At 38.7% G+C, this 288358-nt stretch overlaps 1 protein-coding gene and 1 long non-coding RNA gene across 14 annotated transcripts; one reads left to right on the top strand and one right to left on the bottom strand.

Moving 5' to 3' along the window:
* Positions 1-48022: 48022 nt before the first annotated feature.
* Positions 48023-75473, bottom strand: LOC148223427 (uncharacterized). Its single transcript, XR_015804339.1, has 3 exons — positions 75305-75473; positions 55055-55151; positions 48023-48064 (listed from the first exon to the last, which is right to left on the bottom strand). It is a non-coding gene; the product is annotated as an uncharacterized LOC148223427 (long non-coding RNA).
* A 41823-nt stretch (positions 75474-117296) lies between these two features.
* BEGAIN (brain enriched guanylate kinase associated) lies at positions 117297-274017 on the top strand. Of its 13 annotated transcripts, none has more exons than XM_014871961.2 (10): positions 117320-117660; positions 120708-120837; positions 162364-162392; positions 201936-202025; positions 214685-214846; positions 216446-216502; positions 221048-221114; positions 264934-265041; positions 268653-268736; positions 271907-274017. In XM_014871961.2, exons 2-10 carry the CDS (start codon positions 120787-120789, stop codon positions 273278-273280), a joined length of 2022 nt encoding a protein of 673 aa, XP_014727447.1. In that variant the 5' UTR covers positions 117320-117660; positions 120708-120786; the 3' UTR covers positions 273281-274017. The 13 variants fall into 13 exon arrangements, with proteins under 13 accessions (XP_088022384.1, XP_088022385.1, XP_014727447.1 ...); XM_014871960.2 differs by having other exon boundaries at positions 120630-120837; XM_014871959.2 differs by having other exon boundaries at positions 120598-120837.
* Positions 274018-288358: the final 14341 nt, after the last annotated feature.

The raw sequence follows: 288358 nt of genomic DNA, 5'->3' as shown, positions 1-288358 counted from the left end.
TGGTTCTGTCTTATAATAAATACACAATGCTACTGAGGATATTGGCTCTCTTTCCTGAGGAAATCCAGCATTCTCTCAACAATTCCTGTACTTTGCCAGGCAGACCTCAAAATTGCATGGCTAAAAATGTAATATCCTTCTTTCCATACATGCAGCTGGTACAAATAAGTAACCTTTTGAGATCAGATAATTTAAAGGTGGCTGGAATTTTCAAATTAATTATTTTAGGTGGAAAAGATGGGTTTCTACTAAGCAGAAATATCTTCTCTCAGAAATTTCTTTTATTTTCACTATAAATCTGAAAGGGAACCACAACTAGACAAAATTCTTGTCAAGTTTTGAAAATATTTTTTGCTTTCATGTTTGTAAATGTGTACAGAAGATCTAGATGGTCTGTAATAACTCTTCTAACTTTAGCTAACACTACAACAGATTTACTAAAGACTTTTTATAAAGTGGTAAGACAATTACAGTCATAAATTATTTTGATTCCATATTCCAACAAATAATTTGTGTCATCCAAGTATGAGAGGATATCATCATCTCACATCTGTAACAAATAACAGTTTAGGAGAGGAGAAAATGATAACCCCTTACCATAAATGGTCATTTTTCACCTTCTGACCATATGCACATGATCCATGTGGAATTCCTTGTTGTTTTAAAAGGCAACTTGCTTGGCCTACTGCTGGGATAACACCTTCAGTTACATTTCCTGTTATGGTTTATTCAAGGGTTTATTCAACCCTATTCCCTAGAACACTTATACAAGTAGTAGCTTCAAAAAGCCAAACCCTTAATATAATAAAAAGTAATATTATAGGTTTTCATCTCATCTCATTGAAAAGGGTGGACTGCTATTACAAGACCCTGAGCTACACTGAAAAACATATTCTGATCCTGCTACAAACAATGGTTTCTTCCACCACAAGTGTTTCTTCCACCCAAGCATTGGCATGTAGAGATGCACAGAGCCAAGTGTGACAAGCCAGCTACCCCAACAGGAAGAGCTGCTCCATGCCAGGCCACTGCAGCTCCAAAGCTGCTTGGGCTGCCATGGAAACTGCCAAGGATTTTTGCTGTCAGTTGGATGGAGGATTTCCACACAGCAGAGCAGCCAAGCCAGAGGGAAGGCTGCTTCAAGACCTACACTTTAGTCTAATCCATTCCTTTGAGATTGGCCAGGAGCAGGACATAAAAAATGTCAATGGCAGGCTTAATGCTGACTGAAAGAGGTGTCAAAAAGTTATTAAAGGCATATATTTCTCTTAGGTCCTCCTGGGTATAGAAACATCACTTTTCATATGCTTACTAAAGTAGCAGGCAGGCATCAAAGAAACAAATTACCATTCCTTTTCTAAAGTACATCCCTTAATTATTTCACTTTGAACTATCCAAATAGGAATAAAAATAAATATAAAATAACAATTATGAACAAGGCTTATTGTAGTTTTCATTATATAATTTAGCAGATTTTTTTTTCAGTACATATTAATTTGTCTTGTATAAGACTTTTGAACAGACAAATTGAATTAACTCTACATCAGGACACAGAAGTCATATAGCTTCATAGTATGTCTTTGTGATGGTCTTAAAATAGAAAGCTTTTTAAATACCTTTGATAATTAACAAATGAAATATTAATTGCACATATCCTCAGTGGGAGATACTGGGGATGGCGAAATTGAATTACTTTCTCATGCTTAACAATTTTTTTAGCTTTGCAGAAAACCAGATGTGTTGAAATTGGGTCCAGACAGAGTTGGCAGATTTTCTATTATGTCTGTCTGTATAAAGTTTTGTGTTTAATGCAGGCATAGGATTTTGCATGTATGCAACTTATTTCAGGATTTCCTGCTGCCCTCTCCTATGACCTGGAGCTACTTTGAGCTATACAAGGACTAAGGGAGGAAAAGAGTCCTAGTGGGGACAGCTAATGGCAGGAAGGGAGGGAATAGAAGAACCTGATGGACATATTTAATTCCTCCTTTAGCCTATGACCTAACATACAGTTAAGCATAGAAAGAACATCCGTAATTCTTCAGCTGGGTTATGAATTGAGAGAAATCTGTGCCATAGTTTATACAAGGCCTGGCTGACCTTGAACATTCACACAAAGATTCCCCAGAGTCAAATCCCACAACTTGGATAGATAAAGACCATCTGTAAGGCAGATGTGACAAAATAATATTTTAGCTGTAGTTCAGGATGCTTTTGCAGCTTCTATGGAAAACCATTGCTATGAGTATCTCCGTCCTTCTCTCTCCTGTTAACCTGTGTTGGAGACAGGATTTGAGAGTCCAGTGTGTCCTAGGAGTCACCAACCCTGGGCTGTGCTGGGCAAGAGGAGCAGTGGGAAGCAGTGCACAGGAATATAAGGGGAACACTGGGGGTTTACTGGGTTTGATGCTCACTTGCTAAACTGTATTTTTAGCAGCAGATTTCCGTTGTAGTAGAGATCAGTAACATACTTAGAGGAGACCTCATATTTTCATCACTTCAAATGTTTTGTTTGGTCTCAAATTCCTGACAAAATTCTTAAATCAGCAGCCACTGTCTTGGATGCCACTTATGGGCTAGATTTCTCAGTAGGTATATGAAGTTCTGGCAGATAGCACAGCCTGTCCTTCCTAGCAAATTCCTTCTCATTATTAGCTCTTGATCTGTATTACATGCTGGCAAATCATAATACTTGTCTGGTGTGCCACTACACTCTGTGCTACTGTGAACACTTTACACCAGTTCTGTTTCATGCCTTTGGACTGAATGGTAACTAGGTGGATTAAATCTTCTTTTCCATTTCCGTTACCTCTTCTCCATTACCAATCTCCTTTGCTTTCATATTCCCTCCTTTCCCAGCTCCTTTCATGTCTTCTTCTCAGGTCCTACAGCAGCTCCTCCATTTTTCAATTATCACCTGCACCAAAGGCCAGAAAGAAGCACATAAGTGTGCCTGAAACTATGTGCAGGAAACACGCTCCTTTTGAAATAAGGGGCACTCTGGAGGAGAATCGTACAGCTAATAAGAGTTTTGGTTTGGGTTTTTTGTTTGGTTTCTTTTGGTTTTTTAATTCATGTTTTATTCTAAGGATTTTTTTTATGTTTAGAGAAGAGTAAATTCATTTGCATGCTGGTGTAAGTGATAATAAATTAGCTGCCTAAATCCCCGGTTCCTATTCTACTGAGAACGTAAGAGACATATTCATTAACATTTTATGCAGCCCCTGGATAGAAACAATGTATCCAAGGTCAATGAACACCTCCTAGATTTCAATATTGAACTCTCTGGCTGCCTAAAAATAAGCCAGATTCCTCAAGGCTTGCTACAAAAAAAAAAAAAAGAAAAAAAATTGCCATGACAAGACATTCCCTTGGGTCAGATCACCATAATAGAGCCACTCGCATGACTGTAAGAAATTCCCCTTATTCCCTTGCAAATAGCCTGAATTGTGGCCATGATGGAGTAAAATGTGGCTGCTAATACGTTTAGGGTGCAAAAATCTACAGCCTGGATATTGACAAATCCTGGAGCTATTTAGGACTTTTTCACCTATTGTGTTTTTTGACTGTTTGGTTGTTTGTCTTTTTTTGTTTAAGTTTGGTTATTTTTAAAAATTTGGTTATATATTTTTAATAATTCATTATTATAAACAACATTCTATTTAATAATAGCAATTCCTAGCCCAGGCCTGATTATGACCTCATGAGTTACCAAGTGTCATGATTTTCCATTATTTCCTATGAAGAAGAGTTGCCAATGTTGCAACCACTCCTGATCACTACAGTCTCTTGATTCAACATTCCTCTGAGTTTTCACATTTATTGGTGAGACAAGGTTTCTAGGAACACTCTAAAAATATCCAGAAGGACCTGCATTCTCCAGCCCTGGCTATTGGAACCATTAAGCATTGTATTTTTGTAATTTTCAATCAAATTATTCTTACTTGATTATTTTTTTCTTGGCACAAAGTTTGAGCATCTGGTCTTCTTTTGAGAAGTTTCTTGAATTTGTATTTAACTTAGATTTCTACTTTCATGTCCATCTAGTCCATTTCCTTCTGCCAACCTCTTTGTCTTTGCTTTTCTTTAGATGTTTTACATATCCCTGAGGATTCTCTCTTGTGTTCCAGCTGGGATTTTCAACTTCACACAGATCTCTTGCTGAAACTTGGCTCCATATTTTCCTTTACACAATCTTTCTGCAAGTAAATTATTTAGACACATAAGCACACCTTGTAAAATAACTGCTGACTCCAAAAGTAGCTTTCACAAAACCATAGGGCCCTACTGGCAGAAAAAGTGTCCTCTGAAGTAACATTGTTATGTAGCAAATACATTTTTTTCCATGCAACATATTTTTTTCTGGGGAATGTGGGAAGTTTTATCTGTGAGTATGAGCAGGTGCAATAGTTTCTCTCCAAGAACTATAAACAGAAACAGAAAGAACTGTCTTTTCATCTATCCAAGAGCAAATATGATTTAGCCAATTCACAGAATAAAAAAGCAGCCAAAATAATCTGCTAAGCTAATGAGTTATCTGAGCATTTCTCGATGTAACTGATTAGACCACACTCAAAACTTTTGTCTGAACACTTGGACACATCTCTGCTATTTTTATTTTAGATTTTTTAGTGCAATGCCTCTAAAGAGTAAAAGTTCTGTCTGTGTGGAAGAACAGTATATACATTTGTTTGCTAGCAGTCTGCCCTAAGCAGTCCACAAAATTTCTTACAGCTTACAGAGAGAAAAAAAGTAACTCTGCAATTCACAGCAAAATACCTTACAATCTCATATCTAAATGTATATAAAACAAATTGTTTTCTAGGGAGAAAACAAAACAAGACAGCAGTTCTGATTCTAATATAGACTTCAGCATTGCAATATCTGCTTTCCCTGAACACTATTTTGTGAAAACATTTGCACTATGTAAATGCATCTAAATCACCAATTTTACATAGAATTGATTACAAAATCACAATGATCAATAAATCTATAGTCTCATTCTGACTCAGAAACTAATGCTGATAAAGTTACAGGCAGGATTGCAGGAGGGCATCTAGTCCATTACCCTGCAGCAAGGGAGAAACAGGGAAACCTAATCTGCTTCTCATAGATGGTTTTTCAATATTAAAAAGCTGTAACCGTGGGGAGCCCATGTTCTCTCAAGGTAAGCTATTTCGTGGTTAATTATCACCACCATTAGAGAATTTTCCCTAATGTCTAGCCCAAATCTCCTTTGATACAATTTAGCCTCATTACTACTTCTCCTGTTCATTGTAGATTCAAGCAAAAATTGATTCTCTTTCTCTTTGCACTGATGTATTCCATGTAAAAGTTTTTCCATTCTAAGGTCATATTTTCTAAGCCTTTCAATCTTTTTGTTACAGGCAGTGATTTGCCTGAACATTTATACACTAAAAACAAGTTTGGATAAGACCTTCTGCAAATTTGGAAACCAAGAGATAAAATCTTTCATGCGAGGTTTAATCCAAGTTGGCTGCATAGTAAATGTTAGAAGCAGATTGTGATTCTTCACATAAATCTTGCCCAGAACAGGAATAAAACCTTATAAATATCATGCTTGTATACAAATTTCTTCCTGGATGAACAGAAAGCAGATCCACAATTATAAAAAATAATACATCACAGGTAGTATGACTTCAGCCTGTGTCAGTCGCCTAGTCATTAAAATCGTAATAAGCTGATAATTAAAGCTTTACTAAAACAATTTACTGAACAATTAGTACTTGGGTGTGGCTGAAAGTGCTCATGAGGGAACACTGAGCTCTCCTCCAGACAAGAGAGGAGATGTAAGAGGCAGTGAGTGGCTGTAGCTGCAGATTTCACCCTTTGGCAGGAACCCAGGTCCAAACAGAAACTGAGCCTGCTGTGCTGCTGCTGTCACTGTTTGCCACTGCCCACCTCAGTCCCCGAGTCCCCGTTCCCTGGTGAATAGCTCTGGCAACAGAGAGGCTTGCCAAACCGCTGTGGAGCAAGATTCTCTTCTGCCAGACGGCAGCCAAAGAATTATAGTGTATTATTGTCATGGCAAGGCAGGGCCTTGCTGGAGACAGCTTCAGGCCACAGCATGAAGTGATGATATACATGGAAGCTCACAAATCCTAAATGGTGCAGCTCAGAGGATTGATTGCCTGGCAGAGAGAGCTGACAAAAGGAGCAGTGGCTGAGAATGAAGGCATTGCCATCTCAGCAGAACCTTTCCACAAAACCTTCTCACACAGATATTGTGACATTTTCCACGTGTCTTAAATAGAAAAGATAGGTCCCACTGTTTCTCTTGTTTTTAGATCATTCACACTACAAGTTTAATCACCTGAAAAGGATTAATCTCAGTTTCCCACAGTGCTCAGAAAAAACACATTTTTCCCCTCACAATTTGCCAATCAATAATGCTACAGAACATTCCAGAATTTGTGGGTAAGAGCTGTGGAACGACCAAAGAAATTCCAGTGGAATTTCCGAGCAGAGGTGCACTGAGAGCAAAACTTGTGACAATGCAAGGTGACCTTGCAGTATGGAAGATCAGATCTGTGCCCAAACTTTGCTCTAACCTTTAGACTGCACTTAGCAAGTGGAGCCATACCCCAACCTCAGCAGGCTAACAGCAGATGGAGAGAAATGCCAAAATGCTACCAGTTCAGGCTGAAAACTTGTGTGTGATTAAATAAAGGCTTAGCTGATGCTTGAGCCTGTTGTGGAGAGGATGCTTGACTTTCACACCAAGCAGAGGAGCAGGGGACTTCTCTGTGCCCAGCAGAAAAGGCAGAATGAAAGGCAAGGACAATGAGACAGGCACATGTGTCAGTAAGTGAATGCTCTTAAGGAAACTATTCTGCTCTGTAACACCACAATAATTACCAGGATGAAAAGGTGAGACAGTGTGCTGAGATACATCTATGAATGCTTTGTCTTTGAAAGAGGAGCTGTTTTGCATCCTCTGTTAATTCACAGACCACCCCAATGAATCCTTCCTCAGACTTGGGCTGCTGTCCCTAGAAGAGCACAAAGGGTTGGGAATTATGGTCACATGTAAACATCTCAGTTTGTTACAGTGACTAGTTTAAAATTTGCAATTAAACTAAAAATAGGAAGAATATTTGTAAATGCAGTATCCACCTGGTTAAGCTATTTTCAAAATCAGCCACTTAGACTGAGGTCAACTTTAACAATGTTCATGGGAATTTATAAGCAGATACAAAAATCAAACTGCCCCTTTTGGGCAAAACAGAACCCCTCATTGTTGTGGCAAGATAAGAATTTTCAGCATTTTCAAGACTAGAAAAATACCTTATAGATAGAGATCTTTATTTATGGAGTTTCTTTACTTCAACAGTGCTTTGGTTATGAATAGAAGAACCAAAATGATTCATGAACAGTTCTTGAAGGACCATATATAGCTTCAAACCCTGGCTGAGCATGGGCAGAGGTCCACTGTGCTTAAAATTCAGTTGTTCAGGATGCTTATAGATATGAGCTTTGAGCTGATGGATACTTTTTTTCATTCACCTCATCAAGATGCTTGATTGAGTCTTCAGTTAGAAGCCCTTCTGTAGTTCATTTATGAAATGTGAAGAAAGACTCAGAAAATGCTTTTGGTAATTAGAAACAGTTTGGCTTTCACAAATCAGATAGAGTGGGTTTTATAGCATATAAAAGGGTGTCCACTTGGAGTTTTCTGTCAGACAAGAACAATTTTTAAGCTTACATATTTAAGATATTATGTGAATATTATGCACAGTTAAACACCATTAATTTGACTTGTATCCTGGCACTAATATTTGGTTGAAGTAAACAATTCTGTAATGATACAGTGTTTATTGTATATTCTCTGAACAGCTATTTATATTCTTCACCACACTGTTCTAAAGCAACAGCCTGTATTAAAGTGCTCTGCCATCCATAAGGGACATAAATGAAATCAGCCTGACTCAAATGCCCAAATTAAAACAGTCTTAGGGGATTTCAGGAAATGGAAGCTGGATTGCCTGTTAGTACATAAGTGGCTCAGTGGAAGGAGGGAAGAAAAGAGTGAATCAAGCCAGAATAGGCTAAACACAACCTGAGGTTCTGCCACTTGGAAGGAGAAACACAACTCCTTTCTTGCATGCTTTGTCACAGAGATTGGTCAAGTAGACCACATATGAAAATAAAGACCTGAACATATCATGAAACTGGATCAGTTCTCAAAAGAGCAGTATAGTAAGCCTTCTTGCCCTGGCCAAATGTCTGGGTAATTAAATACTGAAAACCCTGTAATTTCAGTTGCATTTGAAGTACACGATGCTTTCAGGACACATCTTGTTGATTGGGAGTCACAGGTTTTAAAAAACTTTAACTTGTCTGTTAAGTCCCACCATCTAGGAATATCTGTCCTACTCAATGTTCTGGCTCTACTGGCATTAGCTTTCATCATCAAGGTTTGTTTATTATCTTAAAGAGATAAGAAATATCTTTATGAAGTTATTCTCCAGTTGGACTTGCATTCCTAAATCACTTAGACATCAGAAAAACTACTTTTCACCCATTTTAAAGCATAATTTAATTACTTAAATGAAAATGGAACAAAAAGTAGATTTCTCTGGGTATGGTATCTTAGAGAAATAGGAAATGGTAATTTTTACATCCATTTTTTTTTCCATTAGATTATCATCTCTCTGGGACAAAGCTCATCATCTTAACACCAGTACAATGGTGACCTGAAACCTGACTGAGCAGCTGAACCCTTTCAGACAAGGCTCTGGAGACACAGAAAATGTGGCCTGCAGCTAGAATCCATCATCATTCTGCAGAGGTGTTCAGAAGAAAAGCTCCACACCCAGTTCCCTAGTTGCAACTGAGCTTTTGTTATCGCCCTGACTGCATAATTTGGTAAAAGAATAGCATTTAAAAATGGATTCTCATATCTTAGGGTACAAATCGTTTTGCTCCTGAAGAAGGTCTATTTATGGGTCGTAAATTATTAGCTAGTACTTTTTCATAAGTTTGATACATTCGCTCACTTTATTCCAGCTACAGTTCATACCCTCAACATCTGAGTCCTCAAGGTGCCAATCTGAATCATCGTGTGCCTACCTGCCTGATTTGCATGTACAATCTGATAATTAACAGTGCTTTTGGCTTGTTGTCATGGTTGATTTCTGTGGTCTCCACTTGCAAAATACTCAGATAAACTCTGCAAGCGGAAATTATGTTTGCAATAGACAAACCTGCCTTTTGTGATGTATTGGTGTTTATACGTTTTGGAATTATTTTCATTTTCTATATGGGGAAAAAGAGCATAGAAACAACAATCATTTTGTCTCTCAAATGAATGGCAATGCAGGTGACCAACAATTTCTAAAGATAATAATTCTGTCACAGAACTCTTCCTGTGTACAGAAATATGAGGCATTCAAAGTTATGAACTTCCCTAAAGCAATAAATACTTCCCAAAGGGACCCTTATTACCAATGCTCCTCACAGATTTCTCTCAGTATATGCACTGTGCCTTCTGGATAGAGACTGCTTTTTAATTTTGAGGCCAGCTGTACCGTTACAATATACAGCAAAGGAGACAATTTTATATGCAAAAACAAGAAAAGAGATTGGTTTCATCTAAAAGAGAATAAAAATCTTTCTAAATTGTGCTATTTTTTCCATACAGAATACATATTTCTTTTTTTCCTGCCAGTAATAAATTGTTGACACTTACACCCGTCAAAGGAAGAACAGATAAAAATATAACATGTGCACAAGAAAAAAAGTCTTATTCCAAACGACATCCTGAAATAAATCTTCTCTTTGTGAGAGTGGGAAGCGAGAACTGAAATTAATAGATTTGCTTTTACAAAAATCTAGTAGCCAAAACCTCTAGGTATGGTTTCATCCCAGCTCACAGAGATGGATGGTATCTACTAGTTTATGACACCACATTTTTGTGGGTTTTGTGCCCAAAAGTATGGACATGTTTCCTCATAGATAAGCTATCATCAATCCCCAAGAGTTCAGCCAAGTCTTGATCATTATGTAGTCCTGCCACAGTTGTAATTAGCTCTCAAATGGAGACCACATAGTACAGAAAAAGGGAGTGTCTAATTGTCAACTACTCTGAAGGAGAAGCACACCTTCCACAATGACTCACCACCTACAAGTTGCATGGCCCAGAAAAAATTCCCTTTCCTACTCTGTTTAAGAAACTGACTTCCAGAAGAAGTTTAGCTCTCTTGGTATTTCTTCAGCTCCTTCTCTTTTTGTGGAACCCACAGTTGGAAACGAACTAGTCATGAAAGGCAAATGATGCTTACCTTAGGGGAGTCAGGCTGTTGAGATGCCACAAGACAGGAAACACGTTCCATTCACTGAGTTAACAAAGTTATTCTGAGAGCCTAGAGACTGATTTTTAATTTTGAGCTTAGTTGTACCATTATGAGATGCTAGCAGCAAAGGAAACAGGCCTTGAAATGTCTCAATAAATCAGCAGTTTGGGAGACAGGCATAAAACACAGCAAACCCTGAGGCACATACAGTAGACTCACATGTTCCTATATAGGAATTGATCTGTCAGATAATTAACTGTAGGACATTGATCAGTACCTACTTTCTCCACAGCAAGGCAAGGAAGAAGCAGTTAAAAGAACATACACGTTTTTAAAGAATTTGAAAGTCTAAGGGGGGGCCTTTATATAGGCCAATATTTACATTAAATGAAGACAGAGTTTACATATGTCCCAGCTTAAAGCTGTACAATGGAGGGTACAGTGTGAGAACTTGGCCCAAACCTGCCTCATTCTCCAAGTGCCCATTTTATTGCCTCAGCCAAAAAGACCCAAAACAGCACCACTGACCCTTTCTTGGAAAACTAGGAATATGATTTTTTTGTTTTAGGAAATCTTTTTTGTTCCAATAGTAAGAACCATCTGTCTCACAAAGATTGGTCTGGTTTCAGATGTACTAACAGTGAACATTGTTACAGAAAAGGACTATAAATTATATGCTGCTCTGGGAACTCTGGTGCTATAAATGGGTACAATTTCACCCCAATACCCTAGAAGAAAATCCAGCCTACTGTGTTTCTTATGCCATCAAATAAAAAGACAAGCCACTTAAAGAAAAATCAGAGTAGCTTTTAAGCCACTGCCTGTCTCACAGGCTGACACACTCCTGTAGGCATGGCAATTACCATAATTTGTTATTTTATTGTCCATATAGGACTAAACTATCCAGACAACACGGGAACAGGGGCAATTGACTTCAAGTTTAAATTGCAACAAGCAAAGAATTTGATTTTGTACTGAAGCTTTGGAGGGTTTATGAGGATATAATAGGAAAATTATGAGTAAGTGTAAGAAACACAGCAGGGAAGGTATTATGCTAAATTGCTTTTAATTTCGAGTCATGGACTAAGGTTCCAGAGCTATAGAAATCTGTTGGGGTCAATGGATCTCTATTCAGAAGAGTCTTCTAGAACTTTTACAGGTATACACCCATACTTACAACCCTCTGTTCTACAGAAAGGTTTAATGCAAACACAAACCTGGTGTGATCAGAATCAGCACAAAGAGGAAATTCCAATATGTTGATTATCTATCCTACTCATGATGCTATCAATTGTTGTTCAGAACGGGACCAATTATTATTGGATTTTGGTAACGTAAACTAAGAATTTAACATATTTCAGACATTGCAAGTTGCATCATTACTGCTCTCAAAAATGGCAGTGGTACCATTCTTCTCATCTAGTTGTATCTGCATTAATGGTAATCTGTGTACAGTTGGAAACATAATAACATTAGCATCATAAAGGAAAGAATAAACAGAAATAAAAAAAGGGATTTTTTTTTGCTCGGCTTTGGATGGATCTTCAGAATACAAAGCTCTAAAGAACACTACTTGACTAAACCGTATTAAAAGGACTCTATTAACTCTTCTCTTCCTCCCTTAGACTTTGTATTGGGTTTGTGTGGCCAGGTTTTGGTAGTGAGGGTGGCTATAGGGGTGGTTTCTGTGAGAATGTGCTGGAAGCTTCCCCTGAGTCCTATAGAGCCAATTCCAGCAGGCTCCAAGTTGGAGATGAACAGCTCTGCAGACACCAGGGGCAGTGGAGAAGGTGCCCAGCTGACATTCCCCTGCTTCAGCTGATATTCCCCTGCAGCCCATGGTGAGGAAGCTGTGTCCATGGAAGTCCACAGTGGAGCAGAGAGGCACCAGCAGCCCACGGAGGACCCTGTGCTGGAGCAGTTGGATGCCCAAAGGAGGCAGTGAACCCACGAGGAGAGGAGTCCACACTGGAGCAGGTTTGCTGGTAGTACTGGTGACCCCATGGGTGACCCATGCTGGAGCAGCCTGTTCCTGAAGGACTGCATCCCATGGAAGAGGGACTCACACTGGAGTAGCCTGTGAAGGATGGCAGGCCATTGGAAGGACTTGCTTGCATAAGTTCCTGGAGTTCCATGGTGTTCCATGGGAGGGACCCCATGTGGAGCAGGGGAAGAGTGTGAGGAGTCCTAATCCTCCCCATGAGGAGGAGAGGGGAGCAGAGACAATGTGATAAACTGACTGCAGCCCCCATTCCTGTCCCCCTGTGCCCCTGGGGTCAAGAAATTAGAGAACCAGGAGTGAAGTTAAACCTGGGAAGAAGGGAGTGATAGAGAGAAGGTGTCTTAGGATTTAGTTTTTATATCTTTGTATCTAATTCTGATTTGACTGATAATTTTTTTTCCCCAAAGTTGAGTCCATAACTGGTGAGTGATCGTTTCCTGTCATTACCTCAACTCACAAACTCTTCCTTATATTTTCTCTTTCCTATCCATCTCAGGAGTGATAGAGGGTCTTTGGTGGGTGTTTGGCACCTAGCCAGCATCAATTCATCACAGACCTCCATAAATACCAGTAGAGCAGCACACACAAATTCTTCTCCACAAGGATTGGCTGAAGAGAGCAGCAATTCAAGAAGCAACAGCTTAACTCCAGCCAGTCAGTAAATCTGGAAAGCTTCTGGGCACTAACACAAATGCCAGTTAGCAAAAAAAATTGGGGAAAGCGTCAGCATTTGGAAAAACAAAAGGACTTGGTACCTTGTCCTGAAAAGGGTCATTCATCTGTAGCAAACCACTGATATTCAGCTCTTTTGTTATGCCAGTTGGCTCTGGGCAGAACTTCCAAGCAGAAGCTGGCTTCCCCTCCAAGTCTCACGGAGCCTGCAGTCTGCTGTCCATCAGGGAAGGGAACAAAGCGTGGGCAGGACTGTGAGCCAGCCCTCGGCTGGTGGGCAGAGCTGGTGCAGCCAACCTGCCCTGCAGCAGCCCTGTGCTCACGTGTGGGTCCTGTGATCAGAGCACAGCCCTGTCACTCTGCATCAGCTCCTGCTTCATCAGCCACCTCCATCTCAGTGCCAGCCTGGCATCATCTCCCAGCCAGACATTGTGAAACTCATTCCCCCGCTCAGAAACAATTTAGCCCCATTGTGGAAGCGAATTAAGTTCTTGCCAGCTTCACCATAAATCCAGAGTTCTAAACTGAAGCTGTGCTCAGGAAATCGTGTCTATCTCTGTGTATTGAATCTTTTCTTTATGGAAGCAGAAGCAGAAGATAGGCAGGAATAGGAGTAAGAACAACAAAGTAGATTCAGCAACCTTTTCTCAGCAGTGATCCCACCCTATATCAGTTATATAACAATGGCTCAGTTTTGCTGTCAAAAACAATGTCAGTCTGTGAATAAAAGTCTGTAAAGCAAGACCATGGAAGATTAAAAAGTCTAGAATCAGAGGAATGATTTGGGTATTGTCAGTAACTCAAAGTCTTTAGAGATGAATGCTGACATGAAAAACCATAAGAACCTGAGGAGAGGAGGAAAAAAAAAAGACCAAAAAAAGTTGAGTAAAATAGCAGCTTGGCAAAAAAACCCCCCAAAACCAGCCTATTTTCAGCAACATAGTTCTTCCCCAATATTTCCTTAAAGTTTACCTGTCCATCTAAGACTTGTCTGTAATGCCTGTTGTGAAGAGGAAGGGGTACACCTGGATGTTGAACTGATGACTGATTATTCCCAGCATTCTACTATGACTGTCAAGAAATAAATATTTTTGTGCACTCAAAAATTGTGTAAAATCCTGCCTTGAAGGTGCACCAATAAAGTAGCTCAGAGAGCTGAGCATTACATTTCCTGTGATCTGAAACTGCTTTTAGGCCACCTCAAATCTAGAGTTATATCGGTTTCCTTTCTTGACAGTTTGCCCAAGGGAGCCAATTAAACTTTTGAGAATGAGAGCTAGGCTCAAATTCTGCCTTATGAATCATTTGCAGACTTGTTAGCCAAGCTGTAACTCCTGTATATTTGTAATTTTTTCCCAAGCTGATGCATTAGCTGGAAAAATCCACCTGGGTCTCTAATCCCAGGCTGAGTTCTCAAAATGAAAAGAAAAATTTTTTTGTTGTAAACTGTACAAATTTGGTTTGCAGTTGTCACATAACTGTGATCATGGAAATGTTTAAAAATTAGTTTTGCTTTCATTATTATCTAGCTGTAAGAATTGGTTCTGTCTCACTACATTTCTTTTCAAGCTGGATTTGTAGACATCAAAGCCCACAGCATTCCTTTCACCAGTGTTAGAAGCTGCTGCAGTGTGTCCCAAAACCAAGGAAGTCATTCTTGTGCTCAATCTGATATAGAGTGAGACCTGAGTAATATGTACTCTAAGAATTTCTTCAATGCTACATCTATCTTAACCTGATGCAAACTCTACATAAAAGGAATCCAACACTAATTATGTTAGCATAAATCAGATCTGGTAGAGTGCTTTTTAGTTTCATGTGGGAATTTAAAGGTTTTTCTTTAATTATTATGGTAATTTGCCAAAAAGGCTGTTTACTACAAGGTGGCCATTTGACAGATTGAGCTGAACAGTGCCAGAAAAAAACCCCAAACAAAAAACAAGACCCACAGAATGTTGGCACATTAATCTTCCTCTTCCTTTCCAGAAGTTTCCTTTTCAGGAGTTTTATTTCTCCATTCATAAATGTTTTTCTCTTGGCAATTTTATAGGAAATTTAATAAGACACCAGTTTCTCACAAAATGCTTCTACAAATTCAGGGAGGCTGAAATTCCTTCCCAAAGCATTTGAAATGGGAGAGAGCCCCAAGGCTACTCCAGCATTCATCAGGAGCACTATGGAGAGCTCCCTGTATGAAAACCTGCTCTCCCATGGAAGAGACTTGGCTGTCTCAGTGGAATGATGCTGACTCCAGCACCACAGAGGTCTAGAGTCTGATTCCCTTTTGAGAGGGAAAGAGAAGGTAAGAAAATGCAGTATTCATCCTGCTGGCCTGAAACATTTGTGGAATCCATCAGGAAGCTAATGCAGCATAAATATCATATGGTCAAGGCTCATCTATTGTTATCTTTTTTGAGGCAGATAGCAAAGCCAGCAGCATGGATTTACAGCAACATTCAGTTCAGATACAAATGCCACTTCCTAACATTTTTTTTGAGTGCTACAGATAAAGGAAATGGTTTACATTTCCCTCTGTCACACACAGGGCTCACTTGTCTTTAGTGAGGCTTAAACAGCACACAGTCTTCAGCACCAGTACAAAAATGGGTTTCACATTTCACTTTTGCAATAAAGAGTTTGAATTTCAATGGATTTATGCAGACAATAACATACAACAGGACTCAGATTACACTCCTTTTTCTGGTGGGCAAGCTTCCTGCACTGCAACTATAAACTATCAGAAAGTTTAAAGCCAACCTTCATCCTGTATATTAATGCACTCCAGGAAGCTCCTTTGAAGAGCTGGAGATGAATTTTGACTGGTATATTTACCATGAGGAGTGGGAACAGAGGAATTCCACTGGCTATTTGGCACGATTACTTATTTAGCTGCAGGATTTTGGTATTTCTGCCTATTTACTAAGTTAGAATCACATCATCTCACATTGCCTTATTCTGAGATTTTTCCTCATCCAGATCTGAAGTCCTACACAACTCCATAGAAGGAGAAAACTGAATAAGAAATTTATGTGATTAATAGGTAACTAAAGGCAGGAAATATAATTAATGTCAATCATTATGAATTCATAGCATCCAGGACCTGTCAAATCTGATACATTTTTGAGAGAACAAATATAGTTGGTGAATGCAATGGTGTCACTGTAACTAAGATTTCTGTACAGTTCATGGACAAGATAGCACACAGTACTCTGAATAAAAAGGAGAACAGAAACTGGAGAGCCTGTGAAATGGACTTCGAAGGGGCAAGACAGCTGGCATGGAAAATTAATTATGAAAGGGAACTCATCATCAGATCTCTGCTCCAAGAGGTCTCCTTTCCTCCCTTAATTAAATCATGGAAACTGAAGATATTCTGCATCAAATTTAAGTTATTTTAAGCTGTCCTGTCTTCCTGTAGTAGTACCATGTGTAGTACCGTGGATTAGACAGTCTGACACAAATTTTATACTCCTGAAACAACATCATAGGAAGTCAGAGGTTGGCAAATCAGAGATGGCACAGTGATGCTAGAGCAGTGAGCCCTGCCAGGCTGTGCTGTGACAGCACCCAGCAGTTTCTGTGGAGTCCTTGCTGCACTGGCACTTTTGAGCTCTGGACACAGCTCACAGCACTGATACAGCCCAGCTGGAGACCTCCAGATCCTGCTGCCCAAAATCTACTGCCACTTCTGGCTATTATTGACTCATCTTTCTCTCTGCCAGTATTCACTACCTGATCACAGGAACTGTAAATTATTTTTTTTTAGGAGAAATGTCAGTGTTCAATTTCTCTGTCAGTCACTATGGTGATTGTAAATTTCAAGCTCCTTGATTCCTTTTATACTGTTTCATTGTCCTGTCAACTTTCTTGTCCTGGTCTCTAATTTTTACACCCACCTCCAGTGAGTATTTTTCCAAAAGGAGTTTGCTGCTACTTTATGATTCTGAAAGGAAATTACATTTAGCAATAACATCTATTTAAAACTGAAAAGCAGCTGTTTGAAACTTCCATATCTGCTGCAGATGCAGGTTCTTTAAAGCAAGGAGTAGCTAGGGATCCTCTTGAGAATGAGATTTTTTTTCTTCATTGTGAAGACAGATTAGTCTTAAAACCCTCATATAAATAACTGAGTTCTGTGTTATTTCCTCACAGTCTTCCCAGAAACAAAAAAGATGACAGAATAATATATCCAGGCAGGTGTGAATTCTGCAAAAAGAGCATTTGTCTTGAAATAACTATATTGCCAAATCAGAAAAATAAAAACATAACAAAACAAAGTCTTTCATTCCACCAATTAAGATTTTTAGATGACAGAAGAAGAGGGATTTGAGTCAGCTACTTCAGAGCAGAATTCATTAACTTAAAAAAAAAGTATTAATTTTTTTTGCACCATAAATATTAACTTATAGCAGATTTGGGAAACAAAATCGACTAATTCCACAAAAAATGCCTTTGGTACAAAATTTTCAGATTAATTTTATTTGGAAATTGTGGCGGAAAAAAAAAATCAAGGAAACAAACTTGTGCTGAATATAAGGGCAAAAATTTCATATAATCTCATTTTCTTACTAAAATGAATCAAGTGATTCATTTGCCTTGGGAAACTGCAATTGAAAATACAAAAGCAGACATTCCTCTAAATCTTGAGAAGAACCTGTAAGAAGTGTAAAATCTACCAAAAGAGTTTCCAAGCAGTAAAATCCTGCAAATGCATTTGGCTCATTTATTTATAGCTTTTAGGGATCTGGAGGTGATGCATAATACTAGAATTTTATATCTTAAAAGGTCTAAAAGGGATCATTCTAACTCCACCAAATACAAATAAAATATTGCTGGTGTCTAATCCACACAGAGAAGCACGATGCCAAATCATTAGCATTTCATTTAGTGAAAGTAATGCCTAAATCTGCAGACCCTCTGGAGAAATCCATCTGTTCTCATTAATCAGGGCATCTGTTTTGGCAACTAGCTATTAACAAGAATTCTTCAGTCTGGATGGAAAATCCAAAAGCCATTTCTTTATGAATGTGATACGAGGTACCTTGTTTCATCTTTAGCAGATTTTTTTTTTAAATCCTCTCTCTTCTTTCTTGTCCCTCTGCCCTGTCAAACCCACACCTGCAAGTGCTTTACTGAATCGGTGCCTAATCTGTCTTCATCACAGTGAAAGCTCACAGATTCCATCTGGGTGATGAGAAGATGGATGTTTAAGCATCCTTCATCAGACACATCAGCCTTGAATAATTGATCTCTGCCTTCACCATGGGTGCACACACACACACTTGTGCTGCCATGGAGCTGAGCTGTAGTCTCTGAGCGAGTTTGTAACATTGCTAAAGCATTCCTTAAAGTCCAGGAACTATAATGACACAGAATATTATTTTATTTTGCATAAATACTAATAAATGTTAGAACTGAGTCTAACACACCAAGCAACAGCTGGAAACAAATAACCTTTTCTTTTGAAGGGCATGTTATTCAGAATGTCTTGATTTTGACTGGTTATAACTTTAAAGAATCAAGTAATTCATTGTGTGATCTTTCCATCGTGACGTATATGAACAAATTTCCACCCACTTGTCGTCAAGTTCTGTGAGAAGTAATGTTTTAGCTGGTGAGAAAAACTCCTAGATTAATTTTATTGAATTAAAAATGATCATTATCACAGGTGTGTGGAAACAAAAGCAATTACACCCTCTTTCCACAGCAATAAAACCAAGTGAAAAGAAAAAAATAAAGTCTGTGAAATCTAGTCTCTGTCTGCTTTCATATGAAATGTAAATTACTCATGGAGAAAAAAGAGCTGATGCATTTAATTGAAATATGAAACTGTTTCCCTCACCTCCAATTATTTTTGTTTGATTTGTTACCCCAGTGGAAATGGTAGGATTATTATTAGAATCAACTTCAATAAGAGGTAAAGCACAATTGTAGTGACCTGCATACATGCTGGGGAACGGGGAAGTTGAGTTCTAATTCTGGTGCTGAAACTAATAACTTTGGAGGCCCCCAGGCATTGTGTTCTGGCCTCGGATCAACACTCTATCCCTCTTCAGCAAAGCATTTAAGTACAAGTGTAACTACATAAAACGCCCTGGGATTTAAGCAACTGGTTAACTGCTTTGCTGCACTGCAAGGTATTTGTTGTTCGCTATTGAACCTTTGAGTAATAAATGAGACATAGAAAGAAACAGATCTTTAAGGTGCTGGCTGAAGCCTCTGTTAGTTTTTGTAATAGGTATAAGAGTATTTGACATTGCAAAAATAAGCATAGCACATTGGACACAGATATAGTCATTTAAATTAAAGAGAAAGAGATGATCCCTGAAGAGAGCTCTAAAATCTGTCATTTGCCTCTCCTTGGTGAGCCAGAGAAATTGTGATTATGATCCTCTAATGGCTGCTAAAGAATCTGCTTTATTGATGCTTGCCAGATATTAATGAAAGTGTTAAATTTATACCATGAAGTTTGTGATGCAGAGAAATACAGTATTTCCTGGAATAGTAACTTTCATGTAATTCTTTAGAAGGACAAAACTCATTAAAAAACAAGCGTATCACAAATACAACACAAATAGCTTGATCTTTAAAATTGATGAGCAGTAACAGCTCCTGAAACCAGTGGAAGCTGTCATTATTCTGCTCTGTGCCAATTCAGATCCTGTATTTGTCTTTGCTTCCCTATCTGAAGAGATGATAATACCTATTCACCTATCTGAGATGACTGACACCAAAATCAACTCTCTGAGACTGAAAGTAAGATTCCAGGGTCCATTAAAATCCTTCCAGTTCAGTATACTCCGAAATACATTAACTGTTTGCTTCTAAAAAATATATATATCTGATTATTAACACTCTACATTTTAATGGGAACCATAACTATAGGAACTGAAATAGCTTCTGAATATATTGGATTTGAAGCAAAAGAATCAAAGGGCCATAACTTTCCTTAACACAAGAGAATTCCATGAAAAATAATTTTGCCCAATAAGACATTACAGAATCCTAGTTGTGAAAATAAACAGGTGTTTAAGATACTATAAAAAGCGACTTAACATCTGGAGAACTCATACTCAATTTACAGGCTAAATATAATCTAGTCTCTCATTTTCCACATCTATCTGATTATGTTCACAATATCAGTGAGAAATTCAAAGTAAAGACTGAAGAATTAAGCATTCTTTGACTTTTTGACTAAGGAGAGTGGATGAGTGGCTCCCAGGACCAGATCTATTCCTTGCAAAATATGAAAGTCACAGACTAGCTGTGAAAATTCAATACTTTGACAAGCAAAGTTCCTCTTAAGGACTCTAACAGAAAAAAAGGTTAGAAACTGGAATGTACTAATATTGTTAATACTAATAGGATATTATAAGACATGAAAAATATCTTTTCCAGGTGATTCAATGAGACGAATTTGGAAATTAGGTGTGACTAAATAAAATAACAATATAAAATAATGATATAATTACAAAAATATGCAGATTTTTGAAGCAGAGATATCTTTCTGCCAAACATTTTCTTGAAGGTAACTTTAAGTGATGTCTAGTTTGAGTGCTAAAACCTAGAATGGAATTTGAAGGGAAAAGATTCACCAGAATTATACAATGTTCAAGTAGAAGAGGTAATAATTTCTCTTTGCTGAAGTTAGTGATAGAGCAATTAATTTCACTGGGATAACATTTAATTTAATGATGTTTTAGATCAGCTTTAACCCTTTACTGGGTGCATCTAATCTTTTATTCTCTCATGGTTTTAGTTAAGAAGTGGTGACAGTTCCTTCATGAAATGATTCCTTGACTAGGTCTTTCAAAAAATTTTCCCTAGCCTTCTTGAATTTTGTTTATAATACAAAGGCTATAAATCACTTTTATAGAAAATGTATTGTCTTGAAGTTCATAAAGCCAGACAGGAAAACATACAGTGTTTCCATTTGCAATATTTTGATGGTCATTCAACCTTCTCCAGCACATTACTCCCTTAAAGGAAAAGGGGGTTTTGTTGTTTTTTTTTCTCCTCTCCAAAACTTCATTGACCTATAACAGCATTGGTGCCTTTCTGAATGGCTCTCACAATTCCTGTAGCTGTATAGGCAGAGCCTCATGGTGCAGCCTCATTAAGAATTCCCTTACTGTTCTGGCTCACTCCTCTCTGAGCTCAAAGCTGTGTATGCAAACACAAACTTTTGCATAATGATCATTCATAAAAATACAATCCAGATATGATGATATGTAAGATAATTGATTTATTCATATTCAATAGAGACTAAAGCTTATAAATCAACTTTAACTTCATATAGAAGTGAATTGAATAAAAGTGACATACATTAATAATAAATTTTTGAATTATGCAGTTTGCCTAGTGAAATTTATTTTCTCTGGGCAGAAGACTTGTTAACATAACAAAAAAAATTGTTTTCAACCATGATTATATCAATAGAGTAATAAACTTCCAACATTCCGTATTTTTATGTCAGTCCATGCAGATCAGTTGCATACTGAGATCTGAAATGTTTGCTACATGGGAAGTTGTCATTTACTACAAGGTAAAAATGGAACTCAAGAGGTTTGACCTGCACATATTTTTTGTTAAAGGCATTTCTTCTCATAATACCCTATAAAATGCTAATTCTGTGATGTTCAGCAGCAGTCTTCTGAAGCCATGTGCATCCTCCTGAATTTTCATACTGCCATGCTCTAGGCATGTGTTAAGGTTCAAGCACAGAGTAGCCTGGTGTCAGTGTAGTTGCCCCACAAAAGATGGCAACTGAAAAGAAAAAGCCTAAAGAAGCAGAGAACACAACTGTTTGAGGAGATGGAGACATCAATAGAAGGAGTTTATCTAAAATTAGAGCCAGATGTCTCACTAAGCCCTAAATAACACTTTATTTTATGCAGCCTTTGTTTACCAGATTTCTTCTTTGCATGAATCATAAAAATGTACCTCTGGTTCAGAATAAATGGTACCCAAAGCTAGCAGAGCACACTCTTATTTTCTTTCTCAGTGTGAAATTAATCCCAGTATGTTAGAGAAGTGTATTAATTTAAATGAATGAATTTAGAAGCAGTATAACTCAGAGCACATTTTCTATTTCCTACCTGCCTATCTACCCTGTCTGCTCACCATCCTTAACAAGAGTCAGGCAAGTTTTAAAACTCTACAAAAATCCATCACAGTCTGATGACATCTGTTGTATTTCAGAATTAAAACTGTTTTATGAGCTCTCCAACACTGCATCTGAAATTATAACAAGAGCTTCACTTCCTCTTCTTTGTGTGGAAGCCAACCTTTGACACACATAGCTGGAAGGTAGATTTATACTGATAAAGAAAAATTATTCTGGTTAGGAATGTTTTGACTCAGATTCCCTGCCCTGCTCCTCCTTCCCACAGAAGCCAATACTATTGTTTTGAAACTGAAATCCTTAATGGGAAAGTGTTTGTTTCAGTGAAACTTCCAGGACAAAACTCAAACAGATCCTGAAATCCACACAGACCTGAAACTCTCATCTCCATAAACCCAGTTGCAACAGGATTGTATCTCAGAGCATATTAGAACGACTGATTTGTCCTCTAAGTTTCTTTAGGTGGAGCACCCATTATGCCTGGGAGACTGACACTGTAGTCTGATGACTCTTAACCAGAATCAATTATTTGCTAAATATGAGCCAGAGGAAATTCTGAACGTGGGCCATTCATGTCTTAGAAAGCCCTTTGGCCACCTCCAGTAAATTGGAAGATGCTGAGAGAGCCTCTCTTTTTCAGAAGTCAAAGGAAATGACAATATTAGAATTATCCGACTTTATATTTGGTCATAAAAATAAAAAGTAATTAAACAGAAATCTGAAGATGGAACTGGAATGAAAGGGAGAAAAAAATAGTAGAGTGCACAGTTCTGAACTAAAAAAAAAAAAAAAAGAGCTAATTACATAATAAGTGTAATGAGTTCCCAAAGTAGGCTTAGAGTGACTCTGGAGACAGTTGGTAGAATCTCTCTGGAAAATAAAAATTTAATAAATAAACAGAAATCTGAATAACTGGCAATTGCTCATAAATTGGTAAAAAGTGTTAACAGGATAAAATTAAAAAGAATGATAGTAATGGAACCGTGCCCTTGCAATAGCAAATATAAGCAGAATGTAACCTGGGCAGAGCAGTATAGGAGGGAGGATCTGGGATGGGAGAGCTCCATTTAAGAGACAAACACAGTTTAGTACTGGACCACAGGACTCCCCCACTGCAAAAGAGACAATGGAACCATTTCAGATGAGGAAAATTGCCTGAGGCAATGAAAATTGCTGTTGGGCAGCAGTGACCAGGGAGACTGAATCACACCCACTGATTTACTGAAAGAGGTGACAAACAGGAGAGAATCCAATGCAATGAAAAAATAGGGCTGAGGATTTCCTAAACCCTGGACTCATCGAGATGAGAATAAAAAGTGTTAAAAGGAAATGATACAGATTTAGGGTTTTTTTCACCACTTATTTTCAGGCAGTTCTGTATGATGAAGAATATAAGCAGTGCTAAGCACTGACGCAGCAGTAACGTCTCTGAAGGTTTAATGAACAGGTTAGATGAAAATAGCTAAAGATGCCTCAGATATATCTTGTCCCATCACTAAGCTGAGAGCAGAGGGAACAAGACCTGAAATTCTCCTCCCTCCAGCCTTACTTTTCCACATGTCTGTGCCCTCCTGCTCCTCTGGTTTGTCTGCTGAGGAGGTGGCAGTTTGATGGTAAGCAGAAGTGTTATGATAAAAAGGGCCAACAAAGAAGACAGAAGAAGAGGAAGGAAAAGCATCAAAGTCATTCCTCACAGTTCTGCTCATCACTTTTTCAAACAAGGATATGGTGCTATTTTTAGCAAAGTTCCTGGAAACACAACATGTTGAATATTCATTATCCACAGCAAATGATACAAGATGGTGAGCAACATTGTACAAATCTGTCTTTCATAAAGTGGATGAACCTCAAAACCACATATATCAAGTACTTGAATTTGCTTTGTGCAATATTTTGCATTAGAGGTGGCTAGACAACTTCCAGCAAATGATGTCTTCCTCTCAAAAAAAGAAAAAAGAAAAAAATAAAAGAATAAAGAAAAAAAATTGTTAATCATTCAAAATATGGTTTTGTTCGAGATCTAAAGACCAACAGGTCCAAGACTTGCTGTTTTCCTGATGACTTGTCTGCTACCTCAGCTGCCAAACTAGGAAGACCTGGTCAAGGACTCCTCAAGGGCATCCAAGTTTCTTGTGTTTCACAATGCAGGTGGCCCAAACTGGAGGGCAATCAGGCACTGCACTTCCCTGTGAAATGGAGTTAATTTCCCTTGCACTGCTGGACAATTTAGTCAAGATTCTTCATCAACTTTCCATTGCTTTCAAGGGAAATAAAAATTTCATGACAAGTCACTAGAAACATACATTTCCATATGGAAAACAATCTCTCTATAAATGGGCTTGAGCTACAGATACTACAAAGCAGGGACACAAAGGAAGAATAAAGTAGTTGCTTAAGGGATCAGCACTCGTACTATGTAAAGCATGAGAAAGTAGTTCTGTGAGGGGGAAGAAAAAATTTGTGAGCACACAATTAAATAACTTTGTATGTGTATAGGGACTAATCTGACTTTCTGAGGCCATCTAGCATCTGTTAGGAAGACAAGTTTCCAAGCGCTCTCTTAGTTGATGATAACTTAAAATAGATTTTGTGCACATAAGAGTGAATCTGAGCTCACAGCAGCACATCTCATGACTCAGTGTGGCAAATAGCCAGATGAAGATCACAGCCCCACTGACAAGTCTCATTCTTCTCAGTCCTATTTCAGAGCTCACAGCTACCTGAAATAGATTGCTTTGCATTCAAAATAGCCTGCTGTATAGCACTGCATACCTTGGAAAACCTGCATAGTTTGTAGAATCACAACTAAAAGGCAGAATAGACTATCAGCTCATCTTTCTTTGTAGTCATGCCATGATGGTGACATTTCACATTAGTGACATCTGCCAAATGGCTTTGGATATTTTATCTTTCCTAAAAGGTCTTGCTGCCATATTGTGCATAAAATCTCACCAGTGAATATTTTAAGTTTAATGGGAATTCATTAGAAGCAAGAGTCATCATTGCATTCTTAGGGAAACCCAATCTGTGAAGACCAACATGCTGTGAATGTTCAATGCTGCACATGTGCTTCTCATGCTCCATGCATGTTTTCCCCTCAGATCTACCAAAGCTGCATCACAGTGCTTTGCTTGCTTCTTGCTGATTCATTAAAAAACAAACAATGAGGTGCATTTTAAGGAAAACTGAACTATCCTTCAGGATGCCCAGTTTGCATTTCACCTCACTCCTCAATGGGTTAAGTCTACACCAGGAAATTCAAGCATTTCTAGGAACACCTAAAACATTTGTTAAACTGCTAGAGCAGTCCCAGACACTCTTTGGCACATTTTATGTCTCCAAAGCTGCTCCTGGAAATGGCTGAGAAGGTCACATATGCCACAGACCCTTCCAATAGGCAGTCAGCACACTGCTGCTCCTTTTTGGAGGGATAATTTTGGGGGGTTAGTTTACTAACCCAGATGTGAGGCCTTCCATGGCAGCTGGCTTAAGTACTTCAGAATGCTCATAACACACCTAATGGATCTACAGACACATCCATAATGAACAAAGTTAAATAAACAATCAAAGTGTCAAAATATTCACCAGGCACCAAGAAGGTGGAATGAACAGAACTAGACCAGAGCATGAAGGAAGGCATTATTCAGTCAGATTTTGTCCCACACACATATGCATGTATCACACAAAGCCTTGCTCAAATGAAGTATCTCCACTCTTCTTAAAGCAGTCCTTAATCTGTTTTGCTGTTAAAAATGAAAAGTTATACAACCTATTACCATGACAGAAAGTATTTATCTCTCAATTTTGCCAAGGACTTTTTTTACTATTTGTTTAGGTCTTGTTTTCTCCTAAAGTACAGAAGAATTGCCCAGATTTACTCAGCTGAAAGTAATCAAATTATGTACAATAAGAGAGTCAGAAAATGCAAAAAAATTCTGTGCTAGAAATAACTCATAGATGGTAACAGAAGGGAAAAAAAGGAAAATGAAAGGCAGGTTTTAGGCACAACCCTCCCCCCCTCAAGGTGAGTCAAGAATTATCATCAATATTTATTCCTAGCTCTATACCTCACTAAGGTTATTCAACCATCTTGGATATTCTCTTTCCCATAAGCACATTGATTCCAATGTCATGTAGAAGAAGCTTTGGAGCTTGAAAGCATTCACATTTTAAAATTACTTTATCTTTTTCAGATAAAATATCCATAAGAAAGCAAAATATTATTTCAGAATCTGAAGCAGCTTTTGAATTCTGCTCAACCATATCTTGATATGCAAAAGGCAAGAAATTAATGACAGGAAAATGCATCTGATACCTCATGTGGCACAGTAGCAATGACTATTTTATTAGAAAAAGGAGTGAGTCAAAAAGTAAAGGAAAATTGTATAACCAGTTTGCATGCGTGTATTTATATTGCTGGAATGATTTCAAATGAAAATACTGTCCTAAGTAAAGGTGAGTAGGAAGATGTTTAACTTAGAGTCAGGCAGAAGCACAGAAAGTACAAGGTTTGAAAACCACTCCTTTTTTTCCTCCACAGAAAACCCCAATTCAATTTATAAATATCTATGATTCACATAAAGCAGAGATTTCTTAACATGTGCAATTCAAGAGAAAGGCAGTGCTCAGAGAAAGACAGTCTGTCTTTCTGTGTGAGAAAGACTTTTGTCTTCTAAAAAGCTGCTGTCTTTTGAGCCATTATTCCTCCCAGGCCCTAGCAGCTGTATACACTGTATTTTAAAGTCGTCTCTAAGAATTTCATACAGCAAGAAAAGCATTTGTCCCTGTCAAAAGTTCAGATGGATAGACTGTGAAGTATAAAGCAGATTTGTGTCCTTATTCTTTTTTTTATGTAGAAACCTGTAGATCATCTCTAATTACTAGAGCTCTTAGCCTTCAATTGTTTTGAATAGATTTGGATTATTCTGTTGACTGGCTTGTAGTCAAAAGATACATGCAGTCATAAACTGTTAAATTCATGAAATGAGTCATCCCACACAAGGAAGTAACTGAGTGTTATGAGATAATTTGGCACAGAAATACAGATGAGTCCAATTTGTATCAAACCTACAAATTCAGGTAACACTGAACTCTACTTGCATAGACAGGAACTGGAATATTTGACAAAACAAAATTTTTTAACTTGACTGTCCAAGTAATCTGACATAAACTAGCATAACAACTCCACAAATATTTTGTTATGACAGTGCAATCCACCTATGTGCTCACTTCCCCAGAGACCACACAGACTGCACTGTTCCAGCACCGCCTGGCCTGTGCCATGCAGGTTTGCAAACCAGAAAACTGAACCCTTCTTTCTCTCCAGGCAAACCACATACAGTTCAGGCACTTCAATTCTGATGCATTTAAGAAGAAAATTTGCCTCCTCTCATCAAAGCTGTCGTGATCATGTTTGGAGCTATGAGCTCTTTGCAATGCACTCGGGACATTTAGCATATTTCTTCAGAAAAAATGAAATTTTTATTGTAGAAGTAATTAAGACAATACAATTGAAACAAAGATTGAAGTAATCAGAGAAGATCTAGTGATCTTGAAGGCCAAGTAACTCAGCTCTCACCTACTGCTCTGAAAGCAACAATGGGGTTGTTGCTACAAGCAAACTTGTAGTCATCTTTGCAGCTCTATCAGCAGCTGGCAAATCTCAGGCAGTCAATATGTGCTTTTGGCTGGTTTTCTGTTGTGTGTCTCCTGACAAAGTCTATGCTGTATACCAAGGAGCCTCAGTAATGAACACATTTAGCACCCAGTAGTTATTGCCTCACCCTAAAGTTATTTTATATGACTATGCCTTTGGCAAGGGAGGAGGTGTTTCTTCTTCATGGCATCCTTCTTTGATCTTTTCATCAAACTTATAGGAAGGGATTTGCAAGGAATACTTTCAGCAGCTTCATGTGCTTCTGAGGCTAGTCACAGTTTGTGGTAATAAGACCTGCATTGTGGAAACAGAATTTATTCCACTCCCTAAGAAGAAATGATACATGCTTCATCTGGAAAAAACTGTCTGGGTTGTACAGAAATATTCAGTGCAAGCAAGAAGACTCACTCAAGAACACTTTTTCATGTACAGAATTATTGCGATTTCTATTATCCAGAAGATTAAATCATATTATTGAACTATATATGAAATTTTGATGAAGAATTTGGAGGAAAGACATAAGTATTTTGACTGAGAATTATTAAATGTTCATTTTGATTTTACAAGTACTCAGGAAGCATATGAATCGTAAAGTGTTCCTTTACACACAGCTCATTTATTGTAGCAGATCTGAGGTTCTTATTTTACTCTTTATGTAGATGACTGGTACAGCAGGTTCCTTTCATTCTCTTATTGAAAGGAGCTGCTGAGCTCAGTGTACTTCACTTTCTTTGAATGGTCACACCAGCAATTTGTGCAGGCAGGTTATTAGCATATCATAACATCACACTGCAATGTTTATGGATGAGATACTATCATTAAAGTATGTGCAAAAATCGAGGAACTCTGAAGGTTTTATCTCTAACACAGCACCAGAAAGAAGTGATGGAAGAGCCAGATTTCATAATGTGGTAGTGACCAGATGGGAAGGCCACCAGCTAGAGCACTCTTCCTGTAGCCTCCTTTTTCAATCTAGCACAGTTATACCCCATTATCTAGTATAAGTCTTCCTTTTAAAAAGAAAAAAAAAATTCTAGTGTTTGGTTTTGTCAATATATGAAAACCCAGTAAAGATGTCTAATTGAGTGTATTCATGTGCTAGGGATAAAGGCTCCAAGGAGAAGGATCTGAGGAAGGCTGACCTTGTGGGGAGAGAAGCTCTGAGAAAGAGGAAAAAGCTAGGATGAATTTTGGGATACAGCTCATTTTAGAGCAGGAATGAGGAGACTGTGATGGCACAAAGGAAGAGGCTTGTCAGAGGGTTGAAATGAGCCTTTCAACCAGCTAGACCAGAGCAGCTGGGCACTAGAGTCAGATCACATCCCAGTGTGAGTGGTAGGTCACAATAATATAGACCAACTGCTAATCTTGCCCTTCTCACCCAGCATCAGTGTGTGCATCAACACCAGCCTCCTCTTCCATATTCTTTACAGTTTGAAATTCAGCAAGCCCATAGGTCATTCATGGACTTTCTTATGGTAAAGCCACTCCTATTTAAATGACATTGTTCTACTGTTTCTATTGCACTTGCCTGGTAAGAGACAAGTCTAGCAAAACCATGAAGGGTATCCTCAAAAGTGTTTTGAATGAAAACATAACTCATTCTTGAAAAAAGGACCATCAAAGTTTGGAAGTAGGCACAAATTGTAACACTGGAATCGAAGAAGCAAGCCTGCTCTCTTTCTTTCTTATTTTTTTTTTTAAATCTTACAAAAACAAGGACCAACTGAAAAAGTTGCATCTGGAACTGATTTCTCTCAATTATTTTTTCTAAGTGCTCAGTTTTTAGCTTGGACCCAGCTGATGAATTATGCATGTTCTAAATAACAGAATTACAATGAAGGTGCCTGACTGGGATGGCAGAGAATGGGGGCAGGGAAGCAAAGGTTAAAATTAATATCTAAGGATAAGGACATGTAATTAAAAAATCATCTAACAAATATGCATAAATAAAATAACTGGAGGGGAGAAAAAAAAACAACTATGGACGTCACAAAATATGGAAAGAAAAAATCATACCATTTACGATTCCCTTAGGAAACCTGAATATTAATTGAATCACAATAGTAATAAACTATGAGTTTTAAAATACTTGTTTTTTGACTCTCTGCCAACAGAAATTTAGTGACATCAACCCACCATCTTGAAGAGATCTCCAGAGATGAAAAGACTATAGATGTGCATAAAGTGGCCTAGATTATTACGATGACACTTCAAAAGCACAAGTTGGAATATTCCCCATTTCATCTTGAGTTGTGAATAATTCATCACTTCAAAACATGGGAGTTTTAAAACTTAGATGCAGACTTAGATGCATAATTATTGAATTTCCTTTGATCCACATTGTTTAATCAGTTACCTAACATTAGGAAGTATGCCTTGTAATAATTATAGTTTGAGTTTTCTTATATAATAGAAAAGAAATGGGAGGAACGAAAAGACTTGAAAACAATACTACAGCATCCATTTTTACAAATCTTTTTAGCAGTTCTGTGTGTAAAGTCTGGATTTTCTACATTAGGGATTAATGGAAGTTAAGTCCTCATGATTCAGTACAATGTGACATTCTAGCTTTGACTAAATCTTTGATTACAGTTGCCTAACTTGGATGACAAATTTATCTAGAACCATAGAAGCTACAAACACCACTGAAAAAAATACAGGTATTGTGTTTTCTTGAAGTTCCATTATATATTTTGGTATACTATAAATGACTAGTTTAGCTTGTTGTAACTATGTTAGTTATACTAAACATGTACACTTATCACTATAAAGAAAATATTTTAAGATATTATTTGAGCCAAGGAAATTTGGTGAATGATCTTTCTTTTGTGTTATTATCCTGCACTGTTCCTGTCAAGTCTATAACAGAAGATGGCTTCTAGCCCAGATAAACTATTTATACTCAAAGTGGTTTTAATACACTTAGTTGCAAATTAAGATTTGCCAATTTTTCCAAAGAGGCCAGTTTCACAACTCAGAAAAACATGGCTCACCCTCTTTAGGTGTGAGGCATGATTATGAGCTGAAGACATTTCCTACTGCTGAGAACAAAACAAAGCTACCTCTGAAATCTTTCCAGCGTTCAACAGGAGCAAGGGCAGTTCTGGGACCCAACAGGGAGCAGAACTCACAGCTGTGTTTTCCCAGGTGACTGCAGGCCTTAGGAAAGATGTCTATAATCCTACATCCTCCTGTACCTCATCCAGCTAAGGCACACGAGATGCTAGCCCAGTTATTTTCCTGCATACATGAAGGCTGTAATGAAGCCTGGCAAGGAGCAAAGTCTAAATAAGTCAAACTATTCTTATAGCATATTAAGCATACCTTAAGTGAAGACTAGCCTCTCTTTGGCCAATAATATTTTTCCCATCAGCTTTTTAAAATCAGCTGAAAAAATGGATTTACAAACTTTTGAGTCAAGATCTGCTGTTCTACCTTTGCTCAGTCAGAGATCTAAATTATTTAAGAGAACATTAACTTATAAGCATGATCTCAACAAAGTGTTTTTGACAGTGGAAGAAAGAAATGAAACTATCCTGAAGAATGCATCTACAGAGATTGCAGCTTCTGAAAGACATTTCCATTTCCTTTGAAATATACAATCTATTATCCCAAACCCATAAAACCTCATGGTTCACACTCAGCTACTTTAATGGACACATACTTCATACTCTTTAGAAATATTAGGAACCTATGTGAAACCCTGCCCCTCATGAACCCCATCAATTATGACAATATCTGTAAGAGAACTGAGACTTCATCTGATGCTCCAGTGCTTAACACTTTGAAATTAGTGAAAAGGTTGCATTGACTCAATGTCGATTTGGTGGTGGATCTATGATAATACAAAAGTTCTTGCAGGAGCAATGTGTGATCTCCAACAGACTGAATAAGCCCAGAATCCATTTTCAATACAGAATAAGAACAGTTATCTTTCCCAATCTTTGCATGGACAATGGGTAGCAGCAGTGTGCAGTGAAACACTCTTTCATACCCTCCAACATGGAAACCAGCACCTGTGTCTACTCTTTACAGCAGCCTACCACGATTTTCCTTCCACTGCCATGTTTTACAGCTCTTTGAACCCAACTAAGCTACAGGCATCCACAGCATCCTGTAGACATGCAATAAGAGTTGTGTGGAAAAAAATTATTTTTTGCCTTTGTTTTCAACTTGATATTTGAGTGTTTTATCTGCTATTCCCTTCTTACTGTGCTCTAGGACACAGTGAATAGCATTCTCTACCCATCTCCTATAAGACATATATGACATATCATATCTGCCTTCTGGCATATTTTTCAGGGAAAGGGTTCTAATCTATTTAGTCTCTCCTTATGCAGAAGGTCCCCATCACCCTTGCTGTCATTCTTTTTGGCTTTTCATTTCCTCTGAAACCCGAAAAGGAGCAACTGCGAAGTTGCACATATTGTTCAAGATGCAGGTGCACTGTGAATTTGAATGGTGGCATAACCATGTTTCCTGCTGACTTCCTCACTCTTTTCCTAGTACATTCTACCACCTGACTTTGCTTTTTTGATCACAATTGAATACTATGGTGATGTTTTCTGAGCACGAGCTGAAATCACTCCGACTCCTTCCTGTAATAGTGAGCACTAATTTAGAGATATTTGCTGTGTATGTATATTTAGGATTATTTTTCCCTGAAAGCTCAAATGGCTTTAATCAACACTGAATTTTCTCTGTTATTTTATTGCCCAGCCACCAGTGTAAGACTTCTTTTTCACAGCTGGATACCCATTTGACTATGCTGAATAATTTTCTCTCATCATCAGGTTTTACCACCTCACTTTTCATCTTTTTCCCAGGACACCAACAGACATGCAGAACAGCACCACCCTGTGTGGTGTCTTTGATACCTTTTCTCCACTAGTGTTCTATCCATTAAATAGCTACTAATCCAGGAAAGGACTTTATCCTTTATGCCATGATAAATTTTGGGTTCTAAAAGAGAAATAAGAAACATCAGTGAAATGCTTTTTGAAGGCCTAGATACAGACATAAAAATTGAGTATGCAAATATAAATCAACTGAATCTTAGTAACATTCTTCACCAAATTAATAGATTTGCAACACATTGCTGCTTTTACAATTGGCATACTAGCTGTTCCTCTATATGCCTAACAATGCATCCATATGTTTTCACATTTTTTCTGGGGTGAGATTTTTGGAGGGCTTTTGTTTTTATTAGGGTTTGAATTATGTGGGCTTTTTTTTTCCCTTGTTTGGCGAGGGGCTGATTTTTTTGCTTTTTATGGCTTTTCATTAGTTTGGGTTTGGTTATTGTTGTTTTCCCCAAACCCTAATTTGCTTGGTATGAATAGAAAATTTGCTACCTTAGATGCCACGTGAATTTTTTTAAGTGGTGTTAATTTTGCCCCTTACTATTCCTTTGCATTGACACCAGGACTGTGTTATATAATACAGTAAGTAACTCTGCAGCTTCATCTCTGAACTCTACTGGTATTTCATGGCAAACATCACATGATTTTGACAATCCTGTTCTAGTTACATTTTCATCCAGTTTTTAGTTTCTATGTATTAGTTTCATTCTAATGAAGACTCACTATCTTGTTTCAGAAATTGCTTTTTAACAAAAGACAACTAATTTTATTTTCAACTTCCAGGACATCGAAAAATTGAGGACCATCTCTCATCTTTTTGTATTGCTGCAGACACTTGCCTTCTACTTGCAGAAGGTCTCAAACGAGATGCATGTGGTGTAGGAGGTCCATGCAGCCCCATTCACCACATGGCAAGTGATGAAGGACTCAACAATGTCAGCAATCCTTCCTGCCTCTCAATAGGATTATCCCAGGAAAGTGATCAATAGAACAAAGTGGTTTAATCCAGCAGTCAGCAACAGATATCTTGAGCAGAACTGTAGAGATCCTGTATGCTAGACAAAAAGAGTAAAGCACCCAGAGGAGAGAATTCCAATGATTCTCCATAGAAAAAAAAATGCAAACAGACAAAAGCAGCACTGTGCAAAGTGACCAAATACTGGTATTGTTCTTAGGAAGGGCTGGACATCTGACTGGAGAAGATTCAAAAATTTTTTTTCCTCTGAAAGAAAGCCTTAGGCAGGGAATCAGTGACAGACCAGCCATTGGCAGTCAGAAGTTGCCATGTCACAGAACCACAAAATAACACAAGCTGGAAGGAGGGTCTAGTAGCTCTCTGATCCTGCATTTGCTCAAAGCAGAGCCACCACCAAGGTTAAACCAGGCTGCTCATGGCTGCATCAAGGTGCATTTGAATCTCTCCAAGGATGGAATTTCCCAGCCCCTGGGCCACCCCTCATGGGACTTTTCCCCGCTAATACCAAACAGAATTTCTCTGCTTGCCTAAAGCCTCTGGCAAGGTGGCAGAGGTTTCAGTGTGGAAGGGGCAGGGAGCAGCTGGGATGGGGTGAGCCCACATTTGCCTGTCTGTGCCACCTCCCTGGCTGTGGAGGCACCACTGCCCCCCATTCTGCCAGTGCAGGTGCTGCTAACTCAGAGTTTCAGAGAGCAAAAGCTCAACAACTTCGGCTCTGGCTGGGCAGGCACCTCCACTTGCAGCTCTCCTGCCAGCAGCACAGCTCATCCGTGCCTGGGCAGCCTCTAACTGAGGCCACCACTCACTGTTAAATATCCTCACACTGCCTTCTTCCCTTCCCATCCCCCGGGAATTTTGGCATCAAACCTCCTCCAGAGGTAAGGCTTAAATTCCTGACTATTAAAGATGACATTATCCATACAGATGAAAACTGGATAAACTTCATCTGCTTAGTAAAAAAGCTGTTGAGACCTTCAGGCAAAATTCCTGTTCCTGGCATCCAATTCTGTTATGTAAAATTAAAGAAAAGGAAATTTAAAATAATACAGGGTGCCTCCTCAGGCCACCTGCTTATGTTCTCCCTCCCCTTACATCCAGTCACACCCAAATCCTGCCTTCCCTGCCGGAGTCCAGATATTCATTTCCCAGTACCCAAAAGCTCCAGCAGCCTGGAGTAGTAAGGGAATCCTGTCAGAGATAATTTTTTGCTGACCCAATTCAGTTTCTAAGGTAAGGAAGGTATTACATATACCTGAACAACTTTGTTGTTTACTACAAAGCCAGTATTATCTTTCAATTTGCACAATTGTAGTGGTAAATAAAAATATCTATTTTTAAGTGTCTTAGAGGTTTTAAAAAAAACAAAGAAATTATGCACAGATTTTCTGTTTACCAAATTTACTAAGGATCTAAAGAACCATCCCACCAAAGACTGCTTTCAGATACATAGCAATAGGGGAAAGGAGTAAGAAAGTATAAAAAGATCCAGAAAAAAACCCAACAGATTATACACATGACAATTAAACTGAAAGTGAAATTTTTTGTTTGAAGTCAGTCCCTGGACAACATAGACTGCACAGACTGAACAGTCTTCATGATTTCAAGGCTTTACTCTAAATATTATTTTGTCAGTTAAGGGGAAAAAAAACCTGACAAAATACTTGAGAACACTATGCAGCCTCTGATACATCCTAGAAAAATTGTTCAAGTAGGGTGGTAAAGAAATTCAAATCATGTTGAGAAAATACCTTTGTGCTATATGAACAGAATCTTTATTAGTAAGAGACTTTCTACTCTGAAAATCAGGCTTTCAGGATCAATCAAATATCCCATGGAGAACAGTCAAAATTGTGCTTTGAAGAGGTGTTTGCTATTTACTAGTTTTTGTAAGAATCAGCTCAAGAAGTAACCTGACTACAACTGGACAGGACCTTGATTCTTCTTGAGTCGACGTTCAGCCATCTCTAATCAGGTTTTTATTTCTGTCCAGCTTTGAACATGCTGTTCCATATCCAAAAACTTGCTCTCCACTAATGCATGAGATATATTTTGTTACCAAGCATCTATGCAAAACATCTCAAAATAATGAGGAGATTTAATGCACTGCAACTAATATTAAGATAGAGAGACATTCACAGCAGTTCTTACAGGAAAGAACTCTGAAAAGAAGGCAAAAATATAAATTACAAAGCAAGGATAACAGAAAATAATCTCAGTAGTACAGCAGCCAAAGACAGATAAACAAGAACAGCCATCGCAGTGTGATATACAAGATGTTCATTACTCATGACTCTGAGCAACAGCAGATCACTTTGCATATTTATTAATTCTTGTATTACAATGCTGGCAATAAAATGTGGTCTTTGTCATTAAATGCTAGATATAAAAAAGCAGGCAGAATAAATTAGTTTGGGCTCTGTACATGACTAGAAACTGTGTAATATCAATAAATTAGTGCTTGAGGGACATTAATTTATTTTCATGCACAATTCTGTTGTGTTCATGTCACATTAATTCTTCATTTGGACAGGTGAGTAGCTGGAGCTGAGGGAAATTTATAACCCCAAATGTCAAGAAGACAAGGGTGTACACTGGTGGGCAGAAAAGGTGTAAGTGAAGGTTTATACAATTCCCCTGTAACCAAATGTTGGAATGATGTATCGATGTGGGTCTCTGAAATCTAATGACACACTTCTAAAATTCCACTCTGGCCTAATGACAAGCCACTGGTAATTCTTCCTCCAAACATTTGAGCACAGAGACAGATCAGATGAAATACAGATTTCTAAAGGATCAACATTGGGAGCTGGTGTACATAATCATCAAAAAGTACAACTGTTTAACTCAGCCCTTGGATAACTGTTGTGTACCCCTCTTCATGCCCATGACTGACTTTCATCAGAAATTTGTACCTCTCCCTCATTTCCAAATATCCCTGTGCTCAATGGATTTTTTTGCACCTTCAGTTTTCACTTATTAATATAATAGAATTATTGAATCATTTAGGTTCGAAAACACCTCTAGGATCATTAAGTCCAACTGCTAACACAGCACTGCCAAGTCCACCACTAAACCATGTCCCTGAGTGCCATATCTGCCTGTCTTTTGAGTGCCTCTAGGGATGGTCACTCAATCCCTTACCTCCATGGGCAGCCTCTTCCAATGCTTGGCAACCATTTCATTGAAAATGTTTTCCTAAGATCCAATATAAACCTGTCCTAGCACAACTTGAGTAAATCCTTCAAACCTGACAAACTGACTAGCCAGTACACATCCATATGTACCCTGCAGAGAAAACAGTGATTTACACTGATAGAAGACATGACGAGGACATCCATTAAAAAACAGACTCATGAAGACCAGGCAGCATCACAGATTCAAATCCAAATCACATACAAACACTCCACACATGCAAATACATACATTTTCAAAATATATTTTTGACTATAAATAATGTGCAAAATCTCATTATTTGATGGAGGAGGTTTAATCAGGTGACCTTGACAGATCCCTCACAAATCAAGTTGGGTACCAAAACAAAACAGAAACATACAAAGAAACAAAAAACCCAAACAGACCAGAAAACATCTTTCCAACAAAACCCCCAAACCACCAAATCAAACCTCACTGTATCAATGAATGATCCATGTTGGCTTTGCAGGAAGGCAAAGGTGTCAAACAACCAGCCATGTCAAAGATTTTGTCATTCCAGGTTTGTACAAGCACATTGCTGTGGTTCAGTTAGTATGTTAATCATACAGCTCATGCATTCTCATCACACTAACCATTTTCAGGCCAAGAGTAGATGTTTATAACTCTTCCTCTTTGCCACAGGTTGAAATGTCTGTAATTAGTCAGCCAATCAATTAAAGTTCTAATGGGGGAAAGTCAAAGGTCAAAGCAGAGTATCATATTGGGTGAACCAGAGTAGTTTAATATGGTCAAGTGAGACACATTCCTGCTAGAATTATATTGATATGCTCTGCCAAGGTATTCCTTGCCATCCCTGGCCCCTGTCCCTTGACACATGAACAAATCTAGTCAGTATTTGGAGTAAATTCCCACTATGCCCTTGTGTCATTCTGAACGTACATACCCATGAGTGGAGGCAAGAACAGGGGCATTTACAAGAGCAGAAATGAGACCTCACTTTATGATCAAAGTGGGTGCCAGGAGGAAAACTGTACAGACCATTGGGCTAAAAGCTGGGAATGCTGCTGAGCCAGGTTCTGACACAACGTGTCTGTCTTGTCACTCTTCCTCCACTTTCATTTTCTTGTTGCATTCCTCAGTCACACCAGGCTTCATAAGAGACAGCTGTGCCATGGAGACAGTTGTTAACTGCCCATGAAATGTCAGTTTTGTCACAAACACACCAGAGTTCAGACCCTGTGGAGCTCTTCCCTCCCAACCCTCTGAGATGAGGTCAAGCCAGACTGACCTGTGCAAGTTTTAATTCTAATGGATGCAGAATAAACATTTAATGTTGTGCGGCAAGAGGAGAGAAAAACTTTTGCAATTGTGAAGATAAATGCTTCCCCTCTTCCACAAATGTTAAAGAATCTTACTCTACACACAAGTTAGTTTCAGTCCTATGACCCATCAAGTTGTTTTGGGGTAGGGTGTGTCACCAATCATTTGCTGTAATGTTCCATAGTTGTGAATATAGAGATAAATCCATTTCAACTTAATCCATCTATTTTGATCCCTGCAAAAGGCACTTCAGGGACAGCAGTTTGTCCTTGAATGTGCAGCACTTCATCACAGATCCATTTCAGCTGGAATGGGACTGAAAGGCCTTGCTGGTGGCCCAGAAAGATCATTGAACACACACAGCACCAGGAACACTTTGCTTTCAGCAGCTGCTTTATCCAACACCCCAAGCAATCACTAAAATCTATTTTCCAGTGATTTAAACTCTCAGCCTAAGTACTCTGCAGCCTACAGCACACAGAGAAGATCGGGAGAAGCACAACTGCTGTTGCCACTACTCTAAACCTGGAAAAAAACCAGACACCATAACCCAATGCTTTGTTAGTTTTAGATTTATTTTTTTTATATAATTTGGATATTTCTTCTGAATCCATTTCCACTTTGATTTTTCACAACTTCTTTGTGTTCCTAACAAAAAAAATTCCTTCACCTCCTTTCTGATTATTGTCAGCTGAAGAACTCCTAAACACAGCTGGCTGTGGGTGGCAGCAGGGGGCTGAATTGGCAGAAAATTTCTGGCTCAATACTGTTATCAACAAAGGCAACTCTCTGAGGCTACCAATGACTGTTTGTTTCATATTTTTAGGGCAAATTTCCTTGTCCCCTTGTAGATAAAAAGAACAGTGTAATGGAGCAATAGTTAAATAAGCTACAGATCATATTTTCTTCTTACCTATGTGACTGCAAAGGACTCAAGCCTGATAAAACCAGTCACATGAACAAAAGCAAGGCTAATAAAATCTGAGCAAATTCTTACTCTAATTAGAGTCAGAGACAGCATGTCTACAAAAATAGATTAAGATTCTGATCAATGTGGGGTTTTTGTGTTGTGATAAGAGGAAGGATTAGCCAAAATAAAAAAACTTTTTAAACGAAATATTTTCTTTACAAAAGTCAGCCATCAATTCCAAAAAACGCCATCAACAGACCTTCACCACCCCCCCGCCCCCCTTGCCATCAGGACCAAGAATATTTTGGGAAAAGTTTTTTAGGACACTTGGGCCACTGGGCTGCAAATATTTGTGACAGGAGTGTCTCCTTAGCCAGGACTGCCTGGGCAGCCTCTGCCCAGGAGAGGTGGATCCCAACTGCCCCAACACCAGACCCACAGCACAGAACCCAAGCAGCAGCTTCTGCTTGGGAGCACAGGTGAACACACTGTGGGCTTCGTTCACTGCAGTGAATAAAGAACAGCAGGATGTTGCTGTTTCTGCCCACCAGGAATTTCAGAGCCTCACTCCACACTCACCCTCCAGTGGGTCTAGACCAAAAAGGACCCAGAGATCCTGAAAGAGGTGGTGCAATGGACACAAACGGCAGAAGGAATTTTGTCATCCATTGTAAGAAAATGGATTGAAGCTTTACTGCTGTGGTGAAACTGGGAATAAACCAAACATTTCTTTATTACAAGAGTAGTCCTACCAGCTTTGACCGCCTACTCCACAGTGCTGGGAAGAATAAAACCATCACAGTGGAGAAATCTATCTACATTGTGTCATATAGGGCAAAAAACCCAAACCACATTATTTGAAATAGGGAACATGCATGGAGTGCTTGCTGAGTCCAGATGCCTAGACACAGGTTAAAAAACCAAACAAACAAAAAAACCCAACCTTTTGAGACATCATTGCCAGGAAACAGCATATTTGGTTTACCCTCATGGTAACCCATCCAGCTTCTGGAATTCAGCATTGAACAGGATGAACCTGACCCATTTCTGGATTTGGACTGGCAGTTGTTTTGAGAGACTGGAGGTTTATCTGCATTAAAATTTTACAGTCTGCAAAAAAATATTTTTCTAGTACTCTTCTATTAAAGATTTTATTTTCCTATAATTTGTATTTCATTAGCATAAGGTGAAAGTGTTTCCATAGAAACACTAGGGATATATAATTTCTAGATAATGAATTTTCCACAAAGAACTCTCAAAATTATTTCCACATTACAATGCAAAATTCTCCAAAGTCAGTTCACTTATTAATATTACCAAGAGGACATATATAAAGACTTTGAACTTCAAATTGTAGCTCTAAAACTTTAAATATAAATTAAGTAGTCTAACATTCCAATTAGAGAAAATAAAAACACAGCAAAATACTAGAAATGAAAATAAAAATTACAGTAAGTGTAATTTCACTTATTCAGTGATCAAATAGGTCAGTATCAGTACAAGGTCATATATAAATCATTTGTATATATTCAGATCTCTCTAGTCCATTTTCTACTTTGACTATAAAATATTTTAGGTCTATATATTATTTCCGTAAGCTCAATATTAAGACGATAAGATGCATTAATATTAAATAATCTTTTCTGCTTATTCATCATTATTCCAGTAAGGTGCTAGCATATACCAGCTTGGGTAGGGTGATTACATTAGAATTAATTCTCCCAGCTGTGCTTTAAAACAAATAGGAAAAACATCACCTTCAGCAGGGAAAAGTTTATAAAAGACAGGGATTCCTCTGAATTGTACTCTCAAAGGAAGCAAAGAGGTAAGATTAACAGGAAAAAAGGAAGAAGAGGTGTTAAAGAAGATGCTATTTTCCCAGACTGGGAAGTAAAGAAATCTCAAAGAACTTTTGGACTTGAGAGGAAGGGGATTTGGGGCTGGGGAGGAGGTAGGGATTTTGTGTTTCTTTCACATGCCATTTCATTGTGTTATTTAGGTATTAAATATAATGGTGTTAGAAATCCTGTTATGGTGTTTTGATATTGTTTCTTCATATGTGTCACTTTTCTAATGGTGAATATTTTTTCTGTAATTTGCATAGTTGATGTTGCACTTGATACCAAAAAACCCTCAACCCCATATACTTATTTATTTATATGGTTAAATGGAACATGAGGAACAGCACACAACACAGATCAGGCCAGTGAACTCAAATGCTGGGGCCAGTCAGTGGGAGGTGGAGTTGTGGGTGTATTCCAGAAATAGTAAAGGGAAGAAGAAAAGAGAAAAAAGGCACAAGCTGAATGAAATGTCAGGCAGATCCCAAAAAAATGCACTCCCAAGAACTGTGTCACTGACCAGACGCCTACATAAAACTTTTGAGATAAATTGCTCTTCCCTTTCTAAAAAAAAGTCTGTTTAAGCCTTATGGGGTGTCTTCCATGGGCCAGATTCTGTTATATGATTTTTGTACATTAACATGAATATTAATTTAAAAAATAAATGAAGAATTGACTCCAACTCCTCTAAGTGAAAACAGAGTCCAAAAATATGAAAATGTTGACTGAATGCACAAAGTGAGGTAGAGTGTCCCAGTGAGAGGAAAAGACCACTTACAAGATGAGGATGACAGGTGGTTTATGAAAGCTTATCCAAAGATACTTTGAAGTGGTAAATGACTGTGTATTCAAAAAGTATGCCCAAGGAACTAGAAACTAAGGCCACAGGCTGCCACAACCCTGAAGGATGTGAGCAGTTACTGTTAAAAAAATTACTGTTAGCAGGAGCTTGATTTGGGCATGAATAAAAATAAGGGTGCTGCTTGCATATGCTAAAAGACTTCTTGGCACAGCTGCTTTAAGAAACACAGCAGTAGTGCTTGTTAGAAAAGGACATGAAGTGTGTCCAACACAGCTGCTGGGTCTGAAAACCCACCAGGCATCCTGCTCCTTGTCAGGTTCTCAGTGTGTGCAACATTACTGAGTATCCCACCCTCACACATCACCTGGCCTGCCAAAAAGAGAGCAGCCAGCTGCAACATCTGAGAAAATCCTTCCCTGGAAATAGCAGGTTCAGTATTTGGGCTCAAGCTCCTTCTGTCATAGTCTCTCCTTAGGGGAAAAAAGAAAAAAAAAAAGAAAAATGGAAAACATATGTGGAAAAGCTTTGTTTTCTTAAACATTGAAAAAGTCTTTATTTTCAGTCCAATGACTCCTTCATGAACTACATTCCTCATAACCCTCCTTGGGCCTGATTTGTGCTTCATCCCACCTCCTAAAAAACACCATGAAAATTGAATTGTCTAGGTTAAAGCTATATGCATCCAGAAAGTCAATTTTGAGAACAAAATAATTCAAAGAGTATAAGTAAATCGACTAGAATTTATTCTATGAAACAGCAGACTCTCAGCCATATTGTTAACAAATTATTAATAAAGTATGTGATTCTAAAATAAGAGGGATACCATCTGCCATAGCACTTTTTTTTTTTTTTTTTAGATAAAGCCTAAATTCTTACAGATAAAACTGAATAACACCTTTTATTAAGATTTTTTAATGTGAGAAGGTGACAGGTCAGGTCAATAAGTGACAGTATGTGTTCTGCCACCACACTTTACACATTAATCTCCAATTTTGTGGGAATGAGTTCAGTATCCAGCTCAGGCTCCACAAAAAGGAACAAAGATCTGTGCTGATGTCAGGTACAAGTGGCACTCGTGTGCCACTTTGTCAGCACTCTGATCCTGATGAAAGCTAACAGACTCCAGCCTTTCAGCCTTGGATGCAGAGGCCTTTCAGTTTGGATCTGGAGCAGCATTTTCTCTCATCCTTGTCAGGATGAGAGGATGAAACGAGCTGCCCAGAGACAGCAAACCTTGGGGTCCATGGAGTCAGCCAGCTCCCCTGGTATTTCAGACAGCAATGGCTTTAGAACAAAGGTTCTACCCTGGGTCACTGTGTCCTACTTCTGCACTTGTGGAGCAGTGGAAGACCACTGTGACTCTGTTACAGCAGGACCTCTGGCACAGAAACATTTCTCACTGATCTTATTTCTAGGACAAGAATAGCTGTCATTCCAAACTACTTAAATGTAATTATGACTTTTATTGTAGTTTGGCAGACAGCAGATTTTACCACTACCTCTGAACTTGCAAGTTTTAATTATATACTAAAGTTTATTGAATCAATGCCTCATAGAATGAAATGGCTAGCACAGAATATTAATAACCTGTCCTTCAAGTCTTTATTAGATTGATTTCATAAATCGTGAAAAATTTTATGAGCCATTTCTTTTTTTGGGGGTGGGGGGAGTGTTTTCAGTTTGGTTTTTGGTTTTTGCAAGGCAATTGTCTAGCACTGTAAGTTATGATGAAGTATACACAGCTGGAATGTTTACTGCATGTTTGCACCTGCATGTTGAGTAATAAGACCCAAGAGATTTGATAAACCTACAAAAATCACAGGGAAAGACAAAGGATGACAGTGGATTGGAGAACAGCCTGCAGGCTTTTTTCTTAAGTGGGTTCAGGACCATGTGGGCATTCAGTCACACAGTAATGGCCTAAATATGAGCATTTTTTATTTATGCTAGTCTGTATTCATGCCTCTCGTATAATTTAAACATGAAGTAAAAAAACCCAAAAATTGTCTTTCTTGTTAACAGGAAGTCTTCCAAAGACAGTTACTGAAAATGCATATTATTATCCCGAGGCACCATAACTTCCATATTAATCTCTCAAGAGTGCTCTTGGGAGGGCTGTTTTATGATTATATAAGATGGGTTTGAATATCTTCACAAGATAATAAACAGTGTCAGCTTCTCCCACTGCTTTCGTTACTAAGTCTTCAAAAATTAGTGCATGTCCTCTTGATAAGGTTTTGAATAAAACCAGAATATTTCCTGAATGATAGGTCAGCCTGGCAAGAGGATACATATATATATAATCAGATAATTACATTATTTCGAAGTATAGTCCTTATGAAAATGGATGAAATATGTAAGACACAGCTCTGTGTCATGTATAAAGACAATCAGGGTGAAAAAAAATTAAAGAAAACACAACAAGCTGCCCAACAGTATATTTTGCCTTTTGAGCAGCTTTTAGCAAGCCACTTCACTATAGTAGTTAGTAACCAGATGGAGGAGCCAAGAGTCTGTTCTTACAACTGGCACACAAAAAAACCCCAACATTTCTACAGCTATGGAAATTTAAAAAAAAAAAAAACAAAAAGGAGCCCTAAGTAGTCTGAATGTATTGTCCTTTCTGTGCTTTGATATTCAAGTCCAAATTAATATTCTGGTCAGATCTAAAGTGTCTAAGTCACTTTGCAGCAAGGCACTGAGCAAATTTCTGATAAAACTCTTAGAAGTGATTATTGAGAATAGCTATTTTTGACACTTATTCCCAAGAAACTTGTGTTTTGCAGTGAGGATGACCAAAATCTCAGCTCAATTCAAAAGGCTAAATGCATAAATATATCTGCTAAAATCAATACTATATAAGCATTCAGCAGCTTAAATCAGACACTCAAAACCTAAAAGCTGGCCTAAAAAATGCATTTTGGCTGCTCAAGTACATGCTTTTATGACATAGCCTTACTCAGGCATCTTACAGAAAAATTACTTTGCAATCACCAGCTCGTTTAGTCAATAGGAGGGGCATTTTTTAATTAACAAGCTTTGAGTTGGTACCACTTCTGTAGTACAAAATGTGCTATAAATAAGCCCTCAAGGCCACACAATTCAAATTGTTCCTGACAGAGTAATTTTTTTTTAACTCACAGGTGTTTAAGCACTGCTAACTGTTGGGAGCTCCCCCATTTTAGGGTGGTTCCCACAGTCACATTATTGCAACTCTCTTGGCACTCTCAAAACCACCTTTCTGGCCACACACAGGGGTTGTGTGGGTTTTCCCCAAAGCACTCTGACTTGTGGGTTTGCCCCACCCCAAATGCCACAGGAAGCCTCCAGACCATTTACAACACAGACAACCTCTACATCCAGCTGGGTCTCCTGCCTGCTAAAAACCTGATGTCAGCTGACTCTTTTTAGACAAAAAGCACCTCCTTACCACACACATGTCCACGACCCTGCATCCTAACCACTTTCTTTTACATGTACACTCTATTTAAAATAATGCAGCCAAAAGCACCCAGACAAATCTGCTGACACACTACAGCTCTAAGCAAAGCACAAAGAATTAATTCACTGCTGCCCATGGGCAGGAAGGTGTTCAGCCACCTCCTGGACAGCAGTGGCCCATCACACATGATGATGACTTGGGAAGACAAACACCACTCCAAATGTCCCCCCTTCCTCCTTCTTCCCTCTGCTTTATGTACTACACATGATGTCTTGTGGTCTGGAACATCCCCTTGGTCATTTAGGGTCACCTGTCCTGGCTGTGTCCCCTCCCAAACTTCCATGCACCTCCAACTTCCCTGCATGGCAGTAGAGGAAGGAGAAAAGGCCTTGGCTCTGTGTAAGGTCTGCTCATCAATAACAAAAACATCTTTATTACCAACCTTGTATTCAGCACAAATCCAAAATAAAGCTCCAATAACAACCATTGGAAAGAAAGTTAACTCTGCCCCAGCCAAAGCCAGCACACCAGAATACTCACAGACCTAGGGCAGGAACTGAAATCAGTCAGAAAGCAAGACTAGGATTGTTTCCTGGTGGCAATAAGATGCCTCTTATCAGAGCAGACCTTATCTCTGTGTCTCCAGAGGCCCTTTACCTGTCTCTCAACTCACTGCTCAACTCACCTGAAAGTTTTGGCCACTACTTCTTTACGATTCAGAAAATCCTCACTTAGCAGCTGTTCAGCTTTCTCTGTGTGGCAATGGGTGACCCTTCCTGGGGTTGGACAGTGTCATTACTTCTTGTGCTCAGCAGCAAGCAGCAAATTCCTTGCCACAGGATGAAGAGCTCCCTGCAGTGCTGCTCAGTGTGGGCTGGCTTTTAGAGTTACAACTTACTAAAAGCCTTTGCAATGAGGCAAATATGGTTGTGATGGTCAATAGGAAACTATTTTACAACTGATATAGTTTAAATTATTTCTGCTATTGGCATGCATTTGACCAACAGTAACAACTGACAGCTGCTGTACTTCTTTGCCAGGTAGAGATGAGGACCCTGCTTTGCTAATAGAAGATATTTTCCTTTAAGAAGCAAGATGTAAGCCTTGCCTTACCTTGCAAGCATTGGTGGTGAGTGGCTGAAATTAGGCAGAGCTGCAGGTTCCATCAAGTTCGACCTCTTTTTTGTGGCAGCAAAACAGGTAAAATTTTTTAGCCCCAATGGGTAACATCTAACAAAGCCATAAGACAGTGGAAACTGTACCTTACCATTAGACATGTTCAATATTAGGGACACTGCACAAAACTATTCCTCTCACTGTCAGCAAGGAAGTACAATTGGAAAGGAAGGACTTTCTGAGACTGTTTAAGATAACTTTTGCTAGATGAATTTTCAGAGCACCATTACAGCTGATTACAGAATCCTGACAACTGGGGCTTATTGGCAATTCCCCCTCCCACCTTGTCCCCAAGATTTCTTCCAGAGTGTGATTTTCCTGCAATCCATAGGAAAGTAATACATAGAGAAGAGCTTCTCTTTCAAACTGTCAATTTTTTTTCACTTTTTAGGCAGTCTAGTCAGCTTGTTCACTTAGAATGAAATTTGCTTCCCCTATTTGCTATCTTAAATATATATGGATAGTCATATAAATAAATATATATGCACATGTGCTTTGCACTACTTTCTTCTATCTACACTGAAAAGTCCAGAAAAAGCAAGAAGACAGGGAATACAAAAAAAATGGTGATTTGAAGTAGTACTAAAATTTGGCTGAAATTGTGCTTAGGTATGAGGTATAGCTTTTGCCTAGGAGGAAAAAAATCCCCCAGGTATATCACTCTAATTGAAACTACACAAAAAATATGCATAATATTTGTACAACAGAGTTGGACACTTTCCTTCTAGGGAGAGCTACCCACAGGTATGGACAGATGGGAAGAAGGCACCCTGCACCTATCTGTTTATCTGTCCATCTGCCTGTTTGCCTCCTTCAGTGCCCTGAGATCTCTCTTTGAAGGACTGAATTTAAGCTGACCCTTTCTCCCCTCTCTCAGACCTGTTCTCCCAGTACTACCAGTTAACAAAAGATCCTAATGCCTTCATCTCCTCCTTACTGCTCTCAGAGCCTCTGTCTCAAGGCCATCAGCTGCATTATGCCTTAATATTTAATTAAGCTTAAAATACAATTGTATTTAGGTAATAAAGAGTGAAGAAATAAAAGTACAGAAAATAATTATGGATCAGGTCAATAGAGAAACACAAGTTTTGGATTAGGCTCCTGTAATTATTTCCGACCTTGCACATCTGCAAAAGAAAAACAAGCAGTGATCAATTCTACTTGGTGTGGGTAAAACATTTTGAATTTATTTTGAACAGATGTGTCGTTATTACCTTCATTATTGTGGCTGGGTAGAGCATACATTTCCAAACTGCTTTCAAACTAATAGCCTTTGTTCCAGTTACGTCTATTAGCATTATAATTTCTGTACCCTGGGAACTTTTTACTATTTCTGAAGGTCTTTTTTTCCCAGATTCAGACTGAAATCAATCACAGATGTTGTCCCAGTGTATATTCTTTAAATAGAATCTGCCATACCACAAGTTGTTACCTTGATTTCAAGGGGGCTGTGCTAAGTGCTTGCAGTAGTGAAAAATTGCAATTTTTTCAGGAGGATTATGTCTGTGCACTTAAAGCAAGAACAGAGGTAACCCCCTTGTGCTGCCACAGATGATTGCAAAGACAATGCAAAAAAATCATGTACAGAAGACTGACATTAGCTTTAGCATAAGAGGATGCTCCTGAAATCATTTGAATCAGGCTAGAGATGGAGTACTTTGACCTAGATTTGGAATACCCCAAAACCCAGATGCAGAATTCGGATTTCATGGCTTGGGTTTTCTGTTAAAACAGAGATTCAAACCTTACCCTGAACATTGGTCCTGTGTCTTTTGCTTGTCCAACACAAAGTTTGTGGATAAGGTCTTTCTGAAAAATAGAAAGTACTTTGCTCAAAAACAAAACGTACAAAAAAAGAATAAATAAGAAAAGAGAGCATTTTACTTAACTATACAAAGGATAATTTCACAAAGATGCCATTAAAATGCCTTGACTGAAATCACTCTCAGCTTATGCAATTGTAAGTTAACAGGTGATTTTGTGAAAAATGGTACACAGAGAATTCATAGACAATTACATCTCAACTTTAAATGTGTGATACTTCCACTGGCAACTGGGGACCAGGTAATCAACCATCATATAAGTTGTCTTTAAGGAGGTCTGCTGCTAGTTTTTGATATGATGCCTCTGGAAATAATTAGCAAGCCCTCATAAATGATGTTATAATATATAAGTGCTGACAAACCCTGAAGTATACAGTAAGTCTCTTAAAAAAAACAAACCATAATGAATGATGATCACCTACAATATGAATTATAGATTCGTTGCAAGTTATCCTGATTCATGATTATGCAGTGCTTCAGGGTCTGCTGCTACATTTACATTTTTACCATGAGCCTTTTTGGTTTGTATCGTCTTGAAATATAGATTAAAACTCCACAGCCAGATGATTAATTAAGTCTAAAAAAACCCTTGCGTGTCTAATCTTCACGTACTGAAAATGAATGCAAAGTTTGCCCCAGATGAATATCCAGCTCTGAATTTCACTCTGACCCCAAGACTTCAGGATTTTTATTTGCACAAAAAGTAGAGTTCCTGGAACATCAGCTCTGTAATTCTCTGTAATTTAATCTTCCTCAGTGAGAGAACAAATGTAATAGTATTTTGATATGAAGTCAATATGTTTCACAAATTCTTCAGATATAAATTTTTATCTGAAAACACCCCTTCACCAAATTGTGGATCACTTACTGTAAAACTGAGTGAAGGACAGGAAACTTAAGATTAAGACAAGAATTAGCCGTGGGCAGGGACACCTTCCACTAGACCAGGTTGCTGAAAGCCCCATCCAGCCTGGCCTGGAACACTTCCAGGGGTGGGGCATCCACAGCTTCTGTGGGCAACCTGTGCCAGTGCTTCACCACCCTCACAGTAAAGAATTTCTTCCTCATCTCTAATATAAATCTACACTTTTTCAGTTTGAAGTCATTCCCACCTTTTCCTGTCACTTCATGCCCTTGCAAAAAGTTTCTGCATCCTTATTGTTGGTGCCCTTCAGGCACTGGAAGGCTGCAATTAGGTCACCCCGAAGCCTTTCTTCTCCAGGCTGAACAAACCCAATCCTTGCAGCCTTTTTTTCATAGCAGAGGTGCTCCATCCCTCTAATCATCTTGGTGGCCTCCTTTAATCTCACTCCAACAAGCCCATGTCCTTCCTGTGCTGGACTCCATGTTCAGTGTCTGGGCTGTGTGGCTGCAAAAGCTGCTAACAACAGCCATACTGCCTGGCACAAGAACAACTCTTTTAACTCTTTTGGAGAACTGAATAATGTGGCTGAATAATGAAGCAGTGATATGTGTTTTCCAACACCTTGTTTGTGCAGAGAAAATCTCTCTTCTGATAAATTATTCAAGACATAACTGCTAACCTATTTAAGTTTGAAAATATGTATACTGTAATCAGGAATCATGTTTCTCAGCTGTCTGAACATCTACACTTCAAATCTGGCGTTCTCTAAAGTGCCTGCACAGAACAGTACAGGAAGATAACAATGTCCAGTGAATCATTCTCATCAGTAAATCTTTCAGAGTTCTGGGGCAGTGTGTCAAAGAAATCTAGAGGTTTCCTAAATATAGAAAAATCTATTTAAGTATAATTTGCAGAAAGTGTCTGAAAATACTTCCAACGTGTGCAAATCTTTTCATTGTAACTTTAAGCGTGACAGCTGGCTCATTCGTGTCAAAGGGTTAATGAAATTTCTTCAATAATTTATCAAGGTTAAAGATTTTCTCTAAACAAACACTGCTTATGTGGAACTAATTAAATATTCATTCTGCTTTTCAACGTGTAAGATTAAATAAACTGTGACATTTTGCAATTTTAATTTATGGTGCATTTTCCAGCGTCTTCACATTAGTTTCATTTTTCAGGAGACTCAAACATTAATACAGAAATCATGTGAACAGCAATTGTATGTAATGCACCCGTTTCTTTCTGCCATTAAACTTAGAAGCAATTGGAGTGCTCCAGTGTTTGGACCAGAAGTACAGTATTAGTGATTAATGTTAAAGCACAATAATATGCTTAGTTAAGGCAATCCCTAAACCACATTATTTATTATGTCTATTAGAGAAATGCAATCTAAAATTGACACATATGACTCATTGGGATTTTCCCTTTTGGTGAGGAGTTTTTAGGTTTTGGTTTTGGTTTTGGTTTTGGCTCCTGGAGAGGAGGTTTATGTTGGACATCAGGAAGAGAGGGGATTCCAGCCAGAGTAAGGGTCTTTTCAAGATTATGGGATTGAAATACTGTCTTGAAGTATCTGTCCTTATGACCTCATGTGGTGGAATGTATGTCCTTTACACTGAGAGTCTCAAAAGTGGGCACTAGCATGTGTCTTCATGGATATTTAACATACATTTAACATACGTATGTTAAATGGGAAAGCTGAATAGTCCTCACTGCTTCTGGAATCTGGGAACTGTTCTTTCAGCGTATCAATGGTTTCATTTTCTGGAAATCCATGCTGTGGATACACAAATTAACAGCAATTCTTGATTTCACACTCAGTAAAGATAAATAGTTATGGCTTGTATGTGCTCACATACTACAACAAAGGTCATGATTTGAAAAAGAAAAACCAAATCCATGAGAAATCAGTTGTGGTGCTGAAGACTTTGAACACTATGCAGTAAACGAGTACAAGCTGCTCTCTGAATGGGACAAGCACAGCCCCTCCACCCAGGTGATCCATCTGTCCTGGGGCAGAGATAGGGAGTCAGTGAACAGAAGCACCTGGCTATCAAAAAAAGTCTGTTCTTGCACTGAACAGCAGAGAAATAATTGAAATATTGAGCAGTTGCTCCCAAAATGAGCACTGTCGATTCTGCTGCCTGCTTCCAGCCCACACCTCTGCCTCTGGAGCTCTGTGTAGGCGGAGAAGGTGCCAAAAGAAAGATGCTCAAAGAAACTTTCGTGCTGGAGTTCTTAACAAGAGCATACACACATTTTCTATCTTCAGCAAAGTCATTTCAAGTTCATCTTTTCATTTCACTCCCTGGCCTCTAAAAGCCAGGCCCCCAGATGCCATCACCCAGGGTTGCACTGACAGAGGCGTGACTCGGCAGAAGGTTTCGAACCTTTGGCTCGGCTAGGGAGATTACAGTAATTTCAGCTAATGGAATAATGGATAGCAATCTTAGCTTGTCATTCTCCGTCTGAATCAGTGCTAGAGAGGAGCGGACACTTTACTGGCTTTTTCACAGATATTTGTGACAGCAGAGAAATGATGATTCCCAGTTCATTTCCATGCACTTGATTGAAGCGTGCTCTCTTACAAGACTCAATTTTCCCTGCTGATTCCCCTTACTCCCCTCTCTTCTCAAATTATCTTTTTTTGCAGCCTTGTGGTTTAGCTATTTCATGGTCCTCATTTCTCACTCTCTAACCTCAGTTTGCTCAGTAAACTGCAGTTCAAATCAGCTGCAGATTACATCTGAACTGCACTTTTAAAAAGTCCTAAAAGCAAGTGAAATTTGGATGGAATTTCAGAAGAAAAAACATAGAACAAACACCTACCTAATTTAATGTAATTTGCAGAAAAGAAGTAAGTTTTTTTTTTTTTTTACTCTACGGAGTACAAACTTGGTATTTTTATTAACCTTACAATTATTCCAGCTTAATTTTTTTCTAAGCCATTTAAACTATCCAGAAGCATTTAAACATCATTTAGAACTATCTAACACCTGAATGGCAGCAAAGCTTGAAGCAAGTGAAAAAACTTACTACAGACAATAATTAGCACCACTACTTGAAATTTGATTGATTCTGATTTCTGTGTTAACAGCAAATGCAAAAAAATAAACAAAAAAAACCCAAAACCAAACAAACAACAAAACAAATCAAAACAAACAAACGAACAAAACAAAAAAAACCCAACCAACCAAAAAAACCAAAACCAAAACAAGAAAAACCAAATAAAAACAAAAAACCCACAAGACAAAAATACTTATGAAGGAAGTCCTAGAACTTTCTAAGTAAACATTTCTAAAATTTGCCAGGATAAATTTTCATTCATCCATGAAGACCCAAGTCCTAGAATAGTCCTAGAAATAAAAGGGATTTCGGACAGTTTATGAAAAAAAATTACATTGTTCAGGCCAATGGTACTTGTGCCATTTTTATAAAAAGTTAGTAATCAGAAGATTAATTAAGTTATATAAAGATATTCTAAGTCATCTCTCCAAGTTCATAGCTATTTCTGAATTATAAGATTCAGAAAAATGCACTACATGCCCTCCTTCTAACCCTACCTATGTATGTATTTGATTTTGATTAAACTTATCTAATTTCTCTCTTTCTCTATTTTTTTCCTCATTTTTCTTCTTTTCCCCTTGTTATCACACCTCTTTCTAGGTCACACACTTTCCTGGACAGAAAGCATATGTCATTGCTTTGTGTCAAACCTGTACAACTTTCAGGTGAGTGTGGTCATGTTCTACTGTAAATCTGTGCATTAAGCTAACAAAGGTTATAATTAGATAAATAATAATAGAATGACATATTGCAGATCCCTTACTCACAGTGCTGAGCAATTACTCATGCGAGCTGTGCCATGAAATCCATCACCAACTGCATGACTCCAGTGAAAAACTGAGCAGTGAGGACTTCAATCTGGTCCATTATCATTATGCAACGTAGCACATTTGTGTAAATTGTTCTCATTCTGAGGTCTTTTTAGAACAAATGTCTCTTTGAATACGCTCTGATGCAGTAATGGATCAACTGCCAAGCTGTGAAACCCCAGCAGGAGACAGTACACCAGCCAATATGAGGGGATGTATACAGTATCTAATTAATTCTAATGTTTCTCTGTGTTTAATCATCCAGGTCATCAACATCCAAATATTTGAGTGTAAGCTTCAGCCTTTCCAAGGGATCTGCAAACACATGACAAATAGCAGTGACTGTTCTAATCGTCCCACATTACAGATGATGTATCTACAAGTGACTTACATCCATTTCCACACTGCCTTCCCACACTCCTGGGAGAGAAGCTGCCGTGCTGGATGGAATCACATAGGCTGGTTTAGGACAGAAGTTGAACAGCAACATCTTAGACTATCCACATAAAAACTGTCAGTCATACAGAGAGATATGAACAAGATCTCTCCCCTACCCTCTTTGAGCCTCTTCTAACTTTGGTGCTTGTGTGTCCATGGTGGCATCTCCTTCTCTCCTGCTCCAAGACATCCCTGACCAGGCAGCCAGCTATGGTCATCATCCTTGGCCTTTTTGCTGTGTTTTTTTCTGATCATAAATACTCTTCCTCAAGTGTGCCTGATGGGTCACTAAAAGTTTGAAAATGACAACAACGTATATTAAAAGCAATTCGTTTTCAAACAGAAAATATCAGAGCTAATCAATCCACTAAGATGAATAAACTAAAATACTGGGTACTATTTTGGTCTCTGCTATGCAAAAAAACCAAAAAAAAGATGTGGACAGGCTGGAGAGGGCTTAAAGAAGGTTCACAAAGATGATCAAAGGACCGGGAAGCTGTCATATGAGAAAAGGCTGAGAGAACCAGGTTTGCTCACCCTTGAAAAAAGAAGGCTTAAGGGAGACCTTATCACCATGTTGCAGCATTTAAAGAGGGGTTAAAAACAAGATTGAAACTCCCTTTCTGCCAGGAGTCACATGGACAAGGCTGAGGTGTAATGGGTAAAAGCTGCTCCGGGGGAGGATTCTGATTTGACGTAAGAGGAAAATTTTTCACTCTGAGGAAAATCAGCCATTGGATTAATCCCCAGGTAAGTGATTCTGCAGTGCTGGACACTTCTGAGATTCAGCTGGACAGAGTGCTGGGCCATCTTGTCCAGAGCATGCTTTTGCCAAGAAAGGATGGACCAGATGATCTCTGTGGTTCCTTCCAATCTGGTAGTCTCTCATTCTATGAATAAATTTGCATTTAAAATATTGTTTTTCATGTTAGAAACTGGTCATCAGTTATTGTACTTTATTTTATTTTATTAATTTTTTGCTTGAAAATAAGTGTTTTGTCTGTCACAGGTTTTTTGGAAAGAAGCTGTGACTCAGAGTATGGAGGGATTTTTTTCAAGAGGAGTAAATCTGCTGGATGGCTTTTTGGGCTGGATCCATCATTGCCCACACAGTGCAGACCGAGGGCATGTCATCATTTTGGAGTTTCAATTTTTACTACAGCTAACAGGTTCCTGAATGTACTTTACACTTTCTCATAGTGGTAACTATTCTCACAGAAATTACTCTGTTGTGCCACCAGTACAGTGCAGACGCCCATGTGTGTTTGAACAAGAAATGTGAACTGATGATTTTGGAAAGGATCATACAGGAATAAAAGCACACTTCCCCCAGACCCCAACATTTACTATCAGGTATTTCACAAAATTCCGGAGGAAAGGAAGAACAAGGAAAATTAGAGGAAAAATGACAAATTTGATAATTTAGGATTTCAAAATGCAAAAGAAAATAAATATATATCCCAAAGTACTTAATTCCAGCTCACAAGCTTGCTTCCAAAACATCTAACAGATAATTAAATTGATTTTACAGTGAGCTAATAGGGATTTGACATTGGCCTAGTACAAAAAAAGGGCAGTACCTGCTACTCCTATTGCCTGCCTTCTATTGGCTTGGAGTCATCTTGCAGCTGGGAGGAGAATCAAATGACTCTGCTTATGCCAGTGCCAGCTGAGTCCTTATGACAATTTGTTGTTACATTGACATAACACAGTCATGAAATGTCTGGTGAGATTTGGAAAACAGATGGAAGACTAAGTGACACAGAATAAAGATGCACTCTAGCTGTGTCTTTACCTCCAGCAAAGGGGAAAATACTCCATTGATTCCCAATGAAGTATCAGAGTCAGGGAGAGACAGCTCCAAGTTAGAAACGCACAAGATTGCCAAGTGCCTGGGAACACATGTAGAAGAAAGAGCAGTGAGTAATTATCTTATATAAGACAATTAAATATAAGACAAGATCAACTACATTTTCAACCATAATTTATGAAATGGGTACCCTGGAAGACCAACAAAGGCAACTCAGCAACTCAAATTGTCAAAAAGTAATCAAATATCGGAATATACACACATGCATCAAACGGACTGGTGATAATTTAAAACCTCTCTCTTTGCTGACTGTTAGACAACCCAGAATTTGTTAAATGAACTCCTGACTGATTTCATTTCCCAAAGGATATACATTTGAGAAGTTCTATCTCAATTATCAAAGGTTTTCTACATGCAGAAAGGCCCATGTGGACAAAGCAATTGTCCCTACCTGGCCAGCTTTACATTGGTTTTGCACCAACGCTTGTTTTCTTTCAGCTAAAGGTGATTATTATCTCTCAAGCCACTTTTCTAAAGCAAAAGAATTTCAGAGAATGCATTGTCCAAATGACCACTTGAACTGCTGAGGGACTTTGATCACGATTTACAACCATGGAATCTAGTTCATTATCTCCATCTCCATTCAGATGTTGGTACAATATGCATTTAAGGAAACAAAATTAGATTATGCTCTGGAAATGGAGATGGAACCACTTCTCACCAGAACCCAGAATTGGAAAACACCGATTGTACATGGGCATTTAGAGCTGTGTGGAAAAAATGCCAGTTTCTCTGCTTCTCCTTTTTTTTAAAGTCACTTACAACTTTCTTGTGTTAAATAAAAGAGAAAGCACAAGAGGGTATAGTGATTTATTTTAAAAGACATTTTTGAGAATATTGTGAATTTTATTTTAAAAGCCTTGTGGTTTTGGTTTGTTTTTTTTTTTTTTTTTTTTTTTTGTTTTTTTTTTTTTTTTTTTTTTTTTGTTACCAATGTGTATATATTATTAAATACTTCTTTTATATTTAGCAAAAAGTTTACTTGTATTTTTAAAATTTCTTGGTAATTCCTTTGATCTTTTTTCACATCAGATATATGAGAAGTGACTACTCAACAAATCCCTTTGCCTTCAGAACAATAGCATAAAGAATCCTATTAGCTAGTATAAAAAAAGCTGGGCAAATGAACAATTTAGTTGGATATACTGAAAAACAGGCATGGGCTATGTGACTGGAAACCTGTTTATACTCTATCAGACAGAACACATATTTTGCAGGGTACACTGCACACGCACAGCAAGTGCACTCTGAACAGGTAATTAATGATCTGCAGCACAGAGGCCTGCAATGCAGAAAAAAGGAAGCAGAGGTGATTGGTGCTTATGCAGTGATTGGCAATGAAACAAAGAACTAAGATTTGGGGTGAAACATGTCCTGCTCTTGAGCCTTCTCAAGCAGACATACAGAAGGTAGTGAAAGGAGGACAAAAACACAATCCCTTTTCCTATTCAGCTCTACATAAAAGATGGCAATCACACCAGCAGAGAACACTTGCAGCTGATTCAGCTCATTCATCAGCCCTTGTTTGGGCTTAGACCCAACTCTAACTGAAGTCAAGGGGAGTATTTCCTTTGCCTTCTGTGCTGAAATGGATTGAGTCTTTCAAAGTCCTCTGGGAACCCAGAGAGCTCTCCTTTAGCCAAAGTGCTCTTTCCTCAAGCAGCAGAAATGCTAAAGCAACTGCATGTCAGGCATCTCAAAGTGGGCTGGCAGAACTGGTATTAGCTTTCCCCAGAATGCTGAACCTGGAAAGAAGCCACAGTAAAATGGGAAGTTTATCATTCCCAAACATGCAGTTCTGTTTATTAAACTACATATAAAATGAAGCAGTTCTCTCCTGCTCTCTTCTCTACCTGCATGAGAACAGTGAGGCAGAGCTCTCTGGTGGCTCTCATGAGCAGGAACTGATTGTGTGTTTTTTAAGAAGAACTAAAAGAAAGCAAAAAACCAAACAAAACCAGACTTTATTTAAGGCAATTATTTGCAAAACTCAATTTCTTTGTAGAAGTCTAAGAAGCAGATTCTATTGCACAATATTCATTTCACACATGACTCTGAATAGTATTTGGAGTTTTTTCTGAAGTTCCTTGCTTTCACCACAAATCCAATTTCACTCCTCAGTTTAGTCTCTCTCTGACTTTACACAGGCAATAGCTTTTCTCAGCTGCCTTACTTGCCACTGAAATGCCTGAGTCTTTCCACACCAACCCCAGCCCCAAAACAAAAAAAATCAGGTGAGACTTCCATAGGTTTGAAGATCTCTGACTTTTTTCCCAACAAAGTTAAGAGCCAGTATTTGGAATTGCTTCTTCTTTCTGGCAAAAAACCCTACTTTTTCTGAAACAAGGCTTCTATTTTTCCCCTCTCTTTGCAGCAATACCAAAGCACTCACAGGCCATTTGTGAACATTTTGTTCAAGGGCTTTCGTGTGCACCAGTGTATCAGCTAGGTGCAATCAGCATTCCAACACAGACTTGCAGAAAATACCCTTTCCATTAACCTTTTAAATGTGACAGTCATTTGTGCAAATTGAAATCCATCATTTTAGATTGTGGTGGGATTTTTTGTAACTGAGACAAAAGTCTTTTTACTCTGGCTCTACTTATGCCTGACAATGTGCCCTTTAATTCCCCTCTGGAAACCAGGTATAGCTACAGCTCTCTTGACCTTATTAATGCCTCTAATTTTCTGTAGTTTACACCAATCTGGTGCTGCTATTTTTCTTAGCTCACATTTAGGTGATCTCCAATCTCACATATGACTCAAGGATTTTTCCTCCATGGCCCTTCCTTCCTCATTCCTGCCAACACGGGAGATGGCTTTGGAAGGGCTGAGTTCCTCATGCTGTTAACTCTTGGCACCATCACAGTGCAAGCATCATTGTGGATAAGCTGAGATTTTTTTTCTATTTTCTACCCCATTTCCAATGTGAAGATGTCTAGGGAAGAGAGACAGGTTTGTCTTACATAATGTATTTTCTCTGGGAAAAAAAAAAATTGTTTACATTATTTAATTTAGTAGCATAATTTTATTGATTTGCAGGGAAGATAACCTCAAAGGTGAGTTTGTCACTCCTGTCTTAGGTGGTCAAGACAATAACGCTGCAGAATCTTAGTAATTGAATTAGAAATTGTACAGAACTGACTGATCTTTGATAAGAATCAAAAATAACATTGTTTGGAGTGAAAGAGGCCAATGAGAAGTACATTCTTTGCTTGGCCTGAAATTGTAGTTATGAGTGTACTGATGGAAGTCAAAGACATTCAATATGTCTGTGTAAGAGGCTGAAGAAATTGAGACTTGCCACTGCATGTCAGTTCTGACATCCACAGTGATAGAGAGCTCGGGGAATTGCATGACATTCCTGAATGGCACTACTCAGGTCAGAAAAGGAATTAGGAAGGACAGAAAAGATTGGCAGAATAAACACAAGCTCTTCAGAAACAGAACATATTATGGAAATCCTGACCACATCAGAACTTTTAAGAACAAATCATAATTGAGCTACTAAAATGAGTCACAGCCCTACTTAGCACTTCTGCTGTGACATGGCATGGAGTCTCTTTTCCCATGCTGGATCTTCCTGATGAGCTCTGGCAGAACAGAATGACCCAGAGGAAAAGTAAAAAGCTGTTCTCAAAGCAGGAGAAGGCATCTGACCAGCTGAAGCCCTGCTTTCCAGTGGATACAATGCACTACTGAGTTTCTGCAGTCTGGCTGGGTCTTGCATCTCAGGTCAGATGGAGGAGTGTCTCCAGCAGAGACCCAAATACACACTGAAACTTTTAAAGATTAATTCCTTTATATAAGCAGCCCTCATTGTAAGTTCATGATCCTTGGCCAAAGAAATGTGATTTCTTTTTCAGAAGAAAGACAATTTTACCTTGACCACATGACCTGGGATGAGGAGAATTTCTAATGACCCCCATAAGAATTCCCTTTCCCCAAATGAATTGGCTGTACTAAACTAGTGGTGAAGTCTTGACTCCCTTGTGGAACAGCGGCTGTTTCCAAACCTATGTCACTCTTGGGTTAGGAAGGGCAAAAGATCTCACAGTCTCACTGGAATACACAGGAGTGGAAACCTTCAAGAGCTGAAAAGAAACCTGAAGTTCTGCATCTGAATTTCACCTCATTCACATTAAGGATTAGGGCTAACGCTTTGTGGTTTGGAGGAAATGGGAAGCCTGAGGGTGGTGATAGCTTTGGACAGCAATGGCTTAGTTCTTCAGAAAAAATAAAAAATTCTCTGCCCGGAAGGAATTGTTACATTGATAGGCTATGAAATGGAGAGTAGTTAACTTTCTGAAACTTGTTTGATATTGCTTGAGTAGTGTTATTTTAGGATAGTAATGGGTAAAAATCCTTTAACACAGGTGCTGCTGCTTATCTGAAATTCACTAATTGTATTTGTTACACTATTTTACTTGTAATGTGTTGTTCAGAGTAACATTATTTAAACTTCTATCAGGATATTGAGCCATACAGTGATAAAGTGAGTTGAGTAATTCCTACTAAAGCTGGTGAGTGGGCACTGCTGCTTCTAAGATTGGCAAAGATATGAAGCAGTTAACAATTAACAGAAATTATCTATAGAATCTGAATGCTGTTATAATAACGCTGTTGTGCTGAACACATCACAAGCTGTCACAAGTAACACAGAAAATACACATTCAGAAACATGATGAAGGACTACATTGAATTTTCCTAAGGGGTTAAATGAGAAACACTCAAAGAGTGATGAAAGACAAGTTGTTAAGGCAACATCAAGGAATATCAGGGTCCTTAGAAAAGGCTTGTGGTGATAATGGTGGGGCAGATGAGGGACATTCTCCTATTTGAAATCTCCTTCATTCAGGAAAAAGGTATGCATAGACTGAATTCAACTGAGGAAGACTGCCAAACCACATATGGGTTCACTGTAACTGCAAGAAGTTTAATTTCTCTACGATGGATAAATAGTCCTGGTTCCTGGTGACGTGAAGGTAGATTCATGTGACCCTTACTTGCATCACACAGTCTTATTGTATAAATAACCCAAACTATCCCAACCAACCTTGATGTAGACAATTTAACATTAGTTATTGAATTAATGGGTGAGGTCTCAAGGAATGCATATGGAGAGAGAAACTCAGGTTGTTCTCATAACCTCCTTCACTGGCAGGCTCTGCCTCCCAGAACCCAGGTGTGAATCCAAAAAGACTCAGACTTAGGAAATGGTCCCATCTAAATAAATATTTAAGACCAACTTTTAAACATGTTCCTGAAACATTCTATTAATTGTTGATAGACTAACACGGTCCTAGGTAGTTTCCTGAATCCAGCTGAGGTGGCTGATGCCTATTTTTCATCTTATGAGTCTGCCTGGTCCCAGGAGTTCTGTATTTCAGCTTTCCCTGAAAGCTCATCTGCAAACATATTCCAAAGGAAAATTCAAAATTTTATTCTTTCTTTGATTCTCTACAACCCTCATTCTTTTCTCTGATAGAATAATGGATATGAAAAATTTAACTGCCACCCCGCTTGACCCTTTCAATCTCTGCTCCTGTTCCAGATTCATGACTTAGCCCTATGTGGAGAGCAAAATTTTTGTTTCAGTGAGGGCATGAAGATTTATGAAATCTGTTTAAAAATGGAAATTCTACCATTCCAAAATTTTCCAAAAAAATATATGAGTGAAGGCATTTTCTTTTGAGTTGATCAAAAATACTTCAAAAAGTTGCTTTTTTAAAAAAAAATTATTACTAGCATTATAAAATCACATAAAGTGATGGTGTTAAGCGAAGTAAAATTAAAAATAAGCATTTAAATATTTTTCTCACATTCTTCAAGTACTTTTTTTGTCTTACCTAAACTACACCAAGAGACTGCATTTTTTTCCCAAAATATCTTATCATGTATAATAGCCTAAGCAGATCTAGGTAGAAGCATTTCCTAGCTCTCTCTGATTCTGTGAATTATCACAGAAACTTGTGACAGGATTAAAAATAAGGGCATTAAATGCTTTCAAATCTACAACAATAGGACAAATGCCAGAACAGCGTTTCGTTTAGTCTCATAATATCAAATATACCGCATTTGTATTTTAATACAAATACAAAGGAGGTGTTTAAAAGATTTTCTTTTAGCAGCTGTGCTCCCTGGCAGTGGGTGACCCTTCCTTTCTCAGCATCCCTGGGCTGTGGGGGATGCTGGGCAGGGATGGATGGCCCGGCTCCCAGCGCTGCTCCCGCCAGGTGAGGGCACTCACATCCCTTAATGAAAACCCAGCAGCTGGCGCCTTGCGAGAAAACCAGATTGGCCGCCCACACATACAGCCAGAGGGATCCTGTTTGGCCTGAGCTTTGTGTGTAGCAGAGGGGGGAAAAAAAATTCAGAAACGAGGAAAGGGAAGAGCATGTTTCATGAGCGTCATTTATTTGTGGGCTTTGTCTCACGCAGCCCGTTCTGTTTGAACATCAGCTGCTATCATTTTGGTGGAAGCGGGGGCACTGGGATAATATCCATATTTATGTGCAAAACCAACATGGAAATGCAGTCATCTTTGTCCCGATGCAGTGAAAGACTGTAACATCTGCATATCAATAGCCACAAATTTGATTCAGTTCTCAGGAGTGTCATTCCAGAGAAACTCAAGGCAGGAAAGGGGGGAGTTTTCATGTCTCTTTTTGCTATGGCACTGGTTTGTGTTTTTTCATATTTTCAATCAAGGAACCAAATTCAGCAGAGCAGATGAGGATGGGGCAGAGCATATCCACCTGGGTCAGAAAACCTCCCTGTGCTCTGAGTGAGGGATAAGAAATTCACCTTTGCCTCTGCTGAAGGAGAAAACAGATTTACTTGTACCTCCATGGGAATTTAAAGGCGGCTGCTGCAGCCTGTTAGCCAGGTTAGCTTCTCCAGAGACAGTGCTGAGTCTGGATCCCTGGGGAATGGAGGAATGAGATCAATGAGTGCAATAGCTGCTTGCTGCAAACTGTGTGCTGCCCCTTGAAATCTCCTCAGCTCTATGACCCCTTTAATTGCTTGGGCTGCTGAGTAACACAGGCATTAATGAATATCCCTGTCCTCAACTTCATCAGAGTGACTGACATTCACTTTGAAAGAAACCCAGTATTTAAGAGTTATACATCCTGTGCTTTTATAAACATCAGCTATTGGTAACTGTCAGAGACACGGCCTGGAAAAGCACCAGATGCTCAAGGGAAGCTCTTCATTTCTTCATCTTTCTTCAGCAAATCCACAAGTGTACCAGGAAACTAGCATGGGCTGACAAAGGCATTGTGGGCTTGCATGATACAGTAAAACATCTGCTTCCAGGCTGTCAGCAAAATGCTGACTATGAATGAACAGGAAAGAAAACAAGTGCCACAGGTGCTATAATGCTCAGATGCATGAGAAATATTTTAATGTATGGGAAATAGATGAACAGACTGTGAGCTTTGTCATCACTCTTATATTTCACTTGCAGGAATACTTTAAAAAATATACTGAGCCAAATATTAAGCTTTTACAAAAGTTTCATGCCCATTTACTTAGATGTTCAAAGGATTCACTACCCCCCATCCCCCCCAAGTCTTATTAATATTTCCTTCAGTCTTCAAATTACAGGAAATTATCTGATCCAAGCTCAACGAATGCATGAGAAATTCTCCAGCAGTAGAGATGACATTAGTATTAGAAATTTATAGCATTAATAACGATTAATCATTGGAAGTAACTATGTTTCAACTAACAGAGTAAGTTTAAAATTCAATACACCTTCCACAGAAAAGTGATAACTCATGCTGATGAGAAAAGCAACAAAACAGTGGGAAGAGGGAGCTCCCAGCCAAATCAATAACATAATCCTTTCACATCTTTGCATTTCAGTCTAAAGTAAAGAAATGCATAAATCCCCTTGAAAGCTGTACCAAACAAATGGCACATGAGCCACTTTTTAAATGGGAAAAAGTAGTTCAGAGGAATTGTTTTAAGTCAGTTGGTTTGCAGAGTTCTTTGTTTCTCGCTGGGACAAGTGAAAAGGCATCTCCTCTTTCTGAGTACATGTCTGTATTTGTCACGATTTTTCATAGTACAGTCGTATGTGCTTCTTGTTTGTGTAGTTTTGGGTGTTTTTAAAGTCTTAAAATAACCAGACTTCTATGAAATATCTTTTTACTGAGACTATATTCATAAAGACTTCTATCAGCCACAGGCATGATGTACCTATATCAAAGATAAACAAACATTATCCTCAGCATACTTCATTTTCAGCTCCTTTAAACAGGATTGTGTGATGAAATTTTAACTTCAGATAAATCAGATTTTTTTTTTAAACTTCCTTTTAATTTGATGGGAAACACATCATGGACAAGTTGCTTGACTTTTTAAGTTCTGTATCACATAGTAGGTGCACATTACAAATCTTATTGAGTGGTATAACCTAAAAAATACTTATTTAAGGATTTTTTTTCTTCCTTACTGAACAGAGGAATTCTGCTAAAGTTTTGCCATATTTGCACTTAAAAAAAATATAGGGGATCCAGAGATTTAACTACACTACTCCCAGTTTTACAAGCTCTACATTGTTATGAAAACTGTTACAGATTTCACTTTTTAAAATCTTCTAAATTGTCTGCTATTTCTGTAAGAATACAGAGGAAACCAACTCATTGGTGTTCATTTCCAGGCAGATCATAGCAGCAAAACAACAGATACACGTCCCTGGTTATCTTGCACAAAACCTCCTCGTTGTCTCTGGTTGATCTGGAGGCAGAATGTCTGACTGAAATACCTGTCTTCATATGAGACAGCACTGTGCAGTCTGTGTTGCAGCAGGTAGATGTGTTTACAGGAGTAGCCAAGCATCTTTTCTGGAGAGAAAACCCTGAGGTTCAGCTGCCAGAAATGCTGGAGCTCAGGGAGGAATTTGAGGCAGATGAGACCTGCTATTGGTTTGTGTCTCCTGTGCACCGTCTTGCAGCACCTTTACAGAAAGATGACTTAGTTCAGGTGAGGTGTTTGTGAACAAAGCTCTTCTGAGCAATAGAACTCCTGGGACCTTGCAAATATCACTAATGATGAAGAATAAGGGAGCAACTGTTTTTTATAGTTCATTTTTTAATAGAAAAACTTTATAGGCTTTCCTATTAGATGTTGGAAGGTCTCTAATACGCACTGTTGAACTTCTTATTGAAATAATTTGTACACCTTAGAAACATTGCTATTGTAGCAGCTGTCTTGAAAGATCTTCTATAAAATAGTGGAGGGTGTGAGTAACCCTCTCTTTTCCTGCAGAGGCTGTCTCAATTGCTACAATCTCAATTGCTGCAATTTCATTTGCAGTTGTACATCAGGAGGTACTGTGACTCAGAGGCATTCCTCACTGCCCAATTCTCATTTTTCTTCCTTGCACCTCAAGTGTTAGGAGTAGGCCAGGACCATTTGGCTGCTAGGTGCATTATACTGACTTGGAAGGAGGAAAGGGGAATGAGTATAAAAGGTAACTTGCTGCTTTTAGAGGTCTGAAATCCATAAATGCTTTGCTTGCTTCTCCAGGAAGGAAAGGTGGATGTACAGATCCTGCTGCAGACACAAGTATGGTGGAAGCCTGAAGGGAAAGGCTTCTTTGCTATTGCTTCATTGCACTGGTGATGAATGGTGTTGCATCCAGTTGGTGGCCAGTCACCAGTGGTGTCCTCCAGGGATCAGAGTTGGGTCAAATCCTGTTTAATGTCTTTATTGATGATCTGGATGTGGGGGTCTAGTCTACCATTAGCAAGTTTACAGATGACACCAAGTTGAGGTGCAGTGTTGGTCTGCTGGATGGCAGGAAGGCTCTGCAGAGGGATCTGGACAGTCTGGATCAATGGTGTGAGGGTCAACAAGGCCAAGGGCTGGGTCCTGCACTTGTGTCATAACCTCCCCCTGCAGTGCTACAGGGACAGAGTGGCTGGGAAGCTGCCCTAGAGAAATTACCTGGGACACTGGGTGAACATGACCCAGTGTGTGCCCAGGTGTCCAAGAAGGCCAATGCCATCCTGGCCTGTGTCAGCAATAGTGTGGCCAGCAGGACCAGGGCAGGGCTCATCTTCCTGTACTCGGCTCTGGTGAGACCACACCTTGAGTGCTGTGTCCAGTTCTGGGCCCTCCAATTTAGGAAGGACATTGAGGTGCTGGAGTGTGCCTAGAGAAGGGCAGTGGAGCTGAGGAAGGGTCTGGAGCACAAATCCTATGAGGAGTGGCTGAGGAAGCTGGGGATGTTTAGCCTGGAGAAGAGGAGGCTCAGGGGAAACCCTATTGCTCTCTACAACTCTCCGAAAAGAGGGTGTAGTCAGGTGAGGGTCAGTCCCTTCTCTCAGGCAACCAGAAAGAGGACAAGAGGACACAGTCTTAAGCTGCTCCAGGGGAGGTTTAGGTTGGACATTAGGAAAAAGTTATTCACAGAAAGAATGACTGGGCATTGGAATGTGCTGCCCAGGGAGGTGTTGGCATCACCGTCACCAGAAGTGTTCAAGGAAAGTCTGGATGTGGCACCCAGTGCCGTGGTCCAGTTAGCAAGAAAATGCTCTGTGGTAGGCTGGACTCGATGATCTCAAAGGTCTTTTCCAACCTAATGGCTTCTGTGCCTCTGTGATTAGGATATACTTCATGATTGGCCAGCCTTTAGTAACTGTCATGTCCTCTGAGCCGTGGATATGAGCAGAACTTCAGTAATTTCACTCAATGCAGCCCCCTTCCCTCAGGCTGAAAAAACTATTTTTTCCATGCTCTTACTCTGCACTTCAGGGAGCTTGTGCAATTTTACTGCTGGGAGCCAAAGTCCTACCACACAGCTGGGAAGCTTTCAGCACCTTGTTACTTTTTCCAGAAAAAAAACAGTCTGGATTTGCTGATGGTTTCATCATGTCATGGTAAATATTTCACTACCACTTTTCCTCTCCCTTTCTGTGTGATCGACTTCTGGTCTCATTTGGCTAGACCAGAGTGGCAGCTTTTGCAGAGCCTGCTGCAATATAACCTCTTTGCTACATGGGTTGTAAGGAAATGCATCTCTTTTTGCCCAACACATCTTAATATCTCCATAGAAACCATATTAGCCCCCATCTTCTATGAGCTCCTGCAATAATAATCTTCTCTCTCACTAACTGACAGGATTTTCTTCAGATGTCTCCAGGTATCTAAAGTTCAATTATATAGCTAGGAAAATGCAAAGGTTTGGTGAAGAGGGCTGGGAATTGTGGTTTCCAAACCACAAACAGGACTGGAAGGCATTTGGCAGTTCTAACCAGACCATAACTATATATTTTTTGCTGCAAGTTGCCTCTACAGTTAAGCCACAAAAAAGTCATTACTGCCACCAAAAGACTCATTGCTGAGTACACACCAGTGCAATGCTTGTTACTGTGGAATTAAGCAGGTGTGCAAATGAGTCCTATTCAGCATCTGGAAGAAGAAAGTATCATCATTTTCTCTCAGTAAGATCTGAGCAGCTCATGCACCAATTGTTTATATAATCCTTGCTCTTTCTAACTTCATCTCTATACTTAGCCCCTACAGCTCCAAATTATGGCTTCACTGCAGTATTGAATTTCACAATGACAGAAGGAATTCCATCCTTGATGCTGAAAAGCAGGAACTCTCTTTGATGTGACCTGCACACAGAGCAGAGAATTTCTGGAAATAGCATTCTCCACATCCTGAGAGGTTTGTCATCACTGCAAACCTACAGAACTGGGATATAGACTTTAGCAGAGATGCAAATGGTTTTCAGTCACGATGCATTTCTTGTGCCCTGTACCAATGGCATCTCATTCATCACTGGAGAATAACACAGGAGAATAGAGTAAATAACATACAGGTAAACTTCTTTCCTTTCTCTTTTGACCATAAAAGTTGAAATTTGAATGAGAACAGGAGAGCAGCTCTCAAAGGGCTGTTTCAACACAAAAACATGGAGAAGTGACATGCACTTCTCATGTTCATGCCTTAGGACAGACACAAGGCTGGAAGCAGAAACTGTGAATCTTCCCCAGGGATGCATTTTCTAGTGACCTTTCAAAAGCAACATGCTGTTTTTCAGAAATATTCTTCATCATGGTGTGACCCAGCAGGTAGCTAAACACTTCCCTCTTCCCCATGCTTATATCATCATTTTCTTCACTTCAGTACTTTTAGACTGAACTCAACATGGTGTCCAAGCTGAGGAAAGCTGCAGAAGAGCAAAGACTGCTCTTATAAATCCAAACAGGGCTTCTGTTTGCCCCCAAAGGAGCCTGCAAGGGAGGCCCCTGTGCACTATTTAGCACTTAGAGGTGTTTTTCTAAGAGCAGGCCAATATTACTAGTAGAGAGATATATTCCCCTGTATAGTTTTCTATCAACAGTTTAATTCTGTCAGAAATGTGCTGGCTTGCAGAAGTCCACAATAACAACTTCAACAAAAGCTGGCAGTTCTGACAGCCAGTCTGTCTCCTTCAGTTCTCCCACACACCTGTATACATCTATATAGACACACAGAGCAGGAGGGAGAGAAAATAAAATATGTCTTAAAGTTCTTGCCCATATCTTTCTGACATTGGACAAATACCTTTTCCCTCACAGTCTTTTATGTATTACCTCTTTCTCAGCAAGCTTATAGAGCAATTCTGGAGAAAAATGAAATATTGAAGGGCTAATCCTTTATTTAAAAAGGCACCAGATATGAATGGTTGGCTCTGACAATTTATTACCAATTCTGGGAAGGTTGGGAAAATAAATGTTTCATATCTCTTTGCAAGTGACAGATGAAAGGACAAAAATACTCATCAGCTCTGGAGAGCAACAACTTTTCACTTTATGAAAGAAAATTTTTAAAATATCAGGAATTCAGGTATTTTCTTCCTTAAAGCTCACTGCTGATACTTTTCTAGAACTTTTATCTGTTCTTTCTGTTTCACATCCACAGTGGAGCATTAAGATCTTAGATTAGCTATTACATTGAAAGTTCAGCATAATTACAGGTTTGTAGTTTCAGGTCAAGAGACATGTTTTCTCTGCTTACCCAGGTTGTGAAATTTTTTTAGGCCTTGAACTATTACTTAGCCTGTTTTTCAGAACAGCTAGCTAAGTGGTAGCACCTTGTCTCTCTTTATGTTTCTACTACTTTATCAGATATTTCCCCTCATTATATCCAGTTTTCCTTTCTCTCCTCTCATTTTTTCAAGCAAAACTATTACTCATGCACAGAGAAACAAAAAACAAAATACTATACTTTGCATCTGGAGGACAATGTACTAGCTGAGCCCATGAAAAAGCATAAAAGATCCCCAAAGGAGTAAATTACACTTCTGAAAGACAGTATGATGAACTGCCTCTGCTGTGTCCAAGACCAGACCTGTGGCCATGCCCTTCACATTAGAACCAGACTAAGAGAAATAACTACCTGGCAGGGAGTATTTGGAGAAATTATTGCTGAATGCCTGCTCTGTAAATTCCTTGCTTCAGATGGGGCTCTGAAGAACTGCTGAGAAAAGCCATAATTTCAGTGTCAATCAATTGGCCTGCTTGCATGGCTCTGAGTGGCTCAGCTTTCAACAGGCAAGGCAGAAGGTCCCCTCACAGCAGCTACAGGGCAGGTCTGAACACAAATAACATATTGCTTCCCTTACAAACTCCTTCATTGGCATTCTAGGGAACGCCTGGTGGAGGACCATGTGTTGTGACACCACAAATGGCATTTTGTAAACATTGGATATCAGTTAAGATTGTGTGATTGCTTCCATTTCCTCTGCCTACCTGCTGAAATGTGCATGTAAAAGACAATGGTTACTATCGTAACCTGTTATTATTATTCTATTATTATTAATCTATTATTCCTCTAGAAATGGGTTTTAATTTTGAGATGACTGTTGGATTTTATGCTGTCATTGGTATGCACCAGTTTGAACACAGCTCACTGTCATGAATCTGCCTTATGGTGGCTCTTTACAGCAAAGAGAGATAGAACATCCCTGTTCTATTTTTATGCTTCTTCCTTGTTTTGAGCCTCCTCCAGTGTTCAAATGTACATTCAAACCTGTTCAGATCTCAATGTCTGTCTTTGGCAGTCATACTGATTTTCATAGAAAAGGCAAGCAGGTGTGTATGCTATGCAGATATACTTTTCTGTGTCTGCTGTCCTTGTGTTATCCAAGAAATAAAGTGATCTGGATTTGAAGCACGAGAAAAAAAGCCAAAGTTCTATTAAGAAGAACCTATGCACTGGGCTCTGTGTCCTTCAGAAGAGAAACCCTGAGCAGATTGGCATAAAGGAGCCAGTGAAGTCAGAGAGAAGATTGTCAACCTCTTCCTCAAACCCCAGGGGCTTTACAAAAAATAGAGTAGGCTTTTGGACTTCCATGTGGGTACTAGGCCAGTTTCAAGGCTGGGAAGATCAGTCAGCCTTCACAGGTAGACTATTCTCGGCAATGCTCTTTTCACCTTCCTCTTAGCAGCCTGGAAACCTCATTGGTAGGTTATATTTTAGGTAGAAATCAGTAGGTGTTTGTGAAAGTAAATGAGCAAGAAGATGCGCTGGTCCTCAGTGAAGGTGATGCAAACCAGAACTAGATCTCCTGTTGAAAGTTATGACCCCCTTCCCTCCCTGGAGCCAGAGAAGGCTTTTTCCTCACCAGCTCTGCTAGAGACACGTTTATGAAGCTTGAAGATGGAGTTCATTGTCCCTCACATGGAAGGGGTTACATTAGGCAGACTGACCCGTACCAGATGAGTTATACCTCAGTCCTTAAATGTCGCAATAAAAAAACCTGTGATTGAATTAAACTACACCCCTGCATCCAGGGCCACATTCATCCCTGTCACAATGGCCCTTCCAGAGCTGGCAGGTGCTGCAGTGTGGGGACTCCACAGCTGCTTTGGTTTCTTCCTTTCCTCTTGCAGTTCTAAAGGCTGAGAGTCTGACATGGAGGTTTGCAGAAGACACCAACTTAATTAAATGGAAGCTGTCCCTGTAGAGCAATGACAGATTATTTAATTCTCTCTAGACAGCATAGGACATTGATCCCTTCTCAGCTGAATTTTTCAGATCATGAGTATTTGTGCATTCAATATAGAATACAGCAAAAAGTCAAGTTACACAAAAATTAAATTCTCCTTGTAACTGAAGCATGTTGGACTGATAATCCTGAAGTAAGAAGCTGAAAGCTATCAGCATTCTCTTTGTATACACATATGCATTATGTTTCCAGGGCAAATTTGTTGCTGTTGTGATCAAGTCCAAAGAATTAGTTGCATTAATAAGAATTTCAGTGTTTCTGTGCTCTGAGTCAGTCCATCATTAATCGCTTGCCCTGTGTGCTAGATGCTTTTTTCTATTCTCAGCACCTGTATTTAGACTCATCCTATTCACAACTGAATAATACTAGCAGATTTTTATTCCAAAATTCATTTTTAGTCCACACTTGCATTTTTATGTGGCTCACCAATAAACTCAGGGACTCAAACTGTGATTAAGAAATGAATACAGAAAGTGTCATGAAAACTGCCAAATGAAAATTCAATCTCCAGTGAGTACTGACATTAAAACAGCCTTTTTCATTAAAACAAGGTACAGTGAAAGCTGTTTTTGCCATAAAAGTTTTCTAATTAAACAAAAAGAAAACTCACAGCAAAGCCCATTTAATTCATCTACCCAATGATGCATGCCGTGTTAGACACCAAAATGCATGCATGCCACAGATACCAAACAAAGGCAAAAACCAGAACAAATTTCCAAATATATTAAAAAAAAATTCCCTATTTCATTGAAAACTAAGAGAAGAATCAGGTAATCCAGGTAGAAAGGCTGGACTGTATAGTTTTTGGAGATAAATAAAGATATTTATTAAAGAGATTTATTAATTTCTATAAATATTAATTTTATAGGGCCCTTTTGTTTTCAAAGCTGTTAAAATAATGAGAAATAATCTTATTGGAAAGCATTTACTAAAAATCAGATAAGGATTTTAAAATGTCTTTTTTTTCTGCACAAACCTAGGTGCAGTATGTATAGTTTGTGCCATCAGCTTGGTCAGAATAAATAGCAGTGGTTACATTTTTGAAGACACTGATGGACTCCCCTCATTGGCATTTTCAGAGTCAGTAAAGCATCAAAAGACACTGGAAAGGGAATCCAGGTATACAGGAGACTCATAGACCTAGGATATTCCTTATATTTTCTTCTTTAACACCATGTGTTGTATCGAATTAAATGTTTATCTTGCAGAAATCAACTTTTGTTTGAATTATTTCCTCTATAGCTCTGTTTGCAGATATAAACCTGTGGCTCTTCTGTTTTGAAGGAGGAGTGCCAAAATACAAATTTTAAGTTCATCCCCTTGAGCTATTTGTGGGTGAACTTAGCTTCCTGTTTCTACTCTTTTGCTTTAATTTCTCGACAACTAGAGTATAAAAAAACTTCTGTGCCAGCACATCAAGGATAAAATCTCAATATGAGCTGGCAAGAGCAGAAGGAAACTATCATAAATATCTAAGCACTTTTCTGTTCAATCCTGTGCATTTATGGCTAAGCTAAGGAGAAGACAACAGATACAAAATAAGATAGGAAAAGAGGAAATGGAGAGGATGATATCTGTATTCTATATTAAAATTCCCCTGAACTGTTTTGAGTTACTCATAAACCTGTTCTATAGAAACTTGAGTACACATAAATGATTACTGATTCAAATCTGAAAACAGGGCAAGTTGGTCCTTAAACTCATCCTTTTATACTGGAAAGAAATGAAATTGTATTAGCAAGGACTTCAATTATGGAAGCAGACACAGGAGACACTCTGCCACCAAACAGTAAAATATTATGCAGCTCTGTAGAACAGTCTATCATCTCTTAACTCAAGTGTAATTTCAGTTCACAAGATAACTCCTGATGATTTAATCACTGGACCGGTGTTGAAGGATGCATTGGAGGCAACCTTAATAACTCATTCATGTTGATTGAGGTAAGTAGGATAATCTCACACACAAGCAGACACAAACAGTTCATCAAGGCTCAAGAAAGTTAATGAAAGTTAGTAGGAGGAATATTAAAGTTAATTGGGATTTTTTAATGAAAAAATTTTATTAGAGACTGTTTAAAAGCTACAAATCAGTGGATGAATGAAGGCAGCAATTACCGTGGATAGAAAATGACAGAAGGGGAAACAGGAGAAATAGATATCAGTGTAAATTAGAATTTCTGAAATATAGAAAACTGATGAGAAAATCTAAGGATACCAAGGAAAACTCAACAACTGGCAAAGACAAGAATGTTTTTAATATTTATGGAAACATAGCTTCCAAATTCTTATATATATTTCTAAGATATATTATTTGGTAGCATTAGAACACACACATTGCTTGATAGACATGATAAAATTTTAACTTATACTGAAAACGCAACACTATTTGAAAATATTTATAATCTGTACTTGGGAAAAAGCAGGTGATAAACATACCCAGAGAGAATACCTTTTAGTTCACTAGCAGATAAAGGGCATACTACATCACTGTTTCATCTCTTTTTATTAAAGCAAGTAGTTCTGGAGAATTCGCACCCAAGAACGCTACAAATTCTCCATGGTAAGTCCTGGATACTAACATTCCTACTGTAGAAAATAAATTGTGGAATAAGTAGGAAATACAACAGACTAGAAGAATCTTAATACGTGTGAGTGCTTGGTAAGGATAAAACTAGTTAGTATAATCAATATCTCCTAATAGAAAATAGTTGGGGTTTTTTTCATTTTTAGAAGAAATTTTGATGTACATAATCAACTACAAAATACGCCTAACTCTCAAGCTGCTTCTCTACATTACTGCATTCTCTGGAAAGAAAAGAAAGTTCTCCACTGTATTGCTGAAGTGAACAAAGGCCATGGAAGTGTCAAACTGGAAAATGTAGCTCTCAAAGAAGAATAAAATGGTAATACTTTTAAAGAGGTGCATTACAATACAGCATCTGAGTTTAGCAAACCTACATAAAAGAAATATTTGCAAAACATAAGTAATAGGAAGAAGAGAGCATTATGGGTGACTTTAACAACATTTAAGTTCTCCCCATTAAAATAAAAAACCTTAAATGTTTCCTCCATATAAAAATTTCTTTGCTAAAGAAGGAAAAGGCAAAGTGAAAGCTATGTACCTGTGTTATAAGGGAAATCAAGGCAATATGGTGTAATTATGTCTTGGGTCTCTAAATTTGAATATTAGGAGCCTGTTTTCTGTTTTCCCAATTAAATCCACACTAGCAAGGTAAGCCTTCCTCTCACAGTTGCTCTTCTTAATGCTTCCTTGCAAAATTTTGAAGATTTTCCAAAGAATATGTCCCTTGTTTTCAGTGAAAAATGGCTTATATTGTGAATGCCAATTCAAGAGTAGTAGGGAATAAATTTCATTAAGCTCTTTTGCCTTCTTTTCAGTACACTAAGCAACAGGTATCCTATAAACTAGAAAATAGCCACTGAAATGGATAAAGCTAAGGTCACCAACAGAAGGATTTTCTGGGGACAAGAAGGAAAAGCAGAATAAAGGCTTCTTTACCAAAACACTATAAATTTGAATTTCTGGTTTTACTGGACCGGAGGCAAGAACTCCCCTTTTCTGCCTGAACTGATGATCTGTGACACCACAATACTGAGCATTACTTCTTCTTCTACATTTTTTATGTTATAATTTTCAAATCAGAGTCTGAAACCACTAAACTGCATATCTGAAATGCTTTTTGCACACTGTCTAGGGCCAGCTGCTGGATTTTCAGAAATGGCAGTTTTTAACTACAAATCCTCCCATTGCAAATAAACATGAAGGGCAGGTATGAGTAAGTGCCTAAGAGCCACTGAATACACAGCCAGTAATGCACACAAGCGTTTGAGAGGCACATTAATATCTGAAGCTTGAATTCAATTATGCTCTACAATTTTGACACTAAGATGCTGGTTAAAAATACCAGCGCTGTTATTTGCACTGTGACTTTGTTGCATAAACATTTCTGCCAAATGAATCCTCCTATTTAGGCCTTACCTCTCCTACTCCCAGGTGGAATTGCAGTGCAGATCTATTTCCCCTCTACATGATTGCTTGCCCCTATTACTAGTCAAAGCACCCCATTTTAAGCATGGTATCAGACTACAGTGAGTAATCTGCTTGAAATAAGAGAGGCTTGATAGGTCTGAGCATTCCACAGAATGCTGTAATAATATACTTTCTTTGCAAGTGTTCTCAGGAACACACAAATTACTGCTTTTATTAGAGACTAGCAAACATATTTGGATAAAACCAGAGTGGATGCATGCTATCACTTAAACCACAAACAAAACTAAACACAAGCTTTTATGTTAATTATATATATATATAAAGAAATCAATGCATTATTTCTTCTAAACAAGAATTTTTACCTATCTGCAGTTCTTGACTGAGATAATAACATTTAGAAACTATCCCCAAATCAGACAGCACTGGCAAGCTCCTAACTTAAGCTCAGATAATTTACAAGCATTTTAAATCCAGTGAGACTTTTGATGTCTAAACAAATGGAAACAAATCTCTATATGCTTTGATGTGAATATTTCATCTGAAAGGATCCCACATGTTTGCCAAGTAAAGCTGTCTTCCTTGTTCCCTTTAACATTAATTCTTAGATAAATAAGGACATGCTGCCATGTTGAAGGAGAAACACAGAAACCTGTGCACATATGCTACATTTGCAAATGATGAGGAAGAGCTTATGAGAACACACATATTAAATGAAGTGAATGAGAATTGAAACAAGATGAAGCATATTATCTAGATGTAGAATGACCAAAAGAACTCCATCAATATGAACCCAAGCTATACTCTCTTTAGACTAAATATTAGATGCCTAAAAAATGCCAGCCTGAGCTGGCAAGTCTGAGTGGTTACCTTATTGATCACAAACAGGAACAGTCATCCACAGCACTGCCTTGTTGGGGAGCCTATTTCATGTACAGTGCTGGAAGTTTCACAGGAAAATATTTCTTCAATAAATTGAAATGTAATTGAAATGTGGCAGATCTCTGTCAGGCACCCACAGTAAGCAATTGCATAGCATAGGCAGGTTTTCTGTACAGTTATTGGAGGAATTGAAAAATGAATTGCTCATTAAGTTAATTTTTTTCATAGCTCTAATAAGTGTAGTTACATCAATCCTTCTCTTTCTCACCTTGTATTACAATATAGTCAGTCTTTCCTGTTAGGCTTCACCAGCTTTTTCACCCCTGTAGAAAATAATGCTTGCTCTTTCTCTTTCATTACAGAAACAGCTTCCCAAGCACCACGGTGCTCTTTCATGTAAAAGTCACATCCTGGAAGCTTCAGTCAATATCGGCCTTTTCAAGAGCACCCAAATCCGCTGCTGTCAAACAAGTGGGATGCTCACAGTCAGCTCTTCTGTCCTTATCACCCACTCATTCCAGTCCAGTGACCTTTCCAGCACAGTAAAATCTGCCAACACACTGCAGACAGAGAAAAAGTATGCAAATACCAAGTGCTATTAAATATGCCCATTGTCTCTTGAAATACAAGTCATTGCTTTTTCTCCGCCAAAAGAAATCTCTTAGATCATTGTGCAAATAAAGACGACTTGAGGTTATATTGATTTACATTCCTTAAATTCAAACAAGCCTCAGGAATATGTTTAAAGGCTGTATGACTTCTTTAGAAGCTTGCAGAAGATATTTGAAGTGAGCACATGCTTTGTAGATCACACTTATATCATAGTTATTTCAAATACTAAAACAAGGGCTTCCTAAGGGAGCCAGCTGTCCTAGTCACTGCAGCTTCTGAGGACAGCTGGACACCAACTCCCCTTGAGGTCTCAGAAAATCATAAAGTCTCAACAAAGTGATAATCAAAGACTTTTAACGAGAATTTATAGCTTATTGCCTTCTTACCTGTTCAGCTGACATGAAAGCATTTTAGAAAGGGAACGGTGTCAACCTTTGATGCAGCTGAAACGTGATCTCAGTTGTATCAGAGAGCTGGATGGCCTTTGAGCAAGAGGAGAGGTGGAATTAGACAAGTGATTAATGCCCACTGGTTTCATAGAAAGTCTGACATATTTTGTTAGCAGGTCAGTCAAGAAGTAAGATTAGTTTTCGCTTAGATCTCTCTGTCTCTTTCTTTATGATAGGATTTATGAATTAATTAGGGTAACTGAAAATGTTGAGAAATAGATATTTCTAGCGTAGATTTTTAATAAAAGTCTACTACTACTGCCAACTGATTCTGATGTCAAAGTTTCCTTCTTAACCACATGCTATCAAAATCAGAAGTTTTCAGAGTTTGAATGACAAGCAACCAAGAACAAACACAGTGATGAGTTTTAAAATTACATAAATACAAAACACTTTCTCCTACAGAAAAATGTAAGACTATTGTGACTAGCTGTTGTGAACCTCACAATTATAGCATGAAACCCAAATTTTAGGGCATTTAAACACTATATTCCTGTCAATATCAGATAGCAACAAAGATGAAAAAATCTTTGCTAAGCTGCAGTTTAGCAGTTGCCATAGTAAGCATCGAAATTGTACTTTCACTTACACATCAGGCCAACTGATTTATAGCTTCCACATTTGGCCTCGTAAATACAGTCAAAACTTAGTCCTGCACCTATGCAGACTACATTTCTTTTAATAACCTAACTCCACAGATCTCCATCCAGAACATTCTGAGTGAAGAAAACTGTGTGAATGACCACAGACATAAATGAGAATTATTTTTACCTGCTTCCTTCACTTTAGGCAGCATTAATGGAGTCTAAAGGGGAATGTGACTGTTTTTGTGGGAATCAGAGTCTCCACAAGGACACATGCAAAGTGTGAAGTTATAAACCAGGTCCACGTTTTCATAGTTTTTCAATCGGAATTTTCATTGGTACTCATTATGATTGGACTCAATGATCTTAAGGGTCTTTTTTAATGAAAACGTTTCTGTATTTCTGATTATTTGTGACGAATGCAATTCCTCCATTGGCAATTAAGCTTAATTTAGAATCTCAGCACACAAAGGAAAAAAAGGGAAAAAAGTGCATAAAATAGTACAACTTTGTATTCAGACAGCCAGGAAGTAGTCGGACACCTAAATACACAGGTACTTCTTTCATACGATTTTCAAAATTCATGTGAATTCAGTGAGAAACAGAACTAGAAAAAATTGGCTAGAAATCCCTAAGGAGCAACACACTGGTTAAGTTTTTTCAGATCTTATTCATGTATTGTAAAAAGAGTGAGATTATTTTCTGTGACAGAGAAAAAGAAGACAGACTAAAGCCTGAACTCTCTAGTAAAAATACCTCTGGAATTATCCCTGCATCTATTAGAAATCAAGATTTAGATATTCCCTTTTAACTGGTGCTGCATGTTTAAATCTCGGTTAACTTTTGTAAAGAGTTATATAAGTGCAGAAATATCTTCTCATCTTGCCTATTCTGCCACAACTTGTTCTTTCTTTTCTAAGAAATCTTTTATTTTCTGGGTTTCATAAGGTAACACAGCTGTGCACACAGATCTACAAATAATAACAACAATAATAACAAACTCGAGCAGTCTTTTCTTCCTGTTCATTACATTTCAGAATTAGGCCTAAGAAAGTTGTATTTCCTGCTAATGGGAATGGTAATGGCTCAATTTTTCTCCCTGATGATAAAAATTAAGTCATACTTTTATTATGGCTGCATATTTTAATGTAATTTTCATTTTTGGGTTTTGTACAATAATTAAAAATAAGACAACAATGCTGTGCCAACAACCAAAAGCATCTTTACTTAGTTAAGTATAATTGTAGCAAATTTAGATAAATGTTGTAATAAAAACCAACCTATGGTGTGTTGGGTTTTGTAGTTGAATATACAGAAAATCCTGCCTGTTGTTGTTTCAGAGTGCATTTCTTCACATAAGCTTTACACATAACAAAATTATAGAGTTGTATCAAACAGTTGTTCTATTAAAAAGATTGTATCTGTAAATCCTAATCATAACATTCATAAGAAATACTGAAGGTAATTAATATTAGAGTGATACCAGTCCCTTGAAAAAAACTCAGGGGACAAAAGGCAGCACAGGGGAGCTATAATTTTATGCTGGTGCACATTGTGGATTTTTCTTATTAAAATTTAAATTCACTCTCCTTTTTATAGCAAGAAAGACTGTTTAAACATTGTACTTAGAAAAAAATGTTAGAAATGCTCCTGCCGAAAGGACATTTAGCAATGAAAATGCAAATCTTAAATCTAAAATAAGTTGTTGATCCCCCACAGGACTTCATGGCAGTAGAAAGAAAAATCAAGGGTCTTCAGTATGGCTGGAATTAATCTTGGGCCAAAATACTTTCTTGTATTATTTTTCTGAACTTTTCTATGACAGTTTCACATACTATCTGCCATAATCTGGTATTTAGCAGAAAGATTAGCATCTGTCTGAGAATTGTCTCTTCGTTACCCCCTGAATTCTATTCAGATTTGTCAGACACATTAAAAAAAAATTAAATTCCTTCTTCAGGAGGAAAAGGCATAAATAATGAAAACAGTTTGCAGATAAATTCTTTCCCAGAAATTTTTAATTTAAAGTATGACACTTTTGAAGTTCTGTGGCAAATTTTCATAGCTGAATATTCAACACATAATATATACATTTTCGTTCACATTTTAAATTGAATTACCTTTGGCAGCATTCGAATTCCTTCTGAATTTACTTTTCTAAATATATTCAGTGATGGGAATATTTGGTAAAACAATTAATGTTGCAGAATATTTTGTGGACAGAAAGCTTATTTGAAATATTGCATTGGAAAGTTAAATTTGAAAGTAATCGTCCTCTCTTTGGGAACAAAAAAATAAATTTTTTTTGGTTCACTGAAAACCACAGCAATGAAGACTTACAACAATTCCCCAATCTAGTTGCCATCAAAATGTTGTTTCTGAACAGAAAGCCAGTAACTACAAAACTGGGGAGCAGAGACAAAATATCTTGAATAAGGTTGCCAATAAGTGTCTGTATTGGGAATAAAATTCAGACCAATCAGTCAGTTGTTCTCTCACACCTCTGTTCATGAAATCGTAATGAATGGCTTGTTAATTAGTAGAAAAGAAACTAAGACTAACTGACTAATTTGTATTGGTTCATAAAAATGAACACTGATTCCAGTATTGCTCTGCAAGCACTGTCACAAAGGTGCCATACTTGTTGGCCAAATACTTTCTTAAATTGTCCAAACGCTTCTGATTCCAAGCCCAATTCTTAATAAAGGATATGAAAGTCAGGTCATTTCGGAGTTCTAAACCAGGTGAATGAACAGAATGTTGTATAGTAGGGGTGTGTTTTAAACTCTAATGGAATCTATTAAGGGACTCTACAAGTGTTCTTTATGTTCACAGACTGTTCTGGACACAATGACTGCTCCTGATGATTTCTGTTTGTTTGTTTTGTTGTTTTGTTTTGGATTTTTTTGTTGTTTTGAGGTTTTTTTGTTTGTTTGGTATGGTTTTTTGATGTTGTTTTTTGGTTTTTGTTGTTTTTTCTTTTTTTGGACTGGAAGAACTTGGTCTACAGAACACCCAGATTCTAATCAGAGGGCTAGAGGAGAGCCTGCAGACTCCTATGTTTAAGTGATGTTTCCATGGATACATCTGACTTGAATTTGCAAATTTACCTTCAACAAGTGGCAAAACATATCCCATCTTCCCAAACATTTGAGTGTCAGGATATAGACATCACCTGTCCATGCAATAAATGTGAAGCCATGGACTGGAGTGCAGAATCAAGGAGAAATGCACTTCACTTGCATTGCTAATCTGACAAACTGCAGCAGTGTGTGCAGAGGAATCTTAAACAGGGTAGGTAGTATTTTGGGTAATTTTCAGCAACATTTAGGCTGAAATAATCAACAGCACAAATAAAGACCAAGAAACAATTGGTTGTGAAGAAGTTCTGGAAAAAAACATATCAAAGGGATGCTGTGGGCCATCAACCAAACATGAGTCAACAATACCATGCTGTTTCAATGAAAAGAGAATGCTGCATTAGACTCTATTAACAGGAATAGCTCACCAGACATGTGATGCAATCCTTCCATCCAAACCCTGTCTGAAATCCTGACTTCTATTCAAACGCCCACACAGACATGTCTAGAGCATGTCAGATGTCCATGATGGGAAGAACAAGAAGCAGTGGGCAGATATTGCTGCAAGGAATATTCAAGTATGCTATTAGGAGAAGTTTTCAGCAGTAAGTATAGTGTAGGCATGCAATATATTATCAGGGAAAATTCTGAAATCTCCACAACCATGAGTCATCAAGAGTAAGAGGGACAAGTCTATCAGGAATGACAGAAACATAGACCATCACGACCTGGGGCTGGGACAAGCTTTTGATTCTGGGCTGCATTAAAATAAATGGCACTGAAACACTAGGAAACACTAAATACTATAGCCATCCTGAATTTCATCACACTAACAGACTATCTTACCACATCAATCCCCAGAGTATATTACAATTAACAGTCTGAGCAAAGACACACTCTAAAGGTGACCGCTTTCCTAAATATTGTTTTGTCCATACTAGAACTATAACAACAGTCTTTTTGACAGTTGTCAATTTTGGCAAATTCCTTTGAAATCCAGGAAATTGTTCCAGAAGCTAGTTTTCTACATTAAGAATATGCAGAGGTATATACTGAATACTCCATTCTGCCCTAGCTTCATTCCGCCCTCACTTCTTTCTACAATCTATCCAACATCAGCCAGGAAGTTAATTTGGATATGCAATTGTAAAGTTGAGAAGGAAAGCCCAAGGAAGCATTAATGATGAATATTTTAACAATAGAAACAGATTTTCCTACAAAGTTCCTGTAACAAGTCAGAGATGAAAAAAACTTCATCCAATACTCAACATTTCCATTCATTACTCAGATTTTGTGGAGGCACTGAAAGGATATGATTTAGGAATTACATCTCAAGCTGCAGGGGGAACAAGAACGTATGATCTTTTGCTATAATTAGGAGGAGTACCTCAAGCAAAGCATTGATTGCCTGAAATTGTACCTGCACTATAGGAGGCAAATTAGGGACTTCACTTAAATAAAGCCTCATTATAAAACAGAGGCATGTCACTGGGTCATTACTGTTGGGGCTGGGCAGCACTGTGGAGCGGAAATGTGGGAGAAGTTTAGGATTCTGCACAGTTCTACAGGTTCTCTCAGCCTTCCCCATGCTGTGCATCAAATATGGGGAGCTCCAAGAAAATTCAGAGTAGGCAGTGGGAGCTTATGAGCTCCAAGCCCTAACGCAGAGGAGCAGAAGTCAGAAACTAGTCATAGGGTATCTTTTCCATCCTTCCCCAGTAAATCTGACTCTGAGTGGGTTCATCTGACATGTTCACTGTAAACTTCCCTGCATTCATTAAGATGCTAGCACTTCCACCAAAAAAAAGGTTTAAAATCAAAGTAGATGGTCTAGTGATAATAACACCAAGTTTCTGGCAGGGTTATAAAGAGAGAGTGTTTTATTGGTTGATGTGGTAGATGGCACTTGGTAGGTCACTGGAATAAAAGCAATGATTTCCCCTTATTCTGGCAGGAGTTATTGTATGTGTTAGACTGAATAATTTCTTTTCTGAAGATTTAGAGATATTTTCTTTACCGTAATTGTCATACTACACTGACAATCTGAATGCCATTACCTCAGTAATAACTGAAATTTTAAAATGGAATAGTGTCATTTGAAGATTAATACAAAGGATATAGAAAGACTTGTGCTATTTTTTCCTCTTTTTTATTCTTTGTGTCTCTTAGTTGAACTTATTCCAGTGTGAGTACTTTTTCTTCATTTTAACATCTCCTAATGGATTTTACATCTCTTGGCCAACTTACCTCTGATATAGCATTCAAGAAATTAATGGACTCCTTTACAGCAGATCTGTCTCAGACATCAAACCTGAATTATTTAAAGGAAAAATTATCATTAACACAGGATGTAAAGGCATGCTGAACTGAACCAACAATTGGAAGTGGGAACTGCTAGGAAAGGGGCTTTAAAACCACACAAGTGCTCCAAACCAAAATGTTACTGTGGATTCAGAGAAGATGCTCAGGCCACTAAGAATGAGTACGTGAATTAACAGACTACTGTTCCTCAATTGGAACCTCTTAAAAGCAGTTCAGGTCATCTAAATATTTAAACATTTGAATATTTAAAGGTGCTTAATGGGAGTTGAGAGCTTTTTTTTTTTTAATTCCACTTTAGTTTTGAGAGTAGAACAAGATAACACAGACACAGTGCTGTGTTGTGACTTAGCGAAGCCAACTTTAGTGTCTGGCTGCTCTGCACAGGGACTGTCTCATCAGTCTCCTGAAGTTCCAGATCCGAACTAACCCAAAACAATAAAAAAGAAAGAAGAGAAAAAGGTGATTATCTTTTTCTGATTTAGCCTTCCTAAGATTCTTCTTCAAGGATCTGATGCTATCAGGAAGTACAGTTTTGATAATCACATCAGAAAGAGGTGGGTGAGAGCAAGATCCCACCTCTTGGTAGCAGCTATCTGGGAGATGTCCTTAGTTGTACTACAAGACCATGCACAGAAGTAGCTGAGATGATATAATTACTTCCCACAGTGTGCAGAATTGGAAGGATTGGGATCTCAGAAGCAATCAAAAGTGCTATTACCAGAAAAGAATGATAAGGAAAACTCTGGACAGCCTTCTCCCAATGAAATGTTATTGTCCTAATTAAAGGCTTTTAGTAATATGCATGGGAAGCAGGAGAGAAGATAGACTGGAAATTTTACAAGGTTGATGTCTGCATCTCTGACCCGTTGTGTGGAACAGAAGCAATAGATACAAGATGGTTACAAATGCACTCAAGATCAGAAATGACAAGGGGAAATAAAAAATTAATCTAAAAATACATTTCACAGTTCATGCACAGTTAGGTGCAACTTTTTTTTTTAATTCCCTTATCTATTTGGGATTCACTTTGCTTGATGTAATATGTGTTGTTTTATACTTATGGGAGCTGACTTATGAATAATACAATTAGTGAATTTGGGCTTTCAGAAAAAGTCTACACTTACTAGAAGTTATTAAATTTAAACAAGGCGTATTTTGCACTTTTTGTACTCTACAGAGTAACTATGAAGAAGGCGTAACTTTGTTGAAATAATTATTTTCCTCTCATTACATTATGACTGAGTTAGGCTCACCTAATTTAAATTCATATTAGCATCTGAGTATAACAGAGTAATAGCACAAGAATCCTAGTTTAGGATTTGTATGGCTCAAGCAAATAAAACACGTGGGCTGGCATGAGAGCTGTTTGTTCCACACCACAGCAAGCACTGACATGGGAAGAGCACCAGGTATCCTCACCCTCTGTATGCTGCTCCTTGTCAGTGTTCTTCTACACAGCCTGGCTGAAACACAGGAATCCAGAAAAGGCAATTGCAGAAGCTGTTCTGAGAGACTCAAAAGTTAATGTTATGTGTGACTGACAAAATGTTCCATTTTCAAACTTGCATCAGATGCCTTGCTAGTGTATATCAGCACATCTACCAATATCATGGAATCACACAATAGTCTGAGTTGGGTCTCCAAAGATCATCCAGTGTGACACACCTGCCATGGGGGAGGTCACAGGCACACTAAGGTGGGTGGGAGTGTTGATCTGCTGGAGAGCAGGAGGGCTCTGCAGAGGGATCTGGACAGGCTGGATTGATGGGCCAAAGCCAATGGAGTGAGGTTAAAACAAGGCCAAGAGCCACATCCTGCCCTTGGGTCACAACAACTCCTGCAGTGCTACAGGCTGGGGACAGAGTGGCTGGAAAGCTGCCCTAGAGAAAAGGACCAGGGAGTGCTGGTCAACAGCAGCTGAACTTGAGCCACTGTGAGCCCAGGTGGCCAAGAAGGCCAAAGGCATCTTGGCCTGTGGCAGCAATAGTGTGGCCAGCAGGACCAGGACAGGGATCATCCCGCTGTACTCAGCACTGGTGAGGCCACACCTTGGGTGCTGTGTCCAGTTTTGGGCTCCTCAATTCAGGAAGATCATTGAGGGGCTGGAGCATGTCCAGAGAAGGGCAGTGAAGGGTGAAGGTGAAGGGTCTGGAGCACAAGTCCTGTGAAGGAGCTGGGGGTGTTTAGCCTGGAGAAGAGGAGGCTTGGGGAGACCTTGTTGCTCTCCACCACTACCCAAAAGGAGGCTGTCACAAGGTGGGGGTTGGTCTCTTCACCCAGGTGACAAGTGACAGGATAAAAGGAAAAGACCTCAAGTGGCACCAGGGGAGGTTCCGACTGTATATTGGGAAAATTTTCTTCACAGAAATGTGGTTAAGCATTGGAAAAGACTGCCCAGGGAAATGGTGAAGTCACCATTACTGGAAGTGTTCAGAAAGAGTATTGAAGTGGAACTTCAGGACATGGTTTAATGGTGAACATGGTGGTAGTGCTGGGTTGGTAGCTGGACTTGATTTATCTTAAAGGTCTTTTCCTACCTTAAAAATCCTATGATTCTATCTTCAACTGGATCAGGTTGCTCAGAGCCCCATCCAACCTGACCTCTAATATTACCAGGAGTGGGGCACCCACCACCTCTCTGGGCAACCTGTGCCAGTATCTCACTACACTGATTATAAAAAGAAATGATTTCTTGTATCTAGTCTAAATCTGCTATTTTTTAGCTTAAAGCTATTACCCCTTGTCCTGTCACTACAAGCCTTACTAAAGTTTGCTCTTACAGAGCCTTTTTAAATATCAAAAGGCCACAATAAGGTCTCCCTAGAATCTTTTCTAGGCTGAACAAAGCAAACTCTCTCAGCCTTCTTCATAGGAGAGGTGCTTCAACATTTTGATCCTTTTTGTGGCCCTCCTCAGAACCTGCTCCAACAGTTCCATGTCTTTCCTATGCTGAGAACTCCGGAGATGGGTGCAGTACTACAGGTGAGGTCTTACCAGAGTGGAGTAGAAAAATCAAAAGATAGCAGAAAATCAAAGGTCTTCTATCCTAGACTATAGACTAAAATCCACTGTTAGCTCCAAACCAAGATATTGGAGCTGACTACACATTTTGTAGCTTATGTGAAAAAAAAAAGGGAATGTTCAATTGGTCTGCAGTAAGCTCACTGTCTGATTTATATCATCATAGTGGTTTCCTTTTTTCTAGGGACTAACAGACTCTGAGCTGTCAGAAACACAAAACAAAACAAAACAACCAGAAGCAAAGGGGATCAAGCAGAATTTTTTTTTAATTATCTCTGAGTGAGAATCAAGGACATATTGTGCTTTATTGAATATTTGTCTTTTCTGAGTCAGATTAGCAGTGGCAAATGTCCAGAACTCCTGCTAATTCTTGGATTTTTAAAAAATTGTCTTGGCAAAGGTTGAGTCGATAGTTATGAAGGGCTAGTAATGTTATTGCTTGCTTTCTTTTCCAGTTCTATTTCCAAACCATTAGAGGCTATAGATTCCTAATAGTTAAAATCTTAGGTGCCTAATACAGATATTCTGTGATGGCAAAACACAAGGCAAAGATTGCACCTGTAAGTGAAGGGCAGAGTTCTGCTGTATCAAAGAGGTATCTGAGTTCATTTTGCTGTGGAAGTATAGGACTCCTAAGTCACATTGGCAAATTAGCATCCACACAAGCTACCAGTGCAGAAGCCTGAATTTCTCCTTGCAAAGAGAAGGCCACAGCACACAACCACTTTTCTAATATATCAGCTTGTATGCTGCAACAATGTCAAGGAGAAGACAACTTCAATTAAAGGCTAAGAATACCACTCCTGTGCATATGAATGGTTTTATTTTGAGGTTTTGGAACTGACTGTCAGAATGGCTTCACGGAAATGCTGAAGGTCTCCTCACAAAAGGTCATTTATGTTAGAGCCATCAATGTCAAGCTGGTCATCAAGATTAGAAGTTTTCAATTATGTTAGTCATTCAGGCAATTTAGGAAAGAGGGAATTAATTTTTGTTTAAAGCATTTCGTTAAAGGGATTTTTTTCCCAAAATTTACCATAGACATCCAAATATATTAACTATTATTTATGAAGATCTACTATTCTTTTGAATTAGAGACAAAACAAGACAAGAAACATTAAGGAGCAGCTTGTGGCCTCAGGAACAGAACCACAATCTGAACATTATGTCGGGAGAGAGTTAAGAATGGATGGTCTCCACTGTTTGAGCTGGTGCTGACTTGGTGCACACAGAAGCAGATGTGTTCATTTGTCAGGTGGCTTTTGGCAGCGCTCTGTGCTGGCACGGGGGGATAGCCATGAAACGCTGTCAGTGGAGAGATGTCAGTGTAAGCACGGACAGAAACCTTGTCAGGGTAAAGCAGAGTTCAGGGGTCGGCTCTGGGAACAGCTAAAGCCTCCCCACATGTCAGCAGACATTATCCAGCCCTGGCCTGAGAGTGCATAGGGCAGAGTGAGCTGACCCTGCTGCAGGTCAGCTGAGCCTCCTGCCCTTGGCATTGCTCCCGGTTCTGCTCCTTTGCAGCAAGCTACAGAATGACCTTCAAAACAAAAAAGCACAAGCTCTCACGTCCCATCAAACTCCTCCCCACAACTTTCTCTGCTCAAAGAGAGGAAAAAAACTGCATAACTTTGAAGAAAGTCACAGTGAAAGGGATGGCTGAAAGTCATTACCTGTCAGATCCTCTGCCTGAGCACAGCCATTGAACCTAAACATCCTTTTAGTTTTAATGGAGCAACAGAAGGGGATTTTGTTCCAGAGGAAAGAGTACTGTGCTATCTAGGCCATATATGCCTTTAAACTTCTAACTTAAAAAATGATACAAAACTGAATCAGTTAATCATTTTATTCACGTCAGTAAAACTCCTTGATCATGCAAAATCTCACATACCTGTCTGAATTCAGAAGGTTTCAAGAACTCACTGAAAAAACACAAAAATAAAAAAAATAACCTGCCACTTTTAAAATACATTTTTCCTTTCCCCCCACTGGTTCAGGCTTCCTAAAGTATTTACATTGCTTTAGACTGTTTTGCAACAATTCCAGCAAGTCTCTTTTCTGATATCTCCCTGCTACATGCATAACCTCTCTTATTGCAGCCATGTTCTTGCCTGGCTTTTCACTATATTTAATGTAGCACTGGCTGCTCTTATTAAAACCTGGACACGTTATGCACTTGTGCATCTCTTATTTCTATGAATCTAGTAGAAATAATTCTAGACAATTATTTTTCTGTCATATAGCCATTAAGGATAGAGTAGGTCATCACTCTGATTGTATGCTAGAGTCCATGGGACTTAGACACCCCAAATTTAAAGAATTAAAGGAGCCATATAGCAAACCTTTGCCATATTTGAAATGCCACTCAATAAGTAATTTAATTAGAAGGCACACTGGCTGTAAAGACATTCCTTCAACTTTAGTTGAATCTGAATCAGATCTGAATGCAGATCTGCAGACAATTCTACAAAGAAATTGGTAATTAAACATTCTGTGCATACTCTGGGCTCATAATTTTTTCTCTCCTTCTATAGAAGGCAGCAGGCTTAACATATGAAGATCAATTTTCAATTAAAACGAAAGAGAGAGAAAGAGTTAAAGATTGTGAAAGTTTCCAGTTGCTGTATGGGAAACACACGAGCATCCTGATACAAAGAACCATCTGAAGCAAATGCTGTTTATCTCATACCCAAAGGGCAGACAGCAGAGAATTCACAGCAGGCACAGAGAATGTAAATCTTGGGTACAATGCACCTTATAGGTCCCTTGATGCATCATTAAGATGATGTGCCAAATCTAGCCACACTGACGGACTACATCCCCCTCAGGACAGAAAAAAAAAAAAAAAAATAAAAAAAAAAAAAAAAATAAAAAAAAAAAAAAAAACAACCCCACCAAAACCCAAGCCTTTGCAAAAATAAAAAATACATATTTTGGGTTTTAAATTACTCATTTCTGATCACAAAAATATTTAAACTTCCTAATCTCTAAATTTAGAGTTAAAATAGGGGAAAGTGTTATCTCTGACTAATTTTTCTGGTTTGTGGAATCAGTATGAATGTGGTTTAAGCTGCTGTGTAAAATGATTTCTAAAAGCTTTTATTATGTCTGTGTCCCAAGGAAATGTTCTTACTCTCTTCAGGGTGAAAAAGAAGGCTAGAATCTTGCTTCTTCATTACTGTTAGGTACCATTTCTGCTTCTTTTCTCTCCCACATTTTTATACAAACTTGCTGCAATCTCACTTTTTTTTTTTTCCTCATTATTAGGATATCATCAAGAACTATTGGATCTGACAAACTTTCTTCATTGATCTGTATCCTGGTCGCCCCAGAGCTTTGGTCTTTTCTTTTGGAAAACTTGGATACCTGAACTTCCATTAAGAAAAAAACAAACAAACAAACAAACAAAACCCTTTAGATTTGTTTCTCGTGGTTTCAAGGAGCAAAACTTGAAGCAAAACTTGAAGTGAACTGAGGAAAAAAATGTTTCCTGCTATCCATGGAGAACAGGGCAAGAAAAACCCAGACAGCTGACCTGCCTTTTCCTCTGGCCACTGGATCCTTGGAGCTGAAAGCCTCTTCCTAAGGTGAGTACTATTAAAACCTTGAAAGATTTAAGTTTTCCATGGGGGGAACATACTCCAGGAAGACCTGTGTTAATGAAGGAGAATGGGTGCTCGTTTTCAGGCCAGCACTGGCTGTCACTCCCACTGCCATGCAGTCAGCACCTGCAGGGCCACAGCTGTGCATTGCCACTGGTGAATCTTCCTGCTCTTCCTCCTGTATTCATGGAATTTGTACGAAATTTCTCTGTTTCTCTAATAGTGCAATTACAAGTCGATACCTCTGAATGATGACAGGTACAATGCCACCAGCAAAGCTCTCAGCACCAGTTCTATGCCTGTGAATACTCAGAAATTTGTACTTTACTGAGGCCAATCGCTGTCTTCTGGTCAAGAGAGACAGAAAAGTGGGCTGGATTCAACCTTTTTGGGCTTGTAGATGAAGCTCCTTCTCAGAATTAGTCTCTCAAAGAATACTTTTCTGATGCCTACATAAATAACCTAGAAAGCTTTCTGAATAAGCATAAAACAGAAACCTGATTTCTTCTTTACAACCCCCCCCCCAAAACACACACAAAAAACCCCTAAACAAAACCAAACAAAAAACCCAGAGCAAACACGTAAACCCTCCCCCAAAAAACCCAACTAATCAAAACAAACAAGCCAATTTCAAACACAAACGAGAAAAAAAAACAACACTCCAAACTTTTCAGCAAAGTTGGGTCAAAGAAATAACTTAAGGAAAAATTTGCCCCATGCCCAAAATTTTTGCCTGTGTGAAAAAAAATCTATTGCAAGGAATAAATAATACAGAGACTTAGGAAATAAATGGGGGAAAAGGCTGAGGAAATGAATAAAACCTGTGTTTCTCCTCTGTGCACCTATTCTACTTCTCTTCACAACTAAGGTAGAATTTCCTGATGACCAATTATGGCTTTTATTGGCAGAACTACACAGCAGCACTCTTGGTAAAGTTTTCCATTTAAAATCTCTAATCTGCATGTTATCTGGTTCTGAGTAACCTTCTTCTAAGTAGAATTTATGTACTCACTCTCTCTTTGAATGTCCCTTGGGACAAGAGACTATGTGTAGCACTTATTCACTTAAATTTCTCTCTTTTTTTTTTTAAACCCCTCACATGTTCTTCCAAGTTGGTTTCTTTGCAATGATTTGAATTGACTTATTCGCAATGCAGTGATCAAGAGTGGCAAGAACAGCATGCTCATGCTTGACATGTTAAAAAAAATATTATATATTTGGTTGTTTGAAAAAGCAATAAAATGACCAGAGTGGGAAAAAGCCCCCAAGAAATCACAGTGATATGGTGTTTAAAATGGGAATTCATCAAACAATTAGTCAGCTGGAAAACACAGGCTCATCCTTGCTTCCCGTGCACAGCAAAACCTTCTTGTCATGTTTTTCTTCAATTTAGATGATAAGTATTGCCTGAATGGGTAATTTTTAGATTATCTGACACGTAAACATATTTTTAGATCTCTAAAAAAAAAATCATACCCTGGGTTTTATGGATATAGACATTATTTTCAGAAAAGAAAGAGATGAGTTAAAAAAAAAAAAAAAAGCCTTTGAGAAGAGTCTTTGAGAGATGCAGCCACGAATGTTGCAGCTGGAAGCCAAGGGATGCTTAGTGTGTCACATCTGGCCCCAGCTTTGAGTGCTGAGCACTGGAAAAACCTGACCCTGTGCCATTTTGGAGCTCTAGCTTTACTGGAAGGGAGCCTAGAACCTTTCCTGGGAATAGCCTACTCTGAGTTGGATGACCTTCAATGTTCATCCTTCCCCCACTCCTATCCACATCTGAAGCATCTGGCAGAAAGAGGAAAGAGAGGCTAAACTGTTCAAACCAGTAGGCAGGGAATTTGTGACCAGTCAGGTTTGACAGCTGTCTACAGATTTTATCCAGTAGAAGGAACCTAAAGTTGTTGAAGAACATTTTTCATGCTGCACATCCTGCAATTTCTTTGGCTTTCTGTCACCTTTTCAGAAACCCAGATACAATCCATAATTTGTGCTGATCACTGACATGAACTTCCTGCACACAGTGCCCCACCTCAGAGATTTCAGCCCTGAGCACTGTGAAGAAGACAACTTAATATTTAATCAGACTCCTAGTGCATTCTGAAAGAAAAAAAATAAACTAACCAAAAAAAATCCCAACAACAACAAACAAAAATAAAAAAATCCAAACCAAAACAAACAAAAAAAAACACCAACCCCCCCCCCAAAAACCAAAACAAAATAAATCAACAAACAAAAACAAAATCAAGAACCAAACAACAAAACAACACAAGGAACTATACTCTGATTTCGAGAAACAAATTTGACATGCAGTGATGTATTTCTATATGGTGCTATAAGATGTCAAAACCCTGAATTCCTCAAAATGTATACTGAGACACACAACATTGAGTTCTCAAATAAAGCTTCTACTTAAAAACCAACAATTCAGACATTAAAAATAAGGTTTCTCTAAATTTACTAAGAGCCATCACAAAGACAGACTTAGGAAAAGAATTTATCAGCTGCAGCTTCAAACTTGAAGACTTAGTTTGAGTCTTCTGGTTTTGGCTTGCACTCAGATTTCTTTTTAAGGGTGAATTCTGCATGAACATTTTCCATTGGAGTTAGAAATCCAGTTTCGAAATGCCAGTGCTAAGGTGTCATTAACCAGAGTGAGCCAGTGCTACTTTAATACTTGATTAGTTTCTCAGAATAAGACACAAAGTGAGAAGTTTCAAATGTCTGTTGAAAGGATCCTTTACCCCAGAAAACAAGTGTCTGTGTGAATATGAGTACAAAAACCAAAAGATTGTGACTGAAAAGTCAAATTTTTTAAAACTCATCTAGAAAGGTTTCTCTGTGTTTAGTCTAGCAAGGAACACATCTGTCATGATGATGGTAGAGAATGTTTCCAAAAACATGTTCAAATTTTGGCAATGCTCAGGCATCCAGCACAGCCATTGTCACTTCATGAGGATCAAGCCCAAAGCAATTCACTAAATAAGCTCTTTTGTGGGATAAGGAATCACCTTTCTACAGGTGAGAAAGAAAGGGCTTAAAGGAAAACTCATGATGGAAAAGAAACCCTGACTGGTCATGACCACATTTAGCTTAGTGATAGCTTAAGCAACTGCAAATTCCAGCAGGATCTCCAAGCACCACAAGAGCCTCTTTGTCCCTCTGAATAATGTGCATCTTTGTTAATGATTTGACTCCATCATACTGTCTGTAACCATCCTAAATTAGGTTTAAAGTTACAAAACCTTCAGCTCGCCAGTGTCACTCCATCTTCCTGCTGCCTCATTCCCTCCTTTCACACTGCACAGGACCTGCCAGGACTGCTGGGAAGCTGCAGAGTCCATATGCCCTCACAGATGGGCTACAGAGGATGCTTATTTAACACATTCACGTAGCTGCTTTTGGCCTCGTGCCATATGAACTGCCCTTTCATGAGTTTGAATTCTACAGATCCCTGATTATCTTCAAGGGGAAAAAGAATTTAAATGTCATTCTTTCATGCACAGCCAAATGCTTTTCATACAATCTAAAAAGCATCTTGTAGCTCCTTCACAGCCCTGCCCCTTCCTCCTCCCCTCTTACATCTGCTGCTATAAAATCCAGCCTGTTCCATATTTCTAAAGATTGAAAACTAAATTTCTGAATCAATTCACCTTTGGTTGCCACTCACATCATTAATCTTTGTGTCATAAATAGAGGTTCAGTTGGCTCTAAGCAACTGTTATTTTAGTGTCTGACAGGTGCAGGCTTCCTTCTCAGTCTGGGGACTAACATCCTTTATTTACATTCCTATATCCTATCCCACTACTGAAGCTTTCCCTAGCTTTCATTCAGACAAAATTCCCACTGAGATTTTAAAGGCACCCCTCAAATAAATCCTTAGCATCTCTCTTATGTGTAGAACTCAGGATAATGAAACCTGAATCCAAGCTGTTTGTGCTGATCCCTTGCCCATGTCACTCTGCTACAGCTCCAATCAAGTGAAAATTTACCCTGATTGCTATAAGGAAAGGATGCTGCAAGAGTATTCTTAAAACACTACAATTTTTTGGCAACGTTCTGCATTTCTTAGGTCCAAAGCAACACAAATTTGCTTTCTGGCATTCATCAAAACAGAGGCTTTCCAAGTGTCACTACAATAAGAATTCAGTTGGACATGAAGGGTTAGACTCTCCTGCCCCTAATCAACATCTTTCTTCATCTAATGAGATGAAATTACTGCGGTGGCCAGCAAATAAGGCACTGGCAAAGGTATTTGCAAAAGCACATTTAATATTAAAGTGAAACCATGACAAATTGTGTCAGCAAGGTTCACTCTATGCTATGGCTAAGGCATACAGAGCAACATCAGTCTACAATCTAGAATCAATCAATCTAAAATTAAAATCAGCCTAAAATTACCTACATGGAGGCTGAGGATGGAAAAGGGGTAAGAACAGGAAACAGTAATGATGAAGAGATTTAAGGAAGACTTTCCTGTTGAGTTACAAGATTCAGTGGAGCCTCTTGTTAAACTTAGCCCTGGACTTGACCAGTGTTTTAGGCCTAAAGGTTTTAACAGCACTTAATTGATAAACAGTATAACACAAGATTCTGTAGAATTTACACTAAGCACAACAGTAACTTAAAGCCCTACCTTACTCACAAATATAACATACTTAAGAGTCTAAGAGAACAACATTCATAATAATTTGTTATAGCATATCCACACTTGCACACACACAGACCTAAAGGAGAGCCTACAAGGTGTATACCTGTGAAAAATTCCCCTTGAATACAGTGAAGAGCATTCAGTGAATATTCCTTTGCATCTTCCCAATGGGAGAAGAGTTGAGCCTTGGGATCAGCCCAGGCTCCACTGCTGCTGTTCAGCATCAGCCCTGCAAGTACAGCAAAGCTGTGAGAAATCCCTCTCAGAGGAAGATGGCTGGTCAGTGCCTGCTGCAGTCCAGGAGAGCTCAAAGGGTCTCTTTAGGACCTCTGTTTATAGGGTCAAAGACAATTGGCTTTGATCATTGAAATCTTCCATCCTGGCCACAATTTGAGATGGCAACTCTTTGAAAGTTCAATAGCAAAAATGGTGTTCCACTTGGGTTGTAACTTGGGCAAGAACAATTTTCAAGGGGTTTCCAATAAAAAACAGGGGGTTGTCAGCCAGTACAGGTTCCTGGGAACAGTGTTTCTGATAAGCTCAAAAGGAACTTAGCCCCAGTGCTGAGCATTTCTGAGATCATAGTGCATCCTGAGGAGTAAGGCAGGGAGAGGATGTCTCATCACAACATGCAGCTTCAGAGAAGAGAGCTGTGCAGACATATTTCTCCATAACCAAAACTAAGTCAGAGTTTGTCATAACTTGCCTTGGAGTACTAGCTTGAAAGTCCTTAATTGTCCCACAGATATGAACGTCTGAATGTCATTTAACACTAGGAATTGAGCCTAATTTTCCTATTCAGTGATTCTATCATTTTGCAAAATGTGTACAAGATGTAACATCATTTATTAAAATAAACAGAGAGTGTAAGAAGATTAAAATTCTGACAGAGTATTATCTTTTCTTGGCAACAGAAAAAAACTTCGTATGTTTGTGAATCATCCCTGAGATAATCATATTCCCTTTAAATATCATAAAGAAAAAAATTTCATGTTGCTTCTGGAAAACATCATGAATATTAATAAAAGACAAATGCAATTTGTCTATTTTGGGGATTAATAAGGTTTTTCCTTCAAAAGATTTTGTAAAGACAGTATATAGGTTTTGAAATGCTAAAGACACTACTAATCTGAGACAGATTTGTGTGTGAACATTTGTATCATAAATCTGGTAGAAATCACACTCAGTTTTAAAAATAAAGCCCAACTGGTAGCTGTTTGAGTCAGTTTGTACTCACTCCTCCTATGTGAGAAAGGTGTACAGTTTTGGAGACATTTAAGCTCATAGCAGCACACTGCCAATGAACTCTTCGAGGAACTTTAAACGTTTAGAATTTTCTTCTAAAGAAATGAGGAAGGAGGAATAGAAGAAGCATCTCAATTTGTATTTAAAGTGTCTTTTTCCACAGTAAGAGTCCAAGTCATATGGATGCAATAGGTACTGTTTGAATAAAGACAGAGCCTTTCAGCTTACCACATATTCCATCAACTCATTACAGCACAGCTCGAGTGTAATGTAAAACCCCAGCACCGTTCCCACTTCACTTCTCACAATCCATCTTACTTGTGGCAAATGCTGCAGGATTGTGGGTGCTGTTGCCCAGTTCTCATCTCCTCTACAGTCTTGCACAACTAGAGAATATCACTCAATTTGTGTTGCAGTTTTCTGACATCAACAGCCAGTATAATGATATATTTACAGCTTCACAAAGATACAAAGAGATAAAATATTTTTTAAAGGATGATCAGAGAGTGTTTCTCTTTATTTACAGTTATCTTTAACCATATATTTGCTGAAGAGACCTATATAATAGGACAAGAAGATGCAAAGGTAGTTTGGAGATCAGGACTTATTCCTATCACTCGCAGGAAAACTGCAGGGAAAGGTTGCAGGGAAATGGTCTGGCAGTAAAGGCTCTAGACAGGATGCAAGAGCATCCCAGTTAAATATGACCAAAAAAATTAATCCCCAAGAGATGATTTATACACATAATGCCTTTAAAAATCTCAAGCTTGGTCTGAGAAGAGTTGGAAACAAAGTTATGGATGCTTCCCTAGTGACAACAGAATATAGGTGTCCTGTGTCAGTAAGGTTTAATACAAAAATAACTGATGTATCTTGCTTGTGGGAATCACTGCTCCTGTCATTAGCAGAGAATAAACAAAATAAAAGTCACAAGAACTATGGCTAGTTTATTGAGAGAGTTGGAATAAACACACATCCCAAATAAAATAAACTTTATTTCCTTCTTATCTTACATCATGCATAACAATTTCTGCAAAAAAATATGTAGGGGGAAAATTGCAGTCTGGATATGGAAAGATTTCTTAACATTCAGCTTCAGGGACTACACAGAAAAGGAGGAAACAGGGAACATGGCTGATTTTCTGATAACTGCAATCAAATGCCACAACAAAAATGAACTCTGATCACAGAATCACAGAATAAGCTGAGTTGGAAGGAGCCTACCAGGATCATTGAGTCCAACTCCTGGCCCTGCACAGGAACATCCCCAAGAGTCACACCATGTGCCTGAGAACATTGTCCAAATGCTTCCTGAGCTCTCTCAGGCTTGGGGCTGTCACCACTGCCCTGGGGAGCTGTTCCAGTGCCCAGCCACCCTCTGGGAAAAGAACCTTTTTCTAACATCCAGCCTAAACCTCCCCTGACACAACTTCAGGCCATTCCCTTGGGTCCTGTCACTGTCACCACAGAGCAGAGATCAGTGCCTGCCCCTCCTCTTCCCCTTATGAGGAATTGTGAGTGCAGTGAGGTCCCCCCTCAGTCTCCTCTTGCCCAAGCTGAACAGACCAAGTGACCTCAGACACTCCAAATCAGAGACTATAATTAATTATACGGCTCAAAATGCAAAGGAAGAGATTGAAATAAAAACTTCTGTTTCTTTCTTTTTAAAAATAATATAATCTAACACTTTGCCAAAAACACAGAGAAAGTCTGAAGCATTTTGAAGTTATTCAGCACAGAACGAAATTAAGCTCAAATAAAAAGCAGCTAATTTAATCAGTTGAAATTGACCAATAGATAGCAAAAAAAAAAAATTGCAAATAATTCAGGCCATGGTATAGTTTTGTGGAAGTCACATAATTTTATTTTTTTTTCTGGAGGAAGCATAGGGAAGAAGAACTGACACATATCAAGCCATTTTCTCCACTGCCCTAATTGTAATGTTTAACTTGCTCGCTGCAATTTTACAAATCCAAATGATTGTGGTGGAGAAAATACTGGGCAAAGAACCAGGATTTACTTTAATTATAGGATTTTCAAAATGATAAATGAAAGTTTGGGAAAAAGGTGCAGGTTAAAAAAATCAGTTTAATGTGGCCCAGAAGTGTCAATGAGAGATCTGAGATACTGAGAAAGAAACAACTAATGTTCTAAAGGATAAATGTGGTAAAAGCCTTCAGTGATTATTAGCTTCTGGAATTATGATTCTGTACTGTTCTCAAGGAAAAATAAAAATGTTATCTATGAGAGTCTAGATAAAAAAGTTATTGCAAACCAAGTGGTTTAAGTGCCCTTTGGAAATGTTAAAGATTGAAGTTAGAGACATGAAGAACTGCTACACTGGAGTAATAAGCTGATGTCATTATCTCAGATCAAATAATGAAAACCTTTTCAAGGAGTTATGCTGCTAGAACAGGAGGTTGTGACAATATAATCCATTTAGCTTCACAGAACCCCAGCTTTGTTTTGATTTAAGCTCAAGAACTGGAATAAGCCTGTCTCAAAAATAGAAACACTAGCATCAAGGCTTGATTAGTCAAAGTCTCTTATCTTCTCTACTATGCCACTGAGAGGCTGTCAGGTATGCCTGACTTTTGCTCAGACAGAGGGAAAACAAGTCCCTTCTCGCTGAGGAGCTGAGCTCTCTCATCCCATGATTCTTGCTCATGCCAGGAGGAAATTCTGTGTTTGAAGGAAGAGCCTGGTCCCTTCTGTGGGTAGTACCATGGAGGAAAGGCAGGCTGCTCCAGGAGGCAGCTTGTGACATGTGATCCAGAATTTACTTCTTTGGCTATGCAGTGTGCATAGATTCCTTTTTTACAAATACAGCAGAAGTACAGTGGTGTAGTGGAGATCATAAAGTGGCCAAGTAAATAGGGGACGTTAATTCAAGAACAGCTCAGGAACAATCACCTTTTAATAATTTATATTCACAGTGCAGCTATGTTGCAAGGCAGATTAACTTAACCACACTGGTTATTAGAAGATTTTGATGCAAGGAATAAACATATTTGTACTTGGCTACATGAGCACCAAAGTAACAAAGTCCAGCAGAAATTATCAGAAATTGCCTATACTTACACAACTATGTTTTCTGGTATAAATATATGCATTCATGTCATTAAAGCCTGTGTTGTAACCCATGAAACATAGGACCTCTACATTCCTCATTTTCTGTGTATCCAGATGAACACCACAGGGTTGGATTTACAGATGTATTTGAATGCTGTAGATGTGGCTGAAATCAATGAAAGCTGAACCTAGAGGTCTATGCAATTCTAAATGCTCTTTGGGTTCTGATATCTCAAATGAGACATGATAGAATAAGCCAGCACATTTTACTTTAGTATACCAGTATCTCCTATTTTGATTTACAAAACATTTGAAATCCTTTCTTCAAGATTCTCTTCCCCACATCAGCCTTCTTTCACCAGCAGTTATACCCAGGCCCACTAGCTCCATGTGTAAATTACACTTTCTTAGCTATCCTTAGCTATGTCTGTGCCCTTAATTCTTTATACAATCACTCCCTATCTGCTTCTTCATTTTAATCTTTTCAACTTCAGTTTACTCCCATTTCACTTAATTTCTTCATCATCCAACTTTCATCAGAATCCTTGTCCCCATATTTCCATTCTGCAATGCAGCTTTTGCATCAGGTTATTCTTCCTTCCCTTTCATCAGATGTGGGCATAGATGTTACAGAAGATGAGATAAAGACAGATATCTTCCCTGATCCATGCTTTAATGCCCATGATAATCCTGGTCCAGAACAGTTATTGCAGATCAAGTTCACATTTTTGGTGTAGCATGAGCCTGACTCAGTTCAATCATGAGGGAATAATTCGACATATTGACCAGTAAAACTGATATCTCACTTGAACATCTACAAACTTTTTTGGCATGTACAAACAAATTACTTTAAGATTATGCCCTGACTAAATTTCTGCAGTATTTCAGGCACTGAAAAGCACACATTCTGACAAAAAAGGCACTGCTACTAAATTTAAAACCACTTTTCAAGAACTGTCAATATTTTCCAAGCTTACCTGAATTCTTTTTAAATGTAAGTTTGTTTTAGGAGTTTTTTGCTTCCTGAGACTGAGTCTCATAAGTCTAGCATCTAGCATTTAGCCAATGTTTAATCTTATCTTCCATTACAGTTGAAAGTTTGATTAACTTTCAGAAGAGCCAATGAACCAGTTTTTCCCATGAAAATTACCAGCCAACAAATTCTAGTTTTTAAGCAGATATTGTTTAGGCTACAGTACATTAGCTAAAAAGCTATATTCTGCCACCACCATTTTTCTACCTTAAAATGACACCTAAACACCCAGAATTTTTCTTCAAAATAAATTCCTATATAAAACTTCTGGGGTTTGTAATTTTTCTGCCACAGCACCGCAATTACAGTCAAGTTAATTCAGCTCAAAGATTCCAGACTCTTAGGACTGAGGAAAGTACATAGCACAATTTATTCTCTAATGATATTGTGTGAACGCAGGCCTATCACTTGCTGCTAGTGTTGAAATACATGGCCTTAAATGAAAAAGGAAGCATAAATTAATTAAACACTAAAGTATCAAGGTTTTAATGATCCCTCTACTGGGAAGCAGTGAATAACAGAAACCTTAAAACAGCTGATTAGAATAACATTCATATACCAGTGATGTTGTTTTAATTTACTAGTTGAAGAGATACTCTATTGGAAATATAAGAGTTCAGAGCAACGGCTCTTTTACTTTACTAGCCAGAAAATAATAAGTTGCATTTCTACATTTTATAGTCAATTGTGTATGAATTCATATTTGAAGAAAATTCCACCAATCCAGTCAGGTTACAGCACCAGCTACCTCCTCTCAGCTCTGAGCCAAGGGAAAGCAGCAGTGGATTTGCCAGCATGGAGCACTCCGGCTGCAAACAGTGAAATCCAGACTCCATCCAGCCTGTAAGAAGGGCTGGCAGCTCCTCTCCTCACCAGCTGGAAGGCTGGGCATCCAAGAATGCCTGGATGGAACAGTTAGCTCATCACAAGTGTTTGCATGGCAGCTTCTCCTCCCAGCCTGATCCACAGGTTGCACCTCCACCTTCCATCCTGTCACACCTCTGCCTCTTTGCTGAGGAAGGGACAAAGGGCAGGCATTCTTCTCCTTTCAGCATTCGGTTCACTGGTACAGCTCTCCCTTTGCTTAGATGAACCAGTTGAAATCTTGTGTCAAACATGGACTCTTGAGGACAAGCTGGTAACACTGGGGACAGCTCAGTTTTCAGCCTGAGGCACTTGCTGTATTTGTTTATGGAAAACAGCATCCTCAACTAATGATGCAGTTACCCTGGAAATATTCCAATTCAGTTTAAATTAAAAACATTGCTTCTACTAAGAGAGCTGGCATCCCTAGAGAAAGGAGGGACAATTTCCCCTTTCATTGCAGCTCAGGTGGGGTATAGGACACAGAGTTCACCTTGGTGATACAGGGACATGCACCCACATCCCCTAACTACTGTGTTTCTCTTAGTAATATGAACATAAGTTGGTATTTGGAGGTATATCTGCAGTCCTACTTTCTGGTTTTTTTCCACTTCTAAAAAACATTACAACATGCTTTTGTAATCAGCAACAGAAACCAAAATCTCTTGTTCCCCTGGGGAAAGCACAATTTCCTAGGCTAGAAACTCATTTTCATTTTCTTAAGACTATCTCAGCACTACTTTTTGCAACTTTAGAGCTGCCAAACCACCTCAGAACTGTGATACCACTAACCACCAGCCTACATACCACAAAAGATGGGATTCATTCTCAACCTAGAGGACACAGGAACAGCATCAAAAGTAAAGATCAAAGGCAACCAAACTAAAAAACTGGTTCTTAGGGAACTTCTCTGAGAGAAGTCTGGACATCTAAGGTAAGAAGATAGAATTGCCTTCAGATCCCTCAGGCCTTTAAACCTAATTTCTGGGGCAGTTAATATGGATAAGGATTAATGGGGCACTCCCTCTTTTGGCATTCCTATAAATCTATTCCTCCCTTTTCGCTTATATGTGCCAGTAAATAAAGCGTTTCAATAAAACACCTGTATTAGATAAAACAGCACTGTTTTACTCCTTATTTTGAAAGTCTTTTAAACGAACTTGAGAGACCTCAGTGTTTTGGTTGGGTAGCTATGCCAACTCACCAGCAAGCTGCACAGCCATTGGTACCTGATTGGGATGAGCATGGGAGCTGTCTCCTATAACAAATCTTAACTAGCAGAAAAAGGGTCACCTGGTCCTTTGCAAACATGAATCCATTGCCTTCACAATATCTTATGAAAGGAGGGTGAGCCAGCCCCATAGAGCAGGTTATTGGGGGAAGGCTGTTCTGCAGTGTAACAATGCTAATTTACCTCTGCCAAGGCCAGCTGCTTGCTTTCAGTCTTGGGTAAACTCTTCTTCATGGCTCAGGACTCTCAGGTCTTGCCTGTCAACAAAGCTTAGCTGTGGCTGCTGGGGATGTTGTGGTGATGTGCCTTCGTGCTGCTGGCTGCCCAGCCCCTTCTGGAGAGCTCTGCCTTCGCCCTGCTGCTCCCAGGAGAGCATCCTCGCTTCAGCTGGCAGCTCTCGCTGCTGTAGCTCTGAGCCACGAACAGCAAACAGAGCACTAATGCAGTCCCCCAGCACAGAGCTCTGAATAGATGTCTCTGCAAGGCTCCTGGGGTGTGTAAATGTCTCCTACCCTTCCTGCTCCCCACTGAAGGACTAAACGTTTGCATTTCAACAGCTCCTGATCTTTTGCTTAATTTAAAGTTGACCATTCAGCCCAGGAATAAAAAGGTGTTAATTAGATAGCCTAGAATGTCAACACTATTAGAATGACAAGGTTTTCCTCACTTGAAATTCTTTCTTTGCTCTTTAAACAGGAAGGCCTCACAAACCTTGAAAAAAAGCCCCCAAAACTGGAATTCAGACCTATGTGAGGATCCTTTTCATTTATATCCCCTTTCCCCTCTGTACTTTTTGAAGGAAGAGGTTTGGAGAGGGAAAGAGAGTCTGTTTCTCTGTAGGCTGTAGCCATTGGTTTTACCCATGGAAGGCCTTTCCCATGAAATTAAAGCTTGAAATTTATGTAGATATATCACTGCATAAAACATCCTCAGACAGTATTTTTTAAATTTCATTAGTAAAAATGACGGTTTGAAACTTACCCCTACAAAGGGATTTTAGCATCTTTAACAATTGCATACCAAAGAACTGGAGCCCAATGTCACAAATCTACACTACCTTTGTCCAGTACAACTAAGGCCCAGTTAAGTCAAAGCAATGTCTTTAAGAACATTAAATATAAGCCATTCACTGCTGTGACACAAAGCCCAACACAGAGTTTTGGTTTCTGCAAGGACGTTTTTCCAGTGCCAGGATAGGTTCTAGCAGAAAAATTCCTTCCTAAACCTCTCAAGTTCTAGCAGTCAGTATAGCAAAGAGAAACTACAAATACCATTCTGTGTCAAACTGGGGAAAACAGAAATAGTTCGTGTACAGACTCGGCTTCTATGCTCAGGACAGAACACAGCTTCTCTTTTATCTCTGAGTCAACAATGTGTGGCTCACAAGACAGAACTGCAAATATCTTAGTTTCAACATTGAATTTGATATCGGAGCAGGTAGATCGACTTTTATTCTGTGTAAAGTATTACTTGTACCTTCTGATTTTAGGTGTTATGTCAAAGCTAATATTCCCGCGCATCCATTTAATTTGTAAAAGTAAAGCCTGACAATTTCTAGATGCAAACAGAGAACATGTTGGGCTATGTTTGGCAACATTTTCCAATGAACTAGCAAAACCAGTCCCCATCTAAATAATCTATCACTAGTTCTTCCCATGTTATCATTTAATATATACAATCCAAGCATAACATTTCAGTTTAGGTTTGCCCTGATGTTTAATATCTTAGCAAACAAGACTTTGCTCTCAATTTCTTTGTGTTCTAGTAAATAAGAAAATCCCATGAAATGTAAGGACAGATGATATAGAAAATTTTATTTTCCTCCATCTCCATAGTTGCTTCCTCTACTCCTGCCAGTCAGGAAGGCATCAGGAATAAAGACAAGCAGTTTTGTCATTCATGTACATAGCATGTGCATGGAACTCGTTGCTCAATTTTTGATTGGTAAAGCAACAATTCAGTTAGGTAAAATTCCCAAATGCTGCACTATGGCTGATGTAGTTCAGTTCAGAAGTCAAATTCACTCAACTTTATCTCCTTGTCTCTTATCTCCTTGTGTGGCTGCATAGACATGAGCCCCATGTCAGATTCCCTATCAACATCTATACAAGTAGAGTGTGGGAATTATCCATGTTTGAAGCTAAGTGTCAGTAATCTATTTTTCACTATAGAGCCAGTCTTGGCTGATCAGTTTTAATCATATTCCCATACACACTGAAAATTTCCTCTGAATAAACCTTGGGAGAAAGATAAGTTGTGTATTTGACAGTGATTTTAATAATGGTAGGCTCCTTTCTTTTCTTCCAAATCCACAAATTAAAGGAGTTTTACTCTATTGCTGGTACTTCATTGTCATACTAGAAGCCACATATTGGCCTTTCATTCTGCACCTTTTTTCCTGCCTTGTGTTTCAGAGGAAAAATAGAAGATCATTCAATTCTAGGGATATTCAAACTCTCTTACAGCAGCTTGCTGACAGATCTGACATTGATAATCATGTTTATTGCTGAATAGAATCTTGGAGCAACAAATTACAAGGCAGTCTATAAGAATGAGCCAGAGATTTTGTGTCAGCTGTAAAGCAGAATTAGTAAAGGTCCCATGGACAGAAAGCTGACAGGTAAGGCTTTTTGTCCTACCTTAATAGTAAAGAATAATCAAAATATCCTACATTTTAGAATGAAAAACTCTTTGAGTTCCAAGTAGGAAACTTCAGTCAAAACCTATGGCTTGGACTATGAATAATAATATTCAATAAAATTCATGAATCTATAATAAAGAATTATTGGCTGAGTATGCATCTCCAAACAGTGATTAGAATATTCATTTTATTCAGTCAATGTGTTTGTGAGTCACTGGATGACACCAGCTGACTGACAGAGGTGCTTTGGGAAGTGAAGCCTGAGCATGTTTCAGTAATGATGTAGTGAAGTTTTGTCTGATGCAGTTTGTACTGAGAATACATTTGCACTCTTCTAAAGAACATATTGTTTTCAGGTACCATGCTACCCAGGTACAAGGCTGAATAAATGGCAAACTGCTCAAAAGAGTGCATTTTCTTAAAACTGATAAGGATGTTTCTTTCCAATCTGACCTCTTTGAAAAGGAAATTAAGACAGCAAACAACTCTGAAAAAATAATCTGGGTACATCATACCAGTCATTTTTGCAATGTAGTGGTGCAGAAGAATATATGCACATGTTTGGGTTTCATTCTTCTCATACTGAACAACCTCTCTCAGCACCTTCCTGGTTCTCTGCTCTCAGTGTGTCATAATTCTTCCAACTCATGCCCAATGGGCTCCTACAACTCCTGTGTAGTTTCTGGGCATTCTATTACCTGGCATGGTTTTGTCTTTGTGAGATAATTACAGACTTAGAAATGAATAACCAAAGACTGACTGGCTTTCCCAGACACACATTAAGCAGTGGAAAGGACCTACCAGTTCAAAAGGCCACCTTATCTACCAAGTCACCTCTAGCTTACAGACTTGAATCCTTTATTTCCATCTCACCTGCACTTCCTTCTCCAATTCTTTCTTCTAAGCTTTGAAAGAGCTTCTCATTTAGCCACATGGCAAACACCTCTTCCCTATTTCAAACCTGTTTGAGGCTTATCTCATTGCCAAAAGCATCTTCACAACTGTGAGCTTTTATTTAGGCCAATAATGAGGCTTCATTTTTCCCAGAGCCACAAAAGATTTTCTGCAAGAACAGTGAAATAAAGTAGCCACAAAGAGAGATGGTCTCTTGAGACCTGTCTTTGGTGGCAGCAACACAGTGTGAGCTTTTGATCCTCTGCAAGACTTTTCACAAATCAGCTTGGCTTCATGTCAGCAATAATGGAAGTGATGTTATTTTCCATTTTCCAATAACACCTTTATGGCATTATGTTATCTTTCATTTTCAGATCATATTTGCAGTAAGACATAAGTCAAGCCAAGGCTGGGAAAGGACTTGATTGAAAGACAATTCCCCTTGCAGTGAGTGAGTGACCTCTCTTAAAAGTTCAGATACCTGTGCTGGAAACCATTCATTCATTTTATCAAATAACAAATAGATACATTCAACTTTGACTTGATGCCAGCACCTCAGATCCTCACACTCAGTTTCAGTATAATGCACAAACTAACTGTAATAATGGATTAGAATTATTCTCTAAAAGTGGTCCAAAATCAAACCCCCTATTTTGATGTCAGGATCTGAATATTAAAAATATTCTATATATTCTCAGCTTCCCTCTGCACCCTGGTTTATTGATGACTAGCAGTAAAAGAGATTGAAACAACCAGGAGTTTCCACAATAGGTGAAACTGCTGTCTCACATGTGTCTATAGTGGATGCAGGCAGACTCTGTAATTCTCTTCTCTACCAACTTGAAACCCATAGGGATATACCCCTTACAGGACTTTGATCCTTTAGGAAGGAAGGCAGAACAGGAAATGCCAATGTATCTGAGCTAAACAAAGGCAGACTTAGAAGCACAATAGGCAGAGAATTCCATTGTTCCCTTCCACTTCCTTTACCCTTTCTGTTCATTTTATCGGATACAAATACATTAGGTCCTCTCTTTAATTAAAGGTAAGTTACTGGTTCTATACCTCAAGGATAAATACCATTAATACTGCTTCATTCTGCTTTGTCTAATGCACTCATCTTAGAGTATTTGACTATTTTTGCTTATCCCCATCGGTTGAGTGATTTTTCTTTTTTTTTTTAGAGTTTAAAAAAAAAGCTTCTGCAAGCTTTAAGCAGATTATATCTTTTCTGTCAATGTTATCCAAAACTCATAAAAATTTGCTTTTTTGTTACAAATAAAAGTTCATTTTCCCCTTTGAAAATGAATTTTTAGATAGTGAAAATTTAGAGCAATACCCACTGAATTTTTAAAAGTAAAATTTTCAGCTTAGTTATGCAAAATTGCTTTAAGCGTGGTGATACTGGAGGTTTTCAAGAGGTAACTGGTCCAACCTCTCATGGCAAGGGGAGCCTAGATAAGACCCAGCACTCTGTCCAGATAAACTTTTGAGGTCCCTTCCAACATTGGCTGCTCGATTTTTCACCACTTCCTCCTTGGCCTTTCAAAAGCAGAAGCTTCTCCAGTAAACATTCTTTCCATTTCAATCCTCAAAACCATATTTTTGAAGTGAAAATGAGAAACTGAGAAGAACTCAAAATACAGTGTTCACTGGTGCCAAAAGCTTGTAACGAAGGCAGATTTGCAGCTGAAACCAGTTTAATTAGCATAGTCGATGGCATGTTTTTGAGATGGCCAAAATTCTTGAATGAACAATGCAATGACTGCAAATACACACTGAACACCAAATTTGGTCCCTAATGTTAATTAATTCCTAATAAGTTGCTGTGCAAAAAATATTATTTTTTATGGGCCTTGCAAGGATTTGCAAGATTATTGTCATGGAGAATAATGTAGCTCACAGCATACATTCCAGAGCTCCTTAACTCTTAAACTACATTGTAGATAACATAATATATTTTCCATTCAAAAATTTGAGATAGCATTCCTGAAATTTTAATTAAAAATACTTCATAAACTTTATGGCATTTTTTTAAATAAAGTATTCATATGAGGTTTTGTGGGATTTAATTATCACCAGTAATTACAAAGTTATGAATCCTAGTGCAAGTCTATTCCTAGGCATGGACTGTATGTATATGTGGTGGCACAATATTCAAGCTTAGGTATCTAAAGTTAGAATTTCAAATCCATGCACTAAGGAATAAAAGAACATACTGATTTTAGACTGTATTTGTTCTAAGCAGCGAGCAGAACAGATAAGTGTAAAAATACAGGTGGGGAGGTGGGGGAAAGAGGAATAGAAATCATAAAAAATGAAAGTGGTGTTATTTCTGGAAAATCAGCAGCATAGAATTGATGGATGCTGGTTAGGTAAAAGAAGCAGCTACTGAGGAATACTTTCTGCATTGAACTCAGGGGAAAAATAATTAGTCGAACCATTATATTGCATTGAAGTTCAGTGAAACCAGAGAGGTAAAAATAAAATGGAAACAGCTCCAAAACCCAGTTTGATTGTGAGTCTTGAGTGGATGAAGAGCTCACTGGATTATTCAAGGTGCAGACATAATGGAAACAGGTGCAACAGCATATTTCTGTGAAATAAAAGAGCAGTAATAGCAAGGCTGTTATCTCAGCTGAGTTTAAACAGCTGAAAATTGGAGAAGAAACAGAAATGTGACGGAATCAAGCTCCTGCAGCTTTTTGATAAACGGTTATGAGAAATAGAACTGTCCTGGTAGACAGACCCAGGTTAGGGAACAGTATGAAGAAACATTCCTAGGCAATGAAACACAATTATCTAAACCATTATGATGACATTATAGCCTGACACAGCTTTGACTTAAGATATTTAGCCCTTGCCTAAATCCTGGACACAGTCTAAGAATCCACATGGACAAATAAACCTTCCAAGCTATAATCTACAAATAATTTTCTGTTTTAAAAACTAAGAGAGATCAAGAGTATGGACAAAGATATTTTGTGACAATCAGCCTCAGTGCTAGAGATGTTAATTTAGTGATATAAAGTTCAGCTTTCAAGAGTAGAGCCTGCAGACCTGATCCCAAGACTAGTTTTGTTCATCACTTCAGTGGAACTTGGACCCAAAAACTGTTGAGCTGCAGTGGTCCTGAAGAAATTTCAAAGGAACAATCTGCTTTGGCTGTGTAAGAAGGTTGTAAGCTATTTTATGCTAAGAATATTGTATATTGAATATAATGCACTTTTACTATGAGCTGGAAAAATATCTCTCCAATTAGTTCAGTGAATTGGGTATTCCAAAATAGAGGTATTAGTAGAAAAAACCACAGTGATTAAATCATGTCTAACACGGGAGACAAAAAGGTTGGCCTCAGAAGTGCTCCCTGAGGAACAGAACACTGAGGAACAGGGCACTTTGCCTCAAGGAAAGGTGTGATAAGCACAGAGGTGGAGGTACACTGCATTGTGCCATTAAGTGTTTTTTCCGGAAAGCTACTGGGTAAACCATCTTAGGCAGGCAGTGGAACAGGCATAAATGTCAAAATGATGTGCATGATGCACAGCCTGCTGCTAACTCATGGAAGCAGATAAAGTTACTCACAAATAAAGTTACACCTTTTCTTTCTTTGAACCAAGGTGCATATTTGCACCACGCTGAGCAGTGATGACATGAAAGCAATTAATGAGGATCCATGCCATTTTATAAACTGCAATACACCTCTTCTTTTACACAGAGATAATTTCATCCATCATTGACTGTAGGCACTTGGGAAAGTCTATAGGAACTGCTGCAAAGCACAGTACTGCATAAGAAGTTCTAGCTAAATAGCAGACAAAAGTAAGCTTCTTCTTAGCCTGCAATTAAAGAGAAGGCCTTATGAACAGAAAATGAAATTTCAGCAGCTGCAGTTTGACAGTAGGTCTAATCGAAACAATTTTTGGTCAGAGCAAAACAGGAACCTGTCTTCCTGACATAATCTATTACATACATTAAATCTAGTACATTGCTCTGATAAATAGTACTTTAGCCTTTGTAACTAGTGTACTTCTGTCTGTACTTTCACCTACATAAAAATGCACTAACTAGATATCCTGTATCCTGATATCCAAAGTCAAATTCTGAGTTTGCTTGTTCTGCATTTATTTATCCTGCATTAGACAGGTAACTGTAAATGCATTATTATCACAATCCAATCACAGCAAATATTATGGAGCGTTTGGGAAAATATTTCACCTCCTCGTTTGTAGCAATTGACTTGATAAAGTACCTCATATGCAGCCCTTGTACTTTATTGTAAAATTATTAGCATGATTGGTTACTAGGATATAGGCTCTGAATATCTTCAACTGGAGAAAATTGCTACAGGAAGGAAGGAAGGTACTTTGCCTTCGTCTGAAGCAGCCTAATTTGATGTAGTACAGGATTTTATGTGAGATATATATTCCATTCATGTGGGAGATACAATTTTCCAAATATTTTCCTGTGAGGACTTTGAATAGGATGACCTGCTAGAGCTGACTGTGTCACTCAGAGTCCTACAGAGCATAACTCAAATCTACCAGACTTCAGGCATTCAGCAACATTTTCTTGTTTCTTCTCTCTGAACACACATCAAACCAAGAACATTGGTGACATCTGGAAAAAAAGTAACAGATTATATCAAAAAAACTACTGGCCAAGTCAGATAGGCACCCAGAGGGATCTGGGATGGTCACTGTGGCCCAGGAGCTCTGATAACCAACCCCTCCTTCAAGGCTGAAAGGGCAAAGACCAAAGGCATTGTTAAACCAAGGAGTGCTACTGTCCCCTGAGAAAACCATTGATGCCTCAGATCAGCAAACACAATCAGGAGACAACAATCATCTAGTTCTGTCTATTAGTGGGTCTCAAAAAAACTACAGTGCTGGAGACCTGGGTACTACCACGCTGAAACATGAGGGATTAGAATTTTAAGTGGCAGTAGCATTGAGCACTTCTGAAAATTACCAGCTTCTAATATCATAAAACTGCCTGACATACTCAAATTTGCATTCAGATCAGCAAAACGTCTTCATCAAATTGCCTGAAAACATCAGCATTTCTAGCATTATATGGTAAATATGCTAGACTGATGAGAATTTATCCATTTTCTTAATTCAATAGTTTCATAGAATCCACCCTTCCTGCTCTCTTTCACATACATTTATATCCCACATATGATAATCTCTCTAAGGAATTCCTTCTACCTGCTAGATGGTCCCTCTTAGCCTGTGGTCTTTGTTACTTCAGGCAAGTTTTACACTTTGAAAATAGTTAATTTGCAACAGTCAGCCCTTTCTGTTCAGTCAAGGGTTTCATAAAGTGCTGGTCTCTTAATTACTGTTTGCCATAAGATTATTATATGTCATATAACACGCTTGGCCTTTCCTGGGAGCTCTGAAGTGGCTTCTCTGAACTTTGTAGGCATTCCTCAGTTTTCTCCTTTTCTCTTTTTAAAGCTCAAGAATCACAAAATATTCTGCAGGGATAAAAGGCCCCAAAGGTGCACATCCCACAAATTCCAGGCAAAAATATACTTTTACCCAACCTTGTGACAATAATGACAATAATGACAGACAATTCATTTTCGTTTTTCTAGTAGGAATGTGGGCACAGGTCATTAGCTCTCAAAATCCTGGAGCGATATACAGTACCAAAATAAAATCTGACTTCCCCCTTAAATGAACGTTCTCCTCTAAGAAACCCTTTGATTCACAAGTCTACTGAGCAAAATAAACATGAATACTCAAATACAATCCTTGTGATTCGCAAGAGGGAAGGTAAGAGAAAGTACCACATACAGCAAAAAAAGAGATAATGCAATAATGACAGTCTCTGCTTTGTTAGTCCACTATCTCCCCCTGCAATTCTTCATCACTACCTGAGTACTTTTGCCAGACTGACTGTGAATTTCTTTTCTGTAGCATTTATTGCAACCTGCCTCATTTTAATCCTCTTGACAGCACAGGACTAAGAGATGATCTGAAAGAGTAAGCTTCCAGATATAAAAGATATTTTAGCAGAAGAAAGCTTCTTTAAACAATATGTTTCTGAAGGGAAATTCATCAAGGATAAGAGCAGCAACAAAGTAATTCTTCAACAGTTAAGACATGAAATACAGGGTATTGTGTAAAGCACAACTTAGCCAAATTCCATATGGAAGACTGAAACACAGTATTTTTAATAAGATTTTTAATTTAATAAGATTTTTAACGGATTTTTAATAAAGCATTAGGGCTATCCAGCAGTGTTCTTATGTAACAATCCTAAATGGGATATCTGTCAGTTAAAGGGAATCTGTCATTTTAATGACAATCTCAGGCTAAATATCTGAAGATCCTTGAATTTTTGGGATGATTAAAAATTGAAAATTAATCCAAACATAACGATTTGGATGATGAAACTCTGAGCCTGCTCATTTCCAGAAACTTATTAAAAGTTTATTAAATATATCTCTAGCATCTATGCACCTACAGAGGATCACCTAGAACTTGCATTTTTGAGTTTAATCATTACTGCAGTAGATGCTATTATGTTTCCTCAGTAGAATCAAATAGGTCCAAAAGCAATTTTTTTTAGTCTAGATCAGCACTTTCCAACACATTAAGTCTATTTGGAGCTGGTTCATGTTTTTTGAGGGGTTATGCTGTTTGCATCATGTCCTGGAACGTCTTTAAACTGCAAATTGCAATGTGAACAAATCATCATTTCCAGCTAATAAAAACTAGTTTTATGAGTCAGGCATGATACAAATTAATTAATTAGTTTAAAATAAATTTTAGATCTTTATTTTGGGGTTTCCTAGTTCATTTTCTTTGCAGTTGCAACATTAGCAGGTATTTTTGCTAAAGCATAGCTTCCTCTTATAAATTAAATTCAGGATTTGCATGACTCCATGATCTGAAATCTAAATAAATTGTTAGATATTTAAATTAGAATGCACTTTTTAAGACTGAGAAATTTTAAAAATTGGCTGATTAACGTGATAGGTGGCATAAAGAGTTGAAAATTTATTTTCCCTCTAAGAATTACCTTACGAATTCTGATCCTGTGCTGTTGGCATTTAGCCAGTGAGGAATTATGGTGTTCTTTGTTGGCAGAAACAATCCATCAGTTGCTGGAAGAGAGACACTACATCTCAGCAAAGAAAATAGCCCACACTATTACCACCCTGCAATTGCCACGCTCCATGGTAGAATGGGATGTCACGTACCATTAGCAGTATGTTAATGACACCTGCCTTGAAATATAATTTTCAGTTTCCAGAGCTGATGGGTATTGGATTATGGTTGAGATTAGGATTATAGGGAGATCTTGGTGAGTTAGAAAGTGCTGTTTGTTCTTCATATTCCCTAATAAAGTAGGTTGTTCAAAACAGGGCTCTGAAACAATAGCGGTATTAAGTCGTGGGATGAAACATGACTCTAAAGCAATCAATATTTCTTCAGGCATTCAAGCAAGAAAAATTATTTTGGGAGTAGTCAATCAACTTCTTCATACCAAGAAGTGACATTCTGTCTAAATCACAAGTAAACTTTCCTGCCTTTAATGCCTTATAGTATTGCATACTATTTCATTTCCATTCATTTTTGCTAGAGATTAAAAAAGACCAATTAGAAAAATTGTACTGTGGCAGTTCTAAGAAGCAACTGTATCTAGAAACCAGATATGTTTATGGTTTGAAAGACCTGTTTTCTCAAATTAGCTAACATGATACTGCCCCTTTTCTACCTTGAAGGGCCTGAAAAGATTAATTTTCAAGTGAGTCAAATTTAACAATGTACAGCAAATATACTTAGCAAAAAGCTGTCTAAACAGAGATTAACAGACATATGCATTTTCACAAATTGTTTTGGCATCTGGGGTCTGATTTTTCTCTTTTGCCTTCCTTACATCTTCTTGAGGCAATTGTAAGAGAAATAACTAGAAAAGCAACATTGGCAACATATTGGGAAAATGATGGTTACAGATGGTATAAAGAATACTATCCTGTTGAAAATCTCTAAAGATTCAGAGCAACAGACAAAAATGAGATATAAAAATACTTTATAAAATCCAAAAGCATTCTAGCTTACTAGCTTTATCTGCAGAGTTAATAAAATACACTTGAAATTTTAAGGTAGATATTGTAACAGGTCATGTTCTTAGCATTGCTGACTCAAGATGAAGTCCAAGTGCCTCCAAGCTATGTTTGTGTCAATACCTTCAACAGGATAATATTATATTCTCTACTTTTAATAATGTTCTCAGCTTGACACCATCAAATTATTGTATATTTCTTTTTACATAAGTCAAGTTTGTATTTCTCTAAAGTCATTACATATGACATTTGCATTGCCTTTTTTTTAACCTCATATTTTGTAATAATAAACAGGACAAGATTTACTGGAACACAAAATCTAAACCTACAAGTGTCCAGAATGATTGTCTCCCAGGAAAAGAGTGAACTCTTCACCAGCGCTCCCATTAACAACATTAATTTTCAGGGTGTGCTGTGGTTTCCATAGAGGTGTTCAGATGCTGACACAAATCTGAAATGAATGAAGACTGTGGGAATCTGTGCGTAGGTGTGCAATAGCCAGGCTGCTGAGAGCGGAGCGTGACTGATGTGCAGATAGCAGGCTATGTGTGGAGAATGATAAACATGGGGGGGAAACATTAGTGCACAAGGGGAAGGGAACTTGCTTTCTATTGCCTGACTTTGCAGCACACCCCCTCTTTCAAGGTTATCTCCTCTCTCCTCTCCCCATATTCGATTACATTTGACAGTGATGAGTGCTGCAGCCAGATGAGACACACTTACTTTGCTGAACAATCCCAGAGGACTCTGAAAGACAGAGCAATCCCCCAGCCAGGGAACGACTTAGGTCTCCAGGATACAAGCTGGGCATTTTTATTTTTTCTTTAGAAACAGAGGTTCAAACTAGCTGAGGTTATTTGTAGACAGAGGTCAAACCCAGCAAATATCCAGATTGTCAGTTTTAAGGGATAACTTTATCAAAAAGTCCTGCTGCACCAATATAAAGCATTTGCAGGACCAATCTTTCCTGGGAGTTCTGTTTTCAGTGATCCACTCCCATCACCAACCACACATGGGTTCCCCAAGGCTGTCCAAGAGACACAGCACAGGGTAAACACAAGGCTCTGGCAGGCAAGGACTCAGAGGTGCTCTGGGAGCCCCTGGCCCTGGCTGCACCCTGACAGTTTTCCTCTGTAGGTTTTGAGTTAGAAAAGGGACGTCAGTGCCCCCTTTTTCTCTCTCCCTATTAAGGTCTGAGGCTGTGAAATTTTGCACAGCTGTTGTTGGACTGTCAGGGAAGGACTCTCAAGCCCATTCCCAAGCCCCTTCTGTTATTTTGTGGCTTAGAATTTGAAAATGCTCCCTGTACAAAAGGACTGGGTAAGCTTCTTTCTCCAAACTTCCTGCTTGCATCATTCCATGAATAGAGGATGAGCAAGACCAATTAAATATGTTAAATTCATTGTAATGGTTGGTCAGTTTAATGAAAAATCCTATACTCAAATACAAGTGGCTGCTCCATTTTACTGTGTTCATAACTTTTTGTTATCCATGAAAGCATTAATTACTTTGCAAATCAAAATGTATGTATATTTATATAAGTGTATGCATATACATACAACAGAAGTCAGGTTTAAATTAAATATTGGGAGGAAATTCCTTGCAGTGAGGGTGCTGGGAGACTGGAACAGGTTGCCCAGAGAAGTTATGGATGTCCCATAGCTGGTAGTGTTCAAGACCACGTTGAATGGAGTTCTGAGCAACTCGGTCTAGTGTAATGTGTCCCTGGCCATGACAGGGGAGTGGGAAATAAATGATCTTTAAGATCCTTTCCACCCCAATCCATTCTGTGAAATTTAGTAAAAATTCTAAATTCTCAAGAATGTATTACACTCTATAGCAATTTGTTTCAGGGAAGCCTACTGCCTTTATTTAAGTGTTGTGTTTTATTTTGTACTGGGCAGTTTTCCAGCTACTAACCTCTGGTTATTTTATATCTAAATTTGAGGTGATGAGGGTATTTATAACAAGTATTTAAAACATTATGCTGAAAGAAGGTGACACTAATAGACACTAAACTTTCCAAAGCTCCTGTTATTCAAGTGTTGTGACTCTTTTAGCATGTTTTACCTGAGTTCATTATAGATACATTCTTCATAGACTCTTAGAAAATACATGAAGTTTCCTGGCAGAATTTCAGTGGCAATGCCTGTTATTCATCCAAGTTGAACTGGTATGTACTGAAGGACCTAATCCCCATTCTGTTTGGTGCAATAAAATATTGTCCACATAAAGTCACCAACAAACTGTTATACAATCAATGACCAACTGAGCAACAGGATCAGTCTTGCCCTAGACTTTTGCCTGTTGATGCACCAAATTTACAAATATCTCCTTCATTTAATTCTTTCTCTCACCATTCTGAGACACACCCCTCACATTGAATGAATTTTAAAATATTCAGTTCAAATCCCATAAAAGGGCAAGGCCAAAGACTTCAGTCATATTACTGCTGAAATTCAAAGTTTAGCCTTGAATGCACTTTCTTTCCCTATTGTTGCTGAGGTTATTGTTAGCAATAATTTTACTGAGAAAAGAAGAAGGTGGATTTAAAAAACCTTCAAAAAGAGAAAGAATGAGTGGTTAAATAGCAGATTTTTGCAAGATATACTTAGAATCAATCATTTTACTGTTTCCTCAGCCACATTAGTGATCATAAATTCTGTCTTCAAGCTCAGTGGTTGTGCCAGCCCTTCATTCTGAGGAATTTCATATGTCCTGTACAGGACTTCACAGTAGGATTACGGATTCAGGAGAAAGCTCTGCTCAAAGAGGGGCAGGAAGTCAAAGATTTGTTTGGTACAGCACATCAGCATGTGCAAAAGTAAAAGCAAGCCTTGAAGATAGAGAAATGGAAAAGGAGGTAGAAAAATAAAAGAAGTTATTTGCAGCTCATGACAGACATTTTGTTTATTGAGTTCTTCTGCTTTTGCTTACTTTCATTTGGTAACTGGAAATGGAATTCCATTGGGCTAATTTGGAATTGACCACTAACATCTGCAAAAACATTTTTCAACCTGCAAGATTCATATGCAAAAGAAATATGCACACAGACCTGACAAGTATTTTGTCTCTCTAACCTCCCACTTGTAGGTATGGCAGTGGCTTAAGCAAAATCTGCAAATGAAGTCATGTTTTCTCTTATGTCAGGTCACTGGGGAAAAAGTTTCATTTCTCATAAGAAATGCAGTGGTCTTTGTCCCTTCCTCGTACATGGAGGTCCTGACATAATCATTGCACATTTGCATTTGGTTCAAACTCACCAGTCTGCTTCTAAGATATAATGGAGCTTGAGGAGAGGAATTTGTTAGTCGAAAGATCTTATAATGGAAAAATTGTTGCAGCATTTTGCAATGGCCTTACTGGTCTGAAATAAAAACAAAAACCAAACCAACAAATTAAAGCAAACAGCCCCATTCCCCCTTAAACACCACAAAACCAAACAGAAGAGAAGCCAAACATTTTCCATGTCACCATTGGTTAAAACAAATGGCAACAGAAGTAGAGATGCAGTTATAAGATGCTGTAGTGGCAGGAGCCACTCTGCTACTGAAGAAATGAAGAGTCATGAGCTACAAACCTCTGCTCTGTATCTGCACCTTGCAGCTGTTAGAAAAAATGAGTGATAGATTCCAGAACCTTCTTTTGAGTTTTGAATTTGGTGTCAGTCCAGAGGCATTAAGCATTGCCTTCCAAGAAGCAAGGCCTGTATTTTTTTTTCTGGTGAGAGGAATACTACTGTTAAGTTTGCCGCTGGGATTCTGTGAGGATCTGCCTCCTTGAACAGCAAAATTCTTGCACATTGTACAGTGATCAAAACTTAGTGGGAGCAATAAACCCAAGTGTCCTGACAGCTGATAAGTAGCAATTGTAGGGAGGAGCTTCTGAGCAAGTCCACTCTGTCTGGGATGCAGGTAAGAACTCAAAAGCAGCACTTCAATAACTTAATGTAGCCAGTTATTCTTACCTGTCCCCTGACACTTTTTTTTCAAGTGAAGTCATGGTATATCCCTATAAATATCCCCACCTTGCCTCCCCACGTCAGGCTGGCAAGGTAATGATGCAGAGTATGGGTAATATCACAGTTCACCTCTGTCTCCACATCAGAGATGAAAGATCCAGTCTTATGGGCAAACCAAATCAGCCAAAACGTGACTACTCAGAGGAATTTCCAACCAACAAATAGATCAGAGATCTCTCTCTATCCTAAAGCGTTCTTGGGCAAAAGACAAAATATATTTCAAAATGCGGGGCTAAATTTATATATGCAGTGCAATTCTGCAGATCTAATAGACTATTGGACCATGATATACACTTTTGTGTTGGTCTTTCCACAGGCAGAATTCTAACAAAAACATTTAAATACTTTAAATAGTGACATCACTAAAACTTAAAAACTGTGAATGGTTCTATATATTAAATATACAGATACGTGTGGATAATTTTATAACCATATTTACCTCTCTTCATAATTGCAATGGTTTGACATCAATGAAACTCCAAAACCGTGTGTGGTTTTATATAGTAAATATATAGATTCATATGGATGATTTTATAACCATAATTACATGTCTTTATAATTGCATTGGTGTGTGTACACACATAAAAAATGTGATGGTTAATAGTCATTCTCCCAAAATATCAAAGGCAAAACAAAATACATCTTTTTTCACATTTGTGTGATCCATTGGGGCAGTTCCTACACTCTTTCCTTAGGGCTGGAGCTCTAGACATAGCACCCAAGCACCAGGAGAGTAGCAGGTGCTGCAGATTCACTGCAATCAGAGCCTTGTTCCCTTTTAAGAAAATTCAGTGGGTGTTCCAATTTGAGAGATGTTATACCTATATTCACAAACAATGCTGCCTCAATCACTTTCAATCTCAAGTGTGCATGACTAACTGGTAATTTCCTGCATTTGTGACATTCCATGATCTTGCTTGATGCTGCCAAAGTTTGCGACTACACAGAAAAGCAGTGGCAGGTTGAGAGTGAATGACCCCCCGTAAGTTATTTTGAAATTGCCAGACTTTGCTCTGCAAGTTTAGTCTCTCATAGCAACGTGGGCAGCGTATCATTCTGTGCTGGCTTCATTAAAAGAAAACGATTCCGTCTTTCAGTTAAAAAAAAAAGAAAAGCTCTAACTGTTGAAGCAGCATACACCTAATAAGCTACTTCTAATTCTGGCTCCATCATTTCAGTCTGTGGACTAGCAGAACAGAGCTTGCAGAATCCTTCTCAAGTAAGTATTTCTTTCTCTTTACTGCATGTTTTTATTTTTTTAAATTTAAAATTCATAACAGGTAGTAAAGAAGTCTTCAGCGTTGAATTAATGGTGCTGCAATATGACAACTGGATGCCTGCTTTAAGCGTGAATTAACATGCTCTGTTGTTTTATTTGGCAGACATTACTGTCTTTAAAAGGACATAGTTAATACATTAAGGTACAAGGCAGCAAATTATATGGATGGAGCTTCCTAAAGCTGCAGTGCTGGAAAGCTAATGAAATGATTTATAATTGACTGCAATGATAGGGTTTTTTAAAATGAGTTATGTATCTTTTGTTTGCATAATCCACATCATGGAACATGTCTATTTGATCTCATCAAAAATGTATTCTGAATATGCTACTGGCCATTAAGTATGAAATTATAAAAATAATTTATATCTTCAAGAAAGGAAAAATTCAGGCAGTGGCATTAATATTAATAAAGCTAATATATACACATTACACCTAGCTCAGGTATGTATTAAATGATGAAGGAAAATATATGTAGTGCATGACTTTATCTAATTATACAAAGTATTAGTCAAACATTGATAAACCCAACAGAGTATAGATGAAATAATTGTTTGTATGAGAAACAACAGAAATGCATAACATTTGCCAAAAAACCAGCACATGCTGTAGCATACTTTCTGCAAGAGTATTTAAACAGCTCTGATGGACATGTCTCTTTAATATAATGAATGAGGTGGGACTATGGCCGTGGAAGGAAAAGAAATAACACTATTTTGCTTCGTGTTTAAATTGCAACTGTCGTAATACAAAGGAGTAAGGAACAAGCAGTGCACAAGGCTACTTTTACATTTGGTATGTAAACACACACATATCTAAATACAAACTGACCTTTTTTTTTTCTTATTTAGTCATACCTGCATATCACCAATTCCTGTGACATGCAACTCTGATTGCAAACATGCAGGTTTGCAGCCCTCAGCAGAAATATGTTATAGCTGCATCTGAGGCATTACAGCACCAGAACAATTATTCTGGAAACATTTAGCACAAGCATGTCTTATACTTCTAAGCAATATTATTTGTCATAGCTTTTTATGTAGGGAAAATTACGCTGCAAAAAATTCATAGTGTTTAGTTAACTTCTGCAGAAAACTACATAAATTCTTCCCTCCTGCTCAACTTATCCATCCCCCAACAACCCATGGTAATGGCAGTCAAGAAATTGCCATTTATTTCTCTCAATATATTTTCAAATTACTCAGAACACCAAATTTTAAAACGTACTTCTAGCCCTTCCCACTCATTGATATACAGGCAAGCTTTTTTTTAAACAAACTTTTTCAGGACATATTGAAGCAAGGAACTGGAACAACCATTTTCATATTTACTGTGTAATAGGTATAGAAGGTTTTTGCATATATGTTCAATAGACATAGAAGATTATATATATGCAGAGATAAAGAATGGAAACAGAGATAACAAAATTACTGTGTTCCAGGTATGGTGAACAATAATATATCCTTCCTTTTACAAGCAGCATTAAGCTTCCCAAGGGCCAGCTCTGAAGAGCTTAATAAATTAGAAGCCAATCATGGAGAGGTTTAGTCTGACGTTTCATAGCCCTTCCCAAAATCTCAGGAAAACACAGCATAGTATTAACAAGACCAGTAAATAGTGATATTTATGGTACCATCCCCACAAGACTAAAGGAGACATCAGTGAGCAGAAATGGCACTAACAAGCTTAGACCATTTCCACAACTATTACACCTTATCAACTAGAGGAAGCAATCCTTGATAACTATTTCTGAGACAGACTAGGAGGGTGAGGAAGAGGTAGAGAACTGCATTTGGGAAGCCTTCAAAGGGAAATGGTGACTTATGATTGAGGGGATTCCCCAGGTAAAAAGTCTTATTCCTTCCTTACACTTTGTGATTTCCTAATCCTGCAAAAGAATGATCCTAATGAAATCCCACAAACCTAGTACAGTATGAAGTCAAAGCCCCTGTGTGAGGGGCAGGCAGGGTTTGACTCACTACAAAGAACTGTGAATTTTTTGTATTATGCTCTGGAACTTGGTCCAACACATAATTCACTAATTAGGATAACCTCATTGGACAGGGAAAAAAAAATAAAAGAGGAGAGAGAATATCATAGCAACATCTTATTCCTTTGTGGTTTATGCATTTAACAAAGACTTACTTTCCAGTCTTAAACTCCCCTCTCTGTTTTACATTTAATTAGCAGAATTGCATATTCCTGCAGATATAAAAGAAAGATGACAAGAAAAACACTGCTGTACTGAAAGATCTCTTCAGTATTACTTGAAATATCAATGGGAAGGACTTTGGGTAGCCTTAGTTCACCACTAATGTGGTATCACATCAGAAAGGGACATTCTGTGGCTTCAGAGATAGTGAGGCCTTGCAGATTGTGGCATCCATCATAAATTTAGGAATGGTTTAAAGTAAAATAAACTGGTATATAAAATACAATTATTTTTAAAATATAACGTAATTAATGAGTGGGAAATATTTTCATTCCTCTGAAGAAAAAGGCAGTGTATTTTTATCCTAAGCTTGATTTTGCATGAGAAACTAATTCCATTCCTCCTCTCATTCTTCCTCTCTACTGTCTTAAAATTTTTAACGCTTTTTCCCCCTCTTCTTAATGATGGTTATGATGATAATAATAATGATGATGATGATAATAATTATTATTGTTATTGTTATTATTATTATTAAAAAAGAAGAGAAAAAGAGAGAGGAAAATGAGGAAAATGGTATACCTAATTTTGAAAGCCACATGACACTGCCAGTCTACCTCAAAGAAGGACATGTTTAAAGACTAGATTCAAAGGATTTGACACTTTCCTAAAAATACACATTTTCAAGGAGCAGTGGAAGAAACTAAGACTCCTCATCTGTGTATTCTTAGAAGGATCAATTATTTTACGTCTTTTCACCAAGCAACTACAAAGTGAACTGGAGGCACAGAATCAAATGCCAGTGTAATGCAGATGACCTACAGCTCTGCCCATCCTACAGCACGGCTACAAAAACGGTACAGCGTGTGAAGAAGAGCTCATGGAGCAGCTGGCTCAAGCAGAAACTGAGCAAGAAAAAGATGATGTTGGCAGAGGATAGAGAGCATTTTGAGGACTCACTCACAGTCAAGGTACGCAGCCGCGGGTGGTCACTTAAACACAAATCTGATAAAAAACTGTATTCTGGTATAACTGCATTCACAAATGCTATTAACTTCTGTTAGCTAGGAAGCTCTGTCTCTCTTGGATGGGGACAAAATTTTCTCAGGCAGGTGATATCACAAGCTTTTTAGTGCTAAGCAGTTCCAACATGAAGGAAAAACTATAGAGTTTATGCTCTGAAGCTTGGCCTAACTAGACCACTAATCCATTCCTTACACCGTAGTTCAGCCTCCAATCATTTTGTATTCCTCTCTTCCAAGCAGTTCATTGTCTGGACTGTGGATAAATAAAAGATCACTTAAACTACTTGGAAAGAAATACAATCTGCAGTTTCATTTTTCTGGCTTTTCTCATCAAGAGTAAAATTTCTCTTCATGGGAGAGAAAAAGCCTCCTGGTAATTAAGGACAGCCAAATGTCATTAGCTGTTGCCACAAGTGCCTTGTATATATCTTTGAAAAACTTTAAAGTTATGCACAGTAATGTGTGTCTCCAGTGCCATGTTATACTGCTAGGGAGCAGACAACACAACAGACAACATCTTACAACTGGTTTAATTTGGCTTCTTGTGCAGCAATGGAAGGTGCTCTGACAGGATGATATTGAGGGCAGTAAGGGCCTGTGTCCAATGGAATGTTGTTCTGGAATTGAAAAACAAATTGGTATATTAAAACATTTTGTGCTTGCATTTTTCTCTTTAATTTTTCATTTATTTTTAAAACTATAAATATAGCTTGCATTTTAATTGGGTGTCTGTCTCTAATTTTACTGCAGCTGTAGCATTTGCCAGAGAACAGTGGCTCTGTTTTCAGGGTGGTGCAGGATTTATACCAAAAAAACATCTCTTCTCTAATGCTCAGCACTTCTGACTGGCCTATCACAGCTCTGTCTAGTACACAGCTATAAATTAAATGAATTATGGATGTTGACAAGAAAGATGACACAGCAATTTGATGCCTTTAGTTTAGTCATCCTGTAGTTGTAAAACACATAAATGTTTTACTCATCATGGTGGAGAGGTTGTTTAATGAGAATTTAGAGCAATTTAGATCCATTATATCTTTCGGTTTAGATTCAAGGCTGAATGCAGACACTGCCCACCATGCAGATTCCTGCACAGAAATATAAGTCTCAGTTCTTTAAGGCACCACAGTAGCTTTCCACCTCCTTTTCATGCCAACAAAACTCACCATTTCTTATGTCCAGACTGATTTAATGGCGGCAGTACTGATCCAATTTTCTGTTTGTCGTAACACATTACAAATCTACCAACTGATAAAGGAAAAACCCATTTTAACTTGTTCCCATTAGCAGTCATGCATTAAAATAAAATAACTGAATTTTCATTCTACTGGTCCTGCAGACAGCTAGATCTTACAGACTTAGAGCAAATGTCTGCTTAAATTCTCCTTAGGGCTGAAACTCTTTCAAGCAGAATCTAGTGAGATAAAACCAATACATACAACACTGACTACATCTCCACTCAATTAGAAATTTTTTGTTCCACAGTGAAACAGAAATAGTGAACGTAATATTTAGTGAAATTGAATTTTTGCTGTGTGAGACCAAGCATCCTAGACATAGATATTATTCCCATTAATTTGAAAATGTGGCAAAATTTCTGGAGAGCAACTAAACAAAATAATGCTGAGAAGAATTTAAAGGAACTCTGTCTTGCTGATGAAATTGATGTAGGCAACCTTATATTAAAAGCAAATTTGTATTTGGCAACCATTACAGATAAAAAGAGAAAAGGAAACCGTCTGTTGGAAGGAAACCCAGAGAGGAACATCTGCATTATTTAAAGGGATAAACTGAAGTGCAAAACTGAAAGGTCCATAAAACACTTCAAAATTAACTGCATTAAGTGTGAAGATAAGATGAATAAGATGTGATAAAATTTTCATTAAAGGCAGTAGTGAAGAGTACATCTGAGCAAGAATGGCTCTGAGAGAGTTGGGATGTAGCTGTTTTAGGAGTGGAGTATCTGCTGAGGGATGTACACATCTTTAGAGAAAACTGAGAACTTTGAACTGAATGCCACTCCTACAAATTCTGAGTTGTGAGAACAAACACTACAAATAGTGAGTTTGGCCCTGGTGCTTAGGCAATATTTCTGAATAGTCGAAAGACTGCATGAGAACTAGGAACACAAACACAGGAAATACACACCGTTATAATGGAAAATTCATTCTTTGCTTCAACAAGGACAGCACAGACAACAGTGTTATTATTCATCCAAAAACTTGGAGTCTACTCACTGACTCTAAAAAGCTCTGGAACCAGTCTTATTTGAAAATAAAATAAACCTTAAAAATCAGATTTACTTTTTTAAAATAATAATAATAACTTAAAAGTTCCTTATGAATCTCAAAATGTAAAAATCCTTTATACATATTTGGGTGTTTTAATGTAGATAATCTGCTGAAGATATTCTTGTTCATGGATCAAAAAGCATACTTTTAGATACAGAAAAACTTAGTACTAAAACTGTTGAATATTGTCTGATTTGACCCAAAAATGATCATATCTTCCAGAGCTCTACACAAAAAAACTTCTAGTTGTCATAACAACGTCCTGCAGCAGATACAAGATGTTAACTTTTGCTAATTGTATTTTAATACAATTAGTAAAAGTTAACATCTCCTGAAGATTAAAAAACGGAGATATTATTTTAAAGGGAGCATGAAATTAATTTTTTTTTATTCCCACAAAATTCAGTTTTTAGTTTAAAATCTTCAGTCAATGTAGAAATACTCCATTGTATCAAGCCATATTTACAGGTAACTGTTATGCTCCATGTTGTGGAACACATATTGAGAAAGTAAGAAAATTACAGCCTGAAAAATATTCCAGGCTGGAGCTTTTCAGCTCTGTTCCCAGCCAATAAGCTGGTCCAGCTCAAGGCTAGGGAGAATTTCTCCAACGGAGATAATTTAGTCAAAATAAAAAGGAATTAATAACAAAGATAAAACACCTGTTGTGGTGTGTGACCAGGCCTGGGAATGGGGTGTCTTCTCTCTGAACCAATCACCTTTTCTCTACTCTTGGAATTGTGAGTCATGCTGTAAAACCAAGTGTGTTTCTGAATAAACTTGTCTCTTTCTTCGTGTCGTGAAAGACGCCCATGTAGCTGTGCATCTTATTTCTGCCGCCCTTAAAGGGTTAAAACCCCTTTCCACGGCTACACCATGTTTATACAAAATATGTAGGTTTCTAATAATGTCTTTGTAAAATGACACTCAGAATATAAAGAAGCCTAAATTTAGAAAAATCCTGATGTTTTTTTCTTAAGTAACAAGTTTACTAGATAAATTCCTGAATGCTTCAATTTTTTCAAATGCAAAACTAAGTCACTATGGAAGTCCCATTTAAGCTATGATCTTAAGCATCATTCCTTTATAAATGTTCCAGATTCAACAGTCAGGAAAGGATCAGTGCTGCTGTGGTTATGTTGTTATATTAACAGTAAAACAGAACATCTTAGCCATTGCAACATGCAAAATTACAAACTGTGTCCACTGGAGTCCCTAGAAATGTTTCCCTTATGAGCAAGTCTCGATGGTATCTGGAGATGTCCCCTTGATCAGGGTCGCATTATGCAAGACTGGGTATCACAGAAGTACATGGAAAAATACAGTCCTTTGCTAATTTAAACACTACGGTCCCTTCCTAATTTAAAGGCCAGTTAATGGCAGCTGCAGACCAAAGTGCAGGTGTTGAGCAGAGATCAACGAACTAGATAATGGCATAGCTGATGATAAAGGACAATCTTATTTACAGTGAGGTCTGTCACCCAGGTCAGACAGTTTTCACTTGATTTGCACAGACATTGCAACAATGGTGCCCATCATTTCTAAAGTAGAGCAAAATTAATGCATAGCCTTTTCTCTTAAGTTGATTTTAATGTTAATATGACTGGTTCAGAAGAACTTAGTAATCTGGCAAGCATCCACCTAGCTGAGGCATATTGTAGTAACACAGAATAGAAGAATTTGAGCTCTCTGAAAGTATTTATTTCAAGAGTACAGCCGAGAATACTGCAGCAAAGTATTGCCATTCACAGACACACCTGCTTGCACTGGAACAGGAAATTCCCTGTATGTCTTCAAAGCAATTTAAATATATGAGGTAAAATAACTTGAACACTTCAAAAAATAAGTCACTTAGCATATGGAAAATAAATCATTAACATCAATTTCTAAAAAGTTCAAGATATCAAACATTCTGATTTTTAAGCATATTTTGTTTTAATATCCAGCTTCTCTATTTGTACACATAATGGAAATAATTTCTGCAATTCAGCTAGTCTCTAGAGAATATTTTGGTGAATTTATTTAAGAGAGAACACTGAATAGTTAGTGTTACTACAAACTTTGATAGCATCTGTTCTGACCAAGATTCAGAGTGATTGATGTGAAAAGATATCTATCATCTAAGTAACAAGAATTATTTTTCATTTTGCAGCTGTGGATAATTTTTTTCTTAATAATCAGATATGTCTGTGTTGTATGTCTAGAGTTATTAAGCAGAAATCACCTGTAGAAAGAGAAGCAGCAGTATGAGTAGTATGACACCCACATGTTATGTACCTTACTTAAATTACCTATAACCATTTATCTTTATCTATACCTCTACATATATTTTAATGCTATGCAAATAACATCTGTCTGAACAAAAGAGCTCTTTCCTGACAATAAAAGAGAATTATATGATCCATTTTTATTGGCTGTACCACAGACTTTTTAAATTCATACCTTAAATTTTGCACATAGGCAATGGATAGCTGAATTTATGCTTGTAGTTAACATAGCTTTATTCATGTACAAAGGAGCCCAATCTCTCTTGAATGAAAAAGCTCTTGTCCAAATAGGTACAAGTCATTACAGGGCCTGGCTCAATGGTGAGTCTTGCACTCTTTCTGAAACAGGAATTATTAATAAAGTCCATTAAAACTGCAGATCACACACTTTGCCAATGTCTAATGGATCTGGAAGGCAAAAGACCTAAGATGGATTAGTATAGACCCTTGGTACCAGCATCCTGCGTGCTTCAAGAGTTACATTAAGTTCGTACAAGTCTGTATTGGACATGCTGAAAAATCCCTAGATCCTGGCTTTACAAGAAGAGAGTAGTGTTGTATTGTGCCCTGACTGTGCTGAAAAGGTCATGAAAATCTTTTTGTTGACAATTGAAAGCATTTGTCAGCCCTTTTAACTGTTAGCATTCACATTCAAGTGAGAGAGGCATAAATTCATCTAGAACAAGACAGTGTGAGCCAGATTTATGCATTTTAATCCATATTATCTCTGCGATCAGGATAATGTCTGCAGCATGCAATGGAATGGCACAGTCCCATAGAAATATGGAAGCATTTCAAAAAGTAATTCCAGTAAAAGCAATTGATTTCTGATGTGTTAAAAGGATCTTCATGTGCCCCTGTTATTTGCAAAATTAATGTACTTACTATGTTAATTTGAGAGATTTGCAACACTTCAGCAGCTTTTATGAACTATGATTTAGATGAGTGTTGGAATTACCAAAGTGGAGACAATAAATTTTAGGCAGTAAGTAAAGTGCCTTGTAATGAGGGACTTAAATGTCTGCTTCAAAACCACATGGAACTACATTTCAGCTCAAGCTGCTGTTGCCCTGTCAGCTATGCATGATGATTTTAAATGTGCTCTTGCGTTTAAGGGAGGTCAGTCCATTTTCTGCTTGTGAGTCTCTTCTCTTTCTCCCCTTGCTGCATTTGACAGTGATGTAAGCAAAGCCTGAATCCCACCACACAAAAAGGGGTAAATTGCTTTCACCCTTATGCTAAAATAAGAAGATGCAAAAAATCCAAAAAAGCACCCTTTCAAATTTATCATTCAGTAATCTCTCTGATCATTTCCTATGGCAACACATCATTGGGACACTACAAATATCCACGCTAATTATAAAATCAGACCATAGTTTTAAATCTCACTTAAACTAGTCCTTAGGTTCCTGCTTATAGAAACCAAAAATAGAAATTCTTCACTTCACAGTTCAGATTTGCCTGCCTATAAAGACAGTGAAAAATGAGAAGAACTTCACATACAAGGTACTGAAAGAACTTATCTTTACTACTCCAAGCTCATTGACAATGTTGAAATATTGTGCCTTGCTTTGGATCCTAACCTTTAAAAATTATTTTAGAATTAAAGTTATGGCAAAAAACAAGCAGGTAGAAAGTGCGAATCATGTTTTGTTTGCTTTTCTAGCAGATCTAGCAGATTTGTCACTAACTTTTTTAATAGAACAGCAAACACTAGTAGCATTAGGACAATATAGCATGACCTTCTCTACTATTGGATTTTAAAAAGCCCTGAAACAGAACCAACCCAGACTTTACTTAGTGAGAATTGATCTTGGTAGTTTGGTTTCCAGTTCAACAAACAGGAATATATCATATGTTGCTTTGGGTCAATGAAAGCCCATGCTCATCTACTGAACACTCAATACCCTGGAAAATTTGCATGTCGTATAGATTCTGTTCATTAGTACGGTTAATTAAAATGATGAGATTTTTCTATTGATCTAATTATGAAACATATGCATAATTTGGGGTGCATATGGAGCAAAAAGTAGTGGGTGCATTGTTATGCCTTCCAAAGACATGCCTGTTGCCTAACAGGTTAGAAGAGGATTTATGGGAATCCCTCTTTCAGTGGCAGTATTTGGCACACAGACACTAAAGTAAATGGAGTCGCTGTCGAAAGGCTCCATTTCCCCAGCTGAGCCAGAGGGTGCTGTGCCTGGAAGTCCAGCCAAGCAAGAGGGGGGTGGCAGGGTGAATGAAGAAAGATCATGCAGTGCATGCACAGCTGCATGTGCACCAGAAGTAGGAACTGGTGCAGAGAGGAACCTCTCTGGAGATTTGACAATGAACAGTTACTCTAAACGCTGCAGCTCCAGTGAGGACAGCTTTGAGTTGCAGGGCAGCACAAGGTCAGAAGCTAAAAGCTTTGTTAAAAGCAAAAATAAGGATGAAGGCTATCGACCCCTTCGATCAAAGCACTGTCAGAAAGGGGGTGAAAAAACTCATGGACTGGAACACTCTTCTCTGTATCCATCAGAAGTGGGAAATGCAAACCAAAAGCTCCAGAGGCAGAAGAAGACTCACAAGAAAAGCAGTTCCTCTGCATCTGACTTGAGCTTGGTGAGTCAAGGATCATCAAGTTCATTGTCTGTTGTGGAAGAAAAGATAGAAGCTAAACTCAAATTCTCTCAATTTATTAATGAAGTTACTTTCAGAGTGCTTGATCCCATGAGCCTGAGGGCATACCGAGCTGCTAAACTGAAAAATACCTTTCCATCCAGTGTGAAAAGCCTAGATGATTTTCATATTAAGAGAAAGTCTCCTGAGAACTGGAAAGAAAACATTCTAGATGGGAAGACCCATGAAGAAGTAGACTTAGAGACTCTGAGAAGTGACAACATCGTGGCTGGAGCACGACCACACAAATTAGAGAAATCATTGTCCCTGGATACAAGTCCCACTCTCAGGTCGTTTGATAATGGTATCTCATGCAGAACAAGACCTGGCTTGCCAGTGGAAATTATGATTTCTCAAAGCAAAGGAATGCCAGCCACAAAATCTGCATCTCTTCCTAGAAGTACAAGCATGGTGAGCTGTTTCAAATACTTTCTTTGGGTGATGTATGACAAATACTTATGCATTGGTGTGACTATTTGAAAAGTGTTTCTGTCTTCCTGGGTGGGCTCTTACCACGTAAAAAAACTTTTCTCCAGGGTGGGAACAAAGAGAGAATGTTTATTTTTAGTAGCTCAAGAGACCAGCTGTAGAAGGTACGGGAGGAAGGAAAAACGGAATACAATTCCCTAGGCCTTTTAGTTTGAAGTCTGGAGGATGGCTTTACGAGATCAAACAAGGTTATTCCTGCACTGCAATGAAGCATATATATGACCAGGTCAGCTTGATATAAACAGCCAAGGCACCCTCAGAAAAGGGCAAAGAGAGCACTGTGGCAGATCACTCAGTTATTCAAGGTCACTAGTTTAGAACTTGCTCAGATGTCTCTACACTAAACAAGAATACTCACTGAGTGTGTTTAAGTGCTACTGAGAGCTCTGACCTTCTGAAAGTGTAGCTAATGTTTGTGTGTCTGGAATTAATACATCTCAGTTGACAAATTCTATTTCCATATGCTAAAAAAACCCCAAGCAACCTCAAAGAATGGTTGAAGCTTTTTTCTATGGTCTGGTTAAAAAACATTTTGTTTTAATTTTTTTCTTGTGAAAGTCTGTGTTTGGATAAGGAAGAGGTATTTATGCCTGTGAAGGAGGGCAAAGGGAAATTGTTATTTGCTAGCATGTCACAGTCTGGAATCCTGAACTGCCAAACCTTGCACTGATACAATTTGTTAGTATGTCTCCAGAGAGTTATTCCACTATAACAATAAAGGTCCAGGAACTACTGCTTAAAACTATACACGTGTACACAGATGTTGCTAAACTGGGAGCAATTACAACTGCATTACTCTTTAAAAAGTCTGTTCAAGTTTAAAAACAAAGAAACAAAAAAGTTGTTTCACTTCACAGAGAACTGTAGCTAACAGGAAAGCATCCCAGTCTTAAGAATTTTATTCTTAATTTTAAGAATTAATCTTAAGAATTTTATTCTTTATTCTTCTTTATTAAGCTCAGCAACCTGAGTTTAGGATTTTATGTCCTTGGATGTTTTAATTGCCACCTCTCAAAGTTATCTGGAGTGAGAAGAGGTGAAGGGTAATGAAACAGAGAGAATATGCACACTGTTATATCACAGCTCCACAATGAGAGCTGTCCTACAAAGGGGTGAGGAGGCTTCAGTCTGAGCCCTTGGCAGGGTATGCTTTTTTCAAATTTCAGTTAAGCATCTGTCACAGCATCTTTTCCAGTGGACTTGATTATATGTACAGATTGAAACTTCCAACCAATCGAGTACTGACTGACTAAACACTGCCGAGTGCTCTGCAATTCCACTCAGTCAGTGTAGGCATCAGTCTATTCCAGCTGAAGCATCAGCCTGCTCTAAGCCTAGTCATTTAAATTAAACACAGTAATTACCAGACATTTTACCTCAACAAACAATGCCTCTGACTGCAGAGTTCAACATAAGAAAAGAAAGGAGTGGGAGAGCAAAGTACAAGAACAAAACATGTTCAGCCTCATCTACAAATTCACGTCTCCTACATGCAAAACTTTTGATTTCGGTGCAATTTATTTAGGGCCAAGTCCTCACCTGAAGCAAGGAGCAAAAGCATAACTGTATAGTCTTGGGTGTCATTATTGTAAAGATATTTTAAAAGTTCTTGGTTATGTAATGTTCATTTGAATACACATAGAGAACCTTGCCTAAAACTGTTCCATGTTCTCGTTGCCAAGCTATTATTCGTGTGCAGAAAATCTTTAAGAGAAAGAAATTTTAAGATTGCATTGACTTAAATATAAAAACTGGATAGCAGAGGTATCATAACAGATGTTGAAGATTATAAAAGAACATGTCTGAAAGTTTGAGGTAAAAAAGCTGCACCTAATAATAAATTGTGACTCAGAAGAGGAATGCTGTGAAATTGCCTCCTGTCTATTATGTTTACTGAAGACCCCTGAGGTGTCCACAACTGCCTCTGTACTACCTCTGATTGGATCCAGACCCACTAAAGTGATTTTCAACTTTTAGACTTCTCAGAACCGATCAAAATGTTCAATTTCTGCAGCAAGTATTTACTGGTTTGCAAATAGCTACTACTGAAATGAAATCTCACAAAAAAAAAAAAAAAACAACGAAACAAAACAACTGTAGATTTATGCAGAGGAATTTCTGGACAGCTACCAGAAGGAAAAAAAAAAAAAAAAAAAAAAAAAAAAAAGGACATTTCATTGTGTGACTGAAGTTAAAAGGGATTATGATAGGTAGAAAGCAATTCCAAAATACGATAATATTATGATAATATTTTAGTAACCTGGCCAGCAGGATGAAATAAATTTTCATTTCTATGTATTGATCTAAATTTGAAGTCACTGGACAAACAAGCAGGAAAGGAAAATGCTGTAACTAAATGAAATCAAACCTCTGAATCAACACCAGTGCAGTGGAGGGTGTGCAACTTGAGACTATGTCATACTTCCAGACTGAAATGACATGACCAGTTCAGTGGGCTGAAAATGCAGGAAATGTCTGAAAAGGGCTGTACACAATGGAAACTTTCTAAGAACTGGAAAGACATGCTTGTCAGAGACTGTCAAAGGACAGATCAATACAGAGAGAAATGTGGATGGATCCAAACAATACATATATTCTTCTTAGGGTGTGTTTCAAAGGAAGCCAGGTATGAAAGGAGATTCGCCTGTCTTTTAATACATAGTTTATCTAAATACATTTGTTCCAAGTAACTAATGCATTCAGGAAAGCTTTATATACCACTATTCCTGTTCAAGGAGAAAATATAGGCTAAAATTTAATTTTTAAATAAACATACAGGAGCGTGACTTCAGACCTGAGTAAGTCTGCAGCACTTTAGTGTTTGAATCAACCTGAAAATTACATTTCAGTAACTTCAGTAATGCACGAATGAGGATCAACTTTCCAGTTATGTCTCATCTTTACATATCTACTTTTACCTACACAAGGAATGATATAACACAACATTAGACATTGACTTTTCTTGGTCACAGGACATCAATTTATTTCTTAGAAGAGCTCTTTCCATCTTACATTAAACTGTTGGTAGTGCAAGAGGTCATAGAAACGATTTTTGACCTCACCATTGCAACTACATGTATACATAACCTAAGGAATTGTGCATTTCTCACCTAAGACCATGCCACTATCACACAAAATAAATACAAGCAAACCTGATCAATACAAATGACTGACTAAGCTGCAGAGGCTGTCTCAGCTGTGTCTCAGGACAGTTGTTCTTCTGGGCTGTGAGCACATTTTGCTGGTTCATATTGAGTTTTTATCATCCATCATCCCCAAGCCTTTCTCCTCAGGGCTGCTCTCAATCAGTTCTCTGCCCAGCCTGTAGTTGTGCCTGGGATTGCTCTGATTCAGGTGTAGGACCTTGCATTTCACTTTGCTGAACTTCAAGTCTCAGGATAATTTGCTGGACCTGCAAAGCTGCACCAGTGAAGACAAATGCAAAGGCAATTGCTTTTTTCCTAGACATCACCTGGCTCAGGCTGGTGCTTCAGTCACTTTGCAGTCACACACCCTCCTGTGTGATTTAGTCTCAAGGGCCAAACTTTGACCCTTATAAGCAATTCAATTCCCTCCTGGAGCCTTAGCAAAACCATCTGAAAACTAAGTATTCATTCTTACTCTGATTTCAAGCAAGGTATGCCCTAAAGGATTTAATTTCTATAGCTCTTGAGACAGAAGGGGACAATTGCCTATTAGAAAGGATGACATCCTTATAAAATGCATATGAATGAAGAACAAGGTAGAATAACAGAATAACAGCCTTTTTCATTCCTCTTACAAGAAATCATTATTACAGTGACTATTGTAAAGAGGAAATATAACCAGAGTAGACATTTATTTAGGATTTTGAGAAGATTCAAAGATTCATGTTTATCTCTAATCCAGGTATGCTGTTTAATTCCTAAGGAACCTGTAGGTAACCACTGAAGCACAGTGTCACAGACATTAACACAAACAAGGAAAATTATATTAATTTCTGCTCTGTTACTATTTGTTTTCCATGAGGATTCCTGCTGTTCATTACTGGTTCTCTTTCAAGACAAATGCCTGAGCACAGGGATGGCTCCCTGAAGTTGCAGAAGCATCTTTACAAGTCATAGCCTCACACACCTGAACTTCACAGACATGAAGGGGTTTGATCCCCATATGGGCCGTTCTCTTAAGAGTTGAACTCAAGATCTTTGTGGTTCCCTTCCAACTCAGAATATTCTGTGAAAACGATGAAATCTGTAAGAATAGAGGAAGACTGTCATGCAAAAGCTCTGGTAGAATTCCACAGCAGTATAAAATGCAGCCAATCTCCCATTCTAAATTAAAGTTTCTAGGGCAGTTTCTAGGTTCTCATTTTCTAGGGCAGCTGAGTACTAACAGAATCTTGCTGAAAGAGCAGACAAGATTTTGTTGCTCTAGGTCAAAGCTCTTTTATAAAAGGTTTTGAGTCCTCTTTCAGCCCTTCCAGCCTGCCACCATGATGTAAAAATAGATATTTGTTTTGTTCTTGGATGAATACCAAATCTTTCATTTCTATTTACAGTACAGTGATGTTTACAAGTAAGATTTGGGTTCAAATACATTATAATGGAAAGTAGATATTGTTTCACTGACTCATGCATGCAATATGCTAAAAGACAAATAGTAAGAGGTTGGACCAGAAAGAAAGGGTAATGACCTTTTGCCCAGGCCAGTGATCAAGCCAGCAGCCAAACACCTGAAAAGTCTTCCAGTGTCCTATTTTCTGGTCTGTTCCTGCTCTTTCAGACAGGTGGGTCAGTGTGGAACTGCCCTCATTAGCTGATGTAATGGAGCTGTGGTACCTCTAGGTTATCAGAGGAAAGTAAGAAAGTGAACTACATCAGATGCTTCAGTTCTTTAGCATGACATCTACATGCTAGAGCATATAATTAGGGCCTTTTATGAGTCTCATACAGCACGAGAAAATGCCCCATGATCACCTTTCCTGACATCCTGGCCTCTTTCTTGCCATGGTATTCCACATGACACTGCACAGTGTGTTCCCCTCTGCTTTGCAAATTGGAGGTGACCATCAGGTTTTCAGCAGCCTAATTTTTTTTTTCAAAATGGGTATTGAAATAGATGGCTTAATTCCTTTACCATAAACTTATTTGACAGAAGATGGTGTTCATTTATTTTCACCATTAAGAGATAGCAGGCAAATACAACAACTCTAAGATTACTAGTTTACACTCATTATTATGTGAAGTGAACATAGCCACTGAACTGCAAGCAACATACACCTTAACAACTTCACTCTTTTTTCTTCATCTGCAGATTCCTGAAAACAGTCTCTGTGTTATTATACGGTGTATAATAACAGTATTATTATACACTACTGTATAATAATCTCAGGTTCTAACAATTGCATTTGGGTGTGGAAAGCCAAGTACTAAATCTTTAATTATCTGGGGTTGCAGTTCCTTGGTACTTCCAAGGATTTCTATTGCATCATTATAAACTCTCTCCTGACACCAGTGCTGTTTTCCTATACACCACTATTATGAAATGATCACTCTGGGTATAGTAGTAATGAGTAGTATTGCAAATGTACACCACTGTGTACACTTGGAGCTTCCAGGGTAGGTAAATTAGCTTTATAGCACCTCATAGGTGTTAGGCAGCCAAATACCCTAAGCTATAAAATCTGATGGCCAAAGGAAATGGTGGTAACTTCTGAGCTCATTTCATCTGATATCAAAGACAAATCTCATTTTCCACCAATCAAGTTATCTCAAATATCTTCTCAATCTCTGAGAGGACTTAGCCATGTTAGGCTTGAAGCCTGCAGTAGTATTAATTGTACCAGCAGCAGCCAAGCTGGGGCAAGATGTAGCTCAGCAAAGACTAACAAAGTATTTACCCAGTTTCGCCAGTTAAATGCAGAGCGCTAAATCCTGTCCTTATTTCTTTTCGGTGACGTTTATGGTTTATTCACAAGATATGGAAGCCAAGCAGGCCGTGTGCAATTTCATCTATAGTTAACACCTCTTGTCCCAGTACTGTGGCACTGACTCCTTGTTCCAGAGCCGAGAGCAGCAGCCGTGCACTGTAGGACAGATCAGCATAATGTTTTTAGAGCAGCAGATGTGACATCGTTTTACAAGCAACAGTATGAGCAGATGGTGTTTAGAGAGTTCTCCTTGCCTGCTCTAAAACACCTCCGTTGGGTCACTAATGGATCCTTCGTCTGGTCGAACATTGCATAAAGCTACAAGGTTCCCAAGATGACACATATGGTCATTCACAGCTTCCCAGCTCATCAAATACAAATTAGATCAAAATCTTCTTCACAGAGCATAGATGTCTAGAAGCCAGTGGTCAAAAGAATAAGCTGTTTATTCAAGACAGGCTAAAATAGACTGTCTGAGCTGCTTCCCAATAACAAGAATGTGTTTTCAATGAAATTAAGTGGTTGGCCATAAAGCCTGCATTTTAATAGTTAGGGGTTTAGTTCTGTTGTCCTCCCTTTTCTGCCCTCCCACTCCTTTTTTTAGAGAAGGAGAGCAGCGAGTCAGGAGGGAGATATTTGTATAAAGGAAAAAATTCCGATATTATCATGGTGAATTTCTGCACAGGATTCAGAGCTCCAACTAGAAAACAAAATCATTCTTCACCCAAATCTACTATTTGCCTTCAGAGGGGCAGCTACTCAGACAGAGAAAAGTCCTGAGTGCATGCAGTTCACATTGATTTCGCTATCTTTTGGCACATGCAACAGGAAAGCAAAATTTGCAATCCGAAATGTTTAGTGGTCCCAGTGATTTTTGTTAACATGAGTTTTCCCCTTCCTTTGAATTTGAAAAACACTCCTAAATTGTACCCTTTATCTTTGGATGCCTTTAGAAAGAAATGGTAGTTTCAGAGTAATGGAAGCTACAACGGCCTTAGAACAATTACCATCAGCAGAGATGCCTGAAAACTGTGAAGCCAGGCAAGGGAAGGTGAAAGGGCAAGAGGTAGAAAAGACTAATAAATCTCTCTTTTCTGGTCTATCTTTGGTCTACAAAAGTTATTTATGACAAAGATTTTAAAGACACTTAACTAATTTTTCATTTCTTCTTTCATCCAGCAGCCTGTGTTTATCATGTTTACAAAATGTGGGGTTTTGCCCTGCCATAGCATGGCTGTGGTAAATCAGAAAAGCAAAGACCTGGGTCTGCAGTGACTCCCTCACAGAGCCGTACACTATACTTAATATTTTCCTGGTCCACATAGTGAAAATCTCTGAACTCTGCCAAGAAAAGATTAAAGTGCAAAGCACTGCCCAGAGCCAGAGCTTGCTCTGATTTATTTTTTAGTTGTGACTGATATTTTTCCCCACTCATTCTAAGGTTTTCAGCTCTATTAAAATTCTGCTCAGTGATGTACTGCATGCAATTAATGGAAACATGTAACTTTGCTCCTGCACTCCCACTGTGTTCTAACATTTAACTGGAGTAAAATAAAAGTTTACTTATTAATATGAACCCATCACAGCAAGCATTTTGGGGACAGAAAAGAGGGAATCAGAATTACATTTATCTTCCAGAGCTGCATTTGCATTACTCTGTTTTCTCCATAGGCTTGGTGATCCATGGGTTTTAGCCACCCATCAGAAAATGTAGCATTAAAACTTTGAGCCCAACAAATTCAAAGAACTTTTATGAATTATGGGGTGGTCTAAAAGGTTTCTATACTAAATGTAGGTCCCAGTATAAAGCCTATCTGCCCCAATAGCATGACTCATGTCTCAAAATATCAGGTTTTGATCTCAGGTCAGATAAGGAGAAGCAGGACCTCATTTGGGAATCTATTTTATATTTATAAAGTACATATTTTTTCATAAAGCTCAACAAAATTGTATTTTCACAGACTACCTCAGACATTTGTTTCAACAACTTCCTCTCTGCAAAGCAGCTTAAATTTGACCTTCTCAGATGAAACTCTTCAGTGCCAGGAGTTTAGGTGGCAGGAAAAGACATCTTGTGGATAAGGAAGAAGAAGTAGATGCCATAAATCTTGGCTTTAAAACAGTTTCCCATGATATTCTCAAAAGTAAGCTGGAAAGGTAAGGGGGGAAATATTAAAAGGAAGAGACAAAATTGATTGGAAAATCTTATTGAGAAGGTAGATCATAACCCTTAGTTGTGACCAGGGTCTCGGGGTACCAAAACTATTTGCTATTAGAAAGCAGTGCATTTGTTTTGAGATACCATTGCTTTCTATCAACAGAGAGTAAATAAAACATGCATTTCTGCTCCTTTATCTGAGTTGGAAACTACAGTAGTGTGTTTATGTCCCTGTGTAATACTCGAGAGGACGCTTTTGAAATTTCAAAAATGCGGATTTTCCAAAAGTAAGCAGGTACTTATCAAGTTTAAAGAAACCTTTCCTGTTTTGAAAATCACTCTTAGTTGAAAAGCCTTCAAGTGTTTTTTTTCTGTGACATACTTACTCAGTACCTAGAATGGATAGAAATTGTTTAAAGATCCCACAGCAATCTCCATGCCTCAAATCAGCACTGTATCTACATCCAACTCCTTCTCCTTTTTCACTACCAAAACTTCCAAACCTTATTTGGAACTTAATGTTGAAAAAACCCAGGGGACCTGGATACAACAGTGTTGGAGCACCTATTGCTGAACAACTAACTCCTAGACTGTAGTCTGCAGAGTCTTCTCTTGTGACACTGTTGGCCAACAGCTCTCAACTTCTGACAGTAAATTCAATACCTGCAAAGACAAACTAAAATTATTCAAATCACATCTGTATCTGTGGAGCTTATGAGCTGTTTGCATTAATATTTGATGGGCAAGAATGATCAGGGATATGGCAGTCTCAGCCTTCTGCTCCCTGCTTGGATAGAAAGAGCATTTCAAACAAAAGAGAATGAGGAATAAATACCAGCCCTGTTCACAGAGCTACACTTGCTCTCTTAAAAATGAAGAGATATTTCCCCCAAAGAACAGCTATTCCCTGGATAACTGTAGTAACTAAATCCCTCTGTGTGAGCGTGGCTAAAATGAGCAGCTATTGAGGATTCAGGAACTGGTTCCCAAGCACTTCTTTCTCCGGCAGCCAGCCAGAGCCGCGCGGTGCTGCGAGCGCACGGCGAGAACCAGACACGTCCCATTCTGGAGACTCAGAGCTCATTCATCGTCCTGCAAGGGAAAGCTGGGAGTGCTGGTGGGAGAGCAGGATTCAGAGGAGCAGCAGATGTGAGCAGTCAGAGGATGGAGGGTGTGAGCAGAACCCAGGAAGGGGCGCAGGGCGCGGGGCTGGAGCTGCCCCCAGTGCTCCCGGGTGCCCTGACAGAGCCAGGGGAGCCCCAGCCCCACACTGGGGATGCCAACAGAGCAGAGATGGTGGCAGAGCTGTGCCAGGAACTTCCATCCTGCCAACCCTTACCCAGCCCCACACTGGGGATGCCAACAGAGCAGAGGTGGTGGCAGAGCTGTGCCAGGAACTTCCATCCTGCCAACCCCACCCAGGAGAAGATAAAATATTGCCTAGTTATCATAAGGAGGAAACAGAACCAACATATTGCAACCCATGCAAAACCAGAGTTACTCATGGAGTAACAAATGCTAACAAATTTATATGGAGTAACAGATAGCTAACAAAAGCCTAGAATTTGCTTCATAAGTGCCCATATTCACCAGCAAAATGAAGAAAAGACCCTTCATTTTTTCTGGATAATCCTGTCTTCTCTTGCTTCCTTTTTTGATGTGGTAGTAAAACAAAATGGAAGTTAAACCAGTCAGCAGTTCCATGAGGGAAGTGTACAGGCCATTGCAATCAATGCACTTAATTAAAAATACAATTAAAACACAATCAGTCATGAGAACTGGAACACAATAAATAATTAAAACAAAATTAGTTTAGGGTTTTTTTGAGCCACTCAGTCCCCAGTTAAAAGTAAATGGCTTTTTAATTCATTGATAGCTACAAAAGCAGACCTTTGCAGCCCCCAAGTTCTCCTTGCAGTGTTAAGGTGAAAGTGCATAAGACCCCCCCCCTTCTCCTCCTTCCCCTTTCCCGACATTCCTTCCACAACCAATCTGTCATTCAACCCCCAGTGCTGCAAAATCAGGAGCTGGTCTTAGGAGTTGCAAATACAGAGCAGAAAAGCAGCATATGGTGGTAGAAAATAACAAAAAACCTGCTAATTATTCCAACCAAACATGAAACATTTCCCTACAGCAGGAGGGAATCTGTTAGAAAATTATTATTTATGTGTTTATTGATGTTAGAAATAGGCAAGGGCAAAAAAAAGTAAGAGCGTTCCACTCACAAGCTACTGGCAGCTTTTTTGTGTCTTTCTCATAGTCATTGTGGAGTGTAGAAACTAACATTGCAGGAAGCAACCTAGGAAGGAAAGAGGTTTTGTTCTCCAACCACCAGTTAGAACAAATGTTGGGTACTAACATAGCTAATGTTTCATTTCTGAGCTCAGGTCTGCAGGAATTTCTTTTACAGGTGATTGCATCTCTGACTGATATTACCCCAGCAGTGTTGCAGCTCTATAAACTGTGTATTGACAGCTATGGTTGGATTTCCTGCTTTTCTTGTATTTGTATTCATTAGTGTCTTAAATGTTCCTTCCTTCCTTGAAGGAAATACATCTCTCCCCCGCGTTGGGAAATGTGAGTAACAAAGAGTGGGATGCTGAGAAGAAAGTTTCAGCTTTCACTTTCTCATTGCATAAGCTTTCAAGTGCTTCCCATTGAGAAGGAAGAAACAAATGAACCCTTCTGGCTTAGTCACTATTTAATAACACAATAATTAGCTAAACATCATGACAAGCAGGGATTAAGTATTCTCCACTCTTAATGAACTTCTATCATCAGAAGAAAAACAAGAGGTAACTCTTCTAGTAACTCAGTAATTTTAGTACCACAGATCAATACATTGATTTTTACATTTCTCAAAATTATGAAGCCTAATAGCCATAATAAATATCGGTATGTGTCCTCTAAGCTATAATGGAAATTTATGAAGGTGCATATGCAGTGCTGCAATTTGTCAGGACAAACTGGCTAACAAATGTCTTTTAAATTCTTATTTTCTGTGGAACAACAATTGTTAACACCACAGCTGCTCCAGTGCTGACTGTTACTTATTGTGCCAACAATTATTTTCCAGATAAACATTGTGGTAAAACGTAGGTAAATTTAGATGCAGATTTATAGGGAATAAAACTGGCTTTTGTTGCAATTATCTCCACTGGTTTATTGTGTAACTTTGGGTAAGGGTCAAACTTGGCAGTTCCTCAGTTTCTCCAGCTGCAAAATAAAAATAACTCTTAATCAGTTTGTTTAGTGTTTCAAGATCCTCTCATAAAATGGATGTGTTGCAAAGACATCCTTAGAAAAATGATGAATCCTTATTCTGATGTATGCTGGAAATTTTCTCTATCCCCCTGTAGTACTTATCAAATCTATGATATTTACAAGTGTTTCTGTTCTTGCTATTCTGAAGTGTTTATGCCTTGCTTTAGTTTTTGTTAAAAACTTTTAAGATGTAGCCTGCAACTGAAAACATGGGATCTTTTCCTGAAATAGATAATTAAGTAGATAATTAAACAGATAATTACATTATGATGAGTGTTATAATATCATATAATCTTTATATCTGAGAGAAAATAACTAAGAATTGAAAGAGGCTCCCCATGGATGTGTACACAGCACCAAGCCCATCAGAGTGTTTGGACAATGCTCTCAGGCACGTGGTGTGATTTTTAGGGAGTCCTGTGCAGGGCCAGGAGCTGGACACGATGGCCCTGGTGGGTCCCCTCCAAGCCAGGATAGGCAATGAACACCTGGGCAGCCCGGGCAGAAAGGTAAAGGTGCAGCACTGCCTGAGTCCTTCTTGGGGCATTGAGGGACAAACAATCTTGTGCTTACTGCCCTAATACTACAAGGCATGAACATATGTTTATTTAATTCCTCAGTTTCTTAAAGTTATTTAAAGTGAGCAGTCCTTTTTCCGTGGGTAGTTTTGCATGTGTCATTCTCAGGTCAATTAAATTAGACAGACATTCACCAAAATAATTACCTGTTTCTACAAATGTCTGTACACCTTCCTTTTTTTACCAGAGCACATAGATTAACACTGAATTGTGTCACTAATACCTTTTTTATTATTTCACACTTAGCATAGCTTATGAACCTCCTAGTCATAACAGAATTTTACAAAAACATGGATATGTCCCTCTAGGGTAACTAGGGAATTATGAGCTTCTCAATTGCTTCAGTTTGTTGAAAGGAAAGTTTCTGTATTGCAGTTGATCGTTTTTAGCTCCAGACCTGTAATTTGGTTATTTCCAAAGTTACTTACACCCTATTATCACATAAGTTTATTATTCTTCTTCCAGATTAGGGCATCAACTCTGTAAATCTTAGTAATGGCACTGATGTGTTTTCTAGGGAAATGCCTTGGGCACCGAGTGTAACAGGATTCTCCAACAAAGGTGCTGGATGTGAAAAAATAAATCTGCTATGCTGTCTTCATTGGTCTTTTTAAGGGCATTTAAATCTATGAACATATTAACACCTCTGTGTGACATCTAAATTTCTCTCCCTGAAGAAATTATTCTTTTGTACTTATGTAATTCCGATTGGAATTACATAAGTAATGGGGTGGATACAACAAAAATAAAAGAGAATCATAAAACCATGGAATCATTGAAGCTGGAAGAGACCTTTAAAATCATCCAGTCCAACCATTAACCTGTCACTGCCCCTGTAACCCCTAAACCACTAGGTCACATCACTCAGCACCCACCCAGATAGCTCTTGAATACCTCTGGGGTTGGTAACTCTCCAAACTAATAAATTAAATTAGGCCCATCTATAATGTCAATGCACTGTCAATTCCCGAACACTTTGATCTATATAGAATGACTGCATGCCATGGCAAATTTTACTGTCTTGTCTCAGGTTTGTCTTGAGTCTTCCAGTAGTCAGTGCCTTTTCTGCCAGCCAGAACTGGCAGGACTTGCAGCCTGCAAAGCTGTTGTGGTTCAGACTTAGTTCAGCTGCCGACTTTCTATATTTGCACTTTCCTTTTATAGCTCAGAGTTAAAAATATCTTACATTTCTATGTCAAGTACAGCACTCAAACCCCTGTATGCAGTTTTGCAGTTAAATTACCATGTCTGGATTAACTGCAAACTATTAACTTCAGTAGAAGTGCAGCAGAACTTGTTACTGTGAGAAATAAATCTACCTTTTTATTATCTTGCTTTCCATTGCCATCCACTGCCTTCACAGATGATAGGTGCATCATTAAAATATTTTCCAGTTGTCATCTGTATTTCCCCAAATACCTGATCTAGGGGACCTTTTTCACAGCTCTGCTTCTCTTTAATAGTTCTTCATTTTTTATTTACCACTGGTGCAATGGGGTGTTGCATATTCACCTTGGGCCTACAGTACTTCAAATAAATTCTCTTTATTCAGTGATGCATTTCTACCTCTTTCCATTAAAATGCATCAAAAGTTAACTGACAGCCATGTCAGTATTTTATATTAATGCTTTACCTCTCAAAATATTAAAAGAGAACTCAGGGAAAAAAAACAAACCCATGTGCTGAAAGAACTATAGCTTTTTGTGCATTTCTGACATAGAAGCCTGAAATTATCTATTGCTGGGTTTTATTTATTTGGGGAAAAATGTGATTTAAGGATTATGACAAATACAGTAAGTAGGAAGTCTAATGATACATGTGCTGTTATTATCAATGTATTATACATTACAGCCACTGCGGAACTACTCATTACTGAGATGTGAAGTCAAAGACAAAGCAGTAGGGCTTGAGAACCTAATCTTGCAAACACTCACTGTGGGGGAATGTGCTCCCTGATGTGTCAGGCAATGAAACAAACACAGGCAGGAAAGTACTCACCTGTGCTTGGAGTCACCACTCATCCTCATTCTTTGGGTTATATTCCCAAACTGGGTGAGTTATATGTGACAGGTACTGCTTGGAGGTGAGAGGGAGTATCTTTGGGATTGATTCCCTGGACAAAAATGGTGATGTTTCTCTGGAATCTCATCACTCATGAGCTAGTCAGCCTGGCAGCCAAGTAAGCTTGCAGCATTCCAGTGCCCAGTAATCCAGATTCTATACCATTTGAGACTTTGGTTTGTATTCTCTCTACTACCGCTGTCCTGTCACTCTTTTAATGGGAAGGAAAGCACAGTTACCCATTGCAGAAGGAAGCACAATGTGCTTCAGTCAAGTTCCCAGTTTTAACAGCAAGGACCAAAGGATGCCCCCAAAAGAAGGCATTGCAAAGTCCTCACAGAGCCTGAGTCTCAGCTTATGATGCTAAATAATTGTAACAGCTGATTTCTCAGTTTGAGTCTTGCATAATCACAGCGGGTGGGAAGGAAATAATTAAACTGGGTTTTTTTCAAAGTTCTATAAAATGTCATCACTCTGATAAGAAGAACTGTAATGTTGCCATCCCTATTGACAATGTCAGCTTCACACTCTGGCCAAAGTTCCCCAAAGGACTGATGGATTTAAAAGAACAGCTGTTACAGACTTTTACAGATATTTGACTTAATATGACATGATGCTTTCTTTTGAAAAATGTATGGAGCTATGCTATGGCAATAAAACACTTTTGCAGTGCATACAAAACAGACTAACTACTCTTTAGAGAGTTGTTTCAAAGGAAATCACCTTACAAGGATCTGGAAAATCAGGTCTAAGATTATTAAGCCTTTTCATTGATGGTTGCAAGGAAAACCTTTTATGATTAATTCATAGCTAATGCAAACATTCATAGTGTGATAAACAATGATATCAGGACAGAGTGATCCCACTTCAAGCTTACTGAAAGAACATTTAAATAGTCAATGATGAAATTATACATCCAGGTGTAGGAAGCTAAGATCATACTTTTAGACTAGAAGATCATAAAACAGAGTCTGCTGAGGATTAAGAAGTTCTGTTTAGCTGAAAAGAATCTAACATAACCTTGGATTTGAAATTTAAATGGGATGGAATATTAAATAGGTATATTCACCTCTGTGCACAGAGTAAAGCAAGATCAGCCTTAGAAAGACTGACAAAAATTCTGAGCTGCCGTTGAAGAAAGACACAATTATCCTGTGACAGAGGAAACTCACATGTGTGGAAATGGATTCAAAGAATATATGCTCCATGGCAAGGCTGACTGGTGTGTAATTTTCCAATTCTTCATTCTCAAAGGCTTCTTAAAGTTACTGTCAAGTACTGTAAAGTTACTGTTACAAGTCATACAATATTGCATATGCCACATTTGGTAGGTCCCAGAGAGGTGTGTACTAGCTGAATGAAGTCCGAAATCAGTAAGAGAGAAGTAAAATTTTTTTGTCATTCAAAACAAACTAAGAAAAAATAATTTTAAGGCTAAATGTTAAAAAAAGTTAATAAAAATTAAAGGCTAATAATAGGTTAACATGGGGACTGCTGAGCCTTACTTTAACAATAATGTAGGAAAAGTAGATGAAAAGTGATGGAAAAAGCCTTAAAGATGCAGAAACTTATTCAGAAAAATCAGTAGATAAAAGATTTCAAGGAGAGCTAACAGACCTGGAAGAAGAACACAAGGCAAGGTTCAATACTGACAAATCCAAGTGTGCTTGATGACAAGAAGTCTAAATTTATTGTGAGGGAAAATACAGGAACAAAAAAAACCTTATTGAAAACCCAGGAATAAGATTGCTGAACACTGGTGTAGTCAAAACAACAGAGAAACATGCAGAGAAAAATGTAATTTTTCTGACCATATAACTGTGGTCTAGAGTACAGAAAAGAATTCTGATCATCACCTTGCCAACAACAATAAGTAAGAAAGAAAGAAAGCTTTTAGGAAAGATGGGCTAAAAGTTAAGAGTCCTTTAGGAAGAGACAGCAAAAACAGCGCATTATGTTTAGGAGAAATATATACAAAACCACGGGTAGAAAAATGACAGTCAAGTGCTCCACTTTCTACTTTCATAATGCAAGAATGAAAGACAAATGACACAGAAAGGCAATAAGATCAAAACTGATCAAAAGTGATTTTTAAATAGAGTAAGATGCATGTGGAGCTTATTGTCACAAAACAACCTGAAGGTCTAAAAAGATCAATAGGAATCAGAGTGAAGTTAGACATTTATCTGAAGGTATATAAATCCCCAGGCAACAAGGCATAATCTAAATTCTACCTGGCAGGAATTTGAAAGTTAGCTCCTACTTATGAATTCTTCCCCGATCACTCACTATGTTACTTCATTCATTTTCTTCTGAAACATTAGGGATTTTAGTTTAGATGCTACAATACCAGGAACACTGAATTCTGAAATTCAACTCTTGAGATCATTGAGGTGGAAAACTAGGATGGAAGAGAGTGTTTAGGTCATCACCAAGCTAAATACAATTGTATACAGTGGTAGAAAAATATGGAAGGATATAAATCCATGCTATATATTTTTGCAGAGTTATTCTAGTTTTTGTAATATAGGAATATAAGCAGACAATATTTGCAGAACAAGAGAAATTCTATTGGGCCAAGTGATACAGCTGGGGAAAGAAAGCAACAACAACTCTGTGTTTAAACCTTTGTTTCTCCCAAATAAAGTTTCAAGAATGTCATGGCTTTTCTCTTTACTTTTCAGAAATGTACCAACTGGTGTAATAAAATGTATGAATTCACCCTATAAAACTTGACTAGCTCATTTCGTGTGTGTCAGTTATTGCCCTAAAGAGAAAAAAAAGCAGCTTTTATTTTTGAAATAATGACCTGGCAGCATGAAATATTTCTTTCAGAGGGTTCATTTGGCTTTGTAGTCATAGCCAGGATGCTAGACTGGCCTCACTGCAGCCTTAAAGAGGAGATGATCCCAACAGCCCTTTCCTAGTGATGTCTGAAGTACAGGCTTACAGGCAAACCCTTGCTATTCCCTTTGGTTTAAGAGAGAGAAGTGTGATGTCATTTTCATACTGAAAAATACTGACACCAAACTGGAAATTGAAGTGAATTCTCTATCCTAGAGGAATATTCCTGTTGGAGGGAATTCCGGAAACAGTTGCATCAAACAGCAAAAATCACACAAGAGATCAATAGAGCTAGAATTATAGTCTGTAAATTTAGATCCTTTCCCACTTGTAAAAGGATATCATAGGAAGGGCTTTCTTTGGTTAGCTCTGACATTTTCCTACAGTGTTTGTGAAAAATGTCTCTTGTTGTCTTGATTTCAAAAATGTCATAATATTATATACCTAAACTTTGTCTGCCTTATGGTTTCTATTTGCTTCTAGATTTTCTAGATACATTCTTTTTAACTCTTCCCTATTTTAGTTAATTATCTCACACTTTTATTTTATGCTTCATAAAATTTTTTGGTTCAATGGATTCTGTATTCTGCCACCCTGGTGACAACACTTTCTCTGGTACTCTTACTTGAGTTCCTTGTGTTTTCACTGTTTGAAGAAGAAATGTACAGCTGTGTGAGATGACAATTCCCTACCCTGAAGTTTTCCCTATGACTTTTTCTATTTTGGCCACCCAGAAGCTATTTGCCCCTACATATATTGTAGGTGCATATATGTTTTACTGTTTATCAATCTGCCTATGCCTGATTAATGTCTCAGGCAGATTCTCAGCCCTAAAATTCCTTCTACTTCACTACAGAGCATTTAGCAGATGCATAGCCTCCCTTTGTTTATTTCTGGACAAGGGCTATTATTTTACAGGTTTACATTCACAAGGCTATTGTCACACCAAAGACCACTTCCAAAATAAATGTGCCTTCAGTTTAATTTATACCTAATTTAATGCCCCATTTCCTTGCCATAGTCAAGCATAAGAGTTTTACAGATACAACACTGCCTGTGGGTTATTTTTTACTGAGTCCATCTCCTTTTGCTTTTGAAGATTTCACAGTCCCTCTCTCCATATTTGTGATATTGTGAAACTTTGTTTACAATCTTTGTTTTACAGGTATCAATACATGAACTAAGACATAAATCCATCTCCTGAGTAGTCTCGTTGTCACTCAAAGAATGAGGTGAAAAGCAAGATTTGTGAAACTAGATGAAGTCTTGAACCACAGCAACATCTTCCCTCTTTGATGCAAAAAATCAATTTAAATGCAAAACAAAACCTTTGACAGATACAAAATATATTTCAGTTTATAGAGCTTAACTAGTTTATTAGTTGTATTGTCATTGTCTTTTTTATGAAATCAATGCAGTGATAATACAGCTTTCCTAACTGAATTAAAATTATGATTGTAATTGTATCTGTATGATTGTGACATAAATTTACAGGAATGGTGATATTTGTAGTGCTGGTAAACTGGAAATTGGAGGATAGATGGAGACTTAGACCCTAAACCTCCACACGTGAGTACAGTTATTTATCTTGACAATAGTAGGGTTTAAGAAGCTTACTGGTAAGGAAATGTGAAGTAGATGAAAGAATTGAATCAAGGTTTCTAACAAGGTTTCTTTGCTTCTTGAATCACAATCTCCCTTTTTAGTTGGCTTCTTAAAAGAAGTCACTATGTCTTCATTTAACCTTGACTGGAAAGCCAGCATGTAGTGACACTGTTTATAAAGCACTGTTCATTAATTTATTAGGGTCCCATTTAGATGTTTGTTTCTCCAAGCCTGTGCAGCATCCTTGAGTTTTTGCAAGTGACTGTTCTTGTTGATCCTTATGCATTTGTCTTTCTGTTACCCAAACCTGTCATTCTCCTATAGTAGTGATGGGCATAACAGTTCAAAATATGTCCAGCCCCTTTGAAATAATAACAGCTGAAGAAAAGCCACCCTCAAAACTGTAGTTCTGGTGCCAGGGGAGCAAAATCCTCTCTACTCCCACTCTTTTTCCATTTGTAACTATCCAGAAGCATTTTTGAGATAATTAACAGGGACACTCTGACTGAAGTCACTTTAGTGTGGCTCTGCTCAGTCTTTTCCATTGACACTTGGTAAGGGAGAACCTTCCCTGGCCCATATTTAAAACATTTATTCTACAAGCACTCAGTATTCTGTGACTTTCTGTTGACCTCCTGAGAAAGAGTGCAGTTCTGTAATGTCTGTTTGGGAAAAGCAAGAACTTCTGCTTCCCAGCTCTTTGTCAGGTATTCATCAGAAAACCATTAGTCTAGCAAAGCACTGGAAGACACATTTTTAAAGCAATAATACTTCTCTTACAAATTTATTTAGTGCAACATTACAAATTTGCAGGCATAGGCTGTCATTATTTGATACCTCTCCATTCTTCTTCTCTCTAAGCCTTTTGACAGGCTCTCCTTATGTTTCAGTGCCTTTTTCTAGTCTCAACAGCAGCCACCTGGGATGTGAATAGGTGACTGACTGACCTTGGTTAATAGCACTGCTTCACATATGGTCTGTGGCTCAGAAATAATATGGGGTCACAAAAGAGGACAGTTTGCATAATCTGTCTGCCTTATTACAAGAAATCAAACTTGGGGACAAGCTGTACTATTGTGCTAAACAGTGATGCAGGCATAAAGAAAGAGTGTCTTGTTGAATAGAGAAAAAATATATTTCTTTACAGTCATCAAATGATGAAATTCCATCATAATTTTTCGTTAGTTAAGGGGTAGGATAAAATTAGAGAAACATTTTAGGCCTGTCTACAATCTTAATTTTTTGCTTTTAATTTCACTTATAAATAAATAAAATTTGTAAAAAGCTTTCCTTTTGGACCATTGCAATAATCGTCTCAGTGACTGTATCTATAGACAGCACACACAGTGAACTCACAGAAAGACATTTCCTTGCCTTTGCAGAAACTTCTAAAAAGATTCTGAATGTCAGAGCTCCATACAAGGACACAATCAGATATCTACAATATGTCTTAGCAGTTTAAGAAATCTAGACGATCTAGAAATGCCTGTTTATATTTACTCAAAAGAAGGCCACAGTCCTCAGTTACAGAGAACTTCATTACCTGGAGAACCCCCTCCACTTTGCTGCAGCTTTGCTTACTGATTACATGCTCAGAAATTAGTGGCAGCTCTTTTCAATATGCTACAAATAGAAATGCTTTAATCAGAAGGAAAGTCCCCTTCTTCTTGCACTCAAGAGCTCAGGCAGGGCTGCTCTGGAGGAGACAGACACGACACTGCCTCTCAAATACTTCACTTCTATCAACTCTTTTTTCATTCTAAAATAAGCCAAGCAGATATTGAGAGCACAAATGGTCAGTTGTCCTTTGCCTATAAGAGGAATAAGGAAAAGCCTTTTTCCTCTCCGTGAAGCCTCTATAATGAACATAATAAAGACCAAACTAATGAGATTCTGTGGCACTTAAACAATAATCAGTACAAATGGATGAGAAATGCTATATGTGTCTAACTATCTCAACTACCCCACAGAGGCTTAGCATGCATGTGTTCTTTATAGCTCAGCTCCATATGGAAAGATACATTTTTGCTAATTCCAAGATTCCTGAGAAGCTATTTCATACAGTTTATTCTTTGTTTAATTCTTTTGTCTCTTCAGAAAGGCATGGTTGAGGGGGGGACAAAAAAACTATTTGTGAACTCTCCTCCTTATTTTTCAGAAATAGGAATTTCACTCCCTTACAATAAGTTCTGCCTGGCACTATGGTCCTTCCTGCTTCATTCATTAAAAATAGCAATGCAGCAGCATGAATAAATCCTTTGGGATTCTACATTAAATGCAGAGTCTTGCATCCTGGGCTGGCTTACATCTGTGTAGCCCTTTTGATGTCTGCTGGCACACCACTGCAGCTGTCCCTCGTAGTAGGCATTTGAATTCATTAACATGCTTGCTCCTTTTTTATTTCTCTCCTGCTCTCAGGGCCTCACCCTGAAAGATTTAGTGCACTTTGGAGGGGTGAGGCACTCTGTAGATGCTCTGAGGATAAGATAATTGCTGAATCAAAATCTCCCATAAGAATGTGAGCTTTGAACTTTGCTTTCAAGATTTAAATTCTCTATTTCTCAGCGTGTGTATAAAAAAATTGTCAGAGAATAATCTCCTAATAAGATGCCTGTAGATAACCAAGGGAAGAGAGAGGAGAAGTCCTTTAAAATATTGCCCTCTAAAATTCAGACAGTAAATCTTCAGTCCAGCAAGTAATTAAACACATAAATAGTCACATGAAGTTCACTGGGACTACTCATATACACAATTATTAGTATAAGCATTTGTACTACTGGGATTTAGTAATGCAGATCTAATTAAACAAAACAAAAATGGTTAGCAACCCAAACTGGGTTGAGTCACTGTCAGAACTGTTGCTGACTAGTTCATTGTTATTCTGGACTGACGATATAAACCAAAATTCCTCCTTTCATTAGGTGTGGATCCCAATGTTTTATTTTGCAATATCTAGTGGCATTAACATATTTTAAGAACTATCAAAGAGAAGATTTTTACAGGATCTGTGGTTGCTAGGAGACTGCTGTTTCGTCCTGCAAATCTTCCACACTGCAAAGAACAAACTGGCAATAATCAGGTTTTGCTGCCAGACAGAACTCAAACAACTGAAGTTTAAGGCTTATTGTTTAAAAATTATGATTTAAACTAAAGTTTGTACTGCAGGAAAATTTAAGAGTCCTTGGATTTCTCTGAGTAGGTATTTATCGTGTATCTATAATATGGCACCCTTAAATCCTTTTTTAATCAATAATACCTTGGGTGTCTGATATCTATAAACTTGTTTTCAGTGCGCTGACAAGTTTTTGCCAGGATAGGAAGAGCTGAGCTCCTTCAAGGCAGTTCAGAGAGAGTGTTTGGCCATCTCCAGACCTACTTCCATTGCCTTACAGGCAGACAATCTGCACCCTGGGCCACCTCAAAGCACCACCTTTACCATCTGCACCTCTGGGACCTCCCAGGTCACAGCGACAGCAGCAGGAGTGCATTGGTCTCCCTGGCACCCAAACATCTCAGAGGATGTGCAGTCAGAGGTAGGGGTGCCACCCCATTTTTACATTGACTCCATCTCCTAATTTTAACTAAATTATAGGAAATAGCCCCTATCTGCTAAATCAGAGTCATTTTATTGCAGTGACTGAGAGGGCATAGTAAGGATCTTGGAAATCACTCAGGTCTATAATTTGGTGATCTTTAAAATTCTGTATTCTTTATGACCCAGGAGCTCTGCTAAGCACAAGAGCATGCTATTTTCAATGAAATAACACTTGTGATCAGAGCTCTATATCGGTTTTATGCTCTACTGGATCACTGCCTTTAGTATGGTTTAAATAGGTATATGCTACAAAGGTATTCACCTATGAAGAATAATGTCTATTTTCTCATTCTTGACTTTTCAGTTATTCAATGTAACATAACAATATTAAACCCCAATCTGTAGGTGACTGAAGCCAGCCTTTTTATGGATTTTAATCCTGATTCTATTTAACTGCAAATGCCTTCATTTCTTCCCATGTGCCAGGACAGAATAATGTTCTGATCTGATCCTTCTCTGTCCTCATCTAACACCATGGCCAAACACTTTTCTCCTTCATGTATCTGTAAGTGTATATGTAAGAAAGTGCCCACAGGGACAAAAGGGGCAGGAGAGAGGACAGAGGGTAAAATGTTAGCTGAAGTCACAGTGTGAGTGACTGTCATTTCTTTCAGAAAAACTAAAGCTTCCCCCAGAGTCTTCTGATAATCTTCTACTTACTCTTTAATGATTCAAACCTGGATTGTAATTATATTTAAGCACTTTATAATTTCAATCTAAAACCTGACACTTCCATGCAATTACATGTCCTAAATGTGGCATTTGTCCCCCACTATGGTAAGATTATATAGTAATAGTAGCAACGAACATGGCTGAATCATTGACAAATTCAACCTTAACTATCTTCTCGTGCTTGCCTTGACAACTAGACTATTGAATTCCAGCAGTATGAAAATCTAAAAATAGCCCTGTGTGAAGAAAGACTGCAGGCAAAGCCACTAGATAATACAGGCTCAATGCTCCCGTGAAATGTGACACGTGCAAAAGCCAGATGTAATTTTAACAATACAGCTTCCTTTTCGACAAAGGAATCTCCAGAGTCTGATTTAATGTCTCCACAGTAAAGCCTAGCAATTCCACGTTTTGTGTAGGAGTAAGAACAGACTTCTTTAAACTCCCAGAAAAGAAACCCTGAGAAGAATGTTAATGCACAGTGCAGTGAAAATAAAAAGACCTCTGATGACCCTGTAGCAATTAAGGCACCATCCAAGTCCAGCATAAAAGTCACCTTATATTATACTTCAAATTATTTCAATGACACCAGTGGATCTCAGCAATGCTGACACACACCAGTTTTATTGTGGCTTTGCAGAAACAAAAATCACTACAGCTTAGGAAATATTTCCTAGACATTATCAGAGTAAGAACCTGGCTCATGCAGGAGTGCAGAGGGAAACTGGCAAAAGGAGCTTTTCTTACTCTCATAGCCTGCCTAGGAAGTAGTAAAGAGATGGATGAAGTAGTTAGCAAATCAGTTTAAAATTAGGGAGAATAAAGTTCAAGTCTCTTCTGCCTTTTAATATCACTGCCTGGCCTTGGGACTCCCTTAAGGAACTCGAGCTTTCTTTAAAACAGGTCCTTCTCTAAGCCCTATTTTACCTAGCAGATTAATTTGATGGTAATTAATATTCATCATCTTAAGGCTCTAAGTGACTTATCCATATAAATGCATCCACATATTTTATAGATATATATTAGGAATATATGATGATCCCTCTTCATCTCTTGACCTCCATGTGGATAGCAGAAGACACTACAATTTAACAGAGAAGGGCTGAGACACACCTGTTTTACAGATGCATACTGAGGGCACAAATGTACATGGCAGGTTTCCCACTGGCATAAAAAGAAAAGCAGTGTCAACCAACAGCACTTCTAGGAATATGAACTCCTCTTTGCTTCCCCATATTTATCCTTTCCTGGCACATAAGTCAAAGTTGTGACTAGAACAAGTTCATTTCGCTGGAGTAACATCCTAGTTCCCTTCTAGGTTTGGGGAGAATTTTTTACCTTTTGTGAAGTTCCTGTTCCTTTGGTGAAGAGATTGGTTTGAAGGAGGAAGATCAAATATCTCCTTAGCATTATTCTATGGCCTCATTCTTTTACTGCTTAAGTTAAGTTCTCTTAAACAATTACAGGCAAAAATCCAAATGATCTATCACAGGCCATGGCTTTTTATTCCCTGGAATTACTGTTGTTCCAGAAATAAATGTAGCACCACCGGTATGACTTTGAAGCCCCACTCCTGTTGGTTGGAATTAGGGTGAAAAATAAGGCAAATCAATAAACAGATACTCTTTTCCACCAGTGTCTGTTGTGACAGCAGAAGTGAAAGCTTTGAAGTTTGCCTTTCTTTTGAAGGAAACATCTGTGATATTGCCTGGGTATATTGGTGCACCTTATTTAGTTTACTCTTCCCTGTCCATGGACAAGTTCACAAGTGACAAAAGTCATGAACACAAATGTCCTACTTTTAGGAGACCTGCCCAAGTGCCCAGTGTAGAGGTCCCAGGGAACCTTGGGAACTGACTCATGTTGAGGGCAGTAAAGCAGAGAGAAAAATCCTTTTGTTGTAAGAAATATTTGCACTGATTTATATTGTCCTTTGTTCATGGGCTCAGAAGAGTAGGGAAGACCATAAAAGGTGTCTGGTCTGTCCTCCTGCCCCAAGAAAGGGAAGTAGAATGTAAAACCTTCCAATCTTTATGGAACATGCAGCAGCTATTATGGGAAATCTCCTCAGTATGTAACAATCTCTGTGATTAAAATAATACCTCTAATACTTTCTCTACATTTTTTGTCTTCACTTTGAATCAATTATTTCCTATTTAATCCACACCGAACACGAGAAATGGTAATTTCTATTCTCTTTACAGCCATCTCTACCCTGTTTGAAAACAAATGTCTTTATTCACTGAAATCTTGGTTTTGCTAGGAAGTTTTTTGGCTGTCTTAAGATTCTGCCTTCCTCTGAACCTTTCCTGTAGGGGTGGTTCTGAACACAGGGACCGGAACTAGGGACCACAGAAAGGTGAAGTTTCGTTTAACAGGTCCCCACATAATTACTTTTATAATCTAGACAGGTATAGAAGCAGTTAGAGCACAAAATACATGCTTTGTAACAGAGTTCTACAAGTGTAGGATGTATGAATTTTGCAGTCCTGCTTTCCCTCTCATCTCTCATCTCCCTCTCCCACTTCCCATCCTCAACATTCATGAACAAAACATCCTCACAAAGTAGGGACATACGTAGAGATACAAAGATGCAAGCACAGAAGTTCACAGGAGCAGCTATGTTAGAATTCATGTGCCATCCTGGGTCATGATAACCCAAGCCTTGGTCCCACCCAGTACAAATCCATACCTGCCCAGTAAGGAATAAGTGCACCAGGATATTGAAGTTACTCCTGACTGTATCAGATAGCACTTTTTATTATCTATTGACAAACACAGCTTTTAAAATGACAGCTGCTGTAGCTAAAGGCTTTAATGTCATGTCAGTATTTTCAGGTACCACAGTCTGTATCACAGACAGCCACATGTGCACTGGCAATGTGCAGTTAGCAGTGTTATGTATTAATTTAGGAGACATAGAGTGCATTCAGTCAACTAGATTGCATTTTCCTCTGTCTCCTCAGTCTCACAACATTTACAGCTACACTGTCGCTGGTGGGGTCACACTGGATGGAACTGAAATGTACAGAGGATGGTTGGGAAAGCAATGTGGCTTCATCTCACTATTTTAACCCTTTGTAATATTGCAGCATCATAGGAAGATGAACAACTCTGAAAAAACAGTTCATCAATCCTTTGTCACAAGTGCTGTTGTGTTGCTGAACCATAAAGAAAACAAAAATAATGCATATATCTGTCTTTATTTTAGTTGGTCAGGTCATCTGGGAACATTTCCTTCTGATTTGAAGCATTTATACAGTTCCTAGCACTCTGGATTCTCATCTCTGCTGATGACTATAAGGACTGTTTTCATAAGAAACAAGCATTTAATCACAGTAGTTACATGCACAGGTTCAAATAATCTGATTGAGCAAAAATATACTGAATAATTTAAGTGGAGTCTGAACTACCATTTTAAGTCAGGAAGCTCCCTGTTTTCAAAGGTTTTTGTTCAGGTTTCACTGGATGGTTTGCCCAGTGACATGGAGAAGGGGTGTAGGCTCTTTTGTGATCATTTTTTGAGAGAAACTGCAACATTCATGCTACTTGGGGATACTGGGTATGACAGAAATCAGCTTGACTCATTGAAACAGCTATTTAAAAGCAGAACCTCTAGTGATATAAATCAGCAAGACTTCACTTCAGTGGAGCTCTGCTAATTTACCCCTGTTGGGAATGTGGCTTTGAGACTTTACAGAGTGTAAAAGAAACTAAGGAAGCAAAACAAAGATTCTAAAATATTAGGAAATAAAACAGCTTGAGAATGCCATGTTTTCTCAACCATGCAAAAGAGAAGCCTGTAGGTTACAGATTCAATTTAATATGTTGTTATTTGATACATGTTCACACATGCAGGATGTGTCATGGAGAATTTAAATGCCTGTTGTGAGAAAAATTCCCAATATTTCTTTTTATCTCATTGCTCTTATGATTATTCCCCAGTCTCTTTCAGCCAAAAATTCAGTGAGGTCAGACCTTGCTAATGATTTTTAGAACACTAAGGCTGAAAAGGTCTTCAACCATACAGACAGAAAAATAAAACAAAAAAAGAAAAGAAGGAAGACCTAGTTTATGTTGAAGGTCAGACAGAAGTTCAGAATAACTTAGATGTTGTCAAGTTACTAAAGAGATTCTCTGCCTCATCTTTCAGTATGAATGATAGTGAACAAGGAATAATTGGAGGATATATGAGGAAGGATGAGGAAGGTTTAACAGAAACCAACATCATTAAGGCAGATTCAAACTACTACTACTACTACTACTATTCACTCTGCTGATGTCAGGAATCCTGCAGTAATCCCCAGCCCAAAATCCTGCTCACTTGACACATGACTAGACAAGCTCAGAAGCAAAGCTTTTCTCTGCGTGCAATGGTACAAATATATCCTAAGTGGTGGAGAGAAAACCTAACGTGAAGTGAAGCCAAGGCTTCATGGTCAAGCAAGCTGAGCAATCAAGGATGAAGAGAGGTGGCATAAAACATGACAGTTTTTGCAAAAGTAACTTTTTGTTAAGAGAAGCAATTTCATACTCAGGGAACAGGTTGTGATCTATCTAGATTTGCACAAAGTAGCTCATAAAGTGCTCAGTTGAGAATTACTGTCTAAAACTTACAAAATGGAGAGTAATTCAAGATGATTAAACTGAAAGAAAAGCAAATGTAAATGTTAAAATGGAAGCCTGTCGTGTTGGAAAGGGATTATTGGAACTTTCAAAGAAGAATTTGGACACATTTTGTTCCAAATCCTTGTTAGTGACTTTGAGCCAATAAACAAGTTTGCCTAAATAAAAAAAAGGCATTTTGAGGTATTGACAATTAGAAAGCTCGTATAAGAATTGGTTTATTTGTAAGCAGAATAATGGAATTTTAACACAACATATCCACATCAAGACTTTATTTTGTGGAGCTCATCATTTGGCAGCAGCAAAGAAACAGAGATCTAGGTGTGTTGTTAGACTGTAAAACAGCTGTGAGCCTCCAGTGAGAGAAAGTCACAAGAAATCTGAGACAAGCCTAAGATGCACTGCCAATATATTTTCTTTAGAGTCACTGAAGCATACATATACCATACAAGGTACTGCCAAGGTGCTTTGTACATGATGTGTATTCTGATCACCCATTTTCAAATCAGATTTAAGGTAATTTGGAACAGATCCGGAGAAGGAATGAGGGAAAGGAGTGCAATCTTCTGAGAGTAGTCAGAGAATCACATATTGTTTTACCTCTCAGATAAAACATCTCTTCATAAATGTCTATGGGGATGTAAAAACAAGGTGGGAGTAATAAGCTTTAAGCATAAAATTGGTACAAGATCAAAGAGTGAACTGGTCATACAAAATTTAACATGGTTAAAATCACCCTCTGATTTCAATAAATTTAGTAGAAAAACAGGGTAAATACAAATCTAACTGTTTCAAGACGGATCCCAGCTGCCTTATGGACATTGCATGACAGACTACAGGTGTTCTGGTGCAGTGTAAAAATTCTGGGTGTTGAACTTAGTCATCTGCTCTAAGAATTAAAAAGACAATTTATCTTTTTGTTTGCTGTGTTAAGTCGATTTGTATCATATTTTTGCTGTTTGCAGTTAGTACCAAACATCTGAGTTTTCATTTGTAACTTAATGTTATTGTGGAGGATTTCTTCTTTCACCCTCAGAAACATTGAAAGTCGGTCCCAGACAGGGAGGGAATGCTGGGAAAGTGCAATGCTACTCCTGGTGGTGTTGAGAGATTTGTTATGACTTACTCGTGGTTGGTAAATCTAAACTGGTTGACAAATGCTTTTCCTTATGTCCAGTGTGAAAACCCTCCACAGCTTAATGGAACCCTCCCATTCTTTCTAACATGTGTGACGTTCCTCTTCCCAAGAGAAAATGTTTTTCAGTTCAGTGGCTCCAACAAGTTCAGTAGTATGGAAAGGATAAAAGCTGTTATTCTTGGCAGCTTCTGCCTTCTTCCCTCAGTGTTAAATCTCTTCACCTTTTATAGATGAACTATCTTCAGATGAGCATAGTGGAGGTGTTCTGTGGTGTGGAGGTATGGCTGGAGCACATGTTCTCTGAGCAAAATATCTATTACAGTGGCAACTGTGGAGACTTGGACTCTATTTTCTGTGTATCTCCATGAAAATTTCAGGCAAGAGTTTTACAGAAAGATGATACTTCTTTCATAAACATCTATCAGATACATTCAATACAATCAGTTGCTAATGGACAATTCTTCCAGCTCTTTTAAAGTTTCTATAGATAAAATTTTAGTCTTTCTTTGGGCATTGCCTGAGTGGTACTTTAAAGCCAATAAAAGAAATCTCTAAAAATTGATTAACATCTAATTAAAGATTGATCCTATCAAATTATGTAGTCTGTAATTTTTATTAAATCAAATCTTTAACTCTTGTACTCTGTAGGAAAAGAAAGGAAAAAGGACTACAGTGGTTTCTATCAATAAAACTTGAGTACAATAGCGAGCACAAAAGAATGTTGAAGTAATATATTTGGATTGAAAACATGTGGCAGTTTACAAATGTGCCAGAAGTCCAGACAACTTTAGTTGTGAATAAGCTCTCATTTATAGCTTTCCTCAACAAAGAAATGAAAGTAACTTCCACAATAATAAACAAGTCTGAGTAAACAGTAAGAATAAATGAGTGGCAGTAACTTCCTGCTCCACTTTTTCTGGTACCTTTGGTAGCAACAAGCCAACATGGGACTCCAAAGTCACTGAACACAGTGGGAAGATTTCCTGAGCACTGAGCCAGACTCTGGGTCCAGTTCCTCCTTCTAAATTTACACACCTTTTTCCAAGAAAACAAAAGATAATAAGTAAAATTTAAAAATTCACCTCCAGGGTACTTTTCCTTTTTCACGTTGGGCAGATGCAGAAGGATAAAAATTAACCTTAAGATCCTAGAGGAAGGAAATTCATTAGACATCTGAAAGATCTGAAATCTCATGATTGCTTATCCCTCAATAAGGGATCATAAAGGAAATAAAGCATAAACACAGTGTGAACTGAATAGAATGATAGGCCATCAGCATGACTTTTCATTAAAAATATGTTTAGGTTCAATAATCAATACTGTAGACACTGATTATATAAAAAACCCAAAGAACTGGATCACTATGCTAAGCTTTAAGTCTGTCAATGACTAAGAATATTCTGCCATTGTCTTGAGCTTGTTTGACTCATTAATGAAACATGGAAAGATAAAAAATTTGGGGATCACAATATACTTCACTCACTCTGCTAACTTGAAAACAACTCAGAGATTGTCTTGCTGTCTAAAAGGCAATAATGATATTCTAAAGAGGGAAAAAAGTACAGCAAAATTTCCTGGGGTTTCCATTAACAGCATCCATGCTTTCATTCAAGCCAGCAAATGACTTTGTTCTCAAAGAATATCAAAGAAAGTCAACTTGCAATCTAGAATAAGTGAAGGGTGGGGGATTATATTATAAAAAAGAAAGAAAAGGTAACTGATTTCTTTTTTTTATATCCATTCCAAAATGGACTTTTAAATGTTTAACACTTCCAAAAAAGGTGAGTCTTGGTAGTTGTTCAGTGTATCACACTTGCTTCCTTCAAACACTTGGGAAAAAGCAGGTTTCTATCAATATTATTAGGCATTGCCTAAAAGTGCTTCCAGGCAGAGTTGCCACAAAGTATGTCTGTAAAAATTAAAATCTTCAAACCTGTCTTAGTATTTTAAGTAAAGAGACTGTATATAGAAATGTAGCCTACTGTGTTACTCAGACCAAACTTTTTATTAAAAGCAAAAATTGTTATTTTTAGGTCAATTAATTAAATTCTTTAGTCATACTGCATTTATACTGTTTTTAAAAACCCATGTAAATAAATCACATCTGATATTTTTATAATTAAAGGTAATTACTGATCTTAATTTAAAATATTTAATTTTTAAAAATCATACAGCTTCAATCATTGCTCAATTTAGGCATCAAGAATTCATTTCAAGAATTACTTGGAATGAATTAACACACTAGCAAGCAACAATTTATGGATGACTTACCATTAAGGACATTCTTGCACCAACCTTTACTTCGGTCTATATGCTTGAAATAGATCCCATAAGAATTTAAGGTCAAGATTTGTGTTCCTTCAAGTGGCCAATTCAGAGCTGTTTAGAATATATTTTTAAATAAATTCAGTAAGATATTTCGGATAGAAACCTTCATAGACAGCAGTGGAAGGATGATGCAACCTCTAAACTTCCACAGGCTAAATCAATGGCAGGGATCTGGCTAGGAACAGCAATTTTGCCTTAGTAAAAATGTCACCTTGTGATTACAGAGCTGTTTCAGAATACCACAGACTTCTAAAATAGCTGTGAGTTGCTGAGGTACTTTGTAGGGGGAGAGAAAAAAAGAAAAAAAAAAAAACCTAAAAATTGAGAAGAGGAAGAAATGGAAGAAGGAGAAGAAGAAGTAAAATAAAAGGATAAAAAATGACCTTTCAAAGGGACACAGCTATCTGAGGAAATAAACTGCTTGGGATGGAAGCTATGTTTCTACTGATGTTCCTATCTTTGTTTTTGCCATTTCTAGTATCTATATGCTCATTTGGCTCCCTAGGCTGAAGCTAGGGCAATCTGCTGAAGAACACAGAGGCTCTAGTCCTGTCCTGTGCTCCTATTTATTTACTGGAAGTGGATCCCCATCAAAAGACATAATAGAGCATTGCAATGCAGCCCAGAGAGGCCCCTGACCTGGGGCAGGGCATCCTCCTCGAGGAGGATTGATCTGAACCCACAGCTTCCACATCAGAGAGGAGCCATCTCTTTACTGCACAACCCGTCAGGGAGAGGCAGAGTAGAACATCCTCAATGGTCCAAAGGAAAATTGGCCATATTACATGGAACAAAGAGCTTTTACTGTGAGGAGGTAAAAACCCAGCTCTACCAAGGGGAAAAAAAAAAAGTAATTGCAGCTTGGTTTAGTTTTCTTGTTTGAATTGGTGTTAGGCATTTGCTGTGTTTTTTTCTCCCTACTAATTTCCTGTCGGGATTGGCAGCCAATGACTCACTTGCATTCACAGATGAGTATCACCAAAACATCAGTATACAGCTCCTCTCTCAATACTTTGATTTAATCACACAAAGCAACCCCCACACTGACCCCATGAGTGCAGCATTATTCAAAGCACTAGGCAAAAGCAAGGCCAGGTACCTACCCTTTATGTCTGCAGATATTGCCATAATAGAAGCTCTGAAATGAGATATTCTAAAGTACCCTGTCTTCACAGTGACTCCCAGAGTTCAAGGCAGAGAAATAGTGAGTAGCCCTGCAAGAGAACTATGTCATCTTCCCAAAAATTAAAGGAACATGATGAGTAGGGCAGTGTTGGAGAGTTCATGCCTGGAAAGCCAAACTGGCAAGCCTGTGGGTCTGCCAGTAGTTTCTCATGCCCAGGAAGAAAGGCTCTGTGGTTTCATTTTCTGATCAGCAATGTTGAATCTATTTCCTGTGTACTACAGAATATGCAGGATTCAATGGAGAGACACCAATTAGAGAAAGCAATTACGGGTCCTTAGGTTACATTTTTAATCTCAAGATTCCACACAACCTTGTGGTTCCAACATAGCACGTGTGTAATACCTGTTTGCATAGCAAGGAGCATGTAAACATGTATTACATATGTTACTGACAAACTGAGGAGGGTTTTTCTGCAGCTGGCTTCCTGCCTACCAAGTTATGGTGAATGGCTAAAATCCTTAATGTTTGTCATCAGAATTTACCGTGCAAACACCAGCCTGACTGACAACTTCTCTAATGGGCAAATCAAAAGCAAATGAGAAAAAGGGAAGACAAGTGACCCAATGAAGAACCAACAATTTGTCATTTGGGATGTTTTATTAGGCAGTTTGACAAATTTCCTGCTGGTTAACTGATTAAATTTACATTTCTCTATTTTTAATCTTTAATTTATTTCATGCTCAAATATGATTGTTAGCCATTAATCAATAAGGTTTAAAATGCTCATGATTAATGGCCAATGCTTTCAGTATAAATAAGATATTCTGTGATGCTGAGATTTTTCTGGCTCTAGAGATTGCAGGATTGCTCCGAGTGCTCATTCCTTAGTTACAATAAAGCGGGACTGGGAGAATTGATGAGATTCTGTGCCAGTGCTGTGCTAAAATGAAATGGGAGCGGCTATTCAGGATTTGCGCGAGATAATGACAAAAAAAGAAACCAAAGGGTTAACAAGACTATGCTTTGGAGATAAGTAATGCTGGACAAATTAATGAGACTCCGTGTATAGATAAGTAGGAATTTACAGCACCGACAGGGTAAAAAGCCCAGGCGGATTGCTGAAGCGGCCAGCCGGGGCTGTGGCGGCTCTGTGGGATGCCAGGAGAGCCACGGCAGGAGGGATAACGGGAGCCAGGACCGCGGGAGGCGCCGGGGCACGGAGCTCCCGGCGGGGCAGCAGCAGACAAAGGGTTAACCAGCCGCCTCCATGCATTGAGATGCTAATTGCCAAGATAGCGTATTACTTGAGGAAAGTAATTTGATTGCTCGAAACTCCCACCAAGGAGGCGAGCCGGTGTCCTTCCATCTGCCGGGCTCAGTGCAAGATGATGAATTGAGCTCCAAATTCACGTGTGATGCAGCCGCTGTCAATCCCCGGCAGCCCAGCCCGCTGCCATGCCCACCGCACACAGGGCAGCACCGCAATTCAACTTTCCCTGGGAAACCCAGGAGGCTCAGTAACCTGTTACTTGCTGCTGCTTGCTTTTCGCTTTTTTTTTTTTTTTTTTTCTCCCCTTCTTCTTCTTCTATTTTTTTTTCCCCTCCCCGTTTTGTGCCTGAGCGCTACAACTGAGTCATTCTGGTGCCCGTGGCTCGTGGGTTTGCCGGGCTCCCACTGCGCTCGGCTCCGCTCCCCACTTCAGCTGGCGCTGCTATTTTCGGCTGATGCAGATGTGGGGCTCGCTCGCCGGCGCTTCGTAGCCACTTGTCGAGAAGCATTCGGAAAGCCTTAACTATGCATAAATCTGCAGAGTGAATGTTTTCTTTCATTCACTTGCTCCTATTATTTGATTTCTTGTAGGCCTCTGCGGCAGAAATGGAGAAAATAAGGTAAGTGAGACAGTTTATTTACATCTCATTATAGAGAAGAAATGTTCTGTTGCACAATGCACAATACAGGCTCTTGGAAAATATTTTGCTTAATACGATCAGAGTAGAATACTGGATTGCATGATGATGCAAGGCAAGCTGTGCTTTAGAGACAAAAGAAAAGGAATGTGGTTGTTCTAGTAAATCTATTTTGCAGGGTTGTTAATTCAGAAAGCATGTTTTACACACAAACATGTTTTATTGCCAGATGCAGAGCATATTTGATTATATAAATGTTGTAGCCACTTGTCCATTTACTGCAAGAGCCTGCCATTCCATTTAATGAGGAAAGTGGATCAATAATTCATGAAAAAGCTGAAGAAAATATAGGCTTGACTTCAAAGCATCTAATTAATGTGGTTTGTTTCAATATAGCACTGTAACATTGGTGTTCGATTTTTGTTTTATATTGTATATCAGCCAGATAAATCTTGTTTCCTCTGTGTTTAAAATGTTGTCATACTGTACCAGTTTCTCAGCACATCTCTCTGCTTTAAGCAAAAAGAGATGGGTTTTATAACATAAGTTTTCCATCTCATGTCCTAGTGCAAGTCTGCTTTGGGGGATATTGCTTTTGTGTATGTTGTTGAGAAAGAAAAAGAAAGAAGAAAGCATTCTAGCCCTTTTTAATAAATGAATTAAAAATTAGTAACAGCTTGTCTACAAACACATTATCAAAGTGATAGGTAAGAGATGAACTTTTTACTACCCTTTAAATACTTTATGGAACTTCTTTTCATAATCAAATACACTGGCCATGATCTTACTTGGTTTCATTGGACAAGGCTAAATTCCTTCTCTGAACCTGGTACCTCTGGTTAGTCACAACTGTTGTCCAAGAACAACTTTTTACATTCCTTCAGTTTGGAGTGGCTATCCTGAGTTATTAGAAATGCAGAAAAGTTCTGAAATTCTAGAAATAACGGGGAAGAAATGGCAAATGCAAAACAACAGATATTTGATCAAGTGTTTAATGAATTCTGGGCTGGAAACAGAATCCTGTTTTTCTTTTGAGGCAAAGGAGGTTAAGTCTCTTACAGTGGACTTGAAGATACATGTCCAAAAGTTATTAAGAATGTATTTTTAAAGTGCTTAACTCATACACTTTTGTAGACCCTCATGACAACAGAAGTATTGTAACTTTTGTGCTGAAAGAAAAATACTGTGCAATATATTATGGATTTTCTTGTATTTAAGCACTGTAATGTTAAAGCTGTGAGTTTTTCCTGAGTAATGCCTGAGAAAGTGCCTTGGTATGTGGACTGGTGTCTAATAAAAATTCCAAACAATCACCTGTAGTATGCACACTTCTGTCATGAATTACTCTCTTGGAAGATGCAGACGAATATGTGTTTACATGTTTGCTTGGTAAGCATGTGTGCACAAATGCAATCTAATACTTGTAATAGTTTCCTGAGCATACCTTGGCCTCTTGCCTCTTTTGCAATAATGGGCTGCAGAGCCCAGGAGAACGTTCAGAATGTAGTAGAAAAAAAAAAAAAAAAAAAAAGACTTTTCTATGATGAGAATAAATATTCATAAAGTTCCATTTTCCAACCACCACAATTTTGCAGCTGCCAGGCTCGCCAGTCTTTACCTCAGTACTCCCTGAGTACTACACAGATGGAAAAGCTGGCCCTGCACCACTGAAATGAAGTAGGAGCTTCACTATTAACTCCACAAAGAGAAGGGTCAGGTCTCTCAGGAGCTTTTTAAAGAAATTTTCTGTTAAGGATTCCTGTGTGCAAAAGTTGACTCTGGTGGAGGTTTGTCCCCATCAGCCCAGCAGATGTGAGGGCAATTCCAGAGATCCCTGTGCTCCCAAAGAGAGCAGCAAGCCAGGCTGGGGGAGCTCCAGCAGAAGCTGCACTACTCCGTCCCAAACTTTTCCAGGCTCCCTGTCAACAGTCATTCTCTTGGATGCAAACTGACAGAATCCTTGGCAGTTTCAGGAAACTATCTGGAGTCGTTATCTTAAATAGCTGGTAAACTCACAGCCTGGAGAGAATTAGATTTCTTCTAAACTTGTCAAAGTGTAGTACCCAGGTAGAAAACAAATACCCTGTGTTTTAACCACGGTGGCTTCAGAGAGGTAATGAAGAGAGAAAACCTGAAGTTAGGAAAAGAAAGAAAGAAATGAGAGGAAAATGGCAGGCTGGGAGGAAAGAGGTATTTTTTGTTATACACAGAAACCAGTGTAACATGGAAAAGCCATTCCCACATGATAGTTCATTGTGTTCTGCCCTGTCTCCTGTGCCCAGCTCTTTTCCCACTCTTTTTTTGCTACAGCTGACAATATGACATTCCAGAGCACCTGGAATGGTGTTAGCCCAAGGACTGGAGGGTGAGCCCACATCAGCTGTGGAGCTGGGGTGCACAGAGGGTACAAGGCTTCTGCAACAGAGGGAGGAGAAAGGGGTTCTGTAATGAGCAAAAAGGAAACAAACCTTGTTAGAGAAACAGAACAGGAGCAAGGTGCAGAGCCACAGGACAGTGAAGCCAGGCTGAAAACACTCACAGTAAATAGAGGTTTGCATTCCACAGTGCTCTTCAAAGAGAAGAAAATCTTTTAAATAAGAGCAGGTGACAGGAACCCACAGGGCCAAATATTTTATGAGGGCAGCTCTGTAAGTCTTTGGGTGAACTTTGTCCAGCCCAGGAGAATGGGGATCCATCTGGGGCATCCCCAAGGACTGGGGTAGCCAGGCCCATTCAGAGAGAGGGGTGAATGCAGGAGCCTGAAAAATTGATCTACTGATGGCTCATGTTTTGTTCAGCCATAAAATTCATTGAGGCAGGCAGCACAAGCAATAGTGCAAACTAATGCAAGCCTTATTTTAACATTCCTTCACTGAGAATCTGTCCAGAACAATGTGATTCATCTCACGTAACACAGCAATAATTCCCCTTGCAGACCAAGGAGCTGCTGTGACCTGCAATGTCACATGCTGTCCTTTCCAGCAGGGGCTTGCTGTGACGGAGTTATGTGTGGAAGGAGCAGTAGGAAGCAGAGGTGGGAGGTTGTCAGTATTTAGCCTGACACAGGGACACTTTCCTCTAGAAGTAGAAACATGTAATGTGGTGCTAAAACTTTGACTGGAAAGAATCAGTTTTTGCAATGAAGTCTTCTCACTGTAAATGATTCTTAGCAGTGCAGTGTTTATTACATTTCAAGGTACCAATATATTAGGCAGAAGTAAGGCTACCTACTAATCACAAACCTCTTGAGGATCTGCACTTATGTAGGTTGGCTGTGTATGGTTAGATCACTTTAAGCATTAATTACTACTGACTCTAGCCTCTTAAATACAGTTTTTTGGATCTGGTTCTTTTTGATGTCTACAAACAAGGACTGAAAATCTTAGTTAATAGAGCGAATTTCAAATATACCTATGCTATCTTATTTTGACTCAGCAGTGTGCTATCTTTGGTGCATATATGAAAGAGAAGCACAAGCCTTCCAAGCCTGAGGCCTTCTAGATCTGTGGTGGCTGGCACATAAAATTTGCAGTACGCTGGAAACTACTCGTTTAAGTCAGATTGAACTCACAGAATGGTTAAATGTGCAAATGAAAGACCAGTTCCACTGCAACTCCATTACAGACTCCTGGCAACTTTTTCTTTGCTTCCATTCCATCCTGCTTGAAATACAGGTTGTAATATTAAAACTTTCTAGTGAGGATGATGTAAGGTTTGGCAAAACAGAACTCTAGAAATATTGACAAGTTTCTCAGGTTCCTTACACTGAAGAGTATCTCACTCCTCAGGAAATGTCACTTATAGAGATGGATATTGTTCAATAAAAGCTTTTTCTTTTATTTTTTAATGCACTCCAAAAATTTCAGTGACAATTCAGAAAGTTTATAAATCAATATTCTTAGTTCTAAGCTTTCAAGATCCACAACAAGCTGAACTGTATATCTAAAAGTACACAAAACAGGACACGTCGTCACCATCACCAACTGCCAGGCTCACAGTGCCTCCAAGGAGGCTGAGTTTCCACTTTACAATATAATCATGGTATTCCTCAACTTGAGGAAATGATGAGGTTTACTTTATTTTGTTAGCATCAGTAGGGGCACTTTACTAATTACCCAGGGATCTCTGATAAAAGTGACCTGTGTCTCAAGGAACCTGCAAGGTAACATCTTCATTTCACTGTAGTCCTTGTTTCAGAACATATGAAAGCAAAGTGGTTTGTTTTGCACACACAGCTGGTAGTAAGTCAGCAGCTTGATCCAAGTCTCTTGAATTTTTAGACTTGGACTTTTCTCAAGCATGTTTGAGTTCATCTGTGGTAAGAAGGAATATGGGTTTCTTCAAAAGGAACATCAGAGGCACATGCAGTTCTAGAGAAAAGCCTCTGCCATGGTTTAGGGGAAATTTAAATACCTTCATAAATGCCCACCTGATCATGCTGCCTTCCTTGCACTTGGTATAAATATAGCCCTCTTCATATGCTAATGAACACACTGCAATTTCCTGCCATCTCCACCTTGTCCTTATTCCTCTCTTAGCCTGTATCTACGTTAATTTTTTCCATATACTTGAACACAAGGGGGGGATTTTTCTTTTCCCAGAAAGTTAACCAACAAACATGGTTTACTTTACCCTAGGTCTGGTCTTCACATCCACAGCTGATATGCTGAGAGCCACTGCCTTGTACAGAAGCAAAATGCCACAGGACAGCAGCAGGGCTGTGCAAGAAGCAGCTCCACCATCTGCTCAGCAGTGTCTGCAGGCTCTAGTTGATGCTGGGATGTGAAACCCCAGCTGCGGACACAGGCAAAGAGATGGAACAGGGCAAGTTCAGAAGAAATAGAGCATAGGGAAATGCTAGCATGAAAGGGCCATCAGTTGGGGGTCATTAGAGGTGATGGTAAGAAAATCATCAAGCTGGGTGAATTTTGGGTCCATTTTGAAAGATGGAGAAGAAAAGGAAAAGGATAAAAAAGCTGCCCAAGATATATTCAAACAGGTAAAACAGGTTTTAATTTTTCCTCTGTTTTCCAAGCTGTTTTTATCTGCCAGGGAGTTCCAGCAGCAGTGACAGCCCTGCAGTGCTGTTTCCAGCACATCTGGTTTGTTCATGCTGCCATCCAAAGTGTGGCTGTAGCTAAAGCACATGTCTCTCTCTCCCCCCGAGACTACACTCAACTTTGAGTTTGGTGGTTGTCAGACATAGCAATGGGAACAATGGACACACTCAGATATATTCACAGCCCCCAGGGGAACTATAGCCCTGGAACTGGGACTGGTTGAGGCACAGAGCCGTGCTGATCTACCTATTCCAGCACTTCTGAGAATTTTGTTAGTGCTGTCAGAGGCACAGTATGCTTGTGCAGCTTATCACACCTAATTCCCACTATTACTATTCCCTGTGCTAGTCAGTCAAACCAGTGCTACTTCAGCTGAGGAAGGAGTGCTGCTGCTATGCTGTCCTACAATCCTGTGCCCTGAGCTTCTGTCTGCTGCTTGGAAGAATGACCTAAAAGGCAGTGATGTCAGTATGGAGGGAACCGTCCCCATCAGCTGGTGTAACAAGTGTCGTGTTATAACATCCTTTAGTTCTAGACAAATACCGAGTGAAGTAAAAGCATCCACCAAACAAGAAACATGACAGAAACAGAGGGCAGAACAAATTCAAGTTGAATGAAACCAGGTAGAGCTGTGTAAAGTGGCCTTCAGGGACAAGTGGGAGATGAGCAAACATCTGAAGAGACCAAGGAAGTAGGTAGGAGTAGATGAGCCATGCCATCAGCCAGGAGCTGCAGTGAGTCATGGGGAAGAGGCTGGACCTCAGTGATGCCTAGCTTACAAATAATGTTCTGCCTACCCCTTTCTTGCAAGGCAAAATGCATCACTGAGCAATGCCATGAGCTTCTCAGAAAAGAAAAATAAATAAAAGGAGGCATTTTGGACAAATATTTAAGAGAAAAAGAAAGAAAATTCCATTTTGTATAGTACTTGTGATAGGTTCAGAACTTTGTACCATAAGGAATAGAACTTACAGAACAGTTTCGTTTTTTCTTGTTGGGTTCTTCCCTTTCAAGCTCCAAAGACACAATTACCCATGATTTTAAGAAATTCAGAAGTGGGAAAATTGGATGCATCTCCTTTATTGCTATCAGGCTCCAATCTATGTAAGCACTTTGACCAAAGCTATTGGGGGGTATGTGCTGAGCACTGAAAGCAGCAACTTGTAAAGCAAACAGTGGCAGCCACTGCAGAAGTAACAAAACAATCTTATAAGCTGAAGAATGTAAGAGGTTTCACACTATGAACCCCAGATGGTTCAAGGACAGTACAGTTTGTGAACTGCACTTGAGTGTGCTCTGTGGTGAAATCAAGTAGATTTTGAATGCTTGCTGCTGCTACAACTCACAGACTGATGAAAGGAAGGAGATAACTTGTCTGCAACATTTTATTACAGGCTTTTTGCAATTTCCAGCTCTGCTGCTGCTGGCATGGCTTAGGCAATTTAATTTACCAATCAATTCTTGATTTACACACAAGTGACTTTAGAATGCATTCAAATGAAAACTGTATCACCACATTTGATGCAGTGTTCTTTAAAAATCAAAAGCATCTGAAGTATATCAAAACTATTAAGCTTTTCACATTAAAAAATTGAAAAGACTGAATTTTCTGTATGTTTTAGTGATGACCTAAAGCCAGCTTAGTATGAAGTACAATGTGCTGAAAAAATAATCAGTAGATAGTGAGGTGTAGCCATGCTTTTTGGAACTCATGAATGTGAGGATTGTATAATATACAGAGCTCTCCAGCAGAACAGCAGAACATAAGAGCCTGTAGCTCCTTGAAGGATTCCTCTCATGTGTGTGACCATCCCACTGTTCATGTGAACTGCACAACTGTTGTTATTCAACTCTTCCAGGAGAAGCAAGATCCACCTCACTGAACAGTGCAGTGTCACTGCTCGTTTCTTGGTTTGTAATAATGTTTGTACTGGGATAAAAGTGAGGGCCTCCATGTCACATGCAGCTATATCATTCCTTAAAGCATTACTTTCTTCTGAAAGAAGAAAGCTCTGAAAACCGTTGCAAAAACAAATTGTCATCCTGAAGTTGCCCACCTGTCACCGTGTCAGCAAAACCACAACTGAGAATTTGTGTTCAACTGAACATATACACACAACTCATGCAGCACACTTGCATCTAGGAGTGCAAGCAGTATTTGAGCAGCATGTTGTTGGCAAAGCAGTGGCTGACTGACTTACATGGCATACTAGGACATCACGACTACACAAATGCCATTTCAGCAGTTCAGAGCAAAATGCAAATTTTTACCACCTCGCCTAGATTTTTCCCATTTTCAAAAGAAGAAGCAGAAAGAGGAGGAGGATGTAGAAGAAAAGAAGAGCTTCAAACTTTTTTTGGAAATCACTGAGCTCTTCAAGGAGTCACTGCTGTTCTACAAAGACCCTCATGCTCACAAGAAACTCTCATGACTCAGCAGCTCCAAATTGCTGCCTTCTGTTCAAGATCAGTTTCATGTCCATGTCAGAGCAAAGGGCCTTAACTCTGAAGCTTCCATACAAATCAGGTCAAGCAAATGAACTCATTTGATGTTTCTGTTAGCTGTAACTGCCATTTAGACAAAAGGGCCAGCTTAACAAACTGCTTTTTTTTTTTTAAGACATTCCAAGAACTATACTGAAATTCCCAGCAATGAATGGCTACTTAATCTTTTCCCTTGACATCACCCAAGAGCTTATTCTTGCAGCAGGCAACTTGAAGAGAGAAGTAATCAGCACTCGTCTTTTCTGTATTTTCTAGTTTTAAAAGTGTTAAATCTTTCTACTGCTATCTAACTCAGGGATGCTGGCTTAACCAAGGTATTGCACAAATTAACACAGTATTTAATGCTTCACCTGCACAGAGTAGTCTAAGATAAAAAAAGAAATTACCTATATATATGCATAATTGGTCTTACTGCTAAGAAGTTCTACAGATGTAGGTGTTTGAAATTACATTTAAGTAGCACTAAATCGGTGGCACATGACTTTGCATGTTATTTACCTAAGTTTGTAACTGCTGGGTCACTTGCCCTTTGAGATATGATTTCTTTTTATGAAGCCTATCTCTGTCCTGTAACAAGGAAGAAGTATTTCCAAGGAGTTAATCAGAAACGGACCAGACCAAGGTGTACCAAGTACATTCCAAGATTTAAAGCAGATCCGTGAGTGGCTGAAAAATAAATATTTTGCAGCTCTGCCCAATATTCTTATCAATTCAGTGTGAAACTAGTAACAAGGTATATTCGTGGACAGAAAGTCATCCTTAATGATGAGGCAAATGCTGTTTTCTATAGGGAAATTGGATTTTTGAGACTACATTCAAATAATCTAAAGTGCTGAAACAGTTCTGTTCGAATTCAAAATAAACTGTAGGTTTATTTTTGACTCTCAACTTATGAATAAAAATGATGCTTTTATTTGTATTTGCATTCAGATTTAGACTGATAAGAGACCAAGAAATAAAGAAGGAAAAATTGAGTCAAATACTCTGAAGACTGGGTAAAGATGAGAAAAACAGCAAACTAGCCCAAAGCAATGCAAGTCGAGAGATGAAAGACAGAGCAGCAATAATATTTAAGTAATTACTTGGAAAGCAGCAGCACAGCTCGAAACACAGAAAAATTTGGTTGTCCCAGTCACAAAACTAACCAGGAAGTTTGTACATAAGCCCAAATGCTCCTCTGTCCCACTCCTTTCCAGTGCTGAATTCACAGGTGGGCTGTTGCTAAAAGGGGTGCATGACTGGCCTGGGTTATTTTTGTCCAAATCTGCACAGCAGGTGCCCCTCAGATCCCACTTTGCCATCTCCTTGCAACCCTGCAAACACAGTGCTGGGCAGAGCCACCCAGCAAAGGAAACACCTGCAGTCTCAAGCCACATCAGCAGCACCACCCTGGCAAGTCTGAACCTCTCCAGTTCCACTTCAGTTCTGAGCCTTCACAGGCCTTTTGGAAAAGAAATAAATTTCATGGCTTATCCCTGTCCTTACTGTACCAATGTCACCATTTCCTGGCTTATCCCTGTCCTTACTGTACCAATGTCAAGTGTGATAGGCATGAGGGGCAGGTGTCCAGGTAGATTTTCAGCCCACACTTCAAAATGTGGTCTAGAATAGCCCAGTTAATGCCAGTCGTTGCTCTGGAGCCCCTAGATATCTGACAAGCTTGCAGGGGTGCCCAGGTAAATAGTGCTGATGAGGGCAATGTGAATGATGGAATTTTCTGTTTTCTCACTTGTGGAAGGCAAAGCAGTACCCTTGCCCTTCAGCTACTGCTGCAGAACTACTGCAGCCCCCTTGCTAAAATGACATTCCCAGCAGTGGGATCTCCCAAAGGATATTTTCATGGTTTTTTGGCCCTGTTTTATTTCTTCACGAGATGCTGACAGTGTCTTGTCTTTACATGAAATGTTCTTTATTAAACTCTTTCACTGCAGAGGGGACCAAGAGCAGGAAGCCTCTAGGAGATACATGGTAGACCACAGTTCCATGTGAAGGAAGGACCAAGAGTCTTGGCATTTCCATGAAGAAGGTTAATTAGGCCTTTGTATAACTCAAAGGGGAGCTCTGGCAACAGACCTTATGAGCAGGAGAGGGAAGAAATGAGTCATAGGTAGAGGAGACTGACGTGAGTCTCTTTGGGCCAAATTTAGCTGACCTATACTGTTTAGTAACAAAGCAACTTCCCTCCTTCCCTGCCCCACTTCCCTCCTTCTCAATCTACAAGAGAAATCACAACCTGAAAGTCATGACTTTTTTTTTCTGAAAAGTTAAAAATACATTAATTATAGCACTAAACAGGTACTCTGCTAACAAATGTCAGTTCAGAGGATCTAAGCTGTCTTGTCTACTGCATATGATGAAAAAAGTTCTAGATAATGGTAACTTCTGGAAACAAGAACATCATTTTTTTTCTCCACATTGACAAATCTGCTGATGCGGAGTTTTACAGTAGCTGTAGACTTCAACTTGCTTTCCTATAACTGTGTTATGCTTTTTAAATTGATAAAGCCTCAGCAGATTCACTTACTAGAACTGACGGCCTTCACATGCTGTAAGCTTCTGGAGGGTTTTCTTTACAAACTAGACCTGAATATCATCTAAATGTAAAAGAAAAAATCTCCAAGAGAGACGTCCCATTAATTGCAGCACACAGTGACTTTGAGATGCTTGAGAAAAACAATATTAATCTAGACAGTTTGGCTCAATATACTTTGCTTTTAAGAACATTTATTTTCACCTAAAAATATTATTTTTTAATGCAGTGATAACCCTCCCATGTTCCAGTGTGGCAAACAACTTTTATTATAACCTAAGAATGTGAAGCAAATAAGCATCATTTTACTTGGACTCAATGAACATGAAAAGTTTGAGTTACTGTTTTGATAGTAAAATTTTAATGAATGCTTTTGAGTAGCACAGTGTGGACTGGACTTCTCTATTGTTGCTTTGCAATTACTTTGCATTCTCATTTCCATCCCCCAAAGAGATCTCCAAATCCTAAAATAGTAAAAACAAATTCTACTAGGATTTTCATCTCAAGGTTCCTATAGCACCGAACTACTAATTATCATGGCAGGCAGAGCAGACAGTTCTGATCAAATTGCCAGCCTGGATTTGTAGACTATCCCATCTCCTTATTCATCATCTCTATAGGCACAATACTGGGAAACATCTTAAGATATAAATAGGCATAGATATGGTTGCATGCTGAATTCTAAGTAACTGAATGAATCCATTACTGCATCCTTGGAGGACTCCAATTTTTTCCCAGAACTGCAACTCCTTTTTGAGTGTTATCTACCTCATTATGCATAGATTAGCTACATTACATATTGGTTTGCACAGACCACACAGAAGCTGAAGAGTTCACTACAGTTTTGCAGAGATTAATGTAACTGGAAAGAGACTCAAGAAAACAACATATTCTTTTTTCTAAAAGGCTATGCTATTTATACTTTTTTTACATTTGTGTAAACAATAAAGCACTCACATTATACTCCTGTCATTCATGTCCAGAGTGTTTCCAGCTATAAGTCTGCATTCGTGCACCCACAGTTGGCATACAGCTGCAGCATGGATTTATGGCAAAAATTGTTTCCTTATGCTTTTGTTGTGAGCCACTGAATTGGAGACTGGTTAACTGCAACTTTCACAATGACAGAAGGCATTGTTATTAACAGCAGAAACTGTAAAATCAACAAAAACTATTATCCCCTAACTAGTGGCAGCTTTTTTGTAGAAAGCTCTTCTCTGCATTTTCTATTCTTACCCTGGCTACTTTCTTCAGCACTAGAAATTAGGACATTGGCTTGCAGAGTCGTTGCCAAATTTAAGGGCAATTATGCAATGAAAAGAGGCAGTATGAGAGGTCAGAGATTGTACCTCTGCTTGAAATGCAGGTGGTGAAGGTGCTGCATGACTGAGTTGAAAATACGGACTGAGGTCCAAAGATTTGAAGCCTCTGGTTGTCGTGCTCTGCAGACACAGGTTGCCACAGTCATTAGGATGCTCTCTGAAGCACTGTCAAAGTTCAAAGGATTTCCTTTTTTTTTCCTTTTCATATTTTGAGCACTAAGTCACAAATTACCATCTCCTCAGAGAACACTCACCACTCTTCCAGAGTAATGAAGAGTTGGAGTTAGAAGCTGGCAATCTTTCACGGGCAACGTGTCAGACTGTATTTTTTGTTCCTAATTTAGTTTAAACATGTTGGTAGACAACATTGAAAATCTGGGAGCCATTGCCTCTCACAGATGCTTCTATCAAGATGCTGTGGATCCCAAATCCCAGCCCTGTGCTGACCCTGTCAGACTAGCAGAAATCCCCTGATGTCAGCAGACCACTGGGAACCCTTTAGAAGGAAAATTTTATAAATGTGCAGGATACTGCTTCTATTTTTTTCCCCTGACTCACTCATTCTGCATCGCTTGACATTTTAACATATTGCCATATTAACCACCAAAAGTCTGATCTATGAGCATGACTTCAAACATGTATTTACAAGAGTAGAGATGCAGTGGCATATGGACCACCAGCTGGTGAGAAGTAAGAATGGTACTTTGTGGAGCTTGAGTCACTAAGTAAATTTAAAAAAAAAAAAAAAACAACAAAACATCTCTGCAGTCAAAAAGTAACAGACAAAAGCTTGGTTTCCTCAAAGTGGAGTACTTTGAAAGGACAACTGCAACAAGGCCAGTACTGAGAAAGCACGAAATCTGGAGGCATTAAAAAAAACTAGAAGTTATATTGTTTATTATAAGAGGTATATGCAAACAAGATGCTTCCTGTTAAGGCTGTAAGAAATAGTACCACAGAGGGAGTGATGTGAGACAGAAAAAAAGAGTGATGACAGTCTGTTCCTCTGGAACAGGAGGAATAAAAATCACTTTCAGACTGAGGGTGACACTGGGGGAAGTGTCTTTTTCACTGAGGTCATAACCACCTACACTCAAATGCAGAAGTCTCCAGCCTCTCTCCCCACCTCTCCCTAGTCTTGTGTGTTTTTCTCATGTGTTTCCCATCCATTTGACTTCTGGAGGGATTCTCCTCCTGCTCCATCAACGGTTTCACCCTTTCCCTCCCCAAACATTGACTTAGGTCTGCAGAACATTAGCCTCTGGTATATTTCCCACACCAGCAGTTTTTAAGAGACTAATTTCTTATTTAAGTCACCTCAGCTTGAGTGCTTCCAGGAAGTTGTGTGCTCTTTCTCATCCTAGCTTTGACCCTCAGACTATTATTTTTCACCATATTACACCAGAAGCAGCTGGAAACTCCATGCCTAAGGACACACAACTTTAACAAAGATTATTTTTCATCTAGCTTCAGAGACCGAGGTTTACTTTTCTGCTTTAATGCCAGTCTATTTCATTATCCTTTTCACTTTTCCTCTTTCCCTTGAAGCCCAAGTGAGGAGAAACCCAGGTTTCATAGGACAGTTCTGCAGTCTCTGCTGTGCTGCCAACCACTGGTCCCCCTCACCTGTGATCCTGTGCCAGCTCAGGAATTGTTCCTGTGGCTTTATCAGAGCCTCAGAGAGATGCAAGAAAAGGGAGACTCCTGCAGTTCCAACAATGCAGCTGCTAATCAGAAGCTGTTTTTCAATAACTGGGAGCTTTTTGGAGACAGTAGTAAACAGAAAAGAAAAAAAAAAGGCAAGGGGAGAGATTCATAGATAAACATTTTTTTTGTAATGGGGAAGGGAGATAGAGAAGGAAAGGCCTGTTCCTTCAAAAAAAAATAGAATATTGTCTGGAGACTATTAAATAACAATATGACTAATTACCAAGATAATTTTCTTCACGCTGGAGCACCAAACAGCTGAAATACAGAAGCTGCTGAGAGCACTTACTATAGTAAATTACAGAAATGCTTCTCATGGTTTATTTTGCTGAATTAGGGTACTAAAAGAAGTATGTTACATTATTTCTCTATTGACTCTTCCACTTGTGATTATTTATTTTTAGATGCATAAGTGCAAATCTGACAGGAAGGTCAAGTTGCTAATAGTTCTCATCAGCTGTACAGCATTATTGGCCCTGTAAAGGTAGACACATGGCTTACCTGCATAATAAAGAGTGATGTGAGTGATCATTAGAGTACTTGAATATTAGTCACATTAAAAAAAAAACTCTAAACCAGCATGCAAAGTATTCACATTGAAAATGTTGTATTGGAATTGTAATGTAAAGGAGATAAAACCCATGCCTTTTTGCCTACCCTTCCCTGAACAAAGAGCAGAAACTCAGCAGCAAGGCAGAGAAATCTGAAAATGTTGCTTTCACTGTGAAGGTTTGTTTGACCAGCAAAGGAACTTTTGCACTTCTAGATGTCATCCCTGTTTCAGGAACCCTCTGTGGCTCCTGCAAGTATTTCTCCCTTCTTGAAGGCAAGGCTAAGAATGGCTAAGTGATTTCTTCCATTTCTTTGAGGGGTTTCCATCAAAGCCAAGAGACGACATGAAGGGATTTTTTTTGTAATAAGATATAGAGGGTAGAGAACATAGAGCAAGAGAACAAAGTTCTTGCTCCAGGAGCAGAATAACCATTTCTGAAATGAGTAGTTTCAGTCTGCCAAGGAGCAGGGTCAAGTTCCAAAGCAGAACATTCCTCAGCCAAATCAAAATGCTCATGGTACTGCTTACTTCTTCCCTGTCACAAATTATTTCAAAAAGACAGGTTTTGTTCTCTTTTCCTCTCCATAGCAGAGAACCCTTGTGAGGAAGGATCTAGATACAAAGACTTGTTCTTAACTTGACCCCAAATATAAACAATCCCCACAAAATCAGTGCTACTCATTGCACAGATACAGGCTCCTAACACCACTTAGGGATACTGGATAACCACCACTGCATATACTCTTGCAAGAAAAGTACTGTTAGCAGCATGTTTAAGAGCTAAATCCACCACCAGTGTGAGTGGAGTCAGCTGCATTCAGATCAAAATAGTTACTGTGGCTTCTACAGGTAATCTTCAAAATTATTTATTTCTATGTTTTCCTGTGCATTAAAAAAGGTCATCCAATAAGGAATAAAAATAGTGTGAGATGAAGGCAATTACCATGACTTTAGTTTCAACAGTGGAGTTTCCTCCCCCACCTCTTTCCAACACCTTCCAGCTTCAGGGAGATAAGCCCAATTCTAGATACCATTTCTATGCCCTTTTCAGTTCATGCTAATTGCTGTTGTGTAGCGTCACAGTATTGGGGCCTCTGATCTATCCTTCCCCCCATTTTGTGCAGGCAGGAGGAGAATTTTCTTTTGATTTATTCCTCTAATAGCTTCAACGATGTCAGAATATTAGAACTGCCTATTATCTAAAGGTTGCTTTGCAAATTCACTTTAAATGAAAATGTAACTTTTCAGTCAATAATGCACCGAAAGGAGTTGTGGTTAAAGGAGGAGATGGATGGTTTGGAAGCTTATCCATTACATTTAAAAGCAAATTATCAGTGACAGAATCTAGGTAAAACAGGCAGCAGAAGAAATGAAAAGACAGATTGAGATATCAATCAAAGAGATTTTCAGATCCTTTTCTTTTTTGCAGAGACGACTAAAATAGGCATTTAGAGAGACTTAACAAAGCAAAGACAGTCTTTTGCCATGTGGGAAAAACTGAGGTGCTTTTGCTGCCCAGCCACTCGGGGCAATGCATCCTGCCCCCAGGCAGGAGAGGCAGGAAAGAGAAGTGTATGCTGGCAGAAACCTGGAAATGCCATGGGATACACCACACACACTCCTTACAGGTCTGAAAGGCAGGGGTTAAAGAAACCAAGAAGGTTGTTTAGTAAGAGGGAACTTTGCATCCAAGCTGGAAGGATCTTTGCAGGGAAATTTTTGAAGCAGACTCGTTTAAGAAAAATACTTTATTTCTCAAAACCAAAAAAGAATGCAAAGAAATACTGCAAATCTCTCATAGGGGATTTAGGATTTCAAAGGCTGAGTGGATGTCACCTTTAATATTTTTAGGCCTCAGTTTTCATCTGTAAAATGGGAATGGTGGAGAGTTCTTTTTGAGTCTGAAAAGACAACATGAAGTAAGGATATAGAAAGCTATGAGGCATTTCCATCAGGTGGTTATCTAATTCAAATATACCAGGTGCAGGCAGGACAAGAGACTTTATTAATTAATAGGACACCAGAGGAAGATTGGGATCTGCAGATGACTCATTGCATAAGAGTTAATATTTGCTATTTGATTCTACGTCATTAAAAGCTCCTAAGTTACTTCAGTCTTCATTAGATAAATAAGGCATTGCAGTGGTTTGTGTGGTTCTTCACATTTGAAGTTGCACTCTTTGCTTTGACTTGGAAAGAAACAGTGCATTTTATTTTTTCTGACCCTTGCATCTTTTGCTCCCATTCTCAGAAGTGCTGTTTGGACTCTTCTGCATTATAAACTGCATTCTTGATATGGATCTCCCATATTTAGGTGCTGTGATTGTTCAAAGGACTCTCCAGCTGGGTAGCAAGACTATTTGAGTGCTAATACAGTGATTGTAAAGAATGGGACATCAGCTCCCATTTTAGAACATAAATCTTGGCAAGTTTGAATGGAGTATATTCAAATGGGAACAAATGGACATTTTCAGCATGTAATTTGAAACAAAGCATTCAGCACTTACATGAATAAGCTCAGCAACTGCAGCACCCCTAGCCCAGTGTCTAAGAGCCTTTTGGTGACAGTTCTAAGCCCAAAGCCATCAAGCAGCAGGGGAGAGCACCTGGTCCTGGGGTTCTGCAGTGGGAATCTTGCACTCCAGGTCCCTTTTCTGTAGCTTCAGGTTTCAGTTATGGCATTCACTTGCCTTCCTTCTTTATCTGCAGCTCCCAGACAATCCCAGCTTCTTCTGGCTTCCAAGAGGAAAACTGTACCAGCACTGCATTTATTCAAGTGTCAGGCCTGGGCGCATTGTACATATGTCTGTGTGCTTACAGGCACATCCATTTCCAGCTGCTGAGTCTTCCTAAAATACACTTTGAAAAGTTCCCCCTAAAATTAATGTTAAGCAGAGCTGCTTAGACTTGCAATACTAGAAGTAAGCTTTATCTTTCCAACTGAGAGAGTTAAAAAAAAATTTAAAACATCTGTGTGGGGTTGAAAAAAGTGACTTGCAGATCAGGATGCTTTTCCTCAAAAGTGAGCACCTTGCCTGCTTGTGGCATTTTGCTCTAGCAGAGAAAGTGTCGTGCATCAAATGAAGAGGATATCAAAGGAGACAAGACTGGAATGAGAATGAATAAACACTGCAGCTGCACTGGGAAGACCTATAAAACACACAGGGGGAAGAATTATTGTCTTCTGACCATTCCTGCAGTACACCAGTGATGATACTAAAGCAGAAAGACTAAACTGGATTTTCTACTGCAGGCTACAGACATGCCTCCTCCTTAATCCTGTGCAGTTATATTGAGCTCTGTGGAGAAGTTTTATATAAATGGAAAAAGTAAGGATGCCCAACCTTTCACTGTACAGCAGCTATTAAAGGCACTGAGAGGACAAGCACACAGTGATTTTTTCCTGATTACCATTCCAGTAGTGCCACCATCAATGTCTGCATAGTCAGATCCCAGCAATCACCTCTGTCGTGCAATGGGACAGCCAACTGCAGCCGAGGTCCCACGTGAAGAGCTGCCCTCCTTCCTTCAGCAGGAAAAAAGAGCCATCAGCCAGGCAGAAACTATTAATAATGTCAGTGGAGAAAACAAGAAGCAAGCTTAACACGAGATAAACTCTTTTGGAAGGCTGAATCTGTTCAATTAGTCATAGGATGAGCATGTCCTCTTGGAGAGGGAAATCTGAGAGAGCTGAGTTTGTTCAACCTGGAAAAGAGAAGGCTCCAGGGAGACTTTTTTGCAGCTTTCCAGTAATTAAAGGAGGCTCATAAGAAAGAAGGTTTAGTAAGATTAGTTGTGAGAAGACAAGGGGTTATAAGCTAAAAGACGGTATATTTAGGCTAAAAAAATTTAAATTTTTCCTTAATGGAAATTTTTTTAATATCTTTTTTTTTTTACAAGGAGGTTGGTGAAACATTGGCAGAGGTTGCCCAGAGAGGTGGTGGACATCCCATCCATGGAAACATTCAAGGTCAGGTTGGATAGGGCTCTGAACAAACTGATCTAGTTGAAGATGTTCCTGCCCATTGCAGGGTCTTTGGTCCCATCCCAACCAAACGGCTCTGAGATTCTATGTCTACACAAAAGGCTAAGCAAGAATTACTCCACTAAAACTTTCCACTAGAAATTGCAAGGCAGCCCTGAGAGTGTGAAATTCTCTAACAGATTCAGTGTTTGCTATCAAATCATCTCCCCCCTTCACCAGTTCTCTCTAATTATTTTCCTAACAGACAAAAATTTTGTGGTGCCACTGGTTTTAGTTTTCTCTAAATTGAACATTTTTCTTGGTTTGCATTTTGGCAAAATTTAAGTCCGATTTTATAAATGCTCTGAGACCAGACAACAGGAGAGAGGAAGAGTACTGGAGAATGCTCAGAGAGATTATGAAATTCCCCTCCTTAAAAATATTCAGAATTTGACTCAGCAAGACCCTAAGAATCCTGGTCTGACTGAATCTGCTTTGAACAAGGGGTTTGACCACATGATCTTCAGAAGCATATTTCAATCTAATTTTTTCTATGATTCTGCAGATTCCCAGTCTAGGTCCTTTAAACACTGAAATTCCTATTGGATTGAATGGGAGTTAAAGGACAATATCTGTATCTACTGCAGATGTATTTAATTTCAGTATTTTTTCCCTTTTACATGGTTCAATTAAAAGATGTATTTATGTTTTATCCCTGTCACAGATGCCATCCAGCAGAATAATTTCTGATAAACACTGAGCTGAATCAGTTATAATTATATGGGTCTGCAACTCTATTTCATTTAAAGAAAAGCACTTACCAGAAAAAGTGTTTCTATACAGAAATGACAAAATGACTGGGGCAAGTTCCTTATTTTCCTTTAGGAATTTTAAGCTCTGGACAGAGGTAGGCAGACATGAGCATACACACAGACTCACTTCTCCTGAGTATTTGCAGCCATGGTCATCTGGGTGCCCGATTCTATGTCTGCACATCCAGGGTTAGAGTTCTTCATATCCTTATGTTCATGCATGAAATATGGTGTACACTTACATGAGAGAAGAAAGAAAGCAAACCTTTGAGAGCCACTGCCCAGGGGAAAATTATTTTCCATCTGCAAGTAAAGCATCACTGTTGTTTCCAAAAAGCCAGGGAAGCCAGGCCCCACATTTCCTGTGAACATACAGAAGTTTTTTCTCAGAGCCTGAAAGGAACAGAGTTGTGGAAGTTACTTGTATAAAACATCAGGGTGCACATTTCAGCCCATTACAAACCCCCACATACTTACTGAAATGACAGCTTGCACTGACTTGTAGGGAACAATTTTTCTTGAACACAGTTACTCAGCAGGAAGCACAGAGCATAATTAATGTTTGTGTAGAAATCAATTGTAACTTAGGCCATCTAGTACTTCAGAATAACATGGTTACTCTTCATTTTTGTTATTTATGAAACTGGATAGTCTTTATTTTCCCCAATTACTTAAATGAATATCAAACCCTTCTAAACACCAAACCTGAAAATGTCTAAATAGTGCAGTAATAGGTGTGCTGCAAATACATAGATTAGCTACACCTTGGAGCAAGGTAGAAAATTAATTGATGTGTGAAATGCTGTTGCGTAAAATTGTGTTTTGCTTGAAATTGAACAGTGGCATTTATCATATTAACACAGACATCTCCAATCATCTCTGCTAGCACTGCTGAGGCACTGCCATTACTACTAGTAAATAGATGACAGTCATATTTTATAAAAGGATGTGAACAATGTGGTTTCAGGCACAGTGTTTAAGTGTCTGATACTAAAAAATGAAAATTAAAATCAAACAAACAAACAAAGAAAATCAACACTACCAAGCTGTGCACACCTACCAAGTACAGAACAGATTATTACTTGTAGTACATGTTGTTTCTTCAAGTTCAAGAATTGCTCAGAACCCTCTGCTCGTATTCCATCACCCTGATGTGCAGGCAAGAACTGTGCCAACTCAGGGCAATAAAGCAGCCTGTGCAAAGTGGAAAATGATTAAACATGCTGAACTGGATGCACTGCCCAATCAATAGGTCGTTCAGTATAGTGTAATCAGCCTGTCCATCACTGTGCCTTCTTACCCTCTTCTCACTATAAGTTTTTCATATGAATTTCGGTTTATAAGAAGCACCTATGTGGAAAGCCAGAGGCTTTAATCTCGTCCTAAAAAGATCTTAATATTCACTCAGTATTGTAAGGAAATCTTAGAAATCCCTGCTCAAGATCCCATGAGCCCAGGCAGCATATTTCAGGCTGTTTTGGAGGATGTAGGCACTTAGTTTGAATTTTGTTTAATGAAGATTCTTTTCCACTTTTTGACCTCACAAAAATGCTGTTTCTCCAACGTGTGAAGTTGAACAGTTTCAATCTGTGAACATCTCATTCCTGGGCTCAGCCTACATGAGGAAAGGAGGTTACTTGGCTTTAGCACTATAAAAACCCCTGCCAGAGGACAAAGCGAACTATTAAAAACAAAATTTAATGAACATCAGAGAGCAGCCATGAAAAAAAAATCAATGGCACCAATAGGAAGGAGAGTTGTGTGACTGAATTGTGTGAAGGCAAGCTGTGTGACCCAGAGCAAAGAAGCACAGCCATCCACTGTCAAAAGTCTGAACCTGCCCTGGAGCCCTTCACTAGACCAGCAAAGGCAGAGAATTTAACACTAGCAAAGGTCACAACACCAAAAATCTATTTGAGATTATTTGGTGCAGCTCATAAGAATACATGAGAAGATCAAAGCTTTTCCTTGGGACTGGAAGGGATTAAGTCACACAGAAAGTATCTGCAAGGTAGAAAAAAAAATATAACTAAATCTCAGAGACTGCTTATCAGCTTCCCAGCCAAGATGTATTATTTGAATGAAAAGCAGTTGTAGCCTGTGCTACAAATGGCATCAAAATACAAATCTTGCAATGATTTGACATTTACAACACATATGTTTTTGCTACAAGGAAGAGCAGGCTTCTTCCTTGGAACCACTTCAGCTTAAGTCAAGGGATGGATCTTTCCCTTCTTGAGGAGCATGCAGATATTTATGCAGGAAACATGCTTCAGAGAAATTATTTCTACTGAGACCTTTTTAACTTCACAGCCACCTCCCTAGGCCTTGCCTGCACACATGGCAAAACCATGGGCACCTGGGGCAAGGGGCACAACACCATTGCACAGGAGAATCTTAGCTCTGACACTGGACTTTGAGGCTGTGTTTCTGAGTTTCTGACTCAGTGCTTTCATCTTTACTGGGAGAAATGAGGTATTAAAAACATCATCGCATTGTTAGTGTGGTAATAAAGGTGCTCTGAATTCGGGAACAGTAAACAAACACACCGTTCTCTGGGACAACACAGGGAGCAGGGTGCCAACAGCAGCTGTCAGCAAGTCCTGTTTAAAAAACTACCAAAATAACTATCCAGTCTTTACTGAAAATATGAAACTGCTTTAGTGACAAGAGCAAAAGCATCCAGGGTTCGAGTAGAAGAAATCAGTCCTTGAGATAGAAACAGAGCAAAAGTGTTCACCTCAGATACCTCTTGGTCATCCTTGACCAAGCCTTGTCCTGACCTCCTCAGTCCCCTCTTAGGATGCTCTTGCAGGTTGTCCTTATGTTTCCCTCAGTTGGATTGCTGCAATTTCTTTTCTTTGGAAGCAAATCTCACAAATCAGGAGATGCAACTGACTTGAGCCAACAGGGAGGACAACGGGGAGAAGAAAAGGTCAATCTTTTAATTCACCTATCATCTCAATTACATTGAGATTCCTTCTTAAACCTCAGTTATTCACAAGTAATTTTTCTGACTACCTCATTTCCCTCCCACCCCCATCTTGTTCTTTATGAAAAGACGAAAGTTATGCGTGAGCAGAGGGAGATAAACGCTTAAGCTACAGGACAGCATGGGTACAACAACAAATGAGCACAAACTGAGCACAAACTGAGCAGGAATACATTTAGTCTTGTAGTTGTAAGGCTATTTGTAACCATAAAAATGGGGCTAAAGACTAAAACTAAATTAATTTTAAGAAAAATCCCGATCAATTGATTAAATGGATTATACAACACAATAGGGAGCACATCCCTGTGGCCCGAAGTACTTATTTCAGTCCTGCATTACCATAAAATTTATGATACCTTCTTTAACTGTTTCTCTGTGATTTGTTTGCTGTTTTAGATTGTCTGTGAGATTTGATTAGGCAAGAAGCTGAAGGAAGAGAAAAAGGCATAAAAAGTGCAGTGGCCTAACAGCATTGGAGGGCAGATAATCTAGCCCAGAGGGAGATAAAATGTGTAGCCCAGTTTATTCACACTGCACCATAAAAGGCAGATCTGATTTACCTTCAAGCATGATGATTATTTACTAGTGAACAATAAGAAAAGGGAGCTGAAAGCAATAAGCCATTTACCTTCAGCACTGATAGCAGTGTCTTATTCACTACTGAGTATCCATTGCACATTTATTGCTATGCCTCATTTTTGTAAAACAGCAGGTCAGAAGGCACTCATAATTTAGGGTCCAAATATTTGCCTTCCTTACTTTGGTTCTGAAATGTCAAAGATGGCAGAGATTAGAAAAATTAGGCAACCCTCTTGCATTCTGCAAATACTTCCTGTCACAGTGTATCTCATTTGTAAAGTACAGGAATGAGGCACACTCTGCTTATAGCATAAATTTATATCTCTACTATAAATTATTATGCAGAAGTGGCCATAATCTGTCCCTCAGTGAATACAAGATTCTCCTATCGATGAAAAATAGGTAAACACTCTGTACTGTGTTTTTTTTAATAGAAGCAATGTACTCACTCATTCACTGGCCAACACGGCAGTGCTAATTTGGCCCAAATATAGTGTTTGCAGCCTGTTTGCCACAGCACGTACCTGAGAGTGTTTCATGTGGCTCATTTGGCATTTGCAAACATCCAAAGAGCTTCAGTGCCACAGGAGAGAACCAGCAACACTGCATCAATCTTGTTAAATACAGAGGTTTCTTTGCCAACAGTATGACACAAGTATAGTTTCCAAATGGAGTAAAAAAAGCACATAACATGGAAAAATAAAAGGTCCAAAGTACATTACTTAATTAAAACTTTCATGTCTGGCATGTACAAGAGAAGCATTTTCAGTCTGCCAGTCTTCAGTATTTAACCCACAGATTTTATCCAAGGTTCTGCACATCACCCTGACCTTAAGCACCCAAGTTTTAACACAGATTTACATCTAAATTAGCATACTGGAGTATTTCACACCAGTGATGCTTCACTGTAGAGTCATTGTTCCAAGCCTGCACATACTTAAAATATTTCTATCTCAGATTTTTCTCAGTACTTCCAGTCACACTAAATAAATGGAACAAGGAGAAAAACCTAAACTCATATCACAATCTTTTAAGACAGTGTGAGATACCACTAGCCAAGAGATGCCTGGTACAAGTGACTGAGGGTTCAGCAAATGTCAGCCCTGTGAGTTGAGGGTTCATCCTGAAGTTTCTCTGCAGGCAAGCTTGGGTTTTACTGACTGTATCAGGCTCATCAGCCTAGAGGTCTCTGCTTTAGGAGGGATGGAGTGACTGACAGACCTCATCCACTGCTCCTTTCCCAGGCTGCAAATGAAAGGTGAGGATACAACTGCCCCAGGCAAGAAACATCTCAGCTGTGATGGCCAAGGAGGCACGAGTACCTAGCAAATCATTGGAGAAACGAGTGTATACTCTGTTTCTCTCTCTCTATCCTCTCTCCCACCCCTTAACCTTTCTGCTACGGTCCAGGCTCTCCAAATGTGGATTCCTCTGACCTTTCCCCATGCCAGTTCATCTGGAGCAGCACAGGCTGACAATAGCTTGCTCAGGAACTCTCTCAGGCACCTCCTTCTGCAGCCTGTTGAAATCCTAATGGTATGTCTTGAGAACTTTTCAGACAGTCCCCAGAAAATGCTATAGGGAGTCAATGCTGGGAGTGAGTTTCCTTTCCTTGGAGTCATTCCCCACAGTCCATCTGTACCATGTAACCTGCAAGTCAAAGCCTCCAAGAAAAGCACTCCCATGGCCCATTGCCATCATCACAGTCTGAATTTGGTTGTCATATGTGCTGCTGGGAGCATACCCCAAGAACATTTCTGTGTTCTACCTCCCCACCACCAGGGTGGTTCACCTGCCAGCTCCTTATTTGTCTTTCCTGAGGCTACCCATGTTTTTCCATCTCCTAAATTAGTGAGATTGTCCATTTTAAATAAAAGCTGACATACTTTTTATTGATAGTTAAATTCAATTTACATAAAAGGGAACAAATTGTTCTCTATTATTCTGAGCTGCAGTAGACACACTAATTTTAGAGTACATAGTTTTTATTGACACATAAAGCTTATTTCTTTATTCATTTATGAATAAGAAAGGTTGGGGTTTTTTATTCACTTATGTTGTGTTTGACATACACTAGCAGGCCTGAACAAAATGAATTACTATAAAAATAAGAAAAAATAATTTCAACACCATCGACTGGGCTCAATAAATCCAGACAACTGCATTTGCTTTGCATCTACTTTTCCTTTTTCACTTTTATTACTCATTTACCTTGTCAGGTACAAATGAGCAGAAAAGTGTTGGGATACATACAAAAAATTGCTGCCTACCATAAAAGTATGAGCCTTGTATTCATAGAGACCTAGAGAGACCTCAGCTTATTTTAAATTCCTTTTCTGACTTGTACTGCCATCATTCAACTTCATTTGAAAGTGGGAAATGGAAATGGAATGTATTGTTAATTGTAATCAGATTGACATAAACTTGCTAAGAATGGTTTCAACGAATTATTGTCCCCTAAAAAAGTGCAGAGTTGGAAAAAGCTTGTGATTGAACATCAGTATGGTGAGGATAGAAAAATCTTTTACACTACCCATGGGAGTTAATAGGAAAGCAAGACTTGACTCAAATGAAAGGCCTTTTCATACCAGGACGTGCAACCCTTACAAAATAGAAATAATTTGTTTATTTTATTTTCCTTAACACTTAATGAAGTATCTAGCAAAGGTTGAAGTGGTCACATAGCTTTCTACAGGGTGCACAGGACTCACATTAGTTTTAGTGATCTATTCCCATTTTTAATACTTACACTCAATGTACTAACTCTTTATGACTCATGCTATAAACCAGAAATGTGCACAGCTAACATCACCAGCTAACCTTAAATTTTTTCTTTTTCTTCATCAGTTTCCCATTTCTTGGGAAATCTTGGTCTAATTGTCCAAGATACATGGTTGGTTGCAGCGGTTCTGAAATATATTGAGAGAGATAAACAATCTAAAGGGGCCAACTGTCAGAACTTTCTAATATGTGAAAGTTCTGATCATCTGCCTGAATTAGTCTTCAGACGTCAGAAGGTAAAAGAGCATGGCTCTATCAGGTTATAAATACATAATCTATTAGTAAGCAATCATTTAAGAGCATAAAAATCCTGTCATATAAAGGGATATTACTATTAAAGTTTAACTTCGGTCACAAGTTTGGCCAGGGAATTCACATGAAATCAAAGCAGAAACTCCAAATTCCCATTGGTTCTTCAATATTAACTACACCAGGGCAAACACTAATTCTGAGGTATCAAAATGTGCCATTGAGACAAAGCCCATTAAAGAGAAATTGTAGTTTTGTTGTTAGACTCCTACAGAGCTCTCCCAGATGTCAGCCAGTAATGCAGACACAGGACACTGCTGGCCCCATACCCTTCCACCCTCTTGCTATCCAAACAGTTTAGTTTGTCTATATTCCCCAGAGTGCAGGAGCTGCCATTCCTGTTGCACTGGAACATGGCAAGGAAGAAAAATAGGATTTTAAATTCCCGTTCCATACTTATCAGAGGGTCCATAGGGAACAGAAAAAGTCTAAGTCTTATCAGAAAAAGGCCAAGAAATACATCTGGTGAGTGTGCTTTGGCCCTCCTGCCAAGATGTCTGGAGCTGTTAAAAATGGATTACATGTAAACAAGACAGGAACAAGATACTGGGCATTAGACCGTGAAAGGATGTCACTTCTCAGCACAGAGGTAGTTGCCAGTAGGAAGTTCAGGGATGATGCCAAAATACACTTTGCAAAGGAGAAAGAGAGTGAGAAAAGAAAGATTCTGTTAGAACAAGCTATAACTGGATATTCCTGTAAGTATCCAAGAAGATTGCTCATCTAAAAGTGTAATGCAGCTGCCAGGATCAAGCCTAAGTCTTCCAGTAGCAATGGAGGAATGCAGTTTCCTTCTGAAATACCATAGATTGAAAGTGACTAGCAGCTGCTGAAATAAGTAACAAAACACACTATTTATCTATGCTCAGAGGCAAAAAAATAGAAAAAAAGACACTGTAAAAATTTTCTGAATTCTAATACCAAGAGCTCAGATGCTTACTAGTTGCAATAGTGCAGTGGTTAGCAGTGAGTTAGAGCAGGCTCTGCTCATGGTCAAGGTTGTCAGCCTTCCTGCACAATAGCTACTGCTCATGCAGTACAGAAATTCCAGTTCTTTCTGTGATCTTCTGCACAAATGCAATATAAGGACCTGAGAAAGTTAAACCTCTTAATTTTGTGCTCTCGGTTCTCATTATGCAAAGGAAATCAAAGGGATGTAAGGAATGAGCAATGTACAAGCAAGACCAATGACGCTGAGGGGAGGTAGCCTTTCAGCTCCCAAAATTCTCTTTCTATAAAGCAAGGAGAACATGTCGGATCAAAAAGAAAACACAAATCGTTCTAAATAAACTATCTTGATAATTGAGGACTTGCTGTTTTCTCACATGAGCTATCTTTATTTAGTGCTTCTTTCTGCCACAAACACTTCCTCTCTCATCTCACATTCCCAGAGGTCCCTTGCAGACTATAACATTATTAAGTAGGCAGCAGCTTCTGCAAATACCACCCAGCAGATGGGGGTTGGGGGTTACCTCATCGAGTGCTTCCCAACTCCTGGCATTTGCATTAGCTCAGCTGTGGTGACTGTTTATCAGGCTTGATGCTTATCCTAATTCAAAAGTCAAGCAAGAGACAATCCTTTAATCTACCCTGCTTTAGTGCAATAACTTCTATACTTGTAGAAGCCAAGAGGCTGCAGCTCTGGTCTGGAGCTGGCAGGATCCTAAAGCTGTTATTTTGCAGAGACAGCCCCATTACTCAGCTACAAAGCAGTAGCACATTTCTGGCAAAGGAGATGATGATACCTTTTAGCAGGGACCAGGGGAGAGTTAGAGACTCCAAAATTACATGACAGCAAAGCAAGTACAATCTGCTATTTACAGGCTCACTTGACATCTGGAGCTCTAAAAGATTTGGCTGAATGGGCCACATGATAGTCTTCCAACTCCTTGAGGACTGCCCCAGAGCTTCAGTATCCTTCAGGGAGGTATTAGAATGTTACCCTCAGACTGGGTGGGTAATTTGACTCTAATTGCCTATGACCAGTAAGGTTTGCATAAGCAGGAACCAGATTTCTCTGCATCTGGCCCCAATACCAGACTGGAAATTCTGCTTTTCTGGCTTCCTGTATATGTTGGGTTTTCTTGTTTGAAGAGACCAGCTCCCAGACCAGACCTTCTGGTTTCCAGGTTTGTACCATAACAAGTTAACACTGTTGCAAACCTCAGGCCCAATTAACCATCAGTTAATGCACTTGGCATCCAAGTCCAAAGGAATGTGTTAAAATTTAAATTGTTTGCACAGCCTAGTTAGCATTAGTGTACTGCACATAAAGTACACATGCTTGCTCTTTTCTGCTGCCTGAGCCAAATCGTATTCTCAGCACAAAGTACAGGCATGGCACTGCTTCTAGAACTGATCCCTGGATCCAGAGGGGACTTTCAGACCACCTGAAAAAGGAATCCAAAGTCTTTAAACAGCTGAAGAGAGAAATACAGTATAGCTAGGAAAAGGAGAGATATAGAAGTGATTTTTATTTTTTTGCCTCCTTTCTTGCTGGCTTCATGACTTTGTATTCCTGGCCATCCAGTTCCAATTCTCAAGTGGAAGGCATGGAGATCTATGCTGATAGCCACCTAGCAAGTGGATATCCTGAATAAAAGTAGAAAAAAGACTAAGGTCTTCAAGATATACACCACTACCATGGGTTTTTAAAATAAGATATCACAGCAGCTGAGCTCCATGCTGACTCTATACTGCCCATCCCTGTAGGGTAGGGGGATTTGAAGCACCATGAATGGGTCAAGCTCCACCAAGGAGATGTACCTCACCCTGCAGAGAAATTCCAGTAGTGCTGGGGAGCCTGGCCACTTGTCCTCAGGCAGATCAGTGTCTGCACAACCTCACAGGGCACTCCAGAACCCCAAATTCTGTCTGTCTGTGAGTCTAGTTAGAGAGAATAATTTCTGTGTACTCATGCCTTGAAAACAGGACCTGCACTTCAGCCAAGTGTTGCTTGTGAGCCTGTCTCACCTCTAGTGCTTGATGACCTCCCTTCGAGAGGTGTATTCCATGTGATCAGATTCTCACCATTACACAAGTTCTGCCTTTCTGTTTCTCTAGTTTTAACAGTATCCATTAGTTAGCTGTTATCCTAGTCAGACATTGTCTACACTGAATAAAGCACTCATGCCCCTGACTCACTGATGCACATCTGGATGAAAACTGAGTCTGTTTTCTGCCACACAGCCTGTTCTGGCAAGAGAAAGTTTGAAGAAGCACATGACAGGAGTTAGCCAGGCAATAATAAGACTCACCTGAATATATACATCATTTAACTGCTAAATGAGACATGTTCCACAACAGCTAAGATTTTTTTTTTAAGGAAATAATTAATTCCATTCATAATAGATTTAATTGTGCTCTGATTGCTCACACCTGGCAATTTTGTTTTGCAGCACTTTTTTTTCCCCAAAGCACTTTCAAAACATAGGATGGGCCTTGTGCCAGGTATAATACATGTTTCAAGCCCTGAAATAATGGAATGGGATTTGCAGAGTCAGCTTTAGACACAGACAAGGCATGCAGTTGCTGGGGCAGCTGCCTGCTTGCTTCTGCAGAGACCTGCCACTGCTACTGCCAAAGGAAAGGATGCTCTGAGTAGTCTAAAAACTCTTGCTCATCCTTCTTGCAAGCAGCAGTGGTCATGGCCCCTTGTCCTGGCACCAGCAGGAGCACCATGCCTATTTCTTCACAGCCCTGTCATCTCCCTCAACAGTACTCATCCACAGGATAGTGAAATTCTGCATTTTCTTTGCCTCTGAGTCAGCTCTGTTTCCTGCATTATTCTGGATTCAGGTGTTTCATTGATATTTATCTGGTTTAAATTGGTATGCAGAATAATGAAATAATTTTGAAGTCTTCCCATTAGCTGTTCTGAAATATAACACTGAACAGATCTGAGAGTATTGGGATGTTTTTAACACACCTTAGGGCTGCAATCCCTGGGATGCTTTCTTAATCTTTTTCTTGTCCTCTCAAAAGATCCTCCACTCAGGTGACCCCACCAGGATTTTCCTCTCAGTTTTTCTCTTTACGCTTGAGGTCCCATCCTGACATAAGGATCCATTGTAGTGCAGGTTACTGTCCCATGATCCTAAGAGATTTCCCCTCCCTCAATAAACTCATACCTTAAATGAAGAAGAAGGAAAAGGGTAGGGGAGCAAGTCAAGCAACAGAAAAGTGAGCTGATTGTCTCTATACTGTTATATTGCTTATTTGACACACCCAAGGGTCTGATGTAACAGTGCCTGGCCTAGAGAAGTGCCTGCAAAATGAATGTAGTGTACCTTAAGACAACAGAAAAACCTGTCCTGTGCAATGGAAGGCACGCAAAACTAGAAAGAATCAATCCAAATAGCCCCACAGAGGGCAAGATGGACTGAGACTACCTGCATGGATATACAAGGGATAAACGTCATGCCAGATAGCCCAGGCAATTTCACGGAATTATTGTACCAGAGGTACAGTCACTGCTGAATAAATTTTTCAATAAAATCAGAATTTAGCAAAAATAATCTAAATGTGTGGTGGCAAGCAGAAGAGGAGGCCTTGACTGGATTTCTGAGGATCAGAAAAACAATTTCTGAAATCTAATGTCTCTTGTTTTAATTATTTCCTTCTTCTAACCTACCAAACTGTAACATAAAAATAGCTCAGATTATACTCTAGGGCAGTTGTTTACATGCATATTTACCAATTCTCCAGTGAGCAGCTTTCTGAAGCAGATCACTCACTGCTTAATTTTCTCAGCAAAAGGAAAACAGAAATCTATCCACAGTGAAAGCACCCATGCTCTTCAGGGGTAAAAGATAAGGGTTGTAATAGTCAAATCAGAAGCAAAGTCTGAGGAGATGTAAAATAGTCATCATGTTTATTGATTTTAAGCTGCCTGGAAGCATCTCCTGGGAATGTTTCTCTAGATATTATCTCTGTAATCATAGTATTCTCAATTGTAAATTCAACTGCTCTGTAGCAGAGCATTCCCATTGTAGACACATAAAGTGTTGAACTGATAAATGCATTGCTAGCAAAGATCAAATGACAAATTCATTAGCTGCATCAGGTTCTGAAAGGTGGGACTGGTTTTTTTAAAGACATTTTTCCCATTCCTGACTCCAGTCATTGGCACTACTAATATGGTGCCTGGTTCTGTTCTCCCACAAGTGCCAATAACTGAAGGGAGTGACATCTTGAAGGTCTGAGATTCATTGTTAGAAAGTATCTATTGACAATAGGCTTTTTGTGAAAAATCAGCTTAGGAAAAAAGACATTTAGGAACCCGGACATTTGGGGACAGTGATCTGCATTTACAGTCAACCAGATACTCCATCTTCTAAGTGTTTTTTTTTATCTTCTACTCTTATTGAAAGGCTGTTTCAGAACCATGTTTTGTCATTAGAAATCTTCAAAATTACAGTAGAAGATGTAATCATGATCAGTTTCTTCTTAAGCCATCACTTTTCTTTAGAGGAAATAGTTTTTGCCCCTCCCTGTTACATTTACAATACCAGCCATATCCCCACTCAGCTTTTCTTTTTTTAGACTGATCTAGACAAACTTTACTTTGAGTTTGTTTTCTAAGATGCCTCGGGTCTCAGAAAAACCCTTTTCTGTGCATCTCTTCCAGACTGAATCTCTCTCTTGAAAAAAAAGGTGACTGAAATTCTGCATAATGTTCCCAAAAACATCGCTGCCCTTTCCCCAGCATGCCAACATTCCTTCTCTTGCTGAAACACTTCACACCATCGTTTACTGGAGCTGCTTAGAAAACAGATCTTTAGCCTAAAAGCCTTTTTAGCACTGCATTCAGTGACTAAATGAAAGTTACTGAGCCACTAGATATAATTTAGGGTACTCCTTTATGGTATGTTTCAGTCTTAAGTGTCAGCCTTATTTACTTACCATGTAAAATGTGTGTGATTTTAAAGGGATGTCTTCTAATTATTAAATTCTCTGGAGGCACCAGGCATGGATTACTGGAACTCTGAAAGCACAGACCAGTCTTTGCACAAAAGAACTTCTATTCTCAGTAAAGATAATCCTACTCTATATTCAGTCTGATTTTATTCACACATTCACATCCCCCTACTTAAAATCATCACAGCAGATTTCGGAAAAGGTATGAAACATAAATACAGGCATAGTTGATGTATGCAGTAAATACATCCATATATTTAGAAAAGACCTCTTCCATAGTGCATTCCTAGATGACAAAATGAGTCAGTGATTATCTAAAGCTCCCAAACTTAGGATCCAAGGAAGACTGTTGAAAAATGGGGGAAAAGGAAAATTACACTGGCAATAGAGGATTTAGAAGGTAGCTTTTAATATATTACTAATGTATGCAGCAGATACATTAAGCATCATAATATTACAAACTAGGAAACTAAAATACCTTTTCAAATTCAACTCCTTAAGATTGATTAAAAAATCACACATAGACACAGAAATCTCAACCTGATACTTACTGACAACTACCCCATAATGTTCTCCACATTGAAGCAAAGCTTTAAGTGCACTCAGAGGGGGCAGCTGGAGTGTTGTAAAGATTGCCTGAAGTAATGTCATAAAAAAAGGGTAGAAAAAAATGGATCTGCTGCTGGGACACTGGAACAAGGCATTTTTGATCGAGAAAAGGTAGAGGGAAATTATTTGTGATGGCCTAATTACATTAGAAACAACTCTTATTCAGCTAGTTGAAGAAAAGAACCCAGTGCAAGTGGAGGAAAGAACAGCCCTTAGATCAACCTGATATTTGTTTTCCTGCATACAGAAAACTATTCCTCATGAAAACTGTTTCCTGCCTTTATGCAAAAACTCATCATAAAAATAAATGCCTCAGAGAAGCTGTTGTGTGTTATCACTGGCAGCACTGGAGAGCCACTGCTAATACTGACCCTTCAGGAGACACATAAACACACGAGCAGGTATAGTTCCAATGGAAGTGTCCACAAACAACAGGCATATTTTGGTACCTATACAATGCATTTATGGCTATTGCTTCCCACTGGAAGTAAGAAAATGCATTTAGGCAATGTACAAGCTATCAGCTGTCAGGGAATTATATTGCAAGGATGATCTCTAACCCTTAAAAGAGTGACTGTTTTTATTTATGGCTTATAAGTTTTAGGACAGTAAAGCTGATGTTTTTCACAATATGCAGATGATCAGCTTCTCAAGGAGACTCAAAATGAAATATTATTAACAATTTATGATTATTTCCATGCAGATACTGAATGACTAATTCCTATCATATTTTTATGCAGTTGCAGGAGGGAGTGTTTCTGCACCTGTTTCTCTTTTTCTCCTGCAAATCTAATAATCAGTAACACAGTACTCAGCCAGCTATTAAATTTCAGATCTATTAGGATATTTCATGCATTTAAAGACTGACAAAATGTGAAGTCATATAGCCACAATATAATGCCACAGTGATATCAAGAAAAGTGATCACCAAGCATGCAAAGCTTCACAATCTTGGATTTTGTTGCAATAACTCACTAGATTAAAGCCAATATTGGATATTCATATACAAACTAGAGTACCTCATTAAGCAACAAAGCAAAAGTTTGGAAAAATGTGAGCTGTTTCCACAGATACTTTTAAGAGCTTAAAACTGTTGTTAATTAGAAATTTATGGAAAACTGATTAGCTTATGTTATCATACAGAGAGTAAGACATCTTAGTATTTTGAGTACAGAAAGTTCATTTATTCATTAGTCATAAATCCCTATATTTTGTTCATATACCTCTATTGAACTGACTGCCTTGGGTCTGAATGAAATATAATTTATATTTTGGCAACACAATTATTTGAAGGCATCAACAAACAAAATTAAACATTGCAAATAGTTCCAATTCTACCACAACTGCTCTGTCAACCCGCCTAATAGAGTAATAATTATTCATTCACGTATTTATAGTCTAAGCATGGCAGTTCAAAGCCTTTATGCACCATTTTCCTCATCTGTTTCCTGAAAATAGTGGATTTAAAGTATGTACATACATATACATATGTGCATGCATATTCATACATATTTGCTTCACAAAAGGCCACCCACATGGTTTGAAAAATATAGATGGGTAAATAGGTAGGTAAGAGAGATGTGATGACCCAGCAGCATTACTGAGACCACCCAAAATTTTCCACTGGCAGATTTCTTAATGCTTTGCAAAATTTTGACTGTATCAATGGAAATGTTGTATGCCACATTTCTGTGTTAAAATGCCTCAGCTATTTCAGAAAATATAACTAGGAAATAAAAGGTGTGTTTACTCACAAAAAAAAAAGTAGCCAATTACTTTCTTCATGAAGAAGACCTCAACCAGCCTGCTTTGCAGCTGGTACCTAAAATATTCCAAGGAGCTTTCCAGAGTGTCAGGAATTTGTGTTATTATAGCATAAAATATAATTGTATTATTATATTATATATAATATATTATTATACATTATAATATATATATTGTATTTTATTTTATATATTATTGTATTATATATTATATTATATTATATTATATTATATTATATTATATTATATTATATTATATTATATTATATTATATTATATTATATTATATTATATTATATTATATTATATTATATTATATTATATTATATTATATTATATTATATTATATTATATTACATTAATTTATTATATTATATTGGTGAAGGACAGCCAACCTCATGGGGTACAACAAGGCCAAGAGCAAGGTCCTGCAGATGGGTGAGGGCAATCCCAAGCACAAATACAGGCTGGGCAGAGAATGGATTGAGAACAGCCCTGAGGAGAAGGACCTGGAGGACTTCCAGTTCCTAAAGGGGCTTACAGGAGAGCTGCAGAGGAACGGTTGAGAAGGGCATGTAATAATAGGACAAGGAAGAATGGCTTTAAACTGGAAAAGTATAAACTTAGGTAAAATACTAGGAATAAATTCTTTGCTGTGAGGGTGGTGAGGTTCAGGTTGTCCAAAGAAGTTATAGATGTCTCATCTCTGGAATTGCTCAAGGACCTTTGAGCAACCTTGTCTAGTGGAAAATGTCCCAGACCATGGCAGGGGAGTTGAAACCAGATGATCTTTAAGGTCCCTTCCAACCAAAATCATTCTGTAGTTCTGCGCTTTTTATAAACTTTGAAGTTGTGCACTTCAAAAGCATTAGTTTCTAAACTAGATCTCACATAGGTTCAAACTCAGTCAAGTGTTCTTGATCCTACAGTTTCAAGACTAAGACTTCCTCCCTTCCTCACCTCTTTATGGCAGGTGAAGGTTTTTTAGTGTCTGGCTTCCCAAGAGGGCACATAGAAGTGATCTCTTAGCAGGAGAAGCAGGTGATGCACTAAGAGGGGCCAGTGGCCATACAAGAAACATCTAATCTGGGGACTGAACTGGTGGACAAACCTGAAGATGAAGAGAAGCCATGGCAGGAGTTTTTTAGAAAAGTAATGCAAAAAAAAAGGAAAAACAACAATAGGATGAGTGAACAAAAAGTGGGGGTTTTTGACTGGTCAGAAATTTACTGAGAGGTATGAAAGCCAGCAGGCCTTTTTCAGAGAAACACCCTCTCCTAAAATGTGTTAAATTGAGCTGGCAGAGCAACATCTCTGTATTCCTATACTGTCATAAAATAGGTATTAACTTCACTGATTACAGGTGTCCCCCCTTTTCTGCTGCATGGACATTCTCAGCCTCCTTATGTTCTCATGTACTCTGGTGGCATCTGTGTCTGCACTGCAGAGCTATTGGGACAGTCCCAGCAAAATACCCCAACTGGTGGGATGCATGTTTCCATAGGACCCCATTTTTCAACTAGGGAGTTATCTTTAAAATATTCACCAGAATACATTGCTGCAGTCCCTGCAGCAGTTTACACTATTTAATGCTGTGGTCATGGATAGTTCTGGTAACTCCAGGAATAGAACTACCACCCCCTCACAGAAAATGGATAGCTTGACATTTTTATTAACTTCACCCTTTGTTCTGTGGAGATGACAGCCAGTTACCTACACTGGCATGACTGGTAGGAAAGTAGGTAGAAGGAAAGCACAGCTGACAGCATCTTGCAAGTCTGTGATGCTAAATCAGCATCAGTGCCACGTGCCTTCTTGATGAGGACAGCATGCAGAGGTAGAGTCGTGACAGTGTGTTCTAAGGTGTCCCTGTGGTTCTCCCAGCTTGCTCTGTCAATGTTTCATCTCAGGTTATTAGTATTTATAAAAGCATGACCTTAAAATAGCTTCATGGTGTTAATAGAAGCGAAAATAGCGGTTCTTGTGCTTAAGTTGTTCATAGCGGGGTAAAATAGGGCTAAATTGGGCAAGTACAGAAATCATAATAGCACAACCCAGTTTAAGGGTGACTTTCAAATCCCCTTCATGCCTTAAAAATCACTGACTTTAAGCTAAAATTTAGACCAGGATAGATTTCTTCCTGCTTTACAGAAAATCCTTCTCCCTTTAACGGGCATAAGCTTTGGGGTGACTTTTGCTTAAAGACTGCTTAAATCTAGTCACTAAGTCTTCCACTCAGAAGTGGAGCAGGCACAAAATTACAAACTTCTAAAAACACATTTCAGAAAAATCTTTCAGATTTGCATTTGAATTTTGTAAAATAGACGTGTGGATTCTCCTGTTGTGGGTTGACCCTGGCTGGACACCAGGTGCCCACCAAAGCTGCCCTGTCGCTTCCCCTCTCAACTGGACAGAGAGGGGAGAGAAAATATTCTGAAGGGCTCATGTGCTGTGAGATCCAACCACAACAATCACACACCAATCACCATCACAAGCCAAACAGGCCCCGCTTGGGGAAAGCAGTTTATCACCAATAAAATCAGAGTAGAATAACGAGAAAATAAAATCTAAGTCTTAAAACACCTTCCCACCACCCCTCCCTCCTTCACTCTCATCTGTCTTCTCCCCTCAGTGTCACAGGAGGACGGGAATGGGGTCTGTGGTCAGTTCATCACTCGTTGTCTCTGCCACTCCTTCCTCCTCAGTGGGAGATTCTCACGCTCCCTGCTCCAGTGTGGATCCTTCCTTGGACACAGCAGGGACACAACTCCCTCACCATGGGCTGCACCTGGGCTGCCCCAGATCCAGCTCCCGGGGCACCTCCTGCCCCTCCTGCTGCACTGACCTTGGAGTCTGTGCAAGGGCTTCTCCCACAGATTCTCACTCCCCTCTTCAGCTACAGTGTCAGACAGAACTGAAAATAATTTTATTCACCACCTATAGAATATGGAGAGGGGAGCATACGGGGCATTGCATTTATTTTCCTTATCAAATTATTTCTTAAATAGGCATAGCAGTCTGTATGTCTATTCCAGGCACAGTGTATCAGTGGCCTTCTGGCACCAAAACTGATGAACTGTTAGCTGTTCTTCCCTAGACAGTGTTGATTGTGTTTCACTGAGAAATCCATGTCTTATTTTTTTCAAATTCTCTATATGTCTGAAAGTATCCTCTGTGATTATTGCCAGATGAGCCGTAGATAATATTTGAAGTAACCTACTGCATGTTCTAGGACAGGACAAGGAAACAAAGACTATTAAAACAGTGTGTCCAAATTCCAGCCTCACTTGACACTGGAGTCAGTCTCAGTCATGTCACTGAAGTATAAGCAAAGCTCTGGATAAAGAAGAGAAAAATTAGTTACTTTATCATGCCTTGGCATAATAAAAAGTAGTTTTAAAATTTGATAGTCTGAAAAACTTTATCATCAGGTTGTTTGAGACTGATATTTTTCCTGTAGAAACTAATTATCTGGAATGACAGTATTTTTTTAAATAGACTGGTTTCTTATTTGCAATGCTTAAAAATTTCTTAAAATTGTTGTTTCAGAAAGGAAACAACACAGTAACAGAATCAGGAACTCTTCCCGTTTTGTTTCCTTTAAAATTTGAAGTTGCTTTTGACAAAAATATTTGTCTGTTTTGCTGATTTCTTATTTGCCAGTGCTAAAACAATACCCTAGTAAACTGCAGAGGCCAACAAATTAATTTTTGTGGTTTAATATCAGGCAAATAAATCTTACCATTACTAATTATTTTTCGACCTTGCATATGACAATAGGATTAGACTGACTACAAGTGACACTGATTATGTGAGACAGGATGTTATTAAATCCCTTTGGGGAGCTTTTGAAAGATCCACCACATTTAGAGCAGAGAGCTTTTCTCTGTCTTAGCTCATTTATGGAGCAATTACATGTGACTTACTACAAAAACGATGTCAGGAAAAATACTGAACAAACAGCTAAAGTGGAATTTACACCACTCCCATCTCTGTCAAAACATCTCACAACCTCACAGCCTTAAAATATTTTATCAAGGTTACCTATAGCAAAGCCACTTGCTAAATATCAGTGAAAGGTAGAGATAGATTAAGACTCCATGGAGGAGAACTTCATAATGGATATGAAGGCAGCAGAGATTTCTCATTGCTCAAATGGCTTCTTTGCACCAGGCGCCCAAATTTAATTTTGCAGGCTTGAAAAACATAATGTTTTCATTTAAGCTATCTCAGGATTTTCAGGTTTTGTTATTTCATTACAACACTCCTATAGAGGGTTTCTTAGTGAAGTGCAGAGAAATATGGAAAATGTACTGACTTGAAAAATCTCTGCTCATTCTGGAAAAACCTGTGGGTAAATTTCCTGTTTTGTTTGGTTGGGTTTTTTTTTCAAAATTACGATTGCTCAGATGATTTTATGAGTAGTTTTAAATTTTGTACCTAAAAGTATGCAAATATAAAATGGAGAGCCAGGTAAAGACTATTTCCATAACTGTGTTTCTACAACTGACTGCTTTCCTAATATCCGTAGCTGAGAATGAAAATGCACAGTGAAGTGCTACAGAACTGTGTGCATAAAATATGTACACACCTATTGATTATGGCATTTGCAGTTTGAGAACACCAAAAAAGTAGTTAAAAATGCATAATCCAAAGTAATACTGACAGTCCACTGAAGAGCCAACAGCACTGGGGTGTTACACTGAAAAGATTTCTTTTCACCCCCAGTTTGATTTCAAAGTTGATATTGCTGCAAATTCATGTGATGACAACACTTAATACTTGGGCCCTCACATTTTTAATGTCTTCCTCGTGTGTCTTCACATACTAAATCCAAATCCAGTATGGACAAAGTTAAAAGATACTTAAATGTTCTTTCCTTAGGTACAATTCAATGGTATAACTGAAGTAACATGCTGGAATTCACTTACAGCTTTTCCTCAGGGTGTCTCAAAGACCATCATCTTGCTGCCAGTAGCCTTTGACATGAAGCCAAAGCCAAGGCAGATTTAGAGCAGCGGCAAGAGCCTCAGCAGGGTTATCCTTTCCCATAAATACTAAAATTCTCTACTGCTCTCTGTAGCACTTCTGAAATATGTCATGTATGTAAAGATGTGCTCATGGCCCAGAAGGTCCCTACTTACCAGTAACCACTGGTAATTGATGGTGAATACTGGAGGGTAGGATTTTCTGCATGTGCAATGATCACTGACCACAGGGAAAGTTTATGCAAAGAGTCTGGTTCATAAATATAGATACTCTTGTGTGAGGAAAACCTGATTTTTTATTAAGTTTCTCCTTCCAGGGATATAGTGTTGTATTTCTGATATTGCAAAGGAATAAGGCAATACTGTATGAGGTGTTCTGCATGGCCAAATATTTAGTCCTTACTCAGCTTTTACTCAGGAAAAACCACCTTTGACTTCAGTGAGGATTTGCTTGGCTAAGGACTGCACAATCTGTATTGAATCTTACCAGCATTGCTTGATGCTAATGTTGGGCAACAGTTCTTATTGCTAATTTGCCTGCCTCGTCCTTCTCCTGGGCTCAGGATCTGCTTTTGCTGTGTGTTATTCATAGCTTCTATTGCTGGTTCAGATTGCTTCTCTTTGTGCTTTTCTTTCCCAGCAAACATTTTGCAGCTATTGTTCTGCTGCTGGTAGATGAGCACAGAACCTGGTATACAGGACTTGAACCTCAGCCCAGATTCAATTAACACTGTTAAACATGTTCTCACTATGGTGCTCAGAAGGAATTTTGATGACCCTCTTTCAGCGAAGCATAAATTTGTTTAAGCTGATGTTTTTAGAATGCAAAAATATAAGGGCTTGATTCACAAATCTTAAGACCAAATGCTTCTGCAGTAAAATAGATGGAGAAGCACCCATTTAGAGCCATCAAAAGGTCAATTGTAAATGCTTATTCTGCCCTACAAAAGTGTGTGCTATAGCATCACTCTGTTTTGTAGTTTTAAGACTGCTTCAAACTAGGAGATCCTGAATAATAATTAATACCAAATTATGCCATAGCCTTCTAATACGAAGCAAATCTAGCTAGGTTATCACTCGTATATGTTATGAGCCATACCTAGCCATGGTTTATCCTCTATTCATGCTACAGGGTACGAAATTCCTGGGTGCCAACCTGCCTATGGCAACCTAGAATTCTCCAGGGCAGGCTCGCAAAATCTTCACCTACTCTCTGGGACAGGTAACTAATAAGCGATGTTTTGTGAAGTTATGCCTTCTTTCTAACTTTCTGTTGTCGGTAAAAATGTTTCATTTCTTCGTGTTAGTCTGTGGTCTCTCATTGTTCAGTTCCACTGTGTTTTCTGGGCTAGGGGAATAACAGCAGACCTGTTTGTTACAGCACTCTAGATGCTTGCCTCAGCCAAGCCTGTAATAATTGTAATTAACATGCATAAAAACTCAAAGTTGTTTAAGAAGCTGCAAAATCCACAGCTGCCTACTACCAGTTAATCTCTTTTTCTGATGGAGTAGTTTGACAATACAGGTGCATTATATTTCACTGTTGGTTCCACAGTTACCCGGGCAGTTCACCCACCTTTCTTAATTGCTGGAATGCATATATATTCTGTTTCCTTTGACAGGTTTGAGTTAATCTTGAGTCTCCTGAACTAAGGATTTTTCAATGCTATAGGTACAGAACACTGAAAGGGTGGGGGAGTTATGACTGATTCTGGTTTACATTTCTATGCAGCATGTAATATAAGTTTAAGTAATGACTCGCTTTTCCATATTTTGCTTAAATTCTCTTTTACTTTTCTCCTGACTTCACTGTCTATTCTTTTTTGCTTGAATTTATTTCAAGTGGCAGGTATGTGGAAGAAATGTCATTCACTAATCCTGTACCTTTCAATGACATATGAAATACTGTAATATATTGAAAAGGAAACAACTAGGTTAAAAAATAAAGAGAGACTGAGCTTCAATTGGTTCCTACAGTCTATTGATATTCTCTGAATAAGAGATAATGTGTGAGAAATTTCATCTTAAGAGTGCTGATAGTGTAAGAAAAACATAAGTGAGATTCTTTTTGATTTTTTTTTTCACACGGTCTACACTCTGTGGAGTGAAAAAAAAACCCAGCAATCTTGGAAAAGTGTTTTGAATTCCTGCTTTTCAGTCCCCTGGGATTCTGCAGGTACATTTTACTCTTACCTGAGTTTAGAAGATCTTGATGCAAAAATAGCTTTGCTCTGCTGCTTGTTCTTGCTAAAATCAAGACTTGACCAGTGAAGTGAAACATAATTCAGGCATATAAAATTCTTTTACAAAATGTTTGACCCTAATTCCAACTTGGTTGAATATTTGGAAGTCCTTTAAAATCAGAACAAATTCACAAATTCACAGTGTAATCACTGAGTTTGATCTTATATTCTGTTTTAAAATGGATGTCCATATGGAATTTCTGAGTCTTGGGATGATACTTCATTGTCTTTCTGTAGGGCTCTCTAAAAATATTTTTTTCCTACCACCACTGTCTAACTGTAGTTGTTACTTATGAAATAAAAAAGTTTAGTCTTGTAGAGGACAATACCACTGTTTATCTCCAAGTGTACTACAACTTAAAATGCACAAATCCAAGATTTTAGCTCAGCCTCTTCAGCCATTTCATTAAAAAAATTTTAAAAACAGCCATTGAATGCTAATTTTCATTTTCCTACCTGCTCTTTGAAAAGCTCACTAGCATTTAAATTTTTAGAGAAATTTTCATATTTCCTGAAAGCTGGCTTGTTTTTTCCTGTCAAGTAACTCAGATCTTATTCTCACTGTTTCAACATATCTAGAGTGTAAAACAATATCTGTAAACTTGCTTTCTAGTTATATTGAAAAATACCATCTTGCTGAAGGAACTAATAAAAAACCCAAATGTTTGTTTGGTAAAATGAAAAATAGTGAGTATGACAAGTGTCAGCTTTTACAAAACACGGATAGGTTCTATTTTATCCAGCCTGATGCACCTTAACCTTTAAAACTAATGAGAAAGCAGCAACAGTATCAGCAAGAGATTTGTAGTAAAAACCTAAGTTTTGATTAACCCAGAAAGCTGAAGCGGTTCAGTAAAAATGTAAAAGATGGCCTGTGTTTATGTAATCCACATCTCAAGGCCCAAGAGGAATTTCTGGGGAAGTCTGGAGTCAGGAATGTGCTTCCTCACCCTGTGCAGTTCCTTGGGTGCTGCACCTGCAGGGGAGGTGGAAGCCAAGGGCTCCTGGGGCCCCTCTGAAGGAGCACGTGGTGAATTGCTTTGCACATCAATGCTGGGAGCAGCTTTTCAGATAACACCTGCTGCCTGACTTGGTCCCTCCAAATCTGCAAAGAGCTCCTTCATTTGCTGGCTCACTCCAGAAATTACCCAAGAGCAGTGTCCAGGTGCAGGACTGATAACAAGAGTTTGGAGGAATGCAGTCCTGTTCCCTCTCCCTTCCCATACAGCCACAAAAAAAGCCAAAAAAGGTGACCAACAGAGTCTCACACTGAAAAGCCAGTGCAGCCAGGGGAGCAGGATAAAATACTGAACTAATATATTATGACATTCAGCTGGGAGGAAAGTTGTGTGAAATGATGGCACAACATGCTGAGCTGTGGGGAACATGCTAGAGGTGAACTCATTTATACTCTTGCTGAGTAGAAGACTTCCCAGTTAACAAGTCCCAAAATAGTGTGCTGCAGTGTATAAAACAAGGTAGGGCTTGAAATAATTAGCCACAGATGACAGATGGCAACTCCTTTCTCCTTTTTTCCGTCTTTTCTTTTGCTGTAATATCAAGTTGATCAAAGAGCTGAGGATCATTTGTTATTGTAGGAAAACTAAAAATATCCTGAAATATTCAGGAAAAACAAGTTCATTCAGGTACGAGCCAGTAGCTCTCATTGTTCCTGTTGAACATTTTTTACATGAGTTTATGTGTAGTAATAATTTCCCTCAGAATCCCAATTACATGTGCACAGCTGAGAATTTGGGTGTGCCTCAGCTGAGGAGTATTATTTATTCCATTTATTCAATCAAATTGTTAAGTTATTTAATGTACTTGTTTGCTTGTGTTACCAAACCAATGTCCTATTCTACTGGCAGAAAACCTTCCAGAGAGTTCCCAGAGCTCACCTGCGTGGCAGGTGACTTGAGCAATGCCATACAGGTGTGACAGGGGAGCCGAGTGCTGGAGAGCAGAGACTGCAATAAACTGACTGCACCGTGAGCTCTGAAGGGCCAGTGCTGTGTCCCACTCCAGGCAAGAGCAGCATTTCCTCCTGGGCTCTTCAGGAGTAACATCTGGCAAGCAGGGGCACTTTTTTAGAGGCAAGCACCTGTGGATTCAAGTTAGAGATACAGCAGGAGCTCCTGTCCTGGTGACTTCTGTCACAACAGAGATCAGAACACGACTGCAACAGATATAGTTAAAAGGAAAATTCAGTAATTTGCTCAACTAATGTAATATACACTGCTTATAAAGGAAAAAAGCAGTAGCATTTGCAGTTCCTCCCCTACCCCTAGTCCCAGCAGTAATTCTGTGTAACTGGTTCACAAGCCAGAAGAGTATATTTGATTTTTTCGGCTGCTTAGCATAACCTTTCTGATGGAAGTGTTAAGCCAACCCACCTAAATGAGTCCCTTGAGCAAGACAAAGATGAATTTCAAATCAGAGGAAAAAGTAAAGGATTGGGAAAGGAAAGAAATGGTTAAGATGAGAACAGAGATTATAACCTCTCTCCATTAACCTATGTCTGGATATTTTATACCAAATAAAATGGGAACAAAATTCTATCCCTACTGCTAAAGCACATTTCTCCAGAATTTCCCTACCACACTTCCAACCTCAGTCCTTTAATAGAAAGAGTAAGATCAATTTCAGATTGCTTCTGGGCAGTGGGCTTCACCCATTCTCATTACATTCCTATTACACATAAGCTGCACAATTCAGGAGGAGCCACACTTCTGTTCCAGCAAAGCATGATCCAGATGAATTGGGGAAATAAACAGACAAAAACAAAAGCGAGAAAGGTTTAATAACACAATTAAAATATAACTTTATAAGCTTGTGAGCTGATGTGGCAGGCTGCTCTCAGTAATTTCCAGAGGGAGTGCTTATTCGTGACTGCAAACCAAAGCAATCTAGAAGCTGGCCACTCAAAGCTGTAAGGAGAGCTACTGCTAATCTAAGGAGAGCCTGTTTAATCACCTGGAGAACTCTTTTTAGCTTTCTAATCACAAATTGAAGTCTACCTCTAATTTTGCTTCCTCAATTTTTCAATACTTTTACTATTTTTTTCCCCTTTCTTATCACCTCTCGGTAGTTTGGGTTCCCTGGTGAGATGCAAGGCAGAGGGGTGGGATTTTCACAGACATTAAAAAGCAGACAACAACTGCTCCACAACTTCAAATAACTTTCTGTCTGAGGCAAACCCCCCCAACCACCACCAGTGGCCTGTGTTACATCATATTTGTTGCAGTCAGCCTTTGCTGCTGGTTTTCTCACCCTCTCAAACTCTGCAACTTTACACTGTAACTCACCATTTCTGCTAGCCAAATATTTTATGCAAACGTATCAGCCTCTTGGAAATCAGGAAATAGCAGCTCTTACAGGGGTGAACCTTCCTCCAGAGTCATGTGAACAGCAGGGTCTGGACTGAAAGCAGTGAAGATCTCTTAATCCCTAGGAAGAGGCAGGGTCATTATGATTCCCTCTCTTGGACAAATGCTGTCTGAAGTTTGCCACACCAGAAGTTTCCTCCCTTCTCTCCCAGTTTAACCAGCTGATTCATTTCAGATGTGTTCCAAGCACTAGGCAACATTTGAATAATGCAGAAATTATAAAGCAGGGCATGAACATGAACAGAGTCCTGCATTATGGTAAGAAAAAAACATGTCCTTCCTACCTCTAGAGAATGAGCCAGAAAGCATGCATTTCTCCTGGAATCACATGCTGGTTTTCTTCTCCTGAAACCATATTTTCCAGCTCTTCATCCCTTAATTTTCTAGAAATACAGAGAAATAAGTTCACAGTCCTTATTCAAACTTCTGTAGTCACTTACTGAGCCTAAGCCACTGCTACTAAGAGCCTACCTGCCAGAGCTGAAAATAAGTAGTTCCCACTTTAAGGAGAGCTTAACAGAGGCATTAGGAGGCGGCTTGGAAGAAGGCAAAGATCATAGTAACAACTTCTGCTGCTTCCACTCTTTCCCTCTGCTGTAGTCACCTTTGAATTTGGGCACAAGACTCCTGATGTTTTGCTGTGCACTGGACTAATTTCTCACATACTCAGGTGTTTAACCTCAGAATTGTCTCATAAGCAGAAATGGTCATCTCATTTTTGAAACGCATTTGGAAGATTCCAGTTCCAAATCAAGTTAGCAGAAGTATTAAATCAGAGAGCTGGCTCAGCCCTTCAGTCTCTGCCCTTTCACCAAGCAGTGACAGTGCACATCTTGGTTTGTAAGTCCACATTCCTTCTTCTCCATGAGCTGCTCTGTACCCTTGCTTAGTGTTCTGCACATTAACACACTCCCTGGTCACGGGTCTGGATTCTTACAGTTCATTTTCATTTGCCCTTTGTATTTTTCAGTACACAGGGGGAATCAAAATTGTCTGCTGAAGAAACTTCATTTAAAATCATCACCTGCTGAAGAAACCTCATTTAAAATAATTACAACACCTTTAGTGTCTCTTTCTGAAAGCTGGAGTTTTATTCGTGATATTTCTATTCAATCCATTCAGAGCCTTAGGTTATGGATAGCACCTTTAAATAAAGGAAAACTTGTATATCTTTATTATGAGTACATTTTTAAAATCTTGTCACGTTTCACTGACAATAATGGCATTCACTTAAGACAACTCAGTGCTGACAGATGGTCCTCTAAGGGTTTTTTGCATGTCAACACGTAACTGAATTTTTGTATCTTAATCACCTCATATTGCAGTTAATACTGAATGCTCTTGTTGGATAGATGTGTCTGTAGGCTTCTGATATTTGTTACAGAAGTCGCCCTTCTGCAATGAAAAACTGTTGGGTAATTATAACCAAAACATAATTCAGTTTTATTTTTAAGAGAGATCACTCTTTTCTACCTCTTAAGAATAAGGCCAGTATAGTTTAGACTCATTTGCCATATGATATATCTTGTCAGGTCTGAATTTTTAATTGTGTGAATGATGAAAGCGTGAAGTAACCATGTCCAAAGAAAATGTACCTTCCAAAATCCAGTGATGTATCTGTTTTAAAGTAGCTGTATGAACTCTACAGGTGCCTCAAATCGGCTTTCATGCAGAGGATCTGTCCCACAGCACTTGGCACTTCAACTGCCAAACATCTCTTCTTTCCCCCACCTCCCTTCCAAATGGCTCTCTTTAATTTTTCTGATAAAGGATCCCTATTCTCTGGTTTAAATTCTTCCAGAATGCCTGGAACCTAAGAAAAAGACTCTGTTACTTGTTTTATGTGTCCATCAGTCATTTGGAAACTATCTGAGCTCCAGATTTGGATCACCCACACGTTTGTTCTGGAACATATGTACAGGCCTTCCTTCTCATAATCCTAACCCAGCTTCAGGTTGTTTATTTTGAAAACAAGTACTGCAAAGAGAATTCAAATGGTTTAATACGTGAAAAAAAAACTCCTTCAAAAGCTGTCTGTCTAAATATATTTGTATATATATCTACAGGAAAGAGAGATCTGCATGCAATTTGACAGGCAAACTGTTCATACTCCAAATTTTCAAATATAAAAAACTTTTTCAAAAGTAATGGAGAAATTTGATGGATGCATTGCAATGAAAAAAATTCCTGACAGACCTTGGTAAAAATTAAAAAATAAATAGGTGAGCTGAACGAAGTATCTGTAAGCCTGAGTTTATATGAAAAATGCCTATTGTAGAACTTGGATACACATTTACATAAGCAAATTTCTTTAAGTACAAATGAAGCTGCTGAATAAAGAATGCCAGAGAATTGAGATTTGTGGGTTTGACTTTGGGTCTGAGCTGCAGCATGTAATATTTTTCCCCAATAAAATTTATAATTTCAAGTCTGTAGTTGGATTCTCAGACTCTGGATCTTGACTGTGCAATCCCCCCCATCAGATAAAGCAAAAGCAAGCTTAGACACAAAACTGCAGATAAGGAAGATAGTTGTGGCATTAACCTTTTGAAACGGTGACCCTGAGCATGTAGCACATAATCAAAACTTCATTAACATAGAAATCCAATTACTGCTTTATTAAAAATCTTTAATTAATCTAGAAAACACTTGTAAAATGCTTTGACTTCATTTCCCAACAACTACAACTTGAACAAATGTTGTTGAGGGGTCAGATTCAATGTCACAACTGTCATCTCAAAGCTATTCCTCCTAAGATGAGGTTTGGGTGCCTTTCTTGCAGCCTGTCCACCTTGGGCAGCATGCAGACCCATTCCAGAGTCATGTTCAGTAAAGATGTGCTGGAATAAAAAGTCCAGGGTAATCCAGACTACCAGATGTGGATCATCAAGAGCTGCTGGAGCAAAAAGTCCTTGGTAGTCTCAGAATCAAGCTGGCAATGCAGTCCAGCTCCATTGAGTAGTAATGCAGTAGCACTGAGGACCAGCTGACATCTCTGTGAACATCCCCAGATCTCTGTTCCCATCTTGCTGCTCCCTGGGGTGTGAGCTACAGTCAGGAAGGTGTCTCCCAGAGCCTTGCCTCCTGCCTGGCTGATGATATTCATCTCTGTGATGATCAGCTGCATCCAAAAATCAGAAACAAAACCAGAGATGTGGATGGCTGCTTTATTTTGAGCCAAACAGCTGCTTTCTTTGCAGTGATCCATAGCAGACTTACAGTGTTAGGAAAGTGCTTCCAGGAAAGCAAGGTCACAAAGCTGCCTCAAACCCTCTGGCTGCCTGCCATGTCTGTGATCAGTGGCCCACGTTGGTATGGCATGACTGGGAGCACAGGTTCTCCTTTGGCCTTTCCCAGAGACTCTCTCCTGATCTTTAAACTCTTTCACAGAAAATGCCTCTATAGGGTTGACAATTATTGACCTTTCCCTAGACAAAACCCCACATGGTAAAAGAAGAAAACATTATTTCTGAAATTCTGTTCAGAAGACATTTTTTAAATTTTCCTCAGTGCTCCCAAACTCCCAATCCCATGAAGTTTTTTTTAGAATGTGACACATCGCAGACATGAAGCAGATCTGATAAACACTTTAGAAGTATTTAGTGGTTCATTTTTGTGGGCCCCCACGCCATCTAAGCAAACAAGAAAGGAAATACTATTACCTCATCTCATACACACAGAACTGAGTCAGCCAGAGGGGGAGTTATCTGATGAGATGTGATTGTCTGCGTCTGAGATACTTGACTGGATTCCCTTTGTAATTAACGGAAATTGACACTTCCAGATTTGCGTCAACTCATCTAAAAGTAGGCCTATAAAATAGGTCAGATTAATTTCATCCTGGTAGTGCCTGCTCTTGACTAAGAACAGGAGCCAGAACTGACCAGCAGTAGGCAAGCTCAGTCTTGCCTTAACTCTCTTGAGTGCTATAACCTTTGTCAAAGCTATGCTCAAAACTCAGAGATCCAAAACCCAGTCTGGGTTAGTTCCTTCTTACACGTTATTTCTTCTAAGGCAAGCTTTTAACCCACAAAATGCAATTAGTTCTACTTTGGACTTCACAGCTGCACTAAAATATCTACCCAGAAAAGAGAACCTTTGATATGGGTGTTTTTCAGTATATTTAGCATGGGCATCTATCTTGCCTTTTTTTCTCATTCGTTTCACTGTTGATTTCCCTACTAATACCATTAATCAATTCTTTTTCACTCACTTCAGGAGCAGTGTGAAGGAATGTAATCAGTCTATTCAGAGAGAATTCCCCTAGTTCAAAAAAAAATGGGTTTTCTCTGGTTTTAAGCAACATTGCAGAGCCATCTATGGCCAGAGCAGGCAGGTGTGGAAGGTGCTGCTGAAGCAGTTTGACCAGTGAGGTGGAGATGTGGGGCTGCTGGAATGCTTCATTAATGGAGAGATCCATAGACATCAACTCTTATGGAGTAAAGGTTCAGGGATCATCCTCTTTGTGGGCCACCTGAAGGTAGAAGGCTCCAGAAACCCTCTGGCCTCAAGGCAACTGAGCATCCCCAACTTTGCATGCCAGCACTCCTTTGTTATCAGCCCATCTGCCAGGCAGACGAGCTGGCAGAAGATCAGGCAGGTACAATGAAAACCTCTTTGTTTTCCAGCACACCTTCCTCAGAATAGACCCTTATCATGTGGCATCTCAGCTTTGTCTGAAATCCAGTGGGAATATGCTCACCTGGAGCTCCTCCAGCCAGCACTAGGGCTTAACCCTGACTAACAGCTGCAAGCTGAGATAATGTTTGTGGACACAAATTTCTGTGCAAATATATGTTTCATCTATTTTATACTTTTTATGAATATAAACAGAGCTAATCAGTGAAAATAATACTTCGGAGAGTTTAAAGACTTGTTTTTAATAACCTTTAAAGTAGCTTCCCTTGAGAGGTTTTTTTTCACCCATCTAAATATTTAATATTGTATTTACTGTCTTTGTTGTTAAAGAAATATTTTAATGAAGGAAAGTGGGTAATGACTTGCAGACCTCTGATTGTCACAGGAGCAGAATATTAGAGATCATTAGAAGAAATAGGCAACCCCTTATGCTAAAGGTGGAATAATCTACAGGGCCTTTGAGCCTGCCCTGTAATTCCATACTCCTTGAAGCTGTCAGAGTTTCAGGAAGACCACTGAATATAGGATTTGTGTTTTCTAAGACATAGCATTATCAGATTGTTAAGACATAACACTACCAGAATACTTTTTATTTGCAAATAAGTCCTGTCCTTTCTCCTGGCTGTACTTCTTCCATTTAATTATTTCCTTAGTTTTACATATATATAAAACTAAAGAACCATGAGGATCAACTATCCATAGAACATAAATTATTGACCAAAATATAGTGATTTAGTAGCATTAAAAAATTGTGCAATGAACTTTTCTAATTAACTGGTATGTGACAAGCAGAAACAAAATGCAGCTAATTTATGGAGTTGGTTGGTTGGATTGAAGAAAAGGGAAAATGCTAAATGGTTGACTTTGTGACTCCATGTTTTGACTTTTTATCTTTTCTCTCATTTCAACTCTGATTAAATTACCATTATCAAATTTACAGTCATACAGAACAAAATTAAGCCCTCCTCATGAAAACCTCAGATTTCTAGAACAAAAAACACAACACAGCATAAGGAATGAGAATCCAAGCATGTCATTATGTGGTGACACTAGTAGATAATGGTAAGGGGAAGGTTTCCAGAGAAAGAACATCTGTTTCATGAGATATGAAAAAAAAAAACCACCAAAAGAAACCTTAGATTTTAAATATCTTAGATTAGTACGAAACAAAATTTGAGACTCTCATCTTGTTATTAATGATGCAGAATTTGATACTTTGCATCCACTTATTCTTTCATTTGCTGTTTCACTTGCTTTGCCTTTGTTTCTTAGATGCTTGTTCATATAGAACCAAAATCAAGAGAAAACAACAGGGTTTACCTCAAACCAGTAATGTATCTAGATAAGGCTCAAATCATGCAGAAATCAAAGCCATCTTGGGAATTCTGGGAAATCTGCTTTCAGTGTTACAGCTATTAGTACCCATTCAATGGTTACAGTCTAAGATTTGGGAAAATTTCCCTGTTGTGCCATTCACGAGTGTAAGTTGTGCCATTGCTTAAAGTTAGCTATCTTTCCAGAACTTGCTTGACTCAAGATGGATATTAAAGCAGATGTTTTAACAGTTTCCCAACTGGGGTCTTTTCTCTCTCTGTCTCTCTTTTTTCTTCTTCCATAAAAGTGACTATAAGTTTTTTGCCACTCAGCATATTCATGTCAGAATGTAATTTCCTTCTGAAATTCTTGCCTTTCCATCTAATAATTTGTATTTTAATAAGGACTCACTGTTATGCATCTACTATTGTATCCTAAATAATCCCATCATAAACCTTCCCTGATCTGGTTTAACTTGCATTAACTGCATTTGCCCAGCAGCCTCAGCCTGGGCATTTTTATCCAAAATCTTAGCTGGAAGACCCACTGTCTATTTTCATACAAATCCTAGTGGTTAGAATTTTAGAGCAGCAGAAGACTTGAGATCATATCTCTTTTCACTCTGGACAGTTTTGACACTGTAACTGCCACTTCACAGAAGAAAATCCAAGTTTCCAGGTTACAGGAAGGAAAACTGACCACTCTTCTTTACAAGATGAGCAGGAACAGGCCAGAAGCAGAGCAAGTGAAAGGTTACCACCTTGTAATTGGTGATGTGGTAACATCACCAATGAGAACATGTAGAAATGAGCAGCATGGGCTCCCAGTTCTCTAGATAACTTCAGAGTTTAATTCACCAAGTGAAATATAAAAATTAAATGGTTATATTAAGTGGAGCTACATTAAATGTCTGAATTAGAATATATTATTTTAAGAGAATATAACCACAAGTGGTAATCTAAGTATAACTGTAACCACGCAATATGTGCAATTGAAATAGAGCGCCGTGTTGGCAAACATTAGGCTGTTTCCCAGCTCAAAGCTGCACGGATCAAGCAAGCAGCAATTGTAAGGCTTTTGCATTAACTTACTGAGCTCCTATCACAGCTTGTAGAGGAGAAGCCAGTCACACTGTAGACAGCTCAGATAAGTGTTCCTTGAAGACTGACATGTTGTTCCCAACTCTCTTGTCTAATTAAAGACCCAAAACATTATTCTGCTGTGGCTGATGGCAGCACTCACTTGACATCAAAGAGAATCAAGATTTGCCATTCATTTAGGAAGAACTATTTTTATCATATGATTAAAAAAAAAAAATCAAGGCAATTCACAATGCATCCTGAGGTAGCACTTTGTGTCTAGGTGATGGCAGACCCCAGTTCCACAGTGCCTCAGAGATCCCACCTGGAGCCGAGAGATCAGCTCCATACTGAGGTTGCAGTATATGAACCAAGTTCCAGTCATCTCCAGAGAACCCAGCTCTGGCAGGAATCCCATCCTGCTGTTCGACTGGCAAACATGCTAGAAGACTCAAGAGCTTGCAAACTAAATAGACAAAGATACAAAAATCTCCATTGTGCAGATAAGAATTAAGGCATACGCTGTGGCTCACCTGAATCTCATGCTTTGGTTTGTTTAAGACTGTAACTGAAGATAGATTACAATCTTACATAAGCTCTTTAGTGAAAGAACTGTGCATAATTAGGGATTACACCTGAGTCTGGAGAGCCTTAGTCCCCAAATAAGTGGGGGGAAAAGGAAAAGATCTGCAACCTTAAAACTGTGATATTATTAATAGATACCGTTCTCCAAATGAAATGCTGAACAATAAGATCTCTGGCATCTCTGTGGCAATGATTGGGGTGAAAAAAGAATCAAAGACGAAAATTTCTTCCTCTACAGAATTGTAATTTGGATTTTAGGCAAGGAAATATTTTTGCATAGTTTATTGTTGCTGCTCTATAGAGACCTGCTGCTTCAGTCGTTGTATGGTAAGATAATTTTAAACAGAAGGTCCTATGTGAAACCAAACTCTAGACTGTGTTTTGTATTTTAATGAAGATTCTTTCACAACTTATACCATTCTGGATAATGAGGTAGTAGCAAGAAATGCACCAGAAAGGACAGATGGAAGATAGTCAGCTGTCTGAATCAGAAGATTTTCAAAGTGCAGTAAACAAATTAAGCACACTTTTCTGGCTTGAGGCCAAGCTATACTCTAGGGAACTGGTCAAAGAGTAGATTATAAAAAGCTTTTTGGGAGCAGCTAAATTCTACAGCTGTGGTCTTTGTTTTTCTAGTACTTTGCAAGAACAGAAGGGGGAATTACGAAAGCGCCTATCGTACACTACCCATAAGCTGGAAATGCTTGAAACAGAGTTTGATTCTACACGTCAGTATCTTGAAATAGAATTGAGACGTGCTCAGGAGGAACTTGAAAAAGTAACTGAAAAACTGAGAAGGTTAGTAATGAACTTTTTGAAATAAACGGAGTTATTAAAATTTTAAGAGTGACTGTATTAAAGACGTATGTAAGTAAAACCAAACACAGTTGCAAACATGCATGATTTATTATTTATTGATTACACATTGTGTTTCATGTTTAATATATAGATATCATTTATCTGAACATATATTGCATGCCACATGAAGTTATTGACATGTAATATTTAAAATGTTACATATGTACTAAATGTACTAAAAGCAAATATGCAAATAGAAATACACCTACATATGTGCAAGTATTATATTATTTATGTATAAACATACATGTGGGGTAGTGCCATATGGCATTACACATACAGAGGTTATAAACTCACTACATATATATACATATATTATTTATACTCTGTATATAAGATAAATCTTTTTTTAATGACTGCACATTTTCTTTGTTTAGACTTCATTATGCTGATACAAGAGAATAGAATTTGGGTCTCCATCACTTAAAGCTGAGACTATGTTCAACTGAAAAAATATTAAGGCATTTTGCATTATAGTATAGCAAATAATTTCTTTTTTAGTCTCAAGCAGAATGGAATGATGCTGAAAAGCTATTATTTAAAACTGTTGTAGCTGCGGTACAGTGCTGTTGCAAATTGGAAACCTAGTTAATGTTAAGGATAAATTATGTTAAGCACACACTCCTGACATTCCTGGCACTGATTAAAATGGTCTGTAGACTTAGCCTAAATTTTGTCACGATTCTTAATATCCATTTTTTCATTTGTTTTCAAAACTTCTGAAACTAGGATTATCTACTTATGCAGGAATGTATTTGCATGTCTTGTGAGACTTTCTTAAACTGATATCTTCATGGCACTATTTGATTAATTCATTGGATGACTCAAAACGAAATTCAGAATAAATCATTCCAGGGCAATACCCAAAGAAATACTTTTCATTCCTTGCAGAAAGTAAAAGCCAAACCAAAACAATGACAGAAAGCGCCAATAAACTGAGTCAACCAAACCATTTAATGCAAATTTTAAACAGAATGAGTCTGTAAGATCTCAATTTAGGAAACAACCTAGTGTGGTCTTATAACTTAAATGCTTCTCTAACTGGAGATACTTCTTAAAATGAGACTAAAATATGCAGGTATCATGGTGATTTTGACATCTACACACAACTATCAAGAGCAGTCTGGAGGTTCTCCATATACTTTTCTTGTCAACAATATTTTTCCTATCTTTTCACTTAGAGCAGAGCCCCTGAAAGTAACTTCATTCTTGATGTAGTTTTGCTTTAATACATTCCAGGACAGGGAACACTGGTGCACTTTTCTCTTGAAGCATCATTTTGGGGCTGCCATAAAGAGCAGCAGAGGGGCTGACCATGCCACTCGTGTTAAACAGATGGGCTTCCTAGTCATAGAAAGCCTCTTATCAACTGCACTGGGCACCAGTGGGTTAAGCACCCTTTGAAACTCAGGCCAGGGTCTCACAGCCAAGTCTAGCACTCATACCAGAGCATCACACTAGCAGAACTGACTTTCCAATATTCTAATGGAACATTGTACCATATTATGAAGAAAACTCATATTAAAAATTATGTTTCAGGCAGGTGATTACTCCCCTGAAGACATATCATAATGGAAGCCAAAAATATTTTACGAGGTGAGCTTTAAAAATGTTTCTATTGAGAATAGCGAGGCATTCTGCAAGTTGAACATCTAGATTTGTCAACCTGGAAAAGAATAATGTCTGAAAAAAACCTGTCATCCAAAAGCTTGTCAGCAACATGTCACAGAGAAAAATCAGTGTGAGAAAAACAAAGTAGAATTAGTTTCAATTATGTGTTTCTTCATTTATTCACTGCACAGGGAGAGAATTTCACCTCCCCATAAATGAATAGGCCCTGTGTAACAAGATCCCACTTGTACACTGGAGAACATTTCTGTTATTAAATTTCCTTTTCTGTAAAGTGCATTTTTTTTTCAAGAGGTTGAATGGCTATCCTTTTGTAATCCTTTCTGAAAGTCTTTGTCTTATTTTATCCAGAATTCCCTATGTTGTTGCTAGACCTCCCTAAATTTACTCAAGAGAGGAGGTCACTTGTGTGGCTCAATGGTCAAGTTTTTGATCTCTCTATAAACATTAGAGATGGCCTCTTTCTTTTTTCTCAGTGGGAGAGCAGTGCTAACTAGATTTGAAAATAATAACTGTAAAGCATAGGTTCAGCTTTGAAAAGTGACTGAAAAGAGAAGGAATTTCATATTCCTCACAGCAGTCTCTTATCTGACATGGTCAGCACAGATTTTGTAAGTTAAAATATAAAAAAAATTCAAAATCCAAACTTGGAACCACATCTGGACTCCAAAGTTCACTTTGGGTTTCTTCCTTGAGGCCCTGCCCTGGGTACCTTGATGAGGTCCCCATTTTATCTTTTAACAGAAAGTGAAGTTATTTTAAGGCACGAGAAGTAACCTCATGCAAGCCTATATTTAGCACTGAGATTAGCCCACACATATAATTATTTCACCAAAAGCAAGGCATTTCACAGACTGAAGGGGTGTTCTGAACAGGAATTCTGGAGGAAAAACTATTGTTTTCATAAGGATATTGGTGTAACTTGTGATAACAGAGAGAGAAATTTTTTTGATCAAGAAGCTACTCTTTCAAGAGTCACTTTTCAAAGCTAGCTACACTCTAGTAAAAATTCCCTTCTTTAAAGAAAGTCAACCCAAGACTAAGCTTTACTTTAGATGTATTTCATGGCCTTAAGAGGGTTTGAGATTGAGTGGAAGCAGAGAAATGGAGGCTTTTGCAGACTCCCTCTTCAGTGGTGATCTGCAGCCTTGGGGAGGAGTTGTGTGCTGGGTTAGAGCACAGACACCTGACACGTTCCATGTGGTCAGAATAATTTTCAGTAGGCCCTTATTTGGTCAAGAATCGAAACATTTGTTTACTGGATGCACATATGTGCACCTGAAGTCACATGAGTATCTCCTAATGATATGAACAACACAGAAATACATCAACACATGAAAATAGGTTATCAATTCACATTCCCTTATAACAGTTTTGCAGCATAGCGAAGCATTCATTTCATTTTCAAAGCCAGATTTACAAGGTTAAAATATTTCATACTTCCCAATGTTCAGGCTATCTGGGTGTATTTTTTCAGCAAACAAGGTTAAGTTACCATTTGCTCATCAGATAATTTTCAAATTTGAATAATTTTCCCTACTCTTTATTTCCCCTTCCCTTTATCTTACAGCTTTGCCTAAAGATTGATCTGACTCTGTTCCTCTTTTATCCCTTTAACACTTTCCTCCATGTATTTCTGGGTCCATTTCTCTCCTTGCCACCTACATTTGCTGACACTTCTTTTGGCACTGTGAATTTCCAATCTGAGGTTTATGCATATACGTGCATGTGTATGTGCTTGTGTACATGTGTATGTTTTTGTGCTTATTTTGACTACCTTCGCATACTGTTCTCAATAGAAACACTTTTTGAAGCTCAGCTTCCTACTTACTGTGGATATTTTTTTAGATTTGATTTGACTCTACTAGGAGGTGGTCATTTTCTCAGTGCAAAATTAATGTGTTAGAGAACAAGAGTTTGTGGGCTACTTTCTCCAAAACATGCAACAGGCAAAAATTTGATGGGCAAAGTCAAAAGAAGCTACAAAGTGAGAAACAGATTGTGATAAACTCTTGCAAAACCCTCTACCACCATCTATGGCATGGAAGTGTTGTCATTGAAAATAATTAATGATAATCAACATTTCAATCATCCATATAAAGAGAAAAAGTGAAAACAGAAGCTGAGGAACAAACCTATTGTTATCATGATAAGTCCACTATCCAAGCAGCAATTACTGCTGTTTTTATTCATGGATGTGAAGTTATGGAAAGGGAACCTGCAGGGTCTCCCTTGAGCTGCCCACATCAGTAACCATTTCAGGGTACAGGGGTGCCTGGGCTAGAAAAGCCCTGAACCAAATTTTTTCTCCCCTTGACTTTCAGGAAGTTATGCAAGTGCTTTTGAACCCATACAAACTTTTAGGGCATTGCAGGTGCTAATGTTCAAATCAGTTTTTGCACCACCTCCACTTGAACCAGAAACTATCTGGGTGCAAAGAAAGTTTAACCTGTTCTATTTTGTTTTACTAGACAAAAAATATAAACATGACAGAGAAGATGCTGGGGCACTTCTGGGCTCAGCTAGAAGACACTATTTTACTTCTCTAAATCCTTTCTTCCTGCATCATGGCATACATCCTTACCAGCAAAACAAAATATTTGTGCTGAGTAGCTGCAGGCAAAGCCATTTTAACCCTCCTTTTATCAAGATCATCTCTGCTTTCTTCTGTACCATGAAAAGATGGATACAGAATGAGATTTGTCTCTGTTGTGTTGACAGCTAAATGGCTGGGGAAATCCCAAGTAAACCTAGAGCTGCACAAATCAATGTCTATAGAGAGGCTTAATGGTAAATGCTGAGAGGAGCATGGACAATGCAGAGAGTTGTAAACTTCAGTCTATCCTTTAAGTCCCCTGGACATGAACACAATAGCACTATGAGAATTGGTGAGTATTGACCAAGTCTCACAGTGCAAGTCTCGGAGATTTTCAGCCCATTTGGGTCACCACCTTAGCAAGCGCTGTTTACCACAGGTCCTCCTCTCAGGAAGGAAGTCTCTGCTCAGCAGCTCTGTAAAACAGGCAACACTGAGACTCTCCCCAGGCTTGCAATGCATATTGGAAATGCCCTGACTGTGGGCTGACCCTTGGTACCCTGAGGAGGCTCGCCCATGAGGAAGTCATTATTTATATCCACAGAGCAGATGTCCTTGGCACAGACATCCCCTCTCAGGTCCGTGCAGCAGATGTCATTGCAATGCTGGGAGCCCCAGCCAGAGCTCTGCATCCCTTAAGAGGGGCACTGCACTGCGAGTTGTTGTCACTGGCCTGCCCTGAATGGAGAATTCTGATCATTTAACTGGAAAGAAAATCTCCATGGCAACAGAAGCCGAGATAAGCATCATATTGCCAAGAAGGGGTGGGCTGGACCCTTTGATTCACAGCTATGGGCACGTTTGGAATAAAGATCTTCATTCCAGCTTCAGCAGCCACTCCTAACCAAATGATAAACAAAGAGACTTCTTTAATCCCAGTCCCATCCTGATAACCACAGAAACTACACCTAGATCCAGACTTTTCAGAGGGAGTGTGTTTTGCTGTATAAATGTGGATTACATCTGAGTTCACTCTCACAGTGAGAACACTTGCACATTATCTAACATCTCACTGCTGAAAATACTTTGACCTATTGATCAGTACAGTCATATAGATTTATTCAGACAAAATTTCACAGCTGAGCTTCTAACATTTGCTTTGCATTTGTTATGTATTGTGCTGAGGTGATGGGTACTAATGAACAAGGAGCTATCCTCCTTAGGTTCTGTGGAGAGAAAGCCACAGCTGCTACCAAAATACCAATGGTTTTCCCACAGGCTGTGCAGCTTGTTCATTACAATACCAAGGTTACCATCTAAGTAACCCAAAGATGTGCAGGCTGAAACTTTTCTTTGGTGTGTTGCTCTGGAATAAGTAGGGAAGCCTCATTTTTTGAGTTCATTCAATCCCTAAGTGTTGATAAAAATAAATCTCCATCTTTTCTCAGCTAAGCTATCTAAATATATTTCCTGGAAAAAATAGGCAACTTCTTGAACTTTTGTTGGAAGAATAAATATTCTCTTCTAAGTCACATGTTGATGCCCACATGTTGCTACAGTCACTAGGATTCTGCTGCAATTTCACAATAAATCTTTTTTTGTGCCGCCTAAGCCTAGAGCTCAAGCTTCCTCTCTTACATACTATTCTTGAGCTTGATGAAAAATTATAATTACCTTGTGCAAGTTCCTAGCTATAATATGTGTCTGCATACAAGTGCAGAACAACCAACATATCTTCACTTCCTCCTGGAATTTGCTGCTAAATATAGTAGGAAAATATGACAAAGAAGTTTGGAAGTTTGCTTAGGAAGCAGGTGGTAATTGCATTTCAAAGGCAACCACTGACTGGTAACAGGAGTGATAAGCAAATAGAATTCAAGTAGTGCAAGCCAAGGTTTTGTACTGATGTGAAAACACAGGTGAAAAACAACATGAAAAGCAATGCATTCAGTTACATGATATCATCTTTGTTTTAGGATACAAAACAATTACCTAGCCTTACAAAGAATTAATCAGGATCTGGAGGATAAACTTTACAGAATGGTAAGTTAACATAAGTGCTTTTTTTTTCCTAATATATTAAACATGGTTTTATGGTTCTTAAGTCATTTGAAAAACACGTATGTAGCTGTCACAAAAACAGCCTCAAGCTCTGAAAGCAGCTATGTTTAGAAAAGATATCATGATGAAGAGCTCAAGCTGTGTACAACAACAGAGCTCCACCAATTTAAATAGAGATTGCTTGACTGATGATCTAGCTGAGTAAAATGTTCCTTTAAAATAATTCTGGTTAATTTAGTTAATAACTTCATGGGTTTTAAATATTTATGTTTCCATTAAGTATCAAATATAAATAAGGCAATCCAAGGTTTTCTCATGCTTCTTAGATACTTCCACTCAGATTTTATTAAGTGATTTAATAGAGCTTGGAGGCCTCCCTTTTAAACTCTTCCATAATTATCAAGCTCAGCATATTAATTTCCAGTCTGCATGTGTCTGCCACCACAACATCAATGTCACTGTCACAGGCCAATGAATAACCATGTGCAGAAAACACTGCAGCCTTTGTGGGCTCCACACTGCAGGACTCAGCACCCTGATTCAGAATAGCTTGAAGATGTCCAAAAGAAATGGAAAAGCCACTGGGGCCCTGGCTCATTGCTGATGATGCTGGGACATTCTGCTCACTGTTAGGAGTAAAATTACAAAGGAGTGTGAGGATAATGTTTAGAGAGGAAAGAATGACAGTTTTGAACTTACAAAGATCTCAGGTAGCAGCTTGGATTGGGGGGACAATTTATTGTGGATTTTGAGTAAGTACAGAGTATAGTAACATGCAGGACAAGCACCAGCTTTTGCTAATAAACTTTTTTTTAAATGCCATTTTTCTTATCTCAGAATCCTGTTCCAATAGCTAACAATGAATAAGGGACTGAGCTTTTGCAACTGGCTACAACAGGGCAAAATTACAGCTGGGTTGTAGTTGACATTTGTTGATAAATATATGTTTAAACACTGTAAATGCATAAATAACATTTGGTCTCAGGTTATTGCGTTTTTTTCTCCACTCTACCTTTGTTGCTTTTTCCTTTTGCCCAAATCATTTCAGGATTTTGTCTTCATCTGTAGCCTAACATTTATTACCTATGCACCACAAAGATAAACAGTCATTCAGGCTGGTAAATTAAATAAAAATAATAGAAACACAGAAAGAAGGACTCCAGAAAATCCATGTGTTTTTATCAGGTATTTCAGATCAAAGCAAAGAATTTTTAAACTGCTGTTTCAGCATCCAGTTAAATCCTTGAGAAATTATTTCAGAGCACAGCACAGAAAAACTGAAAATCAGCCCTGTGGAGCACTGTGCTTTTCTTTATCCCACTAATATGACAGTCATTGAAGATAGCTTTAGAGGCTTGAAGAAGATCAATCAGGCTCTGTACACCACTTAAATCCAGACTGCTTTGCTTTCTGAAATATTGAAACTGAAGACATAAAACAAACCAAAACAAATGTCAAATGGAAACTCTATTAAAAGGAAAAAGATGAGGAAGAAAGTACCATATCTGATTTAGATAAGTCAAACCTTTTGATTTTCGGGGCACTCCAATAGCCCTCAATGCTTCAGAGACAGTTAAATTTAATAATAGCTTGTCTGGTTGATCAGCAGCTTATGGTGGACTGGGTTCTTGGATACCTTTCTCTCTGTTTCCTCCTTAGGAGGAACAGCTGTGTGTATTTAATTTTTTGTTTTGTTTTGTTTAGTTTGTCATTCTAAAATCAAACACTTTTGATTTATCTACCCTTATACAAATCCAAATATATAAACCATGTGTTTACTTTCTCCCTCTCTCCCCTAACTCATCCCTCTGTATACACACATGTGAATATATATACACACACATGTTTTGACTATTTGGTGGGCTCAAATTCAACAAGTAGGTAAATAAAAAACCCCAGGCAGTGGTGCCTTGCTCCCTTTGCCTGCAGATAATGCAGATAACTCCAGGATGCTCCCAGGAGTTGTTACTCCCTGCCCTAACAGGTGACTTACAATTCCCCCTCTCCCAGTGACTGGTCCCTGCTCATTGCAACTTAGATAAGACTCCACCGTGACCTCCCTTTTCTAATATTTTTGAGTATCCTGAATGTTAAAGCCTTTTATGCCTGCTATTGGTATAAGAGATGTGAAACAATAATCATTAATTCATCAGCAGTCACAGAAAATAAGCTGATGTAGCAGTTACTTTTCTTCTCGGCTCTGCTTTCTTGTGGGTGCTAATCTATAAAATATTTAAAAATATTTGAAAGCACACTTCTGATCACAGCAAATTGTATCCAACTGAAACATCTGTCACATCAGAACTTGAAGTATAAATATAAAATATGAACCATGGTCTGATTTGGCTAAGTGCACCAAAAAACGCAATCCTGAAATCACAGAGAGCTTGCTGTATTAAACTGGGCAAGACTAAACACATGGAACAGTAGAGGAATGTGGCACAGAGTTAAAATTCTGCTGTCACTCCTCATAAAACTCCTGTTCTTACCACAGAGTCTTCAACTGGAGAAGATTTTTTTAGTCTTGTAAGAACTGGTTAAGAAGTGGAATATACAGGCTGTCTGCCTAAATAATTTATCTTTATAACTCTTTTCTCCATTAAGATGTAGGAAAAGACTAAGCAGAGTCCTCACATTTTGCACTGCAATTCTGTCACAGCACTGTTCAATCAGAAAACTCTTTATGATATTTAGATCCAGTTTTCATCAATAATCTTCACTTTCCTTTACACTTGCTTGAGTTTTTGGAGTATGCTCTGCCATGGTCCTGCTGCTCACAAACAGCAATTACAAGTAGATTGTGCAAGTCATCCCAACCACAAGTTAAGAAATCCTTTATATGATCTCAATCCAGCTGTATTCTCCATATGATCCTTTCTGGAATTAAGCAACGTATTTTAAAAAGCTTTTGAAGTCTTAAGGCTTTTGGTTGCAGTTTACTTCTGTAGTTTTACCTTTAATGCCATAAGCCAGATTTTTAATGGTATCCTTTTTTGGGAAGAACTGGTGCCTAATAATAGCTGCTTAATAAACCCAACTGCTAATGAAAATTGCACCCATTTCTCCTCCCCCATCTGCATTTTGAATGTTCTTGAAAACATGATCACAGAAATCCAGCTGCAAAGAGCTCAGGAGACCTTATTATCCAGAAACACCATAAAATATGCCTTTTTTACAAAGTTTGACAGACAGATTGCTGGATGGTATCAGCTCTGGTTCCTACCTCTGCAAAGCCAGCACCAGCCCTCTGCACACAGTGCATTATACATTTTATCATCTGTCAAGATGAAAACTCTTACATTTCTACAATAAAAATGTACAAAATTTGCAGCTATATTTTACCATAGAACTTTTACAATATTACACATCAAAGTCTGACTTTTCATTTACATTAAGGCAGGCTGGGAGTGTGACTGTGCATCAATAAAGTTGGAAGAAATTCTTATATAAGCCAGCAGTAAAGAGGGATTTGTGTTTAGGATGATCATGTCTGAAATGCTGCACTTTCTGAGCACTGCACTGGTTTTTATCCCATTTCTGCCTCTGCCTATGAGTTGGAGGAGGACTAAGGGGTACAGCAAATACTTTATGTTCTGTGTTATTAAGAATTATTTATCCAGCTCTTGAATATCTGGGGTTTTCCAGTGTGCTGGCCATAATATAAACTTAAGCATCTCCTGTTGGGGAAATCCAATATGAATTAAATATGATCTGGGCAGTTTTAAGTGGTGCTCTGAGACCTTGTGTCAGGAAAATGTTATTTTAAAAGAAGCAGATTACTGGGTATCCAGGCCGGGAAGGTAAAGAATATGGGAAGTGGTGAGGATTTTGATGAAAAATTTCAGTCAGGCATTAAAAACATCTAAGTACCAGCTGTTCAGCTTTGGAATTTGAACCAGTCACTAGAATTCTCATGAGTCTTTTGTGATACCTACCAGCCACAATCCCAATATGGTTTAAATCATAAGTGAAAAATGAAAACAATGGAGAGAAATCCTTTTTCTTACACGAACAAGGAAAACAGAAGTCCAGCATCCTTGGGTTCTTGAATGGAACATAATGACTTTGATAGTGACTTTGAACAGAGTGATTTCAAGCCCATCTTTTTCATTTTCTTTCCTTTATGGAAGAGTAAGTTTCTCTCCCTCCCCCATGTCCCATGAAAATCAAATAGAGATGGCCTAAATATACTTAAAAGGATTTGCATCCCAAAGACAAGAAAGTTTAGAGTCAGCTCAACCTGGCAGGCTCATTTATTCACATTCAGTGAAGACAGCTGTGAATTTCAAGAGAATTTATACTGGTTGGTTAGTTAAGGCAGAAGCCAGAGAAGGTTTGTGCTTTGTGGACTAAACAACTGCAAAATAACATCTCTATGGAAGGAAATGACCGTAAATGGCACTGAAACAAGTAATTTATAAAAATAGCAGTTGAAAAAACGCATCTCTAGGAGGACTTAAGGCTACATGGTTTTATGCTTTCAGGCACTTTGTGCTAAAGATGTCAATTTCTCACTAACTCTTTTCACACTCATATTCCAAGTTAAAAATATTGCCAAATAGGCAATAGGACCTACACACATTAACAGCTGTAGACTGAGTAGGTTCATGGGGTTTGCAATCAAATAAATGAATCCTCCTGGATAATTTGTGAACATGAGCACAAGCACACAGGCTTTCAGAAATCCTCAGTCCTTTCATTCTCTCTGAAGAGAGATTCACTCCCTGTTGTTGCTCCATTGTTATGTGGCTGGTGATGGCTGCCCAGTCCTCTTCCCAAGAGACACCTAAACCACTCAGCCACTCCCAAATTGCTCTACATGACTATGACATCGTGAGAGACTGTTCTGGAAACTACTTTACATTTTTCCAAAAGGCATGAGACTGTTCTTCTCTCTCCCCCTCTCAGCAGAACATCTTCCACAGCTATGAGCAACCTAAGGGAGCTGTAAAGTGGCAATGGACACTTCTCACTTCCAGCATTGTCTCTGTTGCATGATGGAAAACTCCTTCTTAGCATGTATCATATCTCTTGGCCACTGATATGCATTTCCAGTACCTGAGGTTTTCAATCATTTTCTTCATCCTGATCTCCATGGTTTGGTCTCTGTCTCTCAGGAAAACCCCTTGGGATACCATATTGACTAGCAGAGAACAGAAAAATCAGTTGTTTTCAAGGAAGATGGAAAAAACAGAAATATGTATGTGATTCAGGTGTTTTTGACCTGTCTATTTCTTGTAAATGCCTTGGTCCTTTGTGATTATCTGCCAATTTACCACAATGGCAGGGAAAGCAAGAACAAGAATAAGCCTGAAAAGGTGTTCTGTAGCAGGCATTTCATATCTCAAAGGCCTTCACAAAATCTGCTGTCACCTGTGAATGTGAAAAACAGGACATAGAAGAGTGACATGTCTTGGCCAAGGTCATGAAGAAACCAATTTATGAATAGCTTTCTTTCTCTAACCAAATCCACTGCCCACAGAAAATATCAAAGGACTTCCTAAGTTTTCTTCAATGCCAGACACTTTTCTCTCACTTCAGATAAATTGAAAATGGCAAAGACTGGGTTCATCAGAGAGAAAGAAAGAGAGGGAGGGAGGGAGGGAGCAAGGGAGGAAGAGAGAAAGAGAGAAAGAGAGAAAGAAAGAGAGAAAGAAAGAAAGAAAGAAAGAAAGAAAGAAAGAAAGAAAGAAAGAAAGAAAGAAAGAAAGAAAGAAAGAAAGAAAGAAAGAAAGAAAGAAAGAAAGAAAGAAAGAAAGAAAGAAAGAAAGAAAGAAAGAAAGAAAGAAAGAAAGAAAGAAAGAAAGAAAGAAAGAAAGAAAGAAAGAAAGAAAGAAAGAAAGAAAGAAAGAAAGAAAGAAAGAAAGAAAGAAAGAAAGAAAGAAAGAAAGAAAGAAAGAAAGAAAGAAAGAAAGAAAGAAAGAAAGAAAGAAAGAAAGAAAGAAAGAATAGCATATACACATATACAAGCAGAGTACTGGTATTCAGTTAGCATATCGGATTTAGAGTATTTAGTCCAGGTCACTATAGATCATCTGTTTCATAATATATTTTTCTAAATAAGGAAAAGTATTTTTTGGAAATAGTATTGCATGTACAAACTCCAAAACTATTTCATTTAGTCTTTACAGGAAAGAATACAGAATTAATCGAGATAATGACTTTTATGAGGTGAAAATCAAGACAGGGATGGGGAAAGATGAATTAGTACATTTTCTTTCTCTGGTTGCATACTTCGTGCTCACAGAACAGTACTAAATATATGAAGGATCATCAACATCATAAAACCTTTTCTTTATTATCACAAGTGGCATGTACCTCCAGCAGAATCCTCTTTGCTCACTACAGGTGTAGTATTTAATCCTGTACTTCTTTCTTTTTCTTTTTTCCTCCAGAGATAAATATTTCTTCTTTCAACCTCCTGTCACTAACACAGCCTCAGAAGATACTATTACACTGACTTCAGGGAATTAGCATCAATCAACACCATTTCTATTCCCTCCAGCTAAAATTTATTTAGCATTTTATTATCAGGGAGGACTCTACCCTGGCAAGGCATACCCTTGATGTGAAATGTGGGAGATGATAGGTACAAGGAAAGACTATAAGCACATTTTGTCAACTTCATCTGTAGTGCCAGGAGAAAGCATGGGCTGTGAAGATGACTAGCTGGCTTAGAAGGGCTTCTGATAACCTGATAGGAATGATATCTTTTTCAAGCATAATTGCAATGCTGCAGGAGACAAAGAAGTTGATGGCAAGTAAAACTATCCCTTGGCTTCCAACAAGTTTGTCCAGCTGTCATTGGGGTTAGGTAATGAACTGATTGAATGAAATGAAATTAATTATGTTCATTTATGAACAACAGATCCTCAGCACTGGTTTCTTGAAGAACAGGTCCTAAGTCAGCAAAATAAAAAAAACTTTTTGTCACAGAAGATATCCAGTGCCTGGAGCAAATTCCTGAGCACTTATAAAAGATGAGCAGCCAGCTAATTCCTGCTTAGAGGAGCAATCAGCCTGTGTAGTGGTACTCTGTTCATCCTTATTTTATATCAAAGAGCACATCTAAGCAGAACCCAGGCCTGGAATGGCAGGGCCCTTCCTCAGCCTAGAGCCAGGCTTGCTTGCATTCATTGAATTTAGATAAAGTATCCCTGTTTATAATTTAAATTTGGTACTCAGATTTGCATTTAAAATAGCTGAATGAGAGGTGACAGGTGCCTTTACCCTGAGCTCATGTCAGACATAGGATACACACTGAAAATCTCAGGAATATTTCAAGATGACACTGTGGCAGGAAGACCTTTAGCAGGAGGTGTGGGTGTAAGCAGATTCTATTGTAAGGTGCTTTTACACAGTGTATGCCATGTAGGTAGTGCATGCCATTATTTCAAATTAGAAACAAACCCCTACAGTTGCCAGAGCTCAGCTGGAGTTCTGTGTGAAGTGACACACCTTGCTCAGTCAATGCAGGCTTGCCCCCATGAAGAAACATTAAAGATCAACACTAGTACTTGTTGTACCAGGAAAAAAAGTAATCATCCTGCATTTCTTTTGCAAATCACTTGTACAGGAAGAAAAGCATGTTTTTACTTCACAAGCAGAACCTGGACAGCACTTTGCTAAACAGAGTTCTTCCTGTGATAAGTTATTAATTATACACCAGTGTCAAAGTTTCTTTCCTTTTACAGCTATGGAATTACATTTCATGGGGTAGTCAAGGAAACAAATCTTTATAAGACCTTTGCTAATACAAGGTTAAATATGACATTAGGAGCAAATCATTCTTCAAGTGAAATGCCATAGAGCATGATATCAGAATCCTCAGACAAAACACTACAGCCCCATGATGTTATCTTTAACAAAATTATAATATTGGGCAATCAAGGACAAAAATCAGATTCTGCTGCAGGTGATATTTAATCAGAAAATTCAGAAGCAAGTGTTGCTTACTAAAAAGGATAAATTCTATAATTTAACTCTGATGGACAAATTAGATCAGGTCAGTAATTCAGATTTAAGGTAATACCTCATTTATCAGAGAATAAGATTCTGCTTATTTCCATATCACTGCTTTGTAGAATAGATCTTCTAAAATGTTATGGGCACAGAAGATATATTTGTAACACATCCATTTATTCAATTCCTCTGATCTATCACAAAAAGAAGAAAATGCCAAGCTTGAAGATCACACTATGAATTATATTGCTGTGATTTTATCCTATCAAAAGGTCTCCAGCAATCAGAAAAATGCATTCCATAAGTAAATCTCTGTATGCCTAAACTCTATCCTCCTCCTCTTGCAACTATTTCAGTAAAGAGGCAGAGTAGATAATAAAAATTTCAGCTGTCAGATACATTTCTTTCCTGAAAAATACCTTTACTGGTTTGACTTTCTCTTGGGATGTCTTCTTGAAGTCTATCCCTAGTTCTATCTGATTTTCCCCTTCATTGAAACTGGGTTTTTTTAATCCTTTAGTCTTGGTATACTTTCCTAGGCTCCGGACATGCATCTTGGAAACAGCTGACAATGTATATATACACAGGCACACTGAAGTGTCCAGTAAAGCATTATCTCATTCTTCTCTTCTTTGATTTCTTAGGCATGTCTTGGGTTTGTTTTCTGTGTCTTCCTTCTGAGATCTTCATTTTCCATAACAGCATTTGAGAGCAATTGTCCAAAGTGATTTTCTGGTCACATGGTATAAGGATTTCACTATCTGCTGTAGAAATTTGCTGGATTGTCTTACACCTGGTTCCTTCCTAGCTGTATTTTAAGACTGCTACCTCTATACACTTCTAAATTATTGCAGAACATTTGTATGGAAAAAATAAATCTCTTTATTTTGGAAAATGATTGATATACCAAACTTTCACATGACTACAGATTTTTAAAATGGGGTTAAATTAATTTATTTCGCACTTTTGACTATTCTTCCCCAATGTACCATAGAATAATCTGACATGAGAAGGATTACAAAGGACTTGATTTAATTATATGCTCTGTCTGAGCAAATACAATTCAATTAAGGAAGATATGATTATTAAATCTTAAATGCATTAGCATGTATCAATCAGTTGTATGAGCTTTAAATTAATAAATAGTTCTTTCACAGTTACCCAACTACTAGACAGAGAATCCGAATTAAAGCCTCTAATAAAATTAGCCCAAGTCTCTCAATGCATTTTTAAAGCATAATTTACTGAATGGATCTTTATACACCAACTGTAGTGATTTCAATGAAATTTGTTCCATTATTCGATGGTGTTAAAGTAGTAATGTTTTCTGTTTTGTCCCAAAATCTATTTTTTTTTGTATGAAGGGACTAATTGAAGTGAACACAGTAAAACATTAGCATGTCTTTGTCTCAAATTAGCTGATAATTTAAGGTTTTTATCAAAACTTCTGGTACTTTCCTGTTTAAATATTTTAGCTATTTTTCTTTCAAATTTCTAGTGTGGATACAGATGGATATCAAATATTTCTGTGAAGAAATAGACAAAAATGCCTAGCAAAGTAGAATTATTATTTCTATACAAGATGCCAGGAAAGCAAATTGCAGTTTAAGTTGCCAATTATTAAATCTATCTTATTAAGATAGATTTAATTTCTTCTAATAGGGTGCAACCATTCAATACCCAACTCAAGATGCTAATGAAAGGTGTCTCAATGGGGAAGTTAGTTTTGCTAGATCTCCAAGTAAGCCTCCTAAGAAAATGCAAATAATTCAAAATATGGCTGTGCCAACCAGCTGCACTAAAGTTTCTGGCATGTAAAGCTCAAGCCATGTGGCTTTATGGCGTTGGCATGAGGAGGAAGCTGAGCAAACAAAACTCTCCTGTGGAGACAGCCCAAGGGCAGTGGTTCCCTTCTCCCCTTGGCTGGAGTCCTGGGAACCCTGCAACCAGGAGAGACCCCTGCCAGCAGCTGCAGAGTGGAGAACTTTTCCTCCTCAGTCTGAATGTCTCTGCTTATTCACTTCTTTCTTTTTTCCCAGCTACATATTTCCTCCTAGAGCACTCAGAGGAGGGAAGCAGTCTGTAGGCAGGAGAGATGCTGACAGTCCCGAGCAACATCAGGGAAAGCAGCTGTCTCCTCTTCCCTTCTCAGGGTGACTGGAGAATTATCTCCCTGTTGGATGATTCCCCAGTACCTGCTCTGCTCCTCTGTGAATTTTCATGCTGTTATATTAATGTCTCTTCATCTCAGTGTTCCCAGTTACAGTGACGCAAGAGCTCCGTAAATATAACATCAAGGCAAGAAATTTGAGCAGGGATTATTTTACTCCTTGGTGACACATGTAATTGGCTTTATCTGCTGCAATGAGATTTTTCGTAAACCCTCACTACATGGTCTTGCTCAGCTTTCTATTGCTCAACTTCCAGGAAATTTTCTTTTGGCTAAATAGCCAGAGATAAAGAATAAAGAGTGAGAATATACTCCACAAGGAGGAAGAAATACAGGCCAGAAGTCCTTCTGGAAGAGAGTTCTAAAGAAGCACGAATCTGCCTGCTTCTTTTAACATTTTAATTACATACGCCCTCCCTTAAGCCAATTTAACCAGTTCTAAAGACTCAGAGATTAGAGGGAGGAATTTGAAAGGTTTGTCCCCCACAGGTGTTAATGCCAGCTTGTTCTGTTGTCTCTGAAACCCTTCCCAGTAGATTGCTGAAAGACAGGAGCCATTCATACAAGTCCTGGTCAGACAGCTTTCCTATACTACATGGAAAACAGAATAGAAAGCAGGAAGAGAGCTGATAGCAAGGCATGTGGCTTTAGATGGAGTATTTGGATTCTGTGGAATCCTCATCCATTTACTGTGAGGAAAAGGAGATGCTTGGTTTAGCTGCGTTAATCTGAAGCAAATGAAAGATCTGCCTGTGAAACTGGTGAGCTACACCAGCCAGGCATCACCCTGGGTAACAAAAAGGGGATTGAAAGGTGAAGAAGTATTCTCTTTCACTATACAATCAAGGTGTCAAGGATAAAACCAACCAAGCCACCAAGGTGTATGAAAAGAGACTCTTTAGCTGCCTGTATGCCAGAACTAAGAATCTAGTAATAAACTACATTTAGAAGCAGCGTATATGCATTGGTGCCAGAAAATTACTCCAGCTCATGAAAAAGACTCGTGCAACTAAAATGATTAATGTAGCTTGTTTGGATGGACTAAGTGGATTGCAGGACTTGAGAGCAGCACTTTGTATTGTGCCTGGCAACTCTAAAATAGTAGTCCTGAATATATTAATAGGCAGCAGAGATAGATCTCGTGTTGGTCTCTGCCTGCCTCAGACCACAACAAGTTGTGCATAATTTCTTTAAAGAGCTGTTTGTAACACACAGGAGGGAAAATTCTGTCATCTTTAGCTTTAATGATAGCTTTATGCTGATGGTTACTTGCAACCAGTACAGTGCTTCTTACCAGTGGTTAAAAACATTATAGTAACAATCTCCTGATTATTAAAATGCTGCATTAAACATGAAGCTCCTTGCCTTCATTATGATGAATGCAGGGACTCATCTTTGAACTGAGTTGTAGCTTAAGAGAAACAGATCATGAATGTTTGACATTTGATATTGGTATACAGAATAAAGTCCAAACCAATGATATCTGTTTTCAATGCAAAGGAGTGAATCTTGCAAATTATTTTGAGCCAAGCCATCTGGAAGAAAAGGTTTCAAACACTTATCAATCACTGTTCACGTTGTTTTCCTAAAAACAAATCTCACATGCAGGAATAAAAGACTAGAAACCTATAATTAAAAAACTTTAGGAGAAGAATTAAAAATTGCTGCATAAAATGGAAGCTGTACAAGTAACAAATAGAAAGAAGAACTGATAGCAGTCAATACCAGTCATAAGGTCTGAAACAGAGAATAGGTAAAGGAACGAAAAAGATACAGGAAAATAACCTGTAAGATGGTAGGTATAATAATGCAGCTGGGGTCCATATAACTGGAAGAAATTTAAACAATAACTTCAATATTTTATTTACTAGGCATGGAGGAGCATGCATTGGCTTTAGTTCTCTAATGGAAGTGAAGTCAATGAGCTTTTTGGGTTTGGGAAAATGAATTAACAAGGAAGAAATAATCAGAACTTAGGACAAAACTTGTGCTTCATCTCTCCTACTTCTAGCTTATTAATGAAGTATAAGGAGTCAGCTAGACTCCAGGCTCCCCTCTATTCCAGTGAGAGATAGAAACACCTCTCCAGCATGACTGCTAGCTTCAAACAGATGTCCAAGCACGTAGGCAGAATAATCCTTTGGGCACATCTCTTCCACTGACTAGAGACTAGACAAGCAGCTTGATCCAGTGTCTTTCTTGTAGATGGTGAAATGAATTTAAGTCGTGGGAGATGAGTACCCAGCTTCTGTGATGTGATGGTACTTCATAATTCAAAGCTATGAATCCTTATGTTCCCCCTGGATATCTATGTTTCTTCTTTTTGTCCTACAGGAGAAATACACTTAAAAGATTCCTAAAAACAAAAAAAAAAAAATGAAGATAAAGACTACAAAAATTTAAGGAGAGCAGATAGTCCAAGATATTAAAAAGTTATACCATGAAATCTTATTTTCTTGAAAACAGTGCATCAATCTGGGAAGAATAGCAACATAATGACTGAAAGCAAGTCAAGAATCATTACTTAAGTATGCAGAGCTTTTCTCAAGGGTGTGAAGATACTTCCTTTTCTAAATACGGCTTTCATATTTACTGTGCTCTATTAAGCACTGCAGAATTAGCAGACAGCTGCCCAGTGCTAGGGCATTTATGAGGAGTTTCAGAGGGTTTTCTTTTTACATAGATTATCTAAACAATATAGTCATATTCTAAACAATTCATAGTCATATAGGTACGATTCTCCAAGTTTAATGTGAATAAGTGCTTGGTAACATGCTGGGATGAAAGGACATCGTGTTATATAGGTGACAGTACAAGTAGCATCTCCAAACATATTCTACTTAGCAGGGTACAAAGTTATATTTTGCTCATTCCTGGTTTAGCTGTCTCTGTAGTTCCAACGGTGTTTTTTTAAAACAAAACAGTTCCTTTACCAAGACTGAGAGTTATAAAAGCTTGGATTCATTATGAAGTAGAGATCAGATTTAACCTGAGGTGAACAAAGACTTTACACACCCACAGAAGTGTGTCTCTATATCCCAAAGCCTGCGGGTTTCTAAATCAAAATCTGATGAGCTCTAAGGGCTTTGATCATCCTCTCCTAAGGTCTCAACTGTTGTAGAAAGTCTCAGAGGAAGGTTATTTATAAAAAGGTGCTCTTAAAAATTTTCTGAGCCTCTCCACTTTCTCGCATCTTGGCTTGCAATCTTCCTTCTACAAAATACAGTAAAGTCAGCTCAGCTTTGTAGCAACTTCTTGCGTTTTGAAGGGAGTTGCTGTATCCTATGCTGTGTGATGAGTTTGCAGTGTGTCCAAACATCTTTTCCCATCCTATTCAGACTCTCTTAGCCCCTCCTGCATCAACAACAGATGCCCCAAGCAATTCTGCAAGATCCCTAATACTGCAGGATGGGAAACTCTTGCTCATGATGTCAAAATTTGCTAACACAGCTAAGAGACCAAGAATCCTGACACTGCCTTCTAAATGACTACTTAGGACTTTCTATTGTGCCATTAAGTGATTTTTTCATCAAGCAATTATTTGCCTGAAGAGGAAGAGTGACACGATCAGGTTTAATTGTGTCGAGGTAGATCCTGTATTATAAATTCAGTCGTTTTTTTAAATATATTCTATGGGATTCAATAGCAAAATTCTGGGGAATTGATATAGGCATATAAATCAACTTTCAGATGCAACTTTTTCATTATGAAAATCACTCAGTAATCGGATTAATTCTTCTTTTTAATGATAGATCCCTACTTTCCATTAAAATCACAAACTCTACCCCACATCTCTCTTTCTGGAGTATGAAATGCTTTTATCAGCATTTTACTGTTGAATAGTAGGTTGGATGGCTCACTACAGGGGCTTGCTGCTTTTTTCTTTTCTTTTTCTTTTGTGGCATACACTTTGGGTAGGCTGTAAAAGCCTGAAAATCCTTGTGACTTTACACCACTTGTTATGGAGTAGGAAGTGCTGTATTTTCACATTCCCCCCAGATTAGAAATGTATGCTGTACCTTTGTCCTGGTAACACATAGAGTCACCAAGAGCAAGGAAGCTGAAGGCAGAGCATGAGCTGCACAATAAAAATGGCTTCAGTAGGTGCCCAGTTGCAAACAAGAGCAGTTTTTGACCTACAGGGGACAGGGTGGATACAAAAGTGAAGAAATCATGTTTACAGTGGGCTGAGGAGAGAGCAGGATATCCCTGACAGGGAAGAAAAAGCCCTGAGTCCAGACAGAGGGGTTGAATCCAAGGAGCCTTCAGATGATTGACTGCCTTAATGGAAGCAGCCTAGTGCCTGGAAAATGATAGCCAGGAAAAAAACTGGAATGGCTTCTCCATGACCACAGTTTGGCAGTGGGAGGTCTGGTCTCACACTGGAAGAGCACGCTGGATAGTGAAGTGGAAAGAAGTAACAGGAACTGACAGTAGGAATGAAAAAGGAGAAGAATGGTGGGATAAACTGCTGCCTTGACAGTAAAACAGGACCTGGGAGAGTAACCTGTTTACATGGATTTTTCTCCTAGATCTCCTGAAATACAATCAAACACCTGCAACAAATGAAAGGCGCCAGAAGGAAGGGAAAAAGCTCTTTTTTGATATCTTCTACTTTAATGTGTTTAATAACTGTGTAGCTGACTTCTGCACAGCTTGGCTCTGGCAGCCAGGGTTATTTAATACCATAATAGACAAGATAACTGACAATTCTGTAGAAAACATTAACATTGCAAATGTTGAGATTAGAAAGTTGGCAACTTTGATAAAGGCTGTATCAATCATTCATATTATTGTCGCACTCAGACTTTTCTGCCCTGGATCCCTGGGAACAGTACAAAGTATTAAAATTCAACAGTACAAATATTAAAGCATGAGCCAAGTTAAACAGAGGGAGACCTTAAATCAAAACCTTCTCAGCAGGACATTGTGCTACTAGGAGAGAGTTTTTAACTCAAAGTAAAACTCTTAAGCGAATTTATACAAGCAATTAAGGATAACCAAAGGGCAACCTCAGTAGACATTAAGGTGTAACCATGACATCATACACTGCATATGAAATTCTGAACTATATTACATTGGGATGTCAAGAATTTTAGAGAATCACAGTTTATTTCAAAGGGAAAAGATACAAAAAGTCAGTACAAGCAAGGACGGAAGATATGTTTTGGACATGGCACTCAAATGAACTTTGAAAGCAAAATTTTATACATGATCTAGCTGTGGTTTCAATAATTCTATAAATTTAAGCATATAATAAATCCCTGAAGTGATTAGAGTAGGAATAATTCTTTAGCACCAAACGGATACAGATAGTTAAGAAAGTCTAGGAAGATAGCTTTTAAAATATCACAAGCATCTGTCAATCCTGTCTTATCTGCTATGCTCATTGACAGCAGAATTGCTTTGCCTTTCCCTGCTGAGGTACCTTACATCTATCTCTAATTATATTTACTGCAGGAAGAGAGATGGTCAGATTTTTCAAAAATATGTATTTCCCTTTTTATTTCACAATTGTGTAATTGAATAATTGTGAAATTGAATAATTTCACAATTCCTTCTGGTAGACGGAAGAATTTGTACACAAAACAGTGTGAGTAGGATTCTGACTCTTCTGACAATAGTAACTAAAAGCAGATCTTACCTTTCTGAGCTAGGAAAAACCTTGAACACATTTTTAAGCTTGGCAGAGCCCTTCCCATTAAGTTCAACAGATGCCAACTCTCTCCCAGTTAATCAGTAGAGGCTGCCATCCATTCTTATTAGACTATATCTGTTCCCTGGGAGATATCCCAATAAACTGGTGGTCCCAATTAAACTCATTCCAATTAATTTGCACTCCATTAGAGTTTTAGTGTTACTTCACCTAAATCCAGCCTAAGACTTCTGCTGTCTTCTGTGACTTCACCAGCAATTTTCCTACAAAAAGGGCTAAAAATGCATTCCATTGAAGGGATCTATCCTATGGAGATGCTCATTTGGAAAGCACTTCCTGTTATTTCAAAGTGTGAATGTTGAATTGCAAGCTGCTTAACTAGATCTGAAGAATGTCTGCCTTATTCTCCAGTTCCCATGTGTGGCTGTCCTTTCACCTCTATGACTTATTTCTCCCAGACATTTTCCACCTTTCCCCACCAAAATTTCCTTCCCAGAACAGATCTCTCCAGCTGCTGTAGGCTCAGAAAGAAAAACTCCAACTTAGTCAGTGCTTTTCAACTCAGCAGTGCTGTATTAAACCTCTGTTAAATGTGTTATAGACAAAACCCTCACCATTTTCATGAGCATAATAGTGATTATTCATGAGTGATTGGCTGTGTACTGTCAGAAATCATCTAGTTTTTGGGCTGAAACTCAGACATCTGTTTTGCCATAACGAAGAATGAAAAATGTCCAAGATGGAAAAGGACAGTTTCATTTGCCAACCCCAGAACTCTTATATTTGTTTCTCAACTACATCTCCCCTAATTTTTAAATTTTTTTTAAAAACAAGTGTACAAATCAAGTAATTTAAAAGATTTAGCAATCAGGAGTCTACAAGATTAATCTCTTAATAATAATTGAAAATACACCTTACACTTGCACTACCGATAGAAGAGGATAATTTGAATATAGTTTTACAAAAGCCAAAGTAAAGGGCAAGTAAGTCTTATATTTCACTTGTCAAGTTAACATGAGCTAGTAACTGGGAAAATGCATTGAGTACAGAACAACAAACACTCCCAAGAAGGCCAGTAGTTACTGTCCTCCATTTTCTGTAGCAGCTGGCTTCTGCATCTCTTTGAAGCAATTATACAGTGATTCAGATATTACTCATGGCTACCCATGAGTAGAACCAGCTACCCAGTGAGGTGCTTTTGCTTGTTCCTTATACCTGGATCTGGTTACATGCAGCTGTACACCAGAAATGTGTCTGGGATACGCATGGATTTCAGGCACATGAGGTATCAGCTCCCCAGGAAAGGACAGAATGCACCAGTGGGGAGATTTGGAACAATATAGATTAGTGCATGTTTAGAATTGGATAGACTTGGAACAGTAGATGCAAAAATAATTGGAAAAAAATGACTGCATGCCATAAAAACAATCATCAAAATTACCATTTTCACAGGGTTCAGCCATCATTCTGGGTAAATAATACCACTGAGAGCAAAACTACCCAAACCTGAAGTCTTGCAGTCTAGAAAAGATTTGAAGCATTCTGGCTCAGGATCTGACTCAAGGTGCAAACATGGGAAATAGAAGATGCTTTGCAGGGCATGCATTTATGGTGTGGCCCATGGAGGAAGTGGGACAATACACTTCTCAAGAAGCCATATGTCCCTGCTACTACCTGTTGTATGAGGATCAGGAAGCCTAACACACTGGCACCCTCCACAGCTTCCTTTCTCCTCCCCTCCCTGCCCTTTATCTTTTTTTCCTCTTATTTTTCCCATCTCACCTCCTCCATCTTCCTTATGCACTCCTAGGAATTTGGAAAGGAAGGAAGGAGACCCAGAGGAGTCTTGTAGGAAATGCTAGGGGTCGTCAACTACACAGCAGTGAGAAGAGATCAAGTCCTTTACTCCTGAGGAATGGGAGTAAGAGGTCAAATTCTTGTGTAGATCCCTCTGGAACACCTTCTTGCCTGTTTCTATCCCATCTACAACTCCTTCAAAATCCCAGTATGATCCACCTCAGTAAGATGTCTGGACCAGTGTCAATACTCAGATATGAGGCTGGCCCTTAATTCCCAAAGGGAGAGAAAGGAAATACTGACATGATGATGGCTCCTCTCCTATTTCCCCAGCTCCCTTTCAACAGTAGTTTTTTCTGTCATCCCTCTAAATACTCAGTCTGGGGGAAAAAATGTGTTATTCTGTCAGCCTGGGAGGAGAAGACACCAAGAGAAAAACATGTACACTAATCAGACATGTGGTAGCAGATGGAGTCAAAGTTTGATGACTGACCAGGGATGATGATGATAAATGTCCAATATTTTCAGCTACTTTTAAGTTCTGTGTCTGAGATACATCATGTTTTAGGAAGAAAAAAAAAATTTAAAAAAATTAAAAATAAGAAGAACACACACAAGAACCTAAGATTGCATACATTATTGATGTTCCTCAGCCAACACATATCTTGGTCTTAGTGCAAGATTGGAATTCAATGAACTAATTTATAGATGAGATTACATTAGCTGATTAAACGTTATATTTGAACCCTAAAATCTATGACTCAGTCAATTTTACAAATCCTTCATCCAAAAATAAAGTACACAATGTTCACATTGTTCAACTATTTGCTTATACCTAAAGCTTTTCTTAATAAATGGGCTAAAATTGCCTTTTTTGTTGTTGTAGTTTACCAGAGAATACAAACATCAGTTCAAAAGCCTTGTGATTTTTTTGTCCTTAAAGGAAGAGCTTTGTTGCAGAAAATATTATAGAATTTTTGCCTGAAATTATCCCCTCAGGCCACCACTAATCTAAATCTAATAGATAAATCGCTCACTTTTAGGATGCACCACATGAGAAAGAAATAAGCAGTTATTGTGAATATCAGTAACATGAATAAAGCTTTTTTGGGAAATCTTCTCAACAACATTTTAACTGCTCAATTTTAAAGTACTGCTAGGGCAAGCAAACAAAAGTAAATTCTATCACTAGGGAAAAAAATATTTATAAGAAATAATAAATTACAGAAAAGACAATCCCAGTGGTATATTGATTTCCACAAAGGTTTACACTTCATTAGATGTGTTGATAATTACCAAGGTAGTGTGGATGTTTTTCGGTAGCCTTTGATTCCCATCACTTTACATTTGCCACACTAATCTATTGTACGTAGAATTAAATAGATCAGAATTATTTTTTACAGTGCTACTAAAGGAGTACTATAAACTTTCCAACGGCCTTGGAGACTCTACAGCTTGTCCACTCATTACTGAAGTGGCTCATCCCATCAAGGACTGAGAAGATGTTCAGAGTTATTTTGGTACCAGATAATGTCTCTAGGGCTGAGGATTTCTATAGTGAATAGAAGCACTCAAATACTCCGTCTGGGAAATACACCACACAAAAGCCTCGTGTACAACTTAAGCTCCACAATGATGATTAAAGGGGTTTGAAGGCAAGAGCAAATAGGGCTTTGTGCAGGCTCTTTGCACCTGCATGGACATTATGCTAATTGCTTGGGCTTATTTACTTTTCCTCTCACAGCCAGAACCTAGAGATAAGCTTCCACTGCAAATCAGCCTGGGTAAAACAATCTGCACCAGCAGCAGAAGGAAGTGAGCCTGTGAATGTGTTCATTTTACTTTGCAGGCATGAACAGACCATTATTGCACCCAATTATTCCTACCTCTCCAACCAAACACTATGCAAAACAGGGAAATTAAACCCTTAAGTTGACAATGCACGTACTTAACCAGAACTTATCAAGCAGACTGCTGGACCCAGGATCAATGTCTTCAATAGCTAAAGACAAAACTTCTCCAAAATAAAAAAGAAAGGAATAGACACAGCATGACACAGACATGGCACATGGATAGACATGACACAATTATACATCTCAGCAAACTAGCTAACTCCAGATCCATATTTTCATATTCATTGTCTGCCCCAGAAATGTGTGATGTCCCTTATAGTGCTTACTGGCAGCCAAAACAAAAGCATTGAAGTTGTTATTGTTATAAAATCACTGTACCTGAAAGAAATGTTCCGTGTAGAAAAGGTACAGAAGACATGAGTGGTTACATTTAAATTATGGTTTACTTGATAATGTTGTTATAAATCTGCATTTTTCTCTTATTAGGAGATATTGAAAGGTTGGAAATTAAATATAGAAGTGGTTAATTTTGTCAGTGAAGAAAAATGAGATTTGATCTCAGGTCTGTGTGGATTTAGAGATGACTTGTAGAAATTAGTAGATCAGTGCAATGACAACAGTGAGATAGTCAGGACCATGGGGCTAAAAGGTCATGACAACAATCCACAGAAGGGTTTCCAAGCAGTGACTGGCAGCATGTCAGAAACCCAGCACTAACCACACACATACCCTGAGAGGTTCATAAGCAGCTATTACCACTCATGGCCTTGAGTTATTAGAGATATTTCTGATTAAATACCAGCTTAAAACTGTTCTGTCTGCTATCATAGAGTCCCAGAACAGGGTTGGAAGGGACCTTTAAAAACCATCTAGTCCAAGCCCCCTGCAATGACTGGGACATCCACAATCAGATCAGGTTGCTCAGAGCCCCATTCAACCTGGCCTTGACTAAAGGGTTGATTCCAGTGATGGGGCATCCATTACCTCTCTGTTCAACCTGTGACAATGTTTCACCATCCTCATAGTAAGAAATTTATTCCTTATATCTAGTCTGAATCTACCCTCTTTAGTTTAAAACTATCACCCTTTATCCTATCACACTAGGCACTACTAAAATGTCTATCCCCATCTTTCCCATTAAGCCCCCTTAGTAAAAGTCAGTGGTGCATCCATAAGCTGATGATTGTATGCCACTTAGGTTTCTCCATCTCAAAAAACATACAAAAAAAATATAGTGAAGAGCAGCAGGCTGAGAACACTGTGGAGTGTGTTCCATGCAAGTACACAGACAGGACTCTCCAGCTTTTTGAAGACATGGCAGAGAGAGGAGATCTCAGGAAAGACACATGAAATGCCTAGAAAAGCAAGATGAGAAATTATTTCTCACCATAACCAATAAAAAAACGAAAGAGCATCAAATGGCAGGGGCAAGTGATAGATTCGAAACAAAACAAGGGAGACATTTACCCACATAGCACCTAGGAAAAGATCTTTCTGCCACAGGATACTATGAATATTAAAATCACATCTGGATTAAGAAAGTGATAAGAAATTACTACTTTGTTTCATCTATAAGTAGAGAAGTAACACAAAAAATATGAGAGATAAGCAGCTTATATTTCATTCCTCCCTGGTTAGATACATTACCAAGACATTTTTATATTCACCTCCCACAGCTTTTCCTGAGCCATCATCTTCTACATAGCCCATTGGCAAATTGAAACTCCATTTGTACTGAAGGCCTCAGCAGCCAGTTAGGAGCTACCCCCAGCTATTCCCAAGGGGGAAACACATATATAAAGGTATCAGTAAAGATTCATCAAAGTTTGGATGCGATTTGAGAACATCCAAGACAGACAGACACTCACCTTGTTCTCTGCGGGAGTAACTTTAACTTAGTGGGAACAGAGAATAAAAGCCTAGAAGGCTTTTTATAAAACTGGTAGAAAGGCTTTGGTTAAACTACTTTTCAGTGGAAAATTACCCAGTCTGGTGCTTGATCTCCAAAATGATGATGTTGAATTCTTTTTCTCAAGCAGCATCAGATTATTAAGGGCAAGCTTTAGCTTTTCATCTATAAAGTAGTTGAAAGGCGTTCAGTTTGTCACTGCAGACTCAGCTGAACACTCTGTGTGAGAAACACCGAAGTGTCTCAGAGATTTGCCATTTGGGTCCTTGCCTGGATGACTTCTCTGCAGCATCTGCCCTGAATGAGCAACACTTCCCATGAGGTACAACAGCCATTCAGAGCAAACACAAACTACAGGAAAAAGCAGCAGTCCAGGGATCCCATTCCACAAAGGAGAAACATGCAGAAGCTCTCTACACTGCAGTTCTCTGGAGGGTACACTTCTGAAAGGGCATTGTTGGCCCAAAATAGGGAGTTTGCTTCTCTCACTCATCCTTCATTTTTGTAGCAGAAATCCTCAATCTATGGGAGCCTAAATGATTTGCCAGGATATTCTTTAAAACCTTGGATGCAGAGACTGGTGAAAGTCAGTGACGAGTTTAGGAAAACTTAGGAGAGTATCTAGAAAGATTTCCCCACAGTGACTAAGTCATATCACCTAAGATTTTAGAGCAGAAGTCATGTTTCAATGAAGTTTTAATCTTACTACATCTTCTTGTTTTAATGCAACATAAGTTTGTAAAAGTCAACAGATTTTAATCTGGAAACATCTAACGTTTCAACATGCAGAGCCAATAGTTTTGTCTAAGGTATCATTCTTCTCCCTAAAATCAGGTTTTAATATTGCAATTGATGCTTCTAAACACTACCCTTCCACTTTGCTTTATTAGTTAGCATTTAGGTGCTAAGTATAAATAGAATTCAGTCCACTGAGGTTTGTCATACACTGCTGTTTAGAGCAGAAGTAGCTGAGGCATCGTTCTTTAATAGTGGCCTAAGTCCTTGTATAAGCAATAGAAGCTGCCATCCTCTTTATGAGCCAAGTTAAATTCTGTTAAAATGATAAATGAACCAGTTCCATTTTATTTGTTCAGCCTTTCCCAGTGCTCTTCCTACAACCCAATTTAATTTGTATTTTACATCAATTCCTATGTGCTTGAAATACACAGATGCCTGCATAGAATGGCAAAACAGCACTGAAAGTTTATTTTCTTTTCCAGTGAGCAAAGAGTTAAAGAATTGAAATGCAGCTGAAATACAAATTCAAATTAATCCCCAAGTTCAGAGACAGCCCTTAAGAGACTTTTCCAGGTAGTTTACAAGACCAGCCTGCTTTGCAGCCAAGTGTTGTTGGATATCCATGGGAAGTTGAATCTCAGACTGATCAGTCCCTCCAGACTGCAATACAAAACAATGATGTTCAAATCAAAAGCATCTTGTTTAAATAACCTAATTAAAAGGTACATACAAATGGTGTTGTAGCAGACCTTTTTTCCTCCTGTGAGTATGAAGAAATCTTCAAATTTACCTTATTTTCAAAATTAGGGGTAAACATTTCCTTCCAACGACATATTTATGACCTATTAATTACTTCCTGCAAGCATAGCTGAAATCCCAAACCTGCTTTAATATGGTTCAAGGAGATAAAACTGCCTTCAGCCAAACATCTCAAGAAACAAACTGAGAAAGAAATCACGTCTCACTGAAGTTTGGCTAGATGATCAAATACAGATCTCCAAGGTCCTACCTTTAATTTCAGAGGAGGGGGGGGGGGAGCGAGGGACAAGAGAACAGAGAGAGACAGAGTGCACACAAGAGAACACACACCAGAAATTAAACTGTCAACCAAATAACCTGTCAAGCAAAGTCCAAAGCCCATTTTAAATGGGTTTATTTTAAATGAGCATATATATCCTCTCTATGTCACCAGGACAAGACACAAGTCTGTTTCAAGCCTTACCCGTGCAGAATCACTTTTAGCTAAAAATCTTGAGTTTTAAAGATCCTCCTCTCAGTATCTGGTCTATTAGGAATGACACATATGCCTAAGGAATGGGTAAGAAATTGTAAGAAAAAACAGAGCTGGGATAATCACTTGCTGTGGATAGCACTGTAAACCTAAAAAATGAATCCCTAAATTTTCCAAGTCCTTCTGCTCTTATGCACCTCATCATTTCAGTGCAGTTACTTCAATCTAGTTGCAAGTCACACAGTTAGATGACTGAGTTCTGGATAAAAAATACCTATCTTTTATTTCATTCTCTCCCCACAAGAGATATAATTTTGTCTGAGCTGTATTTATAAACTTGGAAGGAGAACTGAGAAATTGTTCATCTCACAGAGATGTGAATGGCCTGAAAGAACAGTTCCCATGGTATAAGATTTTTCTTCCACAATTCTCCCAATAAAATAGAACAAGTAACTAAAATCCAGTAAATAGAAATGTCTGATACTGGTTATACTGAAACTAATTCACTGATTGTCATGGGAACAGTTACAGCCGCAGTTAGAAGTGTAGCAGAATGCAAGTTCATTTCTTTTTTTATTTGCTACTAATTCTTATCAGAATATCTATTGGAGGTATTTTCCACAGAGAGCACAGAATGCAGTTAAAGGAAGTTGCTTAGTCACTACCATGGTACAAGGAAGGTCCATGCAGTTGTAAAAAGGATATGATCTATCCCAAGGAAAGGTCGTTTGAGAATCTCAACCAGCATTAGCTTGTGGAAATACTGAAGTGGTTGCCATTAAGGAACTAATGTATAGAAAAACACTCTTTTCTCTTTTGAGATACCTCAGAAATAGGGAAACAGAGTATCAGATTTTGTATGTGCAGATCTGACTTTGAACTTAACAGTGAATATCAGAGAGAAATATTTATCTAGACTGATATGATTCAGGGGAATTAAAAGAGCTGTTTAACTCTTCCAGGAATCTGGAATGTGAAAAAGCCCGAAAGCTCTTGAAATCCAGGATACAAGATTATGCTCTGCAGGTTAGAAGGAAAAATTGTATAGAGCATTTGTATAAAAACTTGTATAGAGATTCACTGAATAAGAAACTTCCTTGCAAGGTAATATTTTGAATAAACAGAGAATCTGAGAGGCTTGGGAGGAGAAACTTGTATGTCATAAACCATAGAAATAAGATTGCCAGAACTCAAGCTATGTCAGACTACATGAGGGAAAATAAAACATATAGCAAAATGAACCTGTCTGTGTAAATAGCAGCACAAGAATAAAGTAAATTGTTCAAAGGAGAATAAAGAATTTGATGTTCAGGGTAGCCCAAAAAGAAGTGAAGCAGACAGTCAGACAGAAGACACAAAATAAAACATTACCACAGGGCAACAGGGCATGGTCATACGAAGTGAAAAGGCAGCTGAGTCCTAGAGAACTGAGTTTTATGATCAGAGAGAGCAAATATAATAAGGCCTTCCTGCAATCAGTCCTATATCAGTTCCAGCAGTTGTGCTGCTGTGGTGGGAACTGGAAAGCACAGAAGAGAATGGGCGCCCCTGGCTCATGGGAATAGGATGAAACTTTTCAGTGCACACTACAAGGTGTGTTTGTGTGTACTGCACGTCTTTGGCCAGGCTCAGCCCACCTATCCAAGTCACCAAATTTAGGGACATGAAATTCCCATGTTGCATCTGTAGTCAATAGGAACGGATTAGCATTTTCAGCACTAGATAGAACACAAATCTATTTCTTGGGGAAACTGTCACTCCACTGGCTGCAGGCACTTTACTGAGCAGCAAAGGCACTTTTCTTCTCCACTTTGCTCAGACGTGCCCACCCACAGGCAGGACAAAACTGTGCTCTCGAACTAATGAAAAAAATATGTTATAAATTGGGGATTGCCCACTGGAGGTGCCAGAAAGCAATAAAATTCTGGCTTGATTAGTCAATCATAGCTGGAAAAATCATTTGGTTTCAGATGTCCCTTGTGAGGCATTTTTAGAGAACAAGACCATGATGAAGCCATCTGGAATACAATGTGCAGTTTCGGGCATCCAGATGCAAGGAAGATTAATTTAGTCTGTACCAGAACTACAATAATCAAGGAAATTAAGAATTTTTCTGAAATTAGATTAAAAGATGCTGGCTTGTTCATGGCCTAAGAGAATAAAGGTTGTGGGGATTCTGACTGCTTTCTATAAACTCATCAGTCTAAGTTTCTGTAAACTTAGCAGAGGCTAAAAGCTATTTTAACTAAAAGACACTTCTGCTGCAATAATAAATGGATACTCATTAGCCTTTAATAAATTTAGGCTGAGTATTGCACAAAGGTTGCAAATCCCCAGAGGACTACAACAACTTTTATTAGGATCAGTTTCACTGTTTAGTCACATTGATGCTGAAGTGTGATCAGTTTAGGGTGAGCATTTCCAGCCCAGCTGTGTGCAGCAGCAAGGAGTGGGAGTCATTAACTCCTGGGCTCCTCTCCAGTCCAACACACCTTTGCTCTACGTGATTTCTCTTTGGGAGCTGAGCATCTTCCGAGCATTGCTCTGTATTCAATGCCTTTATATGGGTAGTGACAGACTTCCCAAGACCTTTGTGCCTCACAGAGACAAAGGCCAAAGTTTTGGAAGTGGTCTGCAGTTGTAGGACTTCTGTCCTTGGATTCACACACTTGAGTGTGCTGACCCAGCAGCAGACAATGGCTTTCCTTTCATGCCATGTACTCTTTCAGGGACCATGTTCTGTGCCAGAAGTGAAAATAAAGGCATGCTGAGGGCTTACAACGAAGATAATCTAAGCTAGAGGAATCCACAGAATATTTCACAGAAGTCAGGGAGTCAGCTGAAAGCCAGCTGGCTGCAGGCTGAGTCTGGCTAAGGCAAAATTGACAGGCACTGATTGTTTGGAAAGAGGAGGTAGTGGGGGGAGAGAGAGCAAAACAAAGCAAATAGGAAGGCTAAGAGGAGATACCAAGCGTTACCAACATATTCAGTTTTGATACAGAATTATTATATCCAGAAAAAGACAGAGAAATGCCTAAAATAGAGCACAAAAAGCAATTTTTCCTCTTCTGAGCATGACCATGTAACCATGCATAGATAAGTATCAGCATCTCTGAGACAGCAGATCTTCTATGCAAGGCAGCATGCCCCACCTATCACTCTTGAGCTCTGTTCATACAAAATGTATATATATTAGTTGACATATCAGAAACCTGACAGATTTTCCAGCAGCTGATGAGGTCAAAGAATTCTCTGTCTTTGGCAAGAGTCATGTTTCGAGGAAGAATTCAAAAGAATGATGCAGATGTAGCAGAATGAATCCTAAAGGGCTCTCCTAACAAAAAAAACCAGGCTCCTTTCTACTAGAACATAGGATTTTGCTCAGGTATGCTTAGGCTGATCCCCACTGACCCTGGAATCTGTTCATTTTTCTTCTCTACCTGGCATTTTGCACTTTACTGGGGTCCTGATTCATGAATAAATCTCCCAAACATTACTGCAATACTAGGGAAAGCAGTAACATCCCATCAGTAAATTTCTATTCATTTTAGTTAACAATCATCCTCGTAGTGCCTGTATATGCTATAACACCATATGGCACCTGCTTTTTTTCTTCCAATATCACTGTCATAATTGACATTGTTTTCAATTTTTTCTTAAAGGGCAAAACACATTTTTCTTGTCCTGATCTCAACAGGCATTTGAAAAGGTAGGAGCATTAATTAGCTCCTCTGCACTCTCGTGCTATTTTCCAAATATTCAGTACTTGTTAACCCTTGGTTTTCCATAGTTAGAAATACCAGGACAACTATATGGCTTTCAGGATCCTGCTAAGGTTAGTATACAGACTAACTTAGAGTAACTTGGTGAATGGGGTCTGGTAGTAAATATCATCAAGAAGTTCTGTTGTATGTGGTTGTGGAGCTGAAGAATGAACACATTTTCTATTCTGACTCACTTTTCAGTTCTGACTCTTATCCAGCACTTCTTCCCAGTAGTCAGGAGATGGCATCATCTGCAATCACTATAGAAATAGCCAGTCGTATTTTTTCCCACTTTCAGGGGTACCATGAAAAGTACCTTTAAAAATTAAATTTGAGAGAGGAGAGAAATTAACACGAGTGTTGTGAAAAGGTTCAGGGTGGAGGGATTTTACTCACACACTCTCACGCACGCTTGATTCTTTCATTTGAAAATTCCTGTCCATCCTCAAAACAAGTGGTATGATAATAAAGTGGTTCTTTCATCAACTCTGTTCTGGCACCATAATTTATCCCAATGAGATTGTTGATTTGTAATCTTCTCTTGAAAGGAATGTGGTGCATCTCATCCATGCTATGAGCAGAAGGTAATACCTTTCAGTTTTAAGCCTGGAAAGCAAACTCTATTTTAACATTGATTTGTCTATTGCATTTTGAAATACAGATCAGAGTTTTTATAGTGTCAATTTGAAGAAAAACTTATAGTAAAAAATTATTAATGTAACATGAGCCTTAGAGATAATCCCTGAATATTTTAGTGTGTTCAGACCACCTTATTTAAGCAGCACTACAATAACAACAAAAAGAAATACACATCTGTACTAAATGATCTTTGAGGTCCCTTCCAGGAATTTCTATGACCTTCCAGAGGTGTAGAAGTTGTTCAAGTGATATGAGATGTGTAGCTTCTGTTCAGTGGTTTACTGATTGAAGATTGAAGATACACCTAACTTAAGCTTTTTCCTGCATCTGCATCACATAATCATTAAAACCCTGACCTGAGACAAGGCACAGGGCTCTGTCTTGCCTTACAGTTTGAACCTGCAAGGTTCTGCTTCCTCCTCTTCCTTCCTTCCTATTCACATCTTAAATTGCTGTTCTGATGCTGCTCCACATCTTCCAGACAATCCCTTAGCAGAATTTAGGTGTTCTTGAAATGTCTTTTCATAGACTAAAAATGCAAATATGATTCCAGCCTTCATTCTCCAAAATTAGAAAGGAGTTCTATCCGTTAATATTAGTTCTACTGTATATTTAAATTAGAAAGGAGTTATATTAGTTCTACTGTATATTTAAAACACTGCTGGAGGCAGCTGCAAAGGTGGAAGAAGATGAATGCAAACTGCAGAAATCTCTTTGTAGGACTGTTTTCAATGACTGCGATTAGAATTACGATTTGTAAAGATACAAAAATGAAAAAGGGAAGTATAGGTTGCAGTTCTATAGCAGCAGACTGATCATAGGACTCTAAATAATGCATCTAGAAGCTGAGTCACCTGTAGTAGGAACATTTTAGGCTGCTGCATAATTCAGGAGCTTTTGTTCCTATAAAGAATGCATTAAGGTTTTCAATTCTAAGCTTCTAACAAGTCCATGGTCACCTGACAGTGACAAACAGTGACAAAGGACATGTACAGTTTAAAGATCTTACTGTTTCACTTGCATTTTTCATTTCCATTTCTCCTGTAGTCTTCACATGCCCATCAACCCTCATGGCAATGACCTGGCTCTAAGCCCTTTTCAAGGGCAGCTTTTCCTCTCTCTGAGGCTGGCATGGGATAAACCTTGACAAGGGCTTCCCAGGGAAGACTGGACAGACTCATGTCCATTCAAAGCAGAGCACCACAGCTCAAAGATCTCACCAGATGCCAAGCCCAAGGACTAGACAAGTGTGAGGTTTAAGCAAAGCTCCCGGATGCCTCAACTAACTAACTAACTACAAACTCCAACAGACAAGCTGCTCTGGTGATGCCCTTCAGCCACGTGGAGCACTCAGATGCCTCCAGGGTGGTTCTTACTGAGCCAGGACATGCACAGGACACATTTGAGATTCAACCTTCTCCAGCTAGACAACAATCTCCTCATGAAGTGTCATCCAGATTTCTGCAGGTTACTTACCAATAGAAAACAAAATTTGTATTCTTAAGCGCAGGAATTGCTGACTGAAATGTTTATGGATGAGCTAGATGGATCAGATGAGTGATCACAGTGGTCTTCTTGCTGGTATAGAAATACTATTAAAAAAACAAGTTGTTTTCACTGAGTTGGCTAAATTATTTATAACTTCCTGGATCTCCACACAGAGAGATCTAGAGAACCTAAAATCTGCCATGGCATCTCCTGCCAGCTCTTTAGCTGCATCTTTGTTAGCTATCAAATAGCAATTAAGACATTGCTTAGAATCAACCTTCTGTATCTAATCTGCTGGAAAATATGGACTTTGAAATGCTGCCAGAGTGGTAGGAAGTGTTTCTGTACCTTCCAGTAGTGCCTAGTTTTATCACCAAAAGCAGTTAGCACAGGCTGTGATGAGGTTTAAATAGTATAGCTCTTCTATTGCCTTCAATGAAACTGGTTTTTTTCCTCCTACCTATGTGGATTAAAATATACTTCAACAAATTTAAAATATCTATATTAAGTTACATTTTCCTACAGTGGTTTAAGATAAATTGAGAGAGAACCAAACTGTTGTTTTGCTGATGACTTTACGCATTTACAGGAGTTAGATTCTGGAGCACACCAGGAAGTTTCCTTACCACAGCAAGTTACAGAAGGAGATTTTTAAAAGTTTTTATTCAGGATGTACTGGACCTCCTTATCACTTAGAACAATTTCTATGACTTCTGATGAAACTTGAGACTAGTGCAGAGGCATCCAACATCACTTTCTAGCTGTCAGGTTGCCTGAAGTTTGGCCTTTTACTCACCTAAAATATACTCATGGATGGGGAAAGTATTCCTTCTCTTATTTTGAAGTGGCAGAACAGAAAAGACATTTGTTAAGATTCAAAGTGGAGCTAAAATTTGGGATAAAAGATCTCTCTCAATGAGAGATTTTGTCTAAAGCCTTGATACAAATTTCTTACAACTAAGGAGAATCAACACAGCTCTTCAGTGCCCATCCACATTAGCACATTCCTCTCAATAAATAAACCTCAGTAGCTGAAAAGCAAATTATATCTGCACTCTTCAAGCATAAGATGTTATGATAGGAAAAATTTAGAAAAGGATCAGTAAATTAGATGTCAGTTCTGAAGACAACTAGTACATGCAATGTACTACATTGTGTGGAGGATAAATTCAAGCAGAACAATGTGGAGCTACAAGGAAAACAAAAGCCAAGAAACCAAATCATAAACAAAAGTCATTAACAAATGGCTGAGGACAAAAATCAGACTAACTGGATTTAAAGTTTCACTGAATTTAAAACTGTGTTCCTTGTAATACTTTTGAACAACAGTGAGATGGAAGGAACCAGAAGACAATCAACAGGACCAGAAGGATATGGGCTTTTGTAAAGTGGTGCATTTGGGTCTGGCTTCTAATCTTCAATTTTGTGGGGTCTATTCTCTGTCAAATATTTCTCATTTCATCCTCAACTGTGATTAAAAAGAGTCTCTCTAAAGTTCCTTCCCAAGATGAAAGCCCTAAGGATTAAACAGTATGTTCACAACCGTGAGTCTATTCTTTTTCCTTCCTCTTCTAACAGGTTCAGGGGCCTAACATCTTGCCCAATACTTATGTTTTCCATAAACCAGTAAAGGTGTATTCTTCACAGTGAAAGAGGACTTGGTTAAGGCATTAAATCTCATTTTCTTTATGGCAAAGATCAGTTTACCTACCAGGCTCCCAGGGTTTCTTGTATTCTTTTGGCAGGAAGGAAATAGTAGTCAAATTATCTGAGTGTCCATGATTGAAGGACCATCCCCTAAAGAAGTGGAAAATAAACCCAAATTACCAAAAGAGAGAAAAAATAATTAATTTTAATAATGTGCGTTTACCAGGAAGTTTTGTGGTTTTCATTTTGTTTTGGGGTTTGGGTTTTGCTTTTCTCTGTTTCCTGAGAGCTGTCTCTGAAAGTAAATGAATTAGTTACAAGCAGCAGCTAACTTTCAAATCAATGGCACCTGATAGACACCACCATTAAGAAAACAGGATGCCAAAATTAGAGTAGGAAGTTCATTATTGTCAAGTTTTAAGTTTTGATCTCTGATGTTTTCCAGAAGAAATTTCCAAAACCTCTCTATGTAGCACCCAGATATTTAATAAATGCTTCTGCAGTTGGAGTACCTCAAACCTCAAGGACAATTGTGCTGGGCAAAGATCCCCCCATATTTTCCCTCTGGTTCTGTGTGGTTCAAATGGGCAGCAGCTCCCTCCTGACTATACAGTACCTTTAATGTGCTTCTTGCACCAAGTTTGGAAGGCAATGTCCAATTCTGATCTAACTGGGCCATTTTAGGGCACTTCAAGTCCTTGCCTTGCCACATGAGCCAGAAAACAGATGAGCACCTTTCCCTCTTCCCTTGGCTGCCCTTAGTGTGAGGCAGAGCCCTTGTGCCACTCTTTGCTTTAAGGCTGAACTTTTTTTTTACTACAGATTGCAACCCAACTTCCAAATTCAATGGAAACTGCAGACAATGTTGAGCAATGTGTCTTAGAGAACACTTGCAAAATCCTTCTCATAAAAAACAGGAGCCTACATAAATTTCTACCTAAGATTCATAAAAGAAGCAGCTGAACAGATTCCCAGCTTCCTACTCCTAACTAAATTAGAAATACATTCTAATGTGTTAAGCTGATGTTAATGTAGAGATAATTCTGAACCAACTGTACCAACATCCAAGAGGTAAAGCATAGAATGAGGCAAATACAGGTTGTAGAAAACATGAAGTCACTGTTTATGTTGTTCAGCTACTGAAAAATTAAATCAGAAGAGTATAAGTAATGGAAATCAACATGTTTTTATGAAAAATTATGAAGTGAATCACATTTTCTTTTGTAAAGGCAACTGAGTAGATATATTTGAATAGTAAGAATTGACAAGTACCACTTCATATGATTGTGATTACTAAATAAACATAACACAATAGCAAAAGCAGTTAGCAGAGAGGTTGCAGTAAAAGCCACCTCAAAAAGCAGCAGGCACTGTTGTATTTCCATGTAGAAGAGTCCTGTTCAGAGGGCTGGATCAGGACAGCTCAGTGATTGGTATAGGTCTCAGCACAAGCCGATGTTTTCAACAGTGTCCTAAAAGTAAACACAAAATTATTGCTGATAGAATGAAATTTAAAAGATTAGCAATGTTATTAAATGTTGATAAGCAAATCAATTCAAATGACCAGTGCCTTCCATAAGATGTTCCCATTCAGTCAAAATGTTTTTCCACAGACATTTAAAAGCATAAAATCTATGAGGGTGCTTTGCAGACAATAATGCAAAATAAATGGGAAGGAAGAAGTAGAGGGAATGAGTTGTGCTCTGTGAAGGAGGGACTCAGGAAAGGTCACTGACTCTGAAAGTCAAGCTGGTTGAACAACTCCACATGAGCACTCAGCAGCAAGCCATGACAAAAATAACAAAAGTAGTGTTTGTGTAACCATGAGAAAAGAGAATAGAGCAGAATGATAAATTCTCCACAGTTTCAGACGAAAAAGAAAGTCCAGTTTGAAGACAGTGGCTGAAGTTTTGATATTGATAATTTTTAGAAGGTTTGTAAAATCATTCAAGTTGTCTGAAAATTGGAAAGACTGAGAAGAAGCTGCCTCAGCAAGAGATTCAGGCAGCTCATGTGTTTAGTGCAGTGAAAAAAGAAAACTGACTAATATAAATGTCTTCACAGACATAAAAAAGGCAAATATCAGACAGCTTTTTAATCAGGCAAAACAAGAAGTACACTCAGGATCCAGACCTGTTCAAAGGGGGAAAGCTGTTAACACCTGCAGAGGCATAGAGCTCCTGGTATCCAAGGAAATAGCATAGTCTGCATTTCCTGAGGTTTTCCTATCAAACAGGTCGTTACAATCAACTTACTGAAAGCCTGTCTCAGCTAGATTCACATCAGTTGCAAAATCTCTTCATGCTGCTCTTCCCTGGGGACAGTCACAGACACAGAAAAGCAAGTTTCCACTGAATTGCTAGATTTATGTCTTGGGATTCAGTCCTTGCCTCTGCCAAGCATGATTTGTGTGTCATTGAGCTATTTACTCAAAGTAAGCTTCATTTTACCCATTTTTAGATACCTACATGGTAGATGTCTATTTTGCATGTTTATGAGTGAAGCATTATTGACCTCAGCATCTTTATCAGCCCATGGAGAGAAGCAGGCACCACTGGAGAGCTGCTTCTCCAAAAAAAAAAAAAAATCACCATAAAATGAGGAATTTCATGCTTTGAAGAAATCTCTATGCTGATTGAATGAAGGTAGGAAGGTGGCTTAGACCTGGACAATGACACTCCTGACATATAAATAAGGGAAGGTTTGCTTATCCTCTTCGCAAGAGGATATTAATATTTCTAAGCTGCTGTGAAAATAATACCTTAGAGACTTAATATTATTAGGAAACATACGAATAGCTATAATAAATGGAATTAACACATCACAGTGTTCAAATTTTTGCCAGGCTCCAAGGCAAAAGAAAACTGAATCTTGGGATGTCATTTGAAAATACTTAAACTGTGAGCCAGATCTCTGAATGCCATGGAGAAATACTGAGAATATTGAATGTACACTTTTCTTAATGGAAAAAACAGTCTGAAATGTCTCTTTCCCAAAGGGCTTTTCAATTTTGAAGGGTCAGTCTGGCTTTCAGGATGGCCAAAGTTGTGCCAGCACAGCTGATGGGGCCATGAACTGTTATGTGACAGCAAAGGTCTTTTAAACCAGAGTGACTACTGAAGAAAAAAAGATTGTGGAGTTACAGTATAACTTAGGATAGTTAAGGAGACAAATGAAATTTCAGCAAAGCTCTGAAATGGCACAGAGGAGCAGAGTGCTGATTCAAGACAGCTGATTTTATGACATGGAACAAAGGTTGTGACATTTCTCTTGATCAAAAGGTAGCGTCTCCCATCTACACAAACTCCGGAGGCAACAACTAAAATGACCATCTGAATAGCAACACAAGAAACACACTGCAGTGAATTTCCTATCTGCTTGTTCATAAAAATATATCCATCTTTAATTTTCCTTGGATTTGATCCCAGCAGTCAGCTGGGAAGGAAGCGTTGCACTTCCCTTATAGTAAAACGTAATCAGTTAGAGCAAGCAATCCATCCCGCAGCCTTTCCCTCTGCCAGGAGAGTTTTCTGCTCCAGCCCCAGTGAGCAGAAGCAGTGTCCCCATCGTGGGGATCAAATGTGGCTCTACCCAGCAAAGCCTCTGCAAACACCTCTGCAGCTCTGTGGCTCAGTCCCACCTGTCCCTCCCTGCAGGGCTCCTCAGCCATTCCGAAGATCACAATTAAATTCATGTTAAAAATAACTACAACAGCAACAACCCCCCAAACCGCATTAAGACACAAAGATTTGAGTAACCTGCTAGCAGGGCAGGAATCAAAATTCTGTCTTCGTTCAAGGAATTTGCATAGTGGCTGTTTCCTTTTCTATCCATTTTTTTTTTCCTTTTTGCAATAGTTATTTAATGTAGTCATTATACTTGGCTATGGCAGTTTGAATTGGGATGCTGCCAAAAAGACACTATTTAGCAGGGTCTGAGGGGTTGGATATCTGAACAGAGTGTTTTATTTTAATCGATCTCCCCTGCTTTGCCTTGAGAAGAGCTTATAGGGATTTTCTCAATGTTCTCAAGGATCTGAGGATTGGGGCGGGGAGGAAACACCAACATGAGACTTTACCCAACATGAGACTTCAAAAAGTAAATAGCAGAGATATATTTTAATAAATAAAAAGAGGCTAATTCACAAAGAAAAAACATAAGTACATTGTTTTTATTCCCCGTACTACACTTAAAATTTTTCAGACAGCTTAGCAAATCTTCCCAATCAATATCCTAGAAGATGTTTCAATGTATATTAAACAGATAGAAGACATTAGGTGAACAGAATACAAAGACATGCACACATTGGACATGGACATACTTAGATCAAAATCCACAAGAGGAAGAGTCCAAGATGTGGAGTCAGATGGGAACTGAGGAGAGAGAAGCCTGAGTTGCAACAATAATGCAGCAATAATCCTAATAGCAGGTTTGCCATTGAGCTGCTGGGCTGGCTCTGGGCTGCTCAGGGTCCACCAAGCAGGGCTGGGGCACAAACCCAGCTCATCACAGGTTTCACTGCAAGAATGGATTCTGTGCCCTCAGGTGCAAGGGTGAACCCAGAAAGGAAAAGTCAGCCTTGCCACAGGACTGTGATAAATCAGAGAAGAATTTTTTGAGAGAGAAGTACTTTAGCTCCCAAGAGAGCATTTAGATAAACCATTCTTTTAGTCACAGGGGGAAAGGAAGTGACTTTAAGTTTTCTTCTACACTACTAATTATTTTTTTAAAGTGTCAAAAGGTGACAGGAAATTTAAATTTCAGAATTCCTAGAGCAGAACAAATTATTAAAGAGTAAAGTACTCTAAATAATCTAACCCTTACTATTTTTATTTGGTTAGGAAATTGTCCTTGTTTAAGTAGTCAACTCTAATTAGAATTCACTTGCATATTAAAATAATCTGCAATTAATATGAATGAATATTCCAAAGTTCAGAATATGATATTTTTCCTCCTAGACCATTTTACTTCTTTACTCCTAGAAATTAATGCCACATCCTCTTTCTAGACCATCTAAGTAGTTCATTTAAGTAGTATCCATTCTCCAGTAATTTCTCCATTTACACAGAGAAGCCTTTGTGGGTAGAAAGTTTGAGTCCTTGGAGTGACAACTTCAAGCTGCAAGGCTGAAGAGCCTTCCTTGTGTGGCCTGCAGCACTGCAACTTCTCCTTTTCTACCCATTCACACAACTTCTTTTTCTTTCTGCAAAATGTTTTGCTCCTTACCACCAGCTCAGCTGAAGTCTCCATTCCTTTCATTTCACTACGACCATGTAATTATTTTAAATTAATTTGCTGAGCTCCTAGAAGGAGTTAAAAATATATATTTTTAAAAAAAATTAAGCTGTGGGCAAGGACAGACAATCCAATCTCTTCCTGAGCCAACCCAAGAGTCATACATCTGTCACTTCCTTTTATCCCATGTGTTCATCATAAGAAAGGCCTGTCACATTGGAATAGTGTTCTTGCCACTCTCTTCTTTATGTGGAAGAACTCCAACATGACATAGATTTTTGCAGTAGGTAAAGCCTAAGGCAAAAGACACATCAACAACATATTTTCTGTGACCTGCCCAGAAAAATGGGTCTTTTCAAATCCATAGTGCCATACATTTGTCTCTGAAGAATGCAGGCTTGCCAGCAACCTTGGCAGCTTGGCATCAGAAAATGACTTTAAATAAATATCTAATATTCTGTAGGATAAATATAATGAATTAGTCATTGCTCCTTACCATAATGTAGCAGCATTCCTGAAAGCCAGGCTCTATTAGCATTTTGAAGAGGTATTGAGACAAGGATGGGTGTCCTGGGGATTACTGCAGTGGGAAGCAAAGATGAGACAGTGGTAGATGATGAAGTGCAATCAGGATGCTGCCACAGCCTTTGCATACATCCCTACACATTCTTGCAGTTTTGTTTGTTACTTGATAAAGAATTACCTCATAAATCTGCTAAACATTTGGCTGTTTTCCTCTTTTGCTTGTAAAGATGCATATTCTTAAATAGACTTGTGGGTTCAGTGAATCTGTAAGAGAACAGCTCCTTTGGATGCTCATGTTAAACCAAAATAAGATTGTTGTTCAAAGAAGTAAAACTACAAATTTAGTGTGTATTAAATGTTGCTTTCATGCCACAATTATAAGCACCAAATCCTGCACCCCAAGGATCATGTCATCAACTGGTATTAGTTGATACAGTCTCCACATTCATTCAAAAGTCTTTCATTAGTATTTGCTCTTCTGATGTTGTCCGTGCACTCTTTTTATTACAGTTTCTGCCCATGGGTGCAAGTGAGTGTGAGTAGGGGATATCCACTGCTCTTCACTGGCAGATAAACTCACACAGAGCATCCATAAAGAGGCACAAAGACAAACACGTCATCTGCCACAAAAACATGAAGATCTGCAGAGCAGAAATTAAAATGCTTAAAATCAGGCATTACTGCAGAGAATACCCAGTAATTCCTGCAAATCTAAATCATCTTTTGCTTCTTTATGAGCCAACTGATAAAACAAGTTATGCATATGGTCTGCAGGGAAGTACTGCAAATAGAGCAGCTGTTAACTTTCAGAATTACAGGAGGAAAAAAGGTTTTATTTCCACCACATTTCTCATTCTTGTTTTCTTTACCTTGCTGGCTATAACTCCAGCCTAGCCAAGCCCAGCACCACATATGTGTCTGTTTAAGACTCTGCTTACAAGATAAGAGGTCCCTTGGTTTGAGCACTGCCTTGCTCAGCTGAGACCATGACACGACTGCCTGGGAAGAAGAGTGCACCTAAGCTTGAAATTATCCACATTAGTACCCTCTGCAACAGTGAAAAGTCTCTACACCTGGTGGGAGACACCATTGCATAATCTCCCAATCTTCCATTCCATAAAGAATGGCTGCTTTTATTAATTTTTCACCAGAATACAAGATATGTACGGACAGATGCTGTAAAACAAATTCATTCTCACTCATCACTGAAGTGCTGTCATTGAACTGTCACTGAGAATGCACAGGGCATCTGGGGGCCCTTTCTTTGTGATAGATACACACCCGTGTCCTCCATGATTGCTGTAATTATCAGCAATAACTAGATGTTGCATCACTAACTCCAGAAGACATGCATTCATATGCACCAAGTCAAATCTGGAGTCTGTTTGAAGTCTCGATGGAATACCAGGGAAAAACATAAGTGAACTTGTACCATAGTCCTTGTTCTCGATTTTATTGGGACCTAGAGATGTATTAATTATTTATTAAATCATCTCTCCATAACAATAAGAGCATTTACTTATATGCAAATATCAGCATTTGCTAATAACAGAAATTTAAACTATCATATCATAACCACCCCAGTTATCACAGCAGTCCAGTGAGATGTGGTAGCCATACATTACAGAACTCACAGAAGGACCGAATGTTTGAGGTTTGAAGGGACATTTGGGCATCATCTGCTTCAAACTCCCTGCTCAAACACCTACAGCAGGTCATCAAGGACCACGTCGAGAGTTTTTTTAATATCTCCAGGAGTGGAAACTCCACAATATCTCTGGACAACTTTTTTCAGTGCTCAGTCACCCTCAACAGTTAAAGAGTTTTCTGTGTTCAGATGGCACTGTGTGAGTTTCATATGTTTCTGGTACTGTGCCCATTGCATCTTGTTCTGTCAAGGACACCTCTGAAGAAAGCCTGGCTCTGTCCTCTTTGCACCTCCCTTTGGATATTTATCCACATTTGATGAGATCCCACTCAAGCTGTGTTTTCTCCAGGCTAACAGTCCCAGCTCTCTCAGTCTTTTCTCAGAACAGAGGTGCTCCAATCCCTTAATCATCTTCCTGGCCATCTCATAGACCCTCTCCAGTAAATGGTTTCCACCAGGACCTCCCAAGCCTTTTCTGAAAAGCTGCAGGGTATGCTGGGTGGCCCCAAGCATGCATTGGTGCAAGGGGTTGTTCCTCCCCAGGTGCAGGATTTTGCACCTCTCCTTGTTGAAATTCATTAATTGCTCTCAGGCCATTTCTCCAGCCTGTGAGGTCCCTGTGGAGGGCAGCACCACCCACTGCTGTACCAAACACTCCTCCCAATTTATCATCTTCAACTGCTCACTTCAGTTCTTCATAAGATCATTTCAATGAGGTTATAAAATATGACCATAAACCACACAGACTTTATTTTGAAAGAATATCCCCACTTGTATAGTCAGCACTTGTTTGCTGACTACAATCCACAGAACAATAAACCCCCTGCATTTTCTTAGCAGATACCTCAAAGCACAAGCACTGAAAAGATTGTGACTGCTGGTCTAGGGGACAAGTACTGAGTTAGCAGTGTCACACTGGTCCACAGAGTTGGAGAATTTCTCCTGTCAGAGTGTTGTGCTCCTCCTGGACAAGCAGAGTAGTAGAGAAAAAAGAGAACAAAATTCTGCCTGTATCCTCATCCAAAAACATTGTAGTAAACCTCTGTCAAGGCATTCAGGATGGGATACTAGTATCATTCTGGTGGTATTTTTAATAGAAAAAGTCTCTCCCTCGCTTTCTGTCTTTCATTTGGGCATTACTTATTTAAAAAAGTATTTCCAAAGAAATGGCTCTGGTCACTAATACCTTGCTGGTCAGTGCTACCATTACATTATTGTCACTGTAGCATTGAAATTGTATCCACAGAAATGTTCCTTACAGGAATATCAAGATTTACTTTGCCATGTTTGGAAAGCCTGACATTTCCAAGACCAGCACTCCCCATTTGCAGATCTGAGGCTGCTTTCCAAAGGTCTCAACCCATCAGAGCTCCCGCAGGACAGCAGGGACAGGGAGCAGCCAAGCCTTGACTAACAGGCTGACACTGCTTCATGGTAGGACACCCTGCAGCTGCTGGAAAGCAATGAAGGGAGGCTGAAACATTACCAGAGAGAGACAGAGCTTTCAGCCTGCCCATTTCTGCTGAAGGACTAGAGTAGGGACCTTTATGGCTCCACTAATACGCAAGATAAGCAGATATTTTCATCCAGCTTTTGCTACTTTTAAAAATACACGTATCTATTAATTATTTCATGCTGAATCAATCTACCAAAATTCTTTTCACCCCACTTATATCACAGATTTCAGATGTAGGGACTAGATGGCAACAAAAACTTTTGAAAGCATCAACTTATATTTTTATGGATCTATAAATAAACGAGGGATGTTTTGACTGTGATAGATAAAAATTGTAATAAAGGCCCCAAGGTTCCAGACAGAGATTATATTTTTTTTTATTATATAATTTGGTTCCTTTGTTAGGAACAGGTATTCAATCCCTTCCTTAGATCTCATAAGGAAGCACTGAGGGCCATGCTAAGTCCAGGATAGGAGCAAGGTGCAGCCTTGCACCACAGCCTAGGTGCTGTGATTGCTGGAGTCACCCAGCAGAATAAATTTGGTCTGACTCAGATGTGGGCACATGACTGTACTTCTCTTGTGTTAGTCAGACACTACAGAGCTGTATTCTTGTGTGCTGGCTCCATGTCAAGGGATGAGGGGGGCAGAAGATGCACAGAGCTGACTCAACAAAGATTTCTGAACAAGGATCCACCAGCCACTCAGCCCACTGCAGTCTGTAGCTCAGGCATTTTGGAGTGGACTTCAGGAACCCTCAGCCCAGCTGCAAGCTATTGGCATATCAATAACACCACTGATTTAATTCACTACCAGTTCTGAGAGATAGGGTATTAGCACCTGCAGAGCAGAAAGCAGGGCCAAAAGAAGGGAGGAGGGGTCACCAGCCTCATGGAAGAGTAGGAGGACCAAGATTCTATAAGCTACCAGAAATAGAGGGATCTGCCAAAAGGGTTACAAGTAAAATAGGCATTTTTATTTGTAACTCATGATCATAGCACTGATATTATGATTCTCATCCTTCTTTCATGCCTCTCTGACAATCTGATGCTGAAAATATGATTGCTTGACTGCAACTGGAGTGCTCAAAGCTGCAGCCCCCAGTGACCCACAATCCTTCTAATGCACTGATCCATCACCACCACACTGTCTCTTCCAGCTGCACTGTTCTCCCATAGGTGGTGTCAGGATTAAGCCTTTTGTCCTTTTCTTGCCACCACTGCACCACAAGAACGTCTGGCTGAAGCCCTGAACTTCCAAAGATGGACACACAGTGTGTGGCCAATATGCCAAAGGATTTCAGTGTCCTGCCTAGCTTTTTTGCCACATTGAAACAGACTCTGCTCATGTCAAGGACACTGATTTCAACAGAAACATGTGAACTAATAATAGTGGAGAAGATTGGGACTGGCCTTCCCTTCTTATTCCCTCTTCTCCACAGCACTACTGAGGTGTTTATTACTTTGGTGTTCACCTGCTGAACTATATAGTATAAGTTCGAGCTGAAGAGAGTTTTACAGTTCAACAAATATAGAATATCTTTTAAAGTCACATCTGAGCAGATACAAAGTCTGAGGAACATCATCCATGTTATCATAAGTGAAATAAAATGAAATCATAATTCAGCCAGATTCAGCATTACTCAGATGCAGTGGAAAGTAGTGCTTCCAACGCCTAAATCTGCTGCCTTTTATTAGTTTCTCTCCTGAAAACTCTAAATCCTTGATATTCTCAAGGATTTATCCTTGATACTTGTAAATCAGATATTCTGTTCTGAACTGCAAAATAGAATGGTAAAGTTCCATTTGGCTAAGCAAGAGCAACAGTTACTGAGATCAGAGAGATTTAGAGCAACAGAGTTCTACAAATCAGCTGTCCTGGCATGACAACTTGTCATACAAGGACTGATAAAATCTTCCATACAAATGGCTATTTGGAAGATTATGTCTGTACTCAGTGGACCTGGATCCTTCAAAAGCATGAAATGACTTAGAAAATCAAGGGGACATATTTTTTGCTGGTACTTAGGTAGTCACTTGTCTACCTCATTAAACAGCTAAATACCTCTGAAAATGTAATCTTCAGCCACAGTCTCAAAGGAGATGGATTTTTAGAGGTGCACAGATGGCCAGGAGGTTTACAAAGTGCCTGGTTGTTTAGTTCACTATAAAATCAATGAGAGTTAAGGGTCCCCTATAAAACCACGTTAATCTGCCTAATTAAAAAACACAGCCCTGTGTCTGGTTAAAATCAGTGAGGTTGGAGCCTTGCAAGCTCTCAAAGCTGCACTTTGGCCTTCGGTGAGGTAGTCCCCAGGCAGGAATGCCTGATCAATGGGAACAAGGAGGGGAGAGGTGTCAAACCTGAACCAGCCTCCAGACACAGCTGGAGTGTCAGGACAGAGGGCTGGCAGCAGCAGGGAACAGACAGTCCATAGAAAACTGGCACTAAAATAGGCCAGTCCAGACCTTCACAAAGACACTTCAATCATATCTGCACAGTTTAAATCAAGCTGTGCGTTTGCTTAGACCATTTGAGAAGGTGTTTTTCTTTAAATAGCAGCCTAGGATGAGAGCTGCCACTTCCAATTTAATCACCCTCCTTTAATACAGGCTGGTGCTTTGCAGCTGGATAATTAACCTTGATACTCATTTGGACTTCAAAACACCCAATTCCCATTGCTGTCAATTAGCTGACAATGTCAAGTGTGTGTTGATAGAAGATTTTTGTGTGACCCTGGCAATATGACATTTAGGAAATTTCAGTCCTTCACAACTAAAAATGGGAAGTGACATTCACAGAATTACAGAATGGTTGAGGTTGGAAAGGACCACTTCACTTCTAGTGAAGTGGATCCACTAGATCCACTTGGAGATCTAGTCCAATCTCCCTGCTCAAACAGGGTACTCTGGAGCACTTTACTCAGAATTTTGTCCAGGGAGATATTTAATATTTCCTCAGCCTCTGTGGGCACCCTGCTCCATTGCTCAGCAACCCTCACAGTACAGAATTCCTTCCTCATATCCAGGTGAACTTCCCATGTTCCAGTTTCCACCTGTTGCCTCTTGTCCTATTGCTCAGCACCACTGAGACTGTGAACTTGTCATTGGATTGAGTTCACTGAAAAAACAGATGTACATTAGGGTTTACCCTACTTTCTGCTCTTACAGCAATGCACCTTTCTAAAAGATCCTCAAGATAATTTTCAAACCTTGTTGTTGCAGCTCTGAGTGCACAGAAGATGCCTTGATCTCAGAGCACTCAGAGGCTACCATACTTTTTAACACCAATTTAAGGCTGACGCAGGGTTATAAATGACTGGTACACAATGATTTTTGATATGAGAAGCACTACAATAAACACTGACTATCAAAATGAGACAAAATGTGGGAAGGGCCAGTGGCACTTCATTTTTCCACTGATTCCTTTGCATTTATAATAGTTATATCCTACTGGTAACAAGATTAAATTAGTGGGCAGAAAGAAATTTGAATCAGACTGTTTTCCTGATATGCCACAGTGAGTTGTGTTCTGGTAATGAGTGTTAACTCTGCAATCAGGTAAACATTCACCTTGAGAAATGAACAACCTTAATCAGGGCTTTTAAATTAGCTAGAACAGTCAACAGCTAAAATGAAATTGACTCAAACACAACTGCTTTTCTTTTTAAATATTGTTCTTCCTTCCTTATGAGGATGGGAATAGCATAAGTGAAACATTCTTGTAGTAAAAGAGCAGCTCCAGTCCCGTCCATGTTAGACACCCTGTCCTGTGACTAAGAAGGGATCTATTGGCTGATGCTCCATACAGTGCTTTGCACAGGCTAACTAGAGCCTTTTGTGAAGGTTCCTAATGTGAGCTCAATCTGACCTCCATATTGCTAAAGGACTTTACCCCATCTCCTAAGTACAAATAGCAAAATAATGGAGAAAATAAATAAGTGGGGGGAGGGGGGGAGAAAGAAAAAATAAATGTTTGTCTATTGTGCTTTTCTCTGGATTTGAAAATTACATCAACCTGTGGGTCTTTATCTGAAATATTCTGACTGTAGGAAAAACACTGACTACTCCATTTTCTACACAGGGTCAACATTACGAAGAGGAAAAACGGGCTTTGAGCCATGAAATAATTGCACTCAATAATCACTTAATAGAAGCCAAGGTGACTATAGATAAGTTGTCAGAAGACAATGTAAGTATTTAACTATGCAACTGTATTCATTTTGAGATTATATTCAGAAACAAATTAGGTCTTACACTTCCCATGAAATTATAAAATAATATTTTATGTTTGTATAAAATGTAACTTGTCACCTCAACAGTTAAAATTTATGTTTGCTTGTTCCCATCATTTTATAAATCCAGCTCTCCTTATGCTATGAAGTTGTGGTGAGAGTTTTCATTGATTTTTTTTTCCTTATGTCTAGCCTGAAAGTGATGAAAAAAAATTCTAAGAAATGGCAATATTCCCACATTGATTTTGCCATCAGTATAGCAAACTGGTGCAAGCACATGTATGGAGTGGGGACTCATCAGAAGGATTTTAGGCACAGTCTGAAGCCCTACATTTCCTGCAATTCTTTGATCTTTCAGTTTTGCTCACCAAAAAGCCCAGCACAAGCAAGCTCTTCTAGCAGAAGGCAGGACTGACCCAGCCTGGTCACTCAGACCACTCCTGCAGGGAGCAGGAGTCAGGCTTTTCCCAGCAGTTGTTCATCTATAAAAAGGTACCTGTCTCTGTGTGGGACAAAACAGGGAACATCTCTGGCAATTGTCACCCTCCATCTCATTAAACACTGCTGAGAAATGGCATGAGTAGTGCAGCTGGCAACAAGCTCATTAAATCCTTCCTGAGACAAACCTACAAAGACAGCAAAGAGAGGAATATTGTAGGCATTTAGTTCATTATTGTGCCTTTCCTTCCACATTTAATAAAAAATTCATGTACAGAAGACATGCTTCTGTTAGCACTTATTTTCCAGCATCTTATGTTCAATCTTCCCATATTTCACATGAACTCTTAATCATAGCTGGGAGCATTTGATCTCATTAAAATGCCTGTTGATGTAAACTCTGCCTGTGCAATTAACAGCTTTCCAACTGAAACAAAAAGGTCCCAGTCTGACCTCTCACTTTTATAGAAGTTGAGTTGAAAGAAGAGTTACTTCATAACTCTCACAGCTATAAGTAATGGAGTCTGGTTAAAGTAATGGGCTACATCCAGGTTTTGGAAGCACAGGTATACCTCCAGACTAATTCAGCTGAAATCAGTGGAGTTATTTCTCATTTAAAATAGAGGTGGGAAAAAATTGCAGAACTCTCCCTTTAAGCATGCATGCATTTATACTACTTCATGGCGTCAGGTTTGAGCCCACATTTGAAGAATTTTCAGTATTCATAGTTTTATTCTGAGCATTAGAATATGGTCCAGAGGCCTCAAATAACAGTACTACTTCTTCAGACTTGAGCTTGATTCAGGGACAAAGTTCTGCCCTTGCAGGACTTGAGAAAATTGCATTAAATTAAGTCAGGGCAGGTTTAGGTTGGATATGAGGAAAAGGTTGTTCTCCCAGAGGGTGGCTGGGCACTGGAACAGGCTCCCCAGAAAGTGCTCACAGCCTCAAGCCTGACAGAGCTCAAGAAGTGTCTGGACAATTCTGCTGGCACATGGTGTGACTCCTGGGGATGGTGCTGTGCAGGGCCAGGAGTTGGACTTGATGATCCTTGTGGGTCCCTTCTAGCTCAGGATAATCTGTGATTATGTGTAGTATTGCTAATAGGAGTAAAGGTTATATTCCACATTTTAAAATAAAGGACTATGAAACAAACCACTAATATTTTACCTAGTAAGTACAGAAGTGATAAACTGAAGCATCCAACGTGGGGAGAATGTTTTTGTCTCAGCAATATTTCTTTCTTCTCTCTCTTCTGACAGAAATGTAAAATGACACTTTTGATACAAAAACATATTTTAAACTGTGGGAAACACTTCTGGCATTAATTGCAGTTATGAACAGTTATTGTTCTGGTTGCCACAGATATGGCTGGTTTCCATTCAGGCAAACACTAAAGGAGAGAAAGTCACTCCAGTCACATGGCTTGGCCCAGCAGATTGAGAACAAAGTACACGTGGCACATGTAGCTCACATGTAATTTTTCTGTAGTAATTTTTAAAGCTTCTAAAAATAAAGTGTCAGAAATGCTTTTTGTACTCTCCATGACAACCTCTGCGCAGAAAGAGAGGCACACAGCTTTTGAAGAAAGGATTAGGTTCTGGAGAAAGATCGTTTTTGTGTGCCTGGAAATGCCATATGGGACTTGGGTACCTGTCTGTGCTATACATTGTACAGCAATATATATTTGGTTTAATGTGAGTGCAACATATCAAAATCACGTGTAACAGATTTTACTTCTAAATTGAATTCTTGGGTTCTTTTTCAGGAATGAATATAGTGTGTCCTAATATAAAATTTAAGACCTACATAAATTAATTTTCCCCCACTAGATTTGAGGCAGAAGGGGCATGTATAAAATCTCACAAAGACAGAAAAAAAATTGCAAAACAAAAGTGTCTCAAGGTCCTTGAACATGAAGATATATGAACTAATGTTCACAGGACAACTATCTGCATCCCTCAAGGACTCACAAGAACATCTTGCTGCATCTCTTATTACAGAATACCTTAAAATGGCATTTTAAAACAGAGGAAATATCTTTTTCACAGAAAATTTCTTTATCCGTTTTTAAGAGAATTAATGGAGCCATAAAAATCGGCATGCAATAAAATTATAACATTAATATGAGGAAAAAATCTAAATTATATCAGTATTCCACACCTTTTGTCTGTAAACACGAACTAATTTTTACAGATTAACACAGCCCAGTGCCCACTTTTATGCTTTTTATATTTCATCTCTGCCCACCTATAAAGTCAACTTCTGAAGCCAACCTTGGTGTTAATGAAACTACATAAGGAAAAACAAAATAAAACTCTTACCTTCATGGAGCCAGAGATACTGGTTGAAGGATATAGTTACAGAGCCATATGTGCTAAATTAAATTTAGGTGAAGGGCAAATCTGTGTGCTGAATTTTCCCATTAAATAGGCTGTGGGAGCCATTCAATACAAAGATAGTATAAGAAGCTTGCTTAAATTCTCTCCTTTCCTGTGTGGAATTCTCTTGGTAATTTCTTGCCCAGTGAAAATATTCTGTTCTGCAGCATCAAATATTTGCAGTGAGATTTAATATATTTCTATAGCTGCATTCTGCAATATATTAAAGGAGCCAGGAGCCATGAAGAAATATCAAAAGGAGAAAGAGTCACCCTTTTAAAAAAACAACACAATGTATATTTCTGTAAATAATTTCTCCCACAGTCTCATAAGATTGTTTTAGTACTTTCTAAAGTAGTGTTTTAGTGCTGGTCTGGATAATACCCAGTTTTTCTTTTTTGCTTAAAAGATCATTATTTTTTAGCCTGCACAGTACCATGCATGTTAACAGTATAAAATTCAGTTCTTAATGGTAAGTATGCATCTTCTGAAATGCAGATTACTGTTCTGTTGTAACAGGTCTCAAAAGTTTATTCTTAGTAATTTTATCGGCCCTCACAGAACAAAAGGGGAAATCTCTCTGGATTGTGCAAGAAACAACAAAGCATCTTAATTTGTTTAGAAATTAAAGCACGCTACAAATCTCCCCAAAGTGCATTTTGAAAAGATTGATCAGGCACGGGAGAAAGGCTGAAAGCCACAAGCGCTTTGCAAACCGTAAATAAGAGGTTATTTTTTGTATTTTCCAGGAGCTCTACAGGAAGGACTGCAATTTAGCTGCTCAGCTTCTCCAGTGCAGCAAGAACTATGACAGGGCACATAAACTTTCAGAGGTAATGTGACCAAACTTGTTCAAAGGCACAAATATTGTATGGAAAACAGGTTATTTTGCATGTATCGGTTCCAGGATTTGTTTGCCCTCAAGGCTTTTATTTCTCCACACACCCCTTATGCCAGGGAGGCTCTGTGCACCTGCTGGTGTTTGTGCAGTCGAGGGAGGTGCTGACAAAATCCCAGCCCCGGGCGGAGCTTGAAGCTCTTTTCCCGAACCTCTCCTATCCAGTGGAATGGGCCCTATTGCACTGATTGCCTGTGAAACAAAGGTTTCAGCAACACCGAAGTGCTGTGAACTCCAGAATGCAAAATGCCGTGCAGGAGCAGTGGGCTGAGAGCAGGGAAATGACAAGTTACAGGCGTCAGAGATTCTGATATAATCAATTTCCCTCCTGAAGCTATTTTCCAGCCCAGCTAGTTTCCAAACCCGAATTTTAAAATGGACTGCCAGAACAAATATCTTTTTCTAAAGAAACCAGAGCACCGAATGATTGATTTCCAAGGTGTAAACTTTAATTAATAATCCTCGCTTCCAAGGAAACGAGCCTTGAGAAATAGGCTCCTTAAAGGGGAGGTAAATATTATCTCAGTAAACAAGACAGTTCTTTGGGGATCCAGGCCCTGCACAAAGCAATAGCACCTTCCTCACATGTATTGCTTCAGTGAAGGTTACAGAGAATAGCCTTTCCTTCATCAGTCCCATCAGGCCAACATTTCCCCAAATTAAATTTGGAATGTACAAACCATCTCTAAGTCAGTAGACGGCTTCAGAGCACTGAACTACCCTGATAAATAAAGATGGAGCAAGATTCTTCTGCAACAACAGGCAATGATTTTATGGAAGTGAGACAGAACTTCCAAATTAACCATTATCTTGTTTATTTTTTCCTGTTAACTGACTTACTTTAGCAGATTGTATCGAGGAATTATCATGACATTACTCACTGGAAAGCACTTTACCTGTTCTAATTAGGACCTTAAAAGCATTTAATTGTTTATTTGCAGAGTACTATCACAAATGTGAGATCTCCCCACAATTTCCCAGACTGTCATATACTCAGTAAAATAGGCAGTCTCCACTCATAAGTCCAAGAATTTATTAATTTAGCAAGAGTGAATGTGCTGTCACAGCCAATAAATTCTTAACAAATGCAAATATTGCCTGATAAACTATTGTGTGTCATCCAGAAACCTAAACTGTAGTACAATATAGTAATGTGATAGCAGTATCATTTTAGTAATTCCCATTTCCAGTGCAATGCCCACAAAATAATGTTCTTTTTAACACATTTCATAATTTTAATAACATACATAAAATAGATCAAACAGTGGTGCTATACAACACTAAAATAAGAGCTGCCCCATACAGCATTTTCACATTAAATTAACTGTGGGTTTTTTTCCTCATTTCTATGGCAATTTACACCAGGCCTATTTTACAACCTGTTTATTCAATCTTTGTTGCATCTGTACTTACTATGACTAATGTTGCTGTCTGCCAGCAGACTGGCAGTATCATTTATTTCCAATGGAAGACATATGAGTTAATTAGCAACATAATGATTAATCCAAAATATCCTGGAAGGTCTGTTGGTTGAAAAAACACTCGTCCTACTACAAATAACAAGAATGCCATTTCACTACATGCCATATTTTGAACACAGTGAGGTTTGGGGATTAAACCACCTTTAAAAACTTCCCAATGAAGCTAAAAGAGGATCTCCATATCTTACAAACTGTGAGGCCATGACAAGGAGCAGGCACCTTAAATTTCCTTTGCCAAAAATAAAAGCTAGGGGAACAACTACAGGTGTTTGTAGTGTTCTCTCCTCTAGAGGTACAAATTTAAGGGACAAGTGAGATTGCTAAGGTCATAAGGTTAACCACTGATTATTTTGTAAAGAGGAGCTTGATTTCTAGTTATAAAAAGAAAGTGCTGAGTAAATCAGAGTTCAGCCCATCCTTGAAGGGATAAATTCCCAAGTGGCATAAGTCAACACAAATATCAAAGAGCTATCACAATCAAAAACTCAAAACTTATTCCGAACATGAATTCTGATTTCCAACAAGAAATACTGAGAGACAACCTCTCTCATATTGCTGTCTGATCATTGATAGAGATCTGAAGTGAGCAAGGGAGATAAAATTTGACAGGAAAGCATGCTTGGTAGGTTTCACCTGAGTAGGCTTCACCAAGGAATGTCATCTCTCTCTCTTTCTTCGGGTCCACCTGACAGAATGGCAGGTGAAACCACCATCCACAGCCCTGATCCTGACTTTCTAAAAAAAAACCTATATGATTTCAGATATATAACAGACTTATTGATTAATTCTGTCCCAGGAATCACAGTGTGAATACAGGTCTCAGTGCTTATTTCTGTCAGTGTGTTAGGACATGTTGAGGCTTATGTGGATGGTTGATCTGACAAGCAGTGTCCGACTGAAGGGGCAAGGAAGCCAGCTTGATCTGCTTCTTCCCAGCACAGGCATAATCCTGTCACAGCAGCCAGCACCACTTCTCTAAGTGTCAGTCATCTTTTCTGCATCTTCAAACAGCATTGTTTATCAAAGGTGATGCTGGAGGGCAGGAGCCAATTTGGCTGGGGTTGTAGGCAAGAGGAGCTCGAGGAAAGGCAAAAGAAGAACAGAATAGATCTGATCTCTTCCTCTTTCCTCACTGCTGCAGAGAACTCTGCACACCCACATCACCTGCAAATCACACTCAAGCACACAGTCTGGAAAGTGTTGTTGTAGGCTGTAATTCCCTACCTACCATTTAAAGATTGTTGTTTAGTACATGCTTTATATTTATCAACAAAATAAACCTGGAAGTGCTGGGTTAATGGCTGGACTTGATGAACATAGAGGCCTCTTCTGACCTGAGCAATTCTATGATCATTCCTATCCAACCTGAATTAATTTGGAAGGAAGCTTCATTTTCACGGTGTTATCCGTGAGCAAAAGCAGATGAAGATGTGCAGATGTTAAGCAAACAAACAAAAGTCATTTGATTACATTTGTTTCCAGAAATGCACAAAGATTGTGGCCATCAGATTAGCCAAAGAACCAGGTATGGTGAGCTATGTAATGTCACAAACAGCACTCATCTGACACCTCTATTAACATGTTTCCTTTTCCCCTTTCTCCTTGCCATCTCTTTATGTTGCAGTTGCCAACTGACTTTCAGGAAAGAGTCAGCATCCACCTGGAAAAACACGGGTGCAGCCTTTCTGTCCCCTTGTGCCACACTTCTTATGCTGATACCATACCCACTTGTGTCATTGCCAAAGTACTGGAAAAACCAGACCCAAACAGCTTGTCCTCTCACTTGTCAAGCCCATCTACGAGGGATCTCAATTTTCAGGACTCTGCTGGAAAAGTGGGACAAAGACCCCAGTACAAGTCTGACATTTACTGCAGTGACACAGCCCTTTACTGCCCCGAGGAGAGGAGGAGGGAGAGGAGGCAGAGCGTGGACACACAGGTGAAGGACGTGGGCTTCCTGCGGTCCCAAAACTCCACGGACAGCACTGTGGAAGAAGATGGTTTCCATTCCAGCTTCTCCCATGAAGCCTTCCCAGAGTACATCACCTCCCTGCCAACCTCCAGCTCCTACTCCAGCTTCAGTGTCACGTCTGAGGAGAAGGAGAACGCCCAAGCCAACACTCTGACAGCGTCCCAGCAAGCGATCTACATGAGCAACCGAGACGAGCTGTTTGAGAGGAAGTCACCCGCGGGGTACGAGCACCAGGGGAGCCCCAGGTTTGCCAAGCCCAAACCTGCACAGCACATGGAGCTTGCTGATGACAACGAGAACTCACCCACTTTCACCAGGTCTCTGCCTCCATATGCAAACGAACCTTTTCATTTCTCAGCCATAGCACCACAGCAGGCTTTAGCAAACCAGAAAATGAGGAACGAGTGCAGGAGCACCCACCTCTCAGAAGAAGACTTGCCAGGGCGATGGAGGCAGCTGAGCGTGGAGGACATTGGAGCATACTCCTACAGGAATGCTGGCAGGCTGTCACCCTGCAGTTTCTCAGAGCAGTATTACAGCAGCCCCATCAAGAAGGGGGACAGTCGAACAAGCCCCATCTATGCTAGTTACAAAGCAGACAGCTGCTCAGAGGGAGACGACATCTGCCAAAGCAGACTTGTGGATTCTTGCTTCCTGAGAACAGACAGTGGCCTGAACATTGACATCAGCACAAGCTGTAAACAGGACAAATTGCCCACTTACAAAACAAAAGAATCGAGAGACCAAAAAAACGAAAGGATCACTGTCCAGTTATGCAGTAGCAAAAACATGGAAAATAGCCCGGTATTGAAAAGAGAGTACGTGGACGTGAGCCCCAACAGCTCAGCAGAGTCACTCAATCAGAGCTCAGTGGAGGCTTCAGAAATCCACCAGTCTTCCATGGATCAAGGGAGCCATTCGGGTGTTCACAGCAAACAGCCACAGTTTCAGCGGACTGGGAGCACTGGTCTGAGTCGGAAGGACAGCCTTACAAAAGCACAGCTTTACGGAACCCTTCTGAACTAGGCGTCTCCCCAAACTGCAATAAGACAGCAAACAAAAGGAAGAAAAGAGCATTTGATACTTCTAGAGAACAATAAGGTTCTAAGAAACAGGATTATTATAAAATATATATTCATAATGGTACTATATGTTTAAAACAAAATCTCTTCAAAAACGTTATACAGCACTTTTCACTTGACATCCTTTCCACACGGGAGACAGTCCCCTCCCCTCTTTTATAAACCTGAAATATTTTTATAAACAAAAATGTATTTATTAGACTATCCTAAACTATTTGAGCAGAATTCTTTTCCCTTCAAGCAGGTTTCTTATTTATTTTTGTGCATGAGGCCATCTGTGCCTAAATTCTTGGAGGAAAAGGGTAAAATCATGATGACAGTGACAAAAAAAATAAACCCACCTGATAAAAATACCATAAAATGTCATGTGAAATCAAAACAAACAAGAACGGTGAATTTGAAGAAGTATATTTTTTAACAAGAATGGAATTGTATCTTAACTTATTTCATACAAATGTATTTATGAGTGACTAATGTATGCACAAAGTGATACAAATATTTTGTTCTTTTAATCCACTGTGTTTCTGCTTTCCTATTTTTCCTTGTATACTACCTCAAAAGTAATTGAGGGTTTCTTTGTCACATTTTCTGTAGGCTTGCATTTATATTGTCTAAAATGCATGCAGTGTCATAATTAATACTGTATTTTGCATAACTTAATAAAAGACACCAGTGGATATATTTTGGGGTTGTTTTTCCCTTAATTCAATAGAACATGGAATTGCTCTGAGGGGCATCAGTCCAGCAAAAGCTAATGACTAAAGCTCCTGAACTAGATTGCTTTCTAAAGGAGTCTCTCTTTCTCTGTAAGCTCCAGAGAAATCTGGTTCACAGCCCATGGCCTCTGTGTGTGGGAGGATGGCTTCTCATCAGCCTGTTGAAAGTAAGCAAGGGAAAAAGAAATGTTTATCCACAGTCTTGACTTCACCAGACAGGGTTCTGCATACTGAATGAAAACAGAAAATTACTCAAAAACCAGTGATGTAAGCTCTTCCTCTGTTACTCACATACTTGACACAATTTTTTATGCCTTTACGACTCTTACATTCCACAGCTGCCCCTTCTGTAGCTTGGTATTTCTAACAGTGATTTTTCTAAACCCTAAGGAAAGTCTGGCCGTCTGTAGCCTTTACTTCTGAGTCTGTGAATATGTATTTTTACCTGTACTTTTGGCATTTCCTCCAGCAATTTTTCTGTTTCTCACCATTTCACCATTATGGAGTGTACAACTGGGACAGGAGGGAAAGGGAGAGAGCAAAACGAGAGAGGAGAAAAACAAAAAGGAAAAAAAGGGAAATCCTGTGGATTTTCTTCCCAGCTTCAGTATTCCTGCTTGGTAGAATACAGCAATAAATATTTAATGATTATTTTAAGTCATGTTCACATATCCTATACCTAAAATACTGACTCTTGACAGCTCACATATGGGGGAAGACCTTGCTTGGTGCAGTATGTGGTACTAATCAGTGGGATCACTTGGAAATATAAACTAGCTCCTTGTAAAGCTAAAATAATGATCTACTCAATAGGTATTAAGAAAACATACTTTTTTTCTGCTGATTCTCTGAAAGCAGTTACCTGGCAACTATGAACCAGGACTACAGAACTGTTCATTTCCCACACAAGTGTCTTCAATCATGGAGCCACAGATTCAGTGCACTTGGCATGAATAACTCCCATTGCTCTCCATTTCCTTCATGTCTACTACAGAGTTTTGACCATTATTGATGTGTACAAGTAGTTGCTGTGCTCTTTGGGACATTGGGCATCAGGTCCCTGCAGTTCCTCCAGGGTCTGTTGCAGCACCATGGAGAATAATGGCAGCAAATAATATCACACAGGTAAGGCAGGAGTTAGCTCCAAAGTGGTGCTCATTTCAGTACAAAACTGTCACATGCCTTGTGATTTTATGCTCCCAAAGTTGCTCACAGTGAGTGTGAGAGGTAGGGCAGGCTGCAAATAATTCCATGAAGTCAATAATAAACACATACAATGAGGTTTCCAAAGGCCAAGAGCTACTTATGGCAGGATGTGACCTGCAGTAAATTGACTTGGAGATCCAGAAGAGCTGTTATTTCCCCCTTTGAAACACCAAGATAGAAAACAGATGCGAAAAAAACCTCACTGTTGACTCATTCAGGTATATAAAATTCAGACAATCCCTAAGGCAAGACATTAATTTCTCTGGTGAATGAATATAAGGATTTGTATGGAAGAGGTGAAAATTAAGTGTTATCTCACCTAAGAAAATATGTAAGCTATGGAACAGTAAATTGTGTCATTTATGAACTGGAACACAGTGTCAGACTAATCCTTTTATAATATTGTTCATTATTTGACCTAAAGTGCTACTTTGGCAATTACACAAAATTACATTTCTTCTAGATATTATATCTCTGATTATTTAATATCCTGTTCTACTATATTCTTTCATACTACTGCAGTTTCAAAGTCTGCTTCTATGCTTCACTAAACTCTTTTTCTCAGTTTATGTGCACTAATACCTAGATTAAACCCAGCCTTCTCAGCCAATTAGTACAGAGGTTTTTTTTGTAAAATAGCCTATAACCTTGTAACATTTTATTGTAACGAATTTTCTTACAGAACAATATATTACCCTGTAATGAATTTCAACTGAATCAATCAAAATGGCTGTAAAACTTCTTCAGCTTTAATGTGTTGACTTAAATTTCTCCTTAATTAGAAAAACTGACAGTAAGTTTGCTAATTTCCTATGAACATGAGAAAAAGTTTCAATAATTCACCAACATTTTCTCAGATTTACAGATATACTATGGTTTAGTTTAATTAAAAAAAAAAAAACTTTGAAAGATTATAATAAAGGATTGGTTCCTGGGATTTTGGGGTTAATTTTGTTGCAATAAGTTTAGATTTATTGAGACAACCACAGAGATCTGAAGCATGAGAACAAAACGATGACTGGTATTTTCACAATAGATTCAAATTTTCTTTGTGGTAGTGTCTTAATTTTTTGCTTGCCTTCAGTTTTCAGACCAGGAGGAAGTAATCCAGTTTTGGAGTATGTCATTGGAGATATTGAAAACAGCCAACAGAGTTCTGTTGTGCCATCAGACAACCTGTTTGTACAGACTTATAGACACTGAGATTTTAGGAATTTGAACCTTGTTAAAAAGAGACAAAGGCAGAGAATAAGCCTGAACCCAGATAAAAGGGGCACTGGATCTGTCTGTCACCATGTTCCTCAGAGCACTTACCTTCTGTAGGACATTTCAGACAGAGAACAGCATCAGAATGAGCCTTCTCAGAAGAGCTGACTTCTCTTTTTCATGTAGAAATGGTAGATGTGGTTTGATAAACTCTACTCTCATGCTCATTTAATGACAAGTGTCTCCAGAAAGCAAAAGAACAGATCTTCAGCCAAAGTGCCACAGATCCCTCCACTCCAGTGGCTGAGAATTTGCCATGAAATACCTTTTCCCAAGGACATAAATGTTCAATTTTCTCTTAAGCATTACCAGAACACCAAGGTGTCTCCATGCTGCCACAAAACCTCACTTTTCCAAACCAAATTTTATATGCAGGATTTGTAGGTAACTATGGCAGGAATTTTGATTTGATTCACTTTTTCATTTGCCATGAGTAAGAACAGAAAGGGAGAGTAAAAGAAGTGGCAAGTCCCCAATAGTGCAGTGAAGCAGAAGATGAAAAATGTCATTTTAATGATGAAAACCAAAAGCAGAATGAATATGACACAGAACACTGATCAGGGAGAAAACAAAGGGGTCTGAAAGGGGTCAAAGTGAGGCATATTGAATCACATATCAAAACAGACAAGAATACAAAAATGTTACTAGGGATATGGGTTATAATTCACCAGGAATAACAATGCAAAAGTATTATGAAATCGTAGAAAGAAAATGCATTTTTGAGATGTTTTCTCACTCCAATTAATCTTAAAAAAAGGTGCAAAATCCCAAAAATTATGAATAATGCAGGTCACTTTTGTTAAACTTTTTATAAGTCTAGAAATAGTTAAAATTTTTAATTTTAAATCATGGAAAGCCATAACACTGGTCATTTTCAACTCAACAGTTTCGAACTTGTTCACCCAAACTAGAAAATTAATCAAACTAATTCTTTCCCCTTCCAGCACTTTTAATTAAAAAGAATTTTCACTCCATAATCTATCAGAGAGCATGATTATGCAGCTACTTAGATTAATTTCCCCTTGTTTAATTTCAAAGTACTAATTGACATCCTCTGGACTTTCATATAAAATTCTTATCCCCCATTCATGTCTGCAACCTTGTAATCTTTACAGACTACTGTTAAATGTCTCCTTAAGTATTGCTTAAGTTGTGTAGATGTAGTCCTCTCAGATTTTTCTCTTGGAAGACACTCCTTTCAGGACACTGACTTGTTCTCTTCGAGGAACATCCTCCTCACCTTTCTACTGCTGAACACCATAACCTTTAATATAGCAGAGAGCTGTTCCAGCCCCCTTACAAAAGTGCAGTTCAAGGAAAGGAGAGGACTAAAGCTTCTGAATGACCATACCCTCTGATCTGCATGCATCTCACCATGGCATGTTACCTACACACTCTTATATCAACATTACCAGAAGTTTTTCATTGTTTTCCCAACCTTTCCTTCGTGTCTTTGTAAACAAACTTCATTGTTAAAAACAACTCTGGGGATTCAGTCATTCTTTAACAACCTTTCATTCATTCCAGCATTCTCATATTATTTTCTCTTTGGTATTTTCTTTTTCCTGTATTTCTGTAATTGAGAGGTTTTGTTTAGCTGCAGCTAAAAAGAATAATTTGAATATTCATGAAATGGAAGGTTTTGCTCCTTTTGTACCCCACAACGTCTTAGACATCAGCTTAATGTCCAAAGCACCAAGGTTTTGAAATGCTGCTGTTCCAAGGCTCCTCAGCCCCCTTGCTGCAGAGAAGGGGACTCTGCTTTCTGCCAGATGGGAGCTCCTTAAGGATGGTGCCAGCCCCACATCCCACACCTGTGGGGAGTGGTAAAGCCCCTCCCACCCCTCCTTGCTGAGGCAAGGATCATCCCTGCAGACATTTACTATTCCAGAGCAGGGGGAGCTCCTTCATCTTCAAGGGCCAAAACAAGATGCAATTGTTGGAAAATATCCCTGATGGGAGTTAAGTGCCCAACAACACACCCATAGTGATAAATACACATTAATACTCTAACTGTGATTATTCAGAAAAATTCTAATTTTTGAAGTCAGCTCTAATGAATATTTAAATATATTCACCAATTTCAATTTTTCCTTTGCAGTTTATGAGTCAGAGCAGACTACACGAGCTGCAGAGCCACAGCACTATTTACTACACCCAGCCAAGCAATGACAGCTCTATGATTTAGAAGAAGAGAAACAACAGCAAGTCCCAGAATAATTAAATTTGTAATGTCAATGTCAGCCAATGTCCTTTCCCATTCCGGGTCTGCACATGTGGCATTGAAAAACAGATCACAAGGAATAAAAGCATTCTCAGCACAGAACGGTTATAAATTTCAGCAGGCTCCCACTCAAGAAGTGTTTTGTTAAACTAGAGCTTTTATTGTTACAGTAGAAATCCTCTTGATCTGGAGACCAGTTGTGTGGGGTGACATGAGGAGGAAGACCTGCACTGAATGTCCAGACATCACAGAGCCTCTCACCTCAAGAAACCACTGTGCCACCACCCTGAGGAAGTGGGGACAACAGCAGCAGCTCTTCTACTGATAAATCATGAGTGTTGACTCTGGTGTGGTTTTTTTTGGAAAGGAGATAAATCCGGATTTATGTTCACTTGACTAAAATTTGTCAATTTACTTCAATGGACCTTCAGCACTTCACAGTCTTTATCCTCCACAAATGAGGGAAATGCTCTTATCCCCAAAGCCCTGGGAGTTACACTAAGATGACATGCCTAATCCCAGCGAGATAGTAAGGAGTTAGCTATTTTAGTTTTAGCAGATTTTAAGGCTCTTGGCCTTTTGCTTATGCTGTGACTTGAGAAACAGATAAAGAACAAAAGCTCGAGTTCTCAGGCTCGGCCTTAGAACAGGAAGTGAATCATTGTTTTCTGATTCATCCCCACTTACCTGTGCTTTCAGAGTCCAGAATAGCCTGAAGGTGAGGAAGGAAAGACCTGACACTGGAAGAAAGAAAATTCAAAAATTAATCTGTGTATCCAAACTATTAAAAGACCAAATTATTTCTAAGACAGTCACGCTTGTTTACAATAAAACTGGTTTTTTTTCCTAGAGAACACACACACTGCCAAAGTATGTAACTGAGCTGAGAACTTGCATCTTGCTGTTTTAAACCAACTTGGATTTTCCTGACAAGCTGCAAGGATAGATAAGGGAATGGAGGCAGAGCAAGGATGATTGCTCTGTCAGCACAAAATGCAGTAAAACATTCCAGTCACAACATTTACTGTATTCCCCTGATTTTTAGGGTACATTATGAAAAAATCCTGGGAAAAGGCTTTTAGAAACAGACTATTTTCATTCAATCTAATTTTGACTTTTTTCCCCACCTCTTTTTAAAGAGAAAAAATAAAACATATTTTACAAGCCGCAGTGATATGGGGGTTTTTGCTAGAGCTGTCAGTCCTGCCTGTAAAGACCTGACTTGTGTCAGTAGGGGAAAAAACAATCCTGAAAATAAATCAGGTGAACAGAATAACATTTGCTAGTCAAGGAGAAATGGTCTAATTGAAAAGAATGTCAGTAAACATCTCATTACTGAGATTTCAGAGTCCAGAAAGCCAAGATGTGGGAACACAACAAATCCAGTGAAGTCACACTTTGTAAAGACCCCAAACAAGTATTTTATTTCAAATAGGTTTGGACTGCCTTTTACTTTTCTTTCATTCTCTATTGATGATGAAGATGAAATGCACTTTTTGGCACTCTAGATGACACCAATTAAACTTGATTTCTTGCTTCAGCTCATAGCTCCACTTGTCTCCTACTTCTAAGACTACTTTATTTTGAGCTTTGAATTTCTGCTTTGTTTAGAGAGAAAGTGTTGCTCCCACTCAAGCAACCTAACTTTCAACTCATGAAAATGCACAAAAAACTCCCTAGCCATACCAAATTGGTAATTTGTCCAACATTTGTATTTTATGCTTATAAAAAGTTAGGATAGTTCTTCTATCTTTTTATCCTTTAGTCTTATGAAGAGTGGATTGTCTGTTATTACTTGATTATACAGTCCTTAACAGAATACTCTCTTGATTGTAATTGCATAGGCCATGCATATTGCATTACCTGCCTACCATTACCAAATACCATGTTTTCTTATCCTAAGTATTTTTCCCCTTTGGATGGGAAATTAACCTTTCCTATTCACAGGTCAGTCCCTGGGCTACAATTCCTCACTTCACACCTATGTATATTTCATACAGAGAAATGAAGGGGACTATTTGAACTACCAGAATTCAAAGAAAGTCCATTACCCTGGGCTCTCCCTTTCCCTTGCTAGGCCTTTCTCCTTGCAAATCTTCTTAAACTGAAAGAGCAAAAGCCTCAGCATACAGTATTTGGAAATTAATACATAACAGCTGGGTTCCACCTCATTTTTCCACAGACACTGACACGGTGTGTATCATATTTCTCAACACTCTGCAGTTTATATTTATACTCACTTGCAAGCCAAAGCTATTTATCAATTCACACAAAAAATATTCAAAAAAAGGCACCAGCCTGGCCACAAACTTCCTTGGCAGATCTGTACCTTCTTCCATTAGTGCCACCCACACCAGCTAGATACTGATACTTAGGAATTGCCCTAGATATTCTCCTGCTGAGTGGATAAAGCTTCATACAGCTGTTGAAAGAAATAGCTCTTACTGGAGAAAAACAGCCCAAGAAAACAACAGAACAGGAAAGACTTCAAAGAAGCAGGACTGTTTGTAGAGCCCATTGGACTGGACTGGTGCAGCTGCTAAGGAGGTGATAAGGAACCTTTCTCCATCTGAGAAAGGCTTTCCACTTCACTGCAGAGCACACTCACTCTCTGCAGGAGCCTGGGAAAAGCCTCATGACTGCAACATTGCTGGCAGACAGCAACTAGCAATGTTCTCAGCTTTCTTTCAGAGGCTAGTGACAGATTTTGATCCCATTTGAACAAGCACAAGCCTCAGGATGATGCCTTTAAGGCTCTCAGTTGCTGTACAGATGCTGTGGTAATAGTTGTATCCATACAGCACCATTCCCTCATTACAGCAGGGGTGGAGATCCCATGGGCTGTCTGGGCAGGTTTTGAAATTTGTGGCATCCACAGCTCAAGGGACAGCTGTGAATACTTGGTGGGAGTGGGAGGAGGTGACAAGTAAGGCAAGAGCACGAGAGAGAGAGGGACATCTCCATTTCATCTCTTGGGGTACACAATCCTAGCCTAGCATTGCACAGCAACAAACAGACAGAGTGAAGTCAGACCCGTCAGGAAATAAGGGAGAAACAACCAAGCCTGGGAACCCCCCACATCCTGAGGATCAAGGGTACAGTTTATCTTGCCTTTTCCTGTTGGAGACTGGAAATCAGGAAAGGGTTCTGTTTTACTGTGGGCTCACAGGGCAGACCTGAGGAAATCATGGTGTCCCCTGATGTTGCAGAACCACATCTGCAGAGCAGGCGCCAGGGTGACACCTCCTCAGAAATGTGCAACAGTGATGAAAAAACCATATAGCACAGCTTGACTTACCTGTCAAAATTTTTCCTATTTAATGGCAGTGTCAGAGTCAGGCTTCTCCCTCATTGTGCTGGCTGAATTAATCAATTTTTCTCTGCTCCAGCCCTATGTGTGTCAGGCAGGAGCTACCCACTGCATTCAAATGTTATGGTTTCGACATTCATCAGCATTTTCTCTCCTCCCTGAACACTAGTGAAAGTTTTCATGCCACAGTTTATTTACAGTACATTCAATTCATGCCTCTAGCCATTCTAGAGACTTCCCACACACCAAGTCTTATAAAGGCTTTAGGGCTCATTTTAAACCTACTGAAGACACACAGACTGTGCTCTCTGGCTATGGAAAGTCACATTTAATTGCCTTACACATTTGAATCACATTAAAATTATTCAGAAATTTAGAAGAAGTAGAAAACAAACTGTAGATAAACTACTGATCTTGATCCTTGTCAGCATAAAACTCCCAGCAGCTACAGCAACCTATTCTGAATTCTATTTAATAAATAATTTTCCATTGTACTGCTACGTTGGGATTGTTTGCCTAGAAAAACAGTAGAGACTTTTGCTGGGCCAGTAATTTATCTTTGCATGTGTTCCCACATCTTTAATAGGAGGTATTTTCCACCATATAGTTCACAAATTTATATATTATGCCCAATACTTATATTAAACACATATATTATTATATAATTACAACAATTTAATTTCAATTGAAATTATTTTATTAGTTATGTAGATGAGTTCCAATCCTGCTGCAAGAGCATTTGGCCTGAAATCTGAGAGGTGAATTGGCTGTATTATAAAAGCAAGGTATACACTTCTTACCCTAGGCAGAGAAGAGATATTAAATTCAGACTGCTAACACACAAATAAAAACCCAATTTAAAGAACAAAAATAATCAGTACAGAAAACTGTACTATAATATTACAGTGGGAAACAAATGTGTCTGTTAAGCAGTGTAATTCCTTGAAAGATGAAGAACTGGTTCCCCTGGATGCTGCTCTTTCTGTAGGAGGCACTCCTGCCTCAGACAGTTGCAGCCCACAGCAGAGATGTCATTGTGTCAGGCTGACATGTGATGTGTTCAGCCTCCTGGAATATGAGATCTGCTTATTATTTCCCTCTTCATAACAGAGGTTCAATGCAACCTATTAGCTCTATTTCTTTTATTTATTGCACTAAAATGTTCAAAACACTTCCTGAAAACAGTACTGCCTTACAGAAGTGTACAGCAGTTTGCCTTCCTTCTCCAAATAGTACCTTTTTTTCTGCTTCCCAGCATTTCTGCAGAGGGGCAATTTTGTCACAAGCTTAGATGCATCTTGGATAAAGGTGTGTAAATAAACACCACACCCTGTGCCTTAGGACCACGTAGACTACATAACTAGAGGTGAGTATGTCCTGGTTCAGCACAAGAGACAGGGACCTGTTGGATCCAGAGGACAGCTTTAAAACTCTTCAAGGGCTGAAGCCCCCGAGGAAAGGCTGAGAAAGCAGGAGCTGCTCAGATTGGAGAAGAGAAGGCTCCATGGAGATCTGTGTGACCCTCCAGTACTTACAGGGGTCTTACAAAAGAGAAGGAGAATAACATTTTATATAGTGATAGCACAAGAAGGAATAAGGGTTTTAAACTGAAAGAAGAGAGATTTAGGGAGAAATTCTTTACTTGATGGTGACCGTGGTGAGGCACTGGCACAGGTTGCCCAGAGAAGCTGTGGATGCCCCATCCCTGGCAGTGTTCAAGGCCAGGCTGGATGGGCCCTTGAGCAACCTGGTCTAGTGGAAAGTGTCCCTTCCCATGCCAGGGGGGTTGGAGCTGGATAAGCTTTAAGGTCCCTTCCAACCCAAACCATTCTGTGGTTCTCCAAAACCTTGTAAGAACAATTTCCAGAGCAAGCTTGAGAAATCCCATGCAAATGCAGCAGAGACTTTCAATTACAAATACCTGTGACGAGCCCAGTGGAGGGTCTCCCCTGTAGCCATCACAAGGGTATTTCAGCTGCCTAATGATGCAGAGAGGCCTGAGCACTCAAACCTTCACCTTCCAGCCTCCCCTGGCTCCTGCTTCCCTCTGTATAATGGTGAGGAGCCCTGTGAGAGCTGTTCAGACACAACAGATTGCTGAGACACAGCTGGCTTTGCTGCTAAAAGGACACTGCTCTGGCACACCTTCTGGCAGAAGAGGTTCAAACCTACCACCTACATCCTAGATGCACCAATAGGTGCAACCTACTGGTCAAGAGTCAAGCTTTATCATCTCACTGGTTGCACATGTCATAAAACTAGAAAATGTTCCTTAAAAGCTGCCTGGATGACAGACTATATTCTGAAAAATCTATATGAACATGAAAGAATGTGTTTTTGTACACCTTCTTCACAAAGCAGCATGATGTTGTTTGTTTGGTGGGAGATGGTGTTCCAGAGGGATCAGTGATGCCACTCTTGTGTTATGTGCTTAATGTTCCAGCCACAAATACTTCCACCACACTTCAGCACGCTCTCTCCAGGCCCGGAGAAACTGATGGCTGAAAGCCTCCCAGCTTCAGGATTCTTTGTGGTTGTGCCCATGAAGGGAAAGGTGCATCACAGGCATTCAAAGATGTCCTGAATCATTGTCCTGAGGAGTAATTGAGGAACAACAAACAGAGAAATAATAGAATCAGCAGAGGGGTAAAAAACCCAAGGAAATATGAGGCAATTTAAAAATAATTCTTGAGATGTGTTGCAAAAGTAATATTTAAAAGCAGAAAGAAGAGGCTAGTATAGGATGTTGTGAGGATTAGACCTGCACAGTGATGTTCTGTGGAAGCCTTTATTGGAGTTCCTGCACTCTTACAGTGACTTCATGGATGGGACTCTGTCCCACGTGAATGTAAAAATAAATTACCCAGATAATGCTGTAACACTTCAAATATAGTTAATCTTCATGATTTTTTTTCCCAGAGATTCAGAACAGTACTTGCTCAAAAGGGAATGATTGTAGAATTTGAAATGTAAGCAGTCAGAGAGCAAATTAATGTCTAATTATGAATGTTAAAAATAAAAACAGAGCTATTAATTTCAGGAGCAAATGATGAGTCCTTATGTTATGAAAAAAAATAACATCCCTCTAGAAAACATTTGAAGAATCCATTGATATTTTTTCTATAATTTACTCAAATTACTGCCAAAATTTTCCTCTGACAAGTTCTCTCATGATACTATTTTGTATTTGCTCATTCAGTTGCCACCTTTCAAGAAGATCTCAGGTTCAGGAATAATTAATGCACAAGTAAATGCGAGTTTATTAAACTAGAGGAGTTTGGTGAAAAGCTAAGTATAGCTAGGCTTCCTAACTAAAATTAAAATGGTACCATCTGATCTCAGGGCAGATTATGAAGAATAAAATTTCTCTGAAATTACTCCCTTGACAGACACCTAAGTAAAAGGCAGTTTAAAACGCAATGAAAAGGTCATTATCCTCATTTTTTAGGACTGCAGTTCCCAAGGGAATGCTTAAGCATCCTTTAAAATACATGGAAAATGGGAGGGTAGAGAATAGGGGGAGGAAAGGAGGCTCAGGGCTCCCTGTTACATGTTCCTGCAGCAACATAACGTGAAGAGCAAAGCAATCTCTGTAGTGCCAAGGCCCAGACAGAACTCATTGCACCAGGAAAGCAGGAGTTTTCATTTGGTGGAACATCAAGTATTACACAGAATCATAGAATCACAGAATATTCTGAGTTGGAAGGGACTCATCACGATCACCAATTCCAGCTCCTGTACAGGATTCCCCAAGAGTCACACATGTGCCTGAGAGCATTGTCCAGACACTCCTGGAACTCTGTCAGTCTTGGTGCTGTGACCACTTCCCTGGGAAGCATGTTCCAGTGCTTGACCACCCTCTGGGTGAAGAACCTGTTCCTGATATCTTAACTAAGCCTCCCCTGACTCGTTTCTATGACCACATCCAAATTTGGATGCAGGATTTTGTATGAAAGTGTTGACCCAGAAATGTTGACCAAAATGCCAGCATTTAAGCCCAGGTCCAGGTAAAACTTTTCTTTTGTAAAAAAGGGACACATTTTCAGTTACTGGAGTGGATTTAGTTCAATTGCACCAAAGACAACGTTCAACTTATTATAAGCACCTGGAAAAGTAAGAGGAGAAATTTCTTATTGCCTCATGGCAATGCAGCCTCAGCAAGTTACCAGCCAAGAGGCAGATTTATCACTAGAGGCTCTCCCAGTCCCACCTTGCAGCTTCACAGCTCTGCCAAGGTCACAGGATGAGTACAGCAAGGTTTCCCCATCTGAAATGGACCATGAAGTTACCCCTAGATGGTAACAGGAGACTTTGACAAGTGTAAGCTCTGCTCAGGTCACCCCACAGCCCAGCCAGGCTCCTGCTCAGAGAAGAGTAAAGACGAGATTTTGGATATGATTAAGATTTCACTTCGTGGCTTTTGCCCAGATTCTGAGGTTATATATTTGGTCAAAACATTACCTGTTTGAGGTTGCAAAAAAGAAAAATTAGTCCATGACATGCCTACAGTTCACAGATTGCATGTTTCATATTAATGGCATAATAAACACAAAAATTTTCATTTTTGTACTAAAAGCAGTATGTGATTTGAACTGATGTCTGCATTTCAAGTAGTTGCATGCATTAAAACAAATAGCAAGGATGTGCAAACTAACTATCCAGACTAGCTGGTGGTAATAGATCTTTTATCTTGATTTATAAGAAATTCTTTTTAAAAACAAGAACTTGTCTTAGTGAGGATTAAAAAAGCAAGGAAGGGGAATAAATAGAAATACTGCATTTGCTCTATTATATGTACATATAAATTATAACATAAGTGTAAGATATTACATTCTTTACCTCATATTTAACTTAAATAAGTTCCTATGGATCACAAGGTGAAAGAGCTCTGGAATTTATTTACAACTCTTAGTGGCAAGCCAACAAAGGAGGTGGCTATGCAATAAAACATAAAAATAACACAGTTCATGGTGAAGATATATCTAAATGATATTAAGAAGCAACTCTTTACTACTTGTTTATAAGCAAGTGGTACTAATCTGTACATAGGGAAATTGCTTTCTCAGTGTAAGCTGGTTTGTACCAGAGAAAGTACACTTAACACAAGTTGTTGCATAAGCTACTCCTCTAAAGATGCACTTCAAACAATTTCTCAGCAGAAATCTTCCTCAGAATGACACCCGAGTTTTGCTGCCCTGCTGATGGAAATTGGAGACAAATGGATCTAGCTGAAACTGTCTGGACCATAACTTCAGGCACTTTCAACCTTGGTGAACTTCAACCTTCTCCAAAGTCTTCCTGTAAAAGTTTTTATATTAGGCACTTATGCAAAATCGTGAAAATGTACTGAGAATTATCTTTGGAAGAAACTTTATCATTTCTGTGCAGTACCTAGGTGCTTTCTGGCAGGATTCTAAATAAGTTTAAGTGTAGGATATCCAGGGACTGGGAAAGGGAGGTGAATAAGCAGAGTTCCATTAAACCTCCACCTAAATCCAGCACAGAGAATCCTACCCTTCCCAGAGACCCATATTCCCATCCTATGCTAGGCTGCTCTGTCCCAGCTGGGAGTCATTCTGCACACATGGCAGGATTCATCAAGCTCTGGGGCAGGGCCAGCTCATCTTACTGCCACTGGAGATCAAGCACCTCTAAAATTGCCTTTTATTCTGCTCATAAACTAACTCCCTGCATTTCAATTCTTTGAAGTGTGAAAGCATCAGGCTGTGGTCACTCTGCACAGAGGGGTGAGTCATGAAGAGAGCAGTGAGAAATTTATCAAAGGGGAAAACACCAAAGACTCTTTGAGGCTACATTCATATTCACAAGTAGTAAGGCCCAACAGGAGTAAATGTGTAGTTTGCCTCACTTCTGAAAGCACAGTATCTAACCTACAAGCATTTGGGGGAGTAGGGAATACTCTGAACTATCCCCAGTCTAGTCCCATCAGCTGGGACATATGAAATATGGTCTTAGAGCACATCTCCTCATTTAAATTCATTTGAGGGCAGTGCAGTTTGCACATTCTCTCAGCTAAAGCACTGTAAGTGGCAATAACTCGGAGGGGTGGTGGGTGAGATTTCTTTGTTGTTTTTTTTCTACAAAAGTGCACTCCCGACAAGGTAAACCTTGTAGGAAGTGATATAATAAAAAGGACCTGCAAGACAGTAAAGCAGTAATCAAAGGTAGAAAGAGAAGTAGACAGAGGAAAAGCTAAGAAAAGGGGAGACTCTCCAAAAGTAATAAGCCTCATTAAAACTGGAAAACAGGCAAGAATGGAGTGCAGAGTGCCCTGGGATT

Source organism: Sturnus vulgaris, chromosome 6 (genome assembly GCF_052056855.1).
Source record: "Sturnus vulgaris isolate bStuVul1 chromosome 6, bStuVul1.hap1, whole genome shotgun sequence".
NCBI lineage: Eukaryota > Metazoa > Chordata > Aves > Passeriformes > Sturnidae > Sturnus > Sturnus vulgaris.
The sequence above is the reverse complement of the archived record's forward strand: the minus strand, read 5'-3'. Positions and strand labels throughout refer to the sequence as shown.

Excerpts from the sequence above, each read along its gene's own strand:
- BEGAIN (XM_014871961.2), top strand. The coding sequence starts at position 120,787 with ATGATGTTGGCAGAGGATAGAGAGCATTTTGAGGACTCACTCACAGTC. Across the intron at positions 162,393-201,935 it reads GCAGAAATGGAGAAAATAAG|GGTACGAAATTCCTGGGTGC; the intron begins GTAAGTGAGACA and ends TTCATGCTACAG. Across the intron at positions 268,737-271,906 it reads GGGCACATAAACTTTCAGAG|TTGCCAACTGACTTTCAGGA; the intron begins GTAATGTGACCA and ends TTTATGTTGCAG.